Source organism: Homarus americanus, unplaced genomic scaffold (assembly GCF_018991925.1).
Source record: "Homarus americanus isolate GMGI-L3 unplaced genomic scaffold, GMGI_Hamer_2.0 scaffold25467, whole genome shotgun sequence".
Lineage (NCBI taxonomy): Eukaryota > Metazoa > Arthropoda > Malacostraca > Decapoda > Nephropidae > Homarus > Homarus americanus.
Genome location: NW_024732867.1, coordinates 5,712,512 through 5,960,582, shown reverse-complemented (window position 1 = coordinate 5,960,582; position 248,071 = coordinate 5,712,512). Strand labels below are relative to the sequence as shown.

The window sequence follows — 248,071 nt, the reverse complement described above, 5'->3', positions numbered from 1 at the left end:
AATATGGAAAGAAAGAAAAGGAAAAAATAGTAAATCAGTCAACACCAACTATGGCTTGATCCATTTTTTATACTGAAAGGTGTTCCACTATGTACTGTATTCTCTCTTCTCGCGGCTACAGTGTGTTGTTCGCATATATTATACACGCAATGCGACTAATTTCAGGATTGTTATGTCTTAATTTTTGCACGTACAGAACTGTAATAAACTTTTTCACCCTTATTTAAAGTATCTTATGAGTAATGATGTTAAAGTTTTTATCATATTTGAGTAATTGGATCATATGAAGATCCTCCCCCCCAAACCTACTTGGGGGGGAGGATCTTCATATGATTGATTTTTGCCGCTTGCAGCGGCTTTATTATGTACCCCACACTCATCCTGTGAGCGGTAGCGCAAGGATTACAGAGTAGGGTTTACAAGGGTCATAATAATTAACCCCGGTTGTCAGGATATTATGCTTCATATGATCAAGCCTGGATTGGGGGGGGGTAGGGGGGGTATAGGTTATTTATTTTATATTATATTATATAATTTATATTATTTTATATTATATTATTTAACCTAACCTTACCTAACCTAACCTAACCTAACCTAACTCAACCTAGGTTAGGTTAGGTTAGGTTAGGTTAGGTTATATGTTGGCGGGGATCTTCATATGAGCGCGACTGGGGGGGTGGATCTTCAGTTGGATACTTTGGGGGGGAAGATCTTCATATGATCCCCCTTTCCTATAATCTCCACTCGCAGGGTTGCCGGTGTGTTATCCAAGTTGGATGTGAGTAAGGCTCATGGACCGGACGGAATACCCCCTCGCGTTCTGAGGGAGTGCTGAAATTCTAGCCCCTGTGCTCGCTCGCCTCTTTCGCCTTTGCCTCAAAACCCAAAATTTTCCTTCTTCTTGGAAGCATGCCTCGGGTCAGCCCATCCCGAAGAAGGGTGACCATTCTAACCCCTCTAACTATCGCTCCATTGCCCTAACTTCATCCCTCTCTAAGATTTTCGAAACTATCTTGAATTCCCATTTTCTCCGTCACCTTGAACGCTTTCTCTTTTGTCGGATCACCAGTGTGGCTTTCGCCAGGCGAGATCTACTGGTGATCTGCTCTCCTACTGCACCCATCTTTGGTCATCCTCTCTTAGGGATTATGGGGAAACTTTTGTAGTGGCCCTCGACATCTCCAAAGCATTTGATAGGGTATGGCACAAGTCTTTGCTATCTAAACTTCCCTCTTTTGGTTTCTCTCCCCCACTTTGTTCTCTCATCTCTAGCTTCCTTGAGAACCGATCCATGGCAGTTGTTGTCGAGGGATCGATTTCTCGCTCTTTCTCTAACAATAGTGGCGCCCCACAGGGTTCTGTTCTTTCACCAACTCTCTTCCTTCTTTTTATCAATGATTTACTTCACACTACAACTAATTCTATCCATTCTTACGCCGATGATTCCACTCTTCACTCTTCCTCACATTTTCCCCTTCTTCCTAACTCTCAAACTAGATCTGTTTCTAGAACTGATATTGTAGTGGAATTCTCCCCTACAAACGCTGTTTGTCGCTGCCTAGCCGACCCCACCAATTCCCCAGTGTATGCCTCGTGGTCTAGGTCAACCAGCGCCGCCATACACCACGGAGCGGGGGTCAACTGCTAAGCCACGCCTACCCCCGCTATTTAAGACCTGACCTCGTGGTGATCTCTCTCTTTCTACCTACACCAACCAGCCAGCAACACCTCCTCCGCCTGCCTGGCGGTCCTCGCTCCTCCGCCTGCCTGGCGGTCCTCTCTCCCGCTGGCGAGCATGGCGACCCACAAGCTGTCCTTCTCTGAGCGTCCTCACCAACCAGCTCTCTCTACATCACGCTTGTAACCATGCTGCCTTCCCAGCACCAAGCTGCATTGTACATCCAATACAACATGTATATAGAGAGCACATTGTGAGTTTCCTTTCTCCATCCCATCCTGAGTGTGAACCAAACATCTCATACCCCACAAATGGTGACCCCCGGAGATTCGCACTCACACAGGATGGAGGAGAAACTGATCACGCTCCCAGTCTTCAAGCAACATGGAAGACTGGCTTATCCACCCAGAAGCAGCTATCATCGGCTCTACAGCTACTGTCTCTACACCGCAGGTTAGACACCCTAGAGCAGCTCTGCTACTCTAAGCAGACACCAGCTCCTCTTCCTGCCCCAAGCACCACGTCCGACCGACCCCAGCACACCCGTCCTGCCTCAGACGCCGACCCCGGCCCAGCAGTAACCCCTGCAGCCCTTGATGCGGCCTCTGTTCCTGAGTGCGGACACAGACACCCCTCTTTTCTCCCCCAGGTACTCCCTGCTAATGTCCTGCACCCTGCTGCTGTCGTGGACCCAGCTGCTGTCACGAGCCCTCATCCGTTTCTGCTGACGCAGCCCCTGCTCCTGACCCAGGCCCACACACCCCAGCAGGCGCATCTGACGACTCGGTACCTGCCGTGAGGGAAGCACAAAATTCATCGCCTCCACACACCCTTATTCTCCCTCTCTACTCCCACAGATATTGTGTATCTAGACAGTTGTCCCCAGCGACCGGCTCATCCACGCCATCGCCGTTGTCTCACATGAGGCACGCACCGCCCGTTCTGCCTCACATGTGCTATGCAACCCTGCAGACAACAAGTCTCCTACACAGCCTGGAGGGAAGGGGGAGTATTGTAGTGGAATTCTCCCCTACAAACGCTGTTTGTCGCTGCCTAGCCGACCCCACCAATTCCCCAGTGTATGCCTCGTGGTCTAGGTCAACCAGCGCCGCCATACACCACGGAGCGGGGGTCAACTGCTAAGCCACGCCTACCCCCGCTATTTAAGACCTGACCTCGTGGTGATCTCTCTCTCTCTACCTACACCAGCCAGCAACACCTCCTCCGCCTGCCTGGCGGTCCTCGCTCCTCCGCCTGCCTGGCGGTCCTCTCTCCCGCCGGCGAGCATGGCAACCCACAAGCTGTCCTCCTCTGAGCGTCCTCACCAACCAGCTCTCTCTACATCACGCTTGTAACCATGCTGCCTTCCCAGCACCAAGCTGCATTGTACATCCAATACAACATGTATATAGAGAGCACATTGTGAGTTTCCTTTCTCCATCCCATCCTGAGTGTGAACCAAACATCTCATACCCTACAATATCATTACTTCTATCAACGCGGATCTGTGCAGCATCTCTGAATGGGGAGATACAAACTTGGTCAAGTTCAATAGTAATAAAACTCAATATTTACCAATTACACTTTGTAGATTAGACGATCTCCCACCAATTACATTTCAGGAATCTATCATCCTCCCAAATTCCGAAATAAATATGTTAGGCCTCACCATTTCTTCGAATATGTCCTGGAAATCACACATCCTTAGTATAAGTAAAGCTACCTCCCGAAAGTTGGGAATGCTGTACAGATGCCGCAGCTACTCCACTCCTGAGCAGTTGCTCCAAGTATATAAGGGATTCATTCGTCCTAACTTGGAGTACTGCTCTCATATCTGAGGTGGCTCTTCTTCTGTCCAACTATTAAATAGGGTGGAATCAAAGGCATTTCGTCTTATTAACTCTCCACCTTTAGTCGACAATCTCTCTTCCCTTTCTCTTCGCCGCAATGTTGCTTCACTCTCTCTCTTTTACAGGTACTTTAACGGGCAATGTTCAGTAGATTTGGCATCCTCTGTACCGCCGGCAAGGCGGTGCCCACCGTTTCTCCGTGGATGTCGGTCACACGAGAATAACCCGTTATAGTACCTCCTTCTTTCCTCACACAGCCAAACTGTGGAATGCTCTGCCTTCTTCTGTGTTTCCATGCTCTTACAATCTGTCTCACTTTAAAGAGCTGGTTTTCCGGCATCTTCGTGGTGTAGATTGATACAGTATAACCTTTTTTTCATATTTACAATTTCTTTCCGTTCTTTTTTTTCCCGCCCCCCAGGCTCCGTTGTGGGTCATTTGACCTGTGCCCGGGTGGGATAATTCCCGTAAAAAACAAAAAACAAAAAAACCCAACCTGTTACACTCCTTCGGATAGTCCCACACGCACCTGATTCACCTTCGAGTAGTTACGCACGTAAGCACGCACGAACACACACACATATTAGGAATATAATAACATAAGAATGGAGGAAATTGCAGCGGGCGTATTGGCCCATACTAGGCAGTCCATTTTACACTTATCACTCGTATATCCGTCCAACCTATATATGAAGCTACCCAGCAGGTAACTTGTTCAACTCATCCACTACTCTATTTCCAAATAAGTGTTTACCTCTCTCGCGCCTAAATCTAAATTTGTCTCCTTTAAAACACATTGCTATGAGTTCGCTCCTGGTTAGATAGTTTGAGTACCTTTGTTATATCACCTTTGTTTAGCCCTACGTATTATTTGTACACATCAATCATTTTGCCCCTCACTCTACGTCTCTCGAGGGAGTGCAAGTTCAAATGCCTTAATCTGTCTCTATACTCAAGGTTCCTAATGCCCGGGATTATTCTTGTCATCCTCCTCAGAATGCTTTTGAGGGATTCGATATCCTTTCTGTAGTACGGTGACCAAAACTGAACCGCATAACGAAGTGTGGTCTCACAAGCTCAAGATAATAGTTTTAGGATAACCTCGTTAGTCTTGTAACTATAACTCCTTTGTATGAACCCAAATAAAGTACTTTGTTAGCCTTGTTTCGAGAAAATATACATTGTTGTCTTGGTTTAAAATTCCTACTTATCATTTACCCCGAAACCTTTCTCACATTCGAATTTCTCTATAACAGCGTTGTTCATCTGATAGCTAGATTCTCTCTTTACATATCCTAGAATAAGTACTTTGTATTTGTCCACATTGAATTTCATCTGCAATTCTTCAAACAATGAAAATGTTTTGGGGGATCTTCCTGTAGTTTTGCGGAGTCCTTGTCAGATTTAATTACACGTCCTATTTTAGTGTCATCAGCAAATTCACTTATGTTGCTCTCTACGCCTATATCTATGTCGTTTATGTACAGTATATGATAAATGGTAATAGTCCAATTACTGAGCCTTGGGGTGCTCCACTAGTGACGTTACCCCAATCGGATTTAGTACCATTAATGCTGGCTTTCCGTTCCTGTCCTGTAACTACGCCCTAATCAAGTTTAGAATATCTCTTCCAATTCCATGTGCCTATACTTAACATTATTAGTCTTTCATGGGGGACCTGTCGAGAGCTTTGCTAAAGCCGAGGTAAACTACATGTTATACAAGTTTGCTCAGTGCATAAGTTCTTCCTTACTTTCCTTTAATACTCTGGCAAATATCTCATCATGGCCTGGCGACTTATTAGGTTTCAGTTTATCTATTTGTTTATTAACATCGTTACTAGTCTTTAATCTATTTTCTTCCCTATCTCTGTAGATAGTCGGTGCTTTGGGTATCATGGTTAAAGTTTCGGTTGTTAAGACTGATGAAAAGTATCTGTTCAAATTAATATTCATTTCTCCGTTGTTATCAGTAAATTCGTCGATATCTGATTATATTGGTCGAATCTTGTTTCGTGTTTTAGTTTAAAACACTTGGAAAAAATCCCTTTGGTTTGTTATCTTCAGTTCATTATTCCTCTTTTTTTTCTTTTCTGTCTCAACTCTACTGGCCAATACTTTATAATAATTTTGGAGGTAAACTTCACCACGATTTCTTCTCCTACCTATAGCCTTCCTTTGTCCATAATATTCCTTAAGTAATTAATTGTTTATTTATTTAACTGGGATTATCCCACCCGGGCACAGGTCACTGACCCAAATCAGGGCCCGGCGGGCTGTAAAGGCCTAGGACTTAGGGATAGAAATCCCTTACCTGATTAATCCGGTTCTTAATAAAGGAAAGTCAAGGACCAAGGTTTTCTGAGGAATAACAAACAACCGTTTGAGATTGACAGCTCTTTACTATAAAAATATAAGACAAAACTCTGACACCACTCAACCACATGAAATAACAATTACGGGAGTCAAACAAATAATACAGTCAACAGTTAATGGAGTTAAACAATTAATGGAATCAAACAATTAATGGAATCAAACAATGAACAGATATTTCCTACGGCAGTGGCCCGGGGGAAGGTTCTGGAATGCAGTGATCCACTCTCAGGGGGATGGTCCTCACTCGAGCGACAGCGGCCGATGTCTTGATATGGCAGGAGAACACCGGGCACAGACGGAGGAGATGAACTGACGGTCGTGGTATGGGGTACAGATGATTGATTGTCGATAGGTGAAGGTCTGGGGACACAGCCCACGAGTCCAGCGCCTTTGATGAGATCACAGCCAGAATTTGACGAACAGCGGGGAGGTAGTGACTGTACTGACGGCTGAGTAGGATAACATAAGAACATAAGAATGGAAGAAACTGCAGAGGGCCTATTGGCCCATACTGGGCAGTCCCGTTTACACCCAACCCCTATTGCTCATATAAACATCCAACCTATGTTTGAAGCTATTCAGCGTATTCGAGTTAATGATGATATTTGGCAACTTGTTCCATTCATCCACAACTCTGTTACCAAACCAGTGTTTACCTATTTCACGCCTAAATCTAAATTTGTCTAATTTAAAACCATTGTTACGAGTTCGCTCCTGGTTGGATAGTTTGAGTAACCTTTGTAATGTCCCCTTTGTTTAACCCTGACTTCCACTTATACACCTCTATCAGGTTGCCCCTCGCTCTACGTCTCTCGAGGGAGTGCAAATTATGGTGCTTTAACCTGTCTCTATACTCAAGGTTCCTAATGCCTGGGATTAGTCTTGTCATTCTCCTCTGAATTCTTTCCAATGATTCTATATCCATTCTGTAATACGGTGACCAGAACTGAACTGTGTAATCCAGGTGTGGTCTCACAAGAGCAAGATACAGTTTTAGGATGACCTCGCTAGTCTTGTAACTCACACTCCTTTGTATGAACCCAAGTACTTTATTAGCCTTGTTACGAGCAAAAACACATTGCTTACTTGGCTTAAGGTTCCTACTTATCATTACTCCTAAATCTCTCTCGCAGTCGGATTTCTCTATGGCATCGTTGTTCATCTGGTATCTGGTTTCCCCTGTTTACATCTCCTATACTGAGTACTTTACATTCGTCCACGTTGAATTTCATCTGCCATTTTTCAGACCATTCGAAAAATTTGCTTAGATCTTCCTGTCGTTTAGTGGAGTCCTCGTCAGATTTAATTACACGTCCTATTTTAGTGTCATCAGCAAATTTACTTATGTTGCTGTCTATGCGGATATCTATGTCTTTTATGTATATAATAAATAATAATGGTCCAAGTACTGAGCCTTGGGGAACTCCACTTGTGACGTTGCTCCAATGGGACTTAGTGCCGTTAATGCTCACTCGCTGTTTCCTGTCCTGTAACCACGCCCTAATCCATTTAAGGATGTTACCTTTGATGCCATGAGCATCTACCTTTCTAATTAGTCTTTCGTGGGGGACTCTGTCGAAGGCTTTGCTAAAGTCGAGATATACCACATCATAATTGTGCCCCTCGTCCACCGATTCGAAAACTGCTGAAAAGAATGTTAATAGATTAGTTAGACAAGAACGTCCACTTGTGAAGCCATGCTGGGAATCATTGATGAATCTGTGCTTCTCCAGGTGATTTCGAATAGAGTTTGAAATGATTGCTTCCAGTAATTTGCCTACTATTGATGTTAGACTGATTGGGCGATAGTTAGAGGATAGTGATCTATCCCCCTTCTTGAAAATCAGTATTACATTCCTATCCTCCAGGATTCTGGTACTACACCTGTTTTTAAGGACATGTTAAACAACTTAGCTAAGGGCATACTAAGCTCTTCCTTACATTCCTTTAATACTCTGGCAAATAACTCATCGGGACCAGGTGACTTATTAGGCTTTAGTTTGTCTATTTGCTTACTAACATCGTTACTAGTCACTACTATCTCGCTTAATTTGTTTTCTTCACTATCTCTGAATAGAGTCGGTGCCTTGGGAATCATGTTTAAATTTTCGGTGGTGAAAACTTTTGAAAAATATTTATTCAAATTATTGCTCATTTCTCCGTCGTTATCAGTGAGCTCGCGGGTATCTGACGGTATTGGTCCAATCTTTTCTCGTGTTTTAGTTTGATACATTTGGTAGAATCCTTTGGGGTTTGTCTTCGCCTCCCTTGCTATCCTTACCTCATTATTCCTCTTGGCTTTCCTTATTTCGGTTTTAACAGGGTGACGCTGGTAGCAGAGACGTTCTTACCTCCGTCCAACCCCCCCCATGTGGGGGACTCGCCAGCAAACAAGCGAATGTGAGTGTGCAGCGATAACGAGCAGGAAGATCGTTTCAGCCCTTACAGGGGCAAAAATTAAATACTACTACTACTTTTTTTTTTTTAAATGGCCTCCAGCCTCCCCCAATAGCCATACCTTCGCCACCATTTTATTACCTTAATATTGTAATACACAAGTAGCTATCCTAGCTGTGTTGGGGTAGTTGAGCAGCAGATCTATGCGGCATTCAGTGACTGCTGCCTCATAGTCAATATCTGCAAGTGTTGTCGGCCCCAGGCCGATGCTCTCGTTCCCCTGAGGCAGAGGAAAGCTGACCTAAGGAGAGAGAAGGACAGTCGACATCTCCTCCAGGCTGTAACATAATTTCTGGGCTGCTGCTTCTGTTCAGATATCACCTCCACGAGTCTGTCGTAGAAGCATCTTGCACTTGGTCCCATCCCACCAGAGGTTGTGAACACTAGAGGAGTGAAGCTGCCTTGATCAACGTTCTGAATTCTCTCCCCATATGCCCTGAGCTCCCTTTTAACTTGGCTTATATATAAATAAGTTGAGGGGTTAAGTTACAAACCCAAATGGACTTTTTCTCCATTTACTGCTATACTAAAAGATCACAGTCTATTAGTTAAATGCACCGTAATTAACACTGTAGGCTGTGAGTGTTAGTTAAAGACAGGGCTCAGCTTGACTGAGTTAAGTCACCTGTCCGACTCTCGTGAGGCTGAAGTGAAGACTGGCTCGTGAGGGGAGGTGCCTGTGAGGGAGAGGTGCCTGTGAGGAAGAGGCCGGGCTAACCCTACATTCTCAAGGTCGGCCTACTGATAGAGGAATTTCCCGTCACGTGAACAGCACATGGCAACTCACAGCTTATGGAAAATTACCGGGGGTGATTGTATTATATAAACTAAATATATTAACCAAAATTTATATAATTATTACTTTTTTATTTTTTTATTTTTTTACGGGGATTAGCCCACCCGGGCACAGGTCACTGACCCACATCTGGGCCTAGGGGGCGAAAATGTAATAATAATGATAATAATAATGATAATAATAATAATAATTGTAATAATAATAACAATAATAAAGAACCATAAATAAATACAAAAACGAAAAAAAAAGATCAAGAGTGAGAAACAATATAAAGTATGTATGTTGTGTTGTCAAAGTAAGAGAAACAATTAAGACTCTAAAACTGTCTTTAAATTAGGCAGAAAGTCAGCTCATCAACCTGGGACTTGGTCACAATTTTCGTGATGCCATATGGCAGCAGGGTCTACCATTAGACAACACATTATGTTCCAATATCTTCCCAGGCGGTGGTACCTTCCTGTTTGGTAGCTGCCTACTACCTACCTGCCTACTACCTAACATGCCTACTACCTACTTCCCTGCCATGAGACAGGGGCTAATACACCAAGTTAGCATTACCACTCACTAAACTCCTCAAAAAAGATATGGAGTTTACATGGAATAACGAACAAGAGGACAGTTTTAATGCTCTCAAGAGTCTCAGGGGCAGTGCTCATGCAAACTGATCATTGAGGAAAATAGCGGGTAATAGCATACGCCAGTCGCACCCTCAACGATGCAGAAACACACTATTCAGCTACTCACTTAGAAGCATTAGCTGTAGTGTGGGCTATCAAGCATTTTCGGGATCTCATTTTGGGATATACGATCACAGTCCACACAGATCGTGTAGCCGTGACAGGATTATTTAATGGGAAGAACTTATTAGGGGGTTTATTGTGCTTGTATCTAACCATACAGGAATTCGCACCCGACTTCAAGTATTTGCAGGGCTGTGCGAACGTGGTAGCTGATTCGCTATCAAGACACATAGCTCCTGTGACGACTCTACCTAGGTTCACCCTGTCACAGCTATGGGCAGAACAGTTACAGGATCCACTATGGTCCAAGGTTATATATGCCTTAGAATCGGGAGATGAGGTAAATTTGTCCAAATCACCTCTACCACTCTCACAGTTTGAGCTGCGGCACGACATACTATATCGCTCAGTGAAAACACAACAAGAGTCAATCTCTCCAATTGTTATTCCTACATCATTAAAGGAATACATCCTCATCCTCTTCCATGATGCACCCCAAGCTGGGCATCCAGGGTGAGGCAGATGTCTAGCAGAAATTAGACAAAATTATTATTGGAAAACTATAAGGACCAACATCGTGCACCACATTGCTAAATGTTTATCTAGTGCAAAACAAAAAGGAACAACGATGGACGCAGCTCCAATCTTAGAATACCTGACGCCGGAACGTCCTTGGGATACAGTTGGGATCGATTTATTGCAACTACCAAAAAGCCACCAAGGCTCTAGTTACGTACTTGTCTGCGTTGATCATTTCTCTAGATTTGAGGTACTAGCAGACCAAGTCCGCCGAATGAGTGGCTCATGCATTAGTCACTCTCGGATAACAGGACAGAATTTAAGAATCAACTCTTAGCTGCAATATGTCAACAATATGACACCACACAAACCTTCACAACCTCCTACCATCCATCTTCAAATGGGTTGGTCGAGCGTACAAACAGAAAAATTCTTGAGATTCTCCGACGTGTGGTGAATCCGATGCATAGTTCGTGGGAGGGCTGGCTCCATAGGTTGCAGCGTCCATCAATGGACCTATAAAGAGCTTTACAGGCAAATTGCCAAACTACATAATTTAAGGTACCGATATACGATTACCCTACGATCTACTATCAGGAACCCCAGAACCTGTGTACAACATGGATGACTGTGCAAAGAAGCACATCAATGTTTTCACAAGCATCCATGGAAAAGTACGAAAACACTTAGCAGCCTCGAGTGCTGAAAAAGATCTGCAAGCAACATAAAATAGCTAAGCCTATAACATATAGAAATAGGAGACAAATTAATGATAAAAGCGCCGGAACGCACATCAAAACTTTCGCCGAAATTCACAGGTCTGTACATGATTAGAGTGAAAGAACATGGAAACAAATTCCAAGTTGTTGAGCCAACGTCAAATGTCACAGATATAGTACATGTAGATAGAATGAAAAAAAGTCAGCAGAGACTTAGTTGGGACTCCTAATGTCAGTCAGGAACATCCTACTTCTACGACAACGGTTGCACAACAAAATGTCACAATAGACAGTGCATATCGTCAAAAACTACGATCGGCAAACAAAAATCGTTAATTATCCTAGCCTCTTCCAGACATGGCTCGGATATCACTACTACTGTTGGTCTGGAGCGTGGTGACAACAGCCGCCTCCCCAGCAGACGTCGTCAAACACTTTGCTTTAGCTGCCCCACTAGGCAAAGTACTGGTAGTACAAGACATTGTAACTGTCAAGTACGGGCTCCATGATTAATGCGCATGCCAGTACATATAAAGTCAATAGCTGTCCACATGGAAGCAGCTATGAAAACTCTATAAGATCTCGAACATAAATCTACAATCTCTACAACAATCCGTCAGACCATCTCTCTTCAACACGACCGTATGAATAGTCTACTCAAGCGAGTAAATCACTTCAAGGGAAAGCTCCCTATATTTCCTGTGGTCATCTGGAAGAATGTACATTCTCAGCTGCGTCAAAAACGTGGTCTGTTTAACTTTGTAGGGATAATATGTAACACCTTGTTTGGTACGGCAACCGTCGAAGATGTAGCTAAATTAGGGAATAAAATGAGTGCAGTTTCAGAAGCGGTTAAGAACAAAATAGGGCCATTGAGCAGTCCTACAAGGCCGTACAAAGTCTGACCTCTCATATGAATGCTATTGTTGACGAAACTAATCAACTAACAACTGTTGTCCAGGGAATCACACGGTCAGAATCTACACTGGAATGGCTACTCTGCTTCACTGAATACATACATGCAGCCGAGGCCTCGGTACAAGCTTTCATAGAAACCACTAAGAGGCTCATAGCTGATCTTGTAAATGCAGGGTTAGGTTGTTGCCAGTTGGTCAACTAATTGCCGCTTTACATATATATATAAAACTAAATATCATTTAACTTCTTTCTTTCAGGAGCATGAAGTGGAATATTATTAGCCCTTATTAGAAGCAACATTAACACACAGGGAAATACTAATACACATTCCACTAAAAACACACCCAAAAAATTATGTATGGCATTTGGAATTATTATGAAAGCGAGTGGGGGACTAGCTATTAATTCTGAACAAACAAACAGAACTAGTAGTTGTATCAGAGGATTTTTCATTAGTTGCTGAGACTAAGCATGAAGTCCTAAATCATTATAAGTCAACATATTTACACTTGCATGTTTGTCCTGCGTATGCTTTCGCTTTCACCCGGGCTGCTGAGGCTACATGTGTGAATTAGGTATACTACAAACTAATGCCTCTACAGCTCTACAACAATTAGTATATATTCCAATGCCACATAGGTTAGTGTTTCACGCACATGTCAATAATGTGCAATATTTCTTTTTCCCAAATCAAACCAGTGTGATACTTATATGTCAGGATGTAGGCAACATTTAGTAGTAAAAGGTTATCATATAGCACCGGACTATTGTGAAATTAGCAGTAGTGCAATCACAACCTTGCCTGCTCGCCATCTTCTTGCATTTGTCACAAACATAACTTCTGAACTGGTTCCCATACCAATTACCCTAAATATAAGTTTCAGTAATCTTCATAGTGTTTCTGATAAACTTAAACTTCTATCTTATATTAATGAGACACAGTTTCCCAACTTACAGGATTCTCTTCCTTTACATTTATCTTCCGGTATAATCATACCTGGTTTCATTATACCTACCATCATATTTATCAGTTCCTCGATTGTTATGATAATTTGTTACATGAAGACTTCTTCTAGGTACACAATAGTTTCTAAGAAGACTTTTCGGAAGGAATTCCAAAGGCGTGTGCACGAAGAAAAAGTTTAGCTAAAGCACACTTTCTTGTAACAAGGTTCGGTACACCTAGGCTTTAAACCGTGTGGTCTCGGTTGGAGGTAATTGAGTGGTGTAACAGCACCATTTGCATTATATAAATATTTGGTATTATAATATTCTTAGCCTGTTTCTTTTTAATGTCCTTATGCATCGCCTACTTTACCTTCTTTCTGACATTCCTGGTACCACAGTTACCTGTTACGCAGATTAAATCTGCATTCACTCAGAGTCGCCGGTAGATCTTCAACGCCTCCTCAACTCATCCTCTCCCCAGACAAGAGTGGGATCTTTTCTCCTCGTAGCCCGGGGACACCAACAGAATTCACTGTACATCTACCTGGGTGCACATGTACGAACTACTCCAGCTACACCTGTACGACAACGTGTCCATCCCATCGTCCGGAACCTTATAGATCGACTGCAACAGCTTCTAACCCCTCTTCCATGCCTCACCAACAATGTTTCCGGGATTTCTATCCTTGTAACCAGAACTGTTTACATTGTTTATCTGATCTGTTGTCGACTACCTTTCTCCTGCCCTATGTCAAGTTCCCCCAAAATCTCTAGTTCCCCTTGAAAAGTTTCAAAACAAAGTTATGAGATTTATCCTGGGTTGTCCCACCTCCACTAGGATAGTCAACATGCAAACTGAACTCAATCTCCCTTCCCTTGATGAGATAATGTCTCCTGCTTCACTGTAAAACGTCTTCACTCTCCCCACCTTGCCCCCATTATTCTTATGTCATTAGCACCTCCCTTGACCCAATTTCAACTCGGCCTCTACTTCGGTCGGGTGGTCTCACCCTCATTAAAATATTGTTTTCTATGGTTCAGAACCTCGATATATATGTACACGTAGCAGAGGATGATCACGGTCCTCCACCCTGGAGGATTCCCTGTCCAGCAGTCACCTTTACTCACACCACAAAGGCGGACCCTCCTCTACTTCAGAAACAATTAGCTCTGGAGACCATAGACAGAGTCTCTACCTAAGTCCCTGCTGGACACCATCTATACACCGATGGTTCCCTACAGGCAGACGGGAGTGCGGGGTGCGCTCTCTTCTTATTGAATGTGGACCCACAGGCAGGAGGTAGGTCCGCCGTAGACTTCCGAAGTGGTCGAGCTCAACCTACAGTGAATTACGTGAACTCATGGTTACAGTTAATCTCCTCCTTCAGATGAGATTGAACTGTATAATCATTTGTGATTCTCAATATGCCCTCCAGGCCCTCTCCTCCTCTAAGCCTTTCTGCCTTCCTTTAATTCAACAGTTGCTACGTCTATAAGCTTTAGCCCATGGTAATTCTCTTGTCATACATTTGTTGTGGGTTCCATCTCATGTTGGAATTAAAAAAAATATTAAGTCTATGCAACCGTTGTAACGGTTTATACGAATTAAAAAAAAGATTACAGGACACTGGCTGGACATACGCATGGCATGAGGTGGTCATCAGCTGGACATCGTTGTTTTACTTAAACATAGTATATCATTCATTTTTATTTTGGGATATTTTATATTTTAAGTCGTGTACCCCAGTGCTAATGTGCGAGGAAACACTGCTACGAGCATCAAACACAGTCATATAACCATGAGAAGACGCTAATTGACAAATCCTTCACTGCTGTCGTTGTTCAAGGTCAGGCGAGATTGAAGGCACGACAGGAAACGAGACTACGTGATGGGTGTCTATGAAATATCAGATGGTTTCGTGGGTTGTCTAATGCAATGGTCAATGATCATCTAAATGCAATGTATTTAGACAACCAATGAAACTATCTGGTATTTCATAGACATCCATCACGTAGTCTCGTTTTCTGTCATGCCCCCATTGTCAGCTGACCTTGAGCTGGACTCCGAGTACAGCAACAGCTAAGGATTGGCCAAGCGCCGAGTCATGGTTATACAACATATCAGGGTGGTAGTGTAGAGTGTAGTATTTGTCAGTGATCATAAATATTCAGATTGTGAGGAACACTGCGAGAGAGTGTGTGGCTACCGTTCTTTACCACCAAAGAAACCACCAACTCGTCGTCTTCTTAAAACTCGAGGCTCTTGGTCTCATCTGTGTTTACTGAAAAGCTGATTAAGTAAGTGTGATCACATGTTCTAAAAGGCAATAATTGTTTTCAGATATAACACAATAATAATATATTTTACCAATGATCATTGGGATAGCTGATAATATACTGTTGTTGACCAATCAGAATTAAAAAAAAATTCAAAATAAGAAATGGTTAGGATTGGGATTATTTTGGGAAGGAATCAAGAGCACTTTTTTCTTGGAATTTGAAATTAACTTTATGAAATAGTCTAGCAGGTCCAGAATTATAGAAAAAAACAGCATCGATATCTTCCAGAAAGTCAGATATGGGAGACATTGTTTCAAAGAGGAATTAGCGTAATTCTTAATAAAATCACAGCAATTTGACACCAGAGATCCTTAATTAGCGTTTAGAGGAGTACCTGTATTATAGTGAACAGTAGTGAGAGGTGAGTGTTCTTGAGCTATGGTGATAAGCGCCAAGGATAACGAAAAAGTCTATAAAAAGTTCAGATAGTTTATCCTCCTTAATGGGATTTTCCTTGTGACTGACATTAAGCTCTACTTTGAATTTCACTTCTTTGTGATCGCTGTTAGTTAGTTCGTTCCTTACATCGACATTACTAATGAGGTTCTCACTGTTTGGCAGAACTAAATCTAGTATATTATTACCTCGGGTGGGTTCGGCTTTGTTGACCCAGTCCTGAACTATTTCAAGAAAATCTTCTGATTTTGAGTTAGGTTAGGTTAGATTAGTGTTAGGTTAGGTTAGAGTTGTTAGTCTTCATGCTATCTAAAACAACATGAACTAGATACGAACACCGAGATCACACCTTGGCCACTTGAGCCACTCACCCGTTATCTAGTTCAATAAGACGTCCCACACTTAACAGTCAGTGAGCACCAGACACTGACTACTGAGCCGATGTTACTTGGGATCATGTAAAGATAGTCTTCTGTTTATTTCATGTAGTGATTAGACACCCTAATATTGCCTGGGGGTTAGGTTAGGTTACGTTAGGTTAGGCTAGGTTAGGTTAGGGTAGGTTAGATTTTGTTAGATAGGTTAAGTGATCCTTTAATAACAGACCAGATAACCCAATTCACTCATGATTATAATAATTCTAAATCTTACGATTCTTTCAGCTCCAGAACTGATATAAAATTGACCCTCGGAATCATAGAAAGATAAATTGTTACACAAGGCATAATCATCACCAGATAAGACCCTTCACTCGAAACCTTCATCTTCTCTATCCATGAGAACACAAAGTTGCTGTTGTCTCAGCGGAATTCTCACCCAATTTTAGAAACCATTTTAATTTCGTAGGTAAAATGAGTCGGTAATATTTGCTATCATGTCTTTAATTCAGAAAAAAATATTCAAGTACCTTCAAAAGAGTCAGTGCATGCCAATTTTATTTGCCAATCATGCGTAACAGTGAATTAACCGACCGCCTAACTTTGTAAATAAAGCTGATGAGAAGATTCGCGGAGGGTGAGGTAATGTGAAGTAATCCCTCTCTACTTAAGGCTTCAGTCACTGATAATTTTTTTTTTTTTTTTTTTTAGGTTAAGGTGGGGAAAGGATGGAAGGCATGCTGGGGCTCAAGGCACAGCCAGACATGAGGGATGGAGAAGTCACAACATATAGTCGTGGGCGGGATGGTTGGAAAAAAAGTTTAATGAGTTAAAGAGAGGGGGGACGACACCCCTTGTTTTACATATTACAGAGTTTATTGGCTAACTAAGCTAACCTAGGATTTAGGATGAGGTTGCACAATGGTTAATTTGGTAGACAATGACAATTACATGTTTTTTTAAATCTTATACTGTATTACGTTATGGACTCACTAGATTGTGACTTGTTAAATGTGAACTTATATCATCTAAGTTTTAATCTAAAGTGGATCACTGTGGCGGACATACAGTAGATGGGTCGGGGGTTGGGTTATTGAAGTGCGGGCAGACATCGTGGCCACCAGGCGTGGGGTCGCCCTCCGTTGATGTCTTCCCCGCTGAAACAATCTGGGGTGCTTAAATATGTAATAATCCGCCACTTCTACTGGGTGTCTAAGGTAAAGAAGTGCACTGTCGTCTCATCAGTTTATACCGACTCTGGGTTGTCACAGTTGTGAATATATGAGTTGACTTAGATGATAGTCTTCCTGTTCCAGATTGTAACCATTGTCCGTCGAGTGTTACATAGTGTGGGTGTGGCGCCATAATGTTGGCCCGAGATTATTAAATGTCTCTACACTGTTGTAATGGTTATTAAATGTCTCTACACTGTTGTAGTGGTTATTAAATGTCTCTACACTGTTGTAGTGGTTATTAAATGTCTCTACACTGTTGTAGTGGTTATTAAATGTCTCTACACTGTTGTAGTGGTTATTAGATGTCTCTACACTGTTGTAGTGGTTATTAAATGTCTCTACACTGTTGTAGTGGTTATTAAATGTCTCTACACTGTTGTAGTGGTTGTTAAATGTCTCTACACTGTTGTAGTAGTTGTTAAATGTCTCTACACTGTTGTAGTGGTTGTTAAATGTCTCTACACTGTTGTAGTGGTTGTTAAATGTCTCTACACTGTTGTAGTGGTTAATAAATGTCTCTACACTGTTGTAGTGGTTGTTAAATGTCTCTACACTGTTGTAGTGGTTGTTAAATGTCTCTACACTGTTGTAGTGGTTGTTAAATATCTCTACACTGTTGTATTGGTTGTTAAATGTCTCTACACTGTTGTAGTGGTTATTAAATGTCTCTACACTGTTGTAGTGGTTGTTAAATGTCTCTACACTGTTGTAGTGGTTGTTAAATGTCTCTACACTGTTGTATTGGTTAAATGTCTACACTGTTGTAGTGGTTATTAAATGTCTCTACACTGTTGTAGTGGTTGTTAAATATCTCTACACTGTTGTAGTGATTATTAAATGTCTCTACACTGTTGTAGTGGTTATTAAATGTCTCTACACTGTTGTAGTGGTTATTAAATGTCTCTACACTGTTGTAGTGGTTATTAAATGTCTGTACATTGTTGTAGTGTCGGGCCATTAAAATTCGCTGTTCTATCAATACAATGAAACAGTTACCTTATATAATTTGCTATCGATGTTGTACAGTATATATAATTATCTCCGCAGTTTTATGTTTTCATATTTAAATATAACAATCCTGCTTGTAAATATGAGGCGAGTTGTGACAAGCGCAGTAACTGATTTAATGCAGTTTTTTTTATTACTGTATGTAGTAGCCACCAGCAGATAAGGCAAGTTATTGCCTTACCTGCTGGTGCACAGGGACTTTCCGATCACCCTATACTGTATTTATTAATTGCCTGGTATGATTTATGAATTACGTCACTGATGTTCATATAAGATGTCAATTACTATACGTAAACAAGATGGAAAGTCTGTACAGTATAGTCGACTTGTTCACGTAATGGAAATCTTACATTATTGACTGAGAATTGTTGGCCAAAACTACCTCCAGTCAAGTCTTAAATCCAGTATATAAAAAAATTGAAGCTGTGTCATCCGAAAAAAGTTATCTGAACGTTGTGATACATTATAACTTGAACACAATCAGATGCGGTGGTGGGTGTGTGTGGCGGCGTGTGTGGTGGCGCTGCAGGTGGCTGAGGCTGGCAGGATACTCTTCATGGCGCCCATCTCCTCCAAGAGCCACAAGAACTTCTACATGGGCATTGTCAACGCCTTAGCTGACCACGGTAACCAGGTGAGAGAGAGAGAGAGAGAGAGAGAGAGAGAGAGAGAGATTTCTGGTGTTTAAGGTAAGCACAGCACATGTAATATTTTTTGCTTAAATATCACTAATTATACCTTTATACTCGTCATATTTTCCAACTTACAGTACTACCAACTAGCAGCTCTTGTACGCCGTCATCCACCTTATAATTAACTCATCATTACTCAGAACTCAAAGAATCACAATTTTTTTTATTCTTTCTTCCATCATCAAATTAAAGATTTGCTTCGCCTTAAAACCATTATAACTCTTCGTTTGCACAAATCAGTGCACACTGTACACTGTGGAGTCCAGTGGGCTACAAATACTTAAAATAAATTAAATAAGTTCCAGATCACCGATGAATCCCTAAACCCACCAGACGCATTAACTGACTGGAAAGGAACATATAAATGACGTTATACATAAAGTATACTTTTATATTCCCTGATAAATCGTTCCAAAGTGGGTGTTGATGGTGTAATAGGCCCCTGTCTCATCAACAGAACGTATTATATAAATGGGTCAATACATCTGATATTATATTCAGATTCACCACCCTGTAACTTTCCACTGTCTATGAGTAAGACATGAGATTGACACGTGAGCGGGCAACTTACCCAAGAGGGCGAGACCCATAGCTCAGCATTCCTGTAAGCACGCACTGCGATGCCCCTAAGCTTCAGTAGCTCACCTCAAGTCTTATCGTAAGGACGTGACCTAACGTTTATCATACATAAACGCCGTCCCTTTCTCATTCACTCCTAGACAGTGAGACTTACGGTTGATATACACTCAGGAATTATATCTACAACCTTTTATAATAAAACAAAGGAACTACCGTTTGGGTTTCGTTACTTAAAACCCAAATATAAATATGTGTGAACGGACTGGTTAATTGGACAAGCAGCCGATTCATATAGGTGGCAAGCGGTGTGTACGGATTCTTCAAACTGGTAGTCGTATCATCCGTCTGTGTCTTGTGAAAAACAAGAAACCACACAGCAGTGACGCGTTACATAATCCGAGTGTTTAAAACTATATCCCGTATTGAGACGATATGTAGTGAGCGCTCCTTATCTCTGTCACATACAAATACGTGCAGAATTCGTAATATACAAATATTACAGCCTGTTGGTACATATCCAGATTGAGCCGGTTGAGATAGACTCCACTCAGCATTCCCTAGACATTACAGTGTTGCAGTGTTGAACAACAGTTTCGTAACCTGGAATTCAATTGGTATTTCACTAGCAGCTGAGCAGTATTGTTGTGTCGTCAGCGCGAATTACGAATTCCGGTGTCATCATACAGATCTCCATATATACGTGGTCTGTGAAGAATTGGCACACGGCAGTTTTCGCCAGCGAACGACCAGTGTGATAACCAATCATCTGTTTTCTGATCGCCGGAGGAGGAACTCACCTAAATCAAGTGGACTCGTCTCTCACCAAAGCAGAAGCGTCATCTCGTTGCCAAGGAAACCAGCAGCAGCGCACGCATCCTAGGAAGAGGCAACACCCACCACTCCACTCAGAACTCTTGAAGGATCACATTTTCTATACAGACGTACTACTCTGTATAAATAGGTATTTAAATTACATAGTTTTACACACATGAACACGTTCGAGAGATATCTTCACACCGATAGGTTCGTCGGATAGGATTATTTCAATGATAAAGTGTCGAATGTAAGATTAATGTATTGAAATCCTATAATTTACAGTAGTTTGTAAGTGTCTGTCTACTTATTGATAGTTTAATAATTAACTACAAAACATATTCATTTGTCTTGTAAATGAGAGGCAAGTGATCTACTTACTGTTAAGTATTCATTGACCCAAGGGGGCTAATAGATAATTTCTAAGTTTCCCATGTCTAATGTAGATGAAATCGAACGCCTAGCGCAACTATTTGCTGATAACCAACTCATCGATGATCAAGCCCAGACTGACATAGATTTTGAGTATGGAACACAGTTAAATGAGTCGGTAGGAAGTAGTGAGAAAGTTATAGACGAATCATTTGACGACTTAAACCGTCGTACCCTACGGTCTGGTAATCACTATAGTACCTCACCTAAGTATACTAAAGCAGTTACCCCTGTTACAGGTGATGGTGTGTCTGTTGCTAAATCGGTAACAACCTTATTAACCCAGCCTTCTGTTAAGAGTAAGAATACTAATTTGCTTAATACTAACACTAAAATGGCTTCGTCTAACCCTCACACCATTACTAATACCACACCTAAAGCTGATAATGTCATTAATATCATGCAGCGCGGCGATTATGTTCGAAATTTCACGGGACAAGACGATTATAGGGTCGCACATTTTATTCGTGCATGTGAAGATAGCATGCGCAATAGTCACATAACGACTGACGAAGATAAGAAAGCATATGTACGTTCCCATATAACGCAGGGTTCCTATGCAGGCGGTCGTTTAAATGCGTTTGGTTCTTTCAACAAGGCCATTAGCCTGTGGATGATAAGCTGTCACAAAAGTTTGTTTAATTCCATATTGTAAACATATATGCTCTATTAGCTCATTCTTGAACTCTGTTCCATTATCAGAGAGTAGAACTTTAGGCGTAGTATATGGACATATGAGATTCATCACTAATGCATAGGCTACTGCTTCGGCCGTTTTGCTTTTCAGTGGGACCAAGACCACGAACCTGGAAAAATGATCCACACACACTAAGACGTATCCTGATCCCTGATGACTCATTGGGAGTTGTAACAAGTCAACAGCGACTGTGTCAAACGGACGGTCTGGTGTAGGATATTGTAGAATCGGGGCAGGTGATCCTGTTGATCCTTTATGTTGAGCACATGCCAAACAATTAGCTATGTGTAATTCTATGTCTTTCTTCATCGTGTTCCAGAAATACTTCTTTCGTAAATCCGCTAGGCATTTATCACGACCTTGGTGACCTGCTTGTGGGACATCGTGGAACAATGTCATTACTGCTTTGCGCAACGTGTCAGGTACGACTATTTGAGACACATTACCCTCAGGAGATTTTCTCGTCCTATGGAGTATGTTATGTCGTAATTCAAACTGACTTAAGGGAAGAAATAACTTGGGGAGTTTAACATCCTCGCCCGATTCGAGAGCAAAAATAACAGCTGACCAATATGGGTCGCGTCGTTGCTCATCTTCCAGCTGCGAAAGAGTGAATGCTGATACAGGCATAACTGGTGCTATATTTCTTGACAGAGCGTCGGCGACAACATTCGCCCTCCCAGGTAAATACCTAAATTCGGGGTCAAACTCTTGAATTGTCAGATACCAGCGTGCTAATCTGCCTGATAAGTTTCTGCCATGGAACAGTTCGGTGACTGCCGCATGATCAGTAAAAACAGTTATCTTGTAGCCAAAGATAATGTCTTTGAACTTCTTAAGTGCCCACACAACGGCTAACGTTTCTAAATGCGTCACCGAATAACGTGTTTCAGCATCGATTAGTTTGCGACTTGCAAATGCTATCACTCTAAACTTCCCACCGCTGCCACCTATATGAATCGGCTGCTTGTCCAATTAACCAGTCCGTTCACACATATTTATATTTGGGTTTTAAGTAACGAAACCCAAACGGTAGTTCCTTTGTTTTATTATAAAAGGTTGTAGATATAATTCCTGAGTGTATATCAACCGTAAGTCTCACTGTCTAGGAGTGAATGAGAAAGGGACGGCGTTTATGTATGATAAACGTTAGGTCACGTCCTTACGATATGACTTGAGGTGAGCTACTGAAGCTCAGGGGCATCGCAGTGCGTGCTTACAGGAATGCTGAGCTATGGGTCTCGCCCTCTTGGGTAAGTTGCCCGCTCACGTGTCAATCTCATGTCTTACTCATAGACAGTGGAAAGTTACAGGGTGGTGAATCTGAATATAATATCAGATGTATTGACCCATTTATATAATACGTTCTGTTGATGAGACAGGGGCCTACGGCAATGGTGGTAAGTGTTGATGGCGGCGGGTGGTAAGTGTTGATGGCGGCGGGTGGTAAGTGTTGATGGCGGCGGGTGGTAAGTGTTGATGGCGGCGGGTGGTAAGTGTTGATGGCGGCGGGTGGTAAGTGTTGATGGCGGGTGGTAAGTGTAAGTGTTGATGGCGGCGCGGTAAGTGTTGATGGCGGCGGGTGGTAAGTGTTGATGGGCGGGGTGGTAGTGTTGATGGCGGCGGGTGGTAAGTGTTGATGGCGGCGGGTATGTTGATGGCGCGGGTGGTAAGTGTTGATGGCGGCGGGTGGTAAGTGCTGATGGCGGGGTGGTAGAGTGTTGATGGCGGTGGGTGGTAATTGTTGATGGCGGCGGGTGGTAAGTGTTGATGGCGGTGGGTGGTAAGTGTTGATGGCGGCGGGTGGTAAGTGTTGCGGCCTTTATCATGATACAGAGCGAACTGCCCGTCGTCGTCGGTGCAGACACACACACACACACACACACACACACACACACACACAAACCGACTTTAAATAGTTTGCCATGCATGAATTCACCCAAATTACAATTATAATTATTTCATACGATAAATGCAAAATTCCATATGTTACATACACAATATGTTGACAACAGAAATGCAAAGACCTTTAACAGAGTGAAATATATGTAACCATAGAAATTTATAACCATGATTGCACAACTGGCATCAACTATTCAACCAAGATTCCACGTGACATTTTGACCATTAATTTAGAAATAATAATTGAAATTGTATTATTATTAAGGTTAATACAAATTAATTATATCAATTGGTCAATTTTAATACACCTCTTAATTTTATCGTATTCACAATTATGCTTCATCACAACGATCGATACATAAGAGCATAAGAATGGAGGAAACTGTAGCGGGCCTATTGGCCCAGACTGGGCAGTCCCATTTACACCTAACCCCTATTGCTCATGTATCCATCCAACCTATGCTTGAAGCTATCCAGCGTATTCTCGTTAATGATGATGTTTTGTAACTTGTTTCATTCATCCACTACTCTATTTCCAAACCAATGTTTTCCTATTTTGCGTCTAAATCTAAATTTGTCTATTTTAAAACCATTGTTACGAGTTTGCTCCTGGTTGGATAGTTTGAGAACCTTTGTAATGTCCCCTTTGTTTAGCCCTGACTTCCATTTATACACCTCTATCATATCGCCCTTCACTCTACGTCACTTGAGGGAGTGCAAATTAAGATGCTTTAACCTGTCTCTGTACTCCAGGTTCCGAATGAATTATTTCTAGGGATTCTATATCCATTCTGTAATATGTTGACCAGAATTGAACTGCGTAATCCAAGTGAGGTCTCACAATCGCAAGATGTAGTTTTAGGATGACCTCTCTAGTCTTGTAACTAACACTCCTTTGTATGAACCCAAGTACTTTATTAGCCCTGTTTCGAGCAAATACACATTGATTACTTGGCTTAAGATTCCTACTTATCATTACTCCTAAATCTTTCTCACATTCGGATATATCTATAACATCATTGGTCATCTGATATCTGGTTTCTCTGTTTACATCTTCTCGACCAATTACTTTACATATGCCACATTGAATTTCATCTGCCAATTTTCAGACCATTCGATTTTTTCTTTAGATCTTCCTTTGGTTTTGCAGAATCCTCGTCAGATTTAATAGCACGCCCTATTTTAGTGTCATCAGTAAATTTACTTATGTTGCTGTCCACGCCGATATCTATGTCGTTTATGTATATCATAAATAATAATGGTCCAAGTACTGAGCCTTGGGGTACTCCACTAGCGACGTTACTCCAATCGGAATTAGTGCCGTTAGAGCTCACTCGCTGTTTCCTGTCCTGTAACCACGCCCTAATCCATTTTAGAATATCTCCTCAAATGCCCTAAGCCTCCACTTTTCTTACGAGTCTTTCGTGGGGGACTCTGTCGAAGGCTTTGCTAAAGTCAAGATAAACTACATCATAGTCGTGCCCCTCGTCCACTGATTCGAAAACAGATGAAAATAATGCTAATAGATTAGTTAGACATGAACGCCCGCTTGTGGAGCCATGTTGGGAATCGTTGATGAACTTGTGTATCTCCAGGTGATTTTGAATAGAGTTTGACATTATTGCTTCCAGTAATTTGCCTACAATTGATGTTAAACTGATTGGACGGTAGTTATAGGATAGTGATCTAGCTCACTTCTTGAAAATCGGTATTATATTTCCTATCCTCCATGATTCTGGAACTACACCCGTTTATAAGTATATGTTAAACAAATGTGCTAAGGTCGTACTAAGCTCTTCCTTACATTTCTATAATACTTTGGCAAATATCTCATCGGAACCTGGCGATTTATTAGGCATTAGCTTGTCTATTTGCTTACTAACATCGTTGCTTGTCTCTACTATCACGCTTATTCTATTTCTTCACTATCTCTGTATATAGTCGGCGCCTCTGGTATCATGTTTAAATTTTCGGTGGTGAAAACTGTTGACAATTATTTATTCAGATTATTGCTCGCCGGTATCTGACTGTTACGATTATACATTCAGTCTTAGTGTATAGGAAGTGTTAGATTTCTTCCTATATGGCTCATCATGAGTATAGTGTCATCTGGTTACAGTGTCGTATATTCTTAGTGACACATGTGCGTTATGTTGCATATGCCTAGTGTCAAATGTGCTTACAAAGTCACATGCTTAGTGTCACATGTTCTTACAAAGTCACATGCTTAGTGTCACATGTTCTTACAATGTCACATGTTTAGTGTCATATGTTCTTACAATGTTACATGTTTAATGTCATATGTGCTTAAAATGTAACAAGCTTAGTGTAATATATATTTACAATGTCACATGCTTGGTGTCGCATGTGCTTACGATGTCACATGCTTAGTGTTACATGTGATTACAATGTCACATATGCTTAGTGGCACATGTGTTTACAATGTCACATGCTTATTGTCACATGTGCTTACAATGTATGCAACACGCACTCAGCCAGCAGTTCATGATGGATATGGTGTCTGTTGGTTTCTGCTCTCAATAGTGTTTTAACTGTGTCCTCAATGATACAAAAGAACATAAGAATGGAGGAAACTGTAGCGGGCCTATTGGCCCATACTGTGCAGTCCCATTTACCCCCAACCCTATCGCTCACATATCCGTCCAACCTATGTTTGAAGCTATCCATCGTATTTGAGTTAATGATGATGTTTGGTAATTCATCCACTACTATATTTCCAAACCAATGTTTATCTATTTCACGCCTAAATCTAAATTTGTCTAATTTAAAACCATTGTTACGATTTCACTCCTTGTTGGAAAGTTTGAGTACCTTTGTAATGTCACCTTTGTTTCGCCCTGACTTCCATTTATACACCTCGATCATATCGCCCCTCACTCTACGTCTCTCGAGGGAGTGCAAATTCAGATGCTTTAACCTGCCTCTATACTCAAGGTTCCTAATGCCCGGAATTAGTCTGGTCATTCTCCTCTGAATTCTTTCTTGAGATTTTATTTCCAATCTGTAGTACGGTGACTATAACTGAACTGCGTAATCCAAGTGAGGTCTCAGAAGCGCAAGATGGTATCAGGAAAACTACCTCCTGGACAATTGCCCCTGACAACTGCCCCATAGTTATGTTAAGTTAGGCTAGGTTTAGGTAGGTTAGGTTAGGTTATTTTAAGTTAAAGTTAGGTTATTTCCATGTTTTTTGCCAGTTATTCACTGGGAATGGGGAGCAATTGTCCGAGGGGGTGGGGGGCAAATGTCCAGGGGGCAGTTGTCCTAGAACCTGCGCAAGATATAGTTTTAAAATGACCTCGCTAGTCTTGTAACTAACACTCTTTTGTATGAACCCAAGTACAGTACTTTGTTAGCCTTGTTTCGAGCAATTACACATTGTTTACTTGGTTTGAGATTCCTATTTATCATTACTCCTAAATCTTTCTCGCAGTCGGATTTCTCTATAACATCGCTGTTCATTTGGTTTCTCTGTTTACATCTCCTAGACTAAGTACTTTCCATTTGTCGACATTGAATTTCAACTGCCATTTTTCAGACTATTCGAAAAATTTGTTTAGATCTTCCTGTATTTTTGCGGAGTCCTCGTGAGATTTAATTACACGCCTTATTTTAGAGTCATCAGGAAATTTACTTTTGTTGCTGTCTATACCGATATCTATGTAGTTTATGAATATAATAAATAATAATGGTCCAAGTACTGATCCTTGGGGTACTCCACTAGTGACGTTACTCCAATCGGATACAGTGCCGTTAAAGCTCACTCGCTTTTTCCTGTCCTGTAACCATGTCCTAATCCATTTTAAAATATCTCCTGCAATGCCATGAGCCTCCACTTTTCTTATTAGTCTTTCGTGGGGGACTCTGTCGAAGGCTTTGCTAAATTAGAGATACCTCTTGTATACCACATCATAATCGTGCCCGACGTCCACCGATTCGAAAAAAGATGAATAAAAAATTCGTAGATTAGTCAGACATGAACGCCCACTTGTGAAGCCATGTTGGGAATCATTTATCAACTTGTGCTTCTCCAGGTGATTTCGAATGGAGTTTGAAATTATTGCTTCCAGTAATATGCCTACAATTGATGTTAAACTGATTGAACGGTAGTTAGAGGACAGTGATCTATATCCGTTCTTGAAAATCGGTATTACATTCGCTATCCTCCAGGATTCTGGTACTACACCAGAATTTAAGGACCTGTTAAACTAATTTGCTAAGGTCGTACTAAGCTCTTCCTTACATTCCTTTAATACTATGACAAATATCTCATCGGGACCTGTTGACTTATTTGGCTTTAGCTTGTATTTCTTACTAACATCGTTACTAGTCACTATTATCTCGCTTAATTTATTTCCTTCACTATCTCTGTATATAGTCCGTGCCTCGGGAAAACTTCACCACGATTCACTCGCCTACCGAGAGCCTCCCTTTGTCCAATAATATTTTTTAAATAATTTAATTATTTATCCATTTGTGGTCATTGTTGTTTAATATGAGTTTTCTGTATGGCATGTTCTGCCTTTGTGCATTAAGTAACTCATTATTTGTATTGTTGTGAAACTCGTCAACCTCAGATCTCGTGAACCGTAATATTTTGTGATGTCGTTGAGAGGAATGTAGGAAAAGTGAGGTCGCTCTCTGTGGGTACATTATGTGAGGTCACCTCACGTGAGGTCATGTAATTCACCCCCAAATGTGATACCCCCTTCTCTCAGTTGTCTTTTCAACCTATCAATGTTTGCCCTTCAGATATCTGGGACATGAATGAAATTTTCCTTGCGACTACCATTAAATTCTAGTTTGAGAGAACTAAATCGAATATATTATTACTTCGGATGGGATCGGTTATATGTTGACCAAGGAAACAATGCTGAACTAATTTAAGAAAATCCTCTGATTCTGAGTTACCCGTAAGGTTGATACAACCCATTTGGCTAAATTTAAAGTCTCCTACTATACAGACTTTGCTATGTCTGGTTGCCCTGCGCATTTCATCCCAAATAAGTCGCTCATTAATCTTGTGATTAATTTTTCCCTATCATCGGTTAATTCTATCCAATTATTTCTGTATTCAGTTCAGTTTATATTAATTTATTTATTTCGTACTTCAGATTATCCCTGACATAGATTACTACTCCGCCTCCTTTCCTAATCTGCTTATCGGTATGGAATAATTTATAACCTGCAACTTGGTATTCGACAGGTAACTCACAAGTTTAAGTTTATCCAGGTTTCAGTGAATGCTAACTTATCGATTTTTTCGGTACATACCAACGGCCTAATTTCATCCATGTTGTTTTTTATACTTCTACTTTTTGCATAGTAGATATTTAAGTTAGTCGTGATCCGAGTTTTTTGTCTTTTTTAAGTTTTAACTCCCTGCCTAATTTAGTTTTTTTATCATTCCTAGCACTATTTATCTGTAACCTTTCACTTTGTTTACCCGCTTCCACTTCATTCTCCTCGATCCCCATGCTCACATATTCCCTTTGCAGTTTAAAAACTTCGACGTCTTTTGAACTGCCCACTCGAGAGATCCAGCCAGGGTTACCACCCCATCCCTAGCATAAAGGTCCCTTTTGCCATAAAAGTTGTCCCAGTTGTCAATGGATGGAACTGATATCGACTTGCACTATCCGTCAAGACCAACTGCCCTTGACAACCATTCATTGCTGTCTTGAACTTATCAAGGAGCTCCTCACTCCTACACAGGCCAATATTATTACCACACAATATATTGTCTATCTTGTCAACTAAATCCCCCACACCCAGTTCCTGGCAAACACACCTTCATCTTATTTTAATTTCGCCACAAAAAGCTCTATCCAGGTACCGTACCTGGAAATCGCCAACAATTAAGGTTTTTGTACACTCGGAAACCATATTCTCTAGCCCACCTGGGTCTGTGCTGGAGGTTAGTACAGTGTCCTATCTGGACAGGGGCCCACTCTAACTATCACGAGGCAACACACGCACGAACACACACAGTCATAGTACAGCTGTATAGATGATATTATGTATAAATATTGTATATGGCATTAAATACTCTGCATTATCTTTATTATATATGAATACGAAGAAAAATTACCATAGGTTGTAGTTACTAAAAGATCTTTTACACTTCGCCCATGTCATTTCTTTGGTGTCTTTTCTCACCAACAGTTTGGTCGTTCCTCTTTTCACAACATTCCATTCACTTGCGTTTTCATCAGACTCGGACTTTCCTTGTCTCATGTCTTCTTCCTTCATCCTCGCTATCACTTCCATTAATTTCAAGTTTTCGTCCTTAAATCGGCCACTAGCTCGGCCCTCAGAAGGGCACAGCCCTGTTCACAAGTAGCACTCGCCATTACTGACAATTATTTTTTTTTATTAGGCACCCCACTACATCCTTGTGTAAGGTGAAGCGCAGAAGCATTTACAGCACCCAACAGGGAAGCATGCTAATTTCATGCTTGCCTTTATGTCTCATGAGTTAAGGGCGTAGAAGCCTGAAGAGTCAATGGTTTTATGTCACCAAGTTATTGGAAGCTCCAACACCTTTCCCTGAATACGAATTTGCAACTTTCGATTTACAACAGGTACCTACTTTACTGCTAGGTGAACAGGGACCAATGAGGGATAGGAAGTATGTCCAAACAACTTTTCACCTGCCCGGGAATCGAACCCGTGACATCTCGCTTGCGAAGCAAGAGCGGTACCGTTCTGCCACCGGCGCCCCTACATTTAATCCCCGGGAACTAAGTCTGCCGTGACCTGTCCTCTAGCTAGGTCAGAACACTAGTCAATGAAAAGCATTAGGGATAATCTCAAGATCGCCCAGCTAATTTCACCTGATGATTTAAACAACTTGACTTAATCTAGTTCAATATAACCTAACTTAAAGGCAACCTACCCTAACCTAGGCTAACTTACGTAATGTAATATAATATAACCTAACCTAACCTAAAGTTAACCTAGCGAACATAACGCTAACCTAACCTAACCTAACCTAACCTAACCTAACCTAACCTAACCTAACCCAACCCAACCCAACCCAACCCACCTTCTCTAGGTATAGCAAAAGGGTGAATTAAGCTGCCGTGCCTATAATCTTTAGGTGATCTAACATTGAAAAAGTTTAAGTACAATATTTTTCACGTTTCTATTCTTTTTCGATTATGTTATTGTTACACAAAGATTTGTGAGAGAGTCGCACTGCAAGACAATATCATTTATTTTGCTAAGGAATTTGTTAGTTTTACATATTGATTAATCATTGTTTAGTTTATGGGAGTCCATTAGTTAGGTGGGGAAAATATTCGTCAAATGTAGTAGTAGTCACAGAATACACATTATGCAAAGGTTATAATGCTCCCTTCAATATATGTACAGATTATAATAGTGTATCCAATGTACATACACAGATTACAATGGTGTCACCCTACAAGCCAGCCAAGGAGAGGCCCAACGTGAGAGAGGTGAGGGTAACAAACGCGGATATTCTGAAGGTTATCCCCAATCTATTTGAAGGGAATAAGATAACTGCTCCTATACACCTGATGCTGGCTGTGCCCACTATATGCTCTGACGCCCTGTCCTCGGATGAGATACAAAATTTGTTGAAAGAGAAATTTGACTTGATTCTTCTCAGTGCATTCCTGGGAGACTGTCTCCTGTCTGTGGTTCACCAACTGAAGGTAAGTTAAGTGTACTGTTTTGGATTTTTTCTGGTCGCCTGATGATTAGTTCCTCTCAGTTTATTTCTTAAGATGATTAAACTCCCTTACTCAACCCGGGGGTTAGGTTAGGCCATTCTTCATTAGTTGTGTATATTTTGATTCTGTGGGTATTATTATCACTAAAGAATGAACGTCACTGAAGCCTTATCCTCAGAAATATATTTACGACAACATAAATCAGGAACTGGTCGTGAGCTGCATCATTTGTGGACTAATCAGTTTATAAAATATTAGACTGCATATGGCTGCCTGACGAGGCTATTATGTTTAATTGGCTCACATGAAGAATAGCCCCTTTAACTTATTTCACCTGATGATTAAACACCCCAATGTCATCTGGGAGGCGAGGAAAGGGGGGGGGTACATTAGGTTACTGCCTTTTTAGATAGCAAAGGGACCTTCCCTTACTATACATGGGACTGGTACGAGAAGTGCGATGTTGTATGGTAGTGAATCATGGGTAGTTAAGGAATTTGACGTACGGAGGCTTGAGGGAGCTGAAATGAGAATGGTGAGGTGGATGTGCAATGTGACACCGAAAGACACGAGCCCTATTTAGAGCTAAGACGGCGGCTGGGTATTGAGAGTATTGGCGAAGTTATGTGTGAAGGCAAACTGAGGTGGTTTAGGGCATATGGGAAGCATGTATGGAGGAGACCAGTGCATGAGCCTAAATGCGTAAGCAAAGAGAGCCAGAGGGTAGACAAAGAATGACATGGAGAGGGGTTGTAAGAAATGACGTCAGAGTTAAGAATCGACAAGAAAGACTGCAAGAGACCATGAATTATGGAAACGGTGATGATCACGGTTAACCTATGCAAGTGAGGAAAACAGCTGTGAAACGATGATAATGAAGTTAAGTTGGTTAGCGTTAGGTTAGATTAGGCTGAGTGAGGTGAGGTTACGTTAGGTTAGCATTGAGGCGCTTAATCATGTTGAAATAAGATAGAGCTAAAATTCATGTGATTCGTTTAATTTCGAATTTAAAATACCAACAACATTTCTCTTTCTCTCTTACCAGTTGCCTTTCATATACGTGAGCCAAGTAGAAATGATGTCACCTTTCACTTCACTGGTCGGCAATCCAGACTTCCCGTCCTTCGTTGTGAACCCCATGCTGGAGATGAGACACCCCTTGACCTTCACCCAGCGAGCGATCAGTACCTTGAGTGGTGCTGTGTTTGAGGGCATCTTCAACTACATCGTGAGCAGGTAAATATTATCATCAATTATTATCAACAAGTAAATAGATATACATTATAGCTAGTCACTATATTTACACATTCAACGCAGGTATATAAATAGACAGTAAAGGCATACAAACAATGTACCGAGATAGAGCTGGTATACAATGTACCGAGGCAGTGCAGGTATATACAGATAATGCTAAACAGTATTATATAATAAAAAATATTATCACTGATGTTTTGTATACACTGTGCTTTATATTATTATACTCGTCAGCTTCTCATACAGGATAGTTGTAGAAACTTTGAGAACAGTTCAGTAGAAGGACCAGAATAACCACTGATAACAAGAGACGCACCACCAGCATAGCTGCTGACTATTTTCTTGTGGTGGAGGACACGGTGGAGTATGGACTGTGTTGGGGGTATGGACACTAGATAATACGATGTGATGCTCTCCAATACGTTGACAAGTTGCCGATCACACACACACACACACACACACACACACACATATACACACACTGTGTAGGTATTGTAGTCATGTCTCTTGAAAATTAAAAAAAAACAAATTATAGAAGCCATGTTTAATATAATATTTATGTATTGCTGTACCCATCTCTTCAATATTGAGGCATTTAATAAACCCGCATCCTTCACAGCGTGGAGGCAGAATGTCGACGGCGCGGGCTGTGTCCAGATGATATGCCCAGCCTCTCGGAAATGCGACGAAACAACAGCCTTTTGATAATAAACAGGTGCGTGGCAGCTGTTACATTAGGCTTCCCTCACTTCTCGTACTCTTAAATTCCAGGTATTTGCATTTTTTAAGTCTTATTAGCAAAACCCCCGGGAGGTTTTCCTCCACAGATGCAGGGGATTAGACCTGTTTTATAATCATCTATAAGTTTAGTTCTATTAGCTGAAGATGTGCCCCCACCCCACAGCTTTCTTAACCTAACGCTAAGCTACCATAACCTAACCTAACACGTAACAATGGTTTTAAATAAGACAAATTTAGATTTAGGCGCGAAATAGGTAAACACTGATTTGGAAATAGTGTAATGGATGAATGGAACAAGTTACCAAACATCACCATTAACTCGAATACGCTGGATAGCTTCAAACATATGTCGGAGGGGACATAATTATTAGCAATAGGGGTTGGGTGTAAATGGGACTACCCAGTATGGGCCAATAGGCCCGTTGCAGTTTTCTTCAGTCTTATGTTCTTATGTACTTTAACCTAATCAAACACTAAGCCAAACTAACCTAACTTAATGCTAATCTACCTAAACGGCTAAACCTAATAGTTCAGGACTATTTCCTAAATCAACATACAGACGAACACCTCTCAGGGTAATAATATACTAGATTTAGTTCTGTCAAACAGAGAAAACTTCATTAGTAATGTCGAGGTAGGGAACGAATTCGGTAACAGCAATCACAAAGAAGTGAGATTTAAGTAGAACTTTTTGTGAGTCGAGAAGAAAATTCCACTAAATTCCCTGATTTCAGATGGGCAAACTTTGATAGGTTGAAAAGGCAGCTGAGACAAGTTGTAATATGTTTGCGGGTAATTACATGATCAGACACAATGTACTCACAGAGGGCGACCTCACTTTACCTGGTGACCTGACAACGAAAAGCCCACAAAATATGACCGCTGAGGATGACCTGATCACGAGATCTGAGGTTGACGAGTTCAACAACAATTTAAATAATGAGTAAATTTTTTTTTACGGGGATTAGCCCACCCGGGCACAGGTCACTGACCCACACCGGGGACTGGGGGTCGAAAATACAACAACAACAACAACAACAACAACAACAATAATAATAATAATAATAATAATAATAATAATAATAATAATAATAATAATAATAATAACAATAATAATAATAATAATAATAATAATAATAATAATAATAATAATAATAACAATAACAATAATAATAATAATAATAATAATAATAATAATTCATAGTAAATACAATTATAATATAAAATACAAAATTGAAAATAAAAATAAAATAAAAATTATAAAGCAGGTTGACAATCCCTTATCCGAAATCCTTGGGGCCAAAGGCATTTCGGATTTCGGATTTCGGAATTTTTCGGTTTTCAGAATTTTTTTTTTGTGTGTATTAGCCCACCCAGGCACAAGTCACTGACCCACATTGGGGCCTGGGAGGCGAAAATATAATAATAATTATAATAATAATATTAATAATTCATAGATCTAGGTCGTGTTTCTCACTTTTTATCTTTTTTCATTCTTGTATTTCTTTATTATTATTATTATTATTATTATTATTATTATTATTATTATTATAATTATTATTATTTTATTAATACAGTATTATTGTTATTATTATTATTATTAATTTTATTATTATATTTTAATATTATTACAGTATTATTGTTATTATTATTTTATTTTGGTGTATTTTTTATTAAAATTTTTATTTACTATGAATATTATTATTATTATAATTAGTATTACTATTACATTTTCGCCCCCCAGGCCCCGATGTGGGTCAGTGATCTACGCCTGGGTGAGTAAATCCCTGTTTTCAGAGCTTTTCGGTTTTCGGAATTTCTTATAAAGTGTTGTCAACCTGTAATAACAAAGAACCACAAAGAAATATAAAAATTAAAAAAAATCAAAATTGAGAAATATTATATGTATGTTGTGTTATCAATAGTAAGAGAAACAATTGAGACTCTGCAATCGTATGTAAATGAAGCAGAAAGTCAGATCAGCATCCTGGGATTTGGTCACAATTTTCGTGTTGCCATATGGCAGCAGAGTCTACCATTAGACCCTATACTTGACTTACGGAGTACACTTGTCTCGCACGGGTATAGACGTTGTCTGCATCCCTGGAGAGTGAAATTGTCACTCTAAAGGGGGGGGTTTCGCCAGTAGAGAGAGGTCGGGGTAAGTGGGAATAAAAAAAACAAGCATGTCCTGGGGAGTAAAAGTGGTTACTCAGGACAAGGGGTAAAACAGGACCAGGGAAGGGTAGGTTTAAATGTATACTATACAAACGGTAGGAGCGTTAGAAATAAAATAGACTTGTTGAGAGCGGTTGTATGTACCGAGAATATAGACATCATAGCAATCACCTAAACTTGGATGAACCTGGCTAGCAAGAACTTTTTATCAGAGTACCACATAGAAGGGTATAACCTTTTCACAATAACAGGGAAGGTAGGAAGTGTAGGTTATGTATCTAAGCTACTGTGCCGAGTAGCATCTATGTATGTAATTATGTGGTAACAACGCACGTGTTATGTGGCAACATTGCCCCGAGGCTGCCATATGGCAATGCAGCTTTAGTCTGACTCCGTGGGTCGTGCATAGCACTTCATGCGCACGCTGCTCACTACTTGTATCTCTCCTATCCGTTAATAAATGGACTTCAGTGTTACCCGGTGTTTCCCTACCCATCACTGCCTTCTTCAGGGAACACTTGGAACCTTCATGGCGCAGTGAGTAGGATTTGTGGACTTACAAGTGTTGTGAACAATGCCGACAGTTACGTCTGCCGGTGATGTGCGTGTCGACTCTAGTGTTTTGTGTTGTGTTGTGTTTCGCCACGACGTGCAGTGTTGCGCCATCACAGTGTGTTTTAGTGACGGTGGCAGTGTCAGTGTATTAGTGTGTCTAGAGCTGAGAGTTGAGCATTGGCCTGTTTTTTGTGGTACCCACGGAGCACGCAGGTGTACACCCTTCTCGTGTGACATCCGGGGAGACACTAACGTTCTTACCTCCGCGGCGGCTCTACCCGGTTGGCGCATTAAGGCCACTATGATTTGCTCTCTCAGACACACACACACGCACGCACTCACGGACAGAATAGTGGACTCTGCGTTATTTCTGCGCTGTTTACGTCATATATATGTGGTTTGAGCTGATGAGGCGCCACTTTATATACTAAACAGCACAGTTCAAGCATACTAAGATGGGCAGTCAGAAGGGACAACGTCAAGATGGGAGACACGACTCCCCACCTTCCCCTCTACCGGGCGCAGATGGAGCTTTTGCGCCCACTGCCTCTCATCCTCCACCTCCAGCCACGGACATTGCCACAATTCTGAGGTGGATGGACGACAGGGACGAGAGACGCAGAGAGATGGAATTTCAGAGGGAGGAGATACGAAGAGAGGAGGAAAAGGCGCGCTTTGATGCAATATTGGCGACCCTGGTGGTAACCCACCCTCCCTCACTCGCAGGTAGCGCACACCAAGGCGCCAGTACCCTCTCTACTCCACCACACCAGCGTCCTCCAGGTACTCTTGTTACTCGAACAGCTCTCAAGGCATCTGTTCAACCCCTACCCGCCCTCTCACCAGACGTCACGTTTCAGCTTTTTCGTGAATGGAGGCGGCGGTGGACAGATTACGCCAAGATGGTGGACCTTGATAGCATGCCTCCAAACAAATACCTCATCCAACTGCGGATGTGTTTGTCACTGGAGACCCAGAGAGTTTTGGAGCACACATTGCAAGTGCCTCCCGATTCTACGTCTTCAGCGACGGATGTGCTCGACCTTTTACAGGAGCATGTTAAAGGTCGGAATAACGAGGCTTTGCGTCGCCGCTGCAAGCAGGTGGAGAATGAATCCTTTGACGACTTTTTTGTACGTTTAAAGAGTTTGTCGGAGAAAATCGACGTCTACAAGGCGCACAGCCAGGAATGCGAGGAAGTCTGGATCAAGCATGGGATCTTGACAGGTGTCAGGCAAGAAGAGTTGGTGCAGCGACTCATCCCCATGGACGCTTCCTCCACACTCCAGGTGGTAGTGACTGAATGTCGGTCATACGAGGCCACCAAGTCCGCCACCTCTGCCTTACGGGCCCCACCTGCTGTGAGAGCTATCTCACAGTACAAGAAGGGTAAGAAGGCGGCCAACAACGTGCTGCCGCACGTTCTTCCACGCCTCCGCCTAGTGCTTCCTGTGGCAGCTGTGGAAAGCAGCATGGCCCCAAGACATGCCTGGCCGCCGACGCACTGTGTCGTGGATGTGACCGTAAGGGCCACTGGTCTAACACAGACAGGTGCCCTGCACGAGACCACAAGTGTCAGGCCTGCGGTCGCTATGGACACTACGACAAGTGCTGCCGCCAACCCAAGCTCAAAAGCCCGAGACGAGGAGGAAAGCAGCGCACTTCCCTCGGGGTGGTTCGCACGCAGCCCCCTTCAGATGGCCCACGCAGCCCCAAGCAGCAGCTGAGTCACATCAGGAGGGTGGAATCGACCACACGCCCCAGGGCTACCCCTTCCCCTACCATCCGCGTCGCCGTCACACACGGTGATGTGTCGGGTCACATCGAGGTGTTACCTGACACCGGCACTGATGCTACAGTGATAGGCCTGAAGCACCTCCAGAAACTGGGCCTCACCAAACGCGACCTGGGACCACCGCCGCAGCTGCTGTACTACAATGTGGACGGTTCCCACATGCCGGACGCTGTGGGCTCCTTTCAAGCGGAGATCACCTACGGCGACAGGTCGTGTCACGGATGGATGGACGTGCAGCCTACTCTCGGTACACCCTTGTTGTCGTGGGAGCACTGCAAGGAGTTAGGCGTGGTGCCCAGAGACTTTCCCGAGCAGATCCCAGCTGCTCGGTACACCGCCAGCAGGGTGCGTGAGTCAATGAGTGACGCACCTGGCGCTGCCGCACAGAGCTGCTCAGAACCTGCGTCCACTCCTGCTCTGCCTCCACCCAAGTCACGGCTGCTCCCTCTTCACAGCGAGACGTCTCCTTCAGCCGCAAGGGCCTACTTCCTGAAGGAGTACTCGGAAGTGCTGGTGACGAAGCAGGCCCTATGGACCGCGCCACTGAAGGCTATGGCGGGTCCGCCTATGAGGATACACCTGCGGGAAGATGCGCAGCCGGTTGCCATACACACTCCCCGGTTGATCCCTCTTGCCTTCAGGGATTCAGTCAAGAAGGAACTGGATTCCATGGTGGCCCAGGGTGTCATCGTACCCGTTGGTGACGTCCCGTCCCCTTGGTGCCACCCTCTAGTCGCCGCGGCTAAGACTATCGGTGGAGTGTGGATTACTACCGACTTGTCTAAGCTTAACAGCCAGGTGTCCCGTCCCGCCCATCCTTCACCCACACCTTTTGCAGCTATACGGAGTGTGGACCCGAAGGTACGGCACTTTTCGACAATGGACGCCCTCTGTGGTTACTGGCAGATCCCACTGAAGAAGGAGGATCAGCCACTGACCACTTTCATCACGCCTTATGGACGCTTCCGCTACTGCCGTGGCCCTATGGGATTCGCTGCTACGGGGAATGCCTTCTGTTTCCGTGGTGACATGGCACTTCAAGGCGTGACCAACTGCGTGAAGGTAGTGGATGACGTCCTCCTCTACGATGAGGACTACTTGACGCATCTTCTCCGCATCGACGAGGTACTGACCAGGTGTAGGACGCACGGCATCACTCTGAATGCCGAGAAGTTCGTCTTGGCTGCACCTGCAGTGTCTTTCTGCGGCTACCGACTCTCAAGGGATGCCATTGCTGCGGACCCGGAGAAAGTTCGCGCCATAGCGGACTTTGCAAAACTTGCCAACCTTACGGATCTCAGGTCTTTCATGGGCCTGGTGAACCAGCTGGCAGAATTATCTCCTGACGTCTCCGCCGCTGCTGGGCCTCTCCGCCCCCTGATGAGCCCCAAGAGGACTTTCACGTGGAACCCTGACCACGACCTCGCCTTTCATAAGTCCACCTATCCTCACTACTTTTGACCCAGCGCTCCCCACCGTCCTCCAGACAGACGCCTCGCGCCTCTACGGGGTTGGTTACGCCCTTCTCCAGGATCACGGTGGAGGAAAGTACCAGCTCGTATAGTGTGGCTCTCGCTTCTTCACCGATGCTAAGTCTTGCTACGCTACCATCGAGCTGGAGCTGCTGGCAGTGGTATGGGTCTTATCGAAGTGCAAGTTTTACTTGATTGGCTTACAGCACTTCGACCTCATCACAGACCACAGGCCCTTGGTCCCCATTCTTAACCACTATTTGCTGGACACCATCGAGAATCCCCGCCTCCAGGTCCTGAAGGAGAAGATTTTGGTCTTCGTCTTCACCGTGGCTTGGCGCACAGGTAAGGAGTTGTGCATCCCGGATGCCCTCTCCCGCTCCCCTGTCAGCCGCCCGACACCCGAAGACGAGATGCTCAGCACCGAGGCCGGTTTCTCCGTCAGCAACATCGTCACTTTGCAGGCCGTACAGTCCCTTGCCAGCACCCAGGCCTCAGTGTCGCCACCCGACAGCGAACTGGCCCTTGAGGAACTACGGACCGCTGCACGAGACGACCCCTCCTACACTCAGCTCTTGGAGAGTGCGAGGACTGGGTTTCCTCGCGACCGTTTTGACCTCCACAACGCCCTACGCCCGGATTGGAAGATACGTGAGGACCTCTACGCAAATGGGGACCTCGTCCTGTACGGTGCCCGTGTGGTCGTCCCTGCAGCTCTCCGTCGTCGCGTTCTGGCCCGCTTACATGACAGCCATCGTGGAGCAGAGGCCACCAAGCGCCGCGGAAGGCAGGCTGTGTACTGGCCCGGCATTGATGCGGATATCGTCAATACGGTCCGTGCCTGTGAGCCGTGCCAGATCATGCAGCCCAGTCAACAGCAGGAGCCCCTCTTGTGCGACGACGAACCCAACAGGCCCTTTGAGTCCGTGTCGGCTGATTTCTTCAGCACAGCTGGGAAACATTTCCTAGTTGTCACCGACTGACTCTCTGGCTGGCCTGTGGTGGTAATCTGTGGCTCGGACACGACGTCCGCGGCCACCATTCGCCACTTCTGGCACCTCTTTCGTGACCTGGGCGTCCCCGTACGTCTGCGGACGGACGGTGGGCCACAGTTCACCAGCCGGGACTTCACAGGACTCCTGGAGCGTTGGGGAGTCCGCCACATCGTGTCAACACCCCACTACCCACAGTCAAACGGCCTCGCTGAGGCTGCGGTCAAGACAGTCAAGCACCTCATCCTCAAGGTGGCTCCTTCAGGCAACATAGACTGTGAGGCGTTTGACAAAGAACTCCTGGAGTTACGTAATACTCCCACCCACACAGGACGCTCCCCTGCCCAGATCCTGTATGGTCACCCTCTCCGCTCTTGCATTCCTGCACACGCCAAGACCTTTGCGAAGGAGTGGCAAACCAGAGCCCAGAGGTGCAACCGCCGCGCCGCCACACGTGCCCAGGACGCCAAGGCTCGGTATGACGACTGTGCTCGCCCTCTTCAGCCGCTGGAGATTGGTGCCCTTGTCCGCGTCCAGGACCCGACGACGACACGTTGGGACAAGGTGGGCATAGTGATGGGCGTCGGCCGGTCGCGGGACTACAAGGTCAGGATGCCGAGCGGCCGTGTCTGGTGGAGGAACTGCCGCTTCCTCCGGCCAGTCCCACCCCCTGCTGCTGGCCCCCTGACCGAGGACGAGTCCCCTACACCTCACGAGCATCCGCCCCACAGTGCACCTCGACGCTCGGAGCGACTTAGGACTAAGAAGTCCGCTCAAGACAAATACTATGAGCGTGAGGGGGGAGGGAGATGTAGGTTATGTATCTAAGCTACTGTGCCGAGTAGCATCTATGTATGTAATTACGTGGCAACAACGCACGTGTTATGTGGCAACATTGCCCCGAGGCAGCCATATGGCAATGCAGCTTTAGTCTGAGTCCGTGGGTCGTGCATAGCACTTCATGCGCACGCTGCTCACTACTTGTATCTCTCCTATCCGTTAATAAATGGACTTCAGTGTTACCCGGTGTTTCCCTACCCATCACTGCCTTCTTCAGGGAACACTTGGAACCTTCAGGAAGGGGGAGTGGTTGCACTCTTCGTCAGGGACGCATTAAAATGTTGTTTGAATAATTCAATAAAGGGTGAAATAGGAGACCTATTCTGTATGGGTAGAAATTGCAGAAGGAAGAGAAAAACTAATAATGGGAGTGATTTACAGGCCCCCAAGTCTTGGGAAAGATGCAGCTCAGCCCACATGGCAGGAAATGAGTAGGGCAGAAGATACAACAACCTGTGCATTATGGGGGATTTCAACTTCAGAAATATTGACTGGGACAACATTGTAGGTGACTATGAATCTGAAGACTTCCTAGACGCAGTACAGGACAATTTTTTGAAACAACTAATTACAGAACCTACTAGAGGTAACAATATATTAGACCTAGTATTAACAAATAAAGAAAATATTATCAGAGATATCACAGTAGGGGAAGAACTAGGTAACAGTGGTCACAGAGAAATCAGGTTCACCCTAAATTGGGAAACGATAAACAATAACAATATGGTCAGAGTCCCAAACTTTCGATTGGCGGATTATCAGGGGCTAAGAAGGTACCTAGGTGAGGTCGCCTGGGAACAGTCAGGTCAGTCCCCGGTAGGAATGGGTGGGGTCACAGATGACACAACAATTGATCATGACTATAACATATTCACTCGTATACTATGTAAAGCACAAGAACAGAATATACCATACAGAAGGATTAGGTCAAATAAGAATGAACGAAGGTGGATGACCAGAAAACTTAAACATGACATAGGAATAAAGAAAGGAATTTATTAGAAATTAAAGGGAGGGGAGGAGCAGCTCAGAAATTGGTATAATGTACTATCTAGGAATGTTAAGAATAATGTAAGGAAGGCAAAGAGAGACTACAAAATCAGGATAGCGAGAGAATCCAAGGCGAATCCCAAGGGATTTTTCCAGGTATATCGGACAAAGTTGGGCCCTTAAAGAAAGGGAGAGGGAAAGTGATCGATGACAGTGAGGAAATAAGCAAAGCATTGAACAGCTACTTTTTATCAGTTTTCACAGAAGAAATTCTCAAGGAAATTCCAGAGGTGGAACTGATATTTAGGGGAAATAAAGAAGAGAAATTAAATAATATCACTTTCAGAAAATAGGATGTTCTTAAGAAGGTAAATAAATTAAAGAAGACAAAATTCCGAGGGCCAGATGAAATTTTCCCTCGAGTTTTGAAAGAGTGTAAGGGACAGATTAGCAGACCCCTCGTAAATATATTTACAAAATCATTGGACATGGGAGTTGTGCCAGACTTGTGGAAGCAGGCAAATGTAGTAAGCATATTCAAAAGGGGAGACAGAGCATCAGCGTCAAATTACTGGCCAATTATTTTGATGTCAGTAGTGGGAAAATTTCTTGAATCAATTATAGCAAATAGCATTCGATCGCATTTAGAGAAAAGCAAATTAATCTACGACTCTCAACATGGGTTTACAAAGGGAAAATCTTGTCTAACAAATCTGCTGACGTTTAGGAAAGTCTTCAAGGTAGTAGATAATGACGATAATTACGATGTTATTTACTTAGAACACAGAGGGTAAGCGTAGATGGTGTTAAATCTGAGTGGGGCTGTGTAATCAGTGGGGTTCCCCAGGGGTCAGAACTGGGTCCACTCTTGTTCATAATCTATATAAACGACCTAGATACTGGGATCAGCAGTGACATAAGCAAGTTTGCAGATGACACCAAAATAGGGCGGCAGATTCATTCAGGGCAGGATGCAAATGCACTACAGGAGGATTTAAATAAACCGCAGGAGTGGTCAGAGAAATGACAAATGAAATTCAACACCAGCAAGTGCAGCGTACTTAATATTGGTAGAACAAATACTGTCAACGTATACAGCCTTAACATCAACCTAGAAAGGTCGACTTGTGAAAGAGATTTAGGGGTACTTGTAAGCCCGGACCTACGGCCTAGAAAACAGTGCGTTAATGTTCGAAATAAGGCAAACAGAGTAGTATTAGGTTTTATATCTAGAAGTGTAAGTAATAAGAGTGCAGAGGTCTTATTGCAACTATATCTTGCGTTAGTCAGGCCGCACCTCGATTATGCGGTTCAGTTCTGGTGCCCTTATTATAGAATGGATATCAATTCACTGGAGTCAGTGCAGTGAGAATGAAGAAAATGATTCCGGGACTTAGAAACCTTCCATATCAAGATAGGTTAAAGAAACTAAACTTGCATTCCCTAGAGAGACGAAGAGTGTGGGGAGATATGATAGAAGTATTTAAGTGGGTGAAAGGAATCAATAAAGGCGATATAGATAAAGTTCTCATAATATTCGAGCAGGATAGGACTCGTAGCAATGGATTTAAGTTGGATAAGTTTAGGTTTAAGAGGGAGCTAGGAAGGAACTGGTTCACAAATAGGGTGGTAGACGAGTGGAACAAGCTTAGCAACTTTGTAGTAAGTGCTGGAACGGTGGAGAGTTTTCAAAGGAGGCTAGATGGATTCATGGATGATAGAGAGTGGTAGTAACTCGACAGGAGCTGCCATGCACAGGCCAACCGGCCTATTGCAGACTCCTTATTTTCTTACGTTCTTATGTTATTAGACAACACATTATCCTTCCAATATCTTCCCAGATGGTAGTACCTTCTTGTTTGGTACCTGCCTACTACTATAGTATGTTCTGCCCCAAAGGCAGAACATACTATACAGAAAACTCAGATCAAATAACAATGATCCCTAAATGGATAAATAATTATTTAAAGAATATTATTGGACAAAGAATGTCTATAGGTAGGAGAATAAGACGTGGTGAAGTTTACCTCCGAGATTTTTATAAGGTATTGGCCAGTAGGGTTAAGACCGAAATAAGAAACACAAAGAGGAATCTAATATACAATAGCGCTAGGCGTGCGTGTATCTGCTCTGGGCAGGCGAAACGGCACAATCGTTTTTCATCAAACTTCGTGGAAAAATCGCAAAAAATTCGTAGAGTGGAACAAACCTTGTCCCGTGTCGATGGTTTCTTTAGGAACGCATTAATTAACGATTTTATTTATGCTGGCAACAGATGTCACTGTAAGCTGTTAGCCGGCCGGACGATTGCAGTTATCGTATGGCTCCCTCCTCCTCCCCCCACTTTTTCTCTTAGCCTACTTTTTTTAATGTTGTTTGGATTAGTAAAGGAAGGAAGATGAGTAAATAGAAGAAAGAAGGGGAAAAAGATAATAGTTAGAGATAACAGGTGGGGGGACTGAGTTTCATCATGCGTCTGGATGCGCAGTTTTAACTTTACCAGAGCATTTTCGGACCTAACGAGGCTACAGTGTGTATTTCTTTAAATAATTATGCTAACATTTGTTCTATTCTTTTCTTTAGTATATTAGATGCTGTAAGTATGACGACCACGACCATGATTATAACAACCACGACCATGATCATAACCACAACCATGATTATAACAACCAGGACTATGATTATAACAAACACGACCATGATTATAACAACCACGACTATAATTATAACAACCACGACTATGATTATAACAACCACGACCATGATTATAATAACCACGACTATGATTATAACAACCACGACCATGATTATAACAACCACGACCATGATTATAACAACCACGACTATGATTATAACAACCACGATCATGATTATAACAAACACGACCATGATTATAACAACCACGACCATGATTATAACAACCACGAATATGATTATAACAACTACGACCATGATTATAACAAACACGACCATGATTATAACAACCACGAACATGATTATAACAAACACGACTATGATTATAACAACCACGACTATGATCATAACCACGACCATGATTATAACAACCACGACCATGATTATAACAACCACGACCATGATTATAACAACCATGAACATGATTATAATAACCTCGAATATGATTATAACAACCACGACCATGATTATAACAACCACGACTATGATCATAACCACGACTATGATTATAACAACCACGACTATGAATATAACAACCATGACTATGATCATAACCAGACTATGATTATAACAACTACGACCATAATTATAACAAGCACGACCATTATTATAACAACCTCGGTAAACTGTACAACCGGACTCGCTACCGGGCACGAAGGGCCCACGATCACTTGTAATGAACTAAAGGTGGCAACGGAGGCGAAGTCAAACCCTAAGGGATTCTTCCAAATGTGTCAAACTAATAGACGAGAAAATATTGGACCAATACAGTCAGTTACTGGCGAGCTATCTGATAACGACGGAGAAATGAGCAATATTTTGAACAGATATTTTTCAACAGTTTTCACCACCGAAAATTTAAACTTGATACCAGAGGCACAGACTATATACAGAGATAGTGAGGGAAATAGATTAAGCGAGAGAGTAGTGACTAGTAAAGCTGTAATTAAACAAATAGAGAAGTGCTTAGTATGGCCTCAGCAAATTTGTTTAACATGCCATTGAAAACGGGTGTAGTACCTGAATCCTGGAGGATAGCGAATATGATACCGATATTCAAGAAGGGAGATAGATCACTATCTTCTAGCTACCGCCCAATCAGTTTCAGCAATAATTTCAAACTCTTCGAAATCACCTGGAGAAGCACAAATTGATAAATGATTCCCAACATGGCTTGAAAAGTGTGCATTCTTGTCTGACAAATCTATTAACAGTCTTTTCAATTATTTTCGAATCGGTAGATTAGTAGACTTGCTATGGGATTGAACACTGCATTTCACAGAGCCAAGGTCCCACTTGGCAAAAGTGCTCCTTGGGACAAGAGGAAACAAAATTATGCAAAGAGACACTTTGTCTCTATGCATCGAACCCACTATTAACACAAACTATGTTAATTAGCACCCAAAAGAAGGCAATTTATAACCTTTAAACCTTTCACCAAGAAACATGTGTGACTAGTTGAACCTGATTAATTTTAGGGCCAGGAATCCATTTTGAAGGTTATTTTGACAATTGGTTGCCATTTTGACTATTGGCGGCCATTTTGACCCTTACATCCAGGATGGCCACTTGCCGTCATCTTGAATATAGGCATACTTTGCAACTTTTGAACCGTTTGAGCTACAAACTTGTGTGATTCATCAATTTCTACTAATTTAGGGTTGGGAAACTAATTTCTGGTAATACTAATAGGAGGTTTTTTAAAGGGATATTTAAAGATGAATTCCAAGATAGCTCTTATTGGCTATATGAGAAAACTATGATGCATCAAACTTATCTTACCAGAAACTTATCAGAAATTATTTTCCCAACCCCAAATTAGTAGAAATTGATATGTCACACAAGTTTGTAGCTCAAACGGTTCAAAAATTGTAAAGTATGCCTACATTCAAGATGGCGGCCATAGGACATTTTGGATTTGAGGGTCAAAATGACAGCCAATTGTTAAAATTACCCCCGAAATGAATTCCTGGCCCTAAAATTAGCCAGGTTCAACCAATCACACATGTTTCTAGGCGAAATGGTTTAAAAGTTAAAAAATGCCTTCTTTGGGGTGCTAATTAGCATAATTTATGATAATTAGTGGCTTCTATGCACAGAGACACAGTATCTCTTTGGGTAAATTTTCCCTCTTGCCCCAAGGAACACTTATGCCGAGTGGGACCCTTGCACTATGAAATGCAGTGATAGCCTATTTTTTTTTTTAGACCTTATCAAGTCTACTAGATGACTGATACGATTATGATGTGGTATATCGCGACTTTAGCAAAGCCTTTGACGGAGTCTCCCACGAAAGACTAATACGAAAATTGAAGGCTCGTGGAATTGGAGGACATATTCTAAAATCGATTAGGGCGTGGTTACAAGACAAGAAAGAGCGAGTAAGCGTTAACGGCACTAAAACCGATTGGGGTAACGTCACTAATGGAGTACCCCAAGGTACAATTAAATCAGGCGAGGACTCCGGAAAACGACAGGAAGATGTAAAAAAATTCTTCGCATGATCTGAAAAATGGCCGATGTAAAGTACTTAATCTAGGAGATGTAAACAGAGACACCAGATATCAGATGAACAACGTTGTTATAGATAAATCCGACTGTGAGAAAGATTTAGGGGTAATGATAAGTAAAAATCTTAAAGCAAGACAGCAGTGTGTATTTGCTGAAAACAAGGTTAATAAAGTACTTGGGTTCATACAAAGGAGTGTTAGTTATAAGACTCGCGAGGTTATCCTAAAACTATATCTTGCGCTTGTAAGACCTCACCTGGATTACACGGCTCAGTTCAGGTCACCGTACTTCAGAATAGAAATAGAATCCCAAGACAGAATTCAGAGGAGAATGACAAAACTAATCACGGGCATTAGGAAACTTGAACACAGAGACAGGTTAAATCATGTTAATTTGCACTCCCTCGAGAGACGTAGAGTGAGGGGCGATATGATCGAGGTGTATAAATGGAAGTCAGGTTTAAATAAGTGTAATATAACCAATGTACTAAAACTATCCAACTAGGAGAGAACTCGATGGTTGGATGCATACATGACCGATAGGAGTTGGGTGTAAACTGGCCTGCCCAGTATGGGCCACTAAGGCCCGCTGCAGTTTCCACCAGTCCTCTGTTCTCATGTTCTTAACGATAAGCTAAGCTAAGCTAAGTTAACTTCACGTTAAGCAAACCTAACCTTCCCCCTTAGCTAATCTAACCTAACAACGCCTACTTAATCTAACGCGTAACCTAACCCAACTTTAAGCTACGTATGCTAAACAAACCTAACCTAACGTTAAACTAAGCTAACCTAACCTAACCTAACGTTAAACTATTTGCTAACCTAATCTAAACTATAATAACCTAACTAAACAACATGCCAACCAAACCTAACCCAACATTCCCTTACGGTAGCAAAGGTAGCATGGGGTGGTTACTCTTCAGGTGGAGTAAGGTGGTGTGTCTAATCTTCAGGTTGTCCGAGACACCTGTCAGTGTGTTATGATCATTATTCGACGTTCCCGTACCTGACATCCTTCAGACCAGTAATACTCACATATTAATTTTAAATTCACACAGTGTAGAGACCGTTGAATACCCTCCTCGTCCAACTGTACCTGCTGCCATCTACTGTGGAGGAATACACTGCCGTGCCCCGGAGCCTCTGCCACAGGTGAGCAACATGGAGTACAGGTGTTTTTGTTAGACAGGTAGATAGTAATTCAGTCAAATCTTCGTAAAAACTGTTGCCAATATAACCACGACATAAATTAACGAACTACGTAACCCAGTGTCAAGGAATAGTCCGAGAAGATCGGACAACTAGTCCATTGCACTGAGTATCCATTACCCCTGAACATGACCTGCAAATTAATTAACATCCAGCTCCTCAATTACTGCTGGGTAAACAAATGTAAAGGCGTTAAGAAACTTGCCAATAGCTTCACCCTGCAAGGTGATCGCGCCTCCCCCCCACCCGTCGTTTTTACCACCGCACCCGCCGCCACCGCCTTTGCCGGTCGCCGCCGCCATTGTTACCCCTGCCGTCGCCGCCGCCGCTGCTACAGCTCGGAATCAAGTATGACGATCATCCAGCTATGATACAATGATATGAATTATTGAAGAAGTCGCTTTCGTTGCTGAGCTCTGAACTGATTCGAGAGGCCGATACGGGACTTACAGGGCCATACACAGATGTCGCACGTGTGGAGGGCTACATCTAGTGGGGGGGTGGTCGACGGCAGCAACGTCTTTCCAGTGCTGGCGTTTGTCTGCTTCGATATACAATCGGGCTAACTCGAAAGTATTGACACCTTCTCGTGTGGTGCCCCTCCAAGCTTTACCGTGTGGAGTGATCAAATCCCAGGTGAGAGGGTCGATTTGGCACTTTTTCAGGTTTGTCTTAATACTATGCTTATACCTTTTCCGTTGCCCACCACCGTTACTTTTACTATTCGTTGGGTGACTGTAAAGTAGTTGCTATGGCATTCTGCTGTCGTCCATGCGAGTAACATGGCCAGTCCATAATAGTTGTTCTTTGATAATAGTATTTTCGATGCTCCTACAGTTGGTGTCAGCGAGAATACTGGAATTTGTTCTCTTGTCTTCTCAGCGAACTCGGAGGATGGAATGTAGACTACATTGGTGAAAGTTTTCAATTGCCAAACAGCAGGGTGGGGAGGACCACTGACCGATATACGTGTAGTTTTGTGCAGTTTTGTAGATAATTTCAGGTTCCGACAGGCGAAGACACGGGTACGGAGTTTGCCTAAGGTATAAGATGCACATCTGATCCAATGATGAATTACTGCATTAATTCCCTCGGTGGTGGACAGGTGGGACCCAAGATACTGAAAGTAGGTAATACTATAGAGGGTGTAGTACCGTTAACCTCGATGGATGGTGGAGGTGTGTCTGAACCAGGGGCAGGTTGAAAGAGTCTTACGTACATTCACCTGAAGGCCGAAGTGCGCATACGCATTTGCGTAAGTGTTTAGGATCTCCTGTAGGTCGCGTTCAGTGTGGGCAACAAGGTCGTCTGCATACTGAGGTTCAGTAATGGAAGCTGCCGACACCTTTCACCTTTGTTCTTGCTTGGAGTCGTCTTCTGTTGAAAAGGCCCCACTTCACCCTGTACTGGATGTCCACCCCGCCGGCCAAACTGTCACTGGCACGAGTAAGGAAGGCAGCCACGAAAATGGAAAAGAGAGCTGGTGCTAGTACTCACACCCTTGTTTAACCCCTGTTTGGATGGGGAAGAACTCAGACTTGGTGCCGTTGTGCAGGACACAGTCGTTCTTGCTATCGTGGAATTGCCTCACAATGGCGATGAATTTTGGTGGGCAGCCGAACCGGCTGAGGGTCCACCAGAGGGTTTCCCTGTTGACCAAGTCAAAGGCCTTGGTTAGGTTGACAAAAGCCATGTACAGGTCACGACGCTGTTCTCTGCACTTTTCCTGTATCTGGCGGGCAGCAAAGATCATGTCAGTAGTGCCAAGCGATGGTCTAAAACCACATTGAAATTTTGGGAGTAAGTTTTCCGCCTCAGGAAGGAGTCTGTTAAAGAGGACTCTGGCGATAATATTGCCAGCTACGGAAAGCAGCGAGATCCCACGGTGGTTGCCACAGTCTGACCGGTCTTCCTTGTTGTTATAAATATTGACAATGGAAGCGTCTTTAAGAGCCTGGGGGTTTCCTCCTTTTCCCATATATTCTCCAGGATAGAGAGGAGACAGCGGGTAAGCAGAGGTCCTCTGCTCTATACACCTCGGCTGGGATTCCATCAGGCTCTGAGGCTTTGTTATTTTTCATCTGTTTGATGGCAGTAACTACATCATCCAGGGATGGAGGATAACTGAGGTGGGTCAGCTCTGGATGCTGAGGGACCTCTGGGTAGTCACAACATCCACATCGGTGTTTCGGTTGAGCAATGCATGGTAGTGCTCTTTCCAGCGCTGAAGGAGGCCGTCATCATCTTTATTTATGAAGTTACCGTCAGATGAGCAGAGGGGGGCTGCGCCACGAGTGGTTGGCCCATAAAATGTTTCGGTGGAATTGAAAATTTCGCGCGTCTTGTGCTGATCTGCATGCTTTTGTATATCGCATGCTTTATTTTTAGGCCAGTCATTCTTTAGAATGTGAAGTTTCCGCTGGGCTGCCGCTTTTTCTTGAAGAAGGTATCAGCTTTGGTCCGAGACTGAGGGTTGCTCTGCTAGTCAGTAAAAGGAGCACGTTTATCATTGATGAGTACTTTGATTGCTGGATCATTTTCATCAAACCAGTCCTGGTGAATTCTTTTGATTTCGCCAAGGGTCTCTCTGCGATTTTTTGTCATAACAGTGTTGAGAGTATCCCATTCGGCACTGGAATTCGCCTTGTTTGCTGTTGAGTTGTTTATGATCCCATGTTCGGGCTGCTCTCTGAAAGCATGTGCTACTGCTGGATTCTCCAGACGCTTAGTATTAAAACGTCTTCATGAGTCTTGCTGCCTGCGTCGTTTAGGGGCAACGTGAAGTGAGAGCTTGGCTCTGACAAGTCGATGATCAGTGTCACAGTGGTCTGAGCCATGCATGGCACGGGTGATGAGGACATCTGAGAGATCTCTTTCTTCGACAATGGTGTAGTCAATGAGATGCCAGTGTTTGGATCGTGGGCGTTGCCATGTACGTGATGATGATGGTGATGATGATGGTGGTGGTGATGATGATGATGATGATGATGATGATGATGATGATGATGGTGGTGATGGTGATGGTGATGATGGTGATGCACAATGCTATCCTGATCCACATTCCTATGCGAGGGCAACATCAGTTTCATGCATGGCATTTAGAACCCTTCCCCTGCTTTGTTAACGACGCACTGTATACTCTGGATAGGCCTAAAGAACTTTTCCTAATAGATGAAGATTATTCTTTCTTGTCAATAGAAGATCCTAAGGTACTGTCACGGTGTAAGTCGTCTTATCTACACCTACACGAATGTCCAGCCTACATGTTCACGTTTATTCCTGCTGCAGAGGGAATATGTGAATTGGCAGTCATACAAACCAATGTACGCACAGCACTTGCGCAATGCAGTTATAGGCCAGTTAGTCTCAAAACTGTGTTTCACGCTCATCTCCACAATGTGCAGTACTTGTTCTTTCCAAATCTTACGACTGCTATTTTAAAATGCCATGATGGTGTTAAGCAGCTAGTTGTGAAAGGGCATTACAAGGCTCCGGATTACTGTGAAATCACTTGTGGTACATTACGGACCTTGCCTACTCATCAGCACTTTGCTTTAAATATGAAACTCGCGTCTGCTTTAATTCAACTTCCTGTCATGAATTTCACTATAAAGGATATTCAAATTGTTTCAGAGAAATCAAAAGTTCTAGCATTCTTTAAAGAGACATTTTGCTGATTTGAGTAATAATTTACCATTTTATCTATCACGGGAATTTGCCATACCAAGCCTTACAATTCCCTCAATTATGTAAATTATGGCAATTATGTTTCTGTTCTGTTATTATAAGGCAGTGTCATCCAAAATGAACGTTGTTCATAACATATTAACCCGTAAGACACTAAAGTTTAGGTCCCCTGTAGTAGCTGATACCCCTACAGTAGTAGAATCCCCAGCTTAGTGTCTACACATCTGTTTATAACATGGTTAGGGTTGTCTAGGATGTACTGTACGCTGTGAGCTTATTTAGGCCTCACGGAGCTCGGCTGTTAGGTGACCGAGCGATGCAATGGCCCCTGTCTCATCAACAGAACATATTATATAAATGGTTCAATACATCTGATATTATATTCACATTCACCACCCTGTAACTTTCCACTGTCTATGAGTAAGACACGAGTTGAACACGTGAACGGTAGCTTTCCCAAGAGGGACAAGCCCATATGTCAGCATTTATGTAAGCGGGCACAAGCGACGCTCCTAGGTCAGTCACTAAGATCAACTAATATCGAATGGACGTGATCTACGTTTATATTTACATAAACGCCGTCCTCTTTCTTCTTCACTCATAAATAGTGGAACTTACGGTTGATCTACACTCAGGAATTATAGACATAATCCTTTTATAATAAAACAAGGAACCTCAATTGGGTTTCGTTACTAAAACCCCAATATCTAATATATGTGAACAACCCGGTTAATTGGGGGATTAACCGACGGATTCATATATATATATATATATATATATATATATATATATATATATATATATATATATATATATATATATATATATATATATATATATATATATATATATATATATATATATATATAGTAGAAGGATATTTTCTATCATCTCCGCAAGACAGGAACCACCCTTTCACTGGGCCGATTCGGTTTGTGTAGGATAGATGTTCCATACCGTATTTATGGAACATCTATCATGTGGTCTGACAGTAGATTGTGGACCAGTCCAACCTGGAGCTGCTGGAGTGGCCCAGTAAGGGCCGTGACATGAACCCGATTAAAAACCTAAGGGAAAGTATGGTGGGCACCAGCACAGGAGAGGACGTCCAACTTATTCAACACACTCAGGAGCAGTGGGAATTGTTCCGGGCCAATCCTCAGTTTGTCCACCAGCAGGTATAGCCACTGTGTCCTGAGAGACTACAGGCAGTCATTGACAAGGATGACGTTGGTGTTGATGTCCCGAAAATATATTATTTAATTAATATATGTGTTTGGCATAATATTTTGTTGAATAAAATATTGTCTTACCCATGATAGAGGCCTAACCTCCCTGTCTAACGTAGAGCTTTATGAACTGTATAAGTAAACAATATGAAGTTTATTAACACAAAGGAAATTAATTCGACAGAACAATATGAACTGTATAAGTAAATGAAAGTGAGAAAACCCACGAGTAAGCTTGGCCGTCCATAACGAGATGATAACTTATTGAACGTCAGTGTTAAGTGACATACCTTGTATGGGTGTAGAACACTGTAAGGATAAAGGAAAATGCGTCATAATTTCCATTTCAACAGCATACACTTTTCTGCATTCGTTTACTTGACAACTGCGGACAGCTCCCCCGCACCTCTCTAACTGAAGCGACTTTTGTTGTGGATAACTGAGGTACTGTAGGTGCGGCGGCGCTGCTACTTCTAAGTCTTATCTGATTCTTCTGCTACTAACTTCATTTTTACCGAACTATAGCCTCCCCATCCCGAATTATTGGGAACAATGTTATGGATTAATTAAGTTTGGTCACTAAATTTACCAGAGTTCGTCAGCTGTGGTCACCCCCTCCCAGTACCCGACCGGCTTCGAATCCCTTAAAGTAGTGTAGCGACGAGTGTAAACATGGCGTCATTCTGAAGCCTAAACGTTCGCCACTTAAAAAAAAATTATATATAAATTTCACATAAGTTTAATAAATCCATCAATAGTTTAAGAAGTCTGACGTACGGACCATAATCTTAATGTCTCACCTTCATGTTCATGATGAGGAGTTTCTTTAACAAACCTTGGTGAGAGAGGCAGCTACTTCCAACAAAACGGCCCAAGAACACTAACCACATTTACCGACTTTGCTGGAATGTATTCATGTAAGGACAAGCTCATATACCAATGTCATAATCAAATTATGAATAGACTAAACTTGTCTCCTGGGCTTGGACTCCAGTTAGACCGGGTAAGGGTACAAGCGCCGCCCTCACCCACACGGGTACGAATCCCACCCCAGGAAAGATGTTTGTATAATAAAATATAAACACCTTGCAGCACGAAAAATGCTAGGTATGGGTTGGGTTAGGTTAGGTTAGGTTAAGTTAAATTTGGTTGGATTAGGATGGGTTAGTTTCGGTAAGGTTGGGTTGGGTTGGGTTGGGTTGGGTTGGGTTGGGTTGGGTTGGGTTGGGTTGGGTTGGGTTAGGTTAACAACATGATGTGTTTCAATCGTTTTCAGTATGCAGGTAACGGTGAGACTTTACAATACATCAGCCACTACAGCATTCTTTGTCTGCTTCAAGTAATTGTTCTACTTTTCAACACTTACGTTCAGCGTCGCCTCTCCTCTTGACCACCAGCCAAATATGGTGTTGTGTGTGTCAGTTCTTGTACATGGAGCGACACCACCTGTAATTATAAGACTGGATTATCTTGTGCACGACAGAGTAACCCAAGGTCGTGTATGTGTGTAATGCGAGTTCTGGGTTACTTACTACTTACTGATACAAGCACAGGTCATATTTAATGAAAGAAACTGACAAATAACATCAATTATAAAACATTCCGGAAACTACACGACCGGTGATTTTTTTTATTAGGAATTGTATGTATATTATGTATGTTGTATGTATACTATGTATGTACCCCATTTATATACATTACTTATCTAGTCAGTAGCGTGTGGCAATGCCCCTTTTTCATGTCACCACACGCTTAGATAATGTGCCTGGCGACATCTGGAAGCTGCTAATGTATCACTTGCCACATGTCGCCTGAGAGGTCAGAGAGAGGTCAGTTGACCCATGGAGTGTTGGGACTACCGGCGCTAGGATTGTGCACCTCTGTACTTCCGTCAAATAGAACCTACAATACTCTACAGGTGTTTGTGTTAGCCCGGGTAGTTGGAACTGAGTACCCCAAACTCCTACATGGCGCAGTGAGTTGATTGATTGGAAGTATAAGTGCCGTTGTGTAAAGTCAAGACTGGTAGACCCCTCCCGCTCGTCAACCGTCACTCTCCTAATCGCATTGTCTCCCACAAAAACTCATTTCGAATTACCAACGAGTTTTGAGCAGTGTTTCAGTGACAGCAAGTTCCTGTGAAGTGTTATAAGTACCCCTTGTGTGTGTAGTGCTTAAGTGTGACCTTGTTTTAAGGGATTCCCCAAGGTGGAAGGCTGGTTCAGGGCATTTCGGAGGAGCAGTGTCCAGCGTACCGTCACCCGGCCGCGTCAAGAGTGTAACTGACCGGCTCGGCTCCGCGCCCCACCGCTTGCTTACCCCCACGCCCCCCTCCGCGCTTCTACCACCCGCCTACACACACCAACCCACGGGTACACACTCACGAACGAAAACACAGACTGCAGTCAATCCTTTATATATATTTTATATATATAATCTACTTATCTGTGTATTCAATTAATTTTTTTTGTCTCAGATCTTGTTGATACGACGGGCTGACCGGTCAACACTGATTTGAGATACAATATACAGATTAAGTAATTATGCCTCGTTCCTTACATAGTGGTGCAGTTGACACCCAGATGATGCCTCAGACGGATGACAGCTCTACAGAGATGGATGACCAGTCAGAACGAGACGCCACGCCCTCTCCCTCCACATCTCGAAGTCCTTCACCTCGATATTCTGCCTTGTCTCCAGAGGTAATGGCTTTAATGAAGTTTACGAGGGAGGAAAGGCGTGAGGACGAAGCTAGAAGACATGTTTAGGACGAAGAAAGGAGACAAGAGGAGGCAAACAGAGACCACCAAAGGAGATTGGAAGATAGTGAACGGTTTGCAGCTTTGATATCTAGCCTTACTGCTAACCAAGCCCCTGGCTCTCCCACCGCTTCGGAATCGACTGGCTCAGGTACCTCGTCAACGCCTTCTGTAAGCCCCCCAGCCCCACCCAAAGCGGATGCCCCCATCTTGAAGCCTGATGAGACTTTCCAGAATTTTCGTGAGTGGCGTTGATGGTGGATTGATTATGCTACAATGGTGGATCTCCAGAGCTTGCCACAGCCTAAACAACTCATTCAGCTATGTATGTGCATGTCTTTTTTAACGCAGCGTGTGTAGGAACATACGTTGCAGGTGCCTCCGACTTCTTCGTTGTCTGTAGAGGAGATACTGGATGTTCTAGAACGGCACATCAAAGGTCAGAGGAATGAAGCTCTACGCAGGAGGGAATTGCTTAGCTGTAGACAGATGGAGGGCGAGACTTTTGACGCTTTCTATGTACGACTGAAGAGCGCCTCGGAAGAGGTAGACGTATGTCCTGGTAATCACCAGCAGTGCGAGGAGACCCAGTTGAAGCAGGTGATCCTGATGGGTGTTAAGGAGGAGGAGCTTGTCCAATACCTCACCTCCTTCGACTCTTCCTCTTCTCTTAAGGATGTGTTGACAATATGTCGCTCCTATGAGGCTGCCAGGTGTGCCACCTCCACCATCCGAGCTCCCCCTACAGCTGTACGGGCTATGTCCCAGTACAAGGACAAGAAGTCTACCCCAACGCCTACACCCCTTAATAACGCCTCCTATTGACCCCGCCACCAGTGTTGAGTCCCATATCCTCTCCAGTGATCAACTCCCCGATGCTCAGAACGGATCCAAAAGAATAGGTCCGCTCAAGACTTTGCTATGAGCGTATAGGGGAGGTGTATGTATATTATGTATGTTGTATGTATAATATGTATGTACCCCATTTATATACATTACTTATCTAGTCAGTAGCGTGTGGCAATGCCCCCTTTTCATGTCACCACACGCTTAGATAATGTGCCTGGTGACATCTGGAAGCTGCTAATGTATCACTTGCCACATGTCGCCTGAGAGGTCAGAGAGAGAGGTCAGTTGACCCATAGAGAGTGTTGGGACTACCGGCGCTGGGATTGCGCACCTCTGTACTTTCGTCAAATAGAACCTACAATACTCTACAGGTTTTTTTGTTCGCCCCTGTAGTTAGAACTGATTACCCAGAACCAGTTTAGGAATCCTTGCCTGAACTCCCACTTAATCAATATTACTCTAATAACATTTTGATTAATCGAATTAATTGTCATTTTTTCAGTAATGTTTAAGTCCTAGGGGCTTCTGTCCTACACTCAGTTTGTATGGTGATATGGCACAGTAGACTACCACGGGCACTACAGGGGTGATGACGGCGATGGTTACTGTTGATGGTCAGGTACTGTAGTGTAGAGCGGTGCTGCTGGCAGTGGTTTACATCTTCAGTCATTTTTCTTGAATTTAACAACGTTGCCTGTAGGTCTTGATATATCTGTACTGCACTTTCTGGCAGCCATCACACAGCAGTGCTTCTTGTCTCCGGCGAACTAACTGATTGCAGTATTGGCATGGTGTATACAGTATACCTCCATTTTGATGGGTAAAGTTTGGTAGACAAGGAATGGGTGTGTCTGCCTTGATGTGCGCCTGTCACTCTCAGGCTTCTGTGCGACTAACAACAGAACAGCTTGTATACAGCCATATGACTCTTGATAAACTTAACGAAAACGATTCAGAAAAGATTTAGGAAATGATTGAGTGTAAACAGAAGTTGCTTCGTATGGACCAATAGGCCTTAGGTAAATGTTCTTCGTATGTCTCTGTAACGTCTATAAGCTGTCGATAAGATGCATCTAACGTATGGATTGATGCGATTACAAAATGACGCAGTTACTGAAACACCTTAGTACGAAATATAGCAGGTAAACATTCCACTACCTTCTATTTTATCAAGCGAGGCGATAACAATCTGCTCTATCAATCTCTGGCAGTCAAACATTGTGGCGCCATAAGGTCAAGAAATTTAAGTGGACAGTGGCTATAAACACTTGCAAAAAATATACATAGAGACAAAGTGGTTGTCATGGTCACGTTGATGGCTAGTATGTTTTAACTCTGTTGATTCTTATTATACTCCATGAACGCAAAACATTAGTGGGCACCTGGTTAGCTATCACTAAGGAGAGACGCGTTTTTCCCATTCGTTTTACAGTCAGGATCCCTCCCAGTAAGTCCCGCCTTCGAAGACAGTTGTCAATACGTTTTTATTCCACTTTCTACTGGCAAACTCAATCTTGGATTAGTTTGTGTAAATCAACTTTAGTAATTCGCCAGACCTTTGTTAACTGAGGGTCATCTTTGAATGAGTAACAGTTGGTTTGTTTGTAATTTCTGTCATTGCGTGAGATAGCCACGTCTGGCAACTCGGGTATATAACCACAGGTGGGAGAGAGAGACGGGAGGGAGAGACGCCCCGTGAGGCCTTCTCTCCCTTTGTTCTGCAGGTATGTAGCTGTGTTCCCCCATTTAAAGCCATTCAGTTTGATTCAGTCAATGTAGTGAATTATCAGTGTTCATGTTGTAACAGTGTAATTGTCATTCATCCAGTGTAAGAACTATAAAGTAAATGTAGTCTGACTTTGCGGGACGAAGGATTTGTTGTGAGTGGGTCAGCCATGCTTCCCCCCGTGACGATCCCTCTCCCATTGTTCTATAGATTCCAGGGTGTCCTTCTCTGAACACCCCACCGGCTGCCGAGTCGGTCGATATTTCGCAGTGAGCAATATACGAGATGATGGCGCTGATTCGACAGGATTAACTGCAATTCAACCTCGTGGGCTGGACCCCAGACGCTCGCCACGTGTTGGAGTATAACCGATCACAACAGCCATCGTCAGTTCGTACAGGCGCCAGTGTTATACCCTGGGACATGCCTTGGAGTTATATGGTCCACAGTGTTGTTGTATATGTTTGGGGATAATTATTGGAAATAATTATCCAATGTTGGGTAGTGGACCCACGTATTTGCTGGAATCAGCATTAACGTGTTGTGAGTGCATCTCATATGCACTACCAACAGTTACTGAAGTATCATATGTAAGTTTGTCATGTATGCAATGAAATGTATCACCAGTAATGTGGGTGAAGTAAAAGTATCCACTTGGAGTGGCAGTTGAGAGAAGCCAAGGAGTTGTCATGTAACTACGTAATGTAATGTAACACCAGTAAGGTTGTGAGTAATAAGAGTATAGTATCTGAGTGTTTGCAGTTGAGTAAGGCCGAGGAGTTGCACCTTGGAGTTGTATGTTAATATTATATTTTTCCCCACTTTGATTTCATATGAATAAGCATTTTCTTAAGAGTACATCAGGGGTATTCATTTTCCCGCAGTATTCCACCTTTATTTCCGTCCAAGTGACTTGATATCAGAATTACAATACCCATGTGCCCTCGACCCTTGACACGCTACCAAAAGCAACTGAGGTTATGTAGTAACCATTGAACTGAAGTAAGTAAAAAGACTAGAGAAGTATGAGTAAGATAACGGTGTTGTGTGTGTGTGTTGGAAAATAAAACGCCCCCTTACATGGTAACAAAAACATTATAAAAGATTGCAAACTTAGCAGTCAAACCCTCAGTGACACATACGACTGAAGGTTACCCCTGATCAGAGCCGAGAGCAGCCGAGCCTACCCGAGTGTGGGCTGAGATTACTACCAACTAACACTACATCACCGGAATTTAGCAAGGTTGTCAAAGTGGTTTCAGACAATCAAACAATCTCTTGCTTAAACAATCAAGACTCTTCGGTGTGCAACAGAGGACAGCCCCAGATCAGCCCCCAGGCTGATCGCACCAACCAAGAGTTCAGCCCTAAGCTGACCACCGCAAGACCCAGATCAGCCCCGAGCTGACCGCCGCAAGACCCAGGTGGACTGCAGTAAGAAGTGACGTCATCCCTCCCTGAGAAGGACGTCACCAACTCCTGACGTCATAGCCAGCGCGAGGTTCTACGCACTCTCCACTCAGGTAGATCACAAACAATCATTATTTTATAAACTACACAAACACAAGTGAACTTCAAGAAGTCTTCACATGTAGTCAATATAAAGATATATATTACGTGCACAATGCACAAAAAGGTGAAAGTAGATAAACACATTTAACTAATAACATAGGTTTTCTCTTCATTTCCATAACTCATTATAGATTTTTTTTTTGCATTACTCTATGAGTGAGCAACATAGTGAGTCTTTATATGGTGAGTGAAGTGATAAATAGTCCTATACATGGACTCTCTTCCAAAATTTTTGGGTATCAAACAGGAAATTAGTGACTCAGACTCTGATAGCCAGTCATCTAATAATTCACAGGACCTAGTGGCAACTGATAGTGAGGAAGAATTACCACAAATTAGCCAAATAGAGTTAACACCTACCGACTCTTTAGCTAGCTGTGAAGGTCAGGTAACATTTACCCATTGCCTTCATATGTTACTAATGCTGGTGCCTTAACTAACACAACAAAAATGGCAACAGGTGGTCCTACTAACACACTGCCTACAACGGCCGGTCAAACGGTAAGGCTACTTCTAAATAATATTAAGGTACAAGAGTTTACTGGTGAAGATCCTGATTTTACTAGTTTAGCATTTTTGCGTAAATGCGAAGATGTAATGAGAAATAACGATGGCACCAATGACGTAGATAAAATTTCATACGTCCGAAGCCTTATCAAAACCGGTAGTCTGGCAGCTAGAGGTATCTATGCTTCAGCCATTGACGAAGAAACGGATGATTATCCAACATTTAGGGAGCAATTCATTTCTTTTTTGGATCAGGGTCCAAAGGAGGTCCACTTTCATACAGTCGCACGTTCACAAAGTCGCACATTCACAAAGTCGCACATTCACAAAGTCGCACGCTCACAAAGTCGCACGCTCACAAAGTCGCACGTTCATAAGTTATACTTTTCCAAGCTGCACATACATAAAGTCGCACGTTCAAAAAAGTCGCACGTTCATAAAGTCGCACGTTCATAAAGTCGCACGTTCATAAAGTCGCACGTTCAAAAAAGTCGCACGTTCAAAAAAGTCGCACGTTCATAAAATCGCACGTTCATAAAGTTGCACGTTCATAAAGTCGCACGTTCATAAAGTAGCACGTTCATAAAGTAGCACGTTCATAAAGTAGCACGTTTACAAAGTCGCACGTTTACAAAGTCGCACGTTTACAAAGTCGCACGTTTACAAAGTCGCACGTTTACAAAGTCGCACGTTCACAAAGTCGCACGTTCACAAAGTCGCACGTTCATAAAGTCGCACGTTCATAAAGTCGCACGTTCATAAAGTCGCACGTTCATAAACTCGCACGTTCACAAAGTCGCACAGTCACACAGCGGCTGTAACTCCCAAATCAGGTCTACCATACACGTCCACCAGTATGTAAACTACTCAGACGTTTTTACTTCTCCGCCCACAACATTCCCAGCCGCTCTGCTCTGTGGCGGGGCTCATGGACGGGGTGGGGTGGGGGGGGACACAGGCACGAGATGGAAAATATAAGATGGTGTGAAGGAAGTGTAGGAAGTTAACGTAAATTATAAAAGGAAAGAAGGAAGGTTTTACTATGATACAAGGGAGGAAATGGAAGGAGAAATTATGTAAATGGCAACATGGGAGAAGGAAGGAGGGTTAACAAGGAGGTGACTATTACGAGTGTGGAACATTTAATTAATGCAAATGGTTAAGGGAGGAAAAGGGTGTCTTCTGCCATGAAGGGTGGTTAGGGAGGACAGTGAATAGTGGATTTAACATAAATTATGATGGGTGAGGGGGAGGGACGGAGAAGTCGGTGGTGGTGGAGTGGTGTGAGGGAGATGGCTCTTCACTCACACCACTCCACACATGGGCTCTTTTGCATGATGGATGGAGATGGATGTATGCCTTGTATGGGGTGTCGGTGTGTAGCGAAGACAGTCACACTTGCGGTCATGATTTACAATGTATGAGAAGTTCCCCCCAACAAGGCGGAGTCAACGACGCTAAGTCCTTCATGAAAGTATATGACATGAACCAACTTAACCTGACCAGAGCTTATAGTTGGGTTGAGTTAGATTAGGTTAAGATGCAGAAGCTCATGTTGCCCTTTTCCTTCAACCTTTCTCACACTGTCACTCGAGCCATAACAAGCTGGTGACCGTTCGACTGACGTAACTTCCCATTTGCGTTGTTGACTGTTCCTGCTGGAGAGGTTTTGTAACGCTAACCAACATGAAGTACAGTACAAGAGCATTAATGTACTGAGTTTACCCGCTCCTTCACACTAAGACAAACAGTGACTCGTACAAGTGAACGCTCCTCAGTACTGCTCCATCAGGCCATTTGACGTAATCATAGTGTGTTAAAGCAGGTGACGCGTGACGTAATGACTCCCCAGACCCTACTGAACCCTAACCTAATGTAACGGGCTGATACGATTAGGGCTCATTTCTATAGGGCCTCCAACCTAACCTGACAGGCAATCATTTCTACAGAGCCGCAAAACAACCTATTAGGATTGGGAGCCCGATCTTAATAATCCTCCTATCTCATTGGTTAGGTTAGGTTATGTTGGGGCCAACTAGGATTGAAGTGATTTGAACTTGGGCCCCAGTTCTCATGGGTTCTAATCTTCATAGTACAAGTAGGTCGTAACTATTTAGCGTGGGGCCCACTTGTCACGCAGCACTATTGTCACCAAGAGTGTCGAGTGTTTATCATGATGAGGGGCGAGGGTGAGGCACTGTTGACAATATGGACAGACGAAATGTATGTAAATACAGTAAGGGTCAGTCGGCAGTGTTGGAGCGTCGGGAGGGAGGTGAACGACGTGAATATACAGACAAATTAATGTGATTGATGAAAGAAGGAAGTGAGGCATAATACACGAACAGGATGGAGACTATCACACTAAACCTACTATCTATTGATGCCCGAGGCACCGACTGCCTATTATTCCCGAGGCGCCGACTATCTACAGAGATAGTGAAGAAAATTGATTAAGCGAGACACTAATGACTAGTAACGATGTTAGTAAACAAATAAATAAATTAAAACTAAGTCGCCAGGTCCCGACGAGATATTTACCAGAGTATTAAAGATATGTAAGGATGAACTTAGTATGCCATTAACGAATTTGTTTAACATGTCAATAAAAACGGGTGTTGTACCAGAATCCAGGAGGATAGCGAATGTGATACCGATTTTCAAAATGGGAAATAGATTACTATCCTCAAACTAACGTCCAATTAGTTTAACATCAATTGTAGGCAAATTACTGGAAAATATAATTTCAAACTCAATTTTAAATCACCTGGAGAAGCACAAGTTGTTGTACGATTCCCAACACGGCTTCACACGTGGGCATTCATGTCTGACAATCTAGTATCATTAATTTCAACTGTTTTTAAATCAGTGGATGATGGACACAATTATGATGTGGTATATCTCGACTTTAGCAAAGCCTTCGACAGAGTCCCCCACGAAAGACTAATACGGAAAGTGGAGGCTCATGGAATTAGAGAAGATATTCTAAAATGGATTAGGGTGTCATTTCAGGACAGAAAACAGCGAGTAAGCATTAACAGCACTAAATCCGACTGGGGTGACGTCACTATAGTATTTCCATGCTAACCTGGCCCATAAGCCACGACCCTCTTCTATACTAATAGCCGATTGGTTCATAAAAAAGTTCAAACTAAATGTTGTAATAGCAGCCTTACATTAAATAAAAATGCACCCAAATGTATAATGCTTAAATGTATAATACCAAATTATTCACTAAGTTATTCAACAATGACTCAGTAGTTATTCAACACTACAGTTGTTAAGGTACATCAACATGCTGAAGTTTATAACTTCATCAGAGGTTGAGCCAGGTCATGCTGATTTAGCAAATACAACAACCGCTCCTCCTTGACTCTCACGCTCTGAGCAAGAGGAGGGAGAAGGCAGGCTCTTATCACTTGTTACCCAGTGAACACCTCACTTTCTCCGACTGTGAGAAAGATTTAGGGGTAATGAGAAGTAGGAATCTTAAACCAAGACAACAATGTGTATTTGCTCGAAACAAGGCTAACAAAGTACATGGGTTCATACAAAGAAGTGTTAGTTACAAGACTAGCGAGGTTATCCTAAAGCTATATCTTGCGCTTGTGAGACCTCACTTGGATTATGCAGTTCAGTTCTGGTCACCGTACTACAGAATATATATCAAATCCCTCGAGAGACGCAGAGTGAGAGGCGATATGACTAAGGTGTATAAATGGAAGTCAGGGATAAACAAATGTGATAATTATAACAAAGGTACTTAAATTATCCAACCAGGAGCGGACTCATAGCAATGGTTTTAAATTAAGACAAGTTTAGATTTAGGCGCGAGATAGGTAAACATTGGTTTGGAAATAGAGTAGTGGCCGAGTGGAACGAGTTACAAAACATCAATAACTCGAATACGCTGGATAGCTTCAAATATAGCCTGGACGGATATGAGCGATAGGAGTTGGGTGTAAACGGGACTGCCCATTCTGGGCCAATAGGCCCGCTGCAGTTTCCTCCATTCTTATGTTCTTAATATAGGATAATACGATTAGGTGAGGTGAGGTTAGTATATGTTTGGTTTGATCAGTCCAACATCCTATACCTTGTACGGGTCACCCAGCACAAGCGTCACGACCTATACCTAGAAACAATAACTGTCGCTCGCATCATAAAGAGCCTAGTAGGGGAAGAGGAATGTAAGGCGATGGTGATACTCGTGCTGGAGTGTAAGTTACGGGACATTAAGAACAATAGGAGGTTCACTACAATAAATGTAAATATTTGTGTATATCACTAGAGCTAGACGTGAACTGGTTCGTTGAGACAAATTAAACAAAAGTTCCGAAAACCCATATCTCTCCTACAATCACTCCCAACACCACATGGTACAATCACTCCCAACACCACATGGTACAATCACTCCCAACACCACATGGTACAATCACTCTCAACACCACATGGTATAATCACTCCCAACACCACATGATATAATCACTTGCCTCAATATAATAAGTATTAAAACGTGTGATTTTTGTAGGTAAAATTTTATAATACAATATGGATGACAAGTGATGTTGCTTCGAGTATCTACGTCATCAGCACCATCTTTGTGTCAGTTAGTGAACAAGGTATTCACCGTCAGGTAAATATCAAGGTCTATAGAAGATTCTTTAGACCTTGGTAAATGTTTATGTCTTAAGTTGAACACGTAAAGTAGCAAGACAATGAACATTCTATAAATAAGTTTCAGTATTGTCTTGTCGCTGTAAAGCCCCTGACGACCCGGGGTCCTTATTGACCAAGTCCCTGAGGTATTAACCAATTTCCGTTCTTGTTGTACAGTATGCGAGAGACGACGGATGTCTTGTTTGGCTCAAAAATATTTATTAATTTTTAAAACTTTCGTTAGCTTAATAAAAGGTTCATTTACATTCATAAAACTCTGCACTAGGTAAGGCGGCCATTGTCCTATATCACAATACAGGACAATACGATATTTTTTTTACATCTTGAAATATTTTATGCAACGAGAAAATGTATTTGTCCTCATTTTAAGCTTCGAAAATAGCGGGTGAAGAAACCCCCCCCCCCCCACATACACACTGTGAGGCAGGGAACTACGCTGTGAAGGAAGTGACCGTACAATGTGAAGGAGGTGACCGTATGCTGTGGGGGAGGTGACCGTACGCTGTGGGGGAAGAGACCCTATGCTGTGAGGGAAGTGACCATGCGATGTGGGAGAGGTGACCTTACGCTGTGAAGGAGGTGACCCTACGCTGTGAGGGAAGTGACCATGCGATGTGAGGGAAGTGACCATGCGATGTGAGGGAGGTGACCCTACGCTGTGAAGGAAGTGACCATGCGATGTGAGGAAGGAGGTGACCGTACTTACACGCTGTGAAGGAGGTGACCCTACGCTGTGAGGAAGTGATGCGATGTGAGGGAAGTGACCATGCGATGTGCGATGGGGAGGTGACCCTACGCTGTGAAGGAGGTGACCCTACGCTGTGATGGAAAGTAACACTGCACGATGTTAGAGTGACCCTACGCTCTGGGGAAGTGACCATGCGATGTGGGGAGGTGACCCTACGCTGTGGGAGGTGACCGTACGCGAAGTGGGGGAGTGACCATTACGCTGAGGGGAAGTGACTATGCGATGATGGGGGAGGGAGTGCAGAGGAGGGCCTTTGCTGTGATGGCAGTGACCGTACGCTGTGGGGAGGACCTGCTGTGGCCATACATGCTGTGAGGGAAGTGACCATGCGATGTACGCTGTGGAGGTGACCTTGGCCTGTGATGGGGGAGGTGACCCTTGCTGTGATGGCAGTGACCACGCTACGACTACTGGAGGGAGTGACCCCACGCTGTGAGGGGAAGTGACCACGATGTGGGGGAGGGACCCTATGCTGGACGCTGAGGTGACCCTAAGGAGGTGACGCTGTGAGGGAAAGTGACTGAATGTGTGGGGAGGCGTGACCCTACGCTGTGAAGCTGTGAGGGAAGTGACCCTCCGCTGTTACGTACGATGTGGGAGGTGAACCCTATGCCAGAAGGAGGTGACCCTACACTGTGAAGGAGGTGACCATACGCTGTGAAGGAGGTGACCCTATGCTGTGAGGGAAGTGACCCTATGCTGTGAAGGAGGTGACCCCACGACTGTGGGGGAGCTGACCCTACTGCTGCAGGAGGTGACTCGCTGTGGGGGAGCTGTGACCCTACGCTGTGGGGAGGTGGCCCTTGCTGTGGGGGGGAGGTGGCCCTACGCTGTGGGGGAGGTACCCATGGGGAGGTGGTGCTGTGGGGGAGGTGACCCCACTGTGGGGGAGGTGACCACGCTGTGGGAGGAGCTGTGAAGCTGTGGGGAGGTGACCCTACGCTGTGGGGTGGCCTACGGTGACCTTACGCTGTGGGGGAGGTGACCCTACGCTGTGGGGGAGGTGACCCTACGCTGTGGGGGAGGTGACCCTACGCTGTGGGGGAGGTGACCCTACGCTGTGGGGGAAGTGACCCTACGCTGTAGGAATCTTAAACCAAGACAACAATGTGTATTTGCTCGAAACAAGGCTAACAAGGTGCTTGGGTTCATACAAAGAAATGTTAGTTACAAGACTAGCGAGGTTATCCTAAAACTATATCTTGCGCTTGTGAGATCTCACTTGGATTATACAATTCAGTTCTTGTTACCGTACTACTGAATAGATATCAAATTCCGAGCATAAGGAACCTTGAGTACAGACACAGATTAAAGCATCTGAATTTGAACTCCCTCGAGGTACGTAAAGTGAGGGTCGATTTGACTGAAACGCAAAAATTGAAGTCAGAGATAAACAAAGATACTTAAACTATCCAACCAAGAGCGAACTCGTAGCAATGGTTTTAAATTAGACAAATTTAGATTTAGGCGCGGGATAGGTAAACATTGGTTTGGAAATAGCGTAGTGGATGAGTAGAACAGGATGCCGAACATCATCATAAACTGGAACACGCTGGATAGCTTCAAAAATAGGTTGGACGGACACATATGAGAGATAGGGGTTGGGTATAAATGGGACTGCCTAGTATGGGCCAATAGGCCCACTGCAGTTTTCTCCATTCTTACGTTTATATGTTGACGTGGTGTGGATAGTAGTGTAAGGGGGGGGGGGCCCAGTGGCCGACCCTCATCTAAAAATGGTAGTGTAACCTGCATTTAGTGTAGTGGAGACGATAATGTAGCAGATAGTGTAGACGACACTGTAGTGGATATGGAGTGAATTGTGATGTGTATGCAGTGTATTTGATAGAGTGGTCATGGACATGAGCTATGAGCTCCCACTCAAAGGCAGACCCGGGCAACGCCGGGTTTCCCAGCTAGAATAAAATTATAAAAAATAATCCTGGCTATGGTACGAGAGTCTAGATACTCTAGAACGTACTTAAGATGATGCGTGTGTTTTCCATCTAACCACCCACCCCTCCCTTCCTAGATCAACAATACCCTCCCTTCCTAGATCAACAATACCCTCCCTTCCTAGATCAACAATACCCTCCCTCCCTAGATCAACAGTACCCTCCCTTCCAAGATCAACAGTACTCTCCCTCCCTAGGTCAACAGTACCCTCCCTTCCTAGATCAACAATACCCTCGTCCTAGATCAAGAGATCACCCTCCCCTTCCTAGATCAACAGTACCTCCTTCCTAGATCCTCCTTCCCTAGATCAACAGTACCCTCCTTCCTAGATCAACCCTCCTCCTAGAGCAACAGTACCCTCCCTTCCTATCAACAGTACCCTCCCTTCCTAGATCAACAATACCCTCCTTCCAGATCAACAACCCTCCCTCTAGGTCAACAATACCCAGATCAACAGATCACATAAATCCTAGTCTTCCCCTAGATCAACAGTACCTCCCTCCTAGATCAACAGTACCCTCCTTCCTAGATCAAGAGTACCCTCCTCCCTAGAGAAACAGTACCCTAGATCAACAGTACCCTCCTTCCTAGATCAAGAGTACCCTCCCTTCTAGATCAAGAGATCAAGAGTACAGATCAACCCCTCCTTCCTAGATCAACAGTACCCTCCCTTCCTAGATCAACAGTACCCTCCTTCCTAACAACATCAACAATACCCTCCTCCTAGATCAACAATACCCTCCCTTCCAGATCAACAATACCCCCTTTCTTAGATCAACAATACCCTCCTTCCAGATCAACAATACCCTCCCTTCCTAGATCAACAAGGATCAACAATACCCAACAATCCTTCCTAGATCAACAATACCCTCCCTTCCTAGATCAAAAGTACCTCCTTCCTAGATCAAAAGTTCCCTCCTCCTTCCTAGATCAACAGTACCCTCCCCTTCCTAGATCAACAATACCATCCCTTCCTAGATCAACAATACCATCCTTCCTAGATCAACAATCCTTCCTAGATCAACATCCCTTCCTAGAGTCCTAAGATCAACAATACCATCCTTCAGATCAACAGTACCACTCCTTCCCTAGATCAACAATACCCTCCCTTCCTAGATCAACAAAACCCTCCCTTCCTAGATCAACAATACCCTCCCTTCCTAGATCAACAATACCCTCCCTTCCTAGATCAACAATACCCTCCCTTCCTAGATCAACAGTACCCTCCCTTCCTAGATCAACAGTACCCTCCCTCCCTACACCAACAATACCGTCCCTCCCTCCCTGGCTCGTCACCGCCCTCCCTTTATTGAATTTTTCATAGTTTACGAACCTAAATTTCACACACAAGTTCACCTTATCAAAACCTAATTAACTTCACACTATTTTTTGTCTCACGTAACCCAATATTGTCCTATTTTTTTAATTCCTCACTTTACATCTCAGAGCCCAGACGCCATTACCTACAATAACAAGTCTCCCCGAGGCGACAGTGAAGCCGTATGTGGCACTAGTGAACACCTACAGTACACCTGGACGGAACATCGGCTCAAAAACAGCGATGAGAGAATGCAAATGGCTGCCGTGCCTGTCAAAAACCTTTACCCTCTTTACCTTAACATTCCCCCCCTCCCCTGTGTTTTGTGTGCTAATTATCTCTCCTCCCCGTCGCCCCCTACCTCCTTCTATCCTTCCCTCCCTCCCTGGCCTGCCGTTCTCCCCAACATAACCCGTGGCTGCCCACCTACGGGTGTAATAAATCATCCCACCATCAGTTTACCGGCCATCACTAATTAATAGCTTACCTGATCCTGCGTCTGGCGTATGTGTTGAGCCGTGGTTTAGCTTCTTACACAAATAAAATGTCTTATACGGCTAGGATAGAGTTGAGAGTGTAGAGTACAAAGACCGTCACCCGCACACTTCACTGCTGGAAACAAATTAATCAGATGGTTCACCGGTCTTGGCGTTCCCAGACCGGGACAGTTTCGAACCAACCGAATCATAAAGTTCGAACCAACGACTCAAAGGAAGGGGACTTATGTTGATTGGAGAAATTTCCGTTATTTTAATAAGTTTGTTTTTAATTTTTTTATTAAAGTCTTAACTGTGAGGATGTGTCATGTATCGCTTTGAAGGTTAACAACAGACCAGATAATAATACACCCATTTTATTATATATATAGAAAACATGTTCATAAGTTCTAATGTGTTAATATTTACGCTAAGTTTAGCTATAACTGTAGTTAATGTGTACATTTGTTATGGCATGTAATAGCATGAAAACAAATAGTACATTTTAAAACGGTAAAGCTGTGCAAAAGTTTCCAAACAAAACGATCAAGAGATATGGACGTCTCCGAAACACCGAAAATGGCAATAAAATCCTTGAGCTTTACACAAATTTGATGTGTAATAGCATTGGTGTAACCTACAATATGAAATATCAGCCTATAATGTAAATGAGTCTGGAAATTATAACGCATTCTTTTATTCGACAAATGAGGAGAGGAATACAGCGTCACGAAGCCATATTGACACTTCCGGACTCAGCATGTCAACAAACGGCAAGAAGCTGGTAGCGACATCTTCCAGAAGAAAAGATTACTAATTAGATTTCACCACGGTGAGCCTTCTATCGTTATTATCACGACAACCTCGCGCTTTTATCAGAAATAATTAAAGCTGAGCAAGACGAATGAGTACAAAAGACAACTTATTAAACGAAGAACTAAAAAAGTACCTTGTGTCATGTAACTACTCCAAGATGGACGGTAATTACCAAATCGTTCACATGATTGGTAACCTTTTGCCTCTGACTGCTTGGGTCTGATGTGGTAAGAGCGGTGGTTGTACAACTTGTCCCTAGTGTACGTAAAGGGTGTTCTCCAGGTGCTCCAGTCTCCTGCACTAACACTTACCCCATGAATATAAAGATAACAGTTAAGACCTGAATACACAGCCCTGAGGCCTTCCTCCTTTTAACAAATGTGTACTGTTTATAATAATTTCGAAATAATCATTTAGGTAATATAATTTCCCTGGATCTTAACATTATGTTCCTGTATCATAAGGATGTCAATATTATAGTACTTAACAACAGATAACAGTTGCATTTGCTTACCTAAACTACTTAGACCATTGACATTTAATGTTGCAAACATTATATACAAAATAATTATTGTTGTAATAATGTAAAAAAAATATCATTTATTTACTTTTTTCCTCTTGACGTCTCTTTCCCTTCTTCATCAGTACTATCATTCCCTTTATTCACCTCTTTTTGGCTATTTCTTTTCCATCCCTCTTACTCAACATCACCTTACTACCACTAACTGCTCGTACTGTCCAGCTTTGTACATGTTCAACCTTTTCCCACCATGACTCATCTTTTCCAATTGGATCCATTTTCTTCCCATCAACTTTTTTTTTCTTTTCCCACATTCTAATCCATTTTCTGTGTGGCTGTTCACTTAACCACTCAAATCACTTTGGTTTTCATTGTTTTTATTTTGCCTCGTACGATCCTTTTTTCCAGAAATATTTGAAATATCACCATTCGTTCCTCCATCTTTTTTCACTTTTACCTGATTTTTTCATCATCACCGCCGTTCATTTCTTATTCATTTTCCCAGGTTTGTTCTGATCTTTCTTGTCTGCATCATTCTTGTTTCTGCTTGGCGACATAATACAGGTAACCTCTACAATTTCCTCCATTCTATCCATGTTTTCACCTCTTGCCACTTCGCACTCTGTCCTTGTCATATTTGTTGCTTCCATGTCATCTGCTTTATCATATTCCATATTTTCATAAGATATTTTACCTTCAGTTTGATCCGCATTATTCCTCTCTGTATGTATCTCGGCCTCACATGTAGTGGGCCTTTCCTGTACTGCATTTTCTGAACCACCTGGGTGTGTGGTACCATTTGGATCTACAGCAGGCAATTCTTCCCTTTCTACCCCATACCGGGATGTTGCTGGAACCTGACTTGCTGTGACACTCTCTTCTCCTTCCTTATCTGCCCTTGAGCTGTGGATCTCACCGGAAAGTTGTATCGCCGAGAAGTCTTCTTCATTAAAAATGTTCATTTATAACAAGTTTTCTTCTGTCCAGCATAAAGGAAAGTTAAACTAGGGCCACCTACTGTTACTAATGATGGAATGTTGTTCTTTAAATTTACCTTGAAGGTTCTTGTCCCATTCAACAGTCCGGCTGCTGGTCCTTTTGTATACTTGTTCAGCCTCATTCCTTCCACTTTATCATATTTACTTTTGATGTTCATTATAATTTTATTTCCTATTTCAAAGGGAGCATCTTTAACTGATACATAAGTTAAAGTTTTACTAAAATTCATCACTTTAACAGTTAGGAATTCTTATAGTTTCGTCTTCATATTCCTCACAAAATTTGTCAAAAACAGTATTTTCCCCAAATATCATCACCACCTTATTGTTTCTTAAAACTTGAAAGCCAACTATTTGTTCCTGTTTTATTTTCAGTATGTCAAATATTACCTTACATAAATTTTCATATTCCGGCTTACCTGAAAACAACAGTCCGATAGAGTCTTTTCTTCTTAAAGGGGGTGTGTACGTCGTCATTTCGGCTGTTTTATTACGTCACTTGCATATGGTGTTCTCGGTCTGGTGAGGTGGACGGCCAATTCCATAAGTTTCCGAAAAAAAAAAAAAAAATGGCAAAGTCCACCACCACCAGAAATGTTTTTTACACCTACTCGTGCACTATGACTTCAAGGACTTTGTAATAAACTGTGGGTTGTCAAAGGCAGCTACAACAGTTGTATTTCCACGAAAAAAGAGAGCTTCATCAATGTCTACTGTGCTAACTCCCGCTTTTTATCCAGTCTGATGCTGTTAATATTCTTATTAGGTGAAAACTTCCCACATTTCGGAGTTTTATTCTCGTGTTTCTTACCAACAGACATCATTGTGGTATAGGTAAATGAATAAATACAATAAAACAAGAATCACTGAGAGCTGATAATGAGCTATGTTTAGGGCCAGGCTAGTCGTACACCAGCCAGCACCGAACGAGCGACGGGGTGGCTGAGCTGAGTGTCAAAGAAAAATGGTGTTAGGGAGTTCGTCAGACTGTGTTCATAGAGGTGTTAAATGTAGCTAAAGATTAGTAAGTATAGCAACAAACACAGCTTCTGTCACAGGGTCGACCGACTCGACCAGCTTTCTACCAACTAAAACATAAACAAACACAACTTGTCACATGGTCGACCAGCCTCCTACCACCTAAACAAACACAGCTGTCACAGGGTCGACCAGCTTACCTACCAGCTAAACATAAACAAACACATCTTCTGTCACAGGGTCGACCAGCGTCCTACCAGCTAAACATAAACAAACACAGCTTCTGTCACATCGCCACCAATAAAACACAACTTAAAACTCAGCCAAGGATACGTATAGAAATAACTTTGATTGGACAAAGTCGTCTGCTGGCTTACGTCATTGAGTAATCGGCTTTTACAATCTAAATAACTAACAAGTCGTCTTAACCTAGAGGATTATTTATCATGTTGTATTTGTCACTTAACGAACACTGTTAAATATTATGGGTAATAAAGAATTCACGGAATGCAGCAGTTTGGCGAAAACGAAAAATGGCAACAATTGCCTCACATTTGATTAACTGCAGCATTGTGGTCTAAAAAGAAAATGGCAACATTTGCCTTACATGTGATTGACGGTACCAGTGGGGCGAAAACGAAAAATGGCAACAATTGCCTTACATGTGATTAACGGCAGCAGTTTGGCGAAAATAGAAAATGGCAACAATTCCCTTACATGTGATTAATGGCAGCAGAGGGACGAAAACGAAAAATGGCAACAATTTCCATATATGTGACTAACGGCACCAGTGTGGTGAAAACGAAAAATGGCAACAAAAGCCTTACATGTGATTAATGGCAGCAGTAGGGGGAAAACGAACAATAGCAACAATTGCCTTACATGTGATTATCGGCGGCAGTATGGCGAAAACGAAAAATGGCAACAATTGAGTTACATGTGATTAACAGCATCAGAGGGTCGTAAACGAAAAACGGCAAAATTTGCTTTACATGTGATTAACAGCAGCAGTGGAGCGAAAACGAAAAATGGCAACAGTTGCCTTACATTTGATTAACGGCAGCAGTCGGGCGAAAACGAAAAATGGCAACAATTGCCTTACATGTGATTAACGGCAGCAGTAGGGGGAAAACGAACAATGGCAACAATTGCCTTATGTGTGATTGACGGCAGCATTAGAGCAAAAACGAAAAATAGCAACAATTGCCTTACATGTGATTATCGGCGGCAGTATGGCGAAAACGAAAAATGGCAACAATTGAGGTACATGTGATTAACGGCATCAGAGGGTCGTAAACGAAAAATGGCAACAATTGCCTTACATGTGATTAACAGCATAAGTGGGGCGAAAACGAAAAATGGCAACAATTGCCTTACCTGTAATTAACGGCAGCAGTATGGCGAAAACGAAAAATGGCAACAATTGCCTTATATGTGATTGACGGCAGCATTAGAGCAAAAACGAAAAATAGCAACAATTGCCTTACATGTGATTATCGGCAGCAGTATGGCGAAAACAGAAAATGGCAACAATTCCCCTTACATGTGATTAACAGCAGCAGAGTGGCAAAAAGAAAAAGGGGCAACAATTGCCTTACATGTGATTAACGGTAGCAGTGTGGCAAAAACGAAAAATGGCAACAATTGCCTTCCATGTGAATAACGGTAGCAGTGGGTGGAAAACAAAAAATGGCAAAGATTGCCTTACATGTGATTAACGGCACCAGTTTGGCGAAAACGAAAAATGGCAACAATTCCCCTACATGTGATTAATGGCAGCAGAGGGACGAAAACGAAAAATGGCAACAATTGCTTTACATGTGATTAACGGCAACAGTGTGGTGAAAACGAAAAATGGTAACAAATGCCTTACATGTGATTAATGGCAGCAGTATGGCGAAAACGAAAAATGGCAACAATTGCCTTACATGTGAATAACGGTTGAAGTGTGCCGAAAACGAAAAATGGCAACAGTTGCCTTACATGTGATTAACGGCAGCAGTGTGGCGAAAACGAAAAATGGCAACAATTGCCTTACATGTGATGAACGGCAGCAATAGGGGGAAAACGAACAATGGCAACAATTGCCTTATATGTTATTGACGGCAGCATTAGAGCAAAAACGAAAAATAGCAACAATTGCCTTACATGTGATTATCGGCGGCAGTATGGCGAAAACGAAAAATGGCAACACTTGTCTAACATGTGATTAACGGTAGCAGTGTGGCAAAAACGAAAAATGGCAATAATTGCTTTACACGTGATTAACGGCAGCAGTGGGGGCGAAAACGAAAAATGGCAACAATTGCCTCACATGTGATTAACGGCAGCAGTGGGGGCGAAAACGAAAAGTGGCAACAGTTGCCTTACATGTGATTAACGGCAGCAGTTTGGCGAAAACAGAAAATGACAACAATTCCCTTACCTGTGATTAACGGCACCAGTGTGGTGAAAACTTATAATGGCAACAATTGCCTTACATGTGAATAACGGCAGCACTTTGGCGAAAACAGAAAATGGCAGCTATTCCCTTACATGTGATTAACGGCAGCAGTTTGGCGAAAACAGAAAATGGCAACAATTCCCTTACCTGTGATTAACGGCACCAGTGGGGCAAAAACGAAAAATGGCAACAATTGCCTTACATGTGATTAACGGCAGCAGTTTGGCGAAAACAGAAAATGGCAACAATTGCCTTACATGTGATTAACGGCAGCAGTGGGGCGAAAACGAAAAATGGCAACAATTGCCTTACATGTGATTAACGGCACCAGTGGGGCAAAAACGAAAAATGGCAACAATTGCCTTACATGTGATTAACGGCAGCAGTTTGGCGAAAACAGAAAATGGCAACAATTCCCTTACATGTGATTAACGGCAGCAGTGTGGCGAAAACGAAAAATGGCAACAATTGCCTAACATGTGATTAACGGCAGCAGTGTGGCGAAAACGAAAAATGGCAACAATTGCCTTATATGTGATTGACGGCAGCATTAGAGCAAAAACGAAAAATAGCAACAATTGCCTTACATGTGATTATCGGCGGCAGTATTGCGAAAACGAAAAATGGCAACACTTGTCTTACATGCGATTAACAGCAGCAGCGTGGCAAAAAGAGAAATGGCAACACTTGCCTTACATGTGAATAACGGCACCAGTGGGGCGAAAACGAAAAATGGCAACAATTGCCTAACATGAGATTAACGGCACCAGTTTGGCGAAAACGAAAAATGGCAACAATTGCCTAACATGTGATTAACGGCAGCAGTGTGGCGAAAACGAAAAATGGCAACACTTGCCTTACATGTGATTAACGACAGCAGTGTGGCGAAAACGAAAAATGGCATGTTTATAGTTCAATTACTTTTAAAACTGCTGAATTGAGAAACATTGGAAATTGAAAACGTATCATCTAAAAACGTTTACCGTATAATATACAGGTTTAAAATTATCTCATAATGAAAAAAAAAATGTTTTCATGTCGGTCTAAATCATGAAGCATGATCCAATACAAACTCTGTCTTTTGTGAATAAAGTTTGTTCTTAAATTAGAAAAGTGTTTCTGAGGCAGCGAGCTTAAGATTTTGGCTAGTTCATTATTTAAGCCACGAAAGTCAAAACCACCATCAAATGTTTCTCGACATCAAATCTAGCCATGACGAGATCTTGGGGTAAATTACATGAAACAAATTCTATGACAAAAATAGTTGAATTGTCTAACGTGTATTCATTAAGCGTAAATTGAGAAATTATTGGTACCTGAAATTTTGCTAAACTATAACTAAAAACTCCAATGAGTCGAAAGGAATTATCCGCTTAATGTATTTGCTCAAGCCATACAGGACTCCAGTCTTAGAAAGATAAATGTAAATATTATTAAAAGGTAGATCCACTTATTTTTTCACTCAACGTAGCAGCGTATTGAGGTTGGCTTCTTATTCAAGTATATACTGTATGCAGTGATTTGTTTTAAAAGGTTTTAGTGTGGTCAATAAGGATATAATTTATTATTATTCTCTCTCTCTCTCTCTCTCTCTCTCTCTCTCTCTCTCTCTCTCTCTCTCTCTCTCTCTCTCTCTCCATATGATTCAGGTATTAGCTCATAAAGTGACCAGTGACCTTTGACCTTCAATAAAGACTACAGGACAGCTCAGGTGCCTCAACGTCAATTCTTTTACAGATACTAAGAGCATGTCAGTCAGCACCAAATATATGGTAAGGGTAAACGGATAGACAGTCAGACAGAACACAAAGAGACCGACTTCCTCAAGCTTCCTATCTCCATGGTGGGGATAAAGTGTGCGGGGAGTATAGCCGGGGCTGGGTGTGGGATGGTTAGGCTAGGTACATCCTGGAAGAGGCTTGAAAGGTTATGGATTGAGATAAATAATTAAGGGTGGAACTACTCAAGTTATGGGCGGGGCTAGATAAGCTATGGGCGGGGCTGGATAAGTTGTGGGCGGGGTTGGATAAGTTATGGGCGGGGCTAGATAAGTTATGGGCGGGGCTAGCTAAGTTATGGGCGGGGCTAGATGAGTTATGGACGGGGATAGCTAAGTTATGGGCAGATTTAATAAGTTATGAGTGAATCTAGATAAATTAAGGGTGGGGCTAAATAAACAGTGTGTGTGGAGCTAGATCAATTATGGGTGGAGCGAGATAAATTATGGGTGGAGCTAGATAAATTATGGGTGGAGCGAGGTAAATTATGGGTGGAGCGAGGTAAATTGTGGGCAACGCTGGAGAAAGCTATGGACGATCTATAAATGATAATGGAAGTAGATATATTGTTGGCGAAGCTACAAAAGTTTCGGGGAATACTAAAAAAAATTGTGGGAGGAGCTAAAAAGAAATAAAAATATGGGTGGAGCTCGTGGCGGTGGCTCCTCCCCTTGCTTCGACCACTAAAAGAACATCTACAACTTGTCGGAACCAGTTACCAGTGACCGCTCGAGGCTCCTCAGAGGTGGGTGTTTACTGCTTTGTCCGCCTGACGTCCGTTGCCTGACCTTACGTTGAGTGGAGCACAACACTACCGCTCATCCACACACACACACAGGTAGAGGACCTCGTGTTGTCGTGAGTCAACCCAGGACCATCGTGAGTGTTATTCTCGGCAAAGTCAGGAAAGCGGCCACAACACCAATAAAGGTTAGTCAGGTTTATACCTTTGTGTTTCGTACATTGACATTCAAGTTTACTATACATATACAATGTGTGTGTTTGTGTGTGTGTGTGTGTCATTCATAGTGCTGTGGTCAGATACATGGCTTCAGAAGAAACAAAATATGCATTCAGCAAAAAAAAATAAGTTTTATCGTTTTTTCCCTTCACTTTCCTGAGAAGTGACGAGAGGGTTTCTGACCATGAGTTAAGAAGTTAAGAGTGCGCCAAATATTAGACGTTACAATATGGCATTTCTTGAGATGAGACTGTGCCTTTGTTGAAGTGCTCACTATATAGAGTAATTTTGTACATTTTATACCAAGTACAACACATCAGACGTAAAACATTGAGAGCGGCGGCTTAAGCTGCCAAGGTGGGGAGCATCGTCACACTACCGAAGGATGATGTAAGAGCGGGGATCAACAGCCCATGTCGAGAGTTGGACTTTTTCAAAGCCATTAAACTTTTTGCTGTAACGCGCATGTCTTATTTTGTCGTTAAAGGTCAACAGCTCACCACAAAACTCATGTTTAACACGACGTAGAAACGACAATTACACTAAAGCCCGGTACACGCAATCGATTTTTTATCACACTTGTCTGCAAACAAACCTGAACTGTGTTTTTCTCCACACTACGATTATGTCTGCTCTAACAGTTCGCTCTCAGATTTCAGAAGAGCATGTTTACCGCAGAAGAATAGCTGCTATTTATTCGTGCTCTGGCATATGCAATGTGAAAAAAGTCAACGAAACTAAAATGAAAAGAAATGCAATGTGAAAAAAGTCAACGAAACTAAAATGAAAAGAAAGTTGTCTAAACAGCTATTGCAGAGACCATATTTATCATAAAAATTTATTAGCAAAATTACAACTCGAGCCTTACGGTTAATATTACTAACCACGATCTTGGAATGGACGAAGAAAGATGTCGCCTTCTCTTATCACCAGTTATCCCATCGACTGAGCAGAAAGACACTAGCATGAATGATGATGGCCCACTAAATCTAATACGAACTCGTTGTAAAAGTGCTCAAATCACTCATTGTCACTATACCAGTACAGCTGATAACAACAATGGGCAGGAACTAGCGGCTACCTACCAGTGTCCCAGTGTTCATTATAAGCTATAATAATATACCTAATCTAGCTATTTTCGATAACCCCCTGTGTGTCATTATACTTGTATTTCTTAATACCAGTACAGTATAAATGAATAATGTAGATGCATAACAATGAAGACTAAAGGCAGAAAATGGCAGGTTAAATAAGTCTGAAGTTTTTAAATGAATTATAAGTTCTATTTCTTACCGCACTTTTAATTTTCGGAATAAATCTTTCAATTTGTGGTAGACCTCAAGTACCTTCGCGCATTGTCACAAGAGGTTGAGTCTGCTGTTGTTACTACTATTGCTAAAGGCAGTGAACTAACCTAAACTCTATCCGTTTTACCTAATCTTTTCGGGCAGCGCTAGATTTTGCACAAACCACCACTATACACGTTCAGTTTTTTTTGCCCAAAGTTGATTGATCAGAAAAGTATAAGTAATAATTTGAGCGTGTTTGCATATATTACTGACATTCTTATTATATTAAACTGAGTATTGTAAAAATGCTCTTCAGATCACTGTTTCTGAGGTTCTACAAATCAGGTGCACCCTGACAGTGAGCTCATTTTCTTGTTATTATACAAGAAGGAAGCCCAATCGTCGTCTCTGGGGAAAAATTAAACCCAAACGAGGTGAACACTCTACCAATGATGTGTTATGGGGGCGGGGTGCTGGGTAGGGGGCGGGGTGCTGGGTAAGGGGCGGGGTTTTGGGTAAGGGCCGGGGTGCTGAGTAAGGGGGTGGGGTGCTGAGTAAGGGACGGGGTGCTGGGTAAGGGGCGGGGAGGGATAAGGTAAATATAGTTACTCATTGAAAAAAAAACGTAAATAATGTCATTAAATCTATTTCGGGGAGACGCCTGTGTTAGCCGAATCCTGCTTCGTGTCTCTTTGTCTTGTTTACAGACCACGTTCACACTTTTATTATCATTGCGCTTCAACAACTAAAGTCTTCAAAGGTTAGAAATTACTTTAGCCTACCAACCAATTAAAACTTCAAAACTCCTTATTTACAATCGAGATTCTTAATTTAGTATAATTTCGAAATCAACTCACGGTACCCTGGTGTAGTACCATCCATACCCATGTTCCATTTCTGTATTTCCAACATATTTACTCTTATATTCTCAGATTGTATTTGCTCTTAATCTTTTTCTCTATTTAGGTCTAGTTATCACAGCTCATATTTCATCCTCCTGTTGATCACTGAGCGCTGGCCGGTCTGAAGGTCCCAGCAGGTCAGTTATAAATTTCTCTATATGATGGTCAAGGGCGGGATGGACAGCTTATTTCTTGGTCAATGTCTCTTTTTCTGTCAAGATAATTCAGTGTCTTATTTTACTAAAGATAATGGTTATGTCTGTACATGGGTATTGGTATATCTCCGTACTCAACAGGAAGAAGAACTACTCAGGCTAGGACTCAAATTTAGCACTAATGCCAAAGAGAGTGTGTGTGTGTGTGTGTGTGTGTGTGTGTGTGTCCGTCACCTTAATTCTAAATTCGTTGGCGCAAATGATAGGTTCCCTGGGGATGTTGTCACTCTTATTATTGTTATTACTTGCCTGAGTACCTTCAGTGTAACCCTCTTGCTGTACGACAGTTTGGGACGGCTGGTAGTGTTCCTCACCACGTTCATTCCTGAAGCCCAACTTTATATTGAATTGAATTGAAACAGTTTATTTAGCCAGAAAAACACAGATACAGTGTGGATAATAATAACAATATTAACATGGCTGAACCAGTTGAGAACCTGGGCTCTCTTTTAGGCACCATACGTCAGGTTTTCCCCAGACATGTCCTCCTTTTCGGCTCATAAATCTCCATCCGGCCGTGTTTTTTACATACCAAAAAATGGTCGGGATTTTACCACGCTCATTATGTTTACATAATTACCCGCAAACGATAGTGTCCCCTAAAAGAGTATTTTACATAAGGGCTAATTTGTTAAACCTACCCTTTTTATACCCGACAAATTTTACAGTGCAGTGAGTTCGCTAACCTAGGACAAGTATTTAAAGACCTTAGTTGTTAAAGGGCAGTAATATAATATCAACCCGAAAGGTGATCAGTAAAGGCGGGCGTATAATATGCTCTTTTAGCACTCACTGAGCGAAACTAGTCGTTAATATTTTAAAAGAATCGTTCAGTGATAGTTTTCGGCAACTGAGTAACATAATGTGGACATAATAGACCAGGACTCAAGCACACCTCGGCGATAATGGTCACAAATGTCCTTATTTAATTAACCATTGACCTTTATTTTCAAACTTAAGACAGTTTACTCTTTCATACGGTAGTGTAAATACCATCAGCAATGCCAGTACCATGCTACCCTCCATGTATCCCTGGAAATATATCACGTACCTCAGGGGGCATCACGCACCCTGTTTGACAATCACTGAATCAAGATAATGCCGGGAGCATAAATTATAAATATTACTACCAACATTATTATTATTATTATTATTATTATTATTATTATTATTATTTTATTATTATTATTGGTGGTGGTGGCGATAGTAGTGTGTGTGTGTGTCGAAGCTCTCGTAGTTAAAACCAACCTAAGAGGTATTCCGAATCCAAAACTAGACCACAGAATCTTAACCCTGCAGTATCAGCTCTGTACATGACTGTCTTTGACTGACTCTCTCACTTAATGATGGATAAAATTGAATTTCTTGACTAACTAAGCATTGTGAAAGTGATTCATCCGTGTGTTCTTTTCTCCACGAGTTTAAAATATTAAAAAGGTTATCTGCGTCATACCTGTTGATAATTGTCGCGTTATTTTACCTGAATAAAATATATAAAAAATAGTGTAAATGTAATTACTGTTCATTATGTATTTGCTAACACCTATTTACTCAGATGATACACTTATATTATTGATAATTTTCTTGAGTAAATGTCCGGTAATTGTCAGAGGGTTGCAACACCCGAAAGGCTCAGCCATGTTAATATTGTTGTGATTATCGTTTACTTTGTGTCTGGCAGAATAAACGTAGCCTGCCTAAAATTACTAACTTGACTGGGTAACCGCACTCAGTAAGGTCATCCTAATGCGGTCAAAAACATAATCACAATCACAGATCAAGGTAAAAACAAACTATACAACCTCTTATGGTCGCTACATGGAATGTCAGGACCCTTCTGGATACTGCACAAATGAGCATCCTGAAAGAAGAACTGCAGTTGTAGCAAAAGAGCTGGCTAAGTATAACATCGACATAGCCATTATTGAGTCCCGGCTCCCAGACAGGGGTCGACTCACAGAACGGGGATCTGGCTACTGGGGAGAGAAACCGCATTTATGGAGTTGGCTTTGCCATCCGCCAATCCATCCCACAAAGGCTAACTGAAATGCCTATTGGGATCAACGAGCGCATCACTACGCTTCGAGTCCCACTGAATCACTCACGTCAGGCCTTCTTCATCAGTGCATACGTCCCTACACTGGATGCAGAGGATGACATCAAAAAGACTTTTTACGCCGTCCTCGACAGAGTGCAAACCTCTATCCCCAGAGAAGATAAGATTGTTTTTCAAGGTAAATTCAATGCCAGAATTAGCAGAGAAGCTGACTTATGGCAGGGAAACATAGGGAGAAATGGACTAGGCAGGTGTAATCCCAACGGCCTACTCCTCAACAAGTGCGCTGCACACAACCTCACTGTCACCTACCCCTTGTTTAGGCAGGCCGACAAGTTCAAGGGTTCTAGGCAAAGCCCACGATCCTAACATTGGCATCTCATTGACTCCATCATTGTCAGAGAAAGAGATCGCCGAGATGTCAGGAGCATCGAGGCTACCATTATCCATTAACAACTACGTTGGGTTGGCCATGTTACCCGCATGGACGACAGTAGACTGCGGATAACGGGAAAGGTAAAAGGATAGTCTTAAGACAAACCCGAAAAAGTGCCAAATCGACCCACTCACCTAGGAGACGATATACTCCACACCGCAATGCTTGGATGAGCATCACAAGGAAAGGTGTGAATACTTTCGAGTTAGCCCGACTGCATACCGAGGCAGACCAGCATCAGCGCCGGAAAGACGCTGCCGCCACCCCTCCCGCAGTAGATGTAGCCCTCCACACATGTAACATCTGTGGACGGCCCTGCCGATCCCGTATCGGCCTCTCGAGTCACCTCAGAGCTCACCAACGAAGGTGACATCCTTAATAACTCGTATCACTGTATCATAGCCGGATGATCGTCATACTCGATTCCGAGTGACAGTAAAGTATTAAGTAGTGTGTGGTATCCAACTCTGACAGTACTGTTTAGAATATAATGGACGGTAAAAGTTTTAGCTTTTGAAAAATTTCTGAACGATGTAGCTCAGAATGTTTCAGTCACAATGTCTTGCCTGGACAGAATTTTAAAGAGAACATTTTTGCTCAACGTTTCAGACACTAACATTTTAGTTCTGAATGTGTCGAACACTAACCATTTTGAACGGAACATTTTACCTTAGAAAGCCTGTGACGGGCAGTTATAGCTTAGAAAGCATATATCCGAGTGTTTCCCAACTCCTATTGTTGTTATAATGTTATTACTGCGCTTAAACAACTAAGGTCTTTAAGTGCGTAACAAGGTTAGTAATTGCTCTATTTCATCAACCATTAAAAATTATAAGAGATAGAACTCTCAATGTTAACTCCTAAGACAACTAACGAAGCTAAGGTTAGAGAGAGAGAGAGAGAGAGAGAGAGAGAGACTCTGGCTCATGATTCTCCATTGCTCCTACGATATTTTTGCCCCGTAATAGAAGGTAACACAGCGTATTTAACTTTTAATTATTATTATTATTAAGTACAATAACAGACACCATCAAGTACAATAACAGACACCACCAAGTACAATAGAGACACTACCAAGTACAAAAACAGACATCACGAAGTACAAAAGCAGACACTACCAAGGACAAGAAAAAGGACCAATCTGGCGAATATAGCCAAAACAGTAATTGCGACCAAAATGACGTAAAAATTAGAACGCGACTCGACTATAAAGAGGCGAGTTCCCCCGATGGCCGTTAATCAAGCGACTAATCACCTGCAAGTTGGTTAACACAGGTGAAGAGGGAAGTAAGTACCAGTGTGAGGGGATCTATTGACCCATACTACAGGCAGCTCCGTTTATATCCTACTGACCAATATTTTACATTAATCTCGGAGGCAAACGTCACCACGATTGATTCTCCTACCTATAGCCTTTATTTGTGCAATAATATTCTTTAAATAATTGTTTATCGATTCTCCGAAATGTATTAAACTAAGACACAAGACAAGCTTGGGCCAATACAGCCAGATATCGTCGAACTAACTGATAACGAAGGAGAAATGAACAGTAATCTGAACAGGCATTTTTCGTCAGTTTTTATAGCCTTAGATTTAAACATGATAATGCTGACTCTCTGTTTCCTATCCTACAGTATAACCACACCCTAATTCAGTTTAGGATATATCGTCCAATTCCACGTCCTTCTACTTTACGCATTAGTATTTCATGGGGGGTCTGTCGAAGGCTTTGCTAAAGTCAGGGTTAAACACATCATAAAAACATAAGGAGTCTGCAATAGGCCGGTTGGCCTGTGCATGGCAGCTCCTGTCGAGAGTTACTACCACTCTCCATCATCCATGAATCTATCTAGCCTCCTTTTGAAACTTTCCAGCGTTCCATCACTTACTACAAAGTTGCTAAGCTTGTTCCACTAGTCCACCACCCTATTTGTGAACCAGTTCCTTCCTATCTCCCTCCTAAACCTAAACTTATCCAACTTAAATCCGTTGCTCCGAGTCCTATCCTGCTCGAATATTATAAGAACTTTATCTATATCCCCTTTATTGATTCCTTTCACCCATTAAAATACTTCTATCATATCTCCCCGCACTCTTCGTCTTTCTAGGGAATGCAAGTTTAGTTTCTTTAACCTATCCTGATATGGAAGGTTTCTAAGTTCCGGAATCATTTTCGTCATTCTTCGCTGCACCGACTCAAGTGAATTGATATCCATTCTATAATGAGGGCACCAGAACTGAACCGCATAATCGAGGTGCGGCCTGACTAGCGCAAGATATAGTTGCAATAAGACCTCTGCACTCATATTACTTACACTTCTAGATATGAAACCCAATACTCTGTTTGCCTTATTTCGAACATTAACGCACTGTTTTCTAGGCCGTAGGTCCGGGCTTACAAGTACCCCTCGGTCTCTTTCACAAGTCGACTTCTCAAGGTTGATATTATTAAAGCTGTATTCATTGATATCATTTGTTCTTCCAATATTAAGTACGCTGCACTTGCTGTTGTTGAATTTCATTTGCCATTTTTCAGACCACCCCTGCAGTTTATTTAGATCCTCCTGTAATGCATTTGCATCCTGCCCTGAATTAATCTGCCGCCCTATTTTGGTGTCATCCGAAAACTTGCTTATGTCACTGCTGATCCCAGTATCTACATCGTTTATGTAGATTATGAGCAAGAGTGGGCCTAGTACTGACCCCTGGGGAACCCCACTGGTTACACGGCCCCACTCAGATTTAATACCATCTACGCTGACTCTCTGCGTTCTATCGGTGAGCCATGATTTTATCCAATTTAAAACTTTCCCCTCGATACCATGGGCCTTAATTTTTCTCAGAAGCCTCTGATGCGGTACTCTGTCAAACGCTTTGCTAAAGTCTAAGTAAATAACATCGTAATTTTCGTCATTATCTACTACCTCGAAGACTTTCCTAAAAAACGTCAGCAGATTTGTAAGACAAGATTTTCCCTTTGTAAACCCATGTTGAGAGTCGTAGATTAATTTGCTTTTCTCTAAATGCGATCGGATGCTATCTGCTATAATTGATTCAAGAAATTTCCCCACTACTGACGTCAAACTGATCGGCCGGTAATTTGACGCTGATGCTCTGTCTCCCTTTTTGAATATGGGTACTACATTTGCCTGCTTCCACAAGTAACTAGTCGTGCCATACTATATAACTAGTCGTGCCATACTAAAGTATATAATTAGTCGTGTCATACTATATAACTAGTCGTGTCATACTAAATAACTGGTTGTGTCATAACTGATCGTGACACTATAACAACCAGTTACGTTAGCATTACATCAGGATAACATCATTAAAGTACTTATGTCAACACCTAAACTGGATCCAAATCAGAATTCGAATCTTCAGAATGAATCGATTCCAACAGACAACGTTATATCATCTTGTTCATCATGCGTGTTCGTGCTGAGTTCGTTAATCATATAGAGACCGAAAGAAGATTTTCCTCCAGCTTATTTCACTTGATGATTTAACATTCTAACACTACTTGGGAGGTAAGTTAATTTTGGTTAGGTTAAGTTGGGTTGGGTTGGGTTGGGTTGGGTTGGGTTGGATTGGGTTGGGTTGGGTTGGGTTGGGATGGCGTTAAGATATTTAATCATCAGGTGAAATAAGCTACAGTTGCTAATCTTATGCAGGTATAGTACATTGAAGGTACGCGGCCTCACCTGTACTACGGCTCCGCTTTCTGCAGGTGTGATCTCGTAACATCTTCCAGGAAAGACAGATATTTCTGAATTTTTAAAACTTGTCTGCTGGAGAAAGATTGTGGGGAGCTACTTCTAATGTCAGGATTATTAAACATCATTTACTACGTCTTAAGTTTACGTTGATTCAACTGCCAGGATTATTCAGCACCGTTCACGATATCTTAAATACTTCAACTGCCTGCAGGGTTATTAAGCACAAACCACTCCAACATGGCTACCGTTGGTGTGAGTGACCCCTGGTAAACTAGGCAACGTCTGGGCCACCAAGTATAAGTGTCGATACGGTTCCTTAAATCTATAATAATGAAAGATGAAGAGCAATGCAATAAGACGCCGAGAACTAAATAATGCAGTCATTGATTTTCTTTGTGAGGAAGTAAAGGGGAATTGTTCCCCTTTTCCCAGTTTCTTTATAGTACCTAAGTGATCGTTTTCTTTTAAGATACAGAGATTGATTATATATATATATATATATATATATATATATATATATATATATATATATATATATATATATATATATATATATATATATATATATATATATAATAGTCGATAATTTGATATTTTATTTGATATAGATGTTTAAATAATGTTCCTTTGTTATTTTGATTATCTTCACTTGTACAGTTGAGTACACAACTCCCAGGACTCACCGCGTTTAATAATAATCAGCCATCACGCAATGTTTACTGTGGGAGAAGTAAAATTCAAGTATGAATATAATTTTTCTACCCAACTTCACACTGAATTACACTTTCTTACAGTGATAGATTTACCTGCTTGGCATAAAATACGGCCAGCATATTAAAGCATGAGTTGAATAAGACCACTCCATCAGTTTGAGGATGAAATAATATTTGTAATTTTAAGAAATTATTTTATAAGCAGAATATTGGGGAGGAACATTTTAGCTACACTGAGTCACGCTTATATAGGGTTGGGAGCTTCTTACGGTCCAGTATAACAACTTGGAGCACATTCTGGAAGTGTTCTTCACTCCTGGCTGATGGTAGATATTATGAACCGAGTTTAACTCCACGTTCAGCAGTCATTGATAACATATAGTTCTTTCAAGTTGATTGTAGATGTCTGGTACGCAGTGGGTGGTGGCCAGTCGTTAACATCTGTAAGAAATTTAGGGTCGAGCTGAAGAACATGAATAGTGAACCAGGAGTCGGACCAACCAAATCTGTAAGTGCTGTTGAGAGAATGACTGCATGTGTAAACTTAGGGTTTGAGCAGTTTATTGCCTGGTTTGATTGCCAGGAGACTGTCGGCAAGTACACGATGTTCTTGTGCTGGCACTTGTTGCTGAAAAGTGCAAGAGGCACCATCTCGGCACGTATTGCACTCTGGGAGATTAACGGGTTCACAGCCTCGTGCAGCAGCAGACTTATGGAACAGCTTTATGTCATGCCATGGTGCATCCACTGAAACGTGCATGTCATCCACCAAGAACTACAGGTTAAGGTGGCAAAGGTGACAAAGTCCCTTATTTTCGACACTTGTTGTCTTGTGGTGATTGTGTAAGGCGGAAGCTGCTGAATTTGTTTCTCAAACATGCAGATATTGATGGAATACAAGAACTTTGCCACCCATCTGGCCTTGTGCAATGCACTTGATCGTTTGAAGGTGATTGGCTGGCCAGCCACTTCTCCGCTGAGGAGCGCTGTACTTAGTTCAATAACCTCCCGATAATCACCTCTTTGAAGTGAGAGCTCTGAACGCGCAAGCTTTAAAACGTTGGCTCTACAGTCCTCTAGCAGATTTTGTGCTGTTTCAACGAATACAGTTGCATCAAACCGTGAAAGTGGCTCATCCATTTTCTTTAACAATAATGCAAAGTTCTTGCGAAAACGGGAGAAGAGAGTAATGTCTAGTGAATTGGAGTTTTCTAATTGTAGGTTGTCCATAGAAGTGCCAGTGTTACATGCTGTTGGATTGTTACACAGGTTGCAGTGACCTGCCCTGTATTGGATGCTGTAGTAAAATGTCGCGCCGATAATAAGAGTCAACACAGTTTACTAACTTCAACAGTTAAAATGTCAGATCAACAGTGACATCACCTGAATTTTGATTTGCTCTACGCTGATACTGCGGAACACCAGGGAGTCTCAGTTCGTGTACATCTCCTGCCACAATTGCAAGTCGTTCTTCTGTAATAATATTGGATAATGTGGACCGAAGTTCCGAGTCACGGTGTAGAGCGACAAGCTTATGAACAATCCATATCCAATGAGGAACTGGGCGGGTACAACTTTGACCTTGAGGTGGGACACATTACTGTAATAGTTTTAGAATCCCAAGAAAATTCAAAAGAACATTTACCAGAACATATGTAAAGTTTTAAATCTAGGGACAAAGAACGTATTCGACATTGTGGCATTTGATGCACCATAATAAATAAATAAATAAATAAGTAAAAAATAAAAAATAAAAAACCTTCAGCATGTATATAGACAATGAAGGTATACACTATACATGGTATAAGTATACAAACAATGAATCTAGACATGTGCGGGTGTATAGAAACAACGGCAAACATCAGTCTACAGTGTATTCGTTATTGTACAGTATTGCCGTAAGATAATAACAGTAAAATAAGCACCATGATCCCCACGAGCCAACTAGCTACGTGTTAACGGTGTTCTCACTAGTGCCATAATAATTTTGAACCGATTCGTCTCTTCATGAAGAATCGTGTCAGGTGAGACAGACTAGCGTGGCTTAATCCAATTTCTCTTAAGATTCGTCTGTTATCTCCAGTTAAGGGAAACAGTGTTATGGTATAAATCAGATCACCTGAAGTATACTTGGGTGGGACCCCCTCCCACCCAAGTATAAGGTTAAGTTAGGTTTAACGTTATGTTTGGTTAGGTTAGGGTTACGTTAGCGTAGGTTAGGTTAGGGTTACGTTAGCGTTAGGTTAGATTTTATTAGCGTTAAATTAGTGTTAGGTTGGCGTAAGGAAGAATAATCATCAGATGAAATAAACTGGGATGCCTGCCTTATCTTCAGGTGATCCGGTAAGGTGTACAACAGAAGCATCAATACTCTGGTGTCTCCATGGTGACCCACATAACGCCTTAATGATTTTATAGATTCTGGGAGTATTGATAAATATTGATAACGCAAACTAAAAAAAAAAATAAAAATAAAAACACATCATTAATAACACAGACGGATTACTTTTCCCCGAGTGATTTTATTTGATATGTAATCGAACTCTTCCACAACAAGGCTGATGAAAATATCTGGTTGTGTGCTGCGTTAGGGAAGAGAGCGTGGTGCTGAGGGGTGCAAGTTGGAGGGGCTGGAGGGTGGAAACTTGGATCTGGGGGTACAAGTTGGGTCTGGGGGTCTGTTAGTCTGGGGGGTACAAGTCTGGGGCTGGGTACAAGTTGTCGGGGCTAAGTTGGGTCTAGTACAAGTTGGGTCTGGGGCAAGTTAGGGTCTGGGGTGCAAGTTGGGTCTGGGGCAGTTGGGTCTGGGGGTGGCTGGGTCTGGGGTACAAGTTGGGTCTGGGGGCAAGTTAGGTCTGGGGGGCATGTTGTCTGGGGTGCAAACGCCTGGGGATACAAGTTGGGCCTGGAGGGTACAACTTGGGCCTGGGGCACAAGGTGGTCTGGGGGGTGCAAGGTGGGGGTGCAGGGGCTGGGGTTAGAGTCGGGCGAAGGAGCTAGAAAGAAACATCCCTAATTCGGTCTGAAGGATAGGATAGAGCAGTGGTTCTCAACCTTGTTTGCCCCATGCACCCCTTTCACCATATGTCAGAATGTCATTCCCCCCTCCTTTCCAAGATTGTCTGCCTCAAAAAGTGCATTCCAAATAATATGCATTTAATACTGAAAATCTTTTATTTTTTCCATATTAGTACATATACATTTACAATTTTACATGGATTATTTTTATAGTGGAGTTTTACAAATCAAATGCCAATTGAAAATGTTGATGGATATATAAAACTTGAATAAAAGTAAAATAGTTTTTTTTTTATTTATAATGAATTACTTAACAGACCAAACTGAAGCATAATGCAATAAACAAAAAGTTCAATAGAATACCAGGAAATTGTAAATTTGTAATTAATTTTATTCAGATGAAGATTACAGTCAATGAGAAACCTGTGATTGTTTTTTCTTCGCCAATTCTGGGATACGCGGAGGAGTGCTTGAAAGGGCACAACGCAGGTCATTTTCTACCTCTAACCTACTACGTTGCTTCGTTTTAATTTGCAACAGAGTTGAAAAGCCTGACTCACAAAGATATGTCGACACAAACGGAAGCAATGCACGGATAGCTCTTTCTGCCACTTTTGGGTAGGAATCGCACATCAAGGGCCAAAATTCTGTGATTGATTTCTCATCGAACATATCTCTTGCTCCCGAATCAGTTTTCCCCCCCCCCTGAAAACCTGAAATCCCCCCCTGGGGGGAAATCCCCCCTGGTTGAGAACCCCTGGGATAGAGGAAGGACGGAAGGGGGAGAAGCAAAGAGGAGGAGCGAAGGACGGACGGCCATTCTTAGATTTCTTAGACGCCGATGAAGAACACCTGCAACATACAGTCTGTCTACAGTAAATTTATACACCTTAAGCAACACCTACTGCTCCTCCTCTGTTCACACACACACACACGCACACGCACACACACACACACGTAATCATGAATTTACTTTAGGTAATATTTTATTTGGATTATACTTAATGGTGTGACGATGACTGACGACCTTCAGAACGACTAAGTGATGATGACTATGACGACTACATAATACATATACAGACACATCATAACACCAGAGTTCATAATATAATATATATTTAAGTACAAAATAGTAACTTTACACAACGTGGTTACCGGAGTCACATCATAAGAGGCAAGGGATCAAGTGAAGATTAGACACCCTAGCTTATTTCGCCCGATGATTTAACACCTATAAGCGCTACCTGGGGACGTTAGGTAATAGTCAGATGAAATAAGAGGGGTGTCTAATATTCACGTGACCCCAAATGTACAGTTTACTTCAATACCCCACCCACCGTTTTTCTGACACTATGCACAGGACTCCGGGTGACAAGTGACCACCTAATGGGCGGGGAGGTTCACGAGGGTAACTGTGTGAAGCAAATACTGTACTCTAGTCTAGTACTTCCGTGGCAATATTTGTGTTACGTAAAGATAAGTTTGATGTGGGTCATTAACCATGTGTGTGTGTGTGTGTGTGTGCACGCGTATGCGGACTCTTACACATAGATGTTTCCTATGTATGAATGCACGTATGTGGGTCTGTGCATGTATACCCCCTCTGCCTCACACACACACACACTAAATTTTACATTTAGTTCCAATGAAACGTACAATTTGCATATTGTATGACACCTACAATACAGTCAGGTAATATACACAACAGTTTCCCAGTAGTGCAACACAACCAGTGAGCTCAAATATTAATGGTGGCTCAGGACCATCTACCACCAATGTACTACAATGAACGAAAATATTCCTGGAAATGAGTAAAGCTCGGTTTGCTTACAAACATAAATCAGCTGACTTGGGGCCTGTCACAGTTGCCCCACGACCACACACACACTGCACTAGATGTCAAGTATAAAACAAATGTACTGCCATCTCCACACATTCTTACCTACGGCCTGCGAGAAGTAAGGGTTCTTTTTTAATTTTCTTTCGTTTCGTATTACTTTTTTGGTCTACGTGAACGTGGTGTACTGGTCTACGTGAACGTGGTGTACTGGTCTGTGTGAGCGTGGTGTACTGGTCTGTGTGAGCGTGGTGTACTGGTCTGTGTGAGCGTGGTGTACTGGTCTACGTGAACGTGGTGTACTGGTCTACGTGAGCGTGGTGTACTGGTCTGTGTGAGCGTGGTGTACTGGTCTGTGTGAGCGTGGTGTACTGGTCTGTGTGAGCGTGGTGTACTGGGTGTGGGTGCGTGGTGTACTGGAGAACGTGGTGTACTGGTCTGTGTGAGCGTGGTGTACTGGTCTGTGTGAGCGTGGTGTACTGGTCTGTGTGAGCGTGGTGTACTGGTCTACGTGAACGTGGTGTACTGGTCTGTGAGCGTGGTGTACTGGTCTGTGTGAGCGTGGTGTACTGGTCTGTGTGAGCGTGGTGTACTGGTCTGTGTGAGCGTGGTGTACTGGTCTGTGTGAGCGTGGTGTAGAGCCAGGTGTACTGGTCTGCGTGAGCCAGGTGTACTGGTGCGTGAGCCAGGTGTACTGTGTACTGGTCGTGAGCGTGTGGTCTGGTGAGCGTGTGGTGTACTGTCTGTCGTGAGCGTGGTGTACTGGTCTGTAGCGTGGTGTGTGGTCTGTGTGAGCGTGGTGTACTGGTCTGTGTGGAGCGTGGTGTACTGGTGTCGAGCGTGGTGTACTGGTGGTCTGTGTGAGCGTGGTGTACTGGTGGTCTGTGTGAGCGTGGTGTACTGGTGGTCTGTGTGTGTGTACTCGTGTGTACTGGTGGTCTGTGTGAGGTGTACTGGTCTGTGTGCGTGGTACTGGTGGTCTGTGTGAGCGTGGTGTACTGGTGGTCTGTGTGAGCGTGGTGTACTGGTGGTCTGTGTGAGCGTGGTGTACTGGTGGTCTGTGTGAGCGTGGTGTACTGGTGGTCTGTGTGAGCGTGGTGTACTAGTGGTCTGTGTGAGCGTGGTGTACTGGTGGTCTGTGTGAGCGTGGTGTACTGGTGGTCTGTGGTGTACTGAGCGTGGTGTACTGGTGGTCTGTGTGAGCGTGGTGTACTGGTGGTCTGTGTGAGCGTGGTGTACTGGTGGTCTGTGTGAGCGTGGTGTACTGGCATGATTGTTCGGCTTCGATAGTCAGGTTGGATTTGTCTCTGGTTAATTGCTTCACTTATTTGTCTCTGTCCAACCAATAGGGAGTAAATAGGGTACCTGCAGGGAAGCAAATCCATTGGCGGACCGTGTTCCAGGTAGTAATGCTTAGCTAGAAGGGTTAGTTAGTTGTTCCTGTATTCCTTGATAATGTTGGCAACAGCTGTATGTAACGCTATAAAAAAAAATGTCTGAACAAAGTGGTTTCACGGCGGGTCATTCATAGAGGCAACTACTGTACCTTTATTCTCGCCAGCTGGGGTCGCAGGAGGAGGGTGGTCAGTGGCGCGCGTGTGTGTGTGTGCACAGGGTGGTGAAATGCGTCTAGTGTGGCACCATTATGTTTGTGTTGAGTTGCAAACACTGATTGCCTCCTCTCGCTATCAGCTACCGCAGCTGGCTAGCCCTCGTGTCGAACAGGGGAAACAACTTGCATAAGTCCTCCCCTGCCAGTACACAGCCTCTTCACCATCATGACTCCTGCTGTGCCTCCTTGTGGCATCACACGGTAACTGGGTGTCTCGTGGGCCCAGGCTAGACCAGCAGGGGTTCTCGGAGCAACAGTGAGCCCCAGTTGAATGGCGCACAGGCCCACTGGCATGTGGAAACGTCCAGGTGACTACCAACCACTGCCCCGCTACCTTGCAGATTTACCTTGGTAGGTATAAGACTACAGAAGTAAGCCTCGAATGAATAATCTGCTGTGGAGCCCCGCATCAGGCAGACATGCTTACAGGGCTCCAGTAAAACCCCAACGGCGGTATAGGCGGAAGAGGTGACCAACATGGGATCCCAACGACTACACAAGAACATAAGAACATAAGAATGGAGGAAACTGCAGCGGGCCTATTGGCCCATACTGGGCAGTCCCGTTTACACCCAACCCCTATTGCTCATATGAGCATCCAACCTATGTTTGAAGCAATTCAGCGTATTCGAGTTAATGATGATATTTGGTAACTTGTTCCATTCATCCACTACTCTGTTTCCAAACCAGTGTTTACCTATTTCACGCCTAAATCTAAATTTCTAATTTAATACCATTGTTACGAGTTCGCTCCTGGTTGGATAATTTGAGCACCTTTGTAATGTCCCTTTGTTTAGCCCTGCCTTCCACTTATACACCTCTATCAGGTCGCCCCTCGCTCTACGTCTCTCGAGGGAGTGCAAATTAAGATGCTTTAACCTGTCTCTATACTCAAGGTTCCTAATGCCCGGGATTAGTCTTGTCATTCTCCTCTGAATTCTTTCCAAGGATTCTATATCCATTCTGTAATACGGTGACCAGAACTGAACTGCGTAATCCAGGTGTGGTCTCACAAGAGCAAGATACAGTTTTAGGATGACCTCGCTAGTCTTGTAACTAACACTCCTTTGTATGAACCCAAGTACTTTATTAGCCTTGTTACGAGCAAAAACACATTGTTTACTTGGCTTAAGGTTCCTACTTATCATTACTCCTAAATCTCTCTCGCAGTCGGATTTCTCTATGGCATCGTTGTTCATCTGGTATCTGGTTTCCCTGTTTACATCTCCTATACTGAGTACTTTACATTTGTCGACGTTGAATTTCATCTGCCATTTTTCAGACCATTGGAAAAATTTGTTTAGATCTTCCTGTAGTTTTGCCGAGTCCTCGTCAGATTTGATAACACGTCCTATTTTAGTGTCATCAGCAAATTTACTTATGTTGCTGTCTATGCCGATATCTATGTCGTTTATGTATATAATAAACAATAATGGTCCAAGTACTGAGCCTTGGGGAACTCCACTTGTGACGTTGCTCCAATGGGACTTAGTGCCGTTAATGCTCTCGCTGTTTCCTGTCCTGTAGCCTAATCCATTTAAGGATGTCACCTTTGATGCCATGAGCTTCTACCTTTCTAATTAGTCTTTCGGGGACTCTGTCGAAGAGCTTTGCTAAATCGGAATATACACATCATAATTGCCCTCGTCCACTGATTCGAAACTGATGAAAAGAATGTTGAATTAGTTAGGCAGAACGTCCTTGTGAAGCCATGCTGGGAATCATTGATCAAGTAGGCTTCTCCAGGTGATTTTCGAATAGAGTTTGAAATGATTGCTTCCAGTAATTTGCCTACTATTGATGTTTGACTGATTGGGCGGTAGTTAGAGGATAGTGATCTATCCCCCTTCTTGAAAATCGGTATTACATTCGCTATCCTCCAGGATTCTGGTACTACACCTGTTTTTAAGGACATGTTAAACAACTTTGCTAAGGGCATACTAAGCTCTTCCTTACATTCCTTTAATACTCTGGCAAATATCTCATTGGGACCAGGTGACTTTAGTTTGTCTATTTGCTTACTAACATCGTTACTAGTCACTACTATCTCACTTAATTTGTTTTCTTCACTATCTCTGAATAGAGTCGGTGCCTCGGGTATCATGTTTAAATTTTCGGTGGTGAAAACTGTTAGGTTTGGATAAGTTAGGCTATGTTAGGTTAAGTTAGGCTCGGTTAGGTTATATTAGGTTAGGTTAAGTTATGCTATATTAGGCTAAGTTAAGTTAGGATAGATTTGATTAGGTTAGGTTAAGTTAGGCTAGGTTAAGTTAGGTTAGGCTATATCAGGTCGGGTTAAGTTAGGCTATATTAAGTAAAGGTTAAGTTACGCTGGTTTATATTAGGTTAAGTTAGGAACTAGAATCTATGAAGGATGATCTAAACGACATAATTTTATAAAACACTTCTTCAACACATGACGTAACACAACATGACGTAACACAACATGACGTAACACTTCATAACATAACAGTTCACACGCATGAATTTACTTTTGGATTAACCTGTAACTTAAACCTGAAGACCTCAAAATTTCATACATTAACCAGGTATTTTGTAACTCATATTGTTCACCTTGATGTAGTCTAATGTAGTTGTTGTAGTCTCATGTAGTTGTTGTAGTGTAATGTAGTTGTTGTAGTGTAATGTATTTGTTGTAGTCTCATGTAGTTGTTGTAGTGTAATGTAGTCTATTTCACCTGTTATAGTCTAATCCACCTGTGATAACCCTGACTGGAGGTAACAGAATATCATAATCATTTACTATAGCGAAGATATATATAAAACCAAACTGCCTTGCCTTCACTGTCTTTATTTCCTCCTGATGTGAATATGACGACTGTACAAGGGAAAGGTCAGCTCTGAATTTATTATGTGAGAGAGAGAATACACCACTCTACCACACCCACCCCTACGCACCCCTCCTCCTCCACCACCCCTACCCACCCCTACCATACCCACCCTACCGCACCCTCCCTACCCACACCCACCCCTCTACCACACCCCACCCCTCCCTCCTACCCACACACCCCTCCCCACCCTCATTGCATCGTTCCTGGTATCTATAATCATACCTGGATGGAAATAACGGGATACAAACACATTTCATTGGCACACAACATTGTCTGTGTCACATCACACTTTTACTATCAAACGACAACACTGTCACACAACACTGGCACTGTCCACAACACTGGCACTGTCACACAACACTGGCACTGTCACACAACACTGGCACTGTCTAAAAAAATGCCACTCGCACAACACTAAGAAATTGATAAGTGATGGATGGAGTTTCTTCTTCGTCTCGAACAAAATAGTTTATAAGCTGTCCACATGACGTGTTATTATCATCTCTCTCTAAAACCAGAGTTCTCTTATAACTTCTGCCAATACAAGGTCGACCCAAATACTCAATACCTAATGTTTTTCATCACTTTATCCACATTTACATCGATCAGGGACAATGTTATTTTTCACCACATTATAAACCTGTGACCGGGTAAGGCACTTGTAATGTTCGCCTGACAAGTGTACCAAATTATTATGTTCCTGAAAATATCACTCTTCTTTTTTGCACAATCGTATAAGCAAAACATCCATAACAACTTGACCTTACCTATAACAATACTATGGAAATAGGGTTAAATCAATGTTAATAATCATTGTAACGGAGGAATGGCAGCAGGGGGTCCACCATGCTGAGGATATACATTAGATCAACGTAACAAGTGAATTGCGGGTTATGGGACGGTTTTGTATGTTGATATTCTTATAACATTAACGGATTCAATTTAAAGTTGTTTGGTAAGTTTTGGTGATTCGGAATCAGTTTGGTTGATATGCCTTAGGTATGTGGTGAGGTGTAATGTTTGTATACCTGCATTGTCTGTGGACATTGTATACCTGCTCTATCTACGTACACTGTATACCTACACCGTCCATGTACACTGTATACCTGCACCGTCTACAGTATGTCATGGAGGTATAATAGGGTGGAGGCGGCGTGAACAGTGTACTTGTATAGCGCTGTCGGGAGTGAAGCCAGCCAGCCGAGCTGCCGTTATACTGTGGTTGGCAAGAGCCCGCTGCCCGCGTCCGACCTCACCAGTCAACGACTTACGTACTGCTCGTCTACATGAATTATTGTCCTACTGTTCATTCATAAATACATTTGCTTATGTGTAAGCTAGTGAGAAAATTCATTAACCTTTATTATTCACAAAAATATATACAAATAATACAATAAACATCTGTGTAAATACGATGTCTTTATGTATAGCACATAATCCTACCGGCCACTGAAATGAATGAGCTTTGTGTATATCGAACGACTCAATCTTAACCTGAGTTTGCAACTTAGCAGTGCACTGTTCTGCAACTTATGCATATCTTACTTGCAAAGAGCTTTCGACAACTGCTTCAATCACTAAATGTATGTGATTTTCCATAGGTGCGATAGTTTAGGAAATACTTCTCTGTTAGCGTAACTTGATAACACAGAATGAACAAGTCAGTGAAAATCTACTCTTCCTAAAGTTAGATCTGTATTTTGTTTGCTTGTCATGGTTACTCTAAACTTTTTTTTCACAATTAACAAATATCTATAACATCATCCGAAGGATTTATCAGGCCCCCTATGGATTTCAACATAATCAGAGAATGCATCTGGCCAACATTAGTGCTTGTTAAGGTATCAACACAAGCTTCACAGTGTCGAGATTTCTTTAACGGAAACACAACGAAGCAAGCTATATATGAAACAATTTTGTTGGAGCACTGGGACAAATGGAAACCGCTAGGAACATAAGTATAATCATGCTCCTTCTCATTAGCTAAAGATGACTCAGACAACACGTTATCTATAACTCTCTGTTTCAAAACAGAAGTAATAATAGCATTCGCAGAGAGAGTGTCTACCCTAACATTATTTGCACAGCTGCTAGGCACAGTCAGTATTGGTACAGTTTCTAGTGGTAAACGGTTGCCACGAATTATATCATCCATGTCATTATGTACCATGATCTTTTTATAAGCAGCGGAAAACTGCCTATTACATCCTACCAAGCTTCTATTTTTTCTGAAAAACAATCCAATATGATCTTGACTCATTTTGTATGTCAACAAAAAGCTTAAAACGGGATTCGGACTTGCCACCAAATTTTCATATAGCTCTGCAAACTCCGTATCCAAAATATGAAACAAAGAAAACCAGTTTTACGATTGGACTTCAGTAGCTCTTGACCATCGGGGAGTTTTAATGATCTGATATATGTTTCTGCTTTTCTCAGAAAATATGATTTCATCAGCATTCTTTTTTTGAATTGGACATTTATAGCTACTGGCATGCAAATTCCTTGAGTTCATTATGCCCAAGTGTATTAAAAATCATAATGAAATCAATAGTAGCTTCACAGCCCTGAAATTCACTTATTTTTTCATGAAGACAAAACATCAAAGACTTTGCAACTGATTCAGTAAGTAGCTGTGCAGCTAATTTGACATTCATTCTTTTCTTTATCCATGCAATGTGTGCAATTCTCGGTTTATTGCCTAAATGAAGTCCTTCATGTTCTTGGAGGCTGTGCAACTGTTCAATGTACTCCCATTTCACAAACTTACCATGACCATCAATGAAGGCTTTCTTATCTCCGAAAGAACTTCTCACAAGCTTTAACATGTGACAACGATCAAGAAATACATAAATTGGCTGCTGTGTGGAAAAGATGGTTTTAGACTGGCATGCTCGAGAGTGCAACCAAAGTGCTTAATCATAGACAAATTTGATGCTACTCCGTCAAAAGTTGGGGATATAACAGTAACACATGCTGAAAGAAGCTTAGGTAAACACTGTTGAACTAAATTTCCTTGTCGAACCTAGCGGTACATCCATAAGCCGGACACGATACAGGTATTTTTATATGTTATACACACAAAGAGAAACATGTGCACTATCTCTAGAGATAGTGAAGAAAATAAATTAAGCGAGATAGTAGTGACTAGTAACGATGTTAATAAGCAAATAGACAAACTAAAGCCTAATAAGTCACCTGGTCCCGATGAGATATTTGCCAGAGTATTATAGGAATGTAAGGAAGAGCTTAGTATGCCCTTAGCAAAGTTGTTTAACATGTCATTAAAAACCGGTGTAGTACCAGAATGCTGGAGGATAGCGAATGTAATACCGATTTTCAAGAAGGGGGATAGATCACTATCCTCTACCTACCGTCCAATCCGTCTAACATCAATAGTAGGCAAATTACTGGAAGCAATCATTTCACAAGCGGATGTTCACGTCTAACTAATCTATTAACATTCTTTTCGAATCAGCAAGGGAGGCGAAATCAAACCCCAAGGGATTCGTCCAAATGTATCAAACTAAAACTCGAGGGAAGATCGGACCAATAGAGTCAAATACCAGCGAACTAACGTATACCGAAGGCGAATTGAGCAATAATCTGAACAGATATTTGTCATCAGTTTTCACAACCAAAAATTTAAACATGGTACCCGAGACACCGACTATATACAGAGATAGTGAAGAAAATAGATTAAGTGAGATAGTAGTGACTAATAACGTTACTAGTAAACAAATAGATAAACTAAAACCTAATAAGTCACCAAGTCCCGGTGAGATGTTTGCCAGAGTAAAGAAATGTAAGGAAGAACTTTGTACGTCTTTAGGAAACTTGTTTAACATGTCATTAAAAACCGATGTAGTTCCAAAATCCACGGGGATATAGAATGTGATACCGATTTTCAAGAAGGGAGATAGATCACTATCCTCTAACTATCTAATTAGTGTCCAATTAGTTCGACATCAATTGTAGGCAAATTACTGGAAACAATAATTTCAAACTCCATTCAAAATCACCTCAATTGTTTTATGATGTGGTATACTTCGACTTTCGCAAAGCCTTCAACAAGATCCCCTATGAAAGACTAATACGGAAAGTGGAGGCACGTGGAAATCTAAAATATATTGTAAACTGCATTAGGGCGTGGTTACAGGACAAGAAACAGAGTCAGCATTAACAGGACTAAATCCGATTGGGGTAAGGTCACTAGTAAAGTACCCCAAGGCTCAGTACTTGGACCATTACTATTTATGATATACATAACGACATAGATAAAGGCGTAGATAGCAACACAAGTAAATTTGCTGACGACACTAAATTAGGGCGCGTAATTAAACTTGACGAAGACTGCAAAACTACAGGAAGATCTAAAAAAAAATCGCATGGTCTGAAAAATGTCAGACGAAATTTAATGTTGACAATTATAAATTACTTTTCATAAAACTATATCCTGCACTTGTGAGACCTCACTTAGATTATGCGGTTCAGTTTTGGTCACCGTACTACAGAATGGAAATCGAATCCCTAGAAACCATACAGAGGGAGATGACAGGACAAGTCCAGGGCATTAGGAACTTTGAGTATAGAGACAGGTTAAAACGTCTTAATTTACACTTCCTTAAGAGACGTGGAGTGAGGGGCGATATGATCGAGGTGTATAAATGGTAGTCAGGGTTAAAAAAGGTGATATAACAAATGTACTCAAACATTTCCAACCAGGAGCGAACTTGTAGCTAAGGTTTTAAATTTAGGCGCGAGACAGGCAAACACTGCTAAATAGAGTAGTTGAGTGGAACAAGTTACCAAACATCATCATTAACTCCAACACGCTGGATAGCTTCAAATATAGGTTGGATGGATATATGAGCGAGATGGGTTGGGTGTAAACGGGGTTGCCTAGGACGGGCTAATAGGTCCGCTGCAGTTTCCTCCATTCTTATGTCCCTGTGTTATCCCCATCTATTTGTTATCGGTTTTAATATTTTTGTACACCCTCTTTACTGATTTTATTTTATTTTATTTTTGGGTTGCCCTGTAGATCGAATTCACTGTTTTTTTGTTGCACTGTATATAAAAGTTATATTTTTTCGGACACTGTTTTGATGGTTATTTTATTTTATTTTTTATAACCTGTCTTTGTACCTTTGAGGACACCCTGTATTTATTTTAGTCCTTATGACACATTATATATTAATTTTTCTATACACTTTTTTTCAAAGATGGCATGTTTTGTTTTGTCTATGAATATTGTTTGGGCTTTTTCGGACACCATATACAGTATATTGATTTCTGGACATGCTGTAGGTAGTGTAGGCTTAAGCATTTTATTTTGTTCATACAACCTCAATATTAATTTCTTTCATACACTAATATGTATTTAATTTTCGGACACTATATTGCTTTTACGTGTTGTTGTTGTTCATACCCTTAAGGCTGAAGTTTTTTTTTTCTGGACACCTTGAGTCTTTTTTTTTTCGGACACGTCAGTTTCAATAATTTTTGGGATAACCTTTTATATAACGATTTAAATTCTTCCGGACACCTTGAATATGTTTCTAAACCTTACGGTCATCCTCAATATCGGCTTTAGACTTTACGGTCATCCTCAATATCGGCTCTAGACTTTACGGTCATCCTCAATATCGGCTTTAGACTTTACGGTCATCCTCAATATCGGCTGTAGACTTTTTTATTTATTTATTTATTGGGCACTCCCCTACATCCTTGTGTAAGGTGAAGCGCAGAAGCGTTTACAGCGCCCAACCGGGAAGCATGCTAAGTTCATGCTTGCCTTTATGTCTCATGAGTTAAGGGCGTAGAAGCCTGAGGAGTCAAGGCCGTAGAAGCCTGAAGAGTCAATGGTTTATGTCATCAAGTTATTGGAAGCTCCAACAACTTTCCCTGAATACGAGTTCGCAACTTTCGACTTACAACAGGTACCTACTTTACTGCTAGGTGAACAGGGACTAATGGGGGCTAGGAAGTAAGTCCAAACAACTTCCACCGGCCCGGGAATCGAACCCATGACATCTCGCTTGCGAGGCAAGAACGGTACCGCTTCTACCACCGATCCCCCTGTAGACTTTACGAGCAGATTGTAGTCGGTAGTGTGGTAAAGGTCATGTATAGGGCGGGGTGGGGGGAAGGGAGGTAGGTTTAAGTCTTAAGGGAACCGTCACTAAAGTTCAAGGCTGGCTGCTGGATGACTCATGACCACACCAACATATAACTTAACCTAACTTCCCCTGACCTAATACAATTTAACCTAACTTAACTCTGACTATAATTTACCTCCTGATTTAACCTAGCGTATCCTGTATTAGCTCCTGTCTAACAGACAGTAATGGTTATATAAATATGGGCTGCAAACATTGTTTATGTAATTACATCTCCTACGGTAATTAAACATGAGCAAGTGTCTAGTAAATACTGTCTAGTAAATACTTTCTAATACTGAAGCAAGTGATGTACAGTATGTCACGTAACCTCACTATCTTTTAAATGACCTCGGCGCACCTCTGTCCAGCAGGGTCATCAGGTTATTCGCTGGTTACTTCAGTCATCGCAAGTCTCTCAGACACACCACATGTGTGTTCACGATGCTCGTTATAACTCGCTTCAGCTACACTAACACTCATAGTGTTAGTTACATTGATATCTTACATTAACTGTGCATAGAATATTTTCTTAATAAAAGGAGAAAAGACAATTGGTGTTTTTGTGTTTGCATACTTAGCCCAAAACATTTATTGTATGTATTTTTATATTAACAACAAAACTGTAACTCCTGGACCATTCTAACCCCAGGATCATTCTAACCCCAGGACCATTCTAACCCCAGGATCATTCTAACCCCTGGACCATTCTAACCCCTGGACCATTCTAACTCCTGGACCATTCTAACCCCTGGACCATTCTAACCCCTGGACCATTCTAACCCCTGGACCATTCTAACCCCTGGACCATTCTCTAACCCCTGGACCATTCTAAATCCCAGGACCATTCTAACCCCAGGACCCAGGACCATTCTAACCCCTGGACCATTCTAACCCTGGGTAACCCAGGACCATTCTAACCCCTGGACCATTTCTAACCCCTGGACCATTCTAACCCCAGGAATTCCCCTGGACCATTCTAACCCCAGGACCATTCTAACCCTGGACCATTCTAACCCCAGGACCATTCTAACCCCAGGACCATTCTAACCCCTGACCATTCTAATCCCAGGACCATTCTAACCCCAGGACCATTCTAACCCCTGGACCATTCTAACCCCAGGACCATTCTAACCCCTGGACCATTCTAACCCCAGAACCATTCTAACCCCAGGACCATTCTAACCCCAGGACCATTCTAACCCCAGGACCATTCTAACCCCTGGACCATTCTAACCCCTGGACCATTCTAATCCCAGGACCATTCCTAACCCCTGGACCATTCTAACCCCTGGACCATTCTAATCCCAGGACCATTCTAACCCCTGGACCATTCCTAACCCCTGGACCCCTGGAAACCCCAGGACCATTCTAATCCCAGGACCATTCTAACCCCTGGACCATTCTAACCCCCCCTAATCCCAGGACCATTCTAACCCTGGACCATCTAACCCTGGACCACCCCTGGACCATTCTAACCCCTGGACCACTCTAACCCCTGGACCATTCTAACCCCTGGACCAGTCTAAACCCTGGACCATTCTAACCCTGGACCATTCTAACCCCTGACCGCCCTGGACCATTCTAACCCCTGGACCATTCTAACCCCTGGACAGTCTAAGTCTAACCCTGGACCATTCTAACCCCTGGGACCATTCTAACCCTGGACCCTGGACCATTCTAACCCCTGGACCATTCTAACCCTAACCCCTGGACCAGTCTAACCCCTGGACCATTCTAACCCCCTGGACCATTCTAACCCCTGGACCAGTCTAACCCTGGACCATTCTAACCCCTGGACCATTCTAACCCCTGACCAGTCTAACCCCTGGACCATTCTAACCCTGGACCATTCTAACCCCTTCTAACCCCTGGACCAGTCTAACCCCTGGACCATTCTAACCCCAGGACCATTCTAACCCCTGGACCAGTCTAACCCCTGGACCAGTCTAACCCCTGGACCATTCTAACCCCTGGACCAGTCTAACCCCTGGACCATTCTAACCCCTGGACCATTCTAACTCCTGGACCATTCTAACCCCTGGACCATTCTAACCCCTGGACCATTCTAACTCCTGGACCATTCTAACCCCAGGACCATTCTAACCCCTGGACCATTCTAACCCCTGGACCATTCTAACCCCTATACCATTCTAACCCCAGGAACATTCTAATCCCAGGACCATTCTAACCCCAGGACCATTCTAAACCCAGGACCATTCATCAGTGATTACAATGGGTAATTAGACGTTACAATCCAAATTCAATCTGGTTTAACTTAACCAACCAGCGTCGGATTTAGGCTTGTGGGAGCCCTATGCAGTTCAGACAGAAAAACTAACAGCCAACCAGTGACATAATAAAAATATACCTAAATATATAGCTTTTTATATTTTCTTATTTTCCTTTCTACATTTTAAGTTGGGTGCCTGAAAAAAATGTGGGGTCCTAATTCTGTCACTGTAACTAACTCTAACTTCCCGTAACCTAACCTAACGTACAATAAGTTAATCTGACCTATTATTATTATTATTAAACTCCTCGTACCTGGGCTCTACTGTACCTAAAGAACGTTGATATAGATTTGCCATAAATTTTTAATATTTACATCATGCATACAGTCAAGACTTCTCGTGGCCACATTAACAACAAATTGTCCCCCTTTTTTGTGTGTTTTAGTTTTATCGACAACAGACCCATGCTCGTTTCAAAACTTGCCATGTGTGTTTTAAATTAATTATGTATTATGTCTTGACGTTACAAACCAACACGAAATGTTTCGATATAAAGAAATGTATCCGCCACAGTTACAATACACCAATACGGCATCTTCGTGGTGTAGATTAATACAGTATAACCTTTTTTTTCTCTATATTTACAATTTCTTTCCGTTCTTTTTTTTTTCTCGTCTCCCAGGCTCCGTTGTGGGCCGTTTGACCTGTACCCGGGTGGACTAATTCCCGTAAAAAAAAAAAAATTGTAAAGTACCTTAGCTCCCCTTTTGTATGTGTTCGGGCGGCCATATTGGATCGTGGGTGAAAATGTAACGAGCACGTTGACTGGTGAAGAAATGGCGCTACATAACGCATATCGACCAATCACAATCAATTTTGTAAACACCCTCGGCATAACTTCTTGGTCATTGGCTATACAAAGTTACTACAGTACAGTAATTACGACCTGAACAGAATGGTGATATATTAAAAAAAAACAGAAATAAGAGAAGAAACAGAAGAAGAATGAGAAAATTTTTTAAGAACTTGAAAACGGAGCGAATTGTTTTGTTGTTTTCCAATTAAATACAAACAATTAACGTGAGGCAAACAAACAAATAATATATTACAGTTTAAGTCAAAGTGGTAATATAAAATAAGTTCTATATTCTTCGTCTCGTCCTTCACCAGACCAGAGAATGAGGAAACCACTACGAACTATTATATACTACAGTGAATTGACTGATTGTGACTGATTGATTGTGATTGATTGATTGTGATTGATTGATTGTGATTGATTGATTGTGATTGATTGATTGATTGTGATTGATTGATTGATTGATTGATTGGTGAGGTAATTACATCCCTGGCGACGCAACAGCTTAGGTTATATTTCACTTGTTGACAATTTCTAATAGAATAAGTGGATCACCTAAGGATTAGACACCCCAGATTAATTAACCGCATGATTAACTGCCCTAAAGAGGTCAGGTCAGGTCTGGTCAGGTCAGGTCAGGTCAGGTCAGGTTAGGTTAGGTTTGGATTGGTTTGGTTTGAGAGAGGTTAGTTTGGCTTAGGTTAGGGTTAGGTTACGGTAGATTAGGTTAGGATAGGTTTAAATAACTCTAGGGTGGTTATTCTTCAAGTGATCCAAATAAATTATAAACGATGTTCAAATTTTCCTATTTTCTTTTGTTAGTGAACAATTCATCTATGACATAGTGTTAAAAGTTCAATATATTCACTGTTGACGAAGTGATGGCAACACTCGCTTGACGTCACGGCTCTACTGAGTTATGGTTTCCACTTGACGTCATGGCTTTGCTCTGACATCATGATTCTGCTCTGACGTCATGATTCTGCTCTGACGTCATGATTCTGCCCTGACGTCATAATTCTGCTCTTACGTCATGATCTAGCTCTGACGTCATGATTCTGCCCTGACGTTATAATTCTGCTCTGACGTCATAATTCCGCTCTGACGTCATGATTTTCCAAGACGTCATGACACCACTCTCGTCATATTTCTCATCGGTAAACCATAGCTGAAGTCACGCTGCACTCTTAGAATATTCACACCCAACCTTGGTTATTGAACACTACCGGGATACTGCTATTATTCTTTATGATGTTTTGTGTTGTGTCCGTCCAGGTTATGATAATTGCCAACAGCGTTATACCCCGGTGATGGAGCTGGTGATAGCTGATATCTAGCTGACTGTGCGGGGAAAATAGCTTGATATTTAATAAGAGGAATCGTCATGCATATTAACATTGATTCAACAAACAGAGCAATTGTACATTGACGGTGCAGGTATACAGTGTACATTGACGGTGTAGGTATACAGTGTACATTGACGGTCATATCTAAAGAAAAAACTGACAAATAACATCAATTAATTATTAAACATTCCGAAAACTACACTACCGATGATTTTTTTTTTTCGTAATCCTTGCCTGAACTACCACTTAATTAATATTACTTTAGTAACATTTTGATTAATCGAATTAATTGTCGCTTCTTCAATAATGTTTAAGTTTATAATAATACACTCATGTACGGTTAATACTATGAGTATACATTACGAGTATACATGTTAAAAGGCAAACACATATATTGTTAAAACTACATTATACCTCAGACGCTGGCCGCTTGACTACGGTGTCAGTACATTAATGTGTCTTTTATTGTGCTGCAGATGATGGACGACAGTGAAGCCGGCCCCCACTCCTGCTACACCTTCACCCTGGTCCTGCTGCTACTGCTGACACACACCACCACACCAGCAGGTAGGTGTTGTTGTGTCTACACCCTGTTCCTGGTCCTGCTGATACACACCACCACACCAGCAGGTAGGTGTTGTTGTGTCTACACCTTGGCCCTGCTACTGCTGACACACACCACCACACCAGCAGGTAGGTGTTGTTGTGTCTACACCTTGGCCCTGCTACTGCTGACACACACCACCACACCAGCAGGTAGGTGTTGTTGTCGCTACACCCTGTCCCTGCTACTGCTGACACACACCACACACCAGCAGGTAGGTGTTGTTGTCGCTACACCCTGGCCCTGCTACTGCTGACACACACCGCCACACCCAGCAGGTAGGTGTTGTTGTCCTACACCCTGGCCCTGCTACTGCTGACACACACCACCACACCAGCAGGTAGGTGTTGTTGTACTACACCTGGCCCTGCTACTGCTGACACACCACCACACACACCAGCAGGTAGGTGGTGTTGTCTACACCCGGCCCTGCTACTGCTGACACACACCACCACACCAGCAGGTAGGTACACCCTGGCCCTGCTGGCAATAAACCCTGACACACACACCACCACACCAGCAGTGTGTGTTGGGTTGCTGCTGACACACACCACACACCCAGCAGGTAGGTGTTGTTGCCCTGCTACTGCTGACACACACACCACCACACCAGCAGGTGGGTGGTGTTGTCTTCACCCTGGCCCTGCTACTGCTGACACACACCACCACACCAGCAGGTAGGTGTTGTTGTCGCTACACCCTGGTCCTGCTACTGCTGACACACACCACCACACCAGCAGGTAGGTGGTGTTGTCGCTACACCCTGGCCCTGCTACTGCTGACACACACCACCACACCAGCAGGTAGGTGGTGTTGTCGCTACACCCTGGCCCTGCTACTGCTGACACACACCACCACACCAGCAGGTAGGTGGTGTTGTCGCTACACCCTGGTCCTGCTACTGCTGACACACACCACCACACCAGCAGGTAGGTGTTGTTGTCACTACACCCTGGCCCTGCTACTGCTGACACACACCACCACACCAGCAGGTAGGTGTTGTTGTCGTAGCCCTGCTACTGCTGACACACACCACCACACCAGCAGGTAGGTGTTGTTGTCACTACACCCTGGCCCTGCTACTGCTGACACACACCACCACACCAGCAGGTAGGTGTTGTTGTCACTACACCCTGGCCCTGCTACTGCTGACACACACCACCACACCAGCAGGTAGGTGTTGTTGTCGCTACACCCTGGCCCTGCTACTGCTGACACACACCACCACACCAGCAGGTAGGTGTTGTTGTCGCTACACCCTGGCCCTGCTACTGCTGACACACAGGTGTTGTCACAACTTCGCATAAACACACTAACAACCTCACCAACACCACCTAAAAGCAACAACAGCAACTAAAACAAATAACTTAAGACACTTTCCTTAAAACATGATATAATAGCTGTCCCTACAAAACACTTAACACTGATAATACTGTTGTTTTACCCTTTAGAGGTCTTTCGTATCAGCGCCATTTCATAATAATATATTTTGTCCCCTATAGTTGTTTCGTTCCGTTTTACAATAACACTGAAATTACTACTAAAACATATGGCACACGAAGCAAACGTTAGATGGTTACTGTGGGCAGCACTAAGATGTACAGTACAGTCACGGAAAAACGGCCTGTCAGTCCTCTGTTCAATCCGTGAGCCCTGAGACTCAGGAGTCTTTGAATCCGAGACATCACTGAGTGCACCATCTTTGGACCCAACAATATGTGATGTCTCGGATTCATAAGTTCATGAGTCTCAGTTCAGAGGAACGAGAGGATTTTTTCCGCGACTGCACTCATGATAGATAGATAATATTCACTAAAGAACAACCTAACGTTACCACTCTCTTAAATACTATACCTTTTATTCAGTTAACTGTGCAGCCAATGTTAACGAAAATTTGATTCCTTCATTGTATCATTTATTGTATCGCTTCACTGTCTGTCCCACTGTTTATAACCAAATAAAAACACAGTCCACAGTCATTTTACTGATACAGCCAACTGTGATGTTTCTTTGCCAGATTCATCATCCTAGATGGTAAAAATTTTCCCTTGCATTTTGAGATAGCTTTTTCGTTGGAATCTGCATTTTTCTTCAATGAGTAGACGGAGGTGTATTTCGAGGAGGTTAGACTGGTCCTGCAACATGTTGATACAAATGTAGAATGGTAGTTTGGTTTTCCTTTTCTTGAACGGAGTCAGCGGTGCCATCCCTCAACGTCGTTGTTGGATTTTTTTTTTTTAATAATTTGCCCCGCACTCGTGCATTAAGGGCGTAAAAGCCTGAAGGACCATAGGTTTTGCCAGCAAGTTACATAAAGCGACAGAATGATGAGTGTGTGGGGGGAAAAATTCCCGGTACAATTCATCTGTTTATGGCAAAGCGTGGCAGGTCCCTAATAATGTCAAGTGCCAGGCCTGTCGTTGGTTCTCACAGCGACGATAAACGCTCCAGTGGCTAAGAGATCAAGTAGTGATGTTAATCCATGTGTCGAAAATGCGTGTCATAAGCTGCTGCAGTTTCACACGGTCAGCTTTAGCACCATGTGACAAGAATGCCAGTGCGGATATACACCTTAGCAAACTGTTAGTGGGCAGTACGTTAGCCAGTTTCTTGGTATTCTCTCCAGATGCCTTAAAGGCTCATTAAAAAGAACAGCCATGAGTCACTAATTCGTGCAACTGTCTCCGGTAGAAGTGTATATTGACACTGTATGACAAACATTTATTTGATCGTGTGTATTGGTGTTGTTTCCGTCTACTTCCACTGGTATAGTTGGTATGGTGATATGGCACAGTAGAGCACCACGGGCACTACCGGGGTGATGACGGCGATGGTTACTGTTGATGGTCAGGTACTGTAGTGTAGAGCGGTGCTGCTGGCAGTGGTTTACATCTTCAGTCATTTTTCTTGAATTTAGCAACGTTGCCTGTAGGTCTTGATATATCTGTACTGCACTTTCTGGCAGCCATCACACAGCAGTGCTTCTTGTCTCCGGCGAACTAACTGATTGCAGTATTGGCATGGTGTATACAGTATATCTCCATTTTGATGGGTAAAGTTTGGTAGACAAGGAATGGGTGTGTCTGCCTTGATGTGCGCCTGTCACTCTCAGGCTTCTGTGCGACTAACAACAGAATATACAGCCATATGACTCTTGATAAACTTAACGAAAACGATTCAGAAAAGATTTAGGAAATGATTGAGTGTAAACAGAAGTTGCTTCGTATGGACCAATAGGCCTTAGGTAAATGTTCTTCGTATGTCTTTGTAACGTCTATAAGCTGTCGATAAGATGCATCTAACGTATGGATTGATGCGGTTACAAAATGACGCAGTTACCTTAACACCTTAGTACGAAATATAGCAGGTAAACATTCCACTACCTTCTATTTTATCAAGCGAGGCGATAACAATCTGCTCTATCAATCTCTGGCAGTCAAACAATGTGGCGCCATAAGGTCAACTCACTGTGGCATTTGGGGGTAAATTACGCAGAAGCGCCACAAATGATGCCTCAATCGTTACCGCGTTTATATGGTTCTCTTGGGTGATTAACAGTAGGAATTACAGATGATTATTAAACAACCCAGGTTATTTCACCTGATGATTACTGTAAATACCCTAACACTACCTGGGGTATATAATAGATTATATTTGGTTAGGTTAGGTTAGTTAGCACTAGGTGATGTTGGGTTAGAGTTAAATTAGGTTGGGATATGTTAATTTAGATTTGGTTAAGTTAGGATAAGTTAATTCAGAATAAGTTAAGTTAGCTTAGGTTAGATTAGATTAGGTTAGGTTAGGAGATTATTAAGTTAGATTAGTTTAGGTTACTATAGGTTAGGTTAGGTTAGGATGTTTAATTATTTGGTGAAATAAGCTGGGTGTATAATTCCCAGGTGATCTGTAATTACTGCCAGGTCTATTTTCACAATGGGAATATTTGGATCCATCTGTAGCTCAGGAAGAGGAACTATTATTAGTGTAAACGGATAGTAGGGCAGGGATTTGGATTGGAAACACTAGGGTGGTATTGGGTGGGGGAGGGATTGGTTTAGAACAAGGAAATTAAAGGTAAAAATGAAGGAAAGTAAGAAAGAGAGTATCCGAGTTCAACCAGATAAGATCCGCCATTAAGTATATGAAGGAGGTAAGCCACAAAGGTAGATTACTCTCATGAAACATGTTTTAGGTATTATAAGACTCAGGGTAACTTTGTTGGCAGTAAGCTTTGACACTGAGGGCTGTCTTCTTGATGCCTCTAACTTTGTCTACAGTAAACTTTGACACTGAGGTTGTCTTGATGATTCTTAACTTTGTAAGGCGACTGGACCACATTATCACAGCCGTCATCAATGTTTATTACTGTAATTCTCCATCAAAGACAAAACTGTTCTATATACATCAGTCTTGTATGACGATTTGACAACAGTATTTAAACTTCCTTGATTGGATTATGCAGTTCAATTCTGGTTACCGTACTACAGAATGGATATCGAATCCCCAGGAGGCATACAGAGGAGGGTGACAAGAATAATCTCGGGCATTAGGAACATTGAGTAAAGAAACAGATTAAAGCATCTTAATTTGCACTCCCTCTGGAGACATAGAGTGAGAGGCGATATGGTCGAGGTGTATAAAAGGAAGGCAGGGTTAAGCAAAGGTGGTATAACAAATGTACTTAAATTATCCAGCCAGGAGCGAACTTGTAGCAATGGTTTTAAATTCGATAAATTTATTATAAGGCGTAAGATAGGTAAATTCTGGTTTGGAAATAGAGTAGTGGATGACTGGAACAAGTTACCAAACATCATCATTAACTCGAATACGCTGGGTAATTTCAAATATTGGTTGGACGGATATATGAGCGATAGAGGTTGGGTGTAAACGGGACTGCCTAGTTTGGGCAGTTTCCCCCGGTCTAATGTTCTTATTCGCCTTCTCAATCTTATTTGAGTTGAAAATTAGCCTTCCCCAGGTTGTTTTACCTGACGTTTAAGCACTATAAAATAATGAAACTCCACCTCCTCCACTATACGACGACCTCTCATGACCCCCTTCAAACAGAACCCCCACACCCTCCCTAGTCCCCACAGGAATATAGATCCGCGCTCCGCCTCTTATCAGTATTGACTAACGATAGGAGCTCCTGTGTTACACAACCGGAAGCCACACCGTGAATAAATGATGCCATCCCGCCGGACACGATGTATCTGGCTCCTGGGGCCTTAATCTACACACACGCGCGCGCACACACACGCACGCACGCACGCACGCACGCACGCACGCACGCACGCACGCACGCACGCGCACGTACACACGCACATACACATGCACGTACTTACAATCTCATACTCTCAAACCTAAACAAGCACGCACGCTAACCCCCTCGTCCGCGAATTGTTGTTCGACACCATAACCACAACCAGCCCATACGAGCACGTACTGATGGCTACAAGAACAGTCCAGTCCCAACCAGTGTAAAAATTATCAACAACTCTTTGGGATAAATAATTATTTAAAGAATGTTATTGGACAAAGGAAGGCTATAGATAAGGTTAAGACAGAGATAAGAAAAGCAAAGAAGAATAATAAACTGAAGGTAGCAAGGGAGACGAAGTCAGACCCTAAGGATTCGTCCAAATGTATCAAACTAAAACGCGAGACAAGATTGGTCCTTTATTATTATTATTATTATTATTATTATTATTATTATTATTATTATTATTATTATTTATTATTATAATTTCGCTCCCAGGTACTGATGTGGGTCATTGATCTGTGCCCTGGTGGGCTAATCCCATAAAAAAAAACCCAGCAAACTAACTGATAACGGCGGAAAAATGAGCAAGTATCTTAAGATATTTTCTTCAGTCTTCACAAACGAAAGTTTGAACACAATACCCGAGGCGCTATATACAGAGACAATGAAGAAAATAGATTAAGTGAGATAGTTGTGACTAGTAAATGTTAGTAAAATAATAGATAAACTGAAACCTAATAGGTCACCAGGGCCCGATGAGATATTTGCCAGAGTATTCAAGGAATGTAAGGAAGAACTGAGTATGCCCTTAGTAAACATGTTTAACATGTCATTAAAATCGGGTGTAGTACCAGAATCCTGGCGGATAGCGAATGTGATACCGATTTTCAAGAAGGGAGATAGATCACTATCATCTAACTATACCATCCAATTCGTTTAACTTCATTGTACTGTAGGTAAATTGCTGGAAGCAATAATTTCAAACTTAATTCGAAATCACCTCAAGAAACACAAATTGATCAAGGATTCCCAACATGGCTTAACAAGTGGGCGTTCACGTCTGACAAATCTATTACACTGCCCTGCATAGTTTTTGAGGTTTGTGTATTATTAAGCTTTTCTGGGTGTATTTTGCATGCTGATCTCAAAAATGTTATCCATTTTGCTCAATCAGGTCAGAATTTTGTGCTATAGCATTTTAAGCGGAGATTCAGGTAAAATATTGGCATTTTTCGCTCAAAATGGGGTCCTCATATTCGTTCATTAAAAAAATCATCCGAGACATTGGCAAGCCTCACAGAAAAGATTTCGGTCAGTTTTAATGCCCTTACGATGCATTTAAATACACCCACGTGCTCGCCGGCCATTTAAATGTCCGCCGTGACGCAAAGGAAAAGAGTATATGTCCGTGTTTTTTTACATATATTTTCTCACAATTAAATTTCTTTTTCATCTGGTGGTACATGGCATGTTTCCTCTGTCTGTGGGATAGTCGAGCAGACAAGCAGCACTACATGCAACGTGACTGGCCTGCAAGAAGTGGACTTACTCCAGGTTCTCACAATGTTGTTGCCCATGCTCTGGTGAATCCGCAGAACATTCTTCTTCCGCCACTGCACATCAAGCTCGGTCTGTTCAAAAACTTTGTAAAGGCACTGGACAAAAAAAGCCAGGCTTTCAATTTTCTGAAAGATAAATTTCCAAAAGTCAGTGAGGCAAAGCTGAATGCAGGAATTTTTGATGGCCCTCAGATCAGAGAGCTTTTCAAAGATCCCAAGTTTGATTGCAGCATGGATGTAAATGAGAAGAAAGCCTGGCATACCTTTAAGTCTATTGTCTCCAATTTTCTTGGCAACTACAGAAGTCCAGAGTATGAACGAGTTGTTGAGGACCTACTTCTGAGCTACAAAGTTCTTGGTGCACGCATGTCCATCAAGATGCACTTCCTCAGCTCCCACTTGGACTACTTTCCAGAGAACTGTGGTGATGTGAGTGAGGAACAAGGAGAACGCTTCCATCAAGATATCCGTGTAATGGAGGAGCGGTACCAGGGTCGCTGGGATATCAACATGCTCGCCGACTACTGTTGGTGTCTGAAACGGGACGCCCCAGACACCAACCACCAAAGAAATTCTCTGCGACAGCCATTTATGCATGTCTAACTGTAAAGGCATCTATGTAGTTGACATATTTTGGTCCTATGTGTTGTGGTTACATTTCTTATGATATATTTTGCATAAAAATTTTGACATCATTGTTAGATGTTCTGGGTAATAAGTTCTATATACAGGAGAGAACACAAACACCTGTATAGTTTTGTAGGTTCGGTTTACTGGATAAGAGTATGTACACAGAGGTGGGTAGCACTGCTCCCTAGCTAAGGTCCGGGTCAACTACCATAGACGACGTATGGCAAGTGATACATTAGCAGCTTCCATACGTCGCCAGGCACATTAATTAAGCGTGTGGGATATGGTAATAACATTGCCACACGCTGCTAGCTAGGCTGAATAAATATAAATGGAGCACATACATAATATACATACATAATACATAATCCAGCATACATAATATACATACACCTCCCTCCCCCCTATACGCTCATAGCAAAGTCTTGAGCGGACCTTTTCTTCTGGATCCGTTCTGAGCGTCGAGGGACTTCATCACTGGGAAGGGTATGGGACTCAACACTGGTGGCGGGGCCAGCAGAAGGCATTGTTACGGGGCGGAGAAAACGGCGGTTCCTCCACCACACACGACCACTGGGTAACCGCACCTGGTAGTCCCGTGACCTGCCGAGACCCATGACTACGCCTACTTTGTCCCAACGTAGGGAGGTCGGGTCCTGAACACGGACTTGGGTGCCGACACTCAACCTGGGGAGAGAACGGGCGTGGTCGTTGTAGCGGGCGACGACGTCCTGAACACGTTCGGCGGCTCGGCGATCACAATCCTCTGTCTTGGCCTGCCACTCCTTGGAGAAGGATTGAGGGTGAGCAGGGACACAAGAACGAAGGGGGCGTCCATACAAAACCTGGGCAGGGGAGCGTCCGGTGTAGTTGGGTGTGTTGCGGAGTTCAAGAAGACCCCGGTCGAAGGCCTCGCAGTCAATATTCCCAGAAGGGGCCACCTTAAGGATGAGGTGCTTCAAGGATTTGACAGCAGCCTCAGCGTGGCCGTTGGACTGCGGGTAATGGGGCGATGACAACACATGCCGGACTCCCCATCGGTCGAGGAACACAGCAAAGTCCCGGCTTGTGAACTGAGGCCCTCCGTCGGTTCGCAGGCGTACAGGAACGCCCACGTCACGGAAGTAGTGGCGGAACTTGCTGATGGTGGCGGCAGACGTCGTGTCATTACCGCCCTTGATGACAACCGGCCAACCAGAGAGACGGTCGACGATAACCAGGAAGGACTTTCCTGACACACAGAAAAAGTCGGCCGACACAGACTCAAAGGGGCGGGTGGGGTTGTCGTCACTCATGAAGGGTACCTGCTGCTGGCTGGGTTGTAATACGTGGCGGGGCTTACACACCTGGACAGCATTGGAGATGTCGGGGTCGATGCCAGGCCGGAACACAGTCTGTCGTGCACGTCGTTTGGTGGCCTCAGCTCCACGGTGACTGTCGTGAAGGCGAGCCAAGGCGTGGGGACGTGATGCAGCAGGGACAACTACCGAAGGAGAGGTGTCACTGGCCAGAGGTAGGGGTAGGGCGGCAGCAGGGTAGTTGCTGCTCCCTTCATGCACCCTGTTGGCGTAATTTACCTCGAGAATCGGTGTTGGGAAGTCCTGGGAGATGATGGCCAACTCTTGACAATGTCTGTAGGACAGCAAGGGAGTCGGGACACCATTATGCACGTCAATCCAGGCCTGACACGACCTGTTGCCAAAGGTGACATGTGCATAGAGTGAACCCAGGGCTGGGGCCATCTGTGAACCATCTGCCATGATGCAGAGGTCCTCGGGAGGCGGTCCTAGATCGCTTGGAGAGAGCCCCAAGCATCGCAAATGCTGGGGACCGATGACTGTAGCATCAGCGCCGGTGTCGGGCAACATCTGAAGACGGGATGACACACCGCCGTAGGTCACGATGACGCTGATGTACTGGGGGACTTTGGTCCTGGGATGCGAGGAGTACACCCTCCTAAAATGGGTCGGGCTTTGTCCAGGGTCGTCGTGCCTCTGATTTGGCGACTGTGGGCGGCCCTCACTGGTAGAAGGGCGCCGAAGCTTCCGCCGACGCTGTCCCTTGGGTTCGTGGGTAGGGCAACACTTGTCATAGTGGCCCAGACGACCGCACACATTGCACTGTACGTACTTAGCTGGGCACCGCACTGTGAGCGACCAGTGGCCCATACGGTCACAACTGTTGCAGGTAGACTGAGCAGCTGGACATACCTGTGTTCCGTGCTGCTTACCACAGTTGTTGCAAAATGAACCGGGCGTGGACGTGGTGGGCGAAGGCGTAGGAGCAGACTTCTTGTCCTTCTTGTACCGGGAAACAGCGCGTACAGCTGTAGGGGGAGCTCGGATGGCAGAGGTGGCACACCTGGCAGCCTCATAGGAGCGACATATCGTCAACACATCCTGAAGAGAAGAGGAAGAGTCGAGGGAGGTGAGGCGTTGGACAAGTTCCTCGTCCTTAACACCCATCAGGATCACCTGCTTCAACTGGGTCTCCTCGCACTGCTGGTGGTGGCCTAAACATATATCTACCTCTTCCGAGGCTCTCTTAAGACGTACATAAAAAGCGTCAAAAGACTCACCCTCCATCTGTCTGCAGCTAAACAATTCCCTCCTGCGCAGAGCTTCATTCTGCTGTCCTTTGATGTGCCGTTGTAGAACGTCCAGTACCTCCTCTACAGACAGCGAAGAGGTTGGGGGTACCTGCAACGTATGTTCTAAGACACGCTGAACTTCCAAGGACAGGCACATACGCAGCTGGATGAGTTGTTTAGGCTGTGACAAACTCTGGAGATCCACCATTGTAGCATAATCAGCCCACCGCCGCCGCCATTCGCGAAAAGTCTGGAAATTTACATCAGGCTCCAAGATGGGCGGTGTTTGAGCTGCTGCTTTAGGTGGGGCTGGGGGGCGTGAAGGAAGCATGGATGAGGTATCTGAACCATTCAGTACCGAGGCAGTGTTAGAGCCAGGGGCTTGGTTAACAGTGAGGCGAGATATCAAGGCTTCAAACCGTGCACTGTCTTCCATTCTCCGTTGGTGGTCTCGTTCTGCCTCTGCTTGCCTTCTGTGCTCATCCGCCAAACGTCTGTGAGCTTCATCCTCGCGTCTCTCATCTCTCATAAACTTCATTAAGGCAATTATCTCTGGAGATAACGCTGAATGTTGAGGTGAAGGGCTGCGCGATGTTGTGGGAGCTGGGCCGGCCTGGTCATCCATCTCTGGGGGACTATCATCCGCTTGACTCATCCAGGCGCTGGGTCCACGGCTACGTAAGGCATGAGACATAACTACTTTATCTGTGTACTGTGTCTTAAATCAGTGTTGACCGGTCAGCCCGTCGTATCAACAAGATTTCAGACGAAAAATTTAATTAAATACACAGATAAGTAGGTTATATATATAAAATATATATAATGAAGCCGCGCGGTCAGCAAGTGTTAGTACATGTATGTGTGTGTGTCCCAGGCAGGCAGAGCGTCTCGCCCCAGCTGTGAGGGGGGGTGGAGGCGGCGCTGTGAGGGAGGGGGGTGGAGATAGGAGTAGCTCAGTCGCTCTCTGTAAACGGTCAGAGGAGGGTGCGCTGAGCTCTACACCCCACAAATGCCCAGAACATGCCGTATACCTTGGAAATCCGTTCGAACAAGGTCACACATGAATGGCACGAAACACACAATGCACTAAACACTTCACAGAAAATCACTGTCACTGACACTGCTCAAAGTTGCGAAATTCTTCGAGGGATGACGCGGGGTTGACCCAAGGCGGGGATCCATCAGCCGGCTTTCCACAAACTTGCACTAATCACTCGTAATAATCCAGTAAAACTACGCACTGCGCCATGTTAGATGTTCTGGGTAATAAGTTCTATATACAGGAGAGAACACAAACACCTGTATAGTTTTGTAGGTTCGGTTTACTGGATAAGAGTATGTACACAGAGGTGGGTAGCACTGCTCCCTAGCTAAGGTCCTGGTCAACTACCATAGACGACGTATGGCAAGTGATACATTAGCAGCTTCCATACATCGCCAGGCACATTAATTAAGCGTGTGGGATATGGTAATAACATTGCCACACGCTGCTAGCTAGGCTGAATAAATATAAATGGAGCACATACATAATATACATACATAATACATAATCCAGCATACATAATATACATACAATCATATTTAAGAATTTCGATTTTTTCCTAATTCCCATAGCATAAAAATCTGACCTGATTGGGCAAAATGAATGGCATTTTTGGAATCAGCACGCAAAATTCATAAAGAATCAGCTAAGAAACCCCGCACCTCATGAATTTTTTTTTCAAATGATAATTATCATTCTTTTCAACTGTTTTGTAATGAGTGGATGACGAACACGATTATAATGTGGTTTACCTTGACTTTAGCAAAGCCTTCGACAGGGTTCCACACGAAAAATAATACGAGACTAATATATAAATCGGAAGCTCATGGAATTGTAGGAGATCTTCTAGACTGGATAGGGCATGGTTACAGAACATGAAACAGAGAGTCAGCATTAATGGCACTAAATCAGATTGAGATAACGTCACAAGTGAAGTACCCCAATGCTCAGTACTTGGACCACTAGTATTTATCGTATACATAAACGACATAGATATCGGCGTAGACAGCAACATAAATAAATTTGCTGACGACACTAAAATAGAACGTGTAATTAAATCTAACGAAAACTCGGCAAAACTACAGGAAGATCAAAATGGCAGTTGAAAATTATTTGATGTGGACAAATGTGAAGTACTTAGTCTAGGAGATGTAAACAGAGAAATCAGATATCAGATGAACAACGTTGATATAGAGAAATCGGACTTTGAGAAAGATTCAGTGGGTAATAATAATTATATATTTGAAATCGGCACAATTATGCGTATTTGCTCGAAACAGGGCTAACAAAGTACTTGGGTTCATAAAAATGAGTGTTAGTTACATGACTAGCGAGATTATCCTAAAACTATACCTTGAGCTTGCGAGACCTCACTTGATAACGCGGTTCAGTTTTGTTCACCGTACTACAGAGTGGATATAGAATCCATAGAAACCATAAAGAGGAGAATGGCAAGACTAATCCCGGGCATTAGGAACCTTTATTATAGAGAACTTGCCGAAAGACGTAGAGTGAGGGGCTATATGATAGAGGTGTATAAATTGAAGCCAGGGTTCAACAATGGTGATGTAACAAAGGTGATATAACAAATGTACTCAAATTATCCAACCCGGAGCCAACTCGTAGCAATGGGTTTAAATTAGACAATCTTAGATTTAGGATCGAGATAGGTAAACATTGGTTTCGAAATAGAATAGTTGATGAGTGGAACAAGTTACCAAACATCATTAACTCGAATATGCTGGATGGCTTCACACATAGGTTGGATGGATATACCGTATAATCCATAGCGGTTGGGTGTCCATTATGGGCCAATTGACCCGCTGCAGATTCCTCCATTCTTATTTTCTCATGTTCATACTTTTACTGTTTGCTGAGTAGACATTTAACTTTGTCGTAAACCGAGTCCTCTCAATATTGCATTTAGGTTTTAACTCTCTGACTAGTTTAGCTTTATCATCATTCCAAGCACGAGTTCTATATAACCATTCGTTTTGTCTCAGCGTGTGCACTGCAGTCTCCTCGACCCCCGTGCTCACATCTCCTAGCAGTTTAATGTTCCCTAGCAATTTAAGCAATGAATTGTCGTACGGTATTGGAAGCACAGATTAGGTTAGGTTAAGGTTCGTTAAATGTTGATATAGGTTAAATTAATTTTGAAAGATTGGTTTTGTTAAATTATATACTGTAGCTTTACTCGGTTAAATTAGATTGGTTAGGATAGGTAGACTGGTTAGGTTTATTTAGATAGATTAGTTATATTTAATGACAGATTTATTTAGATTAATTTCGGGAGATTTGTTCAGATAAGGTTAAGTAGACTGCATGGTTACTTGGTTCGGTTAATTTAGAGAAGATAGATAGGATACGTTAGGTAGAAGGGTTAAGTCACTGTAGATAAACTGGCAAGGTTAAAGTTCAATAAACTGAATAGGTTAGGATGAATAGGGTATGTTGGTTAGGGTATGTTGGTTAGGGTAGGTTACGTAAGTAGGTTGGTTAGGTTAGGTTAGGTTAAGTCGGTTATGTTGGGTTAGATTAATGCGAGTACAGGTTAAATTAGGTTAACTTATATTTTTTTTTAGTTTTGCTAGGGTAGTGCAGAATAAAATAGGTTAGGGTAGGTTAGTTTAGGTTCAGGGTTGTGGCGCGATGGCTCTTGACGCGGCTGATCTCCTCACACAGGTCTTCCCACCTTCATCTGGTTCACAGTTGGTCGGTCGCGTTGACTATGACTACACGCACTAGGTCCCTGGAGGCGCGCGCACACACACACACACACACGCGAGACTTCGTACTGATCGCAACACAACCAGCCCAATTTTTATCATTGTAAAAATCATCAACAATTCGTAAATAAATTGTGGTCACTATCTTGCCCATCTTCCTTCTGGACTCTTACTACGCTTAAACTTCTTGTTAAATGACCTTCTCATCTTTATCTTACTTATTCAGTTTATGACTGCTGTATTTTTTAACCACTAATTATTATTATCTTACTCACACAAACAAAATTACACAATATAAAACACCAAAAATGCATAAACCCTTCGAACCTGAAAGAAAACATTCACACATACAAACTTAACAAACAAGAAAATCAACGAATAAACAAAAACACACACACGTACACATGGGCGCACACAGGCAAGTCATCGGTTTCGGATAGTGTGGAGCACTGACCGGTGGCATCTGGGTCAGGGACCTTACCTAGTCAGAGGGCCATCCATGGCCTCTCATGGTACTTACTGTGTGTGTGTGTGTGTGTGTGTGTGTGTGTGTGTGTGTGTGTGCATGTGTAAGCTCAATCACCCCCACACACTCAATCTACAGTATATCTCCCGTAGAGAAAGAAAGACCATTTATCCTGTGTTTGAGTTTGTCAAAATCTTCTCCAAGACTCCATGACACCTGTACGAAGATGGGACTCGTACACAGCACCTATCTAGTTAATGCCTTTATGGAACTGTCGGCTGACCACCAAATATAAACAAATGCAGTTTATCCTGGCAAGTGGACTTACTTTACAATATAATTCTAAGCAGCTGCTTCTAACAGCTTATCACAGCTTAGAATGTTATTCTAAGAAACTTCTTCGAACATATTGCCACAGCTTATAATGTCATCTTAAGGTCAGATCAACATCACGTCACACCCTGGAACGATTGAACAAAGATGGCCCCGAGGCACAGTGGCCCCTTTGGAGACATCACCTCGTATATTATCCTCGTAATAATTCACTAGAATGTGTGAACCCACAAACTCCTTTACAAAATGTGGAAATGCCAAGGTAACTCGACACAGCCCTCAATGACGCACTAGTTTGGAACATTTCTGGATTTTTGAGTGTAATGGACTGGGGGAGAAATATTTTATACCCGTCGGCTAATGTTGACGACTAGGTGAGGTGGTGTGTCAGGTGAGGGGGTGTGTCAGTGTGTCAGGTGAGGGTGTGTCAGGTGATGGGGTGTGTGGAAGCGAGGTGTGTCAGGCGAGGGTGTGTCAGGCAGGGGTGTATCAGGCAGGGGTGTGTCAGGCAGGGGGTGTGTCAGGCAGGGGGTGTGTCAGGCAGGAGGTGTGTCAGGCGAGGGGGTGTGTCAGGCGAGGGGTGTGTCAGAGCGAGGGTGTGTCAGGCGAGGGGGCGTGTCAGGTGATGGGGTGTGTCAGGTGATGGGGTGTGTCAGAGTGAGGGTGTGTGTGGTTGGGATTGGTGTGTGTGCAAGTGAGTGTGTCAGATGAGGGGTGTCAGGTGAGGGGTGTGTCAGGTGAGGGTGTGTCAGAGTGAGGGTGTGTCAGGTGAGGTGTGTCAGGTGAGGTGTGTGTCGGTGGTGTGTGTGTCAGTTGGGGGCGTGTGTCAGGTGGGCGTGTGTCAGGTGGGTGTGTGTCAGTTGAGGTTGGTGTGTGCCAGTGGTGTGTCAGATGAGGTGGTGTGTCACATGAGGGTGTCAGGTGAGGAATGTGTCAGGTGAGGGAATGTGTCCAGGTGAGGGGAATGTGTCAGGTGGGGAATGTGTGGGGTGGGGAATGTGTCAGGTGGGGGAATGTGTCAGGTGGGGGGTGTCAAGTGGTGTGGTGTCAGGTGGGGGGTGTCCCAGGTGGGGGTGTCAGGTGGGGGTGTCAGGTGGGGGGTGTCAGGTGGTGGGGGGGTGTGTGTCAGGAGTGGGGGGTGTGTCCAGATGGGGTGTGTCAGATGTGGGGTGTGTCCAGGTGGGGGTGTCAGGTGGGGTGTCAGGTGGGGGTGTCAGGTGGGGGTGTCAGGTGGGGGGGGTGTCAGGTGGGGGTGTCAGGTGAGGGGGTGTGTCAGTGGGGGGGTGTCAGGTGGGGGTGTGTCCAGGTGGGGGGTGTCAGGTAGAGAGGTGTCAGGTGGGGGGGTGTGTCAGGTGAGGTGTGTCAGGTGGGGGTGTGTCAGGTGAGGGTGTGTCAGGTGGGGGTGTGTCCAGGTGGGGGGTGTGTCCAGGTGGGGTGTGTCAGGTGGGGGGTGTCAAATTAGAGAGGTGTGTCCAGGTGGGGTGTGTGTGGTGAGGTGTCAGGTGGGGGAGTGTCAGGTGGGGTGTCAGGTGGGGGGGTGTCAGGTGGGGGGGTGTCAGGTGGGGGGGTGTCAGGTGGGGGAGTGTCAGGTGGGGGGGGTGTCAGAGTGGGGAAGTGTCAGGTGGGGGGTGTCAGGTGGGGGGGTGTCAGGTGGGGGGTGTCAGGTGAGGGGGGTGCCAAGTACAGGTAATGAGGTATTAAGTAGTCAGGATAACGAGAGTGAAGGACTTTGATGGGATCCAGTATGTGTCGGGTAACTGTCTCATCTTACTATAAAGGAAAACACTCGAGTAGTTAAAGTATCTCATAATTTATTCAAAGAAAGTATCTAATTATTTTCTCAATATTATATATGTTCCATCACTTTTTAGCGACAATATACTGTACGTGAGACCGGTGACAGGAGGCTCTTGAGTACGTGACAGGAGTAACACAATGACTCGTGGATGTTACGGGTATGTCACTGAACCTGCCTGGTGTCTCATCGTGGTCATTCACTTAATGAAATTTGATCAAAATGAGATAATATTAAGTGAAGTTGAAAGACAATTAAAGAGGAAGTTTAAAATCCAAAATGAAGGCGTTGTGGCCTCGTGGGCGTACAGTACCAATGAAACCATTTGTCGCTACCCCTACGAGGAACAACTGGAACTCTTTCAGAAATTTTGAATATCTATTAATGAAACATACAATTTCTATACATTCTCACACATTCTAAATACTTTATGGTGATATCTGGTGCACTTTATATTAACTGGTTCTACTTTCTTGCGCAGCTTAATATATTTACTTGTCAAAATATTTTCCCAACGCTGCCCAATTATTTAAAATGCATGTATGATGGAGACTGCTGAGATTATCTTCGGCCATGTAATAGTTGAAAAGTCTTGTTTGTTTTTATCCCCACAGCAGTCACACGCTTCTTGTTTCGTCTACAGAGCCGGGGTCGGGGGAGGAAGGGGTCCACTACCGCCTGTCCCCACACCTACTGTCCGACAACGGCAGCTTTGTGAGCGAGGAGGACCTACAACTGACGAAACCCCAGGTGACGGCGTGTGTCTGGGTACGCATCACCTACTTTAGGAGACCCTCAGTGCCTCTCAGCATCGGCAGTAGAGATGCCAGCGTCGGTGACGTCAGTGTAGGTGAGTTGAAAGGGGTGGCAAGGTCAGCGATTTTCCAGATTTTAGAACAGGTCGAATCATAAGCCACTTCTGAAACCCCCCAAATCCAAACACATTATAGGAATTAATCATCAAGGCGACACCCCCAACGTCTGAGGGTTGGCGACTATGGTTCGCCACTCCAAAGGCTTTCAGGCTCTCTGCTAATCTTCCTAGTTTTTGTATCTCTCTGAGGACCACAACTTTCAATTTCATTCATAAATCCCAACATAAGTAAATTTGCTGACGACACTAAAATAGGGTGTGGAATTAAATTTGACGAGGACTTTGCAAAACTACCGGAAAATCTAGAAGAAAAAAAATCTTATGGTCTGAAAAATGCCATATGAAATTTAATGTGGATAAATGTAAAGTATTTAGCCTAGGAGATGTAAACAGAGAAACCAGATACAAAATGAACAGCGTTATAGAGAATTTTAAACCAACACAACAATGTGCATTTGCTCGAAACAAGATTGACAAAGTACTTGGATTCATACAAAGGAATGTTAATTCCAAGACTAGCGAAGTTATCCTAAAATAATGTCTTGTGCTTGTGAGACCTCACTTGGATTATGCAGTTCAGTTTTGGTCACCGTACTACAGAAGAGGATGACAAGACTAATTCGGGGCATTGGGAACCTTGAGTATGAAGACAGACTAAAGCATCTGAATTTGCACTCCCCCGAGAGACGTAGAGTGAGGGACGATGTGATCGAGGTGTATATATGGTAGTCAGGGCTAAACAAAGGTGATATAACAAAGGTACTCAAACTATCCAACCAGGAGCGAACTCTTAGCAATGGTTTTAAATTATAAAAAAAAGTTAGGTATGAGCGCGAAATAGAGTAGTGGATGAGTAGAACAAATTACCGATCATCAACAACAACTCCAACACGCTGGATAGCTTCAAATATAGGTTGGACGGATATGGGTGTAAACGGGGCTGCCTAGTATAGGTCAATAGACCCGCTGCAGGTTCCTCCATTCTTATTTTCTTATATTATCTCAGCATTTCCCTCATATCTTCAATTTACTCATTAGCATCACTACCATCATCTCTAATTGTATGACCAAAGTATCTCACTTTTCTTTTTATATAAACTTTCATTGTTCTTCGTGCTGTTCTAGCCAATCTTAGTACGTTTTCATTTAATTAGTAAAACTAATTTCAAGCACTTTGCAGTAGCACCACATATTAAGGCCTCTTGTCTCCTTCTGGTGTCTGTTAAAGAAAGACAGCAGACTTTTTCCCTTTATAATACGAGTGACAGAAGAAGTCATAAGATGTTGAAATAAGCGATATAAGCACCAGAACTGAAGGACTAGGCAGCTGACTCCTCAATCACGACCCTCTTGGTGGGGGCGACCCCATCCAACGCTGCACGAAAGCTACTCTCCTTCACAAAGATGATTGTCCACAGGGGAGTCACTTTAATTTACTGTATTTTATCATCTACACGGGAATAAACAAAACACACTGAAACAATAGGATTTGATTACTCATTTCCGGTGTAAGATTGTAGAATACAGGCGAGTGTGACAGTCAGGTGAGTGTGGAAGTAAAGTGTGACTGAATATGAGAATCAGGAGGTCCAGTGATAGCTTCCTCTACTATTAATAATCCGGAAAAAAAACATTGGCCTTTTGTCAAGACTCTACATTATCTCTACCTACAGCCTTTTGTTATACGAAATTCCTCTATATTCCGACTTAAGCAACATTCTTGACTTGAGGTGATTACGAATTCAAGATATCGATATGAACACAACACCCATTGACTACAGGGAGGGAGGGCGGTGGCTACTCGTGGCTTACAGTCATTGGATCCATCGACTGGTCTGTGTAGGGTGATATAATGGTGGCGTCTTAAAGAATCTGTGAATCATCGGTTATCATGCCTTGTGTTATCATGTCTTGTGTTTATTTGTTGTTATCATGTCCTGTGTTATCATGCTATGTGTTTATCTGTTAACATAAGAACATAAGAATGAAGGAAACTGCAGTGGGCCTATTGGCCCATACTGGGCAGTCCCGTTTACACCCAACCCCTATTGCTCATATAAGCATCCAACCTATGTTTGAAGCTATCCAGCGCATTCGAGTTAATGATGTTATTTGTTAACTTGTTCCATTCATCCACTACTCTGTTACCAAACCAGTGTTTACCTATTTCGCACCTAAATCTAATTTGTCTAATTTAAAACCATTGTTATGAGTTTGCTCCTGGTTGGATAGTTTGAGTACCTTTGTAATGTTCCCTTTGTTTAGCCCTGCCTTCCATTTATACACCTCTATCAGGTCGCCCCTCACTCTACGTCTCTCGAGGGAGTGCAAATTAAGATGCTTTAACCTGTCTCAATACTCAAGGTTCCTAATGCCCGGGATTAGTCTTGTCATTCTCCTCTGAATTCTTTCCAAGGATTCTATATCCATTCTGTAATACCTGTTGTTGTCGTGTCCTGTGTTATCCTGCCATATGTTATCCGGTAATGTCTTATCATATGCTAGTGGATGTTCTCACAATTACATGTCACTTAGACGACTCTCGGAAAAGCGATTCCGACTTGTATGATTATAGATAAGGATCATCCATCCATCACAAATTCTATTCGAAATACCATTTTTATTAGAGGAATATAAAATTATATTAGGATGAATGAATTACAGGAATACGAGTATATTATAAATTATATTAAGAATATTTTATTATAGAGAATAATAAAAAATATCAATTTTATTAGGAATAATGAAATTCATTGTTATTTATATCAGTAATAACAACATACGACTATTCAGGTTATGAGACGTAGAGCAGCCATAAGCCCGCTCTCATAAAAAACATAAGAATGTACAAAACTGCAGCTGGCCTATTAGCGCCTAAATCTAATTTTGACATTTTTAACACCATTGCTACGAGTTCGCTCCTGTTTGAATAGTTTGAGTACCTTTGTCATATCACCTTTGTTTAACTCTGACTTCCATTTATACACCTCGATCATATCGCCCCTCACTCTACGTCTCTCGAGGGAGTGCAAATTCAGATGCTTTAATCTGTCTCTTTCCTCAAGGTTCCTAATGCCCGGGATTAGTCTCGCCATCCTCCTATACTATATGCTTTCTAGGAATTCGATATCAAGTCTGTAGTACGGTGACCAAAAGTGAACTGTATAATCCAAGTGAGGTCTTGCAAGGATAACCTCGCTAGTCTTGTAACTAATACTCCTTTGTATGAGCCCAAGTACTTTGTTAGCCTTTTTTCGAACAAATACTAATTGGATTAAATACAATGTCTTCTTTGGCCATATGATCTTTTCGAATTGAGAAGATTAGTGTTAACTTGAATGTGCCGTTCATAAATATAATATGTGAAGTGGTCATTCTGTTCACATTCTCGCTGGTGATAAATACAGTATTTATAAGAACTTTTTTTTTTAGCTATAATCGTCTTTCTGGGAATCGTCCAAGTGGGATGACACCATTGTCACGTGTTACTGTAGTCGTGTTGTTGGTCGAGGCGAAAGGGATTTATATACGATCCTTAGATTCATATTTATCTTTCGGCTGCCAGCCGCTTGTTGATGCTGTGTGCCTGCCTTACCTACTACCCTTGGTCGCTGTTGTAATGAGACGAATCTCACAAGAAGAAGATTACATATAGGTAGAATATTGATAGTATAAGAGTATAAAGAGAGGAAGATTTTGGTAGCGTGGCCTTGATAGTTATTTACACTGTCAATACACTTATCTTACGTCTTAAGGGCGACTTCTCAAACACCGCTTCGTTACAACTCTGTATTAATTACGAACATGACATGGACACATTAATAACACCTTCTATTGAAGTTACTAGGACATTATGTTTACGTTACTAGGACATCATATTACGTTACTAGACACTGATTCTCGGACACGAACATGAAATGAATACACTTCCCACGTAAGTAACTCATCCCATGGAAAGCTCTGACAAACACTCACGTGATCTAGGGGAGGCCTAGCAGGTGGTCCTGGGTTGTCTCTATGGGAGACTGCTTAGCTGGGCGCTGGTGTGTTGAGGGCAACTCGCTCCTGACCGGAGGCGGCCGGAGGCGGCTTGCCTCCGGCCCCTGACTTCTCTCGAGCAGGCCTGGTGGTGTAGTAGCTCGCCCTTCTTGGTTACAAGACACACTCTCTCTCTGTCTCTCTCTCTCTCTGTGGCTGCCTGTCTGGGCAGAGGGAGGACTAGGACGTCCTATATATTGGGAGGCGAGCCGTCAGGTTGAGCTGATCGGGGGGGGCGGCGAAGGGTCTCCTTACATTTGCCCTCGCTAATGTAGGGTCAGGTCTGGTCTTTTTCAGAGACTATAAGTTGTATCTTCTGGAGAAATCATCAGGTGGGCCGTGTGATATGAGAGGGGAGCCTGGCTGACCTATAACCCTTGGTCAGCCGCGAGCCACCCTACACCTTTGACCCCCCTAATGTCGGGTCAAGTCTGGACTGTTTCTGAGATGTAAGCTGTGGTCTGACAAACCATCACTACACTGTGGTAACCTCAACTCCACCTCCTCTAAACCCCGTTTTGCCTCCGTGTCTCACGTCAAATAGCCATCGATGACGTCATACCGGCCCGTTTGGTGGATGTAGTGTGTGACTCCGGTAATGTCTGCTGCCCGTCTCTAACATGCCCGTCGACACAAGCGAGAATAACCATTTTCATCTCCTCCAGACGGAAACCAGTGGTGCCAGTCTGTATGGTGTTGAAATTAGTCATTCACATTAAAATTTAGTCAAATAATGAAATTCAGTTTTATGAATAAAATCACTTAAAATTTATTTATGTAGGAAATTAAAAAATCATAATAATGATAATATTCAGATCTTGAAGGCACGGCGCCACTGAACAGAAAACATGTTTTCTGCAGTTTATTTTATTCCTTTTCCCAAAGGTGATACTGTACTCCTTTTATGTGGAAATGAGTTTTAATCCAAGCTAACCTTAATTAATAATAAATAAATACTATATACTAAATAAGTAAATAAATAAATAAAATTAAGCATCTCAATCTGCTTCTCCCTCCATAAAGCGACAGCCTCTACCAGCCTAAGCTGTGGAGTGAAGAACAGTGTTGGGCTTCATTATTACCCAAGACAAAAATATCAGGAACAATGGAGGTATCCTACACAGGCCACTGGCCTCTTTCCCTCGGCATGGCCACCTCTTGTGGGTGGCCATTTGACAAATAAGGTAAAATTCAACACGAAGTGGCCTCTCAATTAGTAACTGTGGTAACCATCCTAATCCCCAGGCTGGGGTCCGCGTGTGAGGAGGTAGGCACAGTAAAGGTTATCATCGTCCATGTTTGTTTACATTTTAACTCCCCCCGTCTAAACGGACCACCGTTTTCGTGACGTCATCGATAGCTTGACAGTACTAAGTCAGCGGTGGCTGTCAAAACGGGCTAGTGTGAACCGTACTTATCACATCACACGACCACCTTAATTAAACAGACAAGAGTGTCTCTCTCTCTCTCTCTCTCTCTCTCTCTCTCTCTCTCTCTCTCTCTCATATAAAACAGTAATCAGTGATGGTACACACAGTAAAAAACACAGTTGTGGTGACCCGGACGTCACCTGCACGATGTACAGGCTTGGCTTCCCCGGGATACACTCGACCTTCATTGTCCTCAAGTGAGGGAGCCAGTACAGACCTCTACCGCGATATGATTGGCAAGGCTCAGCCAATCCTATACCTGACTCTTCACACATGTGAAAGACCTGTCTCCTTTTTTTTCAGATCTGAATATTAGACACCATAATTTTTTTTAAACTTTATTCCCTTAATGATTAAACATCCTGGCCTAACCCCCAGTTAGCGTTAGGGTGTTTAGTTATCAGTTGAAATAAGCTGTGGGGGGCTACTCTTCAGAAGCTCGGTTTTCCAAGATAATTTACCCAACACTCGCAGCTCTCTAAAGATATCCTCGTCTTTGTTGAACACCAGTTTACCAATATCTTTGGTAACCTTGAGTATGATGACATAACCCCTTTTGTCATCAAGTCATCATGCTCGAGTGTTTAAATCATCGTGCTCATGAAGGGCTAACCTTTTCCTTCCCTCAACTGACTCACCTGTCTTATATTTATTCACGTCTATCAATGCAATCTGGTTTATGATCTATCCATCAAATACTACTGGTTCATATAGCAATTGGACTCAGTTATTGGTTCTTATAGGAATTAGACTCATAGCTACTGGTACTTATTGAAGTCAGATCCATCGAAGGAAGGAAAAAATATATATCTGTAATGGATGACGTCAACAGGTCTTATGTGACACAGGCATCATCTATTATTCAATGATCGTCTTTTTTAAGAGGTGAGACGCCGGGAAGGTGTTGTGAGCCGCTGCACAACACCCGTATTGACACGAACGACCTGGCCACATAGTCCAATAATCCTCTCAACACGGATTCTATGGCCATACTTAACAAGAACACTTCTCTAACGTGGATTCTATGGCCATACTGAACAATAACACTTCACTAACACGGATTCTATGGCCATACTTAATAATAACATTTAGGACTGGGACACAATCCTAGTAGTCTCACACCCACCTAGAATTACAGCAAGTTTTAGTGATATAATTTTCACAGTACAAAAAGAGTTTACATGAATCTTTGTAACGTAATACATTTACTAAGAATTTTGAAGATTGACATTCTTAATAACCGTATATTCAGTATATTTAGAAAATCTTCATGTACTTCATTATTTTCTAATTTACTTATTTATAGATTTCTGTTTCTATTATAAGTGAAAGACCGTCACTTTTATGCTTATAATCAGAATAATATTAGTACATTTATACCTTTCACGGAGGTAGAATAGGCAGTTCTCGCTTTAAGTCGAAGTTTTGTTTCCTGAAATCATCGACTTTAATGAAAACCGAAACTCCTGAAAGATGTAATATTATAAGGAGGGGTTCAGGTGCAGGGGTGTTTTGAGGGTTCCGGAAAGGGTAATTTATGGTCTCGTTTCCTCACCTGGTAGTCCTCGTGCAAAATAGTGATGTTCCAACAATTTTCCCCATAAGACTGTAAGCATATGTATACATGCTTCAATGATTTTTCCCCATATTTTGTTTGTAATTCTGACAGGTTTTAGAAGTAAATTCTTCTTCATGCTGTGTAAATACAAAAGGTCCCTCATAGTCTCACTTTAGGTCAATCATGTGAAACGAAATAACTTTGATCAGGGCGACGTTAAGCGAGTACTGTATTGCTGATATAGTACAAGTACATACCCTTACTACCACGTGCACTCTCCCCATAACACACGCTAGTCAAACACCCCTCCCCCCCAATAACACATTAAAACACAAGCGGCAGCACACAGCAAGCCGTCTCCAAGTTTCAGGTCCTATCCGAATTCTCAACTATTTTTCAATATCCATTTACTTGTTCAGCCTTGCCTAACAATACCACTGACCAACAACAATGTGCAGTGGACAAAATTGACGTTTGGAACTGAATGTTATTGTGTACAGAGCGTCTTTGCTTGCCAGACGCATAATACTCACGAAAAATATAAAACGATACATAACACCGAGGCTTTCCGTGTTCAAAAAAGAGCCAGTGTGAGAAGTACCAACCCATGGTCTGTAATTTTTCATCGCAAAAACAGCACAAAGGAAGAAAAAAATATGTTCGTAAAAAATCCTACAATGAAAAATATAGTTTGTACGTTCATATATTGATAAATTTGGGAAAATATATTTTCTTTAACTTGTTATTACGCCATCTGTAACACGCCTTATGGATTTCAAGATTGATGGAGATGTTTTGTAAATTCTCAGAAGCTGCGTGTAACTCCCTCCCACCCCCCCCTACACACACGCACACAGGCACGCATACCAGAGAGAGAGAGAGAGAGAGAGAGAGAGAACTGTTTTGCAATTATTGTTTGTCAACGGCCAAAGCCAAATCTACAGGAAACAAGAGACAAACACTTCACTATTTAACGCACGTATTTAAATGGAGAAAAAAAGGTCCTACAAGGCTTGATTACTCTCCTATAATAGCCTAATTTATTTGGTCACACCCAATGTACATTTTACACCGTCGTTATTCATTCATGTCAGTGTTGTGAGAAAGTCTCATAAATGATTACTGTCAAGACATTGTTTTAACTCGTGTCATAAACATCATAAATTTATAAAACCACAAATATATCAAAAACGAAATTTGGAAAAACCTTGAAAAATCACCCAAATATAATACTATTCAAAGTTACAGTGAAACTTCTATTTAACGAAAATGTGGAGAGGAAAGTCCGTCATATCCATTCTGATAGATGTAAAATATCTAACTAACAGACAAACTAGAGTCTAGATATAAAAGTCTGTTATATCGAGGGTCCGTTAGATGTGAAAACCCCCATTCTAAAGGATGAAATGGAGAGAGAAGTGCGTTATATGGAGGTTTCATTGTACCTCCTTATACAGTACCGTATATGTCAGTTAACAATAAAAATAAAATGTGCTGACTTGACTTTAATAAGACCAAGATTACACTTCACCAGGAAGATTACTCGATTCATTAGTTACAAAGTTCACTCATACAAAAAATTATTTAAAATAATAACTATTATACATTAATTATAATGTGATAGAACGCAAAACAACAAACAACCAAATTAGTCTAATTTAAACACAATTTCTTACTTATTTTTCAAACTAAATTGAAAACAAAAATAAAATAGATACGAGTGCAGATATTTCTGAAAACTTGAAAAAAGGAAGATACAAAAGTACAGTACACGTACGGAACATAAGAACTGAAGCTGGTCTATTGGCCCATACTAGGCAGTCCCGCCCAACCCCTATCGCTCATATCCAGCATGTCCCAGTTAATGATGATGTTCGGTAACTTGTTCCACTCATCCACAACTCTATTTTCGAACCAGAGTTAACCTATCGCGCGCCTAAATCTAAATTTGTTTAATTTAAAACCATTGCTATCAACATAACATAAGAACATAAAAATGGAGGAAACTGCAGCGGGCCTATTGGCCTATACTGGGCAGTCCCGTTTACACCCAACCCCTATTGCTCATATAAGCATCCAACCTATGTTTGAAGCTATTCAGCGGATTCGAGTTAATGATGATATTTGGTAACTTGTTCCATTCATCCACTACTTTGTTTCCAAACCAGTGTTTACCAATTTCACGCCTAAATCTAAATTTGTCTAATTTAAAACCATTGTTACGAGTTCGCTCCTGGTTGGATAGTTTGAGTACCTTTATAATGTCCCCTTTGTTTAGCCCTGCCTTCCACTAATACACCTCTATCAGGTCGCCCCTCGCTCTACGTCTCTCGAGGGAGTGCAAATTAACATGCTTTAACCTGTCTCTATACTCAAGGTTCCTGATGCCCGGGGTTAGTCTTGTCATTCTCCTCTGAATTCTTTCCAAGGATTCTATATCCATTCTGTAATATGGTGACCAGAACTGAACTGCATAATCCAGGTGTGGTCTCACAAGAGCAAGATACAGTTTTAGGATGACCTCGCTAGTCTTGTAACTAACACTCCTTTGTATGAACCCAAGTACTTTATTAGCCTTGTTACGAGCAAAAACACATTGTTTACTTGGCTTAAGGTTCCTACTTATCATTACTCCTAAATCTCTCTCTCGCAGTCGGATTTCTCTATGGCATCGTTGTTCATCTGGTATCTGGTTTCCCTGTTTACATCTCCTATACTGAGTACTTTACATTTGTCCACGTTGAATTTCATCTGCCATTTTTCAGACCATTCGAAAAATTTGTTTAGATCTTCCTGTAGTTTTGCGGAGTCCTCGTCAGATTTAATAACACGTCCTATTTTAGTGTCATCAGCAAATTTGCTTTTGTTGCTGTCTATGCCGATATCTATGTCGTTTATGTATATAATAAATAATAATGGTCCAAGTACTGAGCCTTGGGGAACTCCACTTGTGACGTTGCTCCAATGGGAATTAGTGCCATTAATGCTCACTCACTGCTTCCTGTCCTGTAACCATGCCCTAATCCATTTAAGGATAATACCTTTGATGCCATGTGCTTCTACCTTTCTAGTATGTTATTCTCCTGGTGGGTTTGACTATATGTTGACTTAGGAAACAGCCCTGTCCTTAACTATATTATCGCCCATTTCGTCTACCAAAGGACTAAAAGAGTTATTACACTTAGCTGTTGTTGTTTTATTTATTTTGTTTTTGTTTTTCACCATCAGTTATATAGCTCCTCTCCTCACTTCCTTCCACTGGTCTGTGTTGTCGTCAGACACAGACTCTCCCAGTCTCGTATCATCCCCCTTTATCCTCGAAATCACTTCCTTTAACCTCAAGTTTTTGCCCTTAACCTACCTTTAAGTCAGCCTTCAGAGAAGCACAGAACTATTCACAACTAACACTAGACACAGTTGTACTGTCAGTTAATCCCCGGAAGCTAAAACTGTATTCCCCAGCCAGAACTGGGAAATATTCAGTCACGCGGTGTCTCCAGCTGAGAGGTTAACAATTATACATACTACAACAAATTAATTTATTATTTATACCTACTATCTCATGCAATGTTTTCAGGATCTTCGAAAATTTGGTCGGAGATTCTGTACTCCTGATTATACTCGTATGAGATCAATCAAATTAATTTACAGATGTGCCCTAATGAATGACGTGTGAAATTTCGACATTCTCACACTGGAAGATGTAATCTGAATGTTGTCATGTTTTTGGTTGTCATATAACATGTTCTGCCTTAAATATGTTAACAGTTGTTGCTGTGTGCAGGTGTGGTGCCCCAGGGCGTGTTGCTGCGTCAGGGTCGGGCTGTGTGGGCGGCGGCAGCGGCGGTAGTGCCTCTTTGCTGGTATCACTTCTGCCTGGCACTCACACCCACAACTGTCTCTCTCTTCCTCGACTCGCGCCATCTACTCCAGGTCAACCCCGTCACCGATTTCTTCAAGGGTCAACTTCGGGTTATAATGGGTGGGAGCGTCATCTGGCCTGACCTGTCCCCTTCCACCTTCAGCTTCTCTAAGCCTTCAGACGCCCAGTGGGAGACTCTGCGTGCTTCCAGGGCCATGCACGCTTTCGCAGGGTCCTTTGCCGGGGACCTGGTGGCTCCTAACGTATGGAATAGGGAGTTAACAGACACTGACGTGAAGACCCTGGTCAGCTGTCGAGGTTTATCCCTCAACCCGCCCCTCCCAGCACTCAACTGGCAGCAGCACGGGGAAAACATAACACAAACTTCCATGAACACGAGTGAGCCTTGTAGAAGAAGACTCTTCGATTATTTATTATTTCCAGAACCAATGAATTTTCAAGATAATTATGAATTGTGTGTTAAGTTAGACATGGAAATGATCAGACCCCGTAATGGTGGTAACTATGAGAGTTTGTTTGATGATATCACGAGTTACAGTGCGTGTGGGAGCGGGCGGCGGGTGTTGTGGCTGGGGGATGACGGTAATGGCTGTCCTGCTCTCACCAGATCAGGTCAGGAGTCCGCCCCCTGCTTCTCTCAACTGTGTGGGGGGTGCCAACTCCCGCCGCCTGGGAAACATCGTTTATTTATTATGCGAGGATTATGTTCTCTCCCCAATACAGACTTGGCCTTCATGGCGGCGTCTAGCACGTCTGCTCGCCTCTACTTCCAGGGAGTAGAGCGTTATAACATAACGTCAGTCCAGGACACGTGGGAACTCCGTGACGGGGCCACGGGTGACATACTGGCCTCCACAAACGGCACTGATCCACTCGGGATTCGTAAGTGGCAGGTGACTTCGGATTTGTGTGGTGTCAGTGCCAAGCAGGTGGTGGGGGCGTCGCTGACTGCCTGTGGGAAGCATCAGGCACTGTGTAGGTCGGGGGAGTGTATATCCCTGACGAAGCGCTGTGACGGCTACCCTGACTGCCCTGACGGCTACGACGAAAAAGAATGCCAGCCAGTCCGACGGCCAGAAGGTTATCTAATAAACTCTCCTCCACCTCAGCCGCCTGTTGACGTAGGTCTTACCATAGAAATTACACGGGTGGCGTCAACGGAGCCGCTGACGGTGCTGCTCTACACCAAGCTCTCCTGGGAGGATCCGCGTCTCACCTTCGCCAATTTGCGTTACGACACAGATATCCCTGTGCCTCTGAACTCCATAATGTGGCGCCCCCGTCTCCTAGTTTTGACGCCGGGAACAGCAGCGCCCGAGGACCTACTGAAGAAGTCGCAGGCCACGTCTGAGGAGCAGGGAGAGGTTAGCGCGTCCCTCACAGTTCGTACCATCGCCCAACCTATCCCAGACAACAGGTCCACGCCAGCTATTGGTGAGTAAATAATCTACTACTTTATTGCCGTCTTACAAATAGTTTAACAATAATTTTTTGGAAACTGAAAGTGGTGTATTTTAACAAACTCTGTTTACGGAGCGGCCAAACGTGTCTCCAGCTCCTGCCCTTAGTAATTAAACTACAGTCTATAGAAGCCTTCAGTCAGTCCTCATTAAAAGAGAAAGATGCACATAGTTGGTGAGTGAGTGTGACAGTGTTCCCGTCCTTCCCTGTAACACACACACACACACACACACACACACACACACACACACACACACACACACCAGGTCACAGCACTTAAGGGCCGAGTATCAGCAAAAGACCCCAGAGGTGCCATTGACAGACAAGTCTCCGGGGGTAGTTCTCACCAGTCATCATTATCGTCCCTTGGTGTTGTTCTTAGTCTCAAAATGATTACCGTGAGTGTCTGCCATGATAAACCATGATAAAATAAAAATTACCCAAATGGATAAATAATTAAATAAAAAATCATTATTGGACAAAGGAAGGCTATGGGTAAGAGAATCAATCGTGGTGAAGTTTACTTCCGAAATTATTATAAAGTATTGGCCAGTAAGGGTTAAGACAGAGATAAGAAAAGCAAAGAGAAATAGTGAGCTAAAAGTTGCAAGGGAGGCGAAGTTAAACCCTAAGGGATTCTTCCAAATGTATCAAACTAAAACACGAGACAATACAGTCAGATACCAACGAGCTAACTGATAACGACAGAGAAATGACCAATAATCTGAACAGATATTTTTCATCAATTTTCACAACCGAAAATTAAAAAAAAAATACCAGAGGCACCAACTATATACAGAGATAGTGACGAAAATATATTACGCGAGATAGTAGTGACTAGTAACTGAAACCTAAGAAGTCCTGAGGCCCCAACGATATTATTGCCAGAGTATTAAAATAAAAACTTAGTATGCCCTTAGCAAACATGGTTAACATGTCATTAAAACGGGTGTAGTACCAGAATCCTGGAGGATAGCGAATGTGATATCGGTTTTCAATATTCTCTAAATACCATCCAATCAGTTTAACATCAATTGTAGGAAAAAACTGGAAGCAATAATTCCAAACTGAATTCGAAATCACCTCGAGAAACACAAATTGATCAATGATTCCCAGTATGGCTTCAAAATGGACGTTCGTGTCACATAAATCTATTATCATTCTTTTCGTTGTATTCGAATCAGTGGATGACGGACACGATTACGATGTGGTTTACCTTAAATTTAGCAAAGCCTTGGACAAGGTTGCCCCTTGAAAGACTGAAAAGTAAAGTGGATTTTGGCGTGGTTACAGGTCGGGAAACAATGAGTCAACATTAACAGCACTAAATCCGATTAGGCTAACGTCACAAATGGAGTACCCCAAGGCTCAGTACTTGGACCATTACTATTTATTACATACATAAACAACATAGATATAGGCGTAGACAGCAATATAAGCAAATTTGCTGACGACACTAAATTAGGACATGTAACTAAATCTGACAAGGACTCTGTAAAATTTTCCATAGGAAGATCTGAAAAAAAAATTTCACATGATCTGAAAAATGGCAGACTAAATTTTACTGTGAAAAGTGTAAAGTATTTAGCCTAGGAGATGTAAACAGAGAAACCAGCAATCAAATGAACAACGTTGATATAGAGAAATCCGAAAGCGGGAAAGATTTAGGGGTAACGATAAGTAGGAATCTTAAACCAATACAAAGGAGGATGGCAAGACTAATCCCGGGTATTAGGAACCTTGATTACAGAGACAGATTAAAGCCAATAAATTTGCACTTCCTCGAGAAACGTAGAGTGAGGGGCGACATGATAGAGGTGTATAAATGTAAGTCAGGGTTAAAAAAAAAAAGGTGATTTAACAAAGTACTTAAATTAATTATCCAACCAGGAGCGAACTCGCAACAATGGTTTTAAATTAGACAAATTTAGATATAGGCGAGATACGTAAACATTGGTTTGGAAATTGAGTAGTGGATGAGTGGAACAAGTTACCAAACATCATCATTAACTGGAACATGCTGGGTAGCTTCAAATATAGGTTGGGTGATATATGAGCGATAGGTGGCCGGTAATAAAGTCACAGGAAAAAAAGTCACATAAAAAAGTCACAATTTTGGCTAGGAAAAAAAGTCACAGGTAAAAAAGTCACAATTAATTTATGGTGGCCGGTAATAAAGGCACAAGAAAAAAAGTCAAAAAAAAAAGTCACAATTTTGGTTAAGAAAGAAAGTCAGGTAATCAAAAAAAAATATTCAAGTCAGTCACAGTTTATTTAAGTACCATAAACAATTAAAGTAATAAAACTGAAAATATTTTAATTCAGTTATTAACTGGCAATACATTGACAACACTATTTATATATGATGGCATTACATGTATGTGAAAACAAATCACGTTTTGTTCAATATCTTAAGCACAGTAAGGTAATCAAACAAAAATATTTAAGTCAGTCATTTATTGACAGTACATGACATGTACAGATTGAAAACAGCTTACAGAATATCATGGCATTACATGTATATTCAGTGTTTTTAATGCTGATGATTAAGACGAATATTCCAGCCCGATTATACAAAGAATCTAATGTTTTTGTTCTATTTTATAATTTTTAAGCGAAACTCATTAATTTACCATCAGTTCTGCATATTCCTTTACTGAAACTGATTGACATATTAACCTTAAAAAATGTGAGAATTCGATAGTTAACTTTTCTTTTTTTCCTGTGACTTTTTTTCCTGTGACTTTTTTCTGTGACTTTTTTACCTGTGACTTTTTTTTTACCTGGATTCGAGCGATAGGGGTTGGGTGTAAACGGGGCTGCCCTGTAGTGGCAGTTTCCTTCATTCTTATTTTATCTTTTTATAACCTTGTACTGGGAGGATTTGCCTTACGTCGTCTCTAGGTTTAGACACCTATATTCACCCTATTCTCTCCGCCGTGATGTTGCATCTTCATTTCGCCTCTATTGCTATTTTTTATAGCTTATCATCCTGCACACCTGAACACCACAACTTTTGCAAGCTTAAAGACGCCAGACCTGACCTATCCTGACCTAATCCACCCTGACTTAACGTAACCTAACATTACCTTAACTGGCTTAATCCAACATCACTTGATCTGACATGACCTGTACTAACCTGACCATACCTGACCTCTACACACACTCTAGACACCTGACCATACTTAACCTAACTGTTTAATAATAGTCATCACGGTGTGGGCAGACAGTGTTATTCCACATCTTACCTGGTGAACGTAAACACAGGTAGGAGGAACTTGAATGAAATATGACACCGTGATCTTGACCTATGACAGCTGACTAAAACAAACCTCGACCTGTTCCAGCTGTTAACTAAAATAATTACAATTTCAAAGTTTGACGTCAGTAACTCCAATCGTTCAACAGAGTGTGTGTGTACGTGTGTGTGTGTGTGACTACTCCAATTGTTCAGGAGAGAGAGAGAGAGAGAGAGTACTCCAATCGTTCAACAGTGTGTGTGTGTGTGTGTGTAAGTACTCCAATCGTTCAGGCGTGCGTGTTCATGTGTGTACAACTACATGAAAGGTGAAAATTATGACCTTGAATGCTTTAAAAAAATAATGAATGATAAGTAAACAAGACTGTCAGTAACGTGGTCAGCTTTTCGCCTGCACTTGTAACCCCAAGAGGCCGTAACTCTTATAATAAATATTGGTTCTCCGTCACGTCTATGATAGTGTTATACCAAAGAATCCATTGTTGTTTGTTTGAGTTATCGAATCACCTGAAGATTAACCACTCCAGCTTATTTCACTTGAAGATTAAATACTCTTAACCTAACCTAACCTAACCTAACCTAACCTAACCTAACCTAACCTAGCCCTCCACAGGTAGCGTTAGGTATTTAAATTATTAGGTGACGTAAGTAGCGGGTGGTTAATATGTAGGTGAAATAAGCTGTGTATGGGGGACGAGGGACTAAGTTCAGGTGAGATAAGCTGAGGGGCTAGACATAAGTGATCCAAGTTGGCAAATGGACGGACGGGCGGGCTTAAGGACGGAAAACATGCTCCATCTCTCTCTCTCTTTCCTAACTCCTTCCCACATGACCCTCCCCCCCCCCCCTTAACACAGTATCCACTACATTATGGACGCTGTTGACACACCCGACGTCACTTTAGCCCAAACTTTGAAAACACGTCAGATAGTTCCTATATTCTTTGCACTCTAACCTGGCCCGTTAAGCCCCGTCCCTCGTGTATTGGTTCATGTGGAAAATTAGTAAATACAATAAGGAAAAAAGGCCATAGTTTCGATTTGTATGGGTCCCTTCACATGTGGGCATTGGTCTTAATGAAGCAGTTGATATAATAGCAAAAAGAGCCACGGAAAAGGCCGACATCGACATATGTATTAAAACCTTGAAACAATTAAGGAGCAAATTACGGAAAATACAATCAATAGAAGGTAATTTAAAAAGGAATGAAATATATGAGAAAAGTGAAACAATGAAACATTACCATCATGTTTTATGAACACAAATTTTACATATGGGAAAGATAAGAGCAGATGGAAAGATTCAGTGTATATGAGGTTAAGATCAGGATGTAAATATTACTGGGAACTTGGAGCTGAGAGAAGTGAACAGGATAAGGAATGTAGAGTTTGTAGAACATCCAGATCCCATACCCTGCCACATTATATACTGGGATGGCCATTACTTCTTAATGTATATAGCAATGCCCAGATAAATAATGTCCCCAAGCAAATAGAGCGGATGTTTAAAAATAGATGATTAAAGAAATATAGAACGCTTACATCTAGAATATAACTGTATTTACTATAATTGGCTATATGAGATATATCTGTATTAGGGATTTATGTGAGTCCTGAGAGGGATATTCCTGGACTGGGGTGGGGATGACTTATGTCACTTCATCCCTTAGAGATGTATTTTTTTTTTTGTATCTCAATAAACGTATCAATCAATCAATCGTCTTTAGATACAAATAGTTGATTGGTTCCCCTGAGCGTCTTACCTCCCCTGGACTGCGTGTATAAGCGCGTATTTATATCGACTTTTTATGATAAATATTTAAAATTTTCTAACATCCTCTCTGAAGTGCTAATGCCTTGAAATGATTTACATTTTAATAGTTCAGATAATTATTTAACATTATTTTAGTTCACAACAGGTCTGATTACCAATTGTGAACACATCTAATTTGAATTTTCTATGAACAAATCAGCTATTAGTATAGAAGAGGGGCGTGGCTTATGGGCCAGGTTAGCGTGGACATACTACAGTGAAGGTCACGAGAATATGTTACCAGACCAAGAGTATAATGTGTTACTACACCAAGAGTATAATATGTTACTTGACCAAACGGTGATAGTGCTGACAGATCTGTGACCAGTCTTCGAAAACTTGTGAAAAAAAATAGTCGATGATTTTATTTTTTAATACGATGACTTGAAATTTCGCCACCCCAGCTAATTTAACCCGGTGATTAATCATTCTAACCTAACATAACCTAACATAATCTAATCTAACCTAACCTAACCTAACCACCAAGTAGCATTAGGGTATTTAACAATTAGGTGAAACAAACTATGGTGTCTATATTGCGGACAACAATTTATTAACATCAACAATAAGATTATAAATGACACTAAGACAAGATGGTGTTGGTTGATCTCTGTGACAGGTTATTGATATACTCAAAGTTTACAGCTATTAATCACACCTGTCTGGCTAGTGCAGGTATATGACACCTTGAATATATAATAAAGTAATATATGACACCTTGAATATATAATGAGGTAATATATGACTTAATATATAATGAGGTAATATATGACACCTTGAATATATAATGAGGTAATATATGACACCTTGAATATATAATGAGGTCATATATGACACCTTGAATATATAATGAGGTAATACTGTATGACACCTTGAATATATAATTAGGTAATACTGTATAATTATGACACCGTCTCCACTCTCTCCTGGAGAATATATGGGAAAGGGAGGAAATCTCCCAGACTCTTAAAGACGCTTCCATTGTCAGTATTTCTAACGACAAGGGAGACCGGTCAGACTGTGGCAACTAATGTGGGATCTCGCTGCTGTCCGTAGCTGGCAAGATTATCGCCAGTCTTCCTAAACAGACTTCTTCCTGAGGCGGAAAACTTCCTCCCAGAATCTCAATGTGACTTTAGACCATCACGTGGCACCACTGACAGGATCTTTGCTGCCAGTCAGATACAGGAAAAGTGCAGAGAACAGCATCGTGACCTGCACATGGCTTTCATCGACCTAACCAAGACCTTCGACTCGGTCAACAAGGAAGCCCTCTGGTGGACCCTCAGCCGTTTTGGCTGCCCCCCCCCCCTAAATTCATCGCCATTGTGAGGCAACTCCACGATGGCATGAACGGCAGTGCCTTACACAATGGCACCTAGTCTGAGTTCTTGCCTATCTAAACGGGGGTAAAACAAGGGTGTGTACTGGCACCAACTCTCTCTTCCATTTTCTTGGTTGCCTTCCTTACTCGTGCCAGTGCCAATTTAGCCGGCGGGGTGGACATCGAATACCGGGTGAAGGGTGGTCCAGGCAAGAACATTATACTGAACTTCAGTGTGCAGACGACCTCACTCTTGTTGCTCATACTGAACGCGACCTACAGGAGATCCTGAACTTCTATGCAGATGCTTATGCACACTGGTTCAGACACACCTCCACCATCCATCTTAACGGTACTACCCTCTTTAATGTTACCCATTTCCGGTATCTTGGCTCCCACCTGTCCACCACCGCAGACATCGATGAAGAGATTCAACTTCGGATCACATGTGCATTTCAAGCCTTTGGCAGACTTCGAAACCATGTCTTCAGCTGTAGAGAGCTGAAATTATCTACAAAGGGTGGTCCGCCCACCCTGCTATATGTCAGCGAGACATGGGTTACATACAGGAGGCACCTCAAGGCACTTCAAAACTTTCACCAACGTAGTCTACTTTCCATCCTCCGAGTTCGCTGGGAAGACAAGAGAACAAATGCCAGTATTCTTGCTGACACCAACTGTAGGAGCATCGAGGCTACCATTATCCATGAACAACTATGCTGGACTAGCCATGTTACCCTCATGGACGACAGTAGACCGCCAAAGCAGCTACTTTACAGTCACCAAACGAATAGTAAACGTAACGCTGGCGGGCAACTGAAAAGGTATAAAGATAGTCCTAAAACAAACTTGAAAAAGTCCAAATCAACCCCCTCACCTGGGAGACGATCACTCCACACGATAAGGTGTCAATACTTTCGAGTTAGCCCGACTGCTTACCGATGCAGACAAGCGCCAAAGCCGGAAAGATGCTGCCGCTGCCCCTCCCGCACTATATGTAGCCCTCCGCACGTGCAACATCTGAAGACGACCCTGCCGGTCCCGTATCGGCCTCTTGAGTCACCTCAGCGCTCACCAACGAAGGTGACATCCATAATAACTTATGTCATTGTATCATAGCTGGATGATCATCATTCTCAGTTCCGAGTGACAGCTAAGTAGTAGTAGTAGTAGTAGTAGTAGTAGTAGTAGTAGTAGTAGTAGTAGTAGTAGTAGTAGTAGTAGTAGTAGTAGGCGGCCAGCGCGGCGTGGGTGTCGTGGACCGTCCCTCCTGATCTAAAGTGTTTTTGGTGGGGACATATTCGTTGTGTGGGAGCGGGAATTTGACAATGTGTCCGTGAATATCGGATGTCACCCTAAGCATTGCCACCCAAGGTTTCTTCTCATCCCTTACGGCATAAATTGTAAATATTCCGTGTGTTCACCGGCGTTCACCAAGTGAGTGGTGACCTGTGCTGGGTCAGTGGTAGGATAATGAGAAGGCTCGGCGCCAAGGTCAGTGTCGTTAGGCCTACTGTGACAGGGGTGGTCCCGAGACTATCGCCCCTATGGGGCCGAGAGTGCTGCCCATGCGGTCGCCCCCACCCCCCCCCCACCATAGTAACGGACTCTTAATGTAGGGTCTCGACGAACCTAGTGAGTATACATAACTGATATTACACCAGTGAGACCATATAAATGGTGGTTATTTGTGCCAAGGAAATATAAACTAGTGCCTGGTGTGACAAACTCTTGTCCATAGTGTATCATTCTGATGTATGGATGGTCGCTATTAGGGGGGGTAGCCTACACACCCACGCGCGCACGTATGCCCCTACTACCTGGACACACCAGTCCAGCCTGTCACCTCTCCGCCCTTCCCTCATAAGAACCAGTATAATCTTGTGCCTGGGACTAAATCAGATGTCCGGAGGCGGACGTTACCGTCGCCCAAGGTGCTGGTCACTATGCCTGGTAACATTCCTTGCTGCGTCTGTGCTAGCCCGAACCAAAACTGCACAAATTGTGTTTGTGCAAGAAACAACCGACCATGTGTGAATTGCAGGAAGCTGGACCAGTGTCGGAACCCACGTCGCAGGGAGCCGACACAGGCGGCCACAGTGGATGTCGCCGGGACCCAGCTACCCGATGATGTCCGAAATGATAGCAGTGAGTCTACTCAACCCGATAATGTAGTACTAATAAATGCTGCTCCCTCAGTAGCAGGTGTCCACGAGGAGAATGAGAGACAGCCGCCTCAGTGGAATGGCATGTCGATGGAAAATGCAGGCGTATGGGTCAAAGAAACCTACTCAGAAATTGTCAAGTGGTCGCCCGCTAACTTATTTGAACCACCCAAGTGTGCGGCCACCAAAGAAATGATTCGGGAGATGACTCACTTCATGACTGATTACACTCAGGACCGCTTCCTCGCCCCCCTAGCTCTTCAAATACTGGCAATAATACCACATCTATTTTGTCAGAGGACACACACAAAGGCTAAGCACAAAGAAAATGTGGCAGCAATGAAGAGAAGGTTGACAATGTGGCAGACTGGGGCCCTAGATGATCTCCTATGTGAAGCAAGAACACTGCAGGAGAGACTAAAATCTACGGGTGACGGAAAGCAAAACACCGATGACGTGGCAAGACAATTTGGAAACAAAATGCGTGTGGGAAAAGTGTCTCTCGCGGTAAGATCTCTCACACATGAATCCTCCGGTGGAGTGATGCCAATAAACAGAGCGACATTAAAACTATTGAAAGAGAAACATCCCCCTGCAAGCGAAGATGAAGGCATCAGGCTCCAGGGTGCCTATATCCCACCAAACGCTGTCCTGTTCGAGAAAATAACAGGAGAGATGGTGTGGAAAAAGGCACTGAAGACTCGAGGAGGAGCCGGCCCTTCAGGTCTGGATGCAAACGGTTGGAGAGTCATCCTCAGCACAAACAAGTTTGGCCCTGTAGCAAGCGATCTCTGCACTGCCATTGCCACCCTTGCAAGAAAGCTTGCATCCTCTTGCTGCCATCACCTCCAGGCTCTGACGGCCTGCCGCCTTATTCCTCTGGAAAAGAAACCAGGATGTAGACCTATAGGGGTGGGGGAAGTGCTGAGGCGGATCATCGGAAAGTGTATAATGGAGGTGGTAAAGGATGATGTCAGGGCAGCAGCAGGGAACCTACAAGTGTGTGCTGGCCACCAGGCTGGTGGGGAGGCGGCCATTCACGCCATGAGATTGATATTTGAGCAGCGTGATTGTGAGGCCGTCCTCCTGGTGGATGCTTCAAACGCATTCAACATACTTAACCGCAAGGCGGCACTGCACAACATCAAGATCAAGTGTCCTAGCTTTGCGATGTATGTTGAAAATTCGTATAGGAATCCTTCAGACCTCTACGTAGTAAACAACAAGGCTCTACGAGGTGATACCATCCTACAGTCGACCGAGGGAACAACACAGGGAGACCCCGTTGCAATGGCAATGTATGCAATAGGCCTATCAGTGCTTCAACAAGAAATAAAGTATGAAACAACTGGGGTCAAACAAGTGGCATATGCTGATGACCTCACAGGAGCAGGAAAAGTGGAGGACATCAAAAAGTGGTGGGACCTGGTAACATCGCGAGGTCCACAAATAGGGTACCACCCAAACGCCAGCAAATCCTTCCTCATCGTGAAGCCAGATCATTATGATCGGGCTGTGGAGGTTTTCGGCAATAGTGAGGTCAAAATAACTAAGGACGGCCAAAGACATCTAGGCGCAGTAATTGGCACTACGGACTTCAAGACCCAGTACGTAGGGGGAAAGGTGAATGAGTGGGTTAGCGAAATCCATGCTCTATCGGAGATTGCTAACACAGAGCCACATGCGGCCTTTGCAGCATTCACACATGGAGTCAAGCATCGCTGGAACTACCTGATGCGTACCATCCCTGAGATCCGACCCCTCCTCCACCCTTTGGAAGAAGCAATCAGTGTCAAGTTCATTCCCAAACTAGTGAAACACCACGACTTAACCCCAGTAGAAAGAACACTTCTTGCACTGCCACCAAGACTGGGAGGGATGGGACTAACTAATCCAGAGGAGATTGCTGACTCTGAACATCAAAATTCACTTAAGCTCACGGCAGCCCTCACTGACCACATAATAGCCCAGAATGCAACAGGGGAAGTGGACACCAGCGAAGTTAATAAGATCCGTAGATCCATTACAACAGATCGGCAGCACTGCCAAAATGACATGTTGCAGCAACTATTGCTGCAGGTTCCAGAAAATTTGACAAAAAAAGTAGCTATAGCGCAGGAGGTGGGCGCCTCGAACTGGTTAACTACGTTACCGATAAGGGCAAATGGTTTCAGCCTTAACAAACAAGAATTTACAGATGCCATTGCTCTAAGGTACGGTTGGCCAGTAGATGGCTTGCCCTCCCAATGCGTGTGTGGCTATTCCTATGATGGCGATCACGCCATGGTTTGCAAGAAGGGGGGCTTCATATGCATGAGGCATGACGAGGTAAGGGATCTCACAGCAAATATGTTGAAGGAAATCTGCCGGGACGTCATGGTAGAACCGACCCTCCTTCCACTGGATGGCGAGATCCTCCAACACAGGACTTCAAACACATCTAACGAAGCCCGTGTGGACGTCAGTGCTCGAGGATTCTGGACGCGGGGACAGCGAGCTTTCTTCGACATCAGGATTTTTGATCCCATGGCCGTTTGTCACCGTAACCTAGCTCTCGATGCTGCGCATAGGAGGAACGAGAACGACAAGAGAAGGGCATATGGGGAGAGAATTCAAAATGTTGATCAAGGCAGCTTCACTCCTCTAGTGTTCACAACCTCTGGTGGGATGGGCCCAAGTGCAAGATGTTTCTACGCCAGACTCGCGGAGCTGATCTCCGAACAGAAGCAGCAGCCCAGAAGTTATGTCACAGCCTGGATGAGATGTCGACTGTCCTTCTCTCTCCTTCGGTCGGCTTTGCTCTGCCTCAGGGGAACGAGAGCTTCTGCCCCTACTCCGTCAACTGCTGCAGATATCGACTATGAGGCTACAGTCACCGAATGCCGCATCGATCTGCGGCTCAACTAATTTAACACAGATAGGATAGTTGCTTATGTATTAGGATATTTAATATTAAGGTAAATAAATGGTGGCGAAGGTGTGGCTATTGGGGGAGGCTGGAGGCCACTAGTAGTAGTAGTAGTAGTAGTAGTGTGTGTGTGTGTGTGTTCGTGTTTATTTTATTTGTTTTTTGAGGGGGAGATCATCTAAAGATAACGCACCCCATCTTACTGTATTTCAACTGACGATTAAATACGCACCTTAACTACCTGGAAAGGTTAGGGTGTTTATTCATCATGTGAAATTATCTCGGGTATCTAATCTTCATGTAATCCAAATTTACATAATTTATCTTGACTGTGTATAACTATAAACAAAGTAAACAGGAAGTCAGAGGCTATTGTTGTGGTGACAGTATAGTTGTATTCTCTCTCCTAGTTCCACGAGTACTGTTAATACCGAGAGAGAAACGACCTTAACTTGCAGATCCTGGTTTGAAGTTGATAAAGACAAAGGGTGAACGTTGGGGAGACGCTTATCATTAGGAGGAGTTAATAGAATTAAATATTTTTTCTTTCAGAGATGTTGTTTGGATGATAATAAGTAATAACGATACGACAACTTTTTCCTTTTATTTCAAGTATTTTTTTATTTTTTTTCGTTTTTCTCTCTTCCATCATAAACCACCCGTCGTGGAGAGGGCTTGAAAGAAAAGGAAAATTAATGGATGAAAACACAACGAAAAACTGATAATAGAAATAATTTATTTACCGTCAATATTCCGCCGTTCATTCTCCAGTGGGCGTCCAGTGTTCTCGTCCGCTCTTAAACTATATAAACCTGGGAATCATCAGAAGGATAAGCAATAATTTACAAGGCTTCCATTTCTTGTTGAAAACTTGGGATGATAAAGTCAAGTAAATCAGTTCACTATATTTGTTTTGCTTTTGTTTTACAACTTTAATGTTGGTCACCCGTCCGCTTTATTGATAATAATAATCATAAAACACAACGAGATGCAGAACTTAAACCACATCTTCAATTATGAATTAACTAATTATAATTATTTAGTCGATGTTTTTTCATTGTAATATACAGTAGTTCTGTCTTGAACTTCGTTGATATTGCAAATTATTTTTTTTTATATTGCAAGTAATTTTTTTTATAAGAAACAATGATATTCCGATTTTCCCCACACAGCTAGTTTATTGGGCACACATTTACATCCTGTGCAAGGCGAAGAACATGAACATTACAACACCCAATAGGGAATTAGTCGAGTCCATGTTTGCTTTATATGATTTAGACATAGACTTTGACTGCCTGATAAGTCACTGGTTGTGTTAGCAAGTTATACGGTGTGAGCGTAAAGGTAATATAAAATAATATATACAACAAAAACAATATAAGAAAAATAACAAAACACAAACAAGAAAATGTAAAACTAGACAAACAAAAACAAGGATAATATAAAACATAAAAAAACATACTATAAAAAAACTATATACAACACACACACACACACACACACACACACACACACACACACACACACACACACACACACACACACACACATTAAAACATTAACTTGACCTCGACAATCCCGTCCTCCTCCTCCTGAAATGTTGCAAAATATATCTGTTTGTCTGAGTGGTGGTGGAAAGGTCGCCAATCTTATTATGCACTCAGGGTGTGGGAGTCGGGGTGAGAAGGCAGTGTGGGAGTCGGGTGTGTGAGTCAGTGAGGAGTCGGGGTGAGGAGGCGGGGTGTGGGAGGCGGGGTGTGGGAGGCGAGGTGGGGAGTTAGGGTGAGGAGGCGGGGTGTGAGGCGGGGTGTGAGAGTTAGGGTGAGGGAGCAATTCAGTGCTACGCCACAAGTGCAGAACAGATAAAAGTCTTCACATATCCTTACTAAGAATGATCCTCGGTATCTGAGCTGCTGCCGTCCGTCTGTGTTGTGTCTGGCTGATATACAGTTAGGGGGGGGTGGAGGGGGGTTATGGGTCATCATAAATAGCACTATGAAAGAATCCTAGTGACATTGTTAGTGAAATTTAGTTTTAGCAGAGTAAAGGAATTCAAAAGTTGGCGCTGAGGGAATTCAAATGAGATAATCGTGATTTTTTTTTTTAATTTGTAATGATGCTAGTTTAAATGGCACTATGGAAATATCTATAAGGCACTGTACAAGCACCTAAATGTCACTGTGCAAGTATGGTACTATGGTAGAATCTAAATGACACTACAGAAATTGAAATGAATGCAAAAATCTTTTCACTGAGATTTCAAATGACTGTGTAATAATTCAGGTTCTGCAAGAATCTAAATGACCCAACAAGAACCTATATGGCACTGAGCATGAATACAAATAACCCATAAGTGGAATAAAGTGTTACACAAATGATTCTTCAGCCACAGCATCAGTGACCAGGGAGCAGACTAACGCCCGAATTAATAAACATCTTCCCTTGAAGAGGGTCGTCGTGTTTCAACCCGAGTTTAAACTAAACGAGTCTTGACGGACACCGCAGTACTGTATTTAACGGGGCGGTGTGGGTCATCGACCCACAACGGGGCCTTGCCGGCGGTACACAGGATGCCAAATCCACCGAACATTGCCCGTTAAATTACCTGTAAAAGAGAGAAAGTGAAGCAACATTGTGGCGAAGAGAAAGGGAAGAGAGATTGTCAACTAAAGAAGGAGAGTTAATAAGACGAAATGCCTTTGATTCCACCCTATCTAGCAGTTGGGCAGAAGAAGAGCCACCCCAAATATGAGAGCAGTACTCCAAGTTAGGACGAATGAATCCCTTATATACTTGAAGCAACTGCACAAGAGTGAAGTAGTAACGGCATCTGTACAGCATTCCCAGCTTTAACCTGTCTCTACATTCAAGGTTCCGAATGCCAGGGATTAATTCAGTCATCCTCCTCTGAATTCTTTCTCGGGATTCTATATCCAATCTGTAATACTGTACGGTGACCAAACCTGAACTGCGTAATCCAGGTGAGGCTTCACAAGCGCAATATATGTTATAACTAAGATTCATTTATATGAATCCAAGTACTTTGTTAGCCTTGTTTTGAACAAATACACATTGTTGTCATGGTTTAAGATTCCTACTTATCATTACCATTAAATCTTTCTCACAGTCAGATTACTCAATATCAACCTTTTTCATCTGATATCTGATCATCTCTGTTTACATCTCCTAAACTAAGTACTTTACACTTTCCACATTAAATTTCATCTGCGATTTTTCAACCCACAAAAAAAAATTGTTTTGATCTTCCTGTAGTTTTGTGGAGTGCTCGTCAGATTTAATTACATGCACTATATTAGTGTCATCAGAAATTTTACTTAAGTTGCTGTGTACGCCTATATCTATGTCGTTATTTATATAATAAATTGTAATGGTCCAAGTACTGAGCCTTGGGGTCCACTAGTGACGTTACCCCAATCGGATTTAGTGACATTAATGCCGACTCTGTTTCTTGTCCTGTAACCACACCCTAATCCAGTCTAGAAAATCTCCTCCAATTCCACATGAGCCTCCACTTTGCGTATTTGTCAGACAAGTAGTAGGTAGTTATCAAACAGGGAGGTACTACCGCCTGGGAAGATATTGGAAGCATAATGTGTTGTCTAATGGTAGACCCTGCTGCCATATGGCATCACAAAAATTGTGACAAAGTCCAAGGTTGCTGGTCTGTCTTTCTGCCTCATTTACACACAATTGCAGGGTCTCAATTGTTTCTCTTACTTTAACAACACAACATACATACATAATTTCTCACCATTCATATATTTATTTATTTTATTTATTTATTTATAGCTCTATTATTATTATTATTATTATTATTATTATTATTATTATTATTATTATTATTATTATTATTATTAATTATTATTATTATTATTATTTATATTAAGTTTCATTAATTTTATTATTGTTATTTTTATTATTATTTTTATTATTATTTTATATTTTCACCCACGAGGCCTTGATGTGGGCCATAAAATGATCAGTGACTGGGTGGGCTAATACCCGTCAAAAAAATGTGAAGCCATGCTGGGAATCATTGATCAATTTGTGTTTCCTAAGGTGATTTCGAATTGAGTTTGAAATTATGACTTTCAGTGATGTCCCTATAAGTGATGTTCAACTAAATGGATCGGTATCACATTCGCTATCCGCCAGGATTCTGGTACTACACCCGGTTTTAATGACATGTTAAACAAGTTTGCTAAGGGCACACTAAGTTTTTCCTTACATTCCTTTAATACTCTGGCAAATATCTTGTCGGAACCTGGTGACTTATTACCTTCCAGTTTATCTTGCATGTTATTAGTCACAACTATCCCCCGCTTAATCTATTTCTTCACTATATCTGTAAATAATCGGGGTCTTATTATATTTAAGGCTTAATAGGGGAGAAGAAAAGGGGGAAAGGCAGGAGAGAAGGAAATAAGAAAATTTATAAATAAAGAAGATAGGAACGAGGAGAAATGTCATGCCATTACAACACAAACAGCAGTGGGTAAAGTTCCGTCGCCATCACACACCTCAACATTCCACACTCCACTAAGCTGGTCCGATAAACACAACTTTACTACCAATATAAAAGAGAGGAAAGCGTAACAAAGAGAACTGTTACTACTGATTTTATAATGATTACACTCTTACAGGAATACAATAATGTTGAGTTCACAGGGAAAATGAAAATCGACAATACATTATTTATATCCTTTGAAAACAAAAGAGCAATGCAAAGTCACAAACACTCACTCACCAACATTGACCTGACCTGACCTGACCTGACCTTGACATAACCAAGCTGTTTCTGTTGTGTTCTGCTGTAGTGTTCTAGCAAAACAAGACTAATATTTTCATGTCACTTTAAACAATTTGGGATTACATCAACAGCCGCACGACCATCCACACCACCACCTCCCCCACACACTCACACCTACACCCCCCACACACTCACACCTACACCCCTCACACACACCTCACACCTACACCCCCCACACACTCACACCTACACCTACACCCCCACACACCCACCTACACCTACACTCACCCCCCACACCTCACACCCCACACCCACACACCCACACCACCACCCCCCCCACACACCACACCCACACCCCCCACACACACACACCCTACCCCACACACACTCACACCACACCTACACCCCCCACACACTCACACCTACACCCCCCACACACTCACACCTACACCCATAAGGAAGGTAGAAAACTCAAAGGCTAGATCACGACTGTTGGAACGGCTGTCCTCAACGCACACAAACTGCTGTTTCCTGTTTCATTCCAGACTACCGTTGATTTCTTCCTGTTGTCATCACCTGTATTGATATTCATTAATAATAATAATAATAATAATGGAAGCCCCTCGAAATCGAGGATGGCCGGCCCAAGGGCCTCCTAGGCGTGAATTTGTTAAGGTGCAGAAGCTGTCGCCAACACAATAACCACACCCCAAGTTAACGAGCTGCATGACCCAGTGTCAAGGAATAGTCCGAGAAGACCGGACAACTCGACAACTGCACTGGCTAACCATTACCCAGGAACACAATCCGCAAATCAATTTACATCCAGGTTCCCAATTACTGCTGGATAGACAGAGGCAAATGGCGTAAAGAAACTTGCCCATATTTTCACCCTGCCCGAGGATCGAACCCGGGTCCGCTCGCTTTCCAAACTCCTTCACAGATCACCTTAACGCTAACCTAACCTAACCTAACCTAACCTAACCTAAAGCTAACCTAACTTATCCTAAGCCACCTTACCCTAATTTAACGCTCATCTAACCTACCCTAACCTGACCTATCTTACATTGATATCCTAAGCTAACCTACCCTAACCTCCCAAGATAGCAGCCGGATACTTAACCTGCAAGTGTATTAACCGGGGGTGTCTAATCTTCAGGTGATCTTCCCTCACTTACATAATTACGTAACGTCTGAGTCACCTTGAAATTCTACCTTCATCTCTCAACAAACTCTTCCTAACTCCTTCACTGACGTCTTATAACTTTTCTCCAGTCACCCCAGCACTGCTCTCTCTCTCTCTCTCTCTCTCTCTCTCTCTCTCTCCATAGGGCCATTGCTGGACCACAACACACAAATAACACGACTCTTCACACAGTCTGGTTTGGAATGTTTGTGACCTTATGAAAGCCATGTGAACACTTGGCTGGCGACCAATCTGATTCTCTTCCCTTTGGCATTTTAATCTCCCCCCTCCCCTCCCTCTCCCCCTTCCTCTCCTCCCACTTCTTCTTCCACGTAACACAGGAAGCAAGTAAAGGTCTTAACTCAACCTTTCCTGTTGGTGGAACGCCTTATATAAAAGACTTAGAAAATATTATATATTGTGGGTATTAGATCAAGCTTTTGCATTGCCTGAAGAAGAGGCACTTAAGTTTTATTTCACCGGCTGGGAAGTTCTGTTAGGTTAGGTTAAGTTAGATTAGATTAGATTAGATTAGGTTAGGATAGGTTTTGTTTGGTTACTTGCGGGTAGGTTAGGTTTTGTTAGGTTAGCTCAGGTTAGGTTAGGTTTTGTTAGGTTAGTTGTGGAAGTTGAGGTTAGGTTTGGTAATGTGGTGCCAGGGTAGTGTGGGTTAATTGAAGTTAGGTTAGGTTTTGTTAGGTTAGTGTCAACAGAGGGTTAGTATTAGGTTAGGTTTTGTTAGGTTAGTGTCAACAGAGGGTTAGTATTAGGTTAGGTTTTGTTAGGTTAGTGTCAACAGAGGGTTAGTATTAGGTTAGGTTTTGTTGGGTTAGTGTCAACAGAGGGTTAGTATTAGGTTAGGTTTTGTTGGGTTAGTGTCAACAGAGGGTTAGTATTAGGTTAGGTTTTGTTGGGTTAGTGTTAACACAGGGTTAGTATTGGGTTAGGTTTTGTTAGGTTAGTGTTAACAGAGGGTTAGTGATAGGTTAGGTTTTGTTGGGTTAGCGGTGTTAACAGAGGGTTAGTATTAGGTTAGGTTTGTTAGGTTAGTGTCAACAGAGGGTTAGTATTAGGTTGGGTTTTGTTGGGTTAGTGTTAACACAGGGGTTGAAGTATTAGGTTAGGTTTTTGTTAGGTTAGTGTTAACAGGGTTAGTATTAGGTTAGGTTTTGTTGGGTTAGTGTTAACAGAGGGTTAGTATTAGGTTAGGTTTGTTAGGTTAGTGTCAACAGAGGGTTAGTAGGTTAAGGATTTTGTTGGGTTAGTGTTAACACAAGTTATTAGGTTAGGTTTTGTTGGGTTAGTGTCAACAGAGGGTTAGTATTAGGTTAGGTTTTGTTAGGTTAGTGTCAACACAGGGTTAGTATTAGGTTAGGTTTTGTTAGGTTAGTGTCAACAGAGGGTTAGTATTAGGTTAGGTTTTGTTGGGTTAGTGTCAACAGAGGGTTAGTATTAGGTTAGGTTTTGTTGGGTTAGTGTCAACAGAGGGTTAGTATTAGGTTAGGTTTTGTTGGGTTAGTGTCAACAGAGGGTTAGTATTAGGTTAGGTTTTGTTAGGTTAGTGTCAACAGAGGGTTAGTATTAGGTTAGGTTTTGTTGGGTTAGTGTCAACAGAGGGTTAGTATTAGGTTAGGTTTTGTTGGGTCAGTTTATGTCAGGTTAGGTTAGTTGAGGTTAGTTTAGATTAGGTTAGCGTTAGAATGTTTAATAATCAGGTGAAAATTTTAACCAAACTTTCATATGGGAAATCTATCAACACTCCCCCCCTCCCCCCCACCCGTCTATTTTATAAACGCAACAAATAACGAAATAAACAAATAAACAAGTACAAATGGAAGATAACATTCCCCCCACCACCTGGCGTAAGACCCCCAGCGAGCGACAGTAACATACAAGCAGCCAAACTTTAGACAATCAAAACATTACATAATAAATATCGAACTCTTCTGAAACCTTGTTATTGTGAAGTTTGGTCGACATCCTTTTGCTATCGTGTTTACAACTCCTGCATGGACGGACGGACGGGCGACAAAAGCAAGCATTTCTGTCTACTTTCCAGAACAGAAACAAAGAAAAGATTAAAATCCTTCGGGTCATCTGTAGGATCAGGCACCCCAGCTTATATCAGCGATTAAACACTCTAATGCTACTTAAGGGGAGGGGGCGTAGGGGGGGCGTAGGTTAGGTTAGGTTATTTTAATATAGTTAGATTAAGGTGTTTAATTATGTTAGGTAGATTAGGTTATGTTAGATTAGGTTAAAATATGTGAGGTTAGTTAGATCGTTATATTAAATTAGGTTTGTGTTAGTTATTTATGTTAGATTACAGTAGGTTAGATTACATTGTTAAATTACGTTAAGTTAGATTAGGTTAGGTTAAGTTAGGTTAGGTTAAGTTAGGTTAGATTACGTTAGGTTAGATTACGTTAGATTACGTTAGGTTAGATTACGTTAGGTTAGGTTAAGTTAGATTACGTTAGGTTAGGTTACGTTAGGTTAGATTACGTTAGGTTAGATTACGTTAGGTTAGATTACGTTAGGTTAGGTTACCGCGAGTGTTGAATCCCCAGATGAAATAAGCTGAGGAGCCTTAAATCTCCACCTGAACCAATAATTTCCATTCATTCTGTATGCCTGAAATTATTATTATTATTATTATTATTATTGAACCTAACTATTGTCATCCACTCTGTCATTCACTCTGTCATTCACTCTGTCATTCACTCTAGGAGCTTACTCTATAAAATATCCAAAGACTTTCACCACTTCATGTCATTAATCAATATCAAGTGATGTCAAATTTCAATAATGACATTTATTCTAAGTGACCACATTATCAAGGTCCATAAGTAACAATATTTTTTTTGGGGGGGGGGGGAGGGGTCGTGTGAAGGTCAGGTACAACAGTTTATTTTATCTAACGATTACCTTTGGTGGTAGGGTGTGGTAGGATAGGGTGTGGTAGGATAGGGTGTGGTAGGGTAGGGTACGGTTAGATTAGATTAGATTAAATTACGTTAGCATAAAGTATGTTTAAGCTTTAGATGAAATACATTGGAGTGTCTAAACTTCTCCTAATCCATTTTCTGTGTTATTTACCTCATATTCTGCCGTGTGTTCATATAATCGACCTCCTCTGTTCAACCGCTTATTCTTTATACATTATTCTGCCGCTCTGAGGACCCGATGATTCACTCTGACGCAATATATATTTCCGTCACTACTTAAATGTCGATTTGGAATTGAAAGGAAAGGTTCAGGACCACTATTTCGAAATATAAAGAAAGCTAAGGTCAGTGTGAACGTCATAGTCAGGGTCTAGATTTCGAAACATTCCCACGTTGAAAACAAAATAACATCTATCTAAAGGAGTCACAGCAATATTTCGACACCATTTTGTTTTTTTGTATGTGGGAGGAGGGGGTGGAGGGATAAAGAAGGCAAGTAACATATGTGGTTAGTATACCATTATGAACTCCAAACTTTCATAGTGTTTTTTTTTCACTTTCGCCTGTTAGGTATTGTCACGTGTCTCAAGAGAAGCGGATATTACTGGTCCACCTGGTTAAGACCTCAGGAATGTACAGTATATTATGTCATTACCACAGAGAACAAAGCACCCGAACTAGGACCGTGCTGCCATCTGTTAACTCGAGCCGGTTTACATGATACAATGACTGGAACTTCGAAAAAAAAATTCAAAATAACACTTGAAACTCTACCTAAATTAGAACCACTCATTTTACATCAACTTGGACAGAAAACTAAATTAGAGAATCAGGCTTCCAGTATCTAGCAGGATATTCTAGGAACCGAATTGCAAAAGGTTTAGGAGAGTCGTTTTTCGTTAAGAGAGTCTCAGGTGAAGAGGTTGGTGGGTTAGTCACAAATCCTCTATCAATAAATCCTGTGGCTTTAATTACAGATACAAACATGTTATGCTTATCAATGTCTACCTTAATATGGCCACAAAAATCAGTCAAAATTCTTAATATATTATTTGTGGTCATAATCTTCACTAACAAATTTCAAGGAATTAGAATGATAGGAAAATAGTTTTAGGTGAGTTTGATAGTGTGGTGCCAGGGTAGTGTGGTGCCAGGTTAGTGTGGTGACAGGGTAGTGTGGTGCCAGGGTAGTGTGATGCCAGGGTAGTGTGGTGCCAGGGTAGTGTGGTGCCAGGGTAGTGTGGTGACAGGGTAGTGGGTGACAGGGTAGTGTGGTGACAGGGTAGTGGGTGGCAGGTGGGTAGTGGGAAGCAGGGTAGTGGTGCCAGGGTAGTGTGGGTACCAGGGCAGTGTGGCACAGGGTAGGGTGCCAGGTGCAAACAGAAAGCAGGGTCGGGGAAGCAATGTCGGGGTGCCAAGGTTAGTTGGCGCAGGGCTCGAGGGGTGCTAGGGCTGAGGGTGCTAGGTCGAGGGTGCTACAGGGTCGAGGTGCTAGGCCGAGGGAAGCAGGGTCGGGGTGCTAGGGTTGGGGTGCCAGGTCGGGGTGCTAGGTCGAGGGTGCTAGGGCCGAGGGTGCCAGGGCCGAGGGTGCTAGGCCGAGGGGTAGGGCCGAGGGGTGGCCGAGGTGTATGGGTTGGGGAAGCAGGGTTGGGGGTGCTAGGTTTAAAAGAATGAGAGGGTGCTGGGGTCGAGGGTGCCAGGTCGAGGTGGGTGCCAGGTCGAGGGTGCTAGGGTCGAGGTGCTAGGTCGAGGGTGCTAGGTCGAGGGGTGCCAGTGTTTGGGGTGCTAGGGCGAGAGGCCAGCGTCGAGGGTTGCCAGTGTCGAGGTGCCAGGGCGAGAGTGCCAGTCGAGAGTGCCAGTGTCGAGGGTGCCAGGGGCGAGAGTGCCAGCGTCGAGGGTTGCCAGGGTCGAGGGTCGAGGGTGCCAGTGTCGGGGTGCCAGGGGCGAGAGTGCCAGCGTCGAGTGCCAGTGTCGAGGGTGTCAGTGGTAGTGGGTGCCATGGTCGGGGGTGCCAGGGTCGGGGGTGCCAGGGTCGGGGGTGCCAGGGTCGGGGGTAGAGCTGTGCTTTTGTATGAAAAAACCCGATTAATATGGAAATCGTAATCGGCATTTAAAATTTTTCACTTAATCGATATGAGTTCGATATCGGTAGGATTAATTGATATGAAAGAACTAAACAAAAATATGCAATCCACTGCTAAAACTTACATTTAAAAAAATCCCAAAAGATGATTATAAAATCCGTATGATATGTACTGTTAGTACAGTACAGAACTGTATAACCATGGCTGACCTTGAAGGTCTGCAGTCCGTCATATCACCGTGGTATGAACGTCATTCACCAGGCTACTTTGGCCTAAATGCAACTTACTATCTTTGGCTCCCACAAACTGTCTGTCACTGCCCACTAAAACATGAAGAGTTAGATGAAGGAAAGAAATAGTGGATAATTAACTCCAACACAAACACCCTAAACTTAACAAGTCATTATAGTTTCGTGTGCACCATTTTGCTCACACCAATACTGCACAGTACACATGCCCGCCCATACGTACACAACAGGAGCCAGCTAGCCAGACAGTGACACTACCCCGCTCGCTATAGAGGCCTCTTAGCTCTGACAGATGTGGGGATAGATTTATATACAACAGTTTAGTGCACCGTCTATGTTCCTTTTTCTAATGCTAATATAAAGTTTACTTATAAACCATCAATGCACACTTTCGACTATTGTCTTCCATCCCGGGACAGCTGATACAAGCAACAATATCGTAATCAGTTTGGTATCGGTAAAAGGCCTCAATCGGCGATATTTTAGATCGTTAAATCACATCGGGCACAACACTAGTAGTAGGTTGCCAGAATAGATTAGTGCCAGGCTAGAGGAGTTAGAGGAGTCTTCCATCCCGGGACAGCTGATACAAGCAACAATATCGTAATCAGTTTGGTATCGGTAAAAGGCCTCAATCGGCGATATTTTAGATCGTTAAATCACATCGGGCACAACACTAGTAGTAGGTTGCCAGAATAGATTAGTGCCAGGCTAGAGGAGTGCCAGGCTAGAGGAGTGCCAGGCTAGAGGGGTGCCAGGCTAGAGGGGTGCCAGGCTAGAGGGGTGCCAGGCTGTAAAGGTGCCAGGCTGAGACGGGCTGCCAGGGCTGGGGGTGCCAGGCTGGGGGTGCCAGGCTGGGGGTGCCAGGCTAGAGGTGCCAGGCTAGAGGGGTGCCAGGCTAGAGGTGCCAGGCTAGGGGTGCCAGGGTGGAGGGTGCCAGGCTGTGCCAGGCTAGAGGGGTGCCAGGCTAGAGGGGTGCCAGGCTAGAGGGTGCCAGGCTGAGGGGTGGCTAGAGGTGCCAGGCAGAAGGGTGCCAAACTGAAGGGTGCCAGGCTGAGGGGTGCCAGGCTAGAGGGGTACGAGGACCTCAACGCCCCATGACTATTGTTATTATGTTCACTCGGCGGACTTTAACAACACACTTCCAGCAATACTTGTTCTTTATTACCGAGAATATTGGTAGTCATCATCTTAACAATTATTCAGTAATTACTTAATGACACGGCGAAGAGTCCTTACCATAGTGAATATTTAACCAGTTGGAAGATGTAAGAACAGTGAAGGTAAATCATGTGCTTGTGACGGTACCTGGACGACTTTAGAGCCTTGATTAATGTTTTATTATATTGTTGAATTGGACACCTGTAGACACGTAACTACAAGGAGATAAGACACTATACAACACGGTCACAATGAAGGTGCTTTTTGTGCCACTTTAGGAATATAGCAGTTGGACACTCAGGACCTGATGGGTGTAAACTACTAACACTCAGAACCTGATGGGTATAAACTACTAACACTCAGGACCTGATGGGTGTAAACTACTAACACTCAGGACCTGATGGGTGTAAACTACTAACACTCAGGACCTGATGGGTGTAAACTACTAACACTCAGGACCTGATGGGTGTAAACTACTAACACTCAGGACTGATGGGTGTAAACTACTAACACTCAGGACCTGATGGGTGTAAACTACTAACACTCAGGACCTGATGGGTGTAAACTACTAACACTCAGGACCTGATGGGTGTAAACTACTAACACTCAGGACCTGATGGGGTGTAAACTACTAACACTCAGGACCTGATGGGTGTAAACTACTAACACTCAGACCTGATGGGTGTAAACTACTAACACTCAGGTGACCTAGTGGGTGTAAACTACTAACACTCAGGACCTGATGGGATCAGGACCCAATGGGTGCTCACTACTAACACTCAGGACCTGATGGGTGTAAACTACCAACACTCAGGACCTGATGGGTGTAAACTACCAACACTCAGGGCCTGGTGAGTGTAAACTACCAACACCCAGGACCAGATGGGTGTAAAATACCAACACTCAGGACCTGATGGGTGTAAACTACCAACACTCAGGACCTGATGGGTGTAAACTACCAACACTGAGGACCTGATGGGTGTAAACTACTAACACTCAGGACCTGGTGGGTGTAAACTACCAAACACTCAGGACCTGATGGGTGTAAACTACTAACACTCAGGACCTGATGGGTGTAAACTACCAACACTCAGGACCAGATGGGTGTAAACTACCAACACTCAGGACGTGATGGGTTTAAACTATCCAACACTTCGGGTTCTGTTCTAATTAATATTACACCTTCCTAACAAGCATAGATGGTAGTATCATGAGTGGGAATTAGCACGTGGCATAACACACTCTTGTCCCTGAAACTTGTATATGAAAATTACACCCCTGTTATGTCTTTCAGTAAATGAGTGTTTACCTGGACAGACATAATAATCGAGCCGTATTTTACGTATACAGTATATTTACATCTGGTTAATTCCCACATCTTTTTTGCATCTGAGGTGATTCGAATTTCTTATTTTACCATAAGTTCTAAATTATTCTCGGTTATGTCTCTCCCTTTTACTTGATCCATCAGTGACACCAGGAGTTAAGACTAGCTATCCTCGTTCGACTCATGAGATGATGTCGTAGAATTATCATAAGAGAAATGGAGTAAATCATTCTTCAGATACTATAAAAAAACATTACCATAATAATAACGCTCTAGTGATCAGCTTGGAAACATGTGTGACCAGATCCTTGTTGCGAGGAAAAGGCAAATAAACTCAGGCTAGAAAATGAATATCAAAATGAATAACCAGCTGCCATGTTGTGATGTAGTTTTATGCATAGAAGTGATACCTAGACCTCAAGATGTAAAAGCAATGATGTAAGAGTATCCCTGTGGTTATGAGTCAACGCTCTTAATGATCATGAGTCTCGTTACTATAGTTTACTGCCAGACACATTAAACAACTTATTGATTGCTTCAGGTGTGTTCACGTGTGTCAATAATTGTCACACAAAAACATTAAGATGTAATGTCGGCTAAATGAACCCAAGGTGTGAAAATGGTTAGACTCCTCTTACCTGAGACATGAGGAAGGTAACACGACAGAACAGGAAGAAATAGCAAATAGAACAAAAAGAAAGAGGAGAGAGAAGGAGATGAAATAATGAAAAGAAAGATAACCGAAGAGAAAAAAGAGAAAAGAAAGGACATAAAAAGCAAAAAAGAGGACACAAAAAACAGAGGAAACAGAAGAAAAGGAGACAAGAAGAGAATGGAATAAAAAAAAAGAGAAACGAACGATGAGGAAGTACTGTAGATGATGACAGCTTTCGACGGAACTATCAACATCAAAATTCTTCATCATGTAATGGTACACTCCTCACCCACCCCCCCACCCCCCCTCCTACCCCATGTTCTAAATCAATGTCTCAGAACCCCTTCCCTTCCCTCCCTCCCTCCCTCAACGTACAGTACATCACCTCTTAACCTTTAATACCTGCCTCGCCGCCACTACCAATATTCCACCACTACACCTGAGTTTATGATGGTCCACCTGAGTAACTTCCCACCTCCCCACGCTAGACTACTGTAGTAGTCAATACCATCTATAAAACACACTCGCTCTAAAATTTCTCTTTCACATGAAGGGGGAGGCGATGAATTTCAAAATGAACACCGCGAATCCTGTTGTCTCGGGAGGGTTGTCAAAATATTTCGTCCATTTTGTCATATTGTGTAACACAAAACCGTAAAGATACTTTTTTGGAGCGACTGTACACAAGGGAGATTATTTATAAAGGATTTTTTTTTTTTTACTAGACTTGAATGATCAGAAACGTAGAAAAATATATATCCCGGTACATAAAATACACAAGTTGATAAATACGAAAATACATATAAAAACAAAGAATTAAATGAGTAATAAATCGCAATAACAATAAAAAACGCTTAGATAAACACAGATAGTATATAGTAGATTTGATAACTCGCCACATTATACAGTAGAGAGGAAATACTAAATAACACCATTGAGGTCACGTTGGGTTACATCCGTGCACTAAAGATTCATTATAAGTCAAAATCATTTCTTCATGTTGAGTCGTTTAAGAGATGACTGGGTGGACGGACTCACACACCGACGTATATGAGGGCAAAGTCGTCAGCTCCGGGTAAACTTTCTATCCAGATATTTTTATGCTCGTAGCGTTGTCTTCCTCCTCCTCCTCCTCCTCCCTTAACCTGTCTTCTCTCTCCCTCCTGATATTATTGAAGTTTCAGGCTGACATCACTGAAATTTCTGGTTGACATCACTGAAGTTTCAGGCTGACGTAGTTTCTGACTGACATCAATGAAGTTTTGGGCTGACATCAATGAAGTTTTTGACTGACAATGTATATATTTTTTTTTCTAAATGCTCAAATACGAGTATCTTAGATAATATAAATATATCCTAACTCGTGAAATATATCGTAAAGTGAAAAATATATTCCAAGTAGTGAAATATACCATGAGTGAAATATATCGTGAGTGGTAATATATATTGTCACTAGTGTACCATAGGGTAGCTAATGAAATATATCGTAACTATCGAAATACGTCGTAACTAGTAAAATATAACAACTTTAAAATATATCATAACTAGTGAAATATATCGTATGTACCTAAACTTCACGTAAATATGTAAAAATCAGGAAATAGGAAAACATTAGGCAAATATCCAGCCATATTTTAAATCGTAAATACCTAAACAACTTGTAAATAAGTATACATCTCGTAAATGCATAAACATATCCACACATATTCAAATTACTACCAATATATTTTACGAACGGGGTCAATTACAGTGTTCCGTCACACCTCGACTGGTCAACACACACAATTCAACGATTCTCGATCTGGGGCCCTGAGTCCTTACGTCATTAGTAGCTACGTTGTGTGTAATGGAACTACGACAACAGTCAACAACACGTATTACCTGCCTTAGTTGTGTGTAAACCACGATAGTAAATTCTGTGTGTGTGTGTGTGTGTGTGTGTGTGTGTGTGTGTGTGCCAATTCTTGTTTCTCCCTGAGCACCTTTAAGGATAAAAACGAATCCTTAAAAAAATAATATTTGAAACCTTAAATTTAGGATTTTTTTAATAGTACATTGGGTTAGGTTAGGTTACGGTAGATTAGATTAGAAAAGGTTAGGTCAGGTTAGTTAAGGATGTTCCGTAAGACGTTCCACCTCTCTTAGTAGCCTCCACAGGTGACCACATAAGCGAGGTCATCGTGGTCTACTTCACATAACCCATGCCATTCTGGGTCACGTCGAGAAATTGATATCGGGCTAAATTATCCAAAGACTGCATTATTTGTGACCATGGAACAAGACATACAGGGGGAACACGATACTATACTGTATACCTTTCATAATAATCTAGGTAGTTTATGTAATGTACAGTATATAATATGTAGAGTCTTTACATATGAACAGTTACTTCCGCTTCTGCCGACATTGTCCTAGTTAGGTGATATTATCGGAGTATAAGCGACCCCAAACTGTTAACATTAGTGATTTGGGTCGGGAGTAGCAGAATACGCTCCTCTTAGATGGTGGCAGTGAAGTAACGATGATGATGATGATGATGATGATGATGATGATGATGATGATGATGATGATGATGATCACTGTATTTTGAGAGAGAGAGAGAGAGAGAGAGAGAGAGAGAGAGAGAGAGAGAGAGAATTATATCTATATTCTTTATAACCGTTTTGTCGAATCACTCCCCCGTAACTGCAGGTATAAACACACACCACACAACTTGTCCTCATGTGTATCAGGATTTCACTTGAAGCATCTTAGCGAAGAGGAGACGACACATATAGGATGCCTATATCTCCCTCCTGTACTAAAACTGGAACTAATGAAAATTAAGAATCCCAGTTTATTTCTCTTGATGTTTTAACACTTAGCGCTGTGTGTTTGGGTTAGGTTAGCTTAACATTAGGGTGTTTAATCATTAGGTGAAATAAGCTGGGGGTTTCAAATTATCAGATCATAGAAATCTATGTAAAGACCGCTGTGTAATGCTTCCCACTTGACCAATTTCCCGTGTTTTAGTTCATCTGCCATACTTAATACTCACAAGACGATCGATACTTAAATCATTGTCAACATCTATATGAGGTGGAGGGTGGTGGTGAGGGAGGAGGAGGATGGTGGTGTGGGAGGTGGAAGAGGGTGGTAGTGGTGAGGGAGGGAGGAGGAGGATGAGGTGGAAGAGGGTGGTAGTGGTGAGGATGACAGTATCACCATCAGCAACAGTGACGTGAGAGAAGAGGACTATAAGTAACGCTGGTGTAGTAGTGGCGTCGATGATGGTCGTCTACCTCCTGGCACCAACACACCATCGATAACCTCGCTCACCTCACGAAGGATTCAGGAACAGAGTATGACTGATTCATCCTGATGGTTCAATATACATATGAGGGACTTATTGGGGGATTTTAACACACATCTTGCACGATACCATGTCTAGCGGGATTCGTGTTTGTTATGTTATGAACGATAATTTGTCTTGTGTCTCATGTTTTGACCATTACTAACTGTGATATCAACACTTAATAATAACGACGTACTTATACGCTATAATTAAGTTAAGTATCGACTAGGTATGCCTTATCCCTGCGTGGTAATGGTGGCAATGAGTGAGTGAAAACCGATGACGCCAACATCGCTCGAGGAGTTGTCGCAAACATTTGTATTTCCAGGAACTCAAGATTCCTCTCCTACCCACACATCGGATTCCCGGCCGCCACACAGGACGCATGAGACGGTTTGTGTTTACAGCCATGACGTCACGGAATGCCTCAGCCGATCACGTGACACAGATTTTGGATATCGCACCTACTCTTAACCAGTTTCGCTTCATCATTATTTTATGTAAAATTTAAACATTTTGACATTCTCTAGAGCCACTCAACACCCCATAGAAACATTCAACACTCCATACTGCCACTCAACACTCCATAGTGCCACTCAACACTACATAGTGCATTCAAACACATAGTGCCATACTGCCACTCAGCACTCCATAGTGCCACTCAACACTCCATAGTGCCACTCAACACTCCATAGAGCACTCAACACCCTAGAGCCACTCAACACTCCATAGAGAGCCACTCAACACTCCATAGAGCCACTCAACACTCCATAGAGCCACTCAACACTCCATAGAGCCACTCAACACTCCATAGAGCCACTCAACACTCCATAGTGCCACTCGACACTCCATAGTGCCACTATCACCACGTTTCACTGATGACTATTTAAGGTGCCAAGATATGCTCATTAAGAGGACACACACACGGCCCTTATTAACCTCCGCTTCTACCTTCTTATTTTACCTTATTTACCTCCTCTTCTACCCTCTCAGTTTACCTTATCTACCTCCTCTTCTACCCTCTCAGTTTACCTTATCTACCTCCTCTTCTACCCTCTCAGTTTACCTTATCTACCCCCTCTTCTACCCTCTCAGTTTACCTTATCTACCTCCTCTTCTACCCTCTCAGTTTACCTTATCTACCTCCTCTTCTACCCTCTCAGTTTACCTTATCTACCTCCTCTTCTACCCTCTCAGTTTACCTTATCTACCTCCTCTTCTACCCTCTCAGTTTACCTTATCTACCAGTTTACCTTATCTACCTCCTCTTCTACCCTCTCAGTTTACCTTATCTACCTCCTCTTCTACCCTCTCAGTTTACCTTATCTACCTCCTCTTCTACCCTCTCAGTTTACCTTATCTACCTCCTCTTCTACCCCTCTCAGTTTACCTTATCTACCTCCTCTTCTACCCTCTCAGTTTACCTTATCTACCTCCTCTTCTACCCACTCAGTTTACCTTATCTACCTCCCCTCTTCTACCCTCCTCAGCTTCAATCTTTATCTACCTCCCACCCTCCCAGCTCTACCTTATCTACCCTCTCTCAACTCTCCCAGCTTCACTCCTATCTACTCCCTCTCTACCCTCCTCAGTTTACCTTATCTACCTCCTCGTCTACTCCTCCTCAGCTTCACTCCATCTACCTCCCTCGTCTACCTCCTCAGCTTCACCTTTATCTACCTCCCTCTTCTCACCCCTCCTCAGTTTACTCCATCTACCTCCTCTTCACTCCTCCTCAGCTTCACTCCATCTACCTCCTCTCTGCCCTCCTCAGCTTACTCCATTCCACCTCCTCTCTACCCTCCTCTCAGCCTACTCCATCTAACACCTCCCTCTTCTACCCTCCCAGCTTCATCTTTTATCTACCTCCTCTTCACTCCCCCTCTCAGTTTACCTTATCGCACCTCCCTCTCTACCCTCCCCAGCTTCACTCCATCTACCTCCTCTTCCCACCTCCTCAGCTCATTCTTATCTACCTCCTCTCTCTACCTCCTCAGCTCTACCTTATTTACCTCCTCTTCATCCTTCTTAGTTTATCTTATTTACCTCTTCTACCCTCTTAGTTTATCTTATTTACCTCCTCTTCATCCTTCTTAGTTTATCTTATTTACCTCTTCTACCCTCTTAGTTTTCCTTATTTACCTCCTCTTCATCCTTCTTAGTTTATCTTATTTACCTCTTCTACCCTCTTAGTTTTCCTTATTTACCTCCTCTTCATCCTTCTTAGTTTATCTTATTTATTTACGGTTAACAAGACGAGTATTATGAACGCTAGAGTTAACAAGACGAGTATTATGAACGCTAGAGTTAACAAGACGAGTATTATGAACGCTAGATTTAACAAGACGAGTATTATGAACGCTAGAGTTAACAAGATTATTTTGAACGCTAGAGTTAACAAGACGAGTATTATGAACGCTAGAGTTAACAAGACGAGTATTATGAACGCTAGAGTTAACAAGACGAGTATTATGAACGCTAGATTTAACAAGACGAGTATTATGAACGCTAGAGTTAACAAGACGAGTATTATGAACGCTAGAGTTAACAAGATGAGTATTGTGAACGCTAAAGTTAACAAGACGAGTATTATGAACGCTAGAGTTAACATGAGTATTATGAAGGCTAGAGTTAACAAGACGAGTATTATGAACGCTAGAGTTAACAAGACGAGTATTATGAACGCTAGAGTTAACATGAGTATTATGAAGGCTAGAGTTAACAAGACGAGTATTATGAACGCTAGAGTTAACAAGACGAGTATTATGAACGCTAGAGTTAACAAGACGAGTATTATGAACGCCAGTACTAAAAAACCAAAATACACCAACACACACACACACACACACACACACATTGCACACACCGAAGTGACCAAGAAGTTTGACGATTTAATATTCATCATCAATGTTTACGTGTTATTGATCCTCGTGTCTGGCTACACTGTTGGCTCTGTTAAATCAGTATTATGTACGGGTGATCTCTAATACACAACACCTGCCTGTCAGAGAGAGAGTGAGGAAAGGGGCAGGGAGGTAGGAAGAGGGATGGGAGAGGAGAGAGATAAGGGAGAGGAGGGAGGAAGGGTGAGGTCTGGGGAGAGAGAGGGAGAGGGGAGGGGGTGAGTGGAAGAGAGGAAGGGTGGGAGGAGGGTTGAGGGGAGAGGCAGAGGGTAGGAAGGTTGGAAGAGGGAGGGGAGGAGGAAGGAGGAAGGGAAGGAGGGAGGAGGGAGGGGAGAAGGAGGGGAAAGAGAGAGAGGGAGGGCGCAGAGAGGCAGGAAAGGGAGGAGTAGGCTGAGAGAGAGGAGAGAGAGAGAGAGAGAGAGAGAGAGAGGGGGGGTAGGAAGGGTGGTAAGGGAAAGGAAGTTAGTTTAACAAATTTATTGGCAAAGCTTGTAGTACAGTTTGCCTATTCTGAGTAATTCAGTCAGGTCTTGACACTGAGGGTGGTATCACTTCTCACTGCCACGCAGGACAGAGGTTCATACCAAAGAAATACATCATATTCATTAGCAGTATAAGGAAGGTAAGAGAGAGAGAGAGAGAGAGAGAGAGAGAGAGAGGTAGAAACACGAGACCACCTGACCTACTACCACTATTGACCTTATTCTACTCCAAGGCCACCAACTGGAAGACGATATTGATCATTCCAAAATGAAACAAATACGAAAGCCAACGAAAATATAACAAAAGCTTCTATACCTTAAAAAAACTCACGAATCATTAATTTTCGTTCAGTGAACTTTTTTTTCAGTCAAGTTAAGTTTTTTTAATTCCTATGGTACAGCAAGAACAAAGTTGATGATGAATTATTTTTTATTAGCTGATAATTATAAAGAATTAAGTGAGATTTGTGGATGACAAAGATTAACCATTCCAGTTTATTTCATCTGATGATTAAATATTAGGCTGGATTAGCTTAGGTTAGGGTTAGGTTAGTGTTAGGTTAGCGTTTGGTTAGCGCGAGGTTAGGTTAGTGTTTGGTTAGCGTTTAGTTAGGTTAGTGTTCGGTTAGGTTAGCGATAGGTTCGGTTAGGTTAGCGATAGGTTTGGTTATGTAAGAGATAGGTTAGGTTCTTATCAGGTTTGGTTTGCTTTATTTTAGGTTAGGTTAAGTTAGGTTATATTAAGTTTGATTAGGTTAGGTCATGTTTGGTTAGATCATTTTAGGTTAGATTAAGTTATGTTTGATTACATTAGATTATGTTAGAATAAGTTAGGTTATGCTAGATTAGATTACATTTGATTTGGTTATGTTAGATTAGTGTTCGCGTGTTTAATCATCTGGTGTGGTAAGCCTGGTTGCCTAATCATCCTGGTGACTCGACAAGTGATAGGTCATATTCAGGAGGCCCACACGACACAGTCCCCCCCACTGAGAAGTTCACGAGTAAAACATCGAAGAGTCAGCCCAGTCGCCACTCACCTGGACTTACTCTCACGTGTCACACTCTCGTGGCTTGTGTCTGGTCATAGTGTGGCTACCAATGGTGTGGTCGCTCATGGTGTGGTCGCTCATGGTGTGGTTGCTCATGGTGTGGCTATCCATGGTAAGGCTATTAATGGTGTGGCTGCTAATGGTATGATACCAATAGTGTAAGTTACCAATGATGTGGCTATCATGGGTGTGGCTAAAGTAGTGTGGATATTCATGGTGTGGCTAAAAGCGTTTGTGTTTGGCTTCAGAGACAAACGGGTGACAATTTGAGTTCAGGGTATTAAGAGGAAGTAGTGAGGATAAGGAGTCAGTGATGATGAGACTGTCAGTGGCAGTGTCTTCAACAAGTTTAGGGGCTGTGAGAATGGCAAATAATTTAGTTTGTAGAGTGGATGACCAGTTACTAATTGTAGCTTCTTTCTCTTTTATACATTACCGTTAGGCTGAGTAACAATGACAGCACTTCCGTTCTTCCCACAGACAGTGTTAAGAGAGCCATCAGTGTACATGGTCTGTGTGATGTTATTTTCAGTCTGTAGGTTATGTACGTGGTCAAAGGCCGTAACTAGAAATTATGTTGGAGGTGGGAGGATCAGAGGACCAAGAAGAGCCTCAAAACATTTACTCTCCAAGACATAACAAACAAATAATCATTTAAATATGTGCATTTTATTGTGGTATTAAAGGCGACTGTTTTTTTATCAGATAAATAACCAGTACGTTTTAAACAACAACATGCTGATGACTACCTTTGTCAACAAACTCTTTACCAAATAGGACACCTCTTACAAAACCACCTCCAAGTTTTTTAGAATAAGTCAGCCAGGGAAACCTTTCCAACCACACCAACTGATACTTCAACGGTCTCTTGGGGTCCACTGGGAACTTATAAGAACGAGTAGGTGTTCATGGGGACTGCAGCAATTTATTTTTCGTAGCATCATCAACTTTAACACCAATAAACCTCCTAATGGCACACTCTCTGCCATTATCAGGCTTCAGACAATGGTTTGTTGAAGAGTGTGCTTCTTCTGAAGTAGAAAGACCAGAGGTAGAATCCTGTCCATCGTCATGTTCATGACTCCTGTAGTATAGGCTTAGGCTGTTTAGGGTCTTCAGCTTTATTCTGTTCTTCAAGTGACTGTTTCTTTTCACAAAGGATGACAGAATACTCTGTATCTCTCCACCAACACGATTCATTTAAACCTGTCATCCAACAACGAATAATACCATTTAGTCATTTACCAGTACTTGTGTAAGTGTAATTGTATAATAAGCATCTCTCTCCATCTCGTGCCTAGCAAATTAATCACATGTTTTGACATTTAATTACAAATTATTATATTGCTGTTATAACACTACACAAAAGTTAGTTGAGCAGAAGAAAGTCACCAACTCCGTATATCACTGGAATTCAACGAAAGGTTCCAGACTTTCAGGAGAATTCAGCAGGGAGTTGCAGGCTTTCGGTCGATAAATGCTATAGTATATCACAAACATATGATGATAATAAAACTGCCAGACTCCTCTTTCTTTCTCTCTCATTTAAGTTATAATATTTGGTGTACAATAATTTATACCCGCGATTCACAACGTATTTTTCAAGGTAAAATTGTGATATAAGTAATAAAATACTCCAGGGTACAGAGCTGGCGGCCATTTTGGAATTCAATTGAATATTTGATGTTTATAGGATTCTATAAGAATATAAACTACAGCCTACTCATAGAAGTGTCTCTCCATCGACAATAAGATACAATATCGGCACCGCTCCTTAGCAGTTTATATAGCCCATTTTGAGTTCGTGGAGCTGTCCCAATTAAAAAATATGCTGAAATTTCGGGGGTGGGGTTCCCACCCGCCCAAATACGGCTTTGGTTCAAGAGCTTTCACTTCGGGACTGTTTTGGAAATCAAGTTGTCACACGCTTGTCTCTAAAGCCAGACACAAATATGCGTACCTTGTTGACCGGGGTGGGTCCCCTCTCACATAGGCCTCAAAGAACATGACAGAGTTGATGCACTCGCCAAACTCGCGTCTAACAAAGACACTGTTGAATACAATCTGGGTCTGTTAAAGAGATCCCCTAAAACTGTAATCAGGCAAGAACTTGTTGATGAATTTGACGCAAGCAGACAAGTGCAAACAGGATATAATTAATTCACTGTTTACCATTGTTTACATGTATATGGAGCAAGTAACAAGATCACAAAATTACAAGGTGTTGTCACCGCTAGACTAAGGTTAGGATATAAGTACCTCTGGCAGTATATCCCTCAAGCAGATGTGAACAAAACTAATTGTAAAGTGTGTAGCCAAACATTTGGCCACACACTGTGTGAAGATAAAATCTTTTAGGGACAGGTTCAAGCATATAGTGTGTGAAATGGCAAAACACTTTACCTCTAATGACAAGATAGCCGACATATTAAGATTGTATCCACTTTTTTGCGCTCAGTAGCTGTATCAGATCCCAATAAACCAAACACACAATGTGCTTGAATACCTCTCGCGCAAATGTGAAAAATAAGTGTGCGGCCAGACATATTGCACTCCTGTACTCGCGCAGTTGTGAATAAGTAGCCCTCTGTGTACAGAACTAAACAAATAATATACTTGAAATACTCTAATATTAAATGCCATAATATCCCGACCACTGGACACTGTTACTCAGTAATCCTTTTCCACTACCACTCACAGGATGAGTATGGGGTGCACAATAAACTAGCTGCTGTATGTGGCAAAATTCAAAATTCAAATTCACCTCCCATAATCACACTTTGTTTATTATTCTTTGGTGACTAACAGTTTATGTACCAAATTCTCTAAATTAATGATATTATCATTATCAATCATTGTTATTATTAATACTATCATCATTATTATTATTATTATTATTATTATTATTATTATTATTATTATTATTATTATTATTATTTTATCTTGCCATCACTGGACAGCCTGCAAATATACCTGTACACAGTTTAGGTATCTGTTGGCTTAAACAGATTACACTGTCAGGTGTGTAAAGTGTGTATCAGGTATTTCGTGTGTATCAGGTGTGTTAAGTGGAATAATTGTGTCGGTGTGTTGTGTCAAATGTGTTAAGTGTGCCAGGTGTGTTCAATGTGTAAGGTGTATCAAATGTGTTGTGTCAGATATATTGAGTAGGCCGTGGTGTTGAGTGTGTTGAGTGTGTTGAGTGTGTTATCTTTGATGTTGAAACAGTTTATTTAGCCAGAAAAATACAGATACAGGGTGGATAATGTTAACAATATTAACATGGTTGAGCCAATTGAGAGCCTGAGCTCTCTTGAAGGCACCTGATATAGTGTACATTTATCTCGAAAAGTATTATGTAACCCGTAACTTGGCGGTAGTAAGAACATCTCAGAATGTTACCACGGTTATCACTTCGAGTTTATTTTTGTTTACATATATATTAGAATATACTGTTCAGTAAACATATTTTACAGAAGAGTTTATATCTGGGTTGTATTATGGTGGAACAAGAGGATAGAAGTTGTCAGCATCATGTGTTGTCGGCGAATATGAATTATACTGGAATGGTAATTTCTATCTGCCTACATGATAATTTCTGATAAAAAGGTCTTGGTGGTACAATAAAAGCAGTTATATAAAGTAGGTATTGCAAAAAAATATTAATACTTAGACAATAGATATTTTTTTAAGAGCTGATTTAAAGGATGGGAGCTTAGTCTTTGCTCGGATTGGTGGGGGTAAGTTGTTCCACACCTTCACACTGATATTTTATGGAGGTCTGGGACTGAGAGGGGCAGATGGGGGGGTCTTAGTAGCTCAGGGTGCCTTAAATTGTTTCTCTGATTAATCCGGAACTGGAAATAAATATTGTCAAGCAAGTGATTGATAGATTTAGGTGTTAAGTGTAGCAGGTGTGTTAAGTGTAGCAGGTGTGTTAAGTGTAGCAGGTGTGTTAAGTGTAGCAGGTGTGTTAAGTGTAGCAGGTGTGTTAAGTGTAGCAGGTGTGCTAAGTGTAGCAGGTGTGTTAGGCATAGCAGGTGAGTTAGGCATAGCAGGTGAGTTAAGCGTAGCAGGTGTGTTAAGTGTAGCAGGTGTCTTAAGTGTAGCAGGTGTGTTAAGTGTAGCAGGTGTGTTAGGTTAAGCGTAGGAGGTGAGTTAAGCGTAGCAGGCGTGTTATGTGTAGCATGTTATGTAGCAGAGTTAAGGTAGCAGGTGTGTATGTAGATATGTGTTATGTAGGAGGTGTGAGCATGTAGGAGGCGTGTTAAGCGTAGCAGGCGTGTTAAGGTAGCAGGTGTTAAGCGTAGCAGGTGGTTAAGCGTAGCAGGCGTGTTAAGCGTAGCAGGCGTGTTATGTAGCAGGCGTTAAGTGTAGCAGGCGTGTTATGTAGCAGGCGTGTTAAGTGTAGCAGGCGTGTTATGTAGCAGGTGAGTTACATAGCAGGTGTGTTGCTGTAGCAGGCGTGTTAAGCGAGGAGTAAGTGCAGGTGTGTTATGTAGCAGGCGTGTTAAGCAGGTATGTGTTAAGTGTAGCAGGCGTGTTAAGTGTAGCAGGCGTGTTATGTAGCAGGTGTAAGTGTGTAGCAGGTGAGTTACATAGGCAGTGTGTTAAGCGTTGCAGGGCGTGTTAAGCGTAGCAGGCGTGTTAAGTGTAGCAGGTGTGTTAAGTAGCAGGCGTGGCAGGCGTGTTAAGTGTAGCAGGCGTGTTGGCGTGTGTTAAGTGTAGCAGGCAAGTGTAGCAGGCGTGTTATGTGTAGCAGGCGTGTTAAGTGTAGCAGGTGAGTTAAGCGTAGCAGGCGTGTTATGTGTAGCAGGTGTGTTAAGTGTAGCAGGTGTGTGAAGTGTAGCAGGCGTGTTAAGTGTAGCAGGCGTGTTAAGTGTAGCAGGTGTGATAGGTGTATCAGGTGTGTTAAGTGTAGCAGGTGTTTGGTGTCGTTTGTAATGATTCACACTCCCTGAAGTGCATACAAACATCTACACACATACACTTACATGCATACAGTACACATGTGCTTGAATAACTCTCATGCATATGTGAGTAACAAAGTGTGCGGCCAGACATACTGCCTCACACTCCTGTACTCAAGCAGTTGGGAAAAAGTACAAAATTAAACACAATGTATTTGAAATACTGCGTAACATTCAATGCCACGGGGGTTAGTTATATTGACCCTTTGTGAACTCTACTCTGTAATCCTCTTGTGCTACCGCCCACTTGATGGGTAAGGAGTGCACAATAAACTAGCTGCTGTAAGTGGCAAAATTAAATTAAATTAATACATACACCTACACTCATACACCTGCACACTTACACCTACACACATTCGCTGCATACACCTATACACCTACACCTACAGCTGTATGTATACACCTACACACATAAACTTGCACAGACACACAGAAAATGCCCACTTGGACTGACATATATAAATACACACTTATATAAACACACACATACTCGCGTATATACACATACATTCACATTAAACGCACATTCACACACACACACACACATACGCAAAATAAAAATAGCAATTGAACATGCAGAGAGAGAGAGAGAGAGAGAGAGAGAGAGAGTACTGTATTTGTAAACAAAACGTTTCCATGACGCCCCTGGGGAGTCACAACAGTGTACCCTAAGACGACAATAAACGATGACGTAATAACATGAATATGACGTAAGAACATGAACTATGACGTAATAACATGAATATGACGTAAGAACATGAACTATGACGTAATAGCATGTACTTTGACGGAATAACATGAACTATAATCTAATAAGAACTAATACGTAATGACATTTATGACGTAATAACATTAAATATGACGTCTTAACATGAACTATAACATAATAACATGAACTATAACTTAATAACGTGAACTATAACATAACAGCATGAACTATAACTTAACATGAACTATGGCGTAATGACATGAAATATAACATAATAACATGAGCTATAAATGAATAATATGAACTATGACGTAATAACATGAACTATAACTTAATAACGTGAACTATGACGTAGCAGCATGCAATACGACGCAGTATCGTAAACGCTGACACATAACAACGCGCTCTTTGATGTAACAACGTGCAATATGACGTAGCAACGTGCTCCGTGACGTAACAACGTGCACCGTGACGTAACAACATGCACTATCACGTATAACAATGATCTATGTCGCAAGGCTTTATCCTTAGATTATTGACAAACATGTCAACTTCCTGCCGCCCACACTGCTGACTCTCTCTCTCTCTCTCTCTCTCTCTCTCTCTCTCAAAGTTATTTGTCATGACCCATATAATCACTGGGTAAAGGTTAGGCATGGATTAATATATGATAACACACACACACACACACACACACACACACACACACACACACCCTGATACAGGCGTATGTTGTCCTTCACCTTTAACAACAACAATAATGAAACAAGAAAATAAAGACTCCTTATGTTTGTTGCATAATAAACTAGGAGGATTTAACTCGGCAATAAATGGGGCATCAGTAGTATCTTACACTTCAGATTAATATATTCAACTGGTACACTTCAAACACCAAAAATTTAAGTATTGAACACTTCAGAAAATCACTATATTATACCATTTTTTGTGATGACGTTCCCGAGACAAAAGGGCTTCATATACTAACTGTAGAATATTTGTACAATTTCTTGATAATAAAACTTCCTTCGTAAGTCTTCTAAAAATCTGTCTAAGTTTTGGTTTTATATCTCCTCAAGTGTATGAGTACTGGCTAGTTTAATTCATGGCGTACCCAGATTTCTATTTCCTAGGGAAATTGGTGACCTTTTCACCCCTAATGATGACGTCATCAATGATATCATCAAAACTTCCATAGTAATAACTTGTAGCCTGACCCAAGCCTAGCCTGACCCAAGCCTAGCCTGACCCAAGCCTAGCCTGACCCAAGCCTAGCCTGACCCAAACCTAGCCTGACCCAATGATAGCCATAATAAAAAGGGGTTTAATTTCTCCTACCACTAATTTCGAGGCTTAAATTTGTCCCCCATTGTTTCAGATTTCTCCCCACATCACAAATTCGCAACTCGATATGAAGTTTGCCATCCTGAAATCCTATAAGGAATGGATATACCTGCTTAAAGGAGAAAAGTATATCTTGTTTGACCACCTCCTTGGGGATTTGGGTCCTTTGGCTTCCTTACGAATAGTGAAACCTCCATATAACAGACTATATACTGTACCTTATATGGAGTTCCTATATTTGGGTTCCGTAGGTTAGGTTAGGTTAGGTTCCTTATATCATTTAAAATCGGAAACCCAATTTTGATGTTCTTGTATAACTGAGCGTGAAAAATGAGGGGAATATTCTGATAAAATTTAATAATTATAGGCTTCTATAACTGCAATAAAATCAGGGCAAAAATCGGGTAATACCTTCAGCAAGACGTAATAATTTTGGTATTTTCCATAACCATTATCTAACTCAGCGAAAAAAAAATCGGGACAAATCGGACAAAATCACCAGCGAAACAAATAAATCGGTAACACAACGAGTAAACATCACAAGCTACCGATTACCGAACAACATTTTTATACCAACGTGTTGTCCGTATGTGTGTATATAACTCATTCAATATTACACACAAGAGGACCAATTCATATTTACGATACCTAATAAAAAATATACACAATGGAGTTTATACGGTAATATCGCACTTTTACATGAACTGGAACTATATATAAACAGACGTATAGAGGTTGATGATGATGATATTCCGGGTTCAAGATATGACGAAATTAAAGCCATGTGTATTTTGTTTTTAATATTATTTTTGCTTTTTTTTTTATTTTTTTCCTCCTATATTACGTTATCTAAGTTATCAAACACTTCACTCACTTAGGAATTTCGTGTACAGTTATTCAGAACATTTTATTCAGGTCTGGTTCAAGATTATATATTAGTCATTATGGTCATTATGCCTGTGTAGTTATTTTTTGTATTATCTTGTGTGTGAAAAAGAGAGAAAATGTGTGTGTATGTGTGTGTGTGTGTGTGTGTGTGTGTGTGTGCTGTACAAGAGAAATGGTCCATAATAAAAGTCAATTAGATTTAAAGATCAAAGTTCAAGGTCAGAGCGATGAAGGTACAGTGTGTGTGTGCTTAAATTAAGAATCTCCAGTAAAAACTAAAATACACTAGTTTAATAAAGACACCCTCAACAAACACTAAATACACACAGACAGACAAACAATTGACAGACGATTATATATTCCCTAAGTTGTGTTTAATACGAAATATATCACAAGAGGAGGTGAGGCAGTAGGGAGACGCATACGATATTATTAATCTGGAGTTATTGATTGTGGTCTTGGCTAGCAGGTAACTACAACAGAGCTACTGCAAATAATAATAATAATAATAATAATAATAATAATAATAATAATAATAATACAGACTAAGGAAGAATATGGAGAATTATCAGATGTAAATTTATTATAATATATATATTTTTTACAAAAGAATCTGTAGACATGAAAATTATGACCCGTGGGCACGACGCACCTTCAGATGGGCTCAATACACTTGAAGCACAATTCACTTTGGATATGGTACACTTAGAACATGTACACTTTGGATATGAGAACATCAGCATGGAGGAAACTGCAGCGGACCTATTGGCCATATTCGAGTTAGTAATGATGTTTGGTAACTTGTTCCACTCATCCACTACTCTATTTTCATACCAATGTTTACCTATCTAGCGGCCAAATTTATATTTGTCTAATTTAAAACCATTGCTACGAGTTCGTTCCTAGTTGGACAATTTAAGTACCTTTGTTATATCACCTTTGCTTAACCCTGAATTCCATTTATACACCTCGATCATATCGCCCCTCACTCTACGTCTCTCGAGGGATGCAAATTAAGATGCTTTACCTGCTTGTGTATTCAAGGTTCCTAATGCCCGGGATAGTTTTGTCATTCTCTGAATTATTTCTAAAACTTTTATATCCATTATGTAGTACGGTGACCAGAACTGAACCGCGTAATCCAAGTGAGGTCTCACAAGAGCAAGATAATGTTTTAGGATAACCTAGCTAGTCCTTTGTATGATCCCAAGTACTTTGTTTGCCTTGTTTCGAGCAAATAGACATTGTTGTCTTGGTTTAAGATTTCTACTTCTCATTACTAAGTCTTTCTCACAGTCTGATTTCTCTATAACAACGTTGTTCATCTGATATCTGGTTTCTCTGTTTACATCTCCTTGACTAAGTACTTTACATTTGTCTCCAATAAATTTCATCATTCGAGAATTTTTTTTTAGATCTTCCTGTAGTTTTGCCGAGTCCTCGTCAGATTTAATTACACGCCCTATTTTAGTGTCATCACCAAATTTGCTTATGTTGCTGTCTACGCCGATATCAATGCCGTTTATGTATATAATAAATAATAATGGTCCAAGTACTCAGCCCCCCTCCGCTTATCCGACGGTAACTCCCTAATTAAAGATGATGAAGGCCTCCTTCAGCGCCGGAAAGAGGACTTCCATTCACTGCTCAACCCAAACACCGATGTGAATCTCCTGACTACCCAGCAGGTCCCTCAGTATCCAGAGCTGACCCACCTCAGCTATGCTCCATCCCTGGATGAGGTAGCTACTGCCATCAAACAGATGAAAAACAGCAAAGCCTCAGGGCTTGATGGAATCCCAGCCGAGGTGTATAAAGCAGGAGGACCTCTGCTTACCAACCGTCTCCACTCTCTCCTGGAGAATATATGGCAAACGGAAGATATCCCCCAAGCTCTTAAAGACGCCTCCATCGTCAATATTTATAGCAACAAGGGAGACCGGTCAGACAGTGACAACTACCGCGGGATCTCGCTGCTGTCCGTGGCAGTCAAGATTATTGCCCGAGTCCCTAAACAGACTTCTTCCTGAGGCGGAAAACTTCCTCCCAGAATCTCAATGTGACTTTAGACCATCACGTGGTACCACTTGACATGATATTCGCTGCCCGTCAGATACAGGATAAGTGCAGAGAACAGCGTCGTGACCTGCACATGGCTTTCATCGACCTAACCAATACCATTGACTCGGTAAACAGGGAAACCCTCTGGTGGACCCAAAGCCATTTTGGCTGCCCACCAAAATTCATCGCCATTGTGAGGCAACTCTACGATGGCATGAATGGCAGTGTCCTGCACAATGGCACCCAGTCGGAGTTCTTCCTCATCCAAATGGGGGTTAAACAAGGGTGTGTACAGTACTGGCACCAACTCTCTTTGCCATTTTCTTGGCTGCCTTCTTTACTCGTGCCAGCGCCAATTTAGCCGGCGGGGTGGATAGTCTACCGGGTGAAGGGTCTTTTCAACATTTGACGACTCCAGGCAGGAACAAAGGTGTTGGCAGCTTCCATTACTGAACTTTTTAGTATTCAGACGACCTCATCCTTCTCGCTTACACTGAACGCGACCTACAGGAAACCCTGAACACCTACGTACATGCGTATGCGCACTTCGACCTTGAAGTGAATGTACGCAAGACTCTGATTTTCTTTCAGCCTGCACCTGGCTCAGACACACTCTACCATCCATCCAGCTTAATGGTACCACTTTTGTCATCTGAGCTCCCACCAGTCCACCACCGCGGACATCAATGAAGAGATTCACCATCGGATGAGATGTGCATCGCATGCCTTTGGCAGACTCCAAAACCGTGGCTTCAGCTGTAGCGAGCTGAAATTATCTACAAAGTTGCACGTATATCGAGCAGTGGTCCTCCCCGCCCTGCCATATGGCAGTGAAACATGAGTCACATACAGGAGGCACCTCAAGGCACTTGAAAACTTTCACCAACATAGTCTACGTTCCATCCTCAGATTTCCCTGGGAGAACAGGAGAACAAATGCCAGTATTCTTGCTGACACCAACTGTAGGAGCATCAAGGCTACCATTACCTATGAACAACTACGCTGGACTGACCATGTTACCTGCATGGACGACAGTAGACTACCAAAGCAGCTACTTTACAGTCACGAATTGTAAATGTAACGATGGCAGGCAACTGAAAAGGTATAAGGATAGTCTTAAAACAAACCTGAAAAAGTGCCAAATCGACCCCCTCACCTGGGAGACGATTACGCCACACCGTAACGCTTGAAGGAACACCAGACAAGGAGGTGTCAATATTTACGAGTTAGCCCAACTGCAAACCGAAGCAGATAAGCGCCAGTAAAGACTGCACCCCCCCCAGATGTAGCCACCACATGTGCAACTTCTGTGAACGACTCTGCCGGTTCCGTATCGGCCTCTTTAGTAACCTCAGAACTCACCAACATAGGCGACTTCCTTCACAACTCATACCACTGTATCATAGCCGGATGATCTTCATAGTCGATTCCGAGTGACAGCAAAGTAGTAGTAGGTAGTAGTAGTAGTAGTAGTAGTAGAAGTGTGTGTGTGTGTGTGTGTCAATAAAGCTCTTTTGGATCTCCTTTGAAGTTAGCATGATATAAAACGTACTATCCTGCTTCGGGTTTTAAGAAGAATCGTTTAAAAATAAATTGATACTAGTGGTATCCAAGAATGATTGTTGCCATACAGAGCCTTTGACCTTCAGCCGAGTCTTTCATCTGTGCGTTAGGTCGTTTTTATACTGATGATACACCATCTATGTGGAGACTCGTCGATATGTCTGTTGATACACGAGTTATGGTTCATACAAGGCCAAGTCCACACGCACGCACGCACGCACGCACGCTTGCTAGCGCACACACACACCCACACATACATTACACACACACACACACACGCACATTACACACACACACACACACACACACACACACACACATTACACACGCACTTACATTACACACACACAAACAGAGCAGCACCTGTTCTCAAAGAGCCTCTATAGATGTTTTATTTTGCCCGTCAGCAGCATTTTAGTAAACAAATATTATCATGGGCCACTTTATGCCATAAATAGATGAATTGTAATGAAAATTCTCCCTCCTCACTAAATGTAAGTTGCTGACAAAATCCATGGCCCTTTAGGCACTCGCGTCCTTAATGCATGAAACAAGACGGCAAGCATGAACTCTGCATGCTTCCCTGTTGGGCGCTGCAAACACTTGCGCTTCGCCTTGCACAGGATGCAAGGGGGTGCCAATAAACTAGCCTCCTCGCGCGGCAAATATGAAATCTGATATATTAATTAAATTAACTAATAATATCATCCACTTTTAAATAAACGTAATGAATACTGTCGCGGGCTGGCGGTGTTTAGCTCCTTGTCACTTGCTTCACGTAGCGTTTGAGAAATTGATGAGTATCGATCTAGGCAACAGTTTTATCTGGAGCTATTAGTTGGCTGTAGCATGGTGGGCCGCCTGCAGTATATAAAGTGGGGAGTCTTATTGGGAGCACCACCGAGCTGATCATCTCCGTCAGTAACCAACATTGCCACAACCAATTTATGTGTGTATCGTTTAAGAAACTTTCTCCTTATACTGTTAACTGTTATTAGCAAACTAAAGGCAATGTTTGAGGAACCTTACTCCACCTCGCAAAGCTATGTTGAGAGCATGACTTGCAAAGTATGGTTGTATACCGTTGGACTGTTACCCTGAGTAGCGTGATGGGTGGTGGACGATACCATCACCACACAGGGTCGACCCAAGGCCTTGACCCGCATTATCGAGGCTCAGTCGATGGCACACTTCCATCCCCCACCCCCTTCTGCACCAGTTAAACTTGTATCTCTCAGCTCTTTGAATGCCAACATCATCCCGACTGATTGATTTACAATTTGCTTGGACGATGCACAGGAAGAATTATTGTCAGATCTTGGTGATCATCAGCGGCAGTACGGCCCTTGAGGGAAGGCTACTGGCACATTCCATTGCTTAAATTCATATATATGGGATTTCAATCATCCTTTTACAAATATTTAGAATATCCAGCTACTCCACTAAAACGAAACTTACACATGAAAAAGATAAACAACTCATTACTCTGTTCAGTGGTACCTGGGCCTCTCGACGGAGATACACACACGAACAAAAGTCCCTGTACACGACTGAGACTCTGACCCGCTCGTCCAACCCATAGATGGCGCTGTAGTTATCTCACCTGAGTGTGGTACAGTTACTAGCAGGAGTGTACAGGTACTTTTGCTCATGACTGGGAACTGTTCCAGGTGAACACCAGAGTGAAACACACACGGTGTCCTGTAATTTGGATTAGATGTGGTAGTGGTGGCGGTGGTGTCGGCGACGGCGGTTCGGTTCGGCTGTACGACGACTTGTAAAAACACTATTAATTTATTATCATAATATAAATTACTGTTGCACTGATCACCCTCACCTCATATCCCCACTACGTAAACAAAACTGGATTCTCACTCCAGCCAAGACACACTTAACTCGCAGGCCGTGTCTATACCTGGGCGATATTACTCAGTCTCCGTTAACTAAGAAAGTCCACATTTAATCTCGTTCCTTGGGTACTTGTACATACGTAATGTTGTACATTATACTCTCATCAGTAAAGAACACGACTCACAGGTGTTTGATTTTCAACCTTGTGACAATTCCTCAGCAAAGTGATTATTATTATCTGATGGTTTAATACATGAACCTGTACAAGCCGACAGTGTGTGTGTGTGGTGTGTGGTGGTGTGTGTGTGTGTGTGGGTGGTGTGTGGTGGTGTGGTGGTGTGTGGTGTGGTGGTGTGTGTGTGTGTGTGTGTGTGTGTGTGTGTGTGGTGTGGTGTGTGTGTGGTGTGTGTGTGTGGTGTGTGTGTGTGTGGTGTGTGTGTGTGGTGTGTGTGGTGTGGTGTGGTGTGTGTGGTGTGTGTGTGTGGTGGTGTGTGTGTGTGGTATGGTGTGTGTGTGGTGTGGTGTGGTGTGTGTGTGTGTGTGTGTGTGTGTGTGGTGTGGTGGTGTGTGTGTGTGTGTGGTGTGTGGTGTGTGTGTGGTGTGGTGTGGTGTGTGGTGTGGTGTGGTGTGTGTGGTGTGGTGTGTGTGTGTGTGGTGTGGTGTGTGTGTGTGTGTGTGGTGTGGTGTGGTGTGTGTGTGTGTGTGTGGTGTGGTGTGTGTGTGTGTGTGTGTGTAATAATAATAATATAATAATAATAATAATAATATAATAATAATTAACGGTTTATTGAAAAGTTCTGCCCCGAAGGCTGAAAATATACATTGGACATAAATGACTTATTACATACATTGGTGGTTTAACAAAAGCCTTCATTAGAAAGGTAAAGGAACATACAGTGAACATACAGATTAATGTAGGTGTTGAACAGCAAACTCGTAGTGTAGTAACTCCCTCCCAGATGGTGTTAGGAGAGGGACCTCACGTGGTGTAGTAATTCCCTCACAGATGGTGTTATGAGGGACCTGATGTGGTGTAGTAATTCCCTCACAGATGGTGTTATGAGGGGCTCACGTGTAGTAATTCTCTCACAGATGGTGTTATGAGGGGCCTCACGTGGTGTAGTAGTTCCCTCATAGATGGTGTTACGAGGGGCCTCACGTGGTGTAGCTTCCCTCACAGATGGTGTTATGGTGGCATCACGTGGTGTACGAATCCCTCACAGATGGTGTTATGAGGACCTGACGCGGTGTAGTAATTCCTCACAGATGGTGTTATGAGGGGCCTGACGTGGTGTAGTATTCCCTCACAGATGGTGTTATGAGGGACCTGACGTGGTGTAGTAATTCCCTCACAGATGGTGTTATGAGGGGCATCGTGGTGTAGTAATTCCCTCACAGATGGTGTTATGAGGCATCACGTGGTGTAGTAATTCCCTCACAGATGGTGTTATGAGGACCTCACGTGGTTTAGTAATTCCCTCACAGATGGTGTTATGAGGACTTGACGTGGTGTAGTAACTCCCCACAGATGGTGTTATGTGCATCACGTGGTGTAGTAATTCCTCACAGATGGTGTTATGAGGACTTGATGTGGTGTAGTACCTCACAGATGGTGTTATATGAGTGAGGTGCCCCAGGCCTTCCTATCGTAGACGGATTAACACATCGCCGTTGTTGGGTCTCACGGGCCGTTATCACTGGGTACCTGGGACCTCACTGTGTGAAGGTTAACTTGAATACGACTTTACTGTTGAGTTGTTCTCACTGACTCAAGCACTGTTCACCAATGTTCACCTCTGTTTAACACTGGTTCCATTCCTTTCCCAAGTGAAATTGTAACTTGGTGAGAACCTGTTGATACTCCGGGAGAAGTGGTTCAGGGAGGGGGTTGGTATGGGCCAACTTGGTTGACCTGGCTGCTCCGGAGGACGCCAGGTACGGTGTGTGTGTGGTGTGTGTGTGTGTGTGTGTGTGGTGTGGTGTGGTGCGGTGTGTGGTGTGGTGTGTGTGTGTGTGAGGTGTGGTGCAGGGGTGTGTGGTGTGGTGTGTGTGTGTGTGGTGTGTGTGTGTGTGGTGTGGTGTGGTGTGGTGTGTGGTGTGTGTGGTGTGGTGTGTGTGTGTGTGGTGTGGTGTGGCGTGGTGTGTGTGTGTGTGTGGGTGTGGTGTGTGTGTGTGGTGTGTGTGTGTGTGTGGTGTGTGTGTGTGGTGTGTGTGTGTGTGGTGGTGTGTGTGTGGGTGGTGTGTGTGTGTGGGTGGTGTGTGTGTGTGTGTGTGTGGGTGTGTGTGTGGGTGGTGTGTGTGGTGTCGTGTGGTGTGTGTGTGGTGTGTGTGGCGTGGTGTGTGTGTGGTGTGTGTGGCGTGGTGTGTGTGTGGTGTGTGTGGCGTGGTGTGTGTGGTGTGGTGTGGTGTGTGTGGTGTGTGGTGTGGTGTGTGTGTGGTGTGTGGTGTGGGTGTGTGTGGTGTGGTGTGGTGTGTGTGGTGTGGTGTGTGTGTGTGTATTTCCCATGTCACACCACCCCGCCCGTGACACCCGCCGCGCCGACACACCGCCCGTGACACACCGCCGTGACACACCCCTTACATCGACACACCCGCCGTGACACCCGCACGTGACACGCCCGTGACACCGCCATGACACACCCGCCCGTGACACACCCGCCCGTGACACACCCGCCCATGACACACCCGCCGCTGACACACCCCGCCCGTGACACACCCTGCGCGTGTCACTACCTGCCCGTGCCACACCATGTCGTGACACACCCTGACCGTGTCACGCCCTGCCCTTGACACACCGTCCTTCGTCCATTTGTTATCAAAACACCTTTTTGCTGGTATACTTTCTTCAGCGGATCTCTTAAGAAAAGTATAACATTTATATGAAACATCTCTTCAGAAAGTTACAACAGCACTCGGAATATACATCAGGAAAGTTATAAGACTTGAGATATTTCTAAAGAAACTTTTTGTTGTTTTGTTTGATTTTCAACCAAACCACATCGCTTTCTCTCCCTCTCTTTATGAATATTAAAAAGCAAGTCTCTGTCTTCTCCCTCAAATTGGTAAATAACAGACGCCTTACATCCAGGATTGACCAACTGGGACGTGTGTAATAATGTTATGATGTATTACTGCGGTTTAAACCCATGAATGCGATGACTTAACCCCTGAGTACGATTATATAACTCCTTGAGCACAATCCCTTAACACCTTGAGTACAATGTCATTATACCCTAACCTAAACTACCCAAATCTAACCTAACCTAAGCTAATCCATACCAGACCAAAGACCAACCTATTCTCCGACCTTCTCTTCTCTACCTCTAAAACGAGTTAAATTATGCAAGAGAGCAGATAGCCATCGAACGCCGTCAAGATTAAGCGACACACTACCATGGCGTGACCCACCATCAGTGTCGTAAGGTCTGGCGTCATATTTCTCTAAGACTTGTGATATTTCACGTGATATGAGCTGAGGACAACGGTGAAACGTGCGTGTTATGGTTATGATGATTTATTGAGAAATGAAGAAATGGATGATGATAACTTTAGTACTTTTTATTTTTTATTCATGTCAGTGAAATTGATTCGATTCCAACACCACATTTCAAAAGCTTCTAACCTCTTTCTGGTGTCTATTGTAGTGTCCTCGCTTCTGACCTATAACTCAGTCTTTGCCATATAAAGCCATTCAGCAACCTTTAACTCAAACTGAAGTTATTGTCCCATTTTATTAGGTCTTTTCGACAATTAAAAAAATGCTGTTTTTGTCTGTCCTATTTTTGTTATCACAACTTACATTACTTCCCCTATACACTTGACAAAGGTTCCTGTTACCTACCATAATTTTTAATTTTGGATTTATTTCCAACTTGGAAACAACCATAACTTTCATCTTTACAGTAATAACTCTTAACCCACATTCTTCACCATTTTTTCACTAATCTGTTAACCAGTTTTTGTAATGCCTCTTCACTATCTGTGATAAGATTAGTATCATCTGCATAACGTATATTGGATATTACTTTACCATTAACTTTTATTTCTTCATTGTCACTTATAAGTTCTCTCATTAAGAATTCTGATTATAAATTATACAATGTTGGAGATAAAATACAGCCTTGTCTTACTCCCTGTCAAACTGTGAACCAATAAAACAATTAACCCTTTGAGGACCATTCTCCCCAAAGGCTTATAACTTAAACCATCGGAGGTACAGCTTAAACTATCTTCCTCAAAGGGCTATAGCTTAAACCTTAAACCTTCGTCCTCAAACGGCTATAGCTTAAACCTTAAACCATCGACGGCAAAGGGTTATATCTTAAACCAACAACCTAAGAGATAGATTAACATTCTTTTCAACTGTTTTCGAATCAGTGGATGCTGGGCACGATTATGATGTAGTTTACCTCGACTTAACAAAGCCTTCGACAGAGTCCCCCACGAAAGACTAATACGAAAAGCGGAGGCTCGTGGCATTGGAGGAAATATTCTAAACTGGATTAGGGAGTGGTTACAAGACAGGAAACAGCAAGTAAGCAATAATGGCACTAAATCCGATTGGGGTAACGTCACTAGTGGAGTACCCCAAGGCTCAGTACTTGGACCATTACTATTTATTATATACATAAACGACATAGAAATAGGCGTAGACAGCACATAAGAAATTTGCTGACGACACGAAAATAGGGCGTGTAATGAAATCTGACGACGACTCCGCAAAACTACAGGATGGTCTAAAAAAATTTTTCGCATGGTCTGAATATTGGCAGATGAAATTTAATGAACAGCGTTGATGTAGAGAATTCCAACTGTGAGAAAGATTTACGAGTAATGATAAGTAGGAATCCTAAACCAAGATAACTCGAAACAAGGCTAACAAAGTACTTGGGTTCATACAAAGGAGTGTTAGTTCTGGTCACCGTACTACAAAATGGATAAAGAATTCCTAGAAATAATTCAGAGGAGAATGACAAGACTAATCCTGGGCATTAGGAACCTTGAGTACAGACACAAGTTGAAGCATCTTAATTTGCACTCCTTCGACAGACGTAGAGTGACGGGTGTTATGATCGATGTGCATAAAAGGAAGTCAGTGTTAAACAAAGGTGATATAACAAAGATACTCTCAACTATGCAACCAGGAACGAACAAGTAGCTAAGGTTTTAAATCAGACAAATTTAGATTTAGGCGCGAGACAGGTAAACACTGGTAAATAGAGCAGTGGATGAGTGGAACAAGTTACCAAACATCATCATTAACTCGAACACGCTGGATAGCTTCAAACACAGGTGAGATGGATATATGAGCGATAGGGGTTGGGTGTAAACGGGGCTGCCTAGTATGGGTCAATAGTCCCGCTGAAGTTTCCTCCATTCTTATGTTCTTAAGGCTATTTTGTTGTCGCCTTAAACACAGGTAAGAAAGCACTAAGGTAGATTAAGCTCGGCCAACACAACAACACACTCCTGCTTAACCTTCTGCTACCTCATTCTGTTACATAATACGTAAGTAACTCACATACACAACTCAAGCGATGAACACATTAAAACGAGTAAAAACAAACAAATACACAATATAAGTGACAATTACGTAACATAAGTAATAAATACGTAACACAAATAGCAAATACGTAAGTAACAAATGTATAAAACAAGTAACAAACACATAAAACAAGTAACAAATACATAACACCAGAGAATCTATTAATATAAGTGAAGGTATCTCGCCTAAACAACAGGTGGGAAGGCTATAAAGATTCTCGCCTCCATTATAAGGGACCTTTTGAATAATGAATGGTATGGTCACGAAATTCCCATGGTGTGGTGCTATACTTATGGTGTGGTGCGAGACTGATGGTATGGTGTTATATACTCATGGTGTGATGCGAGACTGATGGTGTGAGGGTTGACTGATGGTATGGTACGAGACTGATGGTGTGAGACGAGACTGATGGTGTGAGGCGAGACTGATGGTGTGAGGCGAGACTGATTGGCGCGGTACTATACTCACGGTGTCGTGTTATACTCATGGTATGGGATATATACACTCCGACACACAAACATACACTCCCACACACACGCATGCACTCCCATACACACTCACGCACCCCCACGCAAGCACTCCCACACATACACTCATGCACACACTCATGCACACACTCATGCACACACACACACACACACACACACACACACACACACAGTCGTTTCGCGAAATACGCTGGGGTGTCTAATTTACAGATAAAATAAGCTGGGGCGTCTAATTTACAGATAAAATAAGCTGGGGTGTCTAATTTACAGATAAAATAAGCTGGGGTGTCTAATTTACAGATAAAATAAGCTGGGGTGTCTAATCTTCAGGTTATCCAATTATTTTTCTGAGACGGATTATCTTAAATCGGCATTCATTACAGTACAGAATGCCCGATTGAAATGGATCTTTATTACAGTGAAAATGCTGTATTATACTTGCATTGAAAATTAGTAGACTGTAGTCATCGGATAATTACAAAAGTAGTGTTATTCTGCAAGTTTTTTTGTTCACAATAAGAATAAAACTCCAGGTGTGAACGCTGTCAGGTGGTCTATAGGTAAACAAATGAACGCTCTCAGGTAGTCTGAATGTACACAAGTGAAAGCGGCAGACAAATGTGTTGACTCACTGGCTGACAATTAGTGAGGGGGTGGGTGTTTGTTAAGCTTGGGGGGAGGAGGAGGAGGAGGAAGAAGCAGAGTGGGAGGGTGAGGAGGAAGAAGCGGAGTAGGAGGGGGGAGAGGAAGAAGCGGAGTAGGAAGAGGAAGTGGTGGAGGACGGGAGTAGGAGATCTGGGGGAGGAGGAGGACGGGGAGAGGAGGGGAAGGGGAAAAAAGAGGGGAAGGAGGAGGGCGGGAGAGAAAGGGGTAAAATGGTTGGTGTAAAAACTGTGTGTGTTCAGGTGAGTTGTTCTCTGAGGGCGGAGTGGAGGAGAAGGAAGAGGAGAAGGCGACGGAGGAGGAAGGAAGGGAAGGAATGAGGAAGTGGAAAAGTAAAGGAAATGGAGGGAATGAAGAGGGGAAAATTGAAGGAGTGAAAGGAGGGGGAAAAGCTATATTAAGAAAGAGAGAGAGAGAGAGAGAGAGAGAGAGAGAGAGAGAGAGATCCTAATCTTGTGTTTAACAGGGGAGTGACGTAAACACTTCATTACTGACTCTTGCCATCAGCTGTGAACTGCAGTGGTCATTACAGCAGCAACACTTCACTGACCACCGTCATTAGCGCCACGAGTACCTTGCGTTAACAGGTTGAAGTGTAACTGTGTGGTGGTAACAAGAATTAAATTTGTGACGTCAACAACTCCTTAGTTTGTAGTGACAACAACACCTTAGATGTAGTGACAACAACACCTTAGATGTAGTGACAACAACACCTTAGATGTAGTGACAACACCTTAGATGTAATGACAACAACACTTTAGATGTAGTGACAACACCTTAGATGTAGTGACAACAACACTTTAGATGTAGTGACAACAACACCTTAGATGTAATGACAACACCTCAGTTTGTAGTGACAACAACACCTCAGTTTGTAGTGACAACAACACCTTAGATGTAGTGACAACAACACCTCAGTTTGTAGTGACAACAACACCTCAGTTTGTAGTAACACCACCACCTTAGATGTAGTGACAACAACACCTCAGTTTGTAGTGACAACAACACCTCAGTTTGTAGTGACAACAACACCTTAGATGTAGTGACAACAACACCTCAGTTTGTAGTGACAACAACACCTCAGTTTGTAGTGACAACAACACCTCAGTTTGTAGTGACAACAACACCTTAGATGTAGTGACAACAACACCTCAGTTTGTAGTGACAACAACACGTCAGTTTGTAGTAACACCACCACCTTAGATGTAGTGACAACAACACCTCAGTTTGTAGTGACAACAACACCTCAGTTTGTAGTGACAACAACACCTTAGATGTAGTGACAAAATCTTAGATGTAGTGACAACAACACCTTAGATGTAGTGACAACAACACCTTAGATGTAGTGACAACAACACCTTTGATGTAGTGACAACAACACCTTTGATGTAGTGACAACAACATCTTAGATGTAGTGACAAAATCTTAGATGTAGTGACAACAACACCTTAGATGTAGTGACAACAACACCTTAGATGTAGTGACAACAACACCTTTGATGTAGTGACAACAACACCTTTGATGTAGTGACAACAACATCTTAGATGTAGTGACAAAATCTTAGATGTAGTGACAACAACACCTTAGATGTAGTGACAACAACATCTTAGATGTAGTGACAACAACACCTTAGATGTAGTGACAACAACATCTTAGATGTAGTGACAACAACACCTTTGATGTAGTGACAACAACATCTTAGATGTAGTGACAAAATCTTAGATGTAGTGACAACAAACCATTTACCAAAACATATGAAAAATATTTGTACCACAAGTATGCGTCACAGGATCTTAATAGTTACTGTTGATCAATGAATATTATTGCCTTTACATAAGTCAGACATATACGAGGCCAATAGGTGGCGGCGCATTAGGCGGCCGTAAACTCCCCTCACTCTGATATTCGTCGCGTGTGTCGCTGGGATACATTGCTGCCCCGCCACCATTAACACCAACCTATCATTTCACGATAGCTGAAATACACTATATATATTTACACAGACATAAATAAAATTTCTTCTTTACTTTTATATACGTGTTAGTTATTGTCACAAGAGTTGGTCTCGACGAGGTAACGTCGTATATACATTATAACTCCTGGGTCATAGCTGTTCATCACATATTATACAGCACAACCTTTACAACCTTTGTCCTTAATTGAGAAAGTTAAAAATTAATTACAAATAACAACGAAAACAAACAACGAAAACAGGAAAAAAAAAAAATGGAGTAGTCAGATGAACTTAATGGTCACTTGGCCACGTTACTACTGTTTTTGTTGTTGACTACGAAATAGCCAAGTCATATTTATGTTATAGCTACAATAAAACACTCACAAATAAGGTAATTCCAACCATGAGGACAAGTTATGTATTCACAAAGATCCATAGTGAATATTTACCGTAAATGAATATATAAGAACACACGTAACCAGTTAACTTGAGCTAAAACACAAAAAAATAACCTTAAATAACTACACCTAAGACATAACTCCTAATATATTTCATCCTTTATGATAACCAGTCGAGTATTTTTGTCTTCAGTTACGAGAATTAATTATCTTACGAACCTTTGTGACAGACTCGGGCAGCATATCGGGAGTGATAGGTGTTTGTTTGTCTGTTTGTTTGTCTGTTTGTTTATGTGTGTGTGTGTGTGTGTGTGTGGTAATTGGACTCTTTTTATGTTGGGTTATCACTTATGTGTGCCTGTATGTTAGGAATATACAGCACACACACACCTTTACTCCATCACACTCATATATAATCATACATGCATTAATTTACATCCCCACTGCTTGTTCACTTTCTGGTTATGGGTAAATTTAGAACCCATTACGACCTGGTCCCCCATAAAGACTAGACTCAATTAAAACTAGACCCCATTAAGACTAGACCACATTACGACAGGGCCCCATAAAGATTAGACTCCATAAAGACTGGGAACCATTAAGACTTGACCTCATACAGACTGGGTTCCCATTGTCACACCTGGCCTGGCTATTGTAACACCTGTCCTGGCTATTGTAACACCTACCCTGGCTATTGTAACACCTGCCCTGGCTATTGTAACACCTGTGTTGGCTATTGTCACACCTGTGATGGGTATTGTCACACCTGAGCTGGGTATTGTCACACCTGTGCTTTCTATTGTAACACCTGCCCTGGCTATTGTAACACCTGTGCTGGCTATTGTCACACTTGCCTTTGCTATAAGATATGGTGACAGTCTATTCGTGCCGTCCTAGACAGTATGAGCTAGTATGACAGTCTCTCACAGTCACTTCAACAACAAGCCAAGTATGTGTGTGTGGGTGTGTCTGTATTCACACACAGGGTGGTGAAATGCATCTAGTGTGGCAGCATTATATCAGTGTAACGCGTCACTGTTACTTGTTTCCACAAAACACAGACGTCTTGGTATGTCTACTAGCTTAACATATTCGTTAACCACCTGGCTGCCACCTATATGAATCCCTCGGTTAATCCCCCAATTAACCGGGTTGTTCACATATATTAGATATTGGGGTTTTAGTAATGAAACCCAATTGAAGTTCCTTGTTTTATTATAAAAGGATTATGTCTATAATTCCTGAGTGTAGATCAACCGTAAGTTCCACTATTTATGAGTGAACGAGAAAGAGGACGGGTTTATGTAAATATAAACATAGATCACGTCCGTTCGATATTAGTTGATCTGAGTGACTGAGCTCGGAGCGTCGCTGGTGTGCGCTTACATAGATGCTGACATATGGGCTTGTCCCTCTTGGGAAAGCTACCGTTCACGTGTTCAACTCATGTCTCACTCATAGACAGTGGAGAGTTACAGGGTGGTGAATCTGAATATAATATCAGATGTATTGACCCATTTATATAATATGTTCTGTTGATGAGACAGGGGCCCATTACAATTCAGCATCGGATCAGATGTGCATATCAAGCCTTTGGCAGACTCCGAAACCGTGTCTTCAGCTGTAGGGAGCTGAAATTATCTACAAAGTAGCACGTATATCGAGCCCTGCTATATGGCAGTGAAACATGGTCACATACAGGAGGCACATCAAGGCACTTGAAAACTGTCACCAGCGTAATTTACGTTCCATCCTCTGTGTACGTTGGGAAGACAAGAGAACAAATGCCAGTATTCTTGCTGACACCAACTGTAGGAGCATCGAGGCTACCATTACCCATGAACAACTACGCTGGACTGGCCATGTTACCCACATGGACGACATTAGATTTCCAAAGCAGCTATTTTACAGTCACCCAACGAAGAGTAAACGTAATGCTGGCGGGCAACTGAAGAGGTATAAGTGTTACCGCCACAGTAGGATAAACTAGAAGAGAGAGAGAGAGAGAGAGAGAGAGGCAGGAGAGAGACAGGGTGTTTACAACGAAATTTGGTGGGGTGTTAAATGTGAAACAGATGGCTCTCGCCTCGGGCTGACTCGCTCCCTGTGAGGTTCAGAAGATAGTCTCTAGCCGTCCAGTGAGCTAACAAGTCAGGGAGCTAATAAGTCCTACATTAGACCCAAAACACCTTAAGTTTTTATATGGTTTAACACCCCACTCTACTCAAATATATCATATGTAGTTGTTAATAGTGAAGTAACGTACGAGTGAATTAATTATCTCATATGTAACATATGTAATTTGCACTCTGTAGGTTTTGACCGAATAAAGAACAATAGTCCTTCGTGCAAGAGTCTCATTATCCCACAGTCGCTCATTGGGCGGTTACAATAAGGATAGTCTTAAGACAAACCAGAAAAGTACCAAATCGATCCCCTCACCTGGGAGATGATTACTGCACACCGTAACGCTTGGAGGATCACCATACAAGAAGGTGTCAATACTTTCGAGTTAGCCCGACTGCAGAACGAGGCAGACAAGCGCCAACGCCGGAAAGACACTGCCGCCGCCCCTCCTGCACTAGATGTAGCCCTCCACATATGCAACTCCTGCGATCGACCCTGCTGGTCCCGTATCGGCCTCTTTAGTCACCTCAAAACTCACCAACCTAGGTGACATCCTTAATAACTCATATCATTGTATCATAACTGGATGAACCTCATACTCGATTCCGAGTGACAGCAAAGTAGTAGTAGTGTGTGTGTGTGTGTGTGTGTGTGTGTGTGTGTGTGTGTGTGTGTGATTATGCTAACGTGTAATGGTAATCGTCGACATACACACTTGCATGTTTGTCTATGTATCTCTTTGTTTTTCGTTTACATATGCTGATCATTACGACGTTTAGTGGGTCAAATGCGACTTAATTTCACCATCCGAGTCCAGTGTGTCTCATTCGACCTCCAGTACCTCTCATTCGACTTCCAATACTTCTCATTCGACCTCCAGTACCTCTCATTTGACTTCCAATATTTCTCATTCGGCCTCCAGTACCTCTCATTCGACCTCCAGTACCTCTCATTCGACCTCCAGTACTTCTCATTCGGACCTCCAGTTCTCCCATCCGACCTCCAGCTCTCATTCGACCTCCAGTACCTCTCATTCGACCTCCAGTACTTCTCATTCGATCTCCAACCCTCCTCACAGACCTCCAGTTCTCCCATCCGACCTCCAGCCCATCCAACCTCAAACCATCCATAACCGACCTCAAACCTTCTCCAAATGACCTACAATTGCTGACGGCACACAAGAATACACTACATACAGTCCTCAAGTACCGATAACATCATAAACCAACACACGCAAGTACCGATAGCATAGTAAACTCAGGTGCTACACTCAAGTACCGATAACATCATAAACCAACACACGCAAGTACCGATAGCATAGTAAACTCAGGTGCTACACTCAAATACCGATAACATAATAAACCAACACACTCAAGTACCGATAGCATAGTAAACTCAGGTGCTACACTCAAATACCGATAACATAATAAACTCACACACTCAAGTACCGATAACACAGTGGACTTAAGTACACTCAGTTATCGATAATAGTGAACTTGATGTATATATAGATAACATTGTGAACTGAGATATCGATAACTTAAGTACCGTCCAGTTACCGTGGTATAAGAGAGATAGACCGTAAGTACCGGTTGTCTTAGTAACTGTGTACAGGGAGAAGCCTTTGTGGTCCTCGAAATGGCGGCGTTAATGATTGATGCTGCTGTTCCGGGAAGTGTTCCTGTTCCTCCCGCTATTGAGTAGCTCGAGTCACAAGTGTTTCACCTTCACCCGAGTCGCTTGAACGAGTGGGTCACCTTCACCCGAGTAGCTTGAACGAGTGGCTCACCTTCACCTGAGTCGCTTGAACGAGTGATTCACCTTCACCAGTCACAACAACGAGTGACTCACCTTCACCGAAGTCGCTAGAACAAGTGACTCACCTTTACCCGAGTCGCTAGAACAAGTGACTCACCTACACCTGCCTCACTAGAACAAGTGACTCACTTTCACCAGAGTCGTTAGAACGAGTGACTCACCTGCACCTGCCTCACTCGACATGTGACTCACCTACACCTGCCTCACTCGAACATGTGACTCACCTACACCTGCCTCACTAGATCATGACTCACCTACACCTGACTCACCACCAGGTTATAATCAATCATAAAGTTCTACCATTTTAGTGTTTCAGTGGGACGTTTTTTCCTTCTTTTTTCCAGGATGGGCTGTTATAATTTCTGCTATGTCACTAAGACTAACAAATGAACGTGAATATTTGTCTTTATTATTCACAGGATGAACACAGGGTGAACTGCTATAATGTGTATTACTGTATAGACTGTGGAGAGAGAGAGAGAGAGAGAGAGAGAGAGAGAGAGAGAGAGAGAGAGAGAGGAATAACTGGAGTGATAGAGATAATTAATATTAGAGGAAAATGTGTTAGTTGTGTCGGAACTCACTGAATCACTACAGTACGGGGAGGATTAAAATGACTATATCGGTTCCTTTACTTATTGAAAAGCGTTATTAATGATTCACAATGACACTTTCAAGCAACCTAACTTTAGCCAATGAAAGGGAACCACCTATCCCACAACTAATGGGAACTTGGACATTTACCAAATACAGTAGACACAAATACCTGTGTAACAGACCAGAATAAATCCCCGCTAAATTAGACCCTGGGTTAAAATGGACCAGCCCAATTAAAGCCCCTGGTTTATTTTGGCCTAGGACAGCTACCACCCCAGGAGTTACAGTACTTTGGCCTAGGCTAGAATAACCTCCCCCAGGTCAAAACACACCCCCTTAGTCAGCTGAACCGTGACACACAACACCTGATTACGACTGCAGTTTGCCCTTTCCAAACCAACAAGCTGTTGTTGCGACCCCGAATTTACACATTATTTTAGCAAAACAATAATTCTATACAGTTTTGGAGCCCAAAATTCTTTCTGAACACCCAAAAATCACGATTGTTAAAACTGCTAAACTAGAGTAGTGTAAGTGTCGATACATATGGAAACTGCTGAAGGATGAAATTTTGTCCCAACTTCCTTGAAAAAGATCACTTAACGATCAATGCTTCAAATCGAAATGACTGGGTGATATTAATTGACTCCTCAAGAATTTTGTCAGCATCTACGTTCAAACAAACAAACAGTCCAAATGACGATGTCTCACCTTTAACCCTTTCATGCGCAATGACTTTGTAGGGTCATTTAAATTAAGGCCAGAATTTTTTTATAGATACACATATGATCCATGGGTTGATATATTAATTGCCTATGAATAAAGCTTTAGTATACACTTGAACTCACAGAGACATGGTGAAAACCTGGTACAAAAATATTTAAATTTATTTTGTGAAATCAAACGATTTTATAGATTCGAAAAAAAATTGTCATGTTCTTTTGCTTCCCTGGGTTTTTATTTATTTATTTATTTTTTTGTTAGCAATTGGATTTCTATTTTGAAAAATGAAGAGACAACAGTTTCTAAACCCATGACTCCATTTGGTGTCACTGCATCTCAACGGTAATGTATCAGCATGAAAGTCAGAACTTGATTAAACGCAAATATTATGCTTCAGACAATCTAATATACTATAGGACTGGCCGTGTGTCTGTCTGTGTGTCTGTTCTGGGCAGCCGAAACGGCACAATCGTTTTTCATCAAACTTGGTAGAAAAATCGCAAAAAATTCGTAGAGTGGAATAAACCTGGCCCCATGTCGACGGTTTCTTTAAGAAGGCATTAATTAACCATTTTATTTACGCTGGAAAACGATGTCGCTGTACGCTGTCAGCCGGCCGGCGGCTGCGCGCTAGCCAAGCACGAGAGTTCGAACTTTCACGCTTTGGTAGACTGTACCACCGGACTCGCCACCGGGCACAAAGGGCCCACGATCACTTGTATTTTACCTATAGTCAATCCTTCTTGCGTTTTTCAGGCAGTATGCTCCCAAAACTGCCGAAATCGAGTTTCCATGTTGTTGTTTTTTAACACGTACCAGTGGAATGAGACTTTCGTTACTATGTGGGGCAATGATACCAGATATGCAGCAATGCTGTGGATATGAGCTTGTTGGTTTCATAATAAAATTTTACAAAGTTCCGAAAAAAAACGAGAGCAGTTACATGTTCCGAGAATTCAGCTGCTTGATTCATTGGGCGGCTGGTCAACGGGAACCATCAGATCGAAGCGACTTGGAGGCAGTTCACTTATTCAAAGACAGCCATGTGACATCAACCCTTACAGTTGTGATATTCGATGTTGAACAGAAATGTCAAAATCGAGAAAAACCACAAGGTATAGGATCGAATGCTGCAGTTGAAGTTTGATGAGCTGTGAGAAATTGAAAGTCTATTAATGACATCATCGTACTAGACGCACATAAAACTCTATACTACTGTAAATGTAAAACTAAACTAAGTCCCAACATGCGTTTCGAATCCAAGTCAACATCAATTCACTGAATCGACATCTCATTAGCAGACTTCATAACTCAACATGTATTTCAAATTCCCTTGAAGTATAGGGATTTATTTTGGCCCGGGAGAGTGTAAAACAGCCTAGTCCAGTTTAACCCTCGGGGTGGTATCTAGCCAGGGCCATTTTACACCCGGGGTGGTATCTAGCCAGGGCCAGTTTATATCCGGGGTTTAAATGGCCAGGGGGTATAATCTGACCTTTTACACCTGCCCCTTCGCCACCTTTCTACACACAATTCCAACACAGACTCGAGTGATTTGAGATGGGGAGCACTTGTCGCTGAGTATGGTGACAACCCAAGTGTTAGTGTTACATAGTATAGGTACCTCAAGTGTTAGTGTTACATAGTATAGGTACCTCAAGTGTTAGTGTTACATAGTATAGGTACCTCAAGTATTAGTGTTATAGTATAGGTACCTCAAGTGTTAGTGTTACATAGTATAGGTACCTCAAGTGTTAGTGTTGCCAAATAACGGTATACCTCAAGCGGCAGCTACTAGGACAGTGTCTCAAATCAATTTCAATGTATACTACAAGAAGCATTACTACCGAGTCATCAGTATAACTTGAACCTTCATACACCTGACATACATTATCAGTATACTCATGGGCGGGGGACGTGGTGTGCAGTCCTGGTTTAATACATTATTCAGGTGGTGTGCGTGCATGAAAACTGAACACCAAGCCCAAGTTGTGTTCAGATTTGCGTCTATATATGCAGATAGATTCATATCTATTGATCTATTTAAATAGAAGCTATAATAATATTGGTCATTTGTAATATGTTATCGCCATTAAATTCCTTGTTTTTGTTGTTGTTATTATAATGCTATTACTGCACTTCAACTACTAACGTCTTTAAGAGTGTAACAATGTTAGTAATACAATATACCCTTTCCACGCTAAGCTGGCTCATAAGCCCCGCCCCTCGTCTATAGCTACAAATATCTGATTGGTTCCCCTGAGCGTTTTACCACTCCTGGACTGCTCGTATACTCGTATAAACACGTATTTATATCGACCTTTTATGATAAATATTTAAAAATTTCTAACATCCTCTCTGAAGTGCTAATGCCTTGAAATGATTTGCATTATTGATAGTCCAGATATTTAACATTACTTTAGATCACAACAGGTCTGTTTACCAATTGTGAACACATTTAGTTTGAATTTTCTATAAGCCAATCAGCTATTAGTATAGAAGAGGGGCGTGGCTTAAGGGCCAGGTCAGCGTGGAAATACTAGTCTGTGCAGCTGTGTGTACCAGGTGTTATGGTGACGACCAGCCAGCGTGATGGAGGCTGGTAGTGCTTATACAAAATTATTAGGTAAATATAATTGATGTGTGAAATTGTCTTCTTATTCAAGAGATGACTGAAGATCGATCAAAGGAAATTTTTAATCCTATTTTTGTTGTTGTTTGAGTTTTCATTCTTAAATGAACCATAAAATAAGTCTTGTAAAACTGCCTGCCAAGGAAAGATGCACAATATTGTCGTCAGAACCGAAAATTTCAGTTGGACTAATTTCGCTTCATTTCATGCCATTGTAATCACACCAATATTTAATACTTATTTGTTTAAGCATTCGCCAAAAAATATATATTTGTTGTTTAATAATGTGACTGATAGCCAAAATGAGAAAATATTGATAAATCTGATAAAATAATAAACATACACTGACATACGAGTTCCTCAAATTAATATTTTAACAAGGCCACAATGTACTATTCCATGACTTGGTTACACTCTTAGATTTACAATAAACTTAACCAATATAGGATCACACAGAAAACGAAATTGCGTTATGACAAGAAACAAATTAGTGTCAATGACAGCTCCACATACTAACATATAAGAAAGGCTGGGCTACCAAGGTGAAGTAAGATACGAGAACTTTGTATGTGATTGGTTTTCCCGGTGTGTCATGGATATCTAAATGAACACTCCGACTCTGTTGTCTCGGCAGGGCTGTAAAACTCCTCCATTTGCTGTGTCATATTGTCGACCATAAAAGCGTAAAGATAATTTTTTTTCTACTATGCGTACGTATGTTAAGTGCTGTATTTCTGCCCTTTAACAGCTAAGGCTATTAAACCTTTGAATACAATAACACTCCACGAGTATGATGATTTAAGCACGTATTATAGGTTAGTAATCCCTCTCTGGGTAAGTTAGGTTAAATTAGATGCTGAGGTTTGGTTAGATTAGGTGGATATTTTTGGCGGTTCGGTTAGGTGGTCTGATTAAATAGTAAGTTTAGGTTAGTTAGTGAAGTTATTTAGGGAAGTTACGTTATGTTAGTTTGGTGTAGTTAAGTTGGATAGTTAGGTTAGGTTGTTAGGTGGCCTTTTTAGGTAGTTCGGTTAGGTGGTTAGATTATTTTCGGTTAAGCTAGGCTAGGCTAGGCTAGGCTAGGCTAGGCTAGGTGAGCTGGTTAGGTTAGATTAGACTGGGGTGGTCAAGGCTTCCCTAACTACGCCCCCTCAGAGACCATAGCTCTACCTGTAATTAATGTAGCATAATGAAGATAAAACTACGTCCACCTTCACCTGCTGACAATAATTAATCTTGCCAAATACTAAATCAATTTAATGAAACCTGTAAGACCAAGGTACTGTCATTCTGTCCTAAGTTTGTAAGATACAGAGTGAATACAACCTGAAAGTAATTAAAAGAATGATCACTTAGCACCTTCGTCATAGTCACATATTTATTATATATGCAATAAGTGCTCAGTTGCATCCTGAATTACAGACAACTAGAGTGACTAAACTACCACACACACACACACACACACACACACACACACACACACAATAATATCGTAGAGAAAGGTAAAACAAGGTGGGAATGGTTCAGCTGCCAATAAGAACACAAGGTCCTTTTATCACCTGTGTGTATTATTGTTTACATACTTTATCATTGAGCACACGGCGGCCTCTCCATCACCATATATCACTTTGGACGATCTGCTAATTCATTCCAACAGTTGATAAAGTTCAGCAATTATACCTTTACAAAGAGAGAGAGAGAGAGAGAGAGAGAGAGAGAGAGAGAGAGAGATAGTTCAACATATGGATATATACACTGGCCATGTATCAGCACCGTTGAGGGAGGAAGGATAACCAAGAATCTCAGTAAAGGTTAAATTATGATCAATAGGTTCTGTGTTGTGGCCTGTGGGGGATTCTTGTCTCTAGGTGGGGTGGGGTGGGGTTTTGGGTGGGGTGGGGTGGGGTTTTGGGTGGGGTGGGGTTTGGGTGGGGTGGGGTGGGTGGGGTGGGGTTTTGGGTGGGTGGGTTGGGGTTTTGGGTGGGGTTGGGGTGGGGTTGGGTGGGGTTTGGGGTGGGGTGGGGTGGGGTGGGGTTTTGGGTGGGGTGGGATGATGTGGTGTATGTGTGTAATTAACCTCTGGGTATAGGGACTGCTGGTTGTGGGTATTGTAAATGCAAGGACTGTACTTAGAAGTTTGGACATTGTAATAGTTAGTGGTGGTGGTTGTGGTAGGTGAGTAAGTTGGTTGTGGTAGTGGTGGTAGGTGATTGACTTGGTTGTGGTAGTAGGTGATTGAGCTGGTTGTGGCAGCGGTGGTAGGTGATTGACTTGGTTGTGGTAGTAGGTGATTGAGCTGGTTGTGGCAGCGGTGGTAGGTGATTGACTTGGTTGTGGTAGTAGGTGAATTGACTGGTTGCTGGCAGCGGTGGTGGTGTTGACTTGGTTGTAGTGGTGGTGGTGAGTGGAATTGACCTGGTTGTGGTGAGTGGTGGTGGGTGATTGACTTGGTTGTGGTAGTGGTGGTGGGTAGTGGGTTGGTTGTGGTAGTGGTGGTGGTGATTGACGGTTGTGGTAGTGGTGGTAGGTGATTGACTTGGTTGTGGTAGTGGTGGTAGGTGATTGACTTGGTTGTGGTTGTGGTGGTAGGTAATTGAGTTGGTTGTGGTAGTGGTGGTGGGTGATTGACTTGGTTGGTAGTGGTGGTGAGTGATTGACTTGGTTGTGGTAGAGGGTGGTGAGTAATTGAGTTGTTGTGGTATTGGGTGATTGACTTGGTTGTGGTAGTGGGTGATTGGTTGTGGTAGTGGTGGTAGATGGTTGACTAGTTGTGGTAGTGGTGGTAGGTAATTGACTTGGTTGTGGTAGAATTGGTAGGTAATTACCAGGTTGGTTGTGAATTGATTGACTTGGTTGTGGTAGTGGTGATTGACGGATTTAGTAGTAGTGGGTGATTGACTTGGTTGTGGTAGTGGGTGATTGACTTGGTTGTGGTAGTGGTGGTAGATGGTTGACCTGGTTGTGGTAGTGGTGAGTAGGTAATTGACTTGGTTGTGGTAGAGGTGGTAGGTAATTGAGTTGGTTGTGGTAGTGGGTGATTGACTTGGTTGTGGTAGTGGGTGATTGACTTGGTTGTGGTAGTGGGTGATTGACTTGGTTGTGGTAGTGGTGGTAGGTCATTGAGTTGATTGTGGTAGTGGTAGTGATGATCATGGTTGTGGTAATAAATGGTAATGGTAGTGGTAATGGTGACAGTGATGATGGTACTAGGTGGTAATAATGGTTGTGATAGTGATGAGGGTAACATACTGGCATGGGAGTGGTGGGGAGAGTAAGGTTGATGAAATTATTATTTTTTCTAATCAGATTTATTTTGATTTTGTCCAAGTTGAAGCTACACTGAAACAAGTAAAAAAAAATATCCTTGCCATTACTCCCTGTAGCACTAATACCGTGAAGTAATTGAAGCAAACTATTGTATTTGCTATTAAAACAACAAAATCCTCTTCAAGGTTGGAATAGAAATGTGAAGTTCTGTAAAAATTTAAATCTGGGGTTATGGAAACTTGATCATTTGTCCACATATAGTATATACATAGACCATAATTCCTTGTGTGCACCAGTACCATCCTCTAACCAGTCCTCACCACCATTACTACCTCACCTCTCACCAGTCCCCTCCACCATTACTACCTCACCTCTCACCAGTCCCCACCACCATTACAACCTCACCTCTCACCAGTCCCCACCACCATTACAACCTCACCTCTCACCAGTCCCCACCACCATTACAACCTCACCTCTCACCAGTCCCCACCACCATTACTACCTCACCTCACCAGTCCTCACCACCATTACTACCTCACCTCTCACCAGTCCCCACCACCACACACCTCACCTCTTCACCAGTCCCCACCACCATTACAACCTCACCTCTCACCAGTCCCCACCACCATTACAACCTCACCTCTCACCAGTCCCCACCACCATTACTTCCTCACCCCACCAGTCCCCACCACCATTACTACTCACCTCCTCACCAGTCCCCACCACCATTACAACCCCCACCTCTCACCAGTCCCCACCACCATTACTACCTCACCTCTCACCAGTCCCTCCACCATTACTACCTCACCTCTCACCAGTCCCCACCACCATTACAACCTCACCTCTCACCAGTCCCCACCACCACAACCTCACCTCACCAGTCCCCACCACCATTACCACCTCACCTCCACCAGTCCCCACCACCATTACTACCTCACCTCTCACCAGTCCCCACCACCATTACTACCCACCTCTCACCAGTCCCCACCACCATTACTACCTCACCCTCACCAGTCCCCTCCACCATTACTACCTCACCTCTCACCAGTCCCCTCCACCATTACTCCACCTCACCCTCACCAGTCCCCACCACCATTACTACCTCACCTCTCACCAGTCCCCACCACCATTACACCCTCACCTCTCACCAGTCCCCACCACCATTACTACCTCACCTCACCAGTCCTCACCACCATTATTACTCCCACCTCTCACCAGTCCCTCCACCATTACTACCTCACCTCTCACCAGTCCCCACCACCATTACTCCCCACCTCTCACCAGTCCCCCACCACCATTACTACCTCACCTCTCACCAGTCCTCACCACCATTATTACCTCACCTCTCCCAGTCCTCACCACCATTATTACCTCACCTCACCAGTCCCCACCACCGTTACTACCTCACTTCTCACCAGTCCTCACCACCATTACTGCCTCACCTCTCACCAGTCCTCACCACCATTACTACCTCACCTCTCACCAGTCCTCACCACCATTACTACCTCACCTCTCGCCAGTGTTAAATCTACTCATATCTTACATTTCAAAAGTCGTTTAAGTTCACAGAAACACCTAAATATATCAAAAACATCTTCAACTCACCTAAATGTACTAGACAACCAAAGACGCCACCGTATCGATCCGCCTCACAGTTCTCTATGACTACCGAAATATTTTTTGTGCTGGTTATCATGCTTTATAACATAGTCTCTCAAAAAAACTGCCTGTACTCAGGGGGGGTCGATGAATTTCAGAATGATCAATGCGACTCCTGCTGTCTTGGTAGGGTTGCCAAAATATTTCGTCTGTTGTGTCAAATTTTCAACACAATTTTGTGTGTGTGTTTGTGTGTATGTATATGTATGTATATATATATATATATATACAGTATGTATATATATATATATATATATATATATATATATATATATATATATATATATATATATATATATATATATATATTTATTAACCACAAGGAAAAGAAAAACACGAAGTTAGTCTGTACTCACCCCTGAAGATGTGAATTGCACACAGCGCTTGAACTTCGTGTTTTTCTTCTTTCTTTGTGGTTATCCTTTGCTCTACAATGAATCACGCACCTGCAATTGATTTACTTGCATATATATATATATATATATATATATATATATATATATATATATATATATATATATATATATATATATACATATGTATATACAAGTATATATATACATATGTATACAATGCTATATATATATATATATATACAGTATATATATATATATACATATGTATATACAGTATATATATATATATATATATATATATATATATATATATATATATATATATATATATATATATATGCTGATAACCACAAGGAAACAAGAAAACACGAAGTTCCCAAGCACTTTCGTGTAATTCACATCTTCAGGGGTGAGTACAGACTAAGGAGACATACTGTACATAACAAGTGCTGAAGTCAGTGAGAACAACTCAACAGTAACAGTCACACCAAAGTTAACCTTCACACAGTGAGGTCCCAGGTACCCAGTGATAACGGCCCCTGCGAGACCCAACAACAACCACCGATGTGTTAATCCGTCTACGATAGGAAGGCCTGGGACCAAACCTCACTCATATAACACCTTCTGTGAGGGAATTACTACACCACATGTCCCTCATAACACCATATGTGAGGGAATTACTACACCACGTGAGGTCCCTCATAACACCATCTGTGAGGTAATTACTACACCACATGAAGTCCCTCATATCACCATCTGTGAGGGAATTACTACACCACGTGAGGTACCTCATAACACCATCAGCGAGGGAATTACTACACCACGCCAGGTCCCTCATAACAACATCTGAGGGAACTACTACACCACGTGAGTTCCTCCTAACACCATCTGGGAGGGAGTTACTACACTACGAGTTTGTTGTTCAACACCTACATTAATCTGTATGTTCACTGTATGTTCCTTTACCTTTCTCTAATGAAGGCTTTTGTTAAACCACCAATGTATGTAATAAGTCATTTATGTCCAATGTATATTTTCAGCCTTCGGGCTGCAGAATTTTTTCAATAAACCGTTAATTATTATTATTATTATTATTATTATTATTTTATATATATACAGTAGAGGAGAGTGGGATTAAGTCCCTAGGGGACAGTGAGTGTCCACAATGGTCTGGTCACTGGGCAGTGACCTTACTAATCTTCATAAGCACAGCAGCAGCAGTCCAGTCTCACCTGGTTACAAATCTTCTTAATTACGAAATTATCCAGTTTGTACATACCATTACTCAAATTCATGTTGACGGATTCGGTATGCTTAATGAGACTGGATTCTATAATGTTCCGACTGTCAAATGAATTACAAGGTAACATTGAGGAGGCATTACCCCAGTCAATGCAATGCTTATTATCCCAATATTTTCTTACGTCACCATGGCCCCCTACACCACTAAGAGTCGACCTGCCTCCTACAGACACGCTGTACCCGGGCGTTAACACCACCATCACTCTGGCCGAGTACCTCAACCAACCCGTCGACTGCCACTTCGACGTGAGCTTTTACCCCTTCGATGTACATATGTGTGAGCTGCCCCTGGTGCTGGTGCCTCACGGGGTACATCACGCCCGCCTCTTCCTCGGCCCCAACAGCGCCAGGTACACGGGGTTTAAAGGACTCACAGACTTTGCTGTGAACGATGCCAAGATTAGACACCAGAATGCGCAGGTGAGATATTTGTTTGATTGTTGACAATGATATACAGTAACTACCCTCAGCCAATGACAATAATTACAGTAATATCAAAAGGTGTAATACCATCAGTAATATTAAAGGACAAGTCAATCGTTGAGGCCCTGTAATTATGATAAGAGGTAATATTATGAACAGGTAATAACATCATACCATTAAAACTAACGATATAGAGTAACCGTCAGTTCACATCACCGTTAACACACTCTTGCTTCACCTGTTATTACAGATAATCACAACGTTAACTAGTGAGCGCCCATTGATGGTTATTATTATTATTAATATTAATATTATTAATTATTATTATTATTATTATTATTATTATTATTATTATTATTACATTTTCGCCTCCCAGGCCCTGATGTGGGTCAGTGACCTGTGCCTAAAAAAAAAGCTTATGGTCCCGTCCAGACAACAGCTCTCATCTTTTCCCCCAATCAATTAATTCAATCATAACCAACTTTTACCATCACTCGTAATTAACAGTGTCAGTGTAGGTCCTGTTAATACATACAACCTGTCAGTGTAGGTCCTGTTGATACATACAACCTGTCAGTGTAGGTCCTGTTGATACATAGTGTCAGTGTAGGTCCTGTTAATACATACAACCTGTCAGTGTAGGTCCTGTTAATACATACCTGACAGTGTAGGTCCTGTTAATACATACAACCTGTCAGAGTAGGTCATGTTGATACAGACAACCTGTCAGTGTATGCCTTGTCAATACATACAACCTGTCAGTGTAGGTCATGTTATTCCATACAACCCGTCAGTGTAGGCCCTGTTACACAGTGTCAGTGCAGGTCCTGTTAATACATATAACCTGTCAGTGAAGGACCTGTTAACACATACACAGTGTCAGTGTAGATCCTGTTGATATATAGTGTCAGTGTATGCCCTGTCAATACATACAACCTGTCAGTGTAGGTCCTGTTAATACATACAACCTGTCAGTGTAGGTCCTGTTGATACATACAGCCTGTCAGTGTAGGTCCTGTTAATACATACAACTTGTCAGTGTAGGTCCTGTTAATACATACAACCTGTCAGTGTAGGTCCTGTTGATACATACAGTATCAGTGTAGGTCCTGTTGATACATAGATGTCAGTGTAGGTCCTGTTGATACATAGTGTCAGTGTAGGTCCTGTTAATACATATAACCTGTCAGTGTAGGACCTGTTAATACATACAACATGTCAGTATAGGTCCTGTTAATACATACAACCTGTCAGTGTAGCTCCTGTTGATACATACAACCTGTCAGTGTAGGTCCTGTTGATACATACACAGTGTCAGTGTAGGTCCTGTTAATACATATAATCTGTCAGTGTAGGTCCTGTTGATACATACACAGTGTCAGTGTAGGTCCTGTTGATACATAGTGTCAGTGTAGGTCCTGTTAATACATATAACCTGTCAGTGTAGGTACTGTTAATACATACCTGTCAGCATAGGTCCTGTTAATACATACTACCTGTCAGTGTAGGTCCTGTTAATACATATAACCTGTCAGTGTAGGTCCTGTTGATACATATAACCTGTCAGTGTAGGTCCTGTTGATACATACACTGTCAGTGTAGGTCCTGTTGATACATACAACCTGTCAGTATAGGTCCTGTTAATACACACAACCTGTCAATGTAGGTCCTGTTAATACATTCAACCTGTCAGTGTAGGTCCTGTTAATACATACAACCTGTCAGTGTAGGTATTTTTTAATACATACAACTGTCAGTGTAGGTCCTGTTGATACATACACCATGTCAGTGTAGGTTCTGTTGATACATACACCATGTCAGTGTAGGTTCTGTTGATACATACAGTACACCGTGTCAGTGTAAGTCCTGTTGATACATACACCATGTCAGTGTAGGTTCTGTTGATACATACACCATGTCAGTGTAGGTTCTGTTGATACATACAGTACACCGTGTCAGTGTAAGTCCTGTTGATACATACACTGTGTCAGTGTGGGTTCTGTTGATACATACACCGTGTCATAGTGGGTTCTGTTGATACATACACAGTGTCAGTGTAGATCCTGTTGATACATAGTGTCAGTGTATGCCCTGTCAATACATACAACCTGTCAGTGTAGGTCCTGTTAATACATTCAACCTGTCAGTGTAGGTCCTTTTTAATACATACACCGTGTCAGTGTAGGTTCTGTTGATACATACACCATGTCAGTGTAGGTTCTGTTGATACATACAGTACACTGTGTCAGTGTAAGTCCTGTTGATACATACACCATGTCAGTGTAGGTTCTGTTGATACATACAGTACACTGTGTCAGTGTAAGTCCTGTTGATACATACACTGTGTCAGTGTGGGTTCTGTTGATACATACACCTTATCAGTGTAGGTCCCGTTCTGTTGATACATCAGTCACGGTTACAGGCACACCTTACCACCATCTATACATTCTGAACATTTATAAACCTCCTGCACACACTCAGCATTCTTGGTTAATTCGCCGCAGCCCAAAGGCATCGATGCCACGGCTTTCCTGCCGTTATAAAGATAAACTATTATTATAGGGGTGTGAGCCTAGAAGACAACTTTACTTCATATACTACTGACAGTTGTCTCTGTCTCCCTAGTTGGGAGGTCGGGTGCACAGCGGAGTGGTGCTGCAGTTACGATTGTCTCGTCAACCAGCCTTCACGGTGCTGGCCGTGTTCCTGCCCTCCTTCCTCCTGCTGGGGGTCAGCACAGGCTCCCTCTGGATGTCTCCCAAGACACCGGCTCGCCTCATCATCAGCTGCTCTGTGGTCGGCGCTTTCTTTATGATGTGGGTAATAACCGCCATCACCAGCCCTACCTCGGGCAAGGTCAAGGCCGTGGACGCGTGGTTGTGTTTCTGCACGATGCACGCCCTCCTGCACGCCACGCTGCACGTGCTACTGGAAGTGTTCAGCCAGGAGGGCGGCGTTCAACAGCTGTTCTCCAGGGTGATTTCGCGGCCTGTGTCCAGGATGCGGGAGGTGAAGCCCATCGACAATGGTAGTATTTACGACAACCTGATGCTGAGGATACCGGAGAATGAAGCCAACACCTGGACTGTGGGCTACTGGATCACCCTTATCGCCCGCGTCGTCTCTCCGGCCCTCGTCTTAGTCTTCAACGTCTCTTATTGGCCTTTCGTCTTGTACTTCAACGTTAACAATCTTCCCTAGCAAGCTATAAGCCTCTCCTGTCTTCTACTTGAACATTAACCTTATACATTATATTCACAAGTACTACTCCTGTACCCAATATTTCAAAGTGAAGTTTCTAACACCCTCAGATAAGCTCCTAGTCTGTCCATAGTCTTGTACTTCACCATAAACATCCTGATAATCGTTCACGTCTTCACCTCACACTTGTAACTAATAGAACTATCACATCACATTGTATGTCTTGTTTCACCTTCATCCCTCGTCACAGTACCATACGAGCCTTGTATCTGTAAACAATACGCCATAATACACAACGATGCCAAGCTCGCTTGTGGTGCACAGTGGAACTGACATTCTAAAACAATGAATTATGTAAAGGTTTACCGATACTTGATTGTCATATGAAAGATTAATTTGCGTTAAAGACAACGACGACGACAACCAAGACGCTCTTATTCACTTCGTCAAGCGAGGTAAAGACCTGCACCTCACGTACTGTACAATACCTGTGTAAATGTTGTGTTTATGTAACTTACGTGTCCTGCTGTGCAGGTTATGTGTCAAACAACAATGGGGATCATTATTAGCATGAAATTTTTATACAAATGTATTTTACACAAAAGTATATTTTTATAAGTGTTAATGAGATGGTTATTGACAAACAGTAACTCCAAGATGTGACATCACAAGGAGGACCAAATATAATAAACGCACAATAACCTTACCTGCTAGTGACGTCACACCACCAGCACTGTGAAGATTGTCAACCTATTACGAAAAATATAGGAAACTATCCTTGTAAAGTCAATACCTCAACGGCTTTACAGTATTCTGATCGTGTATCACATAATATCGCCTCAAGGGTGAGGAGTTTGATGCAACGACGTTCATGAACCCTCAAAACGTTGTGTTGCCTAAAATGTACAAATCTCTATATAGTATATTATATGCCTGTTCGTTTATATATGTTAGTCGTAGTCTGTGCTCACCTCCACACTGTACCTCCACTCCAACACGGAGAGGAAAATCTCTGAATAGAATGTAATACATCGAGGTTGTAAAACATATTTACAGGGTCGTCGCCTCCAAGCTGGGCAGGGCTGGTCCCACCACCACCAGCTGGAGGCGATCTGTGCTGGATTATGTAACCACGAGAGAACGTTCTATTATGAGAATCTAAATTTGGTTCTAAAACGGTGCTATTTTGAGGTTAGGTATTCGATATAGCACCTAATATGGAACCTCCAAATAGACCGACCTGCTACAACAGCCAGCACAGCACTCCATGTAATACGTACTATGTTGCGTCTATTAAACCCAAACCCACAATTAAGTGTTTGATATTGTACCTTAATAATACCCCCCGAAGGTCTGTGCTCTCTATAGCAGCAATGGGAAGACCTTAACCAGGATGTTGTGCTAAGGTTCCCTACTTGTGGAGGTCTTACACACACAATGTGACTGGGTGAGGAGATAGCCAGGGAGTGGAATTGGATATAATGGGGATGCAATGTGGATACAGAGCAGTTCACGTTTACACCATTACACAAGGTGACTGCGTGGCCAACATTGCACTTTACCGTCTTTCAATTTCCCAACTGTAAAGTTTAATTTTCTGCAGCTGGGGCCGCCGTGGCCGGGATACAGCACCATTTCCCATGGAGTTATAGGAATACTGCACGTAAGAAATTATACTTTAATACACATTTAAAGGAAGAAACCAGTTACAACTACATTGGCACAACCATAAATAATCTAGGGGTTCCTGTGACGCTGTATATGTAGAAAATTAATTTATTTAGGCCGAGTCTCTAATTCGAGTTTTTTTATTTTGGCTATGCTAGATTACATAGAGGCAGGGAACAAAAACCATGATTACAAGTAGAGTATCGATAAAGAACAAAACTCAGGGACGCCCTAGTGTTAGCGTTCCTTGGGTATAGAATCGGGTTCCGTCGACAACTCCTTAACCATTCTCTTTAAGGTATCTCAAGACACCAAGACAGGCAGTGGAATCCTCATATGCTACAACCAACTCCAAGGGGTCTTGACTGGACATTAACGTCTGGAAATACTGTTATCGAACTCCCCTGAAATATTGTCATATGATTTTAAATGATCTAAATTCTATCCTTTCAATATGATGGAGTCATCCAATTCACTATTGTATTCCTGAGCGTACGAGTATGTTCTACCTATCCAGTCACTCATAAAAGTTCGTGGGAGTCCGCGTGTGTGCGCGTCAGTCTAGTCCCCACCTCTTTCTGGACGGCGAGTCTGTGTATAGCGATGTGACAACGCGCGCACACACGGCAGAACTTGTCTTTTATGTAATCAGGTCAGAATGGATTATGTTTGTCAATCAATTATTATCGTTAGTCATAATCAGGTTAAATATTCAGTGTTGTATGATAAGATGTGAAGGTTAGAGCCCATTCGATTTCTAAGCATTAATTAAACAGCAGAGACGACGGTAGTGCAGGTCGAGGTGCATTCCAGTCCGTTCGAAAATTTGCTTCGTATCCACATGAATAATATTGTAAACGTTAGGAGTTCAACTGAGACAGTATCTACCATTAACGTAGTATAACATATCTTCTTCATATATTCCTCTATATATAGCCAATGCAAACCCATTCTGAATAATAGGTAATAAAACATTAGAAGTAGACGAAGACTCGAAACAATGAGCAGTGAAGCGGTTGGCTAACGTCGTAATGGAACTGTCCCAAGTCTGAGGCAACAGTCTACTGGAGCACACACACACACCAAGCCATTTATAGAGTAATCGGTCGAATTAAAAGAACGGAACTGTGAAAGTTTCGTATGTTTAACATATCATTACCATCTTTATTAATATAAGGATTTTACCTCAATTAGTATAGCAGAGCGGCAGCTAAACACTTGACCCCTCTCGTCTCAAGTCTCCACCTGGCAAAACGTCCTCTTTACCTACCCCCCCCACTCCCCCTCGATCGTATTGCTTCGTCTTCACATAACGAAGCGTCTCATGGTTCAGGTAACAGAGGACTGTGGTCATATTGTCCATGCCAATTTTAACCCTCATATGCTGTCACACAAATGCAAATGTGTAAACATTATATGACATAACACAATATTTGCATGGATAAATATTCCTGTCAAACAGGTCTTAATTGAACACACAGAGTTCCAACAGTTTCACCGTGTATGTTCGGTGTGCGTTGTCCGGTGCCCAGAGACCTGTCGTCCGAAAGGGATGAGGATGGGATTCACCCACACACACGGAGACCCCCCCCACGAGCTTTTATGAGTGACTGTACAGTCACCCAAAAAAGTCCTGTCGCGAACCACGATTCAGACTCAGAACCCGAAGCAGTAGACACTGATACATTATTCTGTCCATAAATGCTTCGGATTCAAGAGTCTGAATCTCAGGGTTCATGGTTCGCGACAGGACTTTTTTGGGTGACTGTACATTCTCTATAGCAGCCCCCTCGTGGGTGGCCGTGACGATACATGGATCTAAAACGAGGGGGTATCGCTTCCTAGACTAAATTTACGAGTGAAGTGGAGTTATGTCTCGGTGAATATTAATTAGTAATGGATTTATGTATGAGATCACTTCTTTCAGTACATATCTTGTGATGAAACTCATTACATATTTTTAGTAGAAGTCTACGAATAAGCCATTTTCTACTTCCCATTTTCTCCTTGTAAACTTGTTCACTGACCACGGAGAGCGTTTCTAGTAAACGTTAAACATCAACAGTATCCATATCCTGAGTAATAGAATAAATCTATTACAATTTAGGTTCTTGATTATTAAGCAATGACATTTTATAGTTATATTAAGACTGTAGATGACCATGAAACCAAGATAGATTATGTTAGATAAAGAGCAATATCATAAGCTCAAACAATAATAACTTAACTCCAACAACTGATGCAAGAAGGATAAAGAACTTCCAAAGAAACATGGCTGAAACAACACCCACAGCGGTTTAGACTGATAATGTGGCAGCTGGGGTTAACGTAACACTAAATATTCCAGGTGAGTTGAGAGAACATTTAAAAATAAAACAAATACAAAGACAACTTCTGCACGGAGTATAAAATCTGGAGATGACGGGAGGAGAAAGAGACAAACAGTTCGACAGATGTTGATAAATGTGGTTGATATCGTAAACTAATTGCACATCACAAATGTGGAAAGACTTAATAAATGCACAGTGCAGTTAGTGAGGATCACCATCCCTAAACACGAGCACAGGAGAAATATCTTGAAGAAGGCACAGAACCTCAAGCAATTAACAGAGTACAGCAACGCCTACAGCACCCCCGACCTGACAGTTCGCCAACGAAAAAACGACAAAGAGTTCAGAGAAACTGAAAGAGAAACACGCCGACCTACGAAATGGGAATGCTTAACTAAAGATCAGAAGAGGCCAAGTAATCAGGGTACAGGAAAATGGGCAGGCTGGTGCCCCAGGTTAACTATGGTGGGGGAGGCTGGGGCCCCAGGTTCACTATGGTGGGGGAGGCTGGGGCCCCAGGTTCACTATGGCGGGGGAGGCTGGGGCCCCAGATTCACTATGGCGGGGGAGGCTCGGGCCCCAGGTTCACTATGGTGGGGGAGGCTCGCGCCCCAGGTTCACTATGGTGGGGGAGGCTCGCGCCCCAGGTTCACTATGGTGGGGGAGGCTCGCGCCCCAGGTTCACTATGGTGGGGGAGGCTCAGGTTCACTATGGTGGGGAGGCTGGGGCCCCAGGTTCACTATGGTGGGGAGGCTGGGGCCCCAGGTTCACTATGGCGGGGAGGCTGGGGCCCCAGATTCACCTGGGGGAGGGGCCCCAGGTTCACTATGGGGAGGCTAGCCCCAGGTTCACTATGGTGGGGAGGCTGGGGCCCCAGGTTCACTATGGCGGGGGAGGCTGGGGCCCCAGATTCACTATGGCGGGGAGGCTCGGGCCCCAGGTTCACTATGGTGGGGGAGGGGCCCCAGGTTCACTATGGTGGGGGAGGCTAGTTCACTATGGTGGGGAGGCCTCGCGCCCCAGGTTCACTATGGTGGGGAGGCTGGGGCCCCAGGTTCACTATGGTGGGGGAGGCTGGGGCCCCAGGTTCACTATGGTGGGGGAGGCTGGGGCCCCAGGTTCACTATGGTGGGGGAGGCTGGGGCCCCAGGTTCACTATGATGGGGAAGGCTGGGGCTCCAGGTTCACTATGGTGGGGGAGGCTGGGGCCCCAGGTTCACTATGGTGGGGGAGGCTGGGGCCCCAGGTTCACTATGGTGGGGAGGCTGGGGCCCCAGGTTCACTATGGTGGGGGAGGCTGGGGCCCCAGGTTCACTATGGTGGGGGAGGCTGGGGCCCCAGGTTCACTATGGTGGGGGAGGCTGGGGCCCCAGGTTCACTATGGTGGGGGAGGCTGGGGCCCCAGGTTCACTATGGTGGAGGAGGCTGGGGCCCCAGGTTCACTATGGTGGGGGAGGCTGGGGCCCCAGGTTCACTATGATGGGGGAGGCTGGGGCTCCAGGTTCACTATGGTGGGGGAGGCTGGGGCCCCAGGTTCACTATGATGGGGGAGGCTGGGGCCCCAGGTTCACTATGGTGGGGGAGGCTGGGGCCCCAGGTTCACTATGGTGGGGGAGGCTGGGGCCCAAGGTTCACTATGGTGGGGGAGGCTGGGGCCCCAGGTTCACTATGGTGGGGGAGGCTGGTGCCCCAGGTTCACTATGGTGGAGGAGGCTGGGGCCCCAGGTTCACTATGGTGGGGGAGGTAAACATATGAGTGGTCAGGTAGTTGCTTTCATTGTGCCAGAGGCAGACATAAGAGCGTCTTAATATACAGTATAGTGTTTTACGAAGGAGAGAGACGAAGGTTACTCACATATTGAAGCCCGTCATAATAGGACACCATACTGATACTCTAGCCCGTCCACCTATCACCCCTAGATTACGTGAGAGTTGCATAAAGGAAAATGCATATATTGCTCAGACCTGTAGCACAAGCTGGGTAATACCACCGGAATGTGCTGTATCACATTACAGTCATACTTCGTGTTTTACCCTACGTCTTTATATCCTTGTTTAATAAATTATGTGTTGCATCTGTGTAAGTAACTCCTTAAACCTACCCATCCCTCCAGCCCCCGAATACCTGAGGACCTTCCTCAGCCTCCATAACCCGCCACCCCTACCCCCTCTAATGCAGCCCTGGTTACCTGTCAGGTGGCCGCTGCATGATGCCTCAAGAAGGAATCCCGGCGGGAGTTCAGGTGATTTTTTTTAGATTTGCCCCGAGAGGGGGCTAGTTTATTGGGCACCCCCTTACATCAAGTGCAAGGCGAAGCGCTAAAGGCGTTTACAGCGCCCAACAGGTAAGCATGCGGAGTTCATGCTTGCCTTCCTGACTCATGCATTTAAGGGCGTAAGTGCCTTAAGGGCCATGGATTATGTCGGCAAGTTACTTATAGTGAAAGGATGAGTGTGTGGGGAGAGTTCCCGATACAAAAGATGTATTTACGGCAAGACGTGGCAAGTCTCTAATAAGTCAGGTGCCAGGGCTTATGGGTCAGGTGGTAATGTGAGGGTAACCTTACAGCACCCCCAGGTCCCGCTCTGATTATCCCATCCCTGGGGACGGTGTGTCGAACCTGCCACTCACGTACGGAAAGTGACAGCTACGGTCAGAAACTGGTGGGTCTTGTTGGTCGACACTAACAATGAGATCACGTTACTGATGTCAGTTATTTGACCGGTGCATGTGATACCTTTGCATAGGCCAGAATTTTTTGAGCGATTCAAATGCATCAGTGTCATCGACCTGGATCCTAGGACTCTGCAAAACTACAGGAAGATCTAAAAAAAATGTTTTCGCATGGTCTGAAAAATGGCAGATGAAATTTAATGCGGGAAAATGTAAAGCACTTAGCCTAGGAGATGTAAACGGAAAACTATATATCATATGAATAACGTTGTTATAGAGAAATCCGACTGTGAGAAAGATTTAGGGATTATGATAAGTGGTAATCTTAAACCAAGACAACAATGCACGTTTGCTCAAAACAAGGCGAACAAAGTACTTTGGTTCATACAAAGGAGTTTTAACTACAAGACTAGCGAGGTTATCCTAAGACTATATCGTGCGTTTGTGGGACCTCACTTGGATTACGCAGTTCAGTTCTGGTCACCGTACTACAGAATGGATATAGAATCCCTAGAAAAAATTCATAGGAGAATGACAAGACTAATCCCGGGCATTTGGAAACTTGAGTACAGAGGCAGGTTAAAGCATCTGAATTTGTACTCCCTCTAGAGACGTTGAGTGAGGGGCGATATGATCGAGGTGTATAAATGGAAGTCAGGGTTAAACAAAGGTGATATAACAAAGGTACTCAAACTATCCAACCAGGAGCGAACTCGGAGCAATGATTTTAAATTAGACAAATTTAGATTTAGGCGCGAGATAGGTAAACATTGGTTTGGAAATAAAGTAGTGGATGAGTGGAACAAGTTACCAAACATCATCACTAACTCGAATACGCTGGGTAGCTTCCAATATAGGTTGGAGGGATATATGAGCGATATGGGTTGGGTGTAAACGAGGCTGCCAAGTATGAGCCCGCTGCAGTTTCCTCTATTTTCATGTTCTTATTTTAACTGAACTATGCGGTTTGTTGATTCTATATCGGACTGCTACCAGCTGACTATTTTTTTCACATCAATTATGTATTACAATAAATAATTGGCGTCCACTTCCTGATTGTTTTGATTGCTAATTAATCCCTTCAGTTCGATGTCTTAAATATTTTATTTTAGCTTCCGTCAGAGGGTTAAACAAATCTTCATTGTCTCTACAAAATTTCGATTCAAGGATACCCATGATTTATTTCCTCATAAATGCCCCGTTTTGCAAAAGAACAAGAGATCATCCCCCTGTCATCTTATTGTAAGTTTAGTATTCTCATTTGTCTAGCGCTTTACGATTACACAGCTGAGGAAACCCTGTCGGTTTTGTCAAGGTGTTATCCTGCATTGTAATCTCTCCCAACTGATAGACACCTTCCGTCCTTATCTCAAGTACCCCTTGTCTCCACACAGAGAAACACCTACCCCGACACACCCCTCCCACTAGATTACAAGATGTTGTAACCTTTGGCAGTATGTTCCTCAACCAGATGTAAACAAAACTAAATGTAAAGTGTGTGGCCATACATATGGCCACACACTTGAACACTACGTCCTCGACTGTGTGAAGATAGAACCTTTTAGGGACAGGTCCAAGCACACTGTGTGTGAAATGGCACAACACTTTATCTCTAATGGCAAGATAGCCGACATATTAAGATTGTATCCACTTTTTTGCACTTAGTAACTATATCAGTTCTCATGTACAGAACCAAATACGCAATGTGCTTGAATACTTCCCACGTAAATGTGAATAACAAAGTGTGAGGCCAGACATACTGCCTCACACGCCTGTACTCACGCATTTGTGAATAAGTTACCCTTTATGTGTAAAACTAAACAAATAATGTAAATGAAATACTGTGTAACATTCAGTGCCATAATATCCTGACAACGGGGGTTAATTATTATGACCCTTTGTAAACTCTACTCTGTAATCCTTTTGCGCTACCGCTCACAGGATGAGTGTGGGGTGCACAATAAAGTAGCAGCTGTAAGCGGCAAAATCAAAATCAACCCTCCCAGCTCTTAGAGTTCACGCGGTGTTCAGGGTTCACACCTCAGGGAGAGAGAGGATTGGCAATGCTGAGTGGTACACTCAGGTGTACATTAGTTCTGGTCTCTATAATCTCTTCTCATTCATATTACAGCTGCATAACATTCAAACTCACCGAACTATGGGAATATCTGAGTTTTCTAGTGGGGAGTATCACAGAAAATAGTAAACATTTGGAAGGGGTAATTCGAATGCTGTATGTTGTTTTATACGAATGATACCAGTGTCCGTGCATATAATCTTAATTATGTATACAGATAATATTTATGAAGAACAACTCAAGGTACCTATATGATGATTGGGAAGGCCCAGTTGATACGGACTAGTGTACTATGGTGAGTATGTGTGACCGTGTCTGAAGGTTACGGTATTTACGTCTGTACGATTAGTAAACACAGCTACCTCAGGTATCAGATAAAAATATATGAGAACAATGATCTGGGAAAAGGATAAATTTATCAGACATATGTGAAGTGTTGAGGTTGACCCAAAAACTATACTCCAAGGAAAATATCTTGTGTATCTCGGTGTGAGCTTAATACACATCGTTACCCTATATGACGAATAGCCAGTGTAATGATTCGAGAATCTTATGAACGTATTAAACAGTTGCAAAGTGTGGGGGAATGAACCACACATAGGGAATAAAGTGAAGTGGATATATCCAAGCCAAGAACCAAGGCCTTTGTTCACCTGCCGCCTAAAACGCCTGCGGCTACAGTTTCGAGGTAATGAGATAGACAAAGACATTTACCGAACCTGACAATACATATACAAGACAGTGTGTGTGTGGGAGGCCAGAATAAAGACGGTGAAATTTAAGCATTGGCACCTATAGGTCTACTGTAGGTGCACGCGGGGCACGGAGGCTCTCAGTAACCCCGGGATTCTCATATGGACAGGTCATTGTCAATTGGTGTTACATTAGAGTACTTAAAATGGCGTATCTAGCATTTTATACACATCTAAAAGACTTGCCCTAATGTTATTGTAATATAAGTTAATTAATAGGTATTGTAATGTGTGTTAACCCTTTCATCGCGTGTCACGCATTTGCCATTTTATTCTGGCTACCGCCAGACAATTTTATTCACCTTAAGGTAACCTCCCGCTGTGAAAGGGTTAATACAATAACCCACCAGGCCAGTAAACACATTTGTTTTACACTCAGTAACCCCGAGAATCTCATTTGGACGGGTACACGCCTGTGAGCGGGAACGAGTATGGAGAGGGACCTGGTGAGGCCGGAGGGAATGCTTGGCCCAGCAACCACTGTTTTACCTGGTGTTGTGGGTAATGCTTATGGCAGCGATGCAACCTCCCTTAAGGCTCTCTGGATATCTCGCACTACAGCACCTTGGCTGTGACGAGATGTTGGTGCTACTTGAGGCGCTTACGGTCGCTCCTTTAAGCGACCTAATGATACCGGACGAAAAAATAGTCCTGGTATGAATGCCCGGGAAGGATCTCATTTACCTAGAGTGTGAGACGGGTACCTGCTGTGTGTACCTTGGTGCTAAGAATGAGCTGTAGCACTTGTATGTATTGTGTGTATTATTGAATGTTCCTTATTCGGGTGACATTGAGTATTTTGGTGCTCTTGAATATAGTGGTGATATTGGAGAAGGAATGGCCTAGATGAGGTAGTCAATGATTTTGTAAGGAGAGAGACCTTAATTATTTCGAGAAGGTTGGGTAATGTTGTGCGGTGCAGTGACCTTAATAATTGCTGACTGAATGCAATATTTTTTTTAATAAGTAAAATAAGAGTAGTTAAAATTCTTGGTTGGTGTTTCACCCTTCCTTCCACTCTCAATTTGATTAACGAAAAACACGAACTCCTAGTGTCTGGATTGCTCTGCCAGCTATCTAAAGAACACTACACATACTGTCCTGTGGTCTGGTGGCAGCGACCTTAAGTTAAGAATTAACTTGAGAAAAACCTAGTATTAAGTGACCGCACTAAAGGAGTGCAGCCAACTGTACTTAAGAATTATGATAGTACTAGCAGTTATGCACAGTATCTCAAAAAAGTATCTGCCAGGATGGGTCCGATGACTTCCCAAATGCTACCTGCAACTCGTGATGTACCGGGAGGGTTGGTATGCCTGGCTGTGGTTGACTGATCCTACTCCATTTGGTAACTGAATATTATAATTATTGATTACGCCGAAATTAATTCACATTGTATTATGTAAAACTAATACCAAAATAAATGTATGTACCATTATCTATCATCCGTGGTCTCAATGTTTCACACAGTGTGTGGACAGATACTTCTTTAAATACTGTACCTAAGAATTATAATATCACTAGCAGCTAGCTATTCAAAGAATGTTACATTTCCGTTTGTAAAAAACAAAGTTAGTCATCACATTACTGAAGTCCTAATTGTCCTCAATCTAAGACTAAGTGGTATAAGCCCACGCCTTGTTCACAAATCAAACCTAACATGAGCGTGCAAGTTGAATTGTAACGGTCACAGTTGCACATCTAGAATATTAATACACTCATTCATATTATGCTCCTTCGTCCATAAAACGTGTGTGTAACTAAGAGTTTCCCATATATAGAGGAGTTTTCTCTTTTAAAGAGGTACCGCCGTCCATTTTCTATATTGCCGGAAATATCATTCTGTTATGTCCAGTCCTCGAAAATATATCATTAGATTTTATGTCGCTGCAATTTGAAAAGCCAGACTAAATTCTTTGATATAATCCCCAGTGCATCACCATAAGTTGGTACGCCTGCTCGCCTTCAGCAACAGCTTCGTCCTTGTATGGCAAACTAAATACTTCCATATAACAAGAAGTCCATTAAGCTATATTAATGTATGTATCGTGCTGGGTAGAAGCAAGGGGTGAAAATTAAATAACTTATACAGAATTAAGAGTTCAAATACGTTTTGTTTACATTATACACACGAAATTGGTCATTTTAACGTATCAAATTTAATGCCAGCAAACCATAAGAAATTACTTACCGTGGCCGGTTTGCCAGGTTCCCGGACTCCTCCAAGCGGGTTAACCAACGTTTCACCGTCTGCCAGGTGACGCCAACCTCCCTTGCGACACGTGGCCAGCAGCACGCAAACCAATAATTTCCCGACTCGTCAGTCGATGTTTTTTGGCGTCCATCCTGGGCCGGGTGTGGTGCAGTGGCCAAACACTATTGCCTCCATCCCCTAATCATCATAAATTGCTTTTCACAACTCCAATAAACATTACAGGGTAGAAAAGTCGCATTCTATCCAACAAGTCATTCATATTGTTTTTTATCAATTACGTGTTTTCTTCATGAACGGTAGTGGCGAGAGGTAACAACCTACTTCAGTGTTACTGGTGGTGACCAAGTCATGCCCCCTCCTCTCTTATGTTATATTAGAGGCTTTCCCTCACGGAAGCCAGACGACTAAACGGCCTTTTAGACACATACCTCCCAAAAGCTCACTCGCATTCTTTCCCAGAAGCTCAAGTGAAGGCATAGATAACGAAGGAAGTTAAGTCCACACCACACCTCCCTGGACACCCGCCTTCCTGGTTGGTTGGTTGTTTGAGCTTTAGGCTCTATCAACTGCCAGGGTCACCAAGGCCGTCAACTTCAAGCTACACCCACCAAACTTAACACGTTCAGGTGTTAAGGGCAATTATAGACCACATACACTCTAATTACATATATACGGGGCCCTTGACTCACGCCCTCCTATCCTACCTGGGTCCGTCACCCTTGCTCTCCCCCATCGATACCTCCCCCATGAGTATGATATACGTGGATAATAACCTCATCGAGCAGGGTGACAGTCCATGGGCCTACCCTAGCCTGCTGGTCCCGAAGTATGACAGGACCGACCGACACGATAGAAATTGCAAAATACGACAGCAAGATTGATCTCCGACGAGGTAATTACTCGACGCTCTCACCCCCAACGCTCGGAGCATCTCTGTGTTTGTCCGCTTGTAGCAGTACATGTTTATGAGTTTGGACCTCAAGAACGATCCTGCTACTGGAGTCTTGGAAGGGACCCAGGCCTATCTGGATGACATTATTGTGGTGGTTGATACCTGGGAGGAACACTTATAACGTCTACAACATTTTTCAATTTTTTTTCCACCAACTGCAGTCGGCTGCTTAGCCAATCACAACACTAGCCCGTCAGCTGATATTGTCAACACGAAGATGGAAGACACCGGTGACGTTGTCTTTGTGCCTAAATAAAAAAAGACAGTTTCTCTGATGAGGAATTGATGGTCCTCTTAGAAGAGATGAGGAAGAGGAAGCAAGTTATCCTCGAGAAGCTTGATAATACCAACACTGTAGTAGAGGCAGTGAAAGCTGCCATTAAATAAATCAGAAGAGAGAGAAAATATTGACTTATATCAATTGAGGTACCGGCACGGCACAAATATTCCTATTATTATTATTTTATTAATATTATTATTATTATTATCTTCCAATAATAAGAAGCCTACTTATTTAAATATACGTTCCGTTTCATGCCCCGCTCTACCGTGATGTACAGTAGGTGGAGTCAGGTGGAAATTTATACTGTCTTGGGTCAAACCTGTGGTATCTCCAATTAAGACACTGAAAACTTCCACTGCTGTAGAAGCGTGAGATCTCCTTGTTGGGTGTTGTATATGTGGTTGTATCTCCTCGCAGCGGATCCATGTTCTTTTTTTCCCCTAGGCAGGTACGGCCGAACACATGCTGTTACTAACTCCATAAATACCACCTACGGATACACCGATTTGTGGTGATTTGGGCACTTTTTCACCTTATTCTTGGGTTATATTAGCTCTTGCTTCTATCATTTACATCTGTTACTTATAACAGCCCTGAGCAGTTAGAACTGTGGCCGTACGTCATCAAATATGGTCACGCCCATGGACCAATTTTGTTTTGAATATCGAATCAGAGAAACTGACGTCGAATCTCAAGTTTTGATCAACTCTGGGAGCTAGAACGTCTTAAATATTTTGGTAATTATATAGAATTAACTCGCGAGCGAAATCGATTGAAAACAATTAGAAAAACGCAGGATTTTCACTGTTATATTATAGTGGACACTGTTGTAGTTTGTGGGAATATGTTAAATTTTTATATTTTAAAATAAACACTACTTAACATTTGTGGGTATGGAGAACAGACCTAACCAACCAAACCAAACAAACCTGCCTAACCTTACCTAACTTCCCCGGAATATTAAACAGAAAGAACTTACTATGATATGGTGAAATTTATGGCATTTTCTGGACGTGAGATGATACGGCTGCATCGGCGATATGCAGCCCTGGCGGGTGAGTCCTTTATAATAACCAATATTTTTGAGTGTCCAGGAATACACACCGTCGGGCAAGGGAAGACGGTTTGGTAAGGTTTTCAAAGGATTTATTCATATATTTAATTTTGTTTTTGTATTTTACCCCACATTTTCCCTCTACTTCAAAGCCCTCCCCACTCTGAACAACCAATACTGTTGATAATTTGGGGGGGGGGTCATATCATTTAAAATACTCGAAAAATATTAATTTGCGACGGAAACGTATTAAAGTTTTTTCTTCATTTATTTTTTTTTCTCTTCCTATGTTAATAGAAAGTTATTATCTTAGTTTCTGTCATCCGGGGAATCTTAGGAATTTAACTAATGGAATCAGTAGTTTAGACAATTCCAAGACGTTTCTCTCACATACGACTTACATATGACGGGGGGAAATGGCCAGTTAGGAGGTGAGGTCAGGTCATTCGTGATGGAAACGAAATAGAAGAAAAGTGTCCTGGAATTGTCTGAACTAGTGATTTCAATAGTTGAATTCCTAAGATTCCCCGGATGACTAGAACTAAACCTTTACCGACAGAAATATGAAGTTCCATGCGTGGTCATGTAACCAGACAATGGTCGTGTAGGTGCCTTGGACGTTAAGCACTTTAAATGTTATGTATTTCTTATCTACGTAATCTGTTGACCGTAGACTTCATTATATTCATATACTGCCTAAAAAAGTCACCTGAGCACTGCTGGAAGCTTATAAACGACTATAAAATAAGTCCAGCAGAATAATAAATATGGCCACAACTTACCTTGCAACTCCTCGAGGCTTAAGGACGTGCTTCAAGTCTTAATTCACGTAGTACTGTTCAAAAGTTCTTTCTCCACCTTAGTCGGTAACAGACATGCTCAAAACACTAATATTTTCAACTAAAAATCGGTTTCACACAAATCCGTTGGATAAGTCCTGTGCACTCACTAGCAATCTGCACTGTGTTAAACTAATCAGGTGGACACCGACTCACCAAGAACCGCCAAACTTTCATGGTGAGTTACCAGATACTCATATTTAACACGCGACAGAGCCATCTATTGATGAACTCCAAAATTAGAGAACCACATTATTTCGGTGTCTATTTTAAGCCGAAGACGGGTGACCATTCCAATCCCTCTAACTATCGCCTCATTGCCCTAACTTTATCCCTCTCTAAGATTTTCGAAACTATCTTAAACTCCTATTTTCTCCGTCACCTTGAACACCATTGTCTTCTGTCGATCACCAGTGTGGCTTTCACCAGGCGAGGTCTACCCGTGACCTACTCTTCTACTGCACCCATCTTTGGTCATTATCGTTTTGGCACAAGTCTTTGCTTTCTAAACTTCCCTCTTATGGTTTCTCTCCCCCACTCTGTTCTCTAATTTCTACCTTCCTTGAGAACCGATCCGTGGCAGTTGTTGTCAAGGGATCGATCTCTTGCTCTTTCTCTACCAATAGTGGTGTCCCACAGGGTTCTGTTCTTTCACCTACTCTCTTCCTTCTTTTTATCAATGATTTACTTCACACTACAACTAATTCTTTCCATTCTTACGCTGATGATTCTACTCTTCACTCTTCTTCACATTTCCCCCTTCCCCCTAATTCTCAAACTAGATGTGTTTCTAGAGCTGATATCATTACATCTATCACTGAGGATCTGTGCAGCATCTCCGAATGGGGAGGAAGAAACTTGGTTAAATTCAATAGTAATAAAACTCGGTATTTACCAATTACACTTTCCAAATTAGATGATCTCCCACCAATAACATTTCAGGACGCAATCATTCTGCTAAATTCTAAAATAGATATGCTAGGCCTCAGCATTTCATCTAATATGACATGAAGCCACACATCCTCAACTTACTAAAGCTGCCTCCCGAAAGCTGGGAATGCTGTACAGATGCCGTAGCTACTTCACTCCTGAGCAGTTGCTTCAAGTATATAAGGGATTCATTCGTTCTAGCTTGGAGTACTGCTCTCATATCTGGGGTGATTCTTCTTCTGTCAAACTGTTAGATAGGGTGGCATCAAAGGCATTTCGTCTTATTAACTCTCCTCCTTTAGTTGATAATCTTTCTTCCCTTTCTCTTCGCCGCAATGTTGCTTCACTCTCTCTGTTTTACAGGTACTTTAACGGGAAACGTTCGGTGGATTTGGCATCCTGTGTACCGTCGGCAAGGCCGTGGGCTCGTAACACTCGTCTTGCCCGCCGTGCCTACCGTTTCTCTGTGGATGTCGGTCACACTAGAATAACCCGTTACAGTACATCCTTCTTTCCTCACACAGTCAAACTGTGGAATGCTCTGCCTTCTTCTGTGTTTCCATACTCATACAATCTGTCTTACCTCAAAAAGCTGGTTTTCCGGCATCTTCGTGGTGTAGATTAATATAATCTTTTTCTTTTCTATTTTCAATTTGTTTTTACTCTTATTCTTTCGCCCCCAGGCCCCGTTGTGGGTCGATGATCTGTGCCTGGGTGGGCTATTCCTCAATAAAAAAAACACTATGATGATTGGAGGCACAAAACACATTTTTTTTGTAGTGTTAAGGCAGAGGGTGTATGTGGCTGGTGTGAGAAGTGTGACGTTGTATGGCAATGAAACATGGGCAAGCTGAATTGAGAATGGTGAGATGGATGTGTAATGTGATACTAAAAGACACGAAGCCCTATTCAGAGCTAAGACAGCGGCTGGGTATTGAAATATTGGCGAGATTTTGTGTAGAGGCAAACTGAGGTGTTTTAGGGCATATGGAAATGGTGGAGATTGGTTGGTTCGAGGAGTACAGTTGCCTTCATTTACTCATAACAGGTACAGTGGCTGACGTATTTCAAAATTTAAAGTCTTAATATAGATTACCACGAAGAAAGTCATTGGTTCCTATATGTTGCCCGTTCTCCTACCAGGTACAACTCCATCTAATGCCCGAATTTGTCTTACATTGTTCAGGTGTTGGGGCTCAAACGTCCAATTTTAAATACATAGGATGGGTATAAGGTTCCCATATTGAAACCTTAGATGAGGAGGCTGCAAGTGGATTGTCGCAACACGCAAATTCACTTCGTCAGAGGTGATGGGCTGGTTTGGAACATCCCTTCTCATCAACTTCATCTCTCACCCTTGAACAACCATGGACAAACATAAAATCTTGGAGGATTGGTAAAAACAGCCCCAAAACGTTTAGAGTGGAGGACGAAGGTCGCTAACCCTCAGATGAGAGGACGGTACTCCGATTGATTGTTGTCTGGTGGGGGGGGTGGAGGGGGCGTTATATATGGAGGCAACTGTACAGTACACGAGTCTATATGTGGAGGAGAGAAGAGCCAGGGATAGGCCAAGAATGTGAGAAAAGGCATTTTAGCTGAGAACCTGAGAAGAGAGACTGCATGAGGCCATCCAGTATAAAGAGCTGCTAGACTATGCAAATGTGAAAAAGTCACAAAACGTTGATAATAGTAATGATGATGATGATGAAAAAAAATGGATGATAGTCAGTGAAAAGGCCGTCTGTATTTGTTGACAGTGAGTAACAAGACTACCTGTATTATTGGTTCTGGTTATCCTACAATAAATTAAGAAAAACCTTGTAAGAGAAAACACAAATTCAATCATGAGAAATGAAACATGGACAAACAGCTTTAAAATTTATTAAAAAGGTTACAGTCGTGAGTAATAGTATATACAAAATATTTACAAAGATTTCAAGCCCAGGGAGTAACAAGATTGAATGAAGATGGGCAGTGAAGACCAATGTGGTCGAGGGAGCGACAAGGATGGCCAGGGGCGGCTCTATGGGATGGGCGGATAGTAATAATTGTTAATGTTATAACAATAATAATAAGGTGAAGGAGATGCAAACTTATGGAGAGAAAACAAAAGAATTGATGGTTGGAGAAGAGAGACTACATGACAAGGATGTAATTTAGGTCAAGAGAACCAGAATTAGTGGAAGGAAGAAGTGTTTGTTGAACGATGATGATGATGATGACAGTTTTGAGTTGACAGTTTTTTGAGAATTGTAATAAACAAATAAAGTACTTGTTAATACATTTTTATATACTGTATTTCACTTATTTTGCATGAAGAATTAATTTTCAATAACATTACAGCAATTATTTAAGATTTGGCTAATACCAAATATTTCCTACACATTATAATATACTGTTATAACGGCCTCACAACAGCTTGGAGTGAGGGAAGAGGGAGTCACAACAAGTCTGGATTCTAAATGAGAAATACAAACTTTTTACCTTCTGTGGATAAAGAACATCACGAGTTACTATACAACTTTCTCGCCATCAACTTTGTAGTGTACTTTGTGTAAATACCAAGTGGAATCCTCCAAACCTGTACACAAAATACTCTACTGCCTCTTAAGTTCCATTAATTTGAGGTAATGTGCAACGCTCTTTTTCAAAATTTGTGCACCTGTGTTCAAGGAAAAAATAATCTTCAAACCATTGTGTATCTGGACATAGGTTGCCCCCGTTTTTTTATGCAAACAAGCCTCTTTCTGCGTTGAAGCAGAGTGCTTAGACAAGTGTTGATCTTCTGATTCTTCACAATCAGTTACTAGTTGGTTCCCTTCACAGGATGTTAGGACATCAAAGGTGATGTTCCATCATTGGCAATATCACCCGATTAAGTGCTCATTCTAGTGTAAAGTACACAAGGACTGATGCACAAGGAAGAAACCAATCCTTCACTCTGGTTGAGAATTGACTTCATGACCATTCACCTGTGATGGGCTGCTCCACCAATGAACAACACGGTGTAAAAATAAAATAGTAAAAATAAAACTCACAGCGTGACGATGACAACTACTGGGATAACCTGAAGGCATTTTAAATTTTGTTTGAAAAATAATAAAAAAACGTATGAAATGGAATTGCAAATGAAATCGACATAGTAAGTGTACTGTATACTGTATACCTAATACATGATCATCTTCCTGAAATAAATATGACACTTTAGTGAATAAAAACCTTTTGCAACAAACAATTACATGGAAGTATGAAAGAGTGGAGTAAGACCCATCTTAGTAAAACAACTCCTTCGACACTCACTCACTTGCTGCTCATGGAAACATGAGACATTCCCTACTGTCATAAATGATAACTGATCTGAAGATAATTACTAAAAATAACAGATGAGTAACAAGAACTCTTCTAACGAGGCTGCAGCTAGTTAAGACCGTTTTTCATTGTGGTGAGAGGATCCTAGCGGGTACAGTAAATGTCATTAAACATCAAGTTGATTCACTTACAGATAAGCTATATGAATCCTTCTGAGCTTTAGCTGCTGATGCTGTAGGTTCCCTTATATTAGGTCATACAGTTGGGTGGAGGTAAGACTCCCGGGTCCAGTTGTTGATGTACCCATGGTGCCAGGACTAACACTTTGACATACTGATTGGGAGAGTGGACAGCATTACTGTATGAACAATGGTCAATTAATGTTAAATGTTTATTTTATGGTTGTATGGTATTCAAATCCTTAAAATAAACCTACTACGAGAACCTATATAGAAGCGTTACACAAGATGAATGAATGACTTGACTAACTGTGAAATTTAAATGGAGGGTATTATAAGTTAGAATGACATGGGCTATAAAAACCCTATAAAGTAAAATATCAAAGTTCAGACCCTCTCAGAAGTTGTTACTATACTGTACTTAGATAAATGATGAAATGGCTAACTCTAGTTGGTAGGAACGCTACATATGGTTACCTAGAAGATGAACGCCAACTACGGCAAGGAAAAACATCACCAACGACAAAATTCAACTGTTGTATGTGTAATATTCAACAAGGTTAACAATACGTTCAACGGGCTTCAAATAATGCAAGGTATCCATAATTCAGTGTTGATCTTCTGTATCATATAATTACTTCACCAAACTATAGTATGCAGTAAGTTCATGTTATTAAAGTTAAAATGACGGTGTGGGAACTTATATCACAAAAGGTCTAAAATAAAAATATTCTACCTTGCTTTTGGTCATTTAGTTCAACACCAACAGGTCCCTGGCAGTATCTTTCACCAGTAGATGTACAGTAGGGAGCTATATAGTACACTATATTACTGTACAGTCTATAAATATGTTGATAAAACTTTTGACACTAGACTGTTGGCACCCAAGTCCCTGGCATGGCTCCTTTAGTGTAACAAGGACTAAAATAGCTTACTTTACTTTACTTTACACTGTTCGACATTCTGATACTGTATAGTCACTAAATAAGCTAATTAACAAGGCCTACCTTGTTACAAAAATTAGTTGGTAAGTGGCCAAGTTGTTGTGGTACCGACACAATGAAAATGTTGATGGAGAGGTGTGATGTACACTGTCTGGTAAATATGATTCAGTAAAGTCAGCCACTTCCATAAAGCTCGACTATACATTAGTAGACAAGCAAATGTTGTACCATTAAAGTTAATCTAGTACAGTATAGAAATTGTATACGAATATAACTTTAAAACATTTATGCCTGACACTCATTAGGACGGCCAAGTGTGTATGGAGCTGAGTTCAAGATGCCTGTCGCTTATGGACCATAACAGTATTGAAAGAAGTGAGTAATTATTCTCTCATACCATAAACACTGCTTATCATAGGTGAAAATATAAAGATATGGTAATTAAGGACACCTGCTGGTGTTAGTGGAATACATCAAATCAGAGTCACAAATATAATCATTAACATTAATGAACTGTTAAATATATACAGTAATATAATGCCAGTACAGTGCATCATAACACTGAATTACATATACAATATGTATAAAAACCCAAACACATGTTTTAACAGTAACTTGCTTTTTACTCCAAAGCTAAACATTAAAGTGTTACTCAAATCTCGGCTGTGGTATAATGGTACAGTACTCAGAGCAGACTCAGTGAGGGTGACAGGACCACACCAAGAGCTTCTTGGTGTAGATCATCATATCAACTTCCTGGCCGCCAAGGTTATTACCTGACACTACAGTACTGTCCTTGCAGTTCTTATGACACTGTTTTTTGCATCAATCAACTGCTTTCCTCAAATTAATATACAGAACTGTACTAAACTTCATAATTACAATGAAACATTTTACAATAGTTGACATTTGATTTTCCAGGGAAAAGGTTGAAGGAGTCAAAAAGGATACAACTTCATTATTAGGCAAGAAATTTCAAGTAGTGATTGCAGTGGGCTCATGAGGAGAGTAATGGGAGAAAACAGAATAAGCAAAGTTGTGAACATTTCAAATAAAAAAAATGTACGTATGTGGTTCAATATGAAGTGGACAGAAGAGAGTATTTACTTGTGCACAGGGTGAAGTTAGTACGTTGGTCTTTGAGGAAGCTAACGCTCAGATTTACAAGAGTGGGACCTGATCACAGTGAAGGTAAAGAGGAACTTGTGAAGAACACTTGATCAAACATTGTACATAAATTTGTTTGATTCATAAAATCTGAGTAACTTCCAGTTTAGATTTTGAATTAATGCAAAACGTAAAATCCTGACTTACTTTAAATAATTTTTGTACTAAACATGCTGTGCCAGTAAGCACAACAATGAACATGGGGTGAGGAGGAACTCGGCTAAGACTGCTGAAAGTTTGCTAAAAACAGTTGAGTTAATAAAGAAGTTGGTACAAAATAAGGGAATTCTTTATTTAGTAACCAGAGGTGTGTAGTTGTCCTAAAGTCGAGGGTACGCTTGAGTATGGATTAACAAGTGTCTCATGCATGTGCTAAACAGGGATGACTGGCTAAGTACAGTCTCGTTCAAGATTCTTCGAACACGGCTGGAGACAGCTGGCAACTCGAGGCCGTTTGTTTACTACAATACGTAGTATAATATAATACGAAACAACAAAGCCCAACCATTAATTAAGCAATGGGGAACTAAGTAACCAATCACCGATCAAATTCTACATTCATTCACAATTTTTACTACATACTATAGTAAAAAAAATGGCCTTGAGTTGCCAGCTGTTCTCCAGCAGTGTTCGAAGAATCTTGAACGAGACTGTACCATATTATGTATATATATACAGTATATATATATATATATATATATATATATATATATATATATATATATATATATATATATATATATATATATATATATATATATATATATATATATATATATATATATATATATATATATATATATATATTATATATATATATATATATATATATATATATATATATATATATATATATATATATATATATATATATATATATATATATATGTATATATATATATATATATATATATATATATATATATATATATATATATATATATATATATATAATATATATATATATATATATATATATATATATATATATATATATATATATATATATATATATATATATATATAGTATACTGCATATTGTACTGTATTACATTTCTTCTGTTACATCATGCACAAGGTCTCCCTATCAATAAGATAGCAAAGGAAACTTCCAGAAGTACATAAAAGAAGGGACTGTAAATGTTAAGTCTTTCAAAACTGTTTACTGTACTTATACAGGAATTATATACCTTACAACACCTATTCGGATTTGAAAATTATGATAAATAAGCAAGATGAGTAATCAATTGTGCTAAATCAATATCTAAAGCTACAGAGTAATGTGTATATTAATAGTCACCTAACTTTACTTATGATATGATTGTCGAAGAAATATTAAATGATAAAGACCTGGAATATAAAACAAAGAGTCAAAGGGTGCAATCCTCTCAAGTCAAGAGGGTTATGTACAATACTTTCACTTACTGATATGTAGAATCATAACTTTAAGGTATTGATCAGCGTTGGTCCATATATGATGAACCAGTCATGTGGTGTACCGCCCGTCACACCAGGCAGGAAACAACAGATAATAATTATTATGCACCAACTCTAAAGGTGTCCCAATGCACAGTAAATGCTAGAAGTTGAGTTACAACATCCAGCAGTCTTCTGGTGCAACATATTTGGAGGAAACAAGAGACCTGGATGATACAGAAACTTACTCAAGGGCCAACATGGATAATAAAAACACCGTCAAGGTGCGCCTTGCCCAGTGCTGGAACTTCTCAACCATTACTGAGGTGTGTAAATATTTCATGATATCAACAACATCTAAAATAATACAGTTGTGCAGTGAAGGACTATCTTACATCACATTTAAAAAATAAAATCTGTGAAAAAGAATAGTTACTCAAAACGATAGCACATCTGAAACTATGGAATGTATATAACATTACAACCGGACACCACCAAACCAAAATATAGACGCTTTATATATCATCTGTAGGAGCTTTCTTTAATATCTCTCATATAAGGTATAACAGTTAACATATGTTGTGAGCATGTACTGTAAATCTCTAAATAACAACAAAATACATAATGCTGTATATCAGAATAAAGTTTGATATTATCTTGCTATATAAGCTTGAAAGGCTTTCAAGAAAAACACTCAATAGTTGACTGATACAGTGACCCCAGCTTGTGTGTGTTAGTGAGCTATGTGTGGGCATACACACGCCCACCATAGCACACATTCATCATCATAGACAATTGCCACAGCAGACAGTCACCATAGCAGATAGTCATCACAGTAACTGCCACAGCAAACAGTTACCACAGGGGTCAGTTGCCACAGAGCACAGCACTGGCACATTGCATAGTGTAAAATAGGGGTATGTGGGCATGAGGAAGTAGAGGCAGGCAGACACACATGACATATGAGAGGTACAGTGTATAGTGTTTAGGAAGCCATACATACAGTGCAGTCAAAGTTTAAATGATTTCTGCCCACTGAACTTAAGCCTAAATTCTTGCCTCAATTGATAATGAATGCAAACTAAGGGTATTTAATAAACCAATCAGTGTGTTTAAATTAAATATTATTAATGATATTGTTAGCCAAATTGCTTTCGAAGATGTGAATGAAGATATTGTATACAATGATGTCACGCTTGGTGGTGGAGAGGTAGTAGCTTGCCTAGAGCCACTGTATGTTTACTACTCGTCGACAGTACCTGAACTACTAATGCCTGCCTCTGTGCCATCCTAAACTGTGCATACGAGTTCCTACAGTATGCATAATATATTTTATACATATATGGTTTTCTTCTCAGTTGCAGGAAGTTTCGTGATCCTAGTGAAATAGTCAATGTTTTACATTTCCACTGAACAAATTAATTCAACTACTCAGAACTTAATTTCTTATAACCTGATAGGGGAAAAATAAGATTATCTAAAATATTACATTAACAATGTCCGCTGAAAAAGATATTTGATTGTGTAAAAGCAGCCAGTACAAAATCTTGTTGATAGAGACATGTGTCACTCTCCAAGTTTAATGACTGACTGCTCTATAGGTTTTTAAACCCATTAGAATAATTATAAATAATTTTTTAAATGTATTGTATATAAGAAATGATAGCAAGATTTTTTAAATTCATTCAGAAAAAAATATCATATGAATACCTTAATTAGTATATGTACTGATTATCCTGGCCTAGCTCCTGAGTGTGCATGATAAAGGCCATTTCTTATACTACATAGCCACGACTAATAAAAAAAATGTGATCAATTAGTAAATTGTACTGCTACAATGTGTAATAACTTTCTATAACAATTTATCCTTTACAGGGATTTTCATGTTAAATAAAGGTTATCAGGGTGACAAGAATTAATTATTTTGATGTGTCCATGAGACAGTGTGCAAGGCATCAAAAGAGCTGGATTTTGACCACTACTGTATGTTGCCTGTCCTCATGTGCCAGAAACCTTCCTTTGGGCATTCCCCATTAAAGGCAGTAAACTCATAACAGCCTTACACAAAAGGCTTTACATGAAGATAACTGGAGTGAAGCTAAAAACATTGCACCATTTGAAATTAGGACATTGTACAGTGTCTTTATATTTTTGATAACTATCTGAGAATTGTGCTGAGGTAATAATACTGGCAAAATGGAATATACTGTAATGAAAGATATTTATTGAAAATAACAAATTAATATTTTAGATGTGGTTCCTTGTGCTTCATGATAATATGTCAAACTATTCCTATTATTTAGCGACTGGGTCACTGGTGTCAGCACCCATATTATGCAAATAGTGTAAAAACAAGTACAATCATGATACAGTACAAGTACAGTATCATAAAAAAAAATCCTGAAAAGTGTATAATGTAGCTGAAGTGTTCCTGAAACACTATGTAAACTTCACCACCATAATGGCGACACTTCTCAAAAGGAGGTGACATTGTCAAGCTTGCGTGTGAATACATGATTAATGCTGGACTATGAGTATTATCTATTGATGCCCATTAATCACCTACAAAAGAGAATGAATGACATATCAATATTAAAATTAAAATTTACACATACATATATGCACAAACTGTCAATCTGCAACATTAAAAATAATTCTGGTCACTATTTTTTTCTGACTGCATTTCACAGTACAATGAGTCATCGCTGGGAGAATAAAACCACACTCATAAAGTCTGCCAAAAGAGAAACAGTTGTGTAACTCCTCCCAGCACAACGTTCTGCAACAAATTACCAATAATGTGGATAAGAAGTCTCTGCATTGTACTCCAAGTTCCACCCAAAATAACCGCACAGCATTGATGCTATTTTAATTAAAATCTCTTTCACCCATTAAAAGTTGTTGATAACATAACTGACTGACAACTTCCCGTTCAAAATGTTAAAAGTTAGTTTTAATTTACATTTGCCTTCACACCAGTCAATGTTGTCCTTGAACAAATGAAATAATTATAAAGGGGAGGTCATCTCTGTGGTGTCCAGGAGCCACTGACCATGATAACTCCGCCAACACAAACAGGCCACAGAAGGTCCTGCACCACCCAACACCTCCACATTTACAGGTAACCGATTTCCTCAATTTCCTTCTTCTTTTTCTTGATAAGGAAGAATAGCTCTTTGATGGTAGGGCGATAGCAGTCTGCAAGGAACTTGTTCATGGTATGGTAGAGATGCTCCTTCACGCCAGTCAGTCCGTGGTTCTCATCTGCATATGTCTGTATGGAAGAGTAGAGAGGTGAGCAGAGGGACAATATTACATGCCGTACTATACTGTAACTAATAAAAGGTCAACTAGATCTTTATGCCCAAACTATAAAGCAGTGAGAAGTATAGGGCCATGGGGCATATCGAGTTATAAACTATCTCCTCCTGTTACTCACTCATCTTTCATTACTTCTAGGAATCGTTGTAAGGTTATTCTTCGTAGGGCCAAGCGGAATTTTATAAAAAGAAAGACCGCTGACCTAACTAACTCTTCTTCTAGTAAATCCTTTTGGTCCTTAATCAAAAGCATCTGTAATAACTTCTGCACTCCCCCTTTTCCTCCTCTCTTCCGACCTAACTCTATAGCCAACTCTCCCCCTGATAAAGCCAATCTATTTGACACTTTATTCTCCTCTAACTGCACCTTAGACGATTCCAACTCTACCCCTCTTACTCCTATAATCTCCACTCATATGGTTGCTGGTGTGTTATCCAGGTTGGATGTGAGTAAGGCGCATGGGCCGGACGGAATACCCCCTCGTGTTATGGGGGGAGTGTGCTGAAATTCTTCCCCCCTTCTTGCTCGCCTCTTTCGCACTATGCCTCAAAACCCAAACTTTCCCTTCTTCTTGGAAGCATGCCTCGGTTCAGCCCATCCCGAAGAAAGGTGACCATTCTAACCCCTCTATCACCCCATTGCCCAATTTCATCCCTCTGTAAGATTTTCAAAACTGGTATCTGGTTTCTCTGTTTACATCTCCTAGACTAAGTACTTTACATTTGTTCACATTGAATTTCATCTGCCATTTTTCAGACCATTCAAAACAAATTTTTATGTCTTCCTGTAGTTTAGCGGAGTCCTCGTCAGATTTAATTATTCGCCCTATTTTAGTAAAATCAGCAAATTTACTTATGTTTCTGTCTACGCCGATATCTATGTCGTTTATATATATATATATATATATATATATATATATATATATATATATATATATATATATATATATATATATATATATATATATATATATATATAATAGTAATGGTCCAAGTACACCGCTAGTGACTCCAATCGGATTTGCTGCCGTTAATGCCGACTCGCTGTTTCCTGTCCTGTAACCACGCACTAATCCATTTTAGAATATCTCCTCAAATGCCACGAGCCTCCAACTTTTCTTATTAGTCTTTCGTGGGGGACTCTCTCGATGGCTTTACTAAACTCAAGATATATCACATCATAGTCGTGCCCGTCGTCCAATGATTCGAAAACAGCTGAAAAGAATGTTAATATATTAGTTAGACATGAACGCCCACTTGTGAAGCCATGCTGGGAATCAATGGTCAACTTGTGCTTCTCCAGGTGATTTCGAATAGAGTTTGAAATTATTGCTTCCAGTAATTTGCCTGCAATTGATGTTAAACTGATTGGACGGTAGTTAGAGGATAGTGAACTAACCCCCCATCTTGAAAATCGGTATTACATTCACTATCCTCCAGGATTCTGGTACTACACCCATTTTTAAGGACATGTTAAACAAATTTGCTATGGGCATACTAAGCTCTTCCTTACATTCCTTTAATACTCTGGCAAATATCTCATCAGGACCTGGTGACGTATTAGGCTTTAGTTTGTCTATTTGCTTACTGACATCGTTACTAGTCACTACTCTCTCGCTTAATCTATTTTCTTCACTATCTCTGTATATCGTCGGCGGTGCCTCGGATATCACGTTCAAATTTTCGGTGGTGAAAACTGTTGAAAAATATCTAATCAGATTATTGCTCGTTTCAGTTTGATACATTTGAAAGAATCCCTTGGGATTTGACATCGCTTCCCTTGCTACCTTCAGTTCATTATTCCTCTTTGCTTTTCTTATCTCGGTCTTAATCCGACCGGCCAATACTGTACTTTAAAATAATCTCGGAGGTAAACTTCACAACGATTTATTCTCCTACCTATAGCCTTCCTTTGTCCAATAATATTCTTTAAATAATTATTTATCCATTTCGGGTCATTGTTGTTTAATCTGAGTTTTCTGTGTGGTATTGTTCTGCCTGTGTGCATTAAGTAACTTATTATTTAAATTGTTGTGGAACTCGTCAACCTCAGATCTCGTGATCAGGTCATCCTCAACCGTCATATTTTGTCAGGTCTCCAGGTAAAGGGAGATCGCCCTCTGTGGGTACATTGTGTGGGGGTCACCTCACGTGAGGTCATGTAATTCACCCACAAACGAGATACCCCTTCTCACAGCTGGTTTTTCGGCCAATCAAAGTTTGCCCTACTGAAATCTGGGACTTTAATGAAATTTTTCTTGCGAACTCCAGCAGTTTTGGCTGGGACTCGGTTAAAGTGGTTGATTGATTGGCCGAAACGATATCCCCTGGCACTAGGTTGAGACAATTACCATTATTTGAGCATGATTGACTATTTTTTCACCCCTCACAATGGCGAGTAAGTCGACTGAAAAAAATACATCACGGAAGTGAAAAATTGAGGACGAAAACAGAGTTTCAAGAAATATGGGCCTATAACGATTTCTTTGTGGAAAACAGTGCAAAGAAAATATTTTTTTATGTCAAAGTTGTGTGGTCGTTTGTAAGATGTATAATTTGCGAAGTCATTGTTTATCCAAGCACAGAGTATACGAAGACATCACATGTGAACTGAGAAAACAGAAAATAAATTCTTTGATGCAAGGTGTTGACCTGCAGAAAAGCAGTGAAGAAGTTTTAAAACATCAGTTTGAATCGCATGGCAGTGCAATGCACAATTCGTGATTTATCAAGTGACATAGTAGACCAGCTGAAAGAGAAAGGTAATAACTTTGTGTACTTTTCTGTAGCTGCTGACGAAGCGACTGATGTAACATCTACAGCTCAGTTATTAGTTTTCGTACGTGGTGTAACAGACGACTTCACTGTTCATGAAGAACTTGTTGATCTCAGTTCTCCGAAGGTGCAAACTAAAGGGAGTGACTTGCTAAGTGGACTTCTGGAGCAAATTAGCAGTATTGAGTTTAATATAGACAACTTAGTTGGCTAAACAACTAATGGGGCTCCTTCGATGATTGGTACGTACAATGGTATGGTGCCACTGTCGATCAAACACCTGGAACAGCGCAAAAATGAACTGATACAGTTTCACTGCATAATACATCAACAGAATATGTGTGGGGTCCGACTAATTACCCAAATATAGCCGGAATGAAGTCAAATAATGGTCCTAGATGAATAAATCGGACTGCCAATCACTTCTCGACTAGTATTTGGTGTCACAAAGTCACAAAAAATTGGTAAACTTAATTTAATCTGAGTTAATAGATCGAGTGCATGTACCTAACCTAACCTAACCTAACCTCGACTAGTATTTGGTGTCACGAAGTCACAAAAAATTGGTAAACTTAATTTAATCTGAGTTAATAGATCGAGTGCATGCATGTAACCTAACCTAACCTAACAACACAACTCAGATTAAATTAAGTTTACCAATTTTTACTTTATGACACCAAATAATAATCGAGAATTGATTCACAGCCCGAATTACGGTACGACCATCATTTGACTTCATTGCGGCTACATTTGGGTACTTTTGGGTAATTCCTCGCTCCCTCAGTACAAGCACGCGATCTATTAACTCAGATTAAAGCAAGTTTTCCAATTTTTTGTGACTTTCTGACACCAAATACTAGTCGAGAAGTGATTGGCAGTCCGATTTATTCAACTAGGACCATTATTTGACTTCATTGCGGCTATATTTGGCTACATTTGGGTAATTAGTCGGACCGTCTGCTACGCCTCAGGTGGGAGAGGTAGCGTTCTCCCTCCTCATAGCAGTGCTACATGGCCTCTGATACCTAGCGCGGCGGATTAATTTCCATTTTCCCTGTAATAGGACAGGCGAAGGCGACACAGATATCGTAGCAAGCGTTAAAGAAAATGTGAATATTATCGGGTATTATTATGAGTGTGGTGTGAACATGGTTTATGTGAGGTTCTGTTCTGGTGACTGGTTGCCCAAGGCATGAATGAATAAATATTAGCTCACAGTCTTGCTAGGCACACAATTCCTCTAACCCACTTCCACTCCTACCCTCTTCACCCTTCCTCCTCTCACGCCGGCCCCAGGTCCCCCACTTCACGTCACGAGTGAATGCTTCAGACGCAAGTTCATACTCCCATGGTTCAACACTCTTGGAAACGAGGATTGACAACGCTGATTGTAGCAAGTGAAAGTGTGGGAGGCTGTACATCGCAGGGTGCTAGAGAGTTGTGTAACGAGCTTGCTGAGCCCCTGAAGATCCTGTTCTGTACTGTAGATGCCTGGATGAGCAAAAGGTCCCCAGTGATTGAAAAATGGCTTATGTGAGTCTTATATTCAAGAAGGGCGATCATCACTCCACGAATAATTATAGACCAGCGAGCCTGACCAGCACAGAGTGTAAAGTACTAGAGAGCAATAAAAGAGATGCCATGATGGAACATCTACTACGAAATAACCTTGTTAAGGACTTCCAACGCGGTTTTATGCTCCTGTTTAACATAATTACTCAAGGTACGGGATATATGAACCCAAATTCTGGAACAGGGCGGCAATATCGACAAAATATACCTAGATTTTGCCAGCGCACCCCATGAAAGGCTGAGAATTTAACTGGAAAGGTACGGGACTCGGGGAAGTGTCCTAGTATGGATCAGAGACTTTCTTTATGATCGCAAGCAGTGTGTGGTGATTATTGGTACGAAATCGCCATGTGTACCCGTGACATGCGGGGTACCACAGGGCAGTGTATTGGGCCCATTGTTGTTTGTTTCATAAATGACATGCCGGAAGCCACACACTCTATACAAATGTTTGCAGATGATGCCAAATTATTCGGGGAATTAAGAACCAAACAGACTGTGAAGAGCTACAGAAATATCTCTGCCAGCTTCAAGAATGGTCGAAGAAATGGCTGCTAAGATTCATTGTCACAAAGTGTAAGAGGATGCACCTTTTTTTTTTCTACGGGATTAGCCCACCCAAGCACAGGTCATTGACCTACATCAGGGCCTGGGGGGCGAAATGTAATTATAATAATAACAACAACAATAATAATAATGAGTTCATAGTAAATAAAATTTATAATAAATACAAAATTAAAAATAAAATAATAATAATAACACTAATAATAATAATAATAATAATAATAATAATAATAATAATAATAATAATAATAATAAAGAAGTAAAAAAATTAAAAAAGATCAATAGTGAGAAACGATATATGTATGTTGTGTTGTCAAAGTAAGAGAAACAATTGAGACCCTGCAATTGTGTGTAAATGTCGCACCAACAGTAAGGAGGCGTATTCTCCCGTGGAAGAAACTGCATTAATAAACTAGACCGAATACGAAAAGGACCTAGGTGTGTATATTGACAATGAACTGAAGTTCTCGGGCCAGTGTGAGAAGAAGCTGAATCATGCAACTAAACAAATAGGTCTTATAAGGTCGTTCAGATATCTAAACCGTCCCTCGTAACGATCTTCAAGAATGAGGTGCTTCCCTGTCTGGAGTACTGTCACCCGGCTGGTTCCCGAGATATGCTAAAGACTGGTGCCTGCACTTCGGCACCTCAGTTATCCAGAGAGACTAGAGGGCTTGCAACTGCCTAGCTTATACTACAGACGGGCAAGGGCCGACTTTAATCGAGGTGTATCAACATCTCAAAGGGCACTACTCAGTCGAGTGTCCATACCAGGAGCAGGTGGACGCCCGCCCCACAAGGGGTCACAGCTCAAGGTTGAAGAAGCCACAAGTCCAGAAAACTGTGAGGGCAAACTTTTTCGGAGAGAAAATTGTGAACTCTTGGAACAACCTGCCATAGAGAGTTGTGATGGCACCAAGTGTGAGCTCTTTCAAGACCAGACATGACCAACACTGGAGCAGGTTCAAATACATTCAGGAGCCAGTACATACCCAGTACTTACCAACAGTGAGTAACAGAGTCGTGACCGACCCACAAGCGGCTAACAAGCCGATCAGTGCGAAGAGGATAAAAGTAAAAATATAGTATACTGTACACAGCTATAAGTAATTACCTTTTACAGTTGGTAGTGGACTAAACTAATAATACAGTGTACATACTTGTGACAAGAATAATATACTGTATATATGTAAAGGTAATGTAGTGACAGAATATGAATTTTCACAAGAAATGCAACATTTTGATCATAATTGGTGTTTCACGAGTTCAGTAAACAGTTAACGTACAGTAATCAGCTACCATAACTCAATAGATCGAGCTGAAATTTTGTACTGTATAGCTATTTGTTATACAGTAATTAATGACATTCCCATATCACTGAGTACTGTATTATACCAAACATTAATAATTACATCCTTGTGGTTATCAGCATATACTTGAATCATGCGCACCTACAGTGATTTACTTGCATATAATGATGTGTGTATATATATATATATATATATATATATATATATATATATATATATATATATATACTAATTACCATAAAAGACACACCACCTACACTAGGACTCAAACCACGATCTTATGTGTGGCTTAGTGGTCTAGAGGTAACGTTTCTCAGTCACATAAGATCGTGGGTTTAGTCTGATTAAGTAATTGTTTAGGTGTAATATATTATATATATATATATATATATATATATATATATATATATATATATATATATATATATATATATATATATATATATATATATATATTTACTTATATAATGCACATCTGATACAACTTTTAACAAAATACGTAAACTAGTTTTATCCACTAAGCTTCTCTTTTCTCACTATGAAACAGAGGGCAGACTCAACAACAGTCACAGTATTACAGGGCACTGTACTTAATGGTAATTAATGCTCTAATAAAAGTGTTCTGTCTATGAAGAAAAAACAGTAGTTATTACCATCTGCTGGAAGAGAACTCCCTCATCCACCAGAGCCTTGGCCAGCATCATGGAGTGATGGTAGTGAACGTTGTCATCTGCTGTACCGTGAATCAGCAGAAACATCTTGTCCTTCAGGTTGCCAGCTACCTTGGTGGCATCGGCAGCTTCGTAACCCTTGTAGTTGCTACCTGGGTACACGTGTGGGGAGCCCATGTATCTCTCCGTGTACACAGAGTCTGGAGAAGTAGGCAAGACATGACTTACATGGCCAAGACTGTTTGTAAAAATGGTACGATCTATGTATAGGTAACCAGTAGAAAATAGAACCATGTACTGTGCGGGGACAAACTTTCATAACAATTTGTATCTTCAATGGGGAACAATTCTCAGCTTAAGGCGGTGTTCAACAAGGTGCTACATAGGGGAGGTATCACCACTATCTTCAAGGAGCACTTTCAGCTTAGGCGGTGTTCAACAAGGTGCTACTTAGGGAGGTATCACCACTATCTTCGGGAACACTTCTCAGCTGGGCGGTGTAACAAGGTTCTACACCGGGAGTATCACCACTATCTTCAGGGGAACAATTCTCAGCTTAAGGCGGTGTTCAACAAGGTGCTACATAGGGAGGTATCACCACTATCTTCAGGGGCAATTTCAGCTAAGGCGGTGTTCAACAAGGTGCTACATGATATCACCACTATCTTCAAGAACATTCTCAGCTTGGTGTTCAGAAGGCTACATAGGAGGTATCACCACTATCTTCAGGGAACAATTCTCAGCTTAAGGCGGTGTTCAACAAGGTGCTACATAGAGGTATCACCACTATCTTCAGGGGGAAATTATCAGCTTAAGGCGGTGAACAACAGGTGCTACACCGGTATCACCACCCTATCTTCAGGGGAACAATTATCAGCAAGGCGGTGATCGCAAGGTGCTACACGGGGAGGTATCACCACTATCTTCAGGGGAACAATTATCAGCTTAAGGCGGTGTTCAACAAGGTGCTACACCGGGGAGGTATCACCACTATCTTCAGGGGGAACAATTATCAGCTTAGGCGGTGTTCAACAAGGTGCTACACCGGGGAGTATCACCACTATCTTCAGGGAACAATTATCAGCTTAAGGCGGTGTTCAACAAGGTGCTACACCGGGGAGGTATCACCACTATCTTCAGGGGGAACAATTATCAGCTTAAGGCGGTGTTCAACAAGGTGCTACACCGGGAGGTATCACCACTATCTTCAGGGGAACAATTATCAGCTTAAGGCGGTGTTCAACAAGGTGCTACACCGGGGAGGTATCACCACTATCTTCAGGGAACAATTATCAGCTTAAGGCGGTGTTCAACAGGGTGCTACACCGGGGTATCACCTATCTTCAGGGGCAATTATCAGCAAGGCGGTGTTCAACAAGGTGCTACACCGAGTATCACCACTATCTTCAGGAACAATTATCAGCTTAAGGCGGTATTCAACAGGTGCTACAGGAGGTATCACCACTATCTTCAGGGGAAATTATCAGCTTAAGGCGGTGTTCAACAAGGTGCTACACCGGGAGGTATCACCACTATCTTCGGGGAACAATTCTCAGCTTAAGGCATTGTTCAACAGGGGAGGTCGCACCACTATCAATCGTAGGGGAATTTCTAATGATGTAAATTATTTTTATGAAGAAAGTGAAGGAAAGTGCATAAATATAATGTTTATTACCTAAATAACCGGAAAATCAACGTTTAGCGCAAAATGGTGGACATAGTGATCTGCTGAGCGGGGAAAATGTGACCCGCCTGGGTGTCAGCCGCCAGATAAAAATCATATATAATTACTTAAGAACAAATGTTGTAGAGGAGTGATTTAAATGTTGTTAGATTCAGATTTCATTAAATTTCTACCTATGGTGTTAATTTCCTGTTTGATGATTGATTCATGGCTGCACATACATAAACTTTTATCCTTTCTACAGGATCTAGTAGCAACAAGGATTGGAACAAAAGTATTATCTGTCAGCTAGAGAGAGAGGCCGAGGAAGTCTAATGTCCTTTGATATAAGTAACTGTAATGAAGAGAATTACTACTTCAGAGTTCCTGGAAGGTCCAACTGCACTCAACAGTTGGGAAATATATTACATTTTGGATTTGAAGGTACAGTTGAATTTATCATTGCACATAAGGCGAGGTTACACAATCGCAGGTATAAATGACTTCCACCAGAATGGAAGTGAACTAACACGTCACTAAAAATGAAATGACACTGGCAATTGTAAGTTGTAAGGCATTTGAATTACGGCAATGCACATATAACCGATAATTTGTTAATCGAATTGAATTTAAAAGGAAATTGAATGAAATTCCATAGTTCAATTTAGATATTGTGCATTGGAATGTACGAGGTAACATGGTGGTGTAGCCAGTGATTTTCCAGGCCCATGTGTTGACACCGCCCAGGACAGGTAAATGTTCCACACAATTCCCACTAACTGGTGTTTAGGTTTGTTGTCAAATTACTTAGGGTTATGCAGTATTTTTACCTGCCAGCCTAACACTGTACCAGTGCGCATAATAGATTACATGGTGACTCCATTTTCTTTACAGTAGTGTAATTAACAGCACTTTGTTTTGGTGTTAGTACACTGCCTGTAAAAAATAAATCCTATATATAATCGATAAACTAACCAGTAAAACTACTAAATATTGACAATAATTATTGCTGGAGCGACCAATCGAACACATAGACCTGGAAAAATGGCTACCATCGTACATTCAATGCGCAATGTCAAATTGAACTTTATGAAATTTCATTCAATTTCACAGAAATTCAATTCATTAACAGAATTATCGATTGCCATTGCCATAATTCAAATGCTGTTTCACAATTGCCAGTGTCGTGCATTTTAGTGACGATGCTGACAAATTCAAAGAGTGCAGTTGAACGGCAGATGGCAGGAAGAGATGAACTGTTTTGAAATCACTCCTCTACAACATTGTTCTTAATGTTATATATGATTTTTATCTGACGTATTAC

The 248,071-nt window shown here is 42.2% G+C and overlaps 3 protein-coding genes across 5 annotated transcripts in view; 2 read left to right on the top strand and 1 right to left on the bottom strand.

Moving 5' to 3' along the window:
* Nucleotides 1-15,095: 15,095 nt before the first annotated feature.
* On the top strand, nt 15,096-48,413 carry LOC121869164 (UDP-glucosyltransferase 2-like). 3 transcript variants are annotated; one of them, XM_042370358.1, is made up of 7 exons: nt 15,096-15,298; nt 16,825-16,830; nt 18,841-18,990; nt 30,902-31,174; nt 32,238-32,428; nt 33,066-33,161; nt 48,272-48,413. In XM_042370358.1, exons 3-7 carry the CDS (start codon nt 18,841-18,843, stop codon nt 48,396-48,398), a joined length of 837 nt encoding a protein of 278 aa, XP_042226292.1. In that variant the 5' UTR covers nt 15,096-15,298; nt 16,825-16,830; the 3' UTR covers nt 48,399-48,413. The 3 variants fall into 3 exon arrangements, with proteins under 3 accessions (XP_042226292.1, XP_042226290.1, XP_042226289.1); XM_042370356.1 differs by lacking the exon at nt 16,825-16,830 and having other exon boundaries at nt 15,097-15,298; XM_042370355.1 differs by lacking the exons at nt 15,096-15,298; nt 16,825-16,830 and adding an exon at nt 17,217-17,330.
* A 29,782-nt stretch (nt 48,414-78,195) lies between these two features.
* LOC121869163 lies at nt 78,196-213,390 on the top strand. Its single transcript, XM_042370354.1, has 6 exons — nt 78,196-78,392; nt 108,146-108,236; nt 125,324-125,530; nt 136,365-137,897; nt 208,625-208,875; nt 211,504-213,390. Exons 2-6 carry the CDS (start codon nt 108,146-108,148, stop codon nt 212,077-212,079), a joined length of 2,658 nt encoding a protein of 885 aa, XP_042226288.1. The 5' UTR covers nt 78,196-78,392; the 3' UTR covers nt 212,080-213,390.
* A 21,101-nt stretch (nt 213,391-234,491) lies between these two features.
* The window catches only part of LOC121869147 (dipeptidyl peptidase 4-like), a gene marked incomplete in the record, with an annotated part of 203,566 nt that continues 189,986 nt past the window's right edge, over nt 234,492-248,071 (bottom strand). Inside the window, 2 exon segments of the mRNA XM_042370335.1 lie at nt 234,492-238,146; nt 245,067-245,284. Of these exon segments, the coding sequence (XP_042226269.1) occupies nt 237,988-238,146; nt 245,067-245,284 (377 nt within the window).

Excerpts from the sequence above, each read along its gene's own strand:
- LOC121869164 (XM_042370355.1), top strand. The coding sequence starts at position 17,259 with ATGTCTTCCCCGCTGAAACAATCTGGGGTGCTTAAATATGTAATAATC. Across the intron at positions 17,331-18,840 it reads ACTTCTACTGGGTGTCTAAG|ATGCGGTGGTGGGTGTGTGT; the intron begins GTAAAGAAGTGC and ends GAACACAATCAG. Across the intron at positions 31,175-32,237 it reads CTGTGGTTCACCAACTGAAG|TTGCCTTTCATATACGTGAG; the intron begins GTAAGTTAAGTG and ends CTCTCTTACCAG.
- LOC121869163 (XM_042370354.1), top strand. The coding sequence starts at position 108,146 with ATGATGGACGACAGTGAAGCCGGCCCCCACTCCTGCTACACCTTCACC. Across the intron at positions 108,237-125,323 it reads ACACACCACCACACCAGCAG|AGCCGGGGTCGGGGGAGGAA; the intron begins GTAGGTGTTGTT and ends TTTCGTCTACAG. Across the intron at positions 125,531-136,364 it reads CGTCGGTGACGTCAGTGTAG|GTGTGGTGCCCCAGGGCGTG; the intron begins GTGAGTTGAAAG and ends TGCTGTGTGCAG.